The 259496-nt window shown below is 43.7% G+C and overlaps 2 long non-coding RNA genes and 1 other non-coding gene across 12 annotated transcripts; 2 read left to right on the top strand and 1 right to left on the bottom strand.

The window, feature by feature from the left end:
* The first annotated feature begins 43917 nt into the window (after positions 1-43917).
* Positions 43918-44012, top strand: trnai-uau (transfer RNA isoleucine (anticodon UAU)). The gene is made up of 2 exons: positions 43918-43955; positions 43977-44012. It is a non-coding gene; the product is annotated as a tRNA-Ile (tRNA).
* Positions 44013-72539: 28527 nt separating this feature from the next.
* On the bottom strand, positions 72540-189898 carry LOC137312940 (uncharacterized). Of its 10 annotated transcripts, XR_010960947.1 has the most exons (14): positions 179448-179807; positions 176014-176090; positions 172432-172668; positions 168858-168953; positions 155090-155591; positions 152366-152483; positions 148372-148467; positions 145330-145495; positions 130385-130554; positions 121175-121340; positions 105964-106129; positions 93604-93768; positions 75433-78704; positions 72540-73669 (listed from the first exon to the last, which is right to left on the bottom strand). It is a non-coding gene; the product is annotated as an uncharacterized lncRNA (long non-coding RNA). The 10 variants fall into 10 exon arrangements; XR_010960949.1 differs by lacking the exons at positions 152366-152483; positions 179448-179807 and adding an exon at positions 189837-189898; XR_010960942.1 differs by lacking the exon at positions 152366-152483.
* Positions 179828-234970, top strand: LOC137312942 (uncharacterized). The gene is made up of 3 exons (XR_010960961.1): positions 179828-180043; positions 189839-190341; positions 234094-234970. It is a non-coding gene; the product is annotated as an uncharacterized lncRNA (long non-coding RNA).
* Positions 234971-259496: the final 24526 nt, after the last annotated feature.

Here is a 259496-nt window from a genome sequence, read left to right as displayed (position 1 = left end):
CGATAATGAGCTATCCAGCTTAATCCCACTTTCCAGAACTTGGTCCATAGCCCTGTAGGTTACGGCACTTCAAGCGCTCATCCAAGTGCTTTTTAAATGAGTTGAGAGTTTCTGCCTCCACCACCCTTTCAGGCAGTGAGTTCCAGACTCCCACCACCCTCCAGGTGCAATCTTTTGTCCTCAACTCCCCTATAACCCTTCTACCAATTACTTTAAATCTATGTCCCCTGGCACTGACATCTCTGCTAAGAGAAATAGGTAATCTCTATCCAATCTATCTAGTCCCATCATTATATTATATACTTCAATTAAAACTCCCCTCAGCCTCCTTTGTTCCAAAGAAAACAACCCCAGCCTATCCAATCTTTTCTCACAGCTAAAATTCTCCAGCCCTGGCAATATCCTTGTAAATCTTCTCTGTATCCTCTCTTGTGCAATCACATCTTTCCTGTAATGTGTGACCAGAAATGTACGCGGTATTCAAGCTGCGGCCTAACCAATGATTTATACAGTTCGAGTAAAACCTCCCTACTCTTATATTCTATGCCTTGGCTAATGAAGGAATGTATTCCATATGCCTTCTTAACCACCTAATCTACCTATCCTGCTACCTTCCGGGATCTGTGGATATGCACTCCAAGGTCCCTCACTTCCTCTACATCTCTCAATATCCTCCCATTTATTATTTATTCCATTGCCTTTTTTGCCTTTCCCAAATGCATTATCTCAAATTTCTCTGCATGGAATTCCATTTGCCACTTTTTTTGCCCACCTGACGAGTCCATTAATATCTTCCTGCAGTCTACAGCTTTCCTCCTCACTGACAACGACACGGCCAAGTTTTCTATCACCTGCAAAATTCTTGTTCAAGCCCTCCAAATTCAAGTTCAAACCATTAATATATACCACAAGAAGCAACAAACCGAGTACTGAGCCTTCTAGTCGCAAAAACACCCGTCGACCATTGCACTTTACTTCCTGCAACTGAGCCAATTTTGGATCCAATCAATCACTCTCCCTTGGATCACATGTGCTTGTACTTTTTGACCAATCTGCCATGTGGGACCTTGTCAAAAGCCTTGCTGAATCCATGTACACGAGATCAAACGCTTTACCCTCATCGACCCTCCTTCTTACCTGCTCAAAAAATGCAATCAAGTTAATCAGACACGACCTTCCATTAACAAATCCATGCTGACTCTCCTTGATTAACCCGTGCCTTTCTAAATGTCGGTTCATTTTATCCCTCAGAATCGATTCCAATAATTTGCCCACCACCGAGGTGAGACTGACTGGATGTATTACTCTATCTATCTCTTTCTCCATTTTCAAACAAATGGTACAACGTTAGCAGTCCTCCAATCCTCTGGCACACACCTGTAGCCAGGGAGGATTGCAAAATGATGGTCAGAAACTCCGCTATTGCCTCCCTTGTTTCTCTTAACAGCCTGGCATACATTTCATCCGGGCCTAGTGATTTATCTACTTTCAGAAATGCAGAACTTCTTAATATTTCCTATGTCGCCAAGTTTATCCCATCCAATATTTCACACTCCTCCTCCTTAACTTCAATTCCTGCATCATTCCTCTCCTTTGTGAAGACAGAAGCCAAGTATTCATTCAGAAACATACCCACATTTTCCACCTCCACACATAGGTTACCTTTTTGATCTCTAATAGGCCGTATTTTTCCTAAGTTGCCCTCTTGCTCTTGAAGTATTTATAAAACATTTTTAGGTTTTCCTTAATTTTAGTTGCCGGTATTTTTCTTTTCTTTCCTAATTTCCTTTTTAATTTCAGCTATTTAATTTAATTTCACTTTCTATACCACTCAAGGCTTTCTGCAGTATTGAGCTCTTGGTGTCTGACATAAGCTTCCGTTTTTTGCTTTATCTTTCCCTGTATCCTTCTTGTCATCCAGGAGGCTCCAGATTTGGCAGTCTCATCCTTTATCTTTGTGGCAACACGTTTACTCTGAAACCCTTGAATCTCCCCTTTTAATGGCTCCGAATGCTCGAAACGGACTTACCTTAAAGTAGCTGTTTTGATTCCACTTTTGCTAAATCACTTCTCAGCTTAGTAAAATTGGCCTTAAACCAATTTTGAACTTTAAATCCTGTCCTATCTCTCCTCCAAACTACTTCATCTAACCCTATCAGCATCCCCTTCGATTCATTTCTCCCTCGTGTGCTTATATCGGGATTTAAAGGGGATGTGGGTGTCCTTGTAGATGGATCATAGAAAGTTAGCATGCAGGTATGACATTGAATTGGGAAGGCAAATGGTATGTTAGCCTTCATTGCAAGGGGGTTGGGTTAAAATAGTAAGGAGGACTTGCTGCAATTGTACAGGGCACTGGTGAGATCGCACCTGGAGTACTATGTACAGTTTTGGTCTCCTTACCTAAGGAAAGACATACTTGTCTGAGAGGAGGTGCAGCGAAGGTTCACAAGGTTGATTCCGGCTCCCTAGATTCATCTCTGTTTGTGGAAATACGCTTCGCAGAATAGCAGGTATTGCTTGCCAGCTATTCAAAAATTTCAGATCAAAATTAGAAAAAGCACAAACAGATTCAGTTACAGAGACGGACTGTCAAAAATAAGGAAAAACAAGGTCCAGAAGATTTAGAGAGAAGCAAATCAGAGGCATCGATATTTCCTGGATAAAGAAGAGTGTGTATATGTCACTTGAAGATGGAAGGTAATAAATTTAGTTCAGGAATCGAGGCTGGATGAGATGTGGAGGCAGAGGTGCAGCAGAAGTTAGAACCAAAAGCAGGCTTCCCTCTCGAGCAATGGCAAAATCTTGCAGGACCCCAGGCCACTGGTGGGCCTTGCACATCCTGAGCAGCTCATTTGCGAACTAGGGGTGCAGAAGCTGTGATCAGCTCATGCAATGTGTTCAGAGTACAGGCTGGGATCAGTGTGAAATTGCTTGTGTTGGGATAGTCCTGATGCATTCGGGTTCTTAACTGAGAAAGAAGACACGGAGAGAGAGAGAAAGTGAGTAAGTGAAAGACAGATAGGAAACAGTGACAGGTGAAAATAAGAGAGAGAGGGAGAGAGAGAGAGACTTAGAGAGAGATAGAGAGAGAGGAGAGGGTAGGAGAGTGAGAATGAGGCAGAGAGATAGAAAGAAGGGGCGAAGGTATAGCAGCAGAGATGGAAAGGAAGGGAATGAGGCAGAGAGAGAAAGAGGAATGAGAGACAGGAAAGCGACAGAAGTGGCGAGAAACAATGAGGCAGAGAGAAGAAAGAGGGACGATACAGATGGAGTGAGGGGGAATGAGATCGAGGCAAGAAGAGGGAACGTGAGATGGAGAAGAGAGGAAGGCAGGAAGTGTAAGAGAGACGAGGCAGAGTGAAATAAGCGAGAGGTAGAGAGAGAGGGATTGAGAGAAAAAAAAGAGAATCCCCGTAAAGGTGAATGAAAGAGGGAGAACGAGGCAGGGAGTGACAGAGCCAGAGATAAATAAACAGAGGCAGAGAAATCAGAGGCAGAGAAAGAAAAGCATGGAGAGAAATAAAATAAGTCCAAGAGGGAAAGAGTGAGATAAAACGAGACCGAGGGATTTGGCAGAGGCAGAGAGAGAGAGACAGAAGGTGGAACAGATTTTATCCCTGCTTCCGTGCACAGTTAAATATTTCTTATATATTTATTCTTCTATAATAAGAGCGCTGTTGGATTATAATCACAGATTTTGAACCCATAAAATTTTGCTCAATAAGTATTGATTTTGAGAGAGTTACTGATGTCAGAGCAGGTTCATCCAGCAGCATCGAGTTATACTGCCAGCGACACATGGGTCTCTGGTCAATCGCCCTCTGCATTGACACATCAAACTCTCCCAGGGCAGGTAATAGCAAGGGTTAGAAGGAAAGTAAAGCTCCATTTACACTGCCCCCATCAAAAACTCCCAGGGCAGGAACAGCATGGATTAGATACAGAATAAAGCTCCCTCTACACTGTCCCATCAAACATTCCCAGGGCAGAAACAGCACGGGTTGGATTCAGAGCAAAGCTCCCGCTTCAATGTCCGATCAAACAATCTGATGGGCCTGATGCAATGCGCGTCTCCTTCCAATCTTGAACCTTGAACGGTCAGAATGCTGACACTCTGGGACACCTGTCTTATCTCAGTAACTTTCTGAATGTGTGATTAGGCACTTTCAGAGATTCCCTGCTGTGGTCTCCTCTTCCCATTACCTACAATTCCAACATCTTCCCGCAGCCTGATAAGACCCCTGAACACCCCATCCTCGGACACAATGATCCTAAAGAGAAACAATACACGGATATGAAGCTGTGATCAATGCAGTGAGATTTATTTCTGAGTACAGCCCATTATTCAGACGGCAGTAATACAGAGTCAGGGGTTGTGGGATCTACACAATCAAATGGAGCCTGCTCCCCGTGAAGGAAGGTTTCATTCAGTGAGAACTTGGAGAGCTCGGGCTGGTGAGAATCCATCACTGGATCTTTCTCTCGTTCGGTCTACAACATTGTAACCCATCGCCGCAGAATTTCGGCAGAGTCTCCTCGTTTGTGTGACAGGATCCTATACGACACATTCCTACAAGACGGCTGCATCTGTCGTTGGCAACTAAAATCCAAAATGAAGAGTTAATTAATTGACCGTTCTGGACATAGAGGGAGGGAGAACAATGAGAAAACATGAAGCTTAGTCTGTCCGTGTTACTGGGACTGACTCTGGACCACACATGAACCTCAGCTCATTTGTACTTCATTAAACCTCACACTGACCCCTCCCCGACCGGTCGAGACTCACTCTTTGTTCTCAAGGGCAGCCCAATAGTTTTTCCACAGAATGGAGCCCACTGTTCGCGCTTTCTGAGACTAGAGGCAAAGAAAAGAATGATCTAACATTTATATGGAGCCTTTCCCGTTAACAGAAGGGCCCGAAGAGTTTCACAGACAAAGGATTATTTCTGAAGTACCGACACTGTTTTGTAACCAAATTGCTCACAGCAAAGTCCCACAAACAGCAAATGAGATTTGACAGTGTGGGGAGTTCCTGGTGATGTTAGTTGAGAGAGTGATGTTGGTCCAAGAAACCAGGAGAACTCCCAGCTCTTCAAATAATGCGACCAAGTGTTTCCTGCCCCATGAACAGGTAGACAAGGTCTCCGTTTAACGATTCATTCAAAAGATGACACCTCCAACAGTGCTGCACTCCCCCAGTGCTGGGCTGTATGTACTGGAGTGGGACATCAACCCTTAACTTGTTCACTCAACTCCCAACTGAGGTAAACTGACACCCGGCTCCTGAAAATTGATAGTTTCACCGCTTGACTCGTCCACGTATTTAGTGTCCTCATATCCTGATCTCTATGAAGGCTGCAGAATTATTAGAATTCAGAAACCTATTTTGAAACCCTTTTGATCCAATCCCCTCCCCTCATGTTATGAAAATCTGACTCATCTCTGGGGATCGGTTCCTCTGACGCCTCCAGTATCGATCCCAATTCACGATTCTTTGTCTGTGGGTCTGAGCAGCGAGTGTGGGGGAAAGGGACTGAAGAAGCTCCCGTCCGCACACTCACATTTTACAGCAGGTAACACTGATCGGGAGCAGGAACTGTGAGTTTCCCCCTCCACAGTACCTGGGTACTGAAGCCAATTTCAGACTTTCCCAAACAGGTCAATTCTCCGGCTGAGATCCGGTAACTCGGCACTGGCCAGTAATTTGTGCTGTAATTCTTGGTCTGTTTGGATCCTCACACAACACCCACCATTCCCACTCCCCGCTCAGGTACCGACTAAACAATCGGACGATTTTCCTGTGGAACTGGTTCAGGTTAAATTCTTCATTCATTGTTACAATATTACAATAATGTTCATTTAAGCAATCAAACCGTGAGCTTCAGTCAGAGAATAAAATAGTTTAAACAAAAATTGGTATTGAGAGATCAAATAAACTTACTTTTTTCAAAGAAAGAAGATCCGATACCTGTAACACTTCCACTGAACAGATGTCGAGCAGTGATGGACTGAGTCAGCACCAGGAATACAAATACCAAAATTAGAACTTTCGCCATCTTCCGCTGAGTTCCTCAGAGTCAGGATCAGACGGCTGGAGTTCACAAATTTTGTATCTGGTCTTAGAGAGTTTGCTGTATTTATAATCACATAAAAGGGGAGTGACTCTCTGAAAAGATCCTGGTAAAAGGACTTTCCCTTCTGTATGACGGTGGATCAGTTGGCAGCTTGCCTCAGTTGGCAGTTCTCTATCTTTCAGATCACAAGGTTGTGTTTTTGGCACCACTTCAGGGTTTGAAACATGAGCTCATCTGACAGGTTGTACCAGGTACAAAAGCAGGACATTTAATGGTTAACTCCACCCCCACTATTGCTTCCACAGGAGCTCTAAATCTGCCCCCTCTCTCCTGTTCCCTCCTCGTGCCCTTTAATATACCACTTAAATTGATCTCAAATCCACCGAGCCCACTTCAAGCAGTGATGGATTAATTCAACACCAGGACTCCAAAGAACGAGAGCAGCGATTTCATCAGTTTTGGCAAGGAGTTTGCTGCATTTTATCATCACACACACGGGGACTGACCGGTCTCTAAAAATATCCTGGGAAAAGTTGCTTCCATCCTGTATGACTGCTGATCAGTTGACAGGTGGACTAAGCTGTCAGTTATTTATCTTTCAGATCACAAGATTGTGAACTTGGACCCAACTGAAAGGCTTAACATGTGAGTTCCGCTGACAGGATGTGCCAGGTAGACGAACAGGGCATTTAACCCATCAACTCCAAAGACAGTATTCTCCCCACATGAAGCCTGCATCGAGCCCCTCGCTCCTGCTTGCTCCCTGTGCCCTTGAGTATTTTCCAGCCTGATCGCTCTTCCACCGTTAAACAGGCACAGAATGATTCGGGACTGACTGCACATCCCTTTCCAATGGATAGAAACATAAAATGATCCGGGACTGAGAACGCACCTTTTTAAAAGACATCGACACAAAATGATCCGGTATTGACTGCACAATCCTTTTAAATCGACATCGACACAGAATGATGGGGGATTGAGTGCACATCCCTTTTAAAAAAAACATACACACAGAATGATCCGGCACTGACTGCACACCACTTTTAAACAGACATAGACACAGAATGATCCGGCACTGACGGCAGACCCATTTTCAACAGATACAGAATGATCCGGAACGACAGGACACCAAGATTAAACAGACAGTGACACATTATGATCCAGGACTGATGTATGTTATTGACCTGAACTTAGGTAAACAGTATATAATTTAAAGTTTTCAGCAGACAAGAAACGCAGAAACGTGGTAAACAATGTGGCGAACAGTAATAGTCTTTAGGAGGACACATAGAGACTGGTGAAATGGGTGGAACCATGGCAGATGTAATTTAACACAGAGAAGTGCAGTGAGACATTTGCTGGAAGAATGAGGAGAGGCAATATAAATGAAATCGTACAATTTTAAAGGGCGAGCAGGAACAGAAAGATTTGGGGGTATATGTGTGCACATCTTTGAAGGTTGACAAGTTGAGAAGGCTGTAAAAAACATATGGGATCCTGGGCTTTATTAATGGAGGCATAGAGTATGAATGCAAGAAAGTTTTGCTGAACATTTATTTTACACCGGTTAGGCCTCAGCTGGAGTATTGCGTACAATTCTGGACACCACTCTTTAGGAAGGATGTCAAGGTCTTGGAGAGGGCACAGTCGAGGTTTTCCAGGATGATACCAGCGATGAGGGATTTCAGTTATGTGGAGAGATTGGAGAAGCTAGGATTGTTCTCATTGGAGCAGAGAAGGTTATGGGATACCTATAGAGGTATTCAAAATAATGAGGGGTTTTGATAGAGCAAGTAGGGAGAAAGTGTTCACTTTGGCAAGTGGATCGGTAACCAGAGGTAATAGATTTAAAATAATTGGCCAACGAACGAGAGGGGAAATGAAGCGATTCTTTCACACGGAGGGTTATGAAGATCGAGAACGCATTACCTGAAAGTTCCTATCAGGCTCGATAGGACCTTTCAAAAGGCAATTGGACATGTACTTCAACAGGACTAATTTGCAGGACAATGTGGAAAAAGCTGGGAAGTGGAATTAAATTGGACAGTTCTTTCAAAGAACCGGCACAGGCCCGACGGGACGAAGGGCCTCGTTCTGTTCTGTAAGAACGTATCATTCTATGATTCTCTAAACCTGCAAACTTCTTTCATCTCTATTTGACATCATCAGGAGGCGTTTACCATTCTTTGTGTTTCTGGACTTCTGAAGTGTGGTTGAACCGTGAGACAAAAGTTTCCTGTAATTAGTGCGGGAGGAAGCTATCAGTGTAAATATCAGATATACACGTGGATGGTTCACTGGGTAGAATCATAGAATCATAGAATCATAGAAGTTACAACATGGAAACAGGCCCTTCGGCCCAACATGTCCATGTCGCCCAGTTTATACCACTCAGCTAGTCCCAATTGCCTGCACTTGGCCCATATCCCTCGATACCCATCTTCCCCATGTAACTGTCCAAATGCTTTTTAAAAGACAAAATTGTACCCGCCTCTACTACTGCCTCTGGCAGCTCGTTCCAGACACTCACCACCCTTTGAGTGAAAAAATTGCCCCTCTGGATCCTTTTGTATCTCTCCCCTCTCACCTTAAATCTGTGCCCCCTCGTTATAGACTCCCCTACCTTTGGGAAAAGATTTTGACTATCGACCTTATCTATGCCCCTCATTATTTTATAGACTTCTATAAGATCACCCCTTAACCTCCTACTCTCCAGGGAATAAAGTCCCAGTCTGTCTAACCTCTCCCTGTAAGTCAAACCATCAAGTCCCGGTAGCATCCTAGTAAATCTTTTCTGCACTCTTTCTAGTTTAATAATATCCTTTCTATAATAGGGTGACCAGAACTGTACACAGTACTCCAAGTGTGGCCTCACCAATGCCCTGTACAACTTCAACAAGACATCCCAACTCCTGCATTCAATGTTCTGACCAATGAAACCAAGCATGCTGAATGCCTTCTTCACCACCCTATCCACCTGTGACTCCACTTTCAAGGAGCTATGAATCTGTACTCCGAGATCTCTTTGTTCTATAACTCTCCCCAACGCCCTACCATTAACGGAGTAGGTCCTGGCCCGATTCGATCTACCAAAATGCATCACCTCACATTTATCTAAATTAAACTCCGTGGGAACCAGATACACTGCTCATTCCGGTTATTTGTCCAGCAGAACAGAGCGACCATTCTCTTCAACTGTACTCACCAGAAGGAAAATGAAACAAACTGAACTGTTCTGTTATCTTCTGCTGGTTTATGCCCACTCATAGAGAACGTGACCTAGAGAGAGAGACTGAGAGATTGGATTGGCTTTTTCTCTTTGTAATCGATTATCCTTTGTATTTATTGTAAGAGGCGGTTCCATCCCTAACGTCCCGTGCCTGACATTCTCATTGATACTAAGATATGTTGTAAAATAGTTTCTACCAATTGCACGTTGCAGATAAAAGCTGAACATCGAAAACGGCTTTGAAACCAGTTTCGCTTCGCACCCTTGAGTAGGAGATGGGTTGCTGGTTGTAAGGAAGGAAGTTTGTAAAATCAGCCCTTCAGAGCAGTATCGGTGAAATGTGTTCTGGACACATTCTATGAGATGCCTGTTGTACAATGAAGGGGCGCTTACACACAGTAATTCCAGAATCCTTACCTTGTTGGCTCCCGAACTATTACAAATCGCGCCCTCGGATATTTTTTCCTTAAATTCACAATGAATAAATATCACTAAGGTCAAAAAAGGCCCCGCGATAAAGCGAACCCAGGATGTCCTATTTATTAAACAAGTGCTTTGACCAGCTAAACCACGGCGCCAAATCACCGAGATCGATCAGCTACCGCACAGCAGAGAAGGTTGGTTTGAGGAGTATCCTCATCGCTTCTCTTGCCTATTTCCGGCAGGTTTCCCGATTCCTCCAGTGTCTCTCGCTCTGTTTATCTGTGTCAATGTGTGAGTTGATTCTAATTTAAGACGCCTGCTTGTGTTTGTTTCTTATACGAAATAAATGAGGAGATCAGAGAATTCTCCTTCTGACACTGGGGAACTAATGAGACAAATTTATAGCAAGATATTGTTTATTATGATGCAGCAAAGAAAATCTGCCATCTTGAATGATTTCGGTTCAGTTTCCTCCAAAAACAAACTGTGACCCCCAACCTATTTCCAACACAGCGCCTTTAAGTTGATGCCAGACACGCTATTATTGAACCTCAGGCTGTAGTCAGCGCACTGATGACCTTCAAGTTTCTATGGGCTCTTCAGGCACTTCGTGTGACACAAGAGCTTTCCAATCCCGTCCAGCTCCTGGAGACGGAGACATCCGTCAGAGGCAGCATTCGCCGCTAGGGGCGATATCGCGCTCGAATTAATCGCCTGCCGTCAGCGGAAGGCAGCAAATCCAAAACAAAGCATTGCGGACAGCGTCTGGAAATCAGTTAACCGTTCAGTGTGCAGACTTTCGTGAGAGCTCCAAACAGGACCCGGGGAAGTTTTAAACTGTGTATGTGGATATGACTGCGCTTTTGCTTTATAAAATATCGGAGTATACATTTGAGTATGACGTTTATAAATGAAGTATGGGTATGAATGAGTGTGAGGTTTATATTGAAGAGTGGGTGTGTGTGAATCGGTTAGGTTCACCCCAACGCAAACCTTAACTCTAATGTTTATAGCAACGTAGGAGCAGAAGTAGGTGATTCAGCCCCTCGAGCCTGTTCCATCATTTTATTGGATCATGGCTGGCCTGTATCTTAACTCAATCTACAACCTTGGTTCCCTAACCCGTCGTACGCTTGCCAAACAAAAATCTCTCAATCTCAGTCGTGAAATTTTCAATTGGCCCAGCCTCAACAGCTTTTTGGGGCAGAGTGTTTCAGATTTCTAGTCCTCTATGTGTGAAGAACTATTTCTTGAAATGAACCCTGAACTGCCTGGCTCTAATTTAAAGGTTATGCCCCCTTGTTCTTGACTCTCCACCAGAGGAAATATTGTCTCTCTATCTACACGATCAACTCCTTTAATCATCTTAAACACCACAATATTTAAGGGAATGCAAACATCGTATGTGTTTTCTGTCCTCAAAATTTAACCCTATTAGCCCCAGTAATATTTTGGTGAAACTGCTCTGCACCCCTTCGAAGGTCAGTATGTCCTTCCTGATTTGCGGTGTCCAGAACTGAACACAGTACTCGAGATGTGGTCTATCCAGAGTTTTATATAACTTTAACATCACGTACACCCCTTTATATTTTAACCCCCTTGAGAAAGAGGCCAACATTCCATTAGTCTTTTTTATTATCTTTTGTCCCTGTCCACCAGGTTTTAATGATTTCTGTACTCGGACCCCCAATTCCCTCTGCTCATCCACAGTTCCTAGCTTCTCGTCATTTAGATAATATTCCGATCTATCAATCTTAGTTCCGAAGTGGATGACCTCATACTTCTCCATGTTGAACTCCATCCAAAACAGTTTTTTCCACGTAATTATCTACCAATATCCTTTTGCACATTTCAGCTCCTATCTACACTATTTACTGTACCACCTGACTTGGCATCGTCAGCAAACTTGGATGTCTAGCTCTCCATTCCTTCATCTAAGTTATTTATAAATATAGTGAAATGCTGCGGCCCCCCTCTCAAATCTGTGGGTACCACCTCTAGTCACATCCTGCCAATTGAAGCACACTCATTATCCTTACTCTATGTCATCTACATCTTAACCAATTCGCTATCCCTGTCAATAGTTTCCTTCCAATTACATGCACTCTCATTTTTGTTAACAGTCTCTTTTGAGGAACTCTAACGAATGCCTTCTGGAATGCCATATAAATAACATCAACAGACACTCCCTTATTTACCACGTTGGTTACATACTCAAACGATTCAACTAGATTCGTTAAACATGACATACCCTTTAAAAAGTCATGCTTGCTCTCTCTGATCAGTTCATGTTCGTCCAAATGTCCAATCACTCTGTCTCTACTAACAGATTCAATTAACTTCCCCATAACAGGTGGTAGACAAATAGAGTATAATTTCCTAGTTTATCTCTCTCACCATTCCTAAATAATGGAGTGACATTGGCAATTTTCCAATCCAAGACGAAACTTCCTGAATCAAGAGAGATGTCGAAGATCATGATTAAAGCATCTACAATGCCCTCGTCTGTTTCTTTTAATACCCTGGGTTGGAAACCACATGGAGATTTGTGTGTCTTTCGTCTCGTTATTTTTTCCATTGCATTCTTTTACTCCTATTCACAACAGAAGGCGGCTGAAACGAGCACGATATGGGCGCTGAAAAAGAATTCTACTTCCCAAGGCTGGATCACACCCTGCAAGAGCTGGTGGAGATTTGAAAGTCTTTATATATCACAAAGCTAGTATTTATGAAACGGTGCCTCAAATATCTCCATAGCCAGGAAGGGCGAACTGACCATCAACGACCTCGAGGCAATAAGGTAGCACATTCAGATCTGGAGGCTGCACGTTAAAATCACGTCGGGGTCACCGTTACCTTTATACCAAATGTGTGTCTGGATAAATCGAACCGCCTCACAATAAACACAGTCGCATTTAAAAATTTAGCGGACGAGTTTGGGGAACGATGTATGTGATTCTCACATTAATGCACTCGTACAAAGTTGGGGAGAAGTCGATGTGAATGATTTACTGGGAAATCTTCAAAACATTTCGAAAATTCTCCCGCTCACGAAAAAAGAAACACAAACTGACGAATTCATTCATTCATAAACAACAGGTGGAGAATCACAGACTGCAGCTCAACGAGATTGTGAGAGCGTCATTTCGCTGCGTGGTGTAGTTGGTTAAAGTGCCAATAGAAACATATTGACAGAAGTGGGCCAATTAGACCTTCGAGCCTCTTCCGCCATTCAAAGTCGGGGAACACTTCAACAGTCAAGGACATTCAGCCACCGACCTTCGGGTAAGCATACTCCAAGGCGGCCTTCGAGACACACGACAACTCAAATTCGTCGAGCAGAAATTGATAGCCGAGTTCCGCACCCATGAGGACGGCCTCAACCGGGATCTTGGGTTCATGTCACGCGACACGGATCCCCACCAGCGAACAAATGTTATCTGTTTTTAATGTGACGGGACATTTGCTGTCTTTCTCTTCCTTCCGGATGTCTCTATGTTTCTGCCTTTCTCTCTGTTTTTTTTTGGTTGTTTGTATATTCGGTGGCCTTGTAGGTAACACCTCTCTGTCTGCACACTGTGATTGCCTTGGCAACGGGCAGTTGGAAAGACTGTCTGTAATCACCAGGTATTGTTCTGTGATTTATAAATGCGAAGGGTTCGAGGATTTCATTTCCACAACATTCAGCTGAGGAAGGTGGAAGCCTCCGAAAGCTTGTGAATTTCAAATAAAATTGTTGGACTATAACTTGTTGTTGTAAAATTGTTTACAATTGTCAACCCCAGTCCATCACAGGCATCTCCACATCATGGCCATTCAATGAGATCGTGGCTGATCTGTGACCTAAATCCAAATAGCCCCCTTAGCCCAATATCCCTTAATACCTTTGGTTCACAAAAATCTATAAATCTCAGATTTAAAATGAACAACAGAGTTCGCATCAACTGCAGTTTGTGGAAGAGAGTTCCAAACTTCTATCACCCTTTGCGAGTAGAAATGCTTCTGAACTTCACTCCTGAAAGTCCTTTCTCTATTTTTAGGCTATGTCCCCTATTCCCAGACTCAACAACCATCAGAAATCGGTTCTCTCTATATACCCTATCAGTTCCCCATGATGTCTTGAAATCTACGATCAAATCACCACTTAATCTTTTAAATTCCAGGGAATACAACTCTAGTTTGTGTAATCTCTCCTCGAAATTTAACCCTTGTAGTCCAGCTATCATTTTTTAAATCTACACTGCACTTCCTCCAACGTCAATATATCCATCCTAAGGTGCAGTGTCCAGGACTGAAGACAGAACTCCAGGTGTGGTCTAACCAAGCCTTTGTATAGCTGCAGTATAACTTCTACCCCCTTGTATTCTGGTCCTCTAGATATAAAGGCCAACATTTCATTCGCCTATTCGATTATTTTCTGTACCTGACCATGACATTTTAATGATCGATGTACATGGATCCCGAAGTATATTTGGACCTCCACTGTTTCGAGCTTTTTATCATTTATAAAATATTCTGATCTATCCTGTTTAGTTCCAAAGTGGATGACCTGACGTTTGCCTACATTGAAACCCATTTGCAACAGTTTTGCCCATTCATTTAATCTACTAATATCTTTAGTACTTTATACTTCCATTTACGTTGCTTACAATATTTGTGTCATCAGCAAACTTGGATATGTGGCTCTCTATCCCGTCATCTAATTCGTTAATAAATACAGTGAGCAGTTGAGGTCCCAACAAAGGTCCCCGCGGGAAACCACTCCTCACATCCTGCCAATTTTATAAACTATCCGTTATCCCTACTCGCTGTCTCCTGCCGCTCAGCCAATTCCCTAACAAGGTCAATAATTTGCCCTCAATTCCATGGGTTTAACTTTAGCGAACAGTCTCTTATGAGGGACTTTATCGAATGCCTTCTCGAAGCCTATATAAACACCATCCATCGACATTCCCCTGTCCAACACTTTAGTCACAATTTCAAAAATTCAATCAGGTTCGTCAGGCATGACCTATCCTTTACAAATCTCTGCTGTCTTTCTCGGATCAGCTGGAAATTTTAAAGATGTTTAGTAGTTCCATCCTAAATTAGCGACTCTCGTCATTTCCTGACAACTGATGTTAGGCTCACTGATCTATCATTCCCAGGTTTCCCTCGCTCACCTTTCTAAAACAGCGGAGTGCAATGTGCAATTTTCCAATCTAAAGGAACGGTTCCTGAATCGAGAGAACTTTGCAAGATTAAATTTAAGGCATCTGCAATATTCTCAACTACTTCCTTTAAGTCCCGGGGATGGCAACCTCCTGGTCCTCTGGGACTTGTCACTCATTCGTGCCATTATTTTATTCATAAATGTTAATGTGCTTACACTCTTCCTATGCTTAACACCATGGATTACCACAACTGATTCTGTGCGCTCATTTATTTTCTGATCCCGGAAACGAGAAGAAGATATGGGCAGAGATCTATCACTGGAGCTTCCAGAAGAACAAACGCTTTTTTCCTCTTAGTCACTATTCTCTGCTTCTGAAATACGGACTGTTTGCCCCATAAATGATTCAGAGTATAACCGTTTTTCTAAATATTGTATTTAATTATTCAACTTGCAGCACTCGGACAAATGTTTCTCGCCCTTTGTCCTGGATTCATGTCACTTTTCATTTGGAACCTAATGTGTTCTTGATTTGTCTATATCTCCTAGACAGGTCCCAATACTCTCAATACAGTGAACGTTAAAGATGCATTATTCCTCTGATCAGCAGGTGTTGCTATGGTAGGGGAGAAAACACTTCTACTGTTAAACCAGCAATTTCCCTTTTCCAATTTCTCCTTTTCATCTGGTAACGATTCGTGGTCTATTGTCTGGGATATTAATAACCGCTTCATAAAATCTCAAAGCGCTCCCCATTTAGCAATTCCTGCGACCAAAGACTTTTTTTTGTTAGTCAAAATTTCTACTGGAACCTCAACATTTTCTACGTTGGAGTTGGGCCCATGTTTCGTTTCTGTTGTCAATTTGTGGGAAGAGTCTTTCCAAGTCTCAAATTCCTCTTTAAAGTCGCCATATCTGTACATTAAAGCTTTACTTTCAGCTTCAATTAGCAGTGTCTTAGCTGCCATTTGAAGTCAAATCAGTTTGATTGCTTTTCTAAAAGTCACAGAATGCCTGAAAATTGTATTCTCCATCTCCTGATCCTTAATTACAAAATAAGATATCTCAGGATATCAAAATTAAGATTTCTAGTTAAGAATCAAAAACATTATGATGTGAAAAATTAGGATGACCGCATTCTCCACCAAAACTAGGGAGGAGCAAAAAGCTGCAATGTGATTTTACACTTTAATTTGGGGCAATGGTTTTTTATCTCCACGTGGTTTATTTTTATTTTTAATTTAATGGGCTTTTTCCCCGAAAGAGCTTCAGGCACAAACAAAGGCTTTCAAAGAAAACAATAATTTATTATTAATACATTGGGAAAATTGACATTCGAATGTTAACAACATCTTGGGTTTATGCCTGATTGAGAATCGCTTCAACAAAAATAAAACGATACATTCTGAATTCCCAAAATGCATAACCGTTTGGAAATCAAATGTCGATCTTCGATTAATCCCAGGACGAAAGTTCTATACTGATGGTTGGCTCAAGCTTGCCGGGAAGATTCTGGGTATTTTGAGGGATACCGTTGTGGAGTCGCATGTCTTTCTCTTGTCGCCAGGTCATCTGCTTCACAGACAATCTGTAAACCTGCATCGAGGCACCAAGCTGTGTGATTGCGAGCAGTCATGAATAGTACAGCTGTGGTGGTGCGGGCAGGAAGCGAAAGGTGAAGTCGGGGCAGTCTTGGTGGATCTGTGCCTCTCCGCACTCACCTTCTGGTCAGCTTTTAAAGACCTGTTTAACACAGAGTCAAACCGCTGGGGCGGTGATTTGTCAACAATAGGTTCGTACTAATAGAGCCACGATTGATTGGCACTTCACTTGTTTTCTCTGAGGGTCCACAATGTAACCAAGTTAAGTCGGCAGGTGTTCAAACTACCTCCAACGCTCCTGGGATTGTTCTTCTTGCTGTTATCCTTTGCTGTGTGTATTTTACAATGGGCCATTAACAATCCTTTTAAAAGCCCGTCCACCTTTGAAGAGACCATTTCCTCCAGACATGCTGAAGCCGATTTAGTATCAGGATTTCGTTTAACAGATGATTTTTTTTTACTGCACAGCGCATCTGCGAAACTCCCGCAATAAATAATGGGCCGGGTAAGTTACACAAGGCTGAGTGACGTTATTGTGCAGCCTCCAGGCATCATCTTTAGAACTGTCAAAATTAAATCGAAATGAGTTTAACCCAGAAAAAAGGAAACATTAATTGTCTCACTGACTTCATCTGCTGCTGTTCTGCGAGTCAGCACTCACCCTCCAGGCTGATTACACAGTTTGTTTGTATATTTAATACTTTCTATGTTTTATTCTCACTCCTGACTCGAACCTCCTGTATTTCATATATTGGTCTGTCTTTCATTGTGTCTGTTTTCTGTGTATATCGTTCATCTCCATTTATTTTCTGTGTGTTTTCCTATCTTGTTATTTCTACTTAAATTTTTAATTCTCTGCCGCTGTTTTTGTCTCTATCTTTTCCTATCTATACTCTTGGCTTTTTTTTTTACTATTTGCCTCTCTCTGTGTCTGTACGACGCTGCCTGTCTTCTCTCTCTGCCTCCTATGTCTTTTTTTAACGAACGCCTCCCTGTCCCTCTCGCTCGTTGTCTCTCTCTCTCTCTGACTTCATCTGTCATTTTCTCTTTCACCTCTGTCTCCGCTTCCTCCTGTCCCTTTTTGTTTGCCCCTGTTTATCTCACTCTTTATTTCGCTCTGTGTATCTACTTTGACTGTTTCTTTCTCTCCATTTGTTTCTTCCCGCTCCCATTTTCACATGTCTTTGTTTCAATCTGTTTGTTTCTCACTCTTTCCTTTGCATTTGTTTCTGTATTTTCTTCCCTTTCTTTCTATCTCGGCTTTAATCTTTGTATTTCTTCTCCTCTCTGCTGTTTTCTGTTCTTCTTGCTTTCCATTCCTCTTTTTCTCTTCCTCTTACCGTCTTATTATGTCTGAAACTCTCGTGCTCTGTCTATCCCTCAGTCTTTAATTGATTTGGTTTGACTTCGTCTGTCTATTAACCACCCTGCTGCTATCACTTTATAATTCTTCATCAGTGTCTCTCTCTCTCGTTCCATCCATGTTTGCATTCTCTCTCTCTCTCTCTCTCTACAGATATATATTTACCTGCTTTCTTTCTCCCTTTATTTTTCTCTTCTGTCTGAATAACTCTCTATTTATTTCTCTCCATCTCTGCCCAACCGTGTCTCTGCCCCTCTTTATTTCTATATATCTCCCTCACACACACTCCCACCCCTTTATGTGAACCTGTCTTCATTTTTGTCGGTGTTTTTTTATCATTACGTTTCTTTTGTCCTTGTATTCTCTATCCGTGTCCTACTTCCGATTTTTATTTTTGTCCCTGTCCATATCACTTCTTTCCTTTTGTCCATTTCTTGCCTTCTCCCTGTCTCTTTCCTACTTTATTTTCCCTTTCTGTCTTTTGTTTGACTATCTCTGTTTATTTCTCCGATTATATCTCTATCCGTCTTCATGTCTTTCTAATCGCCTCTCATGTATTTTTTGATTCATCTTTTCTTTTCTCCTCCTCAATCACTGTCTTATTATTTTCCCTTTCCTACCGTTTCCTTTCTATCTTTCTCTCCCCGATCTCTTTCTGTCTTTAACTCTATATCTGTTTCTGAGTTTGAGTCTGCCATTCTCTCAATCTCCATTTCTGTTTGCCTTCATTAGTATGTTTATCTTCCTGTGCAACTGTGCCTCATCCTTTCCACACCTCCCTCTCTATCTATATTCTATCTCTCTCTCACACACAAACACACAAACACGAACACACATATACGCACACACACCAGACACAAACTCGCTCTCCGGAAGCAGCATTGAAAATCTTACAGGGATAGTTCCAAACAATGTAATTACAGTATAGTAGCAGATTTCAGCAAGACATCGACAGACTGGTGTAATGGGCAGGCACATGGCAGAGAAATTTAACGCAGGGAATTGTGAAGTGATGCAGTTTGGATGAAAGGGTGAGGAGGTGCAACATAAACTAAATGGTAAAATTTTAAATGGAATGCAGGAACAGAAAGGACTGCGGGTTTAAGTGCACAAATCTTTGAACGTGGCAGGACAGATTGATGAGTGTCACAAAAATCATACCGGTTCATTGGCTTGACAAATGGAGTCATAATGCATAAAAGCAAGGAATTTAAGCTAAATCATTGTAAATCAGTGATTACGTGTCAGCTGGAGTATTGCGTCTAATTGTGGGCACTACACTTCAGGAAGGATGTCAAAGCCCTGGAGATGGTGCAGAGGATATTTACTAAAATGGAATAAGGGAGGAGGGACTGCCTTGATGTGGTCTCTCTTTGTCTTGATCTCTATCTCCAACTATCTTTCTTTGTCTCTCCCTCTCGCCCTCTGCCTGTGTCTCTCTCGCATATTTCTTTCTCTCTCTCTCCCTCTGTCTGCTCATCTATCTCTACCTCTCTCTCCCTTGGTCTTTGTGTCCGTCTCTCTCTATACCTGTCTTTTCTTCTGCCTGTCTGTCTGTCTGTCTCTCTCTCTCCATTTATGTGGACTGCACCCATTCTGATCAGGCCTAAGGGAGCTATTTTGATTGCCAGTTTTGCCCATGTTGCGTGGCAGCCATTTAGTTGAAGTCCAGCTGAGATCTTTAGTCCGGCCATTTTGACCAAACATTCAAGTGTTGTCTGTAAAGCAAGCTCCGCCTCAATAAATCAGATTATCAATGAAATATAATATCAGAATCCGATTTAAGATCATGTCATGGCTCTGTGCTGCTGATATAAAATGCACTTTTCGTCCCCTGAGAAGTGTTGGGGGTGGATTATAAAATCGGAATTGGTTCCAATGCTTGAAACCCATCAGCTCCTTCTATGATCTCACTAATTTCACAATTAGATGGAATGGGTATTTCACCGCGTTCTTCAGCTCCTCTCTGAATTTAGTTTGGGTCAGGACATAAATACACGTGTTTGTGCAGGAACAGAAAAGCTGCAGCATCTTTGCTGTGTGTTCTGCGATATAAACAGGGTCAGTGGCAGAGTTATAAGACTGAATGTTTATAATTCGCGCAAAAATGTAAAATATAACCTGTTACCCATAACAATATAAAACTGCCCGATACGCTGAAGAGTATAATGATGGATTTCTTTCGGTTCTCCATCTCTGCATCCTTGTGATTCTCTCCATTGCTGTGGCCCCGGAGTCCACTGCGGGCTCGACTGGCCACTAAAATACGTCTGACCGTCAGAACATTGAGCAGCAAAATCAGACAGAACGGGACACAAGGGGTTAAAATGAGGTGAAACAAGTCAAATGCGGACCATGCGGGGGATGTACAGAAGCTCCGTGTTATCACACAAAACCAGGGAACATTATCAATTATATAGTCAGGTTTAAGTGTAAAGTGCCAGGGGAGACTTTCCAAACAGCCCAGCACACTCACTGTTCCCAGAACCACAGCCGCTGTTTTCTCGGTGCAATATTTTGTTTTCAGCTCCTCGCAACAAATGGCCACAAATCGATCAAAGGTGAAAGCGACTGTGAGCCAGACTGAAACCACAGCGGTTGCATAACTCAAGAAGATAATAAAACTACACACGGGAGTAATGTCCAGGAATGACCGTGGGAGATAAATCTGACCAATCCATCTCAATATCGGATCAGTGATAACGACCAGGAGATCGGCCACTGCCATTCCCACCAGGTAGCGACTGATACATTTGGAGAGATCGCACTTTCCTCGGGACAGGATCACAATCGCTACCAATGTAACTACAAGTGACAGAAAGGGAAGCAGATAAATTACTGATCAGATCTGGAGCCAAAGCAACAGTTTGAGAGGATCTGGGGTGAAATTTCCAGCTTTGTTGCTGCATCTAACGGTGGAAAGTGATTCATTGACCTGGGCAGCGCTTTCGGGCAGAGAATTGTTTTTGAACACAATGATCAATAATGAATTGGGAGATCGATAAAGAAAGTGAGTAAAATGAGCATCTGATCCATTGGAATGGCTGAGTGAGGGCGCAGTTCCGGTTTGGAAAGGAGACGGGGCGTGACCGAGCTGGAATCCAGCGGATTAAAGCCGTATTTGGGCTCCTAACGGACGAGGAAAGAGAGCGAAGGGTCGGGAAGGCGAGGGGACAGGGGGGGGTGGGGGATGCTGTTGATTTGTTGCCCAGGGTTAAGAGATTCGACAGGGGCTGGCAAGAAACGGGAAAATCAGGTGGAGACGGAGCCAGTGAGTGACATTTGGAGGGAGATTAGGAAATGGACATGAGGAGCTGAAGGGGAGTCCGGAGCAGATAGTTTGAGAAAGCGGATCAACTGAAGCAATCAATGAGGAGACACATGATTCAATGCAGTGGGAGGAGAGGCTGGGATTCACAGGGAAAGAGACTGGAGCAGAGTGTTAGAGGAAATCTAATCTATATGTCCCACTAACACAATCCATCTCATAAATTCAACAGTTCTTTTCTGTGGTCATTGGTGTCAGGGGATAAAATGTGATCATCAAATTTACTTTGTACATTCAATTAAAGTTAAACTGAAAATTTTAATTAAACCAGCCTCGTTCTTTATTGAATTCAGCCGAGCTTTTAAGATAGGATATTCAAATAATTTATTACGATCGATAAATTACTGATTCTACTGTTTAAGTAAGGTTTAATTTTGTTTAGATTTAAGTTGGGAAACAAGGAGAATTCACAAAACAGATTGAGGACCTGACAGGGATATAAAAAAGGAGCGAATCCCTCAATAAAAACTCACTCAATCTGACCACATCATAATAATACCATCAAGTCACATTTTCTATGATTAATTGTATTGGAAGTTTCAGCAGTTCATTCTGATGAATTATTCATACCAAAGCCTATCGCTTTCTCTCTCAGTCACCTTCTCGAACATTCGATCTCATCTCTTTCTCAAGTGAATTTTCATTCCCGATTAAATCCTATCATCGTACACCAGCATTCTTTTCACCATCCACGTGTTCCACCGATCCTATTCTCAGTGTCAGTTTGTTGAATGCTAAAGCCGCCAAGGCACAGTTCACTGTGTCTGCAGATCATTCACCTCTCCACCTGTTCACCTGCACTGCCAAGTCTTCGCACCTCGACATTGGGGAGACTAAACACAGATTGGGTAACCGCTTTGCCTGACCGTCACCTTCTGGTCGCTTGCCATTTTAATTCTCTATCCCACTGCCACTCTGACCCCTGTGTCCTTGGACCCTTACACTGTTCCAACGAAACTCAGCGGAAGCTCGATTTACAGCAGCTCATCTTTCCATTAGTTACTTTACAACCTTCCGGACTCAACAGTGATTTCAATTACTTCAGATCATAAACACTGCTCTCATTTTCTCCGACTGTAGGTGCTGGTAATGGTTCTGCTTTTGCCATTTACAGTTCCTATAGACAAATCTTTTATTTATTTATTTATTTTTCCCATTGCCACCCGACTTATCTTGCATCATTTTGTCATTTAATCACTCCCACCTTCCACCCTATCACAGATCTTCCCCTTTGTTCTCCCCCCCAACCCACCCAATCCCCACCTGCCTTCCTCCCCACTTTGTCGGGCTCTGTCCTTGCTTAAAAACTTACATTTTTAACTTCCGTTCTGAGGAAAGATCATCAACCCGAAGGGTTAATTCTGTCTCTTTCTCGACAGATGCTGCCTGATCTTCTGATACTTTCAGGAACGTCTGCTTATTTCACCTAAACAGTTAACTTCATCTGCAAATCATAGAATAAGCAAAATCGAATACCTCTTCCAGACAGGTCTCAAAATAATTGAGATTCCTTCTCCTGCAATTATGAAGAAAAGCGATAGATGGCGCGATTGTTCAATTAACAAAACGGCAACAGAAAACGAATAATCCACAGATGAATGGCCTCCTGATTCTAACAATGCAAACTGACACAACATAACTACAAACATTGCATTTTACAATGACTGTCAGTAAATTCATCCACAGTGCAGCAGAGAAGGAGAGGTGAAAGAATCAGAAGCAAACTCAGTTCAGTTGCCAGACATCTAAAGTGGCGTCAGATACACACATGATGAAATAATATTACATAACAGTGATTCTAAATAAATTGAAATGCTAGTTAAACCGAAGCATGTTTTAGGGGCAGGAGGACTTTGCGCTGCCTCCTTGTAACACTGAGACCCTGGGCTGTCTCATTATCAATCACCGAAAACAGATTGATGAAAAAATATTCCAGGACAGGGTAGTTACCCGTCATGAATCGGTTAACAGCTCCTGGTGGTCTGATGTCAGCTCTGAACAAAGACACCTGGTTCTAGTACATTCAGTACAGAGAATAATCCAGTAACAATGCTAGGTTTCGATACACAATAGATGTAACTTCTACAAGACCGAACGGTTAGAAGCTAAGGGCATCCCATTATCCAACAATACATTCAGTACATAGACTAATCCAGTGATAATCCAAGGACATAAAAATGGTCTTTAAAGATATCAGGTAATTGTTATATGATCGAACATATCGGTGTTAAGGACATACCATCATTCGACAATATATGAATTACTGAGAACAATCCAATAACAATGCCGAGGCTGGATATAAAAATATCATCACGGATATAATGTAACTTGACAATTGAGAACGTTTAGAATTTAAGGACATTCCATGACTCAACATAGAGTAAGTACAGAGAATAATCCCGTAAGCAAGGCCAGGGTTGGACATAAAAACTTAATTATAGCTATAATGCATTTGCTACAGGATAGAAAGAGCAGAGACTTAATACATTCCATCATTCAGCCAGTGGAGCAGAACAGGCCACTGTGTAAAACATGCAGGGAGAAAAAATAATTTGCCAAGTATAGCAGCAGAGTTAACACCAACAACAGCTTACCTGGAACACCAACGGCTGCAAGAACAGGATAGTAAATGTCCTGTACCTGATATATTACTGGATAATGCATTCCTGCGAGAAGCACTGACTTATGTTGGCCTGGAAACCTTCGCTCCGGTTGGCACTCTGAGCTGGTCCGTTCCAAAAAGCCCTGATTTATACAGGGGATAAGTCTCCAGTGACATGGTTATACTCCTGATCATTTCCATTAGTTACAGTCAATTGATCAAACACATTAGATCAGCAGCACCTTCTCAAGGGCAATTAGGGATGGGCAATAAATGCCGGCCTCGCCAGCGACGCCCAAATCCGATGAACGAATAAAAAAAAGAATAATGTGGTGGAGAGAACACAAACATCTCAAAGTCCAGGATATTATCTTAATCAGACCTCTCTCAGGAATAAAGTTAAAAACTGTACTCATACAGGACTGATCCAAGAATAATGAGCGGCTTAATTTACAGTTTTTCTATAGTTGAAATTTTATTGATCATGTTCACTCCTGGCGATTCATGTATAAATGTTACCGATTTCTCTGCAGTGTGAACTGAATCCAGGGACACAAGAATACCGGTTTCACCCTGTTCCTGCAGTTTCCCAGTTAAAATGTGAACTTTGAATGACAGACACAAGGTCAGTAAAGGGTAGGTTGAGGACCACAGCCTAGAAATGACTGTGGGTGATATTAGGGCACAGACACTGAACGTACCCCATTGGCATCCCTCTCTCCGCTATTTTAGTGCAGATTTACCTGTTTATGCTTCATTGGTTAACAACTGCAAGAAAATTGGCCCCGTGTAATACCGAGCTGAGCTCATGACCAGATTTGTCCTCCATCACAAATGCCCCGTGATGCCCTCACCAGCCTCCATTCCTTCTTCTACCCATTGCCATAGAAACCCCCATCCATGCCACTGTCCCCTCCAGACTCCATTCCTCCAATGCCCTCCTGTAGACACCATAACTCTAGCTTCCGACGCGCACCAGGACCTGCTTGTTCTCACATTATCTTCCTTGGCTCCGAGATCGCCATCGCCTTAAATTTAAAATTCTCATTGTTGGTTTAAATCCCTCCATGGCCCACCACTCCCGATCCCCCTCCACTCCTCCACACATGATATCAAAGAAGCATATAGCCCACAGCAGAGAAGAAGGCCATTCGATCCCTCATGCCGGCTCTTTGTAAGAGCTGTCTGCACTTAGCGCAGAGCCTTGTAAATTTCCCCATACACCAACAACAAACCTACCCCTGACCCCCTTATTGAATGTACACTGTCCTCCTTTGTTGCGACTACCCTCGCTTGGTTCCACTCACCTATCTGATCACAGCCAGGAGATGTTCCTCTTCACAACCTATCACGGATTATCTCTGATGTTTCAACAGGTTGAATCCATGGCTCCCTTCTTTTCCTCATCTACAGGCTGCCATTTGGTGACATAGTCCGCAGTCACAAACTGGTTTTCAGATGTACGCTTATAAAACCTCGGCTTCTCTGGACGCTTCCAATGTCTTTGTGTTTTTCAGACAGACATCGTGTTTTAGATGAGCCACGATTTCCTCCAGTTACAATTGGAAAATCATGCTTTTGGTCCCACAACCTCCACATCGTTCTCATTGATTCCAACCTCATGCCTGGCCTTAGTCTGAGGCTGATCTTGACTGTTCATAACTGCAGCGTCCTATTCGACCACAAGCGAAACTTCTGACTCCATATCCTCTCCATCCCAAAGACAGCCTACTTCGACATCCGTAATAACATCCCACACGTCGAGCTCATGTGCTACTAAAACCCTCAGCCATGCCTTTGTAACGTCTTTGGTCTTTGATCTCCTCTCCGGCCTCTCCACAAACTTAAGCTAATCCAAAACTCTGCTGTCCGTGTCCTATCCCGCACAATGTCCGTCACCAATCACCCAAGTCCTTATTGGATGCAATGGTTTCCTGTCTCCTGAGCCTGCAGTTTAATTTTTCTTTCGTCTATGGGAGCAGAAGAAATAGGAGCAGGAAGAGGCCATTCATCCTCTCGAGCCTGCTTCCGAATTCAATAATATCATGGCTTATCTTCGACCTTAAATACATAAGAGCCTCACGCCTCCCAATCTCTATAATCTCCTCCAGCTCTACAGCCCCTCCAACTGCTCTTCAAACTTTGGCCGCTTGTGCATCTGCAGTTCATTTGCCCTAATTTTGGCAGACGCGGCTTAAGCCATATCCACGCTCCAAAATACCCGCCCTAAGCCCCGCTACCTTTCAGACCTTGCAAGAAACCAATTTCATGCTCCAAGCTTTTGACACGCCTCCTAATATCTCCTCCTTTGGCTGGGGGTCTATTTTTGTCTGATATATACTCCTGTGAAGCACCTAGTGATCTTTATCAATGTTAAAGGCGCTACAAGTTATTCTTGTAACAATTAACCGACTTCCACTCTCTCCGTCCCACCATTGGTGGCCATGCCTTCAGTCAGCTAAGTCTCCCACTCTTCCTTTTACATCCTCCTTAAACCTACTCTTTGACCAAGCTTTTCATTACTCCTCTCGGTATCTTCTTATTTCTGTTGTGACCGTGTTTTCTCATTTGTTGTTCACTATATGAGCAAATGTAGTTTCTGGGCGAAAATTCTTGTACCAGACAGAGATTTATACAACAGATGGGCTTGTTGAGATAAATTAACATTGAAAACTATTCGTCGACACAGCTTTGTTAGAACAACATAAATTAGTTTAAGTGCAGACATTGCATTGAAATAGATTTGTACAACTCTAAGGAAGCTTTTACTGATCTCTTGAACTGATGACTAGCATGACGCTTTATTAGGAACATAGGAACATAGGAACAGGAGTCGGCCATTCAGCCCCTCGTGCCTGCTCCGCCATTTGATAAGATCATGGCTGATCTGTGATCTAGCTCCATATTCCTGCCTTTGGCCCATATCCCTAAATACATTTGGTTGCCAAAAACCTATCTATCTCACATTTGAATTTCGCAATTGAGCTAGTATCAATTGCCGTTTGCGGAAGAGAGTTCCAAACTTCTACCACACTTTGTGTGTTGAAATTTTTTCTAATCTCGCTCCTGAAAGGTCTGGCTCTATTTTTTAGACTGTGCCCCCTACTCCGAGAATCCCCAACCAGCGGAAATAATTTGTCTATATCCATCCTATCCGTTCCCCTTAATATCTTATAAACATCGATCAGATCACCCCATAACCTTCGAAACTCTGGAGAATACAACCCCAATTTGTGTAATCTCTCCTCGTAACTTAACCCTTGAGGTCCGGGTATCATTCTCGTAAAACGACGCTGCATTCCCTCCAAGGCCAATATGTCCTTCCGAAGGTGCGGTGCCCAGAACTGCTCATCGTACGCCAGGTGCTGTGCAACAAGGGTTTTGTATACCTGCAGCATAACTTGTGCCTCATTGTACTCTAGTCCTCTAGATATAAAGGCCAGCATTCCATTCGCCTTCTTGATTATTTTCTGCACCCTTCAATGATCTATATACCTGAACCACTAAGTCCCTTTGGATATCCACATTTTTCAACTTTTTACCATTTAGAAAGTACCCTGTTCTATCCTTTTTTGACCAAAGTGGATGACATCACATTTGTCTACATTGAATTCCATTTACCACAGTTTTGCCCATTCACCTAATCTATCAATATCCCTTTGTCGTTTTATGTTTTCATCCACACTGCTTACAATGCCACCAATCTTTGTGTCATTGCAAACTCAGATACGAGACTTTCTATTCCTCATCTAAGTCGTCAATAAATATTGTGAATAATTGAGGCCCCAAGACAGATCCCTGCTGGACTCCACTAGTCACATCCTGCTAATGTGAGTACCTTCCCATTATCCCTACTCTCTGTCGCCTTTCGCTCAGTCAATTTCCTAACCAAGTCCGTACTTTTCCTTCGATTCCATGGGCTTCTAACTTAGCTAACAATCTCTTTCGTGGAACTTATCAAATGCCTTCTGGAAGTCCATATAAATAACATCCATTGACATTCCCATGTCCATTACTTTAGTCACCTCTTCAAAAAATTCAATCAGGTCAATCAGTGCGACAGGACGGTGTGCGGATAACACAGTGAACTGCTGAGAGTTTGGTAAGTGTGGGAGTTTTCGGGTTAATCTCGTTCAAATCTAGTGCATAATGCTTCCAACTGTTTAAGTTCAATTGCTATCAACTGTTTAAGTTCAATTTTGAAGTTAAATGTTTCTACTTTCTTTCAGGCTTCAGCAGAGAGAGCTGCTGTTGGAAGTTAATTGGTTAGCTAGATTAAACTGGTACCTGAAGGTGGGGCAGGCCTGACATCTGAGTCACAAACTGTAGAAATACAGGGGCCTGTCATTGCGACAGGACGGTGTGCGGACAACATAGTGAACTGCTGAGAGTTTGGTATGTGTTGGAGTTTAACGGTTAATCTCTTTAAAATCTAGTGCATATTGCTTTCAACTTTTTAAGTTCAATTTTAAAGTTCACATTTTTAAGTTTTTGCCAGGCTTCAGCAGAGAGAGCTGCTGTCGGAAGGTAATTGGTTAGCTGGATTAAACTGGTACCTGAAGGTGGGGCAGGCCTGACTCATCTGAGTCACAAACTGTCGAAATACAGGGGCCTGTCAGTGCGACAGAACGGCATGCGGACAACACAGTGAACTGCTGAGAGTTTGGTAAGTGTGGGAGTTCGGTGAAGTGTGGGAAGGAGGTGCTGCTTTGCCTTGCTTTTCCTAACTTTTTCCACAGAGCGGCAGTGGACCTGAGCGTTGAAGACTGAGATTGGGGAATAAAAGCAGCAGCAGACCTGCAATAAGAGAAAACTACCGTGCGACTTCACAGGTGAGGCAGGAGAGTCCGAGAGGTGAGCACAGTATAACAGGAGAGACCTACAGCGGGAGGAGAGTCTGAGAGTCTAAGGCAATCATGGCAGGACAGCTCACACACGTGATATGCTCCTCCTGTGGGAAGTCATGGACAGTACCAGTGTCCCTGGCGACGATGTGTGCAGGAAGTGTGTCCAGCTGCAGCTACTGGCTAACCGTATTTCGGAGCTCGAGCTGCGGGTGGATTCACTGTGCAGCATCCGCGATGCTGAGACAATCGAGGATAGCACGTTCAGTGAGGTGGTCACACCGCAGGTAACGATTACGCAGGCAGAAAGGAAATGGGTGACCGCCAGGCAGAGGACAAGGACCAGGCAGGTAGAGCAGGAGCCCTCTCGGGCCATCTCCCTCTCAAATAGATATTCTGCTTTGGATACTGTTGGGGGAGATGGCTTATCAGGGGAAAGCAGCAAGAGCCAGGTTCGGGCACCAAGGGTGGCTCCGCTGCACAGGAGGGGAGGAAGAAGAGTGGCAGGGCTATCGTGATAGGGGATTCAATTGTAAGGGGAACAGATAGGCGATTCTGCGGCCGCAAACTTGACTCCAGAATGGTATGTTGCCTCCCTGGTGCTAGGGTCAAGGATGTCACGGAGCGGATGCAGGGCATTCTGGAGGGGGAGGGTGAACAGCCAGAAGTCGTGCTCCATATTGGTACCAACGACATCGGTAAAAAAGGGATGAGGTCCTGCAAGGTGAATTGAATGAGTTAGGAGATAAATTAAAAAGCAGGACTTCAAAGGTACTGATCTCAGGATTACTACCAGTGCCACGTGCTAGTGAGTATAGGAACAGAATAATAGACAGGATGAATGCGTGACTGCAGGGATGGTGTAGGAAGGAGGGATTTAGATTCCTGGGGCTTTGGGACCGGTTCTGGGGAAGGTGGGACCTGTACAAACTGGACGGGTTGCACCCGAGCAGGACCAGGACAAATGTCCCCGCGTGGGTGTTTGCTCGTGCTGTTGGGAAAGGTTTAAATTAGAATGGCAGGGGGATGGGACCCTGAGCTGGGAGTCAGAAGGGTATAAAGTTGAGAGCAGCAAGAGAGGGGAAGACCCAAGGGAAATTTACAATACAAATAGTAGAAAAAGTTGTTCAAGAACAAGTGAAAGGCAAAAGCGTAGAGCAGCGGAAGGAAAGTGTACTTTCGGCACGACAGATAAAATAAAAAATAGAAGGCGTAAGGCGATTAACCCAGCATCAAAGCTGAAGGTCAGGCTTGGGTGTGTGGCCCAACTAAGATTTCTATAGACAAATGCACGGAGTATAAGGAATAAATTAAATGAACTGCAGGTTCAAATTCAAATTGGAGGAGATGACATGATAGATATTACTGAGACTTGGCTGCAGGATGGCCAGGATTGGGAACTAATTATACCAGGTTATATAAGGTCTACAGGAGAGATAGGGTAAATGGAAGAGGGGGAGGAGTAGCCTTAATGATTAGAGATGAAATCACTTCAATGATAAAGGGGGATATAACGAGAGGTAAGTAGCCAACAGAGACCTTATGCGTTGAATTGAGAAATAGGAAATGATCTAAGACTATCGTGGGAGTTGTATATAGGAGCCCTGGCAGCAGCTCTGAAGTGCTAGATTGTATAAATGCAGAGATTCGACAAGCTTGTAAGAAAGGCATTGTGGTCTTAATGGGGGACTTCAACCTTCACATAGATTGGGAAAAGCAGACTAGCAACTGTCAGAAAGGTAGTGAATTTCTTGAGTGTGTCCGGGATAGTTTTCTACAGCAGTATGTCCTGGAGGCAACAAGGGGGCAAGCCATACTAGATTTGGTAATGAGTAATGAACCAGATTTAGTTAACGGCTTAACAGTGCGTGAACATCTATCCAATAGTGATCATAACGTGATCGAGTTCAATGCAGTGTTTGAAACGGAAAAAAGCGAATCAGCTGCTAAGATTCTAGACTCGGGCAAGGCCGACTTCAATGGGATGAGACAGAGACCGTCCACAGTAAACTGAGCAAATCTGTTAATGGGTAAAACGACTGATGATCAGTGGGAAATGTTTAAAGAAACATTTAACGTGATACAGAATCGGTTTATACCCCTGAGGGGCAAGAACTCTACATGGCAAAAAAAAACAACCATGGACAACTAAAGAGGTAAGGGACAGTAAAAGACATAAGGGAAGGGCATACAAAAAGACAAAAAATGGCACAGATCCTGGCGAATGAGAAAGATACAAAGATCAAGAAAGGGAACAATTCAAGGGAAAAATACAAGGCGATGGCGAAAGAGCAGGGGAATGGGACTAATTGGATAGGTCTTTCACAGAGCTGGCACTGGAACGAAACAGCTCTAACCTCTGCAACAATGTGCAACATCGGCCTGGAAATTTTCTAATATATTCAACAATCGGTAACATAGGGCTGAAACATCTCTGATGTAAGCAGAAATGTGTAACATAGGCCTGAAAAATTTCCAATGTAAACAACAATGTCTAACATAGGCCGGAATTATCACTAATAGATACAACAATGGGTTACATAGGTCTGAAACATCTCTAATGTATACAACAATGTTATAACACAGGCCTGAAACTTCTCTAATGTAAACAAAAATGGGTAACGTAGGCCTGAAAAATCACTTATTTTAACAACAATGTGTAACATAGGCCTGAAACATCTCTAATTACACAGCAATGTGTAACATAGGCCTGAATCATCTCTAATGTATACAACAATGTGCAACATAGGCCTGAATCATCTCTAATTTATACAACAATGTGCAACAGAGGCCTGAAACATCTCTAATGTACACAACAATGTGTAACAGAGGCATGAATCATCTCTAATGTATACAACAATGTGTAACACAGGCCTGAATCATCCATAATATATCCGAAAATGTGTAACATACGCCTGAAACATCTCTAATGTATAAAACAATGTGTAATATCCGCCTAAATCATCTCTATTGGAAACAATAATGTGTAAATTGGGCCTGAAACATCTCTAATGTATACAACATTGTGTAACATAGGCCTGAAGCAGCTCTAATGTAAACAACAATGTGTAACATGGGCCTGAATCATCTCTAATGTATACAAAAATGTGTAACTTTGGCCTGAATCAGCTCTAATTTAAACAACAATGTGTAACATAGGCCTGAATCATCTCTAATGTACACAACGACGTGTAAAATGGGCCTGAATCCTCTCTATTATATACAACAATGTGTAACATAGGCCTGAATCATCTCTAATGTATACAACAATGTGTAACACAGGCCTGAAACATCTCTAATGTATGAAACAATGTGTAACATCGAACTGAAACATTTCTAATAAATCCAAAAATGTGTAACATCGACCGGGAACATCTCTAATCTTTACATCAATGTATAAAAAAGGCCTAAAGCATCTCTAATCTCAATAACAATGTGTTGCGTAAGCCAGAAAAGTCTTTATTCCGTGCAACAACGCCAATCTCAACAATAATGTACAACATTGGCTGGAAACTTCTCTAGTATCTGCACAATATATAAAATAGCCCTTAAACATCTCTTACCTGCAACAATTTGTAACATAAGCCTGAAATATCTGTAATTGTTGCGAAAATGTGCAGCATAGATAGCTTTTTGCAACCAAAGGTATTAAGGGATATGGGCCAAAGGCAGGTATATGGAGTTAGATCACAGATCAGTCATGATCTTATCAAATGGCGGAGCATGCACGAGGGGCTGAATGGCCTACACCTGTTCCTATGTTCCTATGAAACATCAATAATCTTTACAACAATGTTCAACATAGGCGTGAAACATCTGTAAGGACTACATAAATGTTTAACAGGGGACGGAAACATCTGCAGTTGCTCCAACAATGTCTAACATAGGACTGAAACATCTATAATCTCTAAAAAAAACGTGTAACATAGGCCTAAAACATTGCTCATCTCTGCAACAATTTATAACCTTGGGATGAAACATCACCAATCTGGACAACAAACTGTAACATTTGCCTGAAGTATCGGCAATCTTTGCAATAATGTATAACATGGACCTGAAACACCGGTAATCTAGACAACAATGTGTACGAATTGGCCTGTGATATCTGCAATCACCATAACAACGTGCAACATTGTCCTGAAACACCATTAATACTGCAACAATGTATAAAATAGACCCGAAACACCTCTAATCTCGTCAACAGTTCACAACATAGGGCTGGAACATCTCTAATCTCTGCAACAATGTGTAACATCAATCTGAAACATCGCTAATCTCTACAACAATGTACAACTTCGGCTCGAAACATCTTTGATCTCCACAACGATCTGTAACATCGGCCTGAATCATCTGTAATCTTTGCAGCAATATGTAACACAGGTATTAAACCTCTCTAATCTTTGAATCAATGTGCAAGGTAGGTCTGAAACATTTGTAATCTTTGCATCAATATGTAACATAGGTTTGAAACATCTGTAAGCTTTGAATCAATGTGTAACGCAGGTCTGAAACCTCTATAATATTTGAATCAATGTGTAATGCAGGTCTGAAACATCTATAATCTTTGAATCAATGTGTAACATGGGCCTGAAATATTGCTATCAATTGCAAAAATTTGCACCACTGTCGGAAGAACGAGGAGAGGCAATATTATCGAAAGGTTACAATTGTAAATGGGGTGCAGCAATAGAGAGAACTGGGGGATTATGCGCACAGGTCGTTGAAGGTGGCAGGTCAGGCTGAGAAGGCGGTTAAAAAACGAAATGGATCCTCAGTATTATAAATATGGGCATGGAGTACAAATGCAAGGAGGTTATGACCAACCTTTATGAAACACTGGTTCAGCCTCTACTGCTGTATTGTGTCCCGTTCTCGGCACTGCACATTAGGAAGGATGTGAAGGTCTTGGAGAGGATGTGGAAACTATTTCTGGAATTATTCCAGGGATGAGGGACTTCAGTTGTGTGGATTGACTGAAGAAACTGGGATTGTTCTCCTTCGAGCACAGAAGATTGAGAGGAGATTTGATAGAGGTGTACAAAATCATGAGGGGGCGAGGCAGAGTGGATATAGAGAAACTCTTCCCAATGGCGAAAGGGTCGTGAACCAATGGACACAGATTTTCGGTGATTGGCAAAAGAACTAAAGGCGAAATGAGGACATTTTTTTAGCGAGCGGTTATGATCTGAAATGCAATGCCTGAAAGGTTGGTGGAGGCAGATTCAATCTTGGCTTTGCAAAGGGTATTGGACAAGTGCTTGAAAGGAAACATCTGCATGGCTACGCGGAAAGGGCGGGTAGTGGGGTTAACTGGATTGTGCTTCCAGAGAGCCGACACATGCTCAATGGCCTCCTTCTGAGCTGTAACCATTCTGTGAATATACGATTCTACGTGGGCCTGAAACATCTGTCATCGTTGCAACCATGTATAAAACAAGCTTGAAAAGAATGCAATCTTTACAACAACATGTAACACAGGCCTGGAACATCGCTTATCTCTACAAAAATGTTTAACATACGTCTGAAACATCTGTAATCTCTACAACAACCTGGAGCATAGGCCTGAAACATCTGTGATCTTTTTAACAGTGTACAACTTGTCTATGTTGTAGGGCTTTGTTGTTGAGAATCGAGATGTTTCAGACCTGTGTTACACATTATTTTAATGATTAAAGTGGTTTCAGGACATTGTTACAAGTTGTACAGATTGCAAATGTTTAAGGCCTATGTCACACATTGTTGTAGAGATTAGAGATGCACCAGCCCCACGTTACACATTATTGCAGAGATTAAAGAAGCTCCAGGGCTAGGTTAAACATTGTGGTAGAGATTAGAGAAGCTCCAGCCCTATGTTACACATTGTTTTAGAGATTAGGAATGCTTCAGGCCTATGTTAAACATTGTTTTAGCGATTTGAGAAGCTCCAGGCCTATGTTACACATTGTTGTGGAGATCAGAGATGCTCCAGGTCTATGTTGTACAATCTTTTAGAGATTAGAAATGTTTCAAGCCTATGTTACACGTTGTTGTAGAGATTAGAGATGCTCCGGGTCTATGATATGTATTATTATAGAGATTGGAACTGTTTCAAGCCTAGGTTGAAACAGTTTTTAATATAACGGGTCATTGACTGTCTTCCTTCTCTCTCTCTCTCTTTTTTTTTTGGGGGGTGGGGTTTGTATATTCGGTGGCCTTTTAGGTGACACCTCTCTGTATGCACACTGTGATTGCCTTGGCAACGGGCAGTAATCACCAGGCATTGTTCTGTGATTTTCAAATGCGAAGGATTCGAAAATTTCATTTCCACAACACTCACCTGAGGAAGGAGGAAGCCTCCGAAAGCTTCTGGAATTTAAAATAAATTTGTTGGACTGTAAATTGGTTTTGTAAAATTGTTTACAATTGTCAACTCCAGTCCATCACCGGCATCTCCACATCATGGCTATCATCGACACCACAAACTGCCGGCTCACAGTGGAAAGGATATCCAAGAAGATCGCGCGTTTAGACACAGACATCAAGTTTTTACAGAGCTGCAAGAAAGCAGACAAGATCCCGAAAGGGCGACAGATCACGAACCCAATCAATTCCACATACAACTTGGATTACGCTGAGAGACTCTGCCGTCGTACCTCTCGCACACTCCGCAACCATCTCGTACACCAACTCCACAGCAGACGCGGCAACCTCGAAACTAAGATGGAGTCCATACTCTCAAACTGTACTCAGGACACAGCAGACCAGCGACGATATACCGCCAAACAGACGAGGCAACGGAACTACGCTACCTGCATGAAAACCAAGAGCAGGAAGCTTGAGAAACTCGGCATCACCACCAGCATCGACCAAGCTTCCCCTGGTACCACGGTTGCAACCACAGGGAAGTCTATCGTCAATTTGTCCGAACACACCCTTCAACCAGACGAAATTGAAGTTCTCAGCCGAGAGCTCAATTTCTGCCCCACTACCAAAATGGACCCCACTAGTCTCGCGGCAGACACAGAGGAATTCATCAGGAGAATGAGGCTCCGGGAATTCTAACACAAACCCCAAGATTTCAGCAGCGAACCCAATGAGACAATCAACGATCCGGAACAGCAGACAGAGGGCTCCGCGGTACAGCAACCGAAGAGGAAAGAGTCACACTGGACTCCTCCAGAGGGTCGCTGCCCTCAGCTTGACATGTATGCTCAAGCTGTCAGGAAATGCGTCTATGCCAGATTCATCAGCCGCAGTCGGAAGACAGTCCAGAATGTCACCCGAGCACAACGCAACGCCATCAAAGCTCTCAAGACCAACCGCAACATCGTCATCAAACCAGCGGACAAAGGAGGAGCCATCGTCATACAGAACAGAACGGAATATTGCAAAGAAGCATACCGACAACTGGACAACCAGGAACACTGCAGACGGTTACCCACAGATCCGACCAAAGAACACACCCATCAGCTCAACAAACTGATCAAGACCTTCGATCCAGACCTTCAAAACATCCTACGCGCTCTCATCCCACGTACTCCCCGCGTGGGAGACTTCCACTGCCTCCCAACGATGCACAAAGCCAACACACCCGGACGTCCTATCGTATCAGGCAACGGAACCCTGTGTGAGAACCTTTCTGGATACATCGAGGGCATCCTGAAACCCATCGTGCAGGGAACCCCCAGCTTCTGTCGCGAAACTACAGACTTTCTACAAAAACTCAGTACCCACGGACCTGCTGAACCAGGAACACTTCTCACCACGATGGACGTCTCGGCACTATACACCAGTATCCCCCACGATGACGGCATCGCTGCGACAGCATCAATACTCAACACCAACAACAGCCAATCTCCAGACGCCATCCTACAACTCATCCGCTTTATCCTGGATCACACTGTCTTCACCTTCAATAACCAGTTCTTTACCCAAACACACGGAACAGCCATGGGGACCAGATTCGCACCCCAATACGCCAACATTTTCATGCACAAGTTCGAGCAGGACTTCTTCACTGCACATGACCTCCAACCAACACTGTACATCAGATACATCGACGACATTTTCTTTCTATGGACCCACGGTGAGGAATCACTAAAGAGACTACACGATAACATCAACAAGTTCCATCCCACCATCAAGCTCACCATGGACTACTCCTCAGAATCAGTTTCTTTCTTGGACACACGAATCTCCATCAAAGACGGGCACCGCAGCACCTCACTCTACCGAAAGCCCACGGACAACCTCACGGTGCTCCACTTTTCCAGCTTCCACCCTAACCACGTCAAAGAGGCCATCCCCTATGGACAGGCCCTGCGAACACACAGGATCTGCTCAGAAGAGGAGGAACGCGATGGACACCTACAGACGCTGAAAGACGCCCCAGTAAGAACAGGATATGATGCTCGACTCATCGATCGACGGTTCCGACGGGCCACAGCGAAAAATCGCGTAGACCTCCTCGGACGCAACACGGGACGCAACCAACAGAGTACCCTTTGTCGTCCAGTACTTCCCCGGAGCGGAGAAACTACGCCATGTTCTCCGCAGCCTTCAACATGTCATCAATGATGACGAACACCTCGCTATGGCCATCCCCACACCTCCACTACTCGCCTTTAAACAGCCACCCAACCTCAAACAAACCATCGTTCGCAGCAAATTACCCAGCTTTCAGGAGAACAGCGTCCATGACACCACACAACCCTGCCACGGTAACCTCTGCAAGACATGCCAGATCATCGACATAGATACCACCATCACACGAGAGGACACCACCCACCAGGTGCATGCTTCTTACTCCTGTGACTCGGCCAACATTGTCTACCTCATACGTTGCAGGAAAGGATGCCCCAGAGCAGGTACATTGGCGAGACCATGCAGACGCTGCGACAACGGATGAACGGACACCGCGCAACAATCATAGAATCATAGAATCATAGAAGTTACAACATGGAAACAGGCCCTTCGGCCCAACATGTCCATGTCGCCCAGTTTATACCACGAAGCTAGTCCCAATTGCCTGCACTTGGCCCATATCCCTCGATACCCATCTTCCCCATGTAACTGTCCAAACTGGAGGGTTCTCTCCCTGTCGGGGAAAACTTCAGCAGTCATGCACATTCAGCCACCGACCTTCGGGTAAGCATACTCCAAGGCGGCTTTCAAGATCCACGACAACGCAAAATCGTCGAGCAGAAATTGAGAGCCAAGTTCCGCACCCATGAGGACGGCCTCAACCGGGATCTTGGGTTCATGTCACACTACACGTAACCCCACCAGCGAACAAATGTTATCTGTTTTTAATATAACGGGTCATTGACTGTCTTCCTTCTCTCTCTCTCTTTTTTTTGAGGGGGTTTGTATATTCAGTGGCCTTTCAGATGACACCTTTCTGTCTGCTCACTGTGATTGCCATGGCAACGGGCAGTACTCACCAGGCATTGTTCTATGTTTTTCAAATGCGAAGGATTCGAACATATCATTTCCACCATCCACCCGACGAAGGAGGAAGCCTCCGAAAGCTTGTGGAATTTAATTTAAAATAAATTTGTTGGAATATAACTTGGTGTTGTAAAAATGTTTACAATTGTCAACCCCAGTCCATCACCGGCATCTCCATATCAAACTTTCCATAGACACGGAGGGATTGGAGGCTGCTATTACATAAATATCACAGTCAAATAAACACACTCACACTTTGTATATACACACTTGAGGTTGTTAAATAGTGGGGGGGCACTAGTTAAGGTTCTTTAAATGAGGCGGCACTAGTTGGGGTTGTATCATAGAGTGGGGCAAGAGTTACCGTTGTGTTTTAGTGAGGTGGGAAATTTAACAAAGACTGCGCCAGATTCCTGGTGTCATAAGCACGGAACATTTTTAACCCAGTCCTAAAATACCGTTTGTAAAATGAGCACGGAAGACAATTCAACACAGGGAAAACACAAAAACGTATTAAAGTTTTGACTGTCTCGGTAACCATGTTAGGATTTCCTTCAGTCTGAAACAGAAAGTCATCGGTTGATTGATGGTGATTGGAACAATTATTCATCTTTTTTTTTACAGATTTTAACGTGTTTTGCGTAATTAACATGGTAAAATGTTTCGTAAAGATTAATTCCCTGATTGGGAATCGAATGCATTTCCCGCACTACAAGCATTTATAGACCCCAATTCTCTTCTTTGAGTTGTTCCTATAACAGTTCATAGAGCTGAGTTTCCGTAGCGGTTATAACATTTCGCCTCATATAAAGAAAGCTCCCGTTTCAATGTCGGGTGGAATCATTTTGAAGACATTCTTCATTAAAAATGAATAATTACAAACAATACAATATATCATGTTGAGGGTAAAATAAAAATAATGCAATATCTCTCATCCCCGGTGTATTCTTTCCTTCTCTGTAGTTCTACACATGGTCAAACAGCACACAGATAACGGCAGTGTCTCTCCGTCACTCACGTTTCCTGCTCTGACGATGCAGAAAGCCCCTCTCAAAGCTGCACATTCCGAATGGTTTCAGTTGATTTGTGAGAGATCATTGAAGGATCCTGCAGCGCTGCCACCATTAATAACAATAGGTCGTAAACGCATTGCAGCCGCGGCAACAAAGCCATCAGTTTTTCACTGCACCCCAGCTCCCGGAGTAAGTGAGGCCGCGACAAGCATCAAAATTGAGGCCGCCTGTCTGGCCCCGCTTTTTCCATTCACCTGCTGCCGGTGGAAAGCAGTGAATGCAGCCTCAGACATCGCATTACTGCTCCTCCCTGGGGAAAAAAGAGACCATGACCCGATCAAAGCTCCCCATACACCGAGCACATGGGTAGGAAATAGTGGGGAGATTGTATCCCAGTCACTCAGACCTCCTGAAACATTTAACGAAGTCCAGAATGAGTAAAAATGTCTTTGGCTTTTAATCTGGAAATGAGAGAATGTACCACTGCACCCACGAGTCGGAAGTCTCGGGCACTGCGTTCAGCTCGCGTGGAGACGTGGGTTTGAATCTCAGTCCTGACATTCAGTCTTTTACAAAGACGGAACAATTTTTGGTGCCTTCCGCTGGAGGTGTTTTTTCGGCCTAGTTGATTTGCTCCTTCCAGAAAACCACCTGACCTGCATCCGAATCCTAACCACCAGGGAACCAGCTGCAATTTTCCTGCAAGCAAGCCGACCAACGCTGCTTTTCCGACTTGTCCCCTTGAAATTCAGGTCACTTTGGCCCCAGACAAGCTGCTCGTACAAAATGAAATTTACTGGAAGAACACGAAAGACTTGTTCAGAGAATGAAAGCACCAAGTGCGGGTAGGCATGAACATGAAATGGACAGTGAGGGAAAATACTATCACAAGCTGCTGGTGCAACTGTTTCCATTTCCAAAACACACCTAACTGATCAACGCATCTCCTCGGAAAGGTGCAAGGCAACGCCGGCCTCTCAGGCCTCATTTGAAGCAAGTGACGCTCACATTTTCTGCCAGTTTCACCTGCCATCTCCGTCTGCTTCTGTCTGTTATTTTCCTCCAGCATCCTCTGCTCCACCAAATGTCGGGGGAATTAGATGTTGGAAGCAAATGAAACGACTGAAAAAAACACATTACCAGGAAAGCAAGGAGAGGGTAAGAAAGATGTTGGTCACTGAGAGACGATGGATTTTGCAGATGCCAGGATAACTGACATAAATATCTCATCTCCCTGTCTCTTTCAGATATTGAATATCTTAATGCTCAAGAGGTGTTCTCACTGCCCCAGGCCAATTATCCCGAGTCGCATTGTCCCTCCGATCCTGCACACGGTGCTCAGCTTTGAAACTGGCCATCACCCCTGTGCTCGCTCACCGACTTTGGCTCCCGTTCCGCCAATGCCTCGATTTTAAAAATCTCATCCATGTGTTCAGATTCCTCCTTTGCCTCGCCTCTCCCTATCGCTGTAACCTCCCCCAGCCTCACAACCCTCCGAGATCACTGCGATCCTCAAATTATGGTCTCTTGTGCACTCCTGATTTTAATCGATCCACCATTGGCGGTCTTGGCTTCAGCTACCTGGGCCCAAATCTCTGGAATACCCGACTTAAACCCCTCCTCCTCTCTCTCCTCCTTTATAATGCTCATTACAACCGCCCTTTTTTCACTAAGTTTTCGTTCACCTGTCCGAATATCTCCTTTTGTGGATCTGTGTGAAATTTTATCTAATTGCGCTCCTGTGTAGCGTCTTGGTATATTTTAGTATGTTAAATGCGCTATATAAATGTAAGTTGTTGTTAATTATAATGTGTCCCACGATTTAAAGAAGTAAGGATATGACAGTAAGCTTAGTAACTCCGAAGCGGCTATTGCTGTACCTGATTCACCGTTTCCATCACCAGCCCAGGTGCACCCTCTCGAGAGGATATATATCGTGAGACTGAGGGAATATCACAGGGTGAAGGACCGAGCGCCAGTGAGCAGGAGGAGCTGGAAATAATTATGATAATTACTATTACACAAACTTTGAACAGCCGATACCTTAAACAATGACCCAATATAAAACTAATCGCCAGTCCCCGAGTCGATATACTCGGGTCTGGATTTGTACACGGTTCTGACGCGCTCCAGTCAACAGTAAAGAGTTGGAGCCGGATCCAGAAGAGAGAAGAGCACCCAGAGTGTGGGAGCAGCAGCAGCCAGAGCGGTTTCTGAACCAGCCATTGATGCAGGAGTGAATCGAGTCCCATTCCGAGCTGTGTCTGCCAGCCGCCTGCCGGGCCGCTTCACACTGAAGGGGACCGATTCAGGCCTAACTCCCACACACAGATTTCAGTCAGGAAGGTAGTCTCCATTGTAGGCTCTTGTGATCAGGCTGGTGAAGTGTTTAGTGTTACGATCGCTCCTGTAGACCGGTGCTCACTAACGGAGTTATTTCTGTGCATTCGGTTGAAGGTCCCTTTTCCTGCCAAGTGAGATTTGCCCCTTCCATAAAATCAACCCGTCCTCCATCCACGCGAGGTTTTGACGTCCATCGGTTCATCGTAAAACCGAGCTTTAAACAAACAACATAAATTACAAAAACTCACGGCGGGCCATTCAATATAAGCGGAGAGAAGAGATAATCGTAATTTAGGCTTGTAAATAGCAAAGGAAGTGGCAGAACTGGGGAAAAGTGACCTTGCTAACTGACCCTCCTACCTTCAAAATCTACTCAATAACTACTTCTTCGCCCATTTCATCAGTAACTCCCCTTCCTTTCGTCAGTCTGAGGCTGTGATACACTCGGGGAACAAACAGGTCCCCTCGGCCATTTGACCCTTTGCTCCCCGCACAAGCACAGTCGATCCAATAAACCCGGATGTACCAATGCGCTCCTCCCTCCAGCAGGATGTGATCAATAAATAAAAAAGGTTGAAAGTCTGTGTGAAAGTCTATTATCAAATGTATGTTAGAATGTGCACTATTAATGAATGTATGGAAATCTTCAGCACATTTCTAAACATCTCCCGCTCTCGCGCAAAGAATCACAAGCTGACGGATTTATTCAGATGCAGCCCGGAGATGGAGATTGAAATGCGAGAATCTCCAATGACAGATGAGCATTTGGTTCAAATACCAGACGAGCGCCCTCTGTGTCACTATTTTAGTCCATAATCACCAGTTGGTTTCTCACATCGTTTCAGCGTTGAGGATGGCAGAATTGATTTTTAATGAGAGCATGTTTGAGAACCAAAAGACAGAATGCAAAGGGTTTGTCGACACAACATACGGGCAGAACAAAAAATGTCTCAGAATGGTGTGTAGACTGAATCTGAATGTGAATTGATCCGAATTCAGGAAATCTCATGGGTGCACAATGCAAAAAGTTTCTGTAATGGCCGGGAATCGAATGCAACTAACTTGCAAAAGAAGCGCGATTTCTCCTGCTTAACCACCAATGCCATGAACGGCAACAAATTACATATGTCGCTTTGGACACCTGTCTGAAAGAATTTACAGTTTGCCAGATCGCCTGTGATAACCGTACGCATTCTAATGTACACTCGTACAGCAATGGCTGAATGGTTTAGCCGTGGGACTTGTTATCTAATCGGGTTTTCCTCGGGATTATCGCATTTTTCTTGCATCGCACCTGCTTGAGTTCAAACTAAATGATCAATTTTCCAACTCGAGGAGAGATACTCGGCGACATGGACAATTTGGATTGAGCGCACGATGGTCTCTTGCAAGATTTCAAAATACATGAAGGAATTGTTCCCAGCTCCATCTTAAATTCTGCTAATTCACACAAGTTGACATTCATACTCTTTGTTCCTGTACTTTAATCTCTCTATCTCTCCCTGTCTCAGTCTCTTGACTCTTTGTATTTTCCCCTGATGGACGTCTCAGGCTGCGTTGAACGGCCAAGTTTGATCGAACCTGCAAAACCAACAGAGAAGGGTAAAGAAAGAAAGACTGAGACGGTTGGAAAAGCAAACGTTCAACCCAGTTGATGAATTCGGAGCGAATGTCTCCAAACGTATCGCTCTTCGCGCTCACAGTGAAAAAATAGCATTTTTATTATACTTATGGTACAGTGTATAACCCGCGGATGGCGAGACAGATGACAATGTAGCTTTGGAGCAATAAATTCTGCAAAGTTTTACTTGATAATGCAAGTGGTAAATTCAAAACGAATGTGGTAAAGAGAGCCGGATAGTGGTGACTTGAAATAGTTAGTGCTCAACTTGAACATTGCTGTACATCGGAATAGAAAACGCGATTGGATGGTCAGAAGTGGTCTGCAAGGCTGGGTGGTCGGCTGTGGGTGGTTGCGAATTGTGCACTGGCTGCACGGCCCTATTCGTGGCGGTTGGTTTGTCGAGGGGAATAATTCTCACGGTTTTCTGATTATATATGCGACACGTCCCAGGTTCAAATCCCAATCCAGCAGTGTTCATTCTCCACTTTCGCTGAAAATTCACTCATTTGTTTCTCACATCGTTTCAGCGATGCAGAAGGCAGGATTGACTTAATTCTCGACCTGTTTCAGCTCTGGAGGACCGAATGCCGAGGTTTCGTCAACGCAACACAAATGGAGAAAAGAACATATCTCAAGACGTTGTGCAGATTGAAGCTGTATATGAATTTATCCCAATTCACGCGGTGTCATGAAAGCAGAATGAAAATGCTCCTGCATTTGGCGGTAATCGAACCCCCGCTTCCTGTGTGGCAGGCAAGAATTTGACCACGAAAATATCAATGGCCGAACGGCAGTTGGCTGCATGTGTCCACTTGGAAATAAACTGGAAGAACAGACAGTCTCACCGGCCGCAAATGCGGTTGTTGGCTGGGCGCTTTAAACACGTGCGGCTCCAGTGGCGCAATGGGTTAGCGCGCGGTACTTATATAACAGTATTAGGCTTGAGAAATGCCGAGGTTGTGAGTTCGAGCCTCACCTGGAGCAGTTTAACCTTTTGCTTCTGAACATTTCCACCCGAGTTCAAGGTGCAGCGAGAATGTTCCATGAAACATCTCCTTCTTCGTGTTTTCATGTGGGCATTTGGTGTCCTCTGGCCAGCATTATTGCAATAGCAGGTGTGAGTTTATTTGTTAATAGGCGGGAGAGGGGGCGATTGGCAACAGCATGAAATGGGAAAGCAGGCGGTCCGAGATCTTTAAATCTAATGAACTGAACACACAATTCTTCTTTTCGTGAAACAGACATTCTTCTATTTGAAGTGTCGTGTAGGAAAATTCGGAAGGTAAATGTGTTTCCCGGAGTCACTGAGTAACGGGTGGAATTATTCCGCTTTCAGTTGTTGATCCGCTGACAGGTCGAGAGACCTTTTCCAGCTCACGTGTGGGACAAGTCTGGCTTTTGAGCCACTGGGTAATGTGATTGTTTTTAATTGCTGCTAACGAATGACAGGACATTTGGCACAAACAAGAAGAATTGTAAACTCACGAATTTCCTCTCCATGTTTCTTACATCAGATTCTCCTCAAAACGGTACTGAGAATTTTATAAATCGGATCCTCACCCGAGGTCGACGGCCACAAGTGATAATTCAGAGACCGACCATGAATTTAGCTGTATGTATTCCAAGTTGATTATGTGCTTGCAGCTTCATTTATTATAAGGTTTAACATATTTCTTTGTGCACTAAATATCATAATTTGCACTAAATTTGATTTTGATTTTATATCATGTTCTTCAGTGCCAAGAAACAGATATATAATTGAAATTATCAGATCAATAACAATTTTTTAAAAACTGAGTACATAAATTAGTTAAATTGAAAATATTCAGATCTTAGTAGACAGAACTTTTAACTTTATCTAAAAGTATAATAGAAATGAATTCTAAAATATTAAGTTCCAGTAGCTATATTATATATCTCTTGGGTTAGAAATTCTTCATCCTTTTTTCAGAAGTGTATCTTTTGAATCAGATACATTAAATCTATAAACCAATGCAAACATATCTCAAAGCTGACCAAACTGTAAAAACATTACAAATTTGAAGTCAAGAATGAATTTAAAGAGGGATGTTAATATCGGATGAAGCTTTTTAACTGTAAAGTGCTTGCCCTCCCCAAAGTGTCCCATGGTGCTAATTGTGAGCAGCCTTTTTCTGTTGGAGAATAATCAATGGTTGAAGAGCTCCTTTGAAGAGCACTGCAGGTTGAATTTCATTGAAGTATATGAATTCTGCCAGCAGCAGGCAATGGCCATCCTCAAGATTCACATTCTGTAGCTGGCATCGAGTCCCACTAAACCGATTGGAAACTCTTGCAGTCACTGACAAGTTTTATCTTGTTCTCTGCTGAAAGGAAAATTTGGCAGGAAACTGCTTTAGGTGGCTTCTGATCCGTTTACAAAACAGACCAACTATACAGTACATGGTCGTAGCCGGTGGACATGATCTATGTGGATTTCTTGGCACTGAAGAACATGATATAAAATCATGAAGGTCAATGAAGGTAGCGCGTTTGATGTACTCTATATGGATTTTAGCAAGGCTTTTGACAATGTCCCACATGGCAGACTGGTAAGAAAAGTAAGAGTCCATTGCATTCAAGGGAAAGTGGCAAGTTTTCTTTGGAGCAGAGGATGCTGAGGGGAGATTTAATTGAGGTGTATAAAATTATGAGGGGCCGAGATAGAGTGTATAGGAAGGACCTATGTCCCTTAGCAGAGAAGTCAATAACCAGGGGGCATAGATTTATGTAATTGGTAGGAGAATTAGAGGGGAGTTGAGGAGAATTCTTTTCACCCAGAGGGTGGTGGGGATTTGGAACTCACTGCCTGAAAGGGTGGTAGAGGCAGAAACTTTCATCACATTTAAAAAGCACTTGGATATGCACTTGAAGTGCCGTAACCTACAAGGTTACGGACCAAGAGTTGGAAAGTGGGAATAGGATGGATAGCTCTTTTTCGGCCGGCACAGACACGATGGGCCGAATAGCCTACTTCTGTGCCGTAAATTTCTGATTCTATTTCTATGAATCTGAATGATGGAAACAGCTATAACCACGCGCCTGGATAGCTCAGTCGGTAGACCATCAGACCTTTAGGTGAAGAAGTGATTTGAGTGTCCAGCGTTCAAAGTCCCTTTTCATGCGAGCAATTTTAGAACAGCTGTCAAGTTCTGCCAGTCCACTGGAGCAACAACTACTGAAGAGACGATGCCTGCGATGTGTTGTCAATATGTTGACCTTTGGTGAGCATTCTCAGAAAAGGACTTTGATCTTCTCTGATCACCATTTTTACCAGAAACATTTATACAGTCGATGATCTGTTAGAAAGACCACTGATTGCCCGTTCACACCACCCGTCCCTTGTTTGGACAGAGATCGCTTAGTGTCTAAACTGCTTCAAACTGAGTCTTTTCCATAGTTACTTGGAAATGTTTGGATTAGTGCTGTTATCTGCAGCTTGTCAATTGGATGGTTAACACTGAGTTTGGTTGGGCTGATCTGATTTCTTTGTTCGAATAAATTAGATAGTTTTTAACCTCCACCCACTCCTTGCAGACACTTCCAGCATCATCTCCGTGGGCGGTAGAATGTAAAGACATTCAGCGCTACAAATCAATCCGTGCTTCCTCTTACCGAAACTCGGGAACAATGTTCACCATTTCAGCCTCTCAGATGCCGATGTCGCCAATTTCATCCTGTGCAGCCAGAACCCCTGGTGATTTTACAGTCACCGAAGTTCGCTGCACTTTCCCCAAAGTTCACTCTAAGAGAGAACAACGAAAAATAAAGGAAAAGTGCGCGTTTCTTCATTGGTGGCGAAGCAAAATCGCTGCTTTCATTCGTTCCACCGTTGATCTTCCTGCGGGCTCTGAACCTTCTGCACTCCGCTATTTTTATCACATGACCAGGAAGTGAAACAAGTTGAATGTGAAAGTTGGAGCAACAATTTGGATCAAGCGGATAGGCGGGTCGGGATATTGCAAAACAAACACCCAAGCAACGAGGAGCGGGTCAGCTTTTCCATCAGAAGATAAGAAATAGAAGCAGGAGTCGGCCTTACGGCCCCTCGAGCCTACTCCGCTGTTCAATAAGATCTTGGCTGATTTTCGACCTCGAATCTATTTCCCGCCCGATCCCCATATTCCTATACGACACTTCAAACAGAAGAATGCCTGTTTCACGAAAAGAAGAATTGTGTGTTCGGTTGTTTGGACTGAAAGATCTCGTGGCGCCTCCTTTCCCATTTCATGCTGTCGCCAATCGCCCACTCTCCCGCCGATAAACAACTAAACTCACAGCTGCTGTTGCAATACGGCCGGCCAGAGCACCTTAAGTTCCCACATAAGAACACTAAGAAGGAGATGGTTCATGGAACAGACCAGCTGCACCTTGAACTCCGGTGGAAATATTCAGATGCAAAAGGTTTAACTGTGAGATGGAAGGATCGAGCTCAGAACCTCGATATTGCTTGAGCCTGATATTGTTATATAAATACCGCGCGCTAACCGATTGCGCCACGAGAGCCACCAGATAGCAGCGCGTCATCAAACAGCTGCTTGGGCTTTTGTGTAAAATTGGTCGAGACACACGACAACGCAAAATCGTCGAGCAGAATCATCGTTCATCCATTGTCGCAGCTTCCTGCCACACAGGAAGTTGGAGTTCGATTACGGCACAATGCAGAAGCATTCTCATTCTGCATTCATGACATTGCGTGAATTGGGATAAATTCATATTCAGCTTCAATCTGCAAAACATCTTGAGACATTTTCTTTTCTCCAGGTGTGTTGCATCCACAAAACCTCGGCTTCTGCACGGAAAGTTTGGTTGACGTTTGGAACGCTCTTCTGCAGTCGGCAGTTGATGCGAGCTCACTTGTGAATGTTAAATCTGAGATTGACAGATTTCTGTGAACAAAGGTTATTTCTGGATATTTATGATGTGGAGATGCCGGTGATGGGCTGGGGTTGACAATTGTAAACAATTTCACAACACCAAGTTATCGTCCAGCAATTTTATTTTAATTTCACAAGCTTTCGGAGGCTTCCTCCATCCTCAGGTGAATTTTCTGGAAATGACATCCTCGAAATGAAATCGCATTTATAAATCATAGAACAATGCTTGGTGATTACAGACTGTCTTTTCAACTGCCCGTTGCCAAGTCAATCAGTGTGCAGACAGACAGGTGTTACCTACAAGGTCTCCGAATATACAAAAAAACATAGAGATAGAGAGGTAGAAACATAGAAAAGACAGCAACTGACCCTTTATATTAAAAACAGATAACATTTGTTCGCTGGTGGGGTAACGTGTAGGGTGACATGAACCCAAGATCCCGGTTGAGGCCGTCCTCATGGGTGCGGAGCTTGGCTATCAATTACTGCTCGACGAATTTGCGTTGTCGTGTGTCTCGAAGGCCGCCTTGGGGTATGCTTACCCGAAGGTCGGTGGCTGAATGTCCTTGACTGCTGAAGTGATCCCCGACTGGGAGGGAACCCTCCTATTTTGCGATTGTTGCGCGGTGTCCGTTCATCCATTGTCGCAGCTTCTGCATGGTCTCGCCAATGTACCATGCTCTGGGGCATCCTTTCCTGCAACGTATGAGGTAGACAACGTTGGCCGAGTCACAGGAGTATGAACCATGCACCTGGTGAGTGGTGTCCTCTCGTGTGATGGTGGTATCTGTGTCGATGATCTGGCATGTCTTGCAGCAGTTACCGTGGCAGGGTTGTGTGGTGTCGTGTACGCTGTTCTCCTGAAAGCGAGGCAATTTGCTGAGAACGATGGTCTGTTTAAGGTTGGGTGGCTGTTTAAAGGCGGTAGTGGAGGTGTGGGGATGGCCATAGCGAGGTGTTCGTCGTCATTGATGACATGTTGAAGGCTGCGGAGAACATGGCGTAGTTTTTCCGCTCCGGGGAAGTACTGGACGAAAAAGGGTACTCTGTTGGTTGCGTCCCGTGTTAGTCTCCTGAGGAGATCGATGAGTCGAGCGTCATATCCCGTTCTTACAAGGGCGTCTTTCAGCATCTGCAGGTGTCCATCGCGTTCCTCCTCGTCTGAGCAGACCCTGTGCATTCGGAGGGCCTGTCCATAGGGGATGGCATCGTTGACGTGGTTAGGGTGGAAGCTGGAAAAGTGGAGCATCGTGAGGTTGTCCGTGGGCTTGTGGTAGAGTGAGGTGCTGAGGTGCCCGTCTTTGATGGAGATTCGTGTGTCCAAGAAAGAAACTGTTTCTGAGGAGTAATCCATGGTGAGCTTGATCGTGTGATGGAACTTGTTGAAGTTATCGTGTCGTCTCTTTAGTGATTCCTCGCCGTGGGTCCATAGGAAGAAAATGTCGTCGATGTATCTGGTGTATAGTGTTGGTTGGAGGTCCTGTGCAGTGAAGAAGTCCTGCTCGAACTTGTGCATGAAAATGTTGGCGTATTGGGGTGCGAATTTGGTCCCCATGGCTGTTCCGTGTGTTTGGGTAAAGAACTGGTTATTGAAGGTGAAGACATTGTGATCCAGGATGAAGCGGAGGAGTTGTAGGATGGCGTCTGGAGATTGGCTGTTGTTGGTGTTGAGTATTGATGCTGTCGCAGCGATGCCGTCATCGTGGGGGAGACTGGTGTCGAGTGCCGAGACGTCCATCGTGGTGAGAAGTGTTCCTGGTTCAACAGGTCCGTGGGTACTGAGTTTTTGTAGGAAGTCTGTAGTGTCGCGACAGAAGCTGGGGGTTCCCTGCACGATGGGTTTCAGGATGCCCTCGATGTATCCAGAGAGTTTCTCACACAGTGTTCCGTTGCCTGATACGATAGGACGTCCGGGTGTGTTGGCTTTGCGTATCTTTGGAAGGCAGTAGAAGTCTCCCACGCGGGGACTACGTGGGATGAGAGTGCGTAGGATGCTTTGAAGGTCTTGATCAGTTTGTTGAGCTGGTGGGTGTGTTCTTTGGTCGGATCTGTGGGTAACCGTCTGTAGTGTTCCTGGTTGTCCAGTTGTCGGTATGCTTCTTTGCAATAGTCCGTTCTATTCTGTATGACGATGGCTCCTACTTTGTCCGCTGGTTTGATGACGATGTTGCGGTTGGTCTTGAGAGCGTTGATGGCGTTGCGTTGTGCTCGGGTGACATTCTGGACTGTCTTGTGAGTGTGGCTGATGAATCTGGCATTGACGCATTTCCTGACAGCTTGAGCATGCATGTCCAGCTGAGGGCAGCGACCCTCCGGAGGAGTCCAGTGTGACTCTTTCCTCTTCGGTTGCTGTACCGCGGAGCCCTCTGTCTGCTGTTCCGGATCATTGATTGTCTCATTGGGTTCGCTGCTGAAATCTTGGGGTTTGTGGATGAATTCCCGGAGACTCATTCTCCTGATGAATTCCTCTGTTTCCGCCGCGAGACAAATGGTGCCCATTTTGGTCGTGGGGCAGAAATTGAGCCCTCGGCTGAGAACTTCGATTTCGCCTGGTTGAAGGGTGTGGTCGGACAAATTGACGATAGACTTCACTGTGGTTGCAACCGTGGTACCGGGGGAGGCTTGATTGATGCTGGGGGTGATGCCGAGTTTATCAAGCTTCCTGCTCTTGGTTTTCATGTTGGCAGCGTAGTTCCGTTGCCTCGTCTGTTTGGTGGTGTCTCGTAGCTGGTCTGCTGTGTCCTGAGTACAGGTTGAGAGCATGGACTCTATCTTGGTTTCGAGATTGCGGCGTCTGCTGTAGAGTTGGTGTCCGAGATGGTTGCGGAGTGTGCGAGAGCTACGACGGCAGAGTCTCTCAGCGTAATCGGAGTTGTATGTCGACTTGAGTGGGTTCGTGATCTGTCGTCCTTTCGGGATCTTGTCTGCTTTCTTGCAGCTCTGTAAAAACTTGATGTCTGTGTCTATATGCGCGATCTTCTTGGATATCCTCTCCACTGTGAGCCGGCAGTTTGTGGTGTCGATGGTAGCCATGATGTGCAGATGCCGGTGATGGACTGGAGTTGACAATTGTAAACAATTTTACAACAAAAATTTACAGTACAACAAATTTATTTTAAATTCCACAAGCTTTCGGAAGCTTCCTCTTTCCTCAGGTGAGTGGTGTGGAAATGAAATTTTCGAATCCTTCGCATTTGAAAATCACAGAACAATGCCTGGTGATTACTGCCCGTTGCCAAGGCAATCACAGTGTGCATACAGAGAGGTGTCACCTAAAAGGCCACCGAATATACAAACCTCCCCCCCCCAAAAAAAAAAGAGAGAGAGAGAGAAAGAAGACAGTCAATGACCCGTTATATTAAAAACTGTTTCAACCGAGGCTTGAAACAGTTCCAATCTCTATAATAATACATATTATAGACCCGGAGCATCTCTAATCTCTACAACAACGTGCAACAAAGGCTTGAAACATTTCTAATCTCTAAAAGATTGTACAACATAGACCTGGAGCATCTCTAATCTCCACAACAATGTGTAACATAGGCCTGGAGCTTCTCAAATCACTAAAACAATGTTTAACATAGGCCTGAAGCATTCCTAATCTCTAAAACAATGTGTAACATAGACCTGGAGCATCTCTAATCTCTACAACAATGTGTAACAAAGGCCTGGAGCTTCTGAAATCGCTAAAAAAATGTTTAACATCGGCCTGAAGCATCCCTAATCTCTAAAACAATGTGTAACAGAGGCCTGGAGCTTCTCTAATCTCTCCCACAATGTTTAACCTAGCCCTGGAGCTTCTTTAATCTCTACAATAATGTGTAACGTGGGGCTGGTGCATCTCTAATCTCTACAACAATGTGTCGCATGGACCTGGAGCATCTCTAATCTCTACAACAATGTGTGACATAGGCCTTAAACATTTGCAATCTGTACAACTTGTAACAATGTCTTGAAACCACTTTAATCATTAAAATAATGTGTAACACAGGCCTGAAACATCTCTATTCTCAACAACAAAGCCCTACAACATAGACAAGTTATAATATCACGTTATACACTGTTAAAAAGATCACAGATGTTTCAGGCCTATGCTCCAGGTTGTTGTCGAGATTACAGATGTTTCAGACGTATGTTAAATATTTTTGTAGAGATAAGCGATGTTCCAGGCCTGTGTTACATGTTGTTGTAAAGATTGCATTCTTTTCAAGCTTGTTTTATACATGGTTGCAAAGATGACAGATGTTTCAGGCCCACGTAGAATCGTATATTCACAGAATGCTTACAGCTCAGAAGGAGGCCATTGAGCATGTGTCGGCTCTCTGGAAGCACAATCCAGTTAACCCCACTACCCGCCCTTTCCGCGTAGCCCTGCAGATGTTTCCCTTCAAGCACTTGTCCAATACCCTTTGCAAAGCCAAGATTGAATCTGCCTCCACCAACCTTTCAGGCATTGCATTTCAGATCATAACCGCTCGCTAAAAAAATGTCCTCATTTCGCCTTTAGTTCTTTTGCCAATCACCGAAAATCTGTGTCCATTGGTTCTCGACCTTTTCGCCATTGGGAAGAGTTTCTCCATATCCACTCTGCCTTGCCCCCTCATGATTTTTTACACCTCTATCAAATCTCCTCTCAATCTTCTGTGCTCTATGGAGAACAATCCCAGTTTCTTCAGTCAATCCACATAACTGAAGTCCCTCATCCCTGGAACAATTCCAGTAAATAGTTTCCACATCCTCTCTCAGACTTTCACATCCTTCCTAATGTGCAGTGCCGAGAACGGGACACAATACACCAGTAGTGGCTGAACCAGTGTTTCATAAAGTTTGGTCATAACCTCCTTGCTTTTGTACTCCATGCCCATAATTATAATACTGAGGATCCCTTTCGTTTTTTAACCGCCTTCTCAGCCTGACCTGCCAATTTCAACGACCTGTGCACATAATCCCCCAGGTCTCTCTATTGCTGCACCCCATTTACAATTGTAACCTTTCGATAATATTGCCTCTCCTCGTTCTTCCGACAGTGGTGCAAATTTTTGCAATTGATAGCAATATTTCAGGCCTATGTTACACATTGATTCAAAGATTATTGAGGTTTCAGACCTGCGTTACACATTGATTCAAAGATTACAGATGTTTCAAACCTATGTTACATATTGATCCAAAGATTACAGATGTTTCAGACCAACCTTACACATTGATTCAAAGATTAGAGAGGTTTATTACCTGTGTTACATATTGTTGCAAAGATTACAGATGATTCAGGCCTATGTTACAGATCGTTGTGGAAATCAAAGATGTTTCGAACCGAAGTTATACATTGTTGTGGAGATTAGCGATGTTTCGGATTGATGTTACACATTGTTGCAGAGATCAGAGACTTTCTAGGTCCGTATGTCACATTTTTGTAGAGATTAGAGATGTTCCAGCCCTATGTTATGAACTGTTGACGAGATTATAGGTGTTTCGGGTCTATTTTATACATTGTTGCAGTATTTATTGGTGTTTCAGGACAATGTTGCACGTTGTTATGGTGATTGCAGATATCACAGGCCTATTCGTACACATTGTTGTCGAGATGACAGGTGTTTCAGGTCCATGTTATACATTATTGCAAAGATTGCCGATACTTCAGGCAAATATTACAGTTTATTGTACAGATTGGTGATGTTTCATCCCTAGGTTATAAATTGTTGCAGAGATGAGCAATGTTTTAGGCCGATGTTACACGTTGTTTCAGAGATTTGAGATGTTTCAGTCCTATGTTAGACATCGTTGGAGCAACTGCAGATGTTTCCGTCCCTTGTTAAACATTTATGTAGTCCTTACAGATATATCACGCCTATGTTGAACATTGTTGTAAAGATTATTGATGTTTCCTAGGAACATAGGAACATAGGAACAGGCGTAGGCCATTCAGCCTCTCGTGCATGCTCCGCCATTTGATAAGATCATGACTGATCTGTGATCTAACTCCATATACCTGCCTTTAGCCCATATCCCTTAATATCTTTGGTTGCAAAAAGCTATCTATGCTGCACATTTTCGCAACAATTACAGATTTTTCAGGCTTATGTTACAAATTGTTGCAGGTAAGAGATGTTTAAGGGCTATTTTATATATTGTGCAGATATTATAGAAGTTTCCAGCCAATGTTGTACATTATTGTTGAGATTGGCGTTGTTGCACGGAATAAAGACTTTTCTGGCTTACACAACACATTGTTATTGAGAATAGAGATGCTTTAGGCCTTTTTTATACATTGATGTAAAGATTAGAGATATTCCCGTTCGATGTTACACATTTTTGGATTTATTAGAAATGTTTCAGGCCTGTGTTACACATTGTTTTATACATTAGAGATGATTCAGGCCTGTGTTACACATTGTTGTATACATGAGAGATGATTCAGGCCTATGTTACACATTGTTGTATATAATAGAGAGGATTCAGGCCCATGTTACACATTGTTGTGTACACTAGAGATGATTCAGGCCTAAGTTACTCATTTTTGTATACATTAGAAATGATTCAGGCCGATGTTACACATTTTTGTTTACATTAGAGCTGATTCAGACCTATGTTACACATTGTTGTATACATTAGAGATGTTTCAGGACCAATTTACACATTATTGTTTCCAATAGGGATGTTTTAGGCGGATATTACACATTGTTTTATACATTAGAGAGGATTCAGGCCCATGTTACACATTGTTGTGTACACTAGAGATGTTTCAGGCCTATGTTACACATTGTTGTATACATTAGAGATGATTCAGGCCCATGTTGCACATTGTTGTATACATTAGAGATGATTCAGGCCTATGTTGAACATTGTTGTATACATTAGAGATGATTCAGGCCTGTGTTACACATTGTTTTATACATTAGAGATGATTCAGGCCTCTGTTACACATTGTGGTGCACATTAGAGATGTTTCAGGCCTCAGTTACACATTGTTGTATACATTAGAGATGATTCTGGCCTATGTTACACATTGTTGTATACATTAGAGATGATTCAGGCCTATGTTGCACATTGTTGTATACATTAGAGATGATTCAGGCCTATGTTACACATTGTTGTTGAAATAAGTGATGTTTCAGGCCTACGTTACCCATTTTTGTTCACATTAGAGATGTTTCAGACCTATGTAACCCATTGTTGTATATATTAATGATAATTCAGGCCTATGTTACACATTGTTGTTTACATTAGAAATGTTTCAGGCCTATGTTACACATTGCTGCTTACATTAGAGATGTCTCAGCCCTATGTTACCGATTGTTGAATACATTAGAAAATTTCCAGGCCGATGTTGCACATTGTTGCAGAGGTTAGAGCTGTTTCGTTCCAGTGCCAGCTCTGTGAAAGACCTATCCAATTAGTCCCATTCCCCTGCTCTTTCGCCACAGCCTTGTATGTTTCCCTTGAAGTGTTCCCTTTCTTGATCTTTGTATCTTTCTCATTCGCCAGGATCTGTGCCATTTTTTGTCTTTTTGTATGTCCTTTCCTTATGTCTTATACTGTCCCTTACCTCTTTCGTTTTCCATGGCTGTTTTTTTTTTTTGCCAAGTAGAGTTCTTGCCCCTCAGGGGTATAAACCGATTCTGTATCACGTTAATTGTTTCTTTAAACATTTCCCACTGATCATCAGTCGTTTTACCCATTAACAGATTTGCTCAGTTTACTGTGGACAGTCTCTGTCTCATCCCATTGAAGTCGGCCTTGCCCGAGTCTAGAATCTTAGCAGCTGATTCGCTTTATTCCGTTTCCAACACTACATTGAACTCGATCATGTTATGATCACTATTGGATGGATGTTCACGCACTGTTAAGCCGTTAACTAAATCTGGTTCATTACTCATTACCACATCTAGTATGGCTTGCCCCCTTGTTGCCTCTAGGACATACTGCTGTAGAAAACTATCCCGGACACACTCAAGAAATTCACTACCTTTCTGACAGTTGCTAGTCTGCTTTTCCCAATCTATGTGAAGGTTGAAGTCCCCCATTAAGAACACAATGCCTTCCTTACAAGCTTGTCGAATCTCTGAATTTATACAATCTATCACTTCAGAGCTGCTGCCAGGGCTCCTATATGCAACACCCACTATAGTCTTAGATCCTTTTCTATTTCTCAATTCAACCCATAAGGTCTCTGCTTACCTCTCGTTATATCCCCCTTTATCATTGAAGTGATTTCATCTCTAATCATTAATGCCACTCCTCCCCCTCTTCCATTTACCCTATCTCTCCTGTAGACCTTATAACCTGGTATAATTAATTCCCAATCCTGGCCATCCTGCAGCCAAGTCTTAGTAATATCTATCATTTCATACCCTCCAATTTGAATTTGAACCTGTCGTTCATTTAATTTATTCCTTGTACTCCGTGCATTTGTATATCGAAATCTTAGTTGGGCCACACACCCCAGCCTGACCTTCAGCTTTGATGCTGGGTTAATCGCCTTATGCCTTCTAGTTTTTATTTTATCTATCGTGCCTAAAGTACACTTTCTTTCCGCTGCTCTACGCTTTTCCCTTTCACTTGTTCTTGAACAACTGTTTGCACTATTTGAATTGTAAATTACCCCTGGGTCTTCCCCTCTCTTGCTGCTCTCAACTTTATACCCTTCTGACTCCCCGCTCAGGTTCCCATCCCCCTGCCACTCTAATTTAAACATTTCCCAACAGCACTAGCAAACACCCACGCGGGGACATTGTTCCCGGTCCTGCTCGGGTGTAACCCGTCCAGTTTGTACAGGTCCCACCTTGCCCAGAACCGGTCCCAATGCCCCTGGAATCTAAATCCCTCCTTCCAACACCATCCCTGCAGCCACGCATTCATCCTGTCTCTTCTCCTGTTCCTATACTCACTAGCACGTGGCACCGGTAGTAATCCTGAGATCAGTACCTTTGAAGTCCTGCTTTTTAATTTATCTCCTAACTCATTAAATTCACCTTGCAGGACCTCATCCCTTTTTTACCTATGTCGTTGGTACCAATATGGAGCACGACGACTGGCTGTTCACCCTCCCCCTCCAAAATGCCCTGCATCCGCTCCGTGACATCCTTGACCCTAGCACCAGGGAGGCAACATACCATTCGGGAGTCACGTTTGCGGCAGCAGAATCGTCTATCTGTTCCCCTTACAATTGAATCCCCTATCACTATAGCCCTGCCACTCTTCTTCCTCCCCTCCTGTGCAGCGAAGTGACCCGTGGTGCCCCGAACTTGGCTCTTGCTGCTTTCCCCTGATAAGCCATCTCCCCCAACAGTATCCAAAGCAAAATATCTATTTGAGAGGGAGATGGCCCCAGAGGACTCCTGCTCTACCTGCCTCGTCCTTTTACTCTGCCTGGCGGTCACCCATTTCCTTTCTGCCTGCGTAATCTTTACCTGCGTTGTGACCACCTCACTGAACGTGCTATCCACGATAGTCTCAGCATCGCGGATGCTGCACAGTGAATCCACCCGCAGCTCGAGCTCCGAAATACGGTTAGCCAGTAGCTGCAGCTGGACACACTTCCTGCACACATAGTCGCCAGGGACACTGGTCGTGTCCATGACTTCCCACATAGTGCAGGAGGAGCATATCACATGTGTGAGCTGTCCTGCCATGATTGCCTTAGACTCTCAGACTCTCGTCCCGCTCTAGGTCTCTCCTGTTATACTGTGCTCACCTTTCGGACTCTCCTGCCTCATCTGTGACGTCGCACAGAAGTTTTCTCTTATTGCAGGTCTGCTGCTGCTTTTGTTCCCCAATCTCAGTCTTCAACGCTCAGGTCCACTGCCCCTCTGTGGAAAAAGTTAGGAAAAGCAAGGCAAAGCAGCACCTCCTTCCCCCACTTCACCGAACTCCCACACTTACCAAACTCTCAGCAGTTCACTGTGTTGTCCGCATACCGTTCTGTTGCACTGACAGGCCCCTGTATTTCTACAGTTTGTGACTCAGATGAGTCAGGCCTGCCCCACCTTCAGGTACTAGTTTAATCCAGCTAACCAATTAACTTCCGACAACAGCTCTCTCTGCTGAAGCCTGGCAAAAACTTAAAAATGTAAAATTTAAAATTGAACTTAAACAGTTGAAAGCAATATACACATACCAAACTCTCAGCAGTTCACTATGTTGTCCGCACACCGTCCTGTTGCACTGATAGGCCCCAGTATTTCTACAGTTTGTGACTCAGATGAGTCAGGCCTGCCCCACCTTCAGGTACCAGTTTAATCTGGCTCACCAATTAACTTCCTACAGCAGCTCTCTCTCCTGAAGCCTGAAACAAAGGAGAAAAAAATAACTTCAAAATTGAACTTAAACAGTTGATAGCAATTGAACTTGAACAGTTGAAAGCATTATGCACTAGATTTTAACGAGATTAACCCGAAAACTCCCACACTTACCAAACTCTCAGCAGTTCACTGTGTTGTCCGCACACCGTCCTGTCGCACTGATTGAATTTTTTGAAGAGGTGACTCAAGTAATGGACATGGGAATGTCACTGGATGTTATTTATATGGACTTCCAATAGGCATTTGATAAGTTCCACGAAAGAGATTGTTAGCTAAGTTAGAAGCCCATGGAATCGAAGGAAAAGTACGGACTTGGTTCGGAAATTGGCTGAGCGAAAGGCGACAGAGAGTAGGGATAATGGGAAGGTACTCACATTAGCAGGATGTGACTAGTGGAGTCCAGCAGGGATCTGTCTTGGGGCCTCAATTATTCACAATATTTATTAACGACTTAGATGAAGGCATAGAAAGTCTCGTATCTAAGTTTGTAATGACACAAAGATTGGTGGCATTGTAAGCAGTGTAGATGAAAACATAAAATTACAAAGGGATATTGATAGATTAGGTGAATGGGCAAAACTGTGGCAAATGGAATTCAATGTAGACAAATGTGAGGTCATCCACTTTGGACAAAAAAAGGATAGAACAGGGTACTTTCTAAATGGTAAAAAGTTGAAAAATGTGGATATCCAAAGGGACTTATTGGTTCAACTATATAGATCATTGAAGTGTCATGAACGGGTGCAGAAAATAATCAAGAAGGCGAATGGAATGCTGGCCTTTATATCTAGAGGACTAGAGTACAAGGAGGCACAAGTTATGCTGCAGGTGTACAAAACCCTTGTTAGACCGCACCTGGCGTACTATGAGCAGTTCTGGGCACCGCACCTTCGGAAGGACATATTGGCCTTGGAGGTAATGCATCGTAGGTTTACTAGAATGATACCCGGACTTCAAGGGTTAAGTTACGATGAGAGATTACACAAATTGGCCTTGTATTCTCCAGAGTTTCGAAGGTTAAGGGGTGATCTGATCGAAGTTTATAAGATATTAAGGGGAACGGATAGGATGGATAGAGACAAATTATTTCCGCTTGTTGGGGATTCTAGGAGTAGGGGGCACAGTCTAAAAAATAGAGCCAGACCATTCAGGAGCGAGATTAGAAAAAATTTCTACACACAAAGTGTGGTCGAAGTTTGGAACTCTCTTCCGCAAACGGTAATTGATACTAGCTCAATTGCTGAATTTAAATGTAAGATCGATAGGTTTTTGGCAACCAAAGGTATGAAGGGATATGGGCCAAAGGCAGGAATATGGAGCTAGATCACAGATCAGCCATGATCTTATCAAATGGCGGAGCAGGCATGAGGGGCTGAATGGCCTCCTCCTGTTCCTATGTTCCTTTGTTCCTAATAAAGCGTCATGCTCGTCATCAGTTAAAGAGATCAGTAAAAGCTTCCTTCGAGTTGTACAAATCTATTTCAATGCAATGTCTGCACATAAACCAATTTATGTTGTTCTAACAAAGCTGTGTCGACGAATAGTTTTCAATGTTAATTTATCTCAACAAGCCCATCTGTTGTATAAATCTCTGTCTGGTACAAGAATTTTAGCCCAGAAACTACATTTGCTCATATAGTGAACAACAAATGAGAAAACACGGTCACAACAGAAATAAGAAGATACCGAGAGGAGTAATGAAAAGCTTGGTCAAAGAGTAGGTTTAAGGAGGATGTAAAAGGAAGAGTGGGAGACTAAGCTGACTGAAGGCATGGCCACCAATGGTGGGACGGAGAGAGTGGAGGTCGCTTAAATGTAACAAGAATAACTTGTAGCGCCTTTAACATTGATAAAGATCACTGGGTGCTTCACAGGAGTACATATCAGACAAAAATAGACCCCCAGCCAAAGGAGGAGATATTAGGAGGCGTGTCAAAAGCTTGGAGCATGAGATTGGTTTCTTGCAAGGTCTGAAAGGGGGAGGCGGAGATGAAAGGTAGCGGGGCTTAGGGCGGGTATTTTGGAGCGTGGATATGGCTTAAGCCGCGTCTGCCAAAATTAGGGCAAATGAACTGCAGATGCACAAGCGGCCAGAGTTTGAAGAGCAGTGGGAGGGGCTGTGGAGCTGGTGGAGATTATAGAGATTGGGAGGCATGAGGCTCTTATGTATTTAAGGTCGAAGATAAGCCATGATATTATTGAATACGGAAGCAGGCTCGAGACGATGAATGGCCTCTTCCTGCTCCTATTTCTTCTGTTCCCATAGACGAAAGAAAAATTAAACTGCAGGCTCAGGAGACAGGAAACCATTGCATCCAATAAGGACTTGGATGATTGGTGACGGACATTGTGCGGGATAGGACACGGACAGCAGAGTTTTGGATGAGCTTAAGTTTGTGGAGAGGCCGGAGAGGAGATCAAAGACCAAAGACGTTACAAAGGCATGGCTGAGGGTTTTAGTAGCACATGAGCTCGACGGGTGGGATGTTATTACGGATGTAGAAGTAGGCTGTCTTTGGGATGGAGAGGATATGGAGTCAGAAGTTTCGCTTGTGGTCGAATAGGACGCTGCAGTTATGAACAGTCAAGATCAGCCTCAGACTAAGGCCAGGCACGGGGTTGGAATCAATGACAACGATGTGGAGGTTGTGGGACCAAAGAGCATGATTCTCCAATTGTAACTGGAGGAAATCGTGGCTCATCTAAAACACGATGTCGGTCTGAAAAACACAAAGACATTGGAAGCGTCCAGAGAAGCCGAGGTTTTATAAGCGTACATCTGAAAACCAGTTTGTGACTGCGGACTATGTCACCAAATGGCAGCCTGTAGATGAGGAAAAGAAGGGAGCCATGGATTCAACATTTTGAAACATCAGAGATAATCCGTGATAGGTTGTGAAGAGGAGCTTCTCCTGGCTGTGATCAGATAGATGAGTGGAACCAAGCGAGGGTAGTCCCAACAAAGGAGGACAGTGTCCATTCAATAAGGGGGTCAGGGGTAGGTTTGTTGTTGGTGTATGGGGAAATTTACAAGGCTCTGCGCTAAGTGTAGACAGCTCTTTCAAAGAGCCGGCATGAGGGATCGAATGGCCTTCTTCTCTGCTGTGGGCTATATGCTTCTTTGATATCATGTGCAGAGGAGGGGAGGGGGATAGGGAGTGGTGGGCCATGGAGGGATTTAACCCAACAATGAGAATTTTAAAATTAAGGCGATGGGGATCTCGGAGCCAAGGAAGATAATGTGAGTACAAGCAGGTCCTGGTGCGCGTCGGAAGTTAGAGTTATGGTGTCTGCAGGAGGGCATTGGAGGAATGGTGTCTGGAGGGGAGAGTGGCATGGATGGGGGTTTCTATGGCAATGGGTAGAAGAAGGAATGGAGGCTGGTGAGGGCATCACGGGGCCTTTGTGATGGAGGTCAAATCTGGTCATGAGCTCAGCTCGGTATTAAACGGGGCCAATTTTCTTGCAGTTGTTAACCAATGAAGCATAAACACGTAAATCTGCACTAAAATAGCGGAGAGAGGGATGCCAATGGGGTACGTTCAGTGTCTGTCGCCTAATATCACCCACAATCATTTCTAGGCTGTGGTCCTCAACCTACCCTTTAATGACCTTGTGTCTGACATTCAAAGTTCATATTTTAACTGGGAAACTGCAGGAATAGGGTGAAACCGGTATTCTTGTGTCCCTGGATTCAGTTTACACTGCAGAGAAATCGGTAACATTTATAAATGAATCGCCAGGAGTGAACATGATCAATAACATTTCAACGATAGAAAAACTGTAAATGAAGCCGCTCATTATTCTTGGATCAGTCCTGTATGAGTCCAGTTTTTAACTTTATTCCTGAGAGAGGTCTGATTGAGATAATATCCTGGACTTTGAGATGTTTGTGTTCTATCCACCACATTATTCTTTTTTTTTATTCGTTCATCGGATTTGGGCATCGCTGGCGAGGCCGGCATTTATTGCCCATCACTAATTGCCCTTGAGAAGGTGTTGCTGATCTAATGTGTTTGATCAATTGACTGTATGTAATGGAAATGATCAGGAGTATAACCATGTCACTTATCCCCTGTATAAATCAGGGCTTTTTGGAACGGACCAGCTCAGAGTGCCTACCGGAGCGAAGGTTTCCAGGCCAACATAAGTCAGTGCTTCTCGCAGAAATGCATTATCCAGTAATATATCAGGTACAGGACATTTACTATCCTGTTCTTGCAGCCGTTGGTGTTCCAGGTAAGCCGTTGTTGGTGTTAACTCTGCTGCTATACTTGGCAAATTATTTTTTCTCCCTGCATGTTTCACACAGTGGCCTGTTCTGCTCCATTGGCTGAATGATGGAATGTCTCAAGTCTCTGCTCTTTCTATCCTGTAGCAAATGCATTATAGCTGTAATTAAGTTTTTATGTCCAACCGTGGCCTTGCTTACGGGATTATTCTCTGCACTTACTCTATGTTGAGTAATGGAATGTCCTTAAATTCTAAACGTTCTCAATTGTCAAGTTACATGATATCCGTGATTATATTTTTATATCCAGCCCCGGCATTGTTATTGGATTGTTCTCAGTACTTCATATATTGTCGAATGATGGTATGTCCTTAACACCGATATGTTCGATCATATAACAATTACCTGATATCTTTAAAGACCATTTTTATGTCCTTGGATTATCACTGGATTAGTCTATGTCCTGAATGTATTGTTGGATAAAGGGATGCCGTTAGCTTCTAACCGTTCGGTCTTGTAGAAGTTACATCTATTGTGTATCGAAACCTAGCATTGTGACTGGATTATTCTCTGCACTGAATGTACTAGAACCAGGTGTCTTTGTTCAGAGCTGATATCAGACCACCAGGAGCTGTTAACCGTTTCATGACGGGTAACTACCCTGTCCTGGAATATTTTTTCATCAAACTGTTTTCGGTGATTGATAATGAGACAGCCCAGGGTCTCAGTGTTACAAGGAGGCAGCGCAAAGTCCTCCTGCCCCTAAAACATGCTTCGGTTTCACTAGCATTTCAATGTATTTAGAATCACTGTTATGTAATATTATTTCATCATGTGTGTATCTGACGCCACTTTAGATGCCTGGCAACTGAACTGAGTTTGCTTCTGATTCTTTCACCTCTCCTTCTCTGCTGCACTGTGGATGAATTTACTGACAGTCATTGTAAAATGCAATGTTTGTAGTTATGTTGTGTCAGTTTGCATTGTAAGAATCAGGAGGCCATTTATCTGTGGATTATTAGTTCCATGCAACCGTTTTGTTAATTGAACAATCGCGCCATCTATCGCTTTTCTTCATAATTGCAGGAGATGGAATCTCAATTATTTTGAGACCTGTCTGGAAGAGGTGTTCGATTTTGCTTATTCTATGATTTGCAGATGAAGTAAACTGTTCGGTGAAATAAGCAGACGTTCCTGAAAGTATCAGCAGATCAGACAGTATCTGTCGAGAAAGAGACAGAGTTAACCCTTCGGGTTGATGATCGTTCCTCGGAAAGGGAAGTTTAAAATGTAACAGTTTTTAAGCAAGTACAGAGCCCGACAAAGTGGGGATGAAGGCGGGTGGGGGTTGGTTAGGTTGTGGTGGGGGGGGGGAGAACAAAGGGGAAGATCTGTGATAGGGTGGAAGGTGGGAGTGATTAAATGACAAAATGATGCAAGATAAGTAGGGTGGCAATGGGACAAATAAATAAATAAATAAAAGATTGGTCTATGGGAACTGTAAATGGCAAAATCAGAACCATTACCAGCACCTACAGTCCGAAAAAATGAGAGCAGTGTTTATGGTCTGAAGTAATTGAAATCACTGTTGAGTCCGGAAGTTTGTAAAGTAACTGATGGAAAGATGAGCTGATTTTAATGGAGCTTCCGCTGAGTTTCGTTGGAACAGTGTAAGGGTCCGAGGGCACAGTGGACAGAGTGGCAGTGGGATAGAGAATTAAAATGGCAAGCGACCAGAAGGTTACAGTCAGGCAAAGCGGTTACCCAATCTGTGTTTAGTCTCCCCAATGTCGAGGTGCGAAGACTTGGCAGTGTATGTGAACAGGTGGAGAGGTGAATGATCTGTAGATACAGTGAACTGTGCCTTGGCAGCTTTAGCATTTAACAAACTGACACTGAGAATAGGATCGGTGGAACACGTGGATGGTGAAATGAATGCTGGTGTACGATGATAGGATTTAATCGGGAACGAAAATGCACTTGAGAAAGAGATGAGATCGAATGTTAGAGAAGGTGACTGAGAGAGAAAGCGATAGGCTGTGTTGTGAATAATTCATCAGAATGAACTGCTGAAACTTCCAGAACAATTAATCATAGAAAAGCTCGGCTGAATTCAATAAAGAACGTGGCTGGTTTAATTAAAATTTTGAGTTTAACTTCAATTGAATGTACAAAGTAAATTTGATGATCACATTTTATCCCCTGACACCAATGACCACAGAAAAGAACTGTTGAATTTATGAGTTGGATTGTGTTTGTGGGACATATAGATTAGATTTCCTCTAACACTCTGCTCCAGTCTCTTTCCCTATGAATCCCAGCCTCTCCTCCCAATGCATTGAATCATCTGTCTCCTCATTGATTGCTTCAGTTGATCCGCTTTCTCAAACTATCTGTTCAGGACTCCCCTTCAGCTCCTCATGTCCATTTCCTTATCTCCCTCCCAATGTCACTCACTGGCTCCGTCTCCACCTGATTTTCCCGTTTCGTGCCAGCCCCTGTCGACTCTCTTAACCCTGGGCAACAAATCAACAGCATCTCCCCCTGTCCCCTCGCCTTCCCGACACTTCGCTCCCTTTCCCCGTCCGTTCGGAGCCCAAATCCGGCTTTCATCCGCTGGATTCCAGATCGGTGACGCCACGTCTCCTTTCCAAACCGGAACTGTGCCCTCACTCAGCCATTCCAATGGATCAGATGCTCATTTTACTCACTTTCTTTATCGATCTCCCAATTCATTATTGATCATTGTGTTTAAAAACAATTCTCTGCCCGAAAGCGCTGACCAGGTCAATGAATCACTTTCCACCGTTAGATGCAGCAACAAAGCTGGAAATTTCACCCCAGATCCTCTCAAACTGCTGGTTTGGCTCCAGATCTGATCAGTAATTTGTCTGCTTCCTTTTCTACCTTTTGCAGTTACCTCGGTAGCGATTGTGATCCTGTCCCGAGGAAAGTGCGGTCTCTCCAAATGTATCAGTCGCTGCCTGGTGGGAATGGCAGTGGCCGATCTCCTGGTCGTTATCACTGATCCGATATTGAGATGGATTGGTCAGATTTATCTCCCACGGTCATTCCTGGACATAACTCCCGTGTGTAGTTTCATTATCTTCTTGAGTTATGCAACCGCTGTGGTTTCAGTCTGGCTCACAGTCGCTTTCACCTTTGATCGATTTGTGGCCATTTGTTGCGAGAAGCTGAAAACAAAATATTGCACCGAGAAAACAGCGGCTGTGGTTCTGGGAACAGTGAGTGCGTTGGGCTGTTGAGAGAGTCTCCCCTGGTACTTTACACTTAAACCTGACTATATAATTGATAATGTTCCCTGGTTTTGTGTGATAACACGGAGCTTCTGTACATCCCCCGCATGGTCCGCATTTGACTTGTTTCACCTCATTTTAACCCCTTGTGTCCCGTTCTGTCTGATTTTGCTGCTCAATGTTCTGACGGTCAGACGTATCTTGGTGGCCAGTCGAGCCCGCAGTGGACTCCGGGGCCACAGCAATGGAGAGAATCACAAGGATCCAGAGATGGAGAACCGAAAGAAATCCATCATTATACTCTTCAGCGTATCGGGCAGTTTTATATTGTTATGGGTAACACAGGTTATATTTTAAATTTTTGCGCGAATTATAAACATTCAGTCTTATAACTCTGCCACTGACCCTGTTTATATCGCAGAACACACAGCAAAGATGCTGCAGCTTTTCTGTTCCTGCACAAACACGTGCATTTATGTCCTGACCCAGACTAAATTCAGAGAGGAGCTGAAGAACGCGGTGAAATATCCATTCCATCTAATTGTCAAATTAGTGAGATCATAGAAGGAGCTGATGGGTTTCAAGCATTGGAACCAATTCCGATTTTATAATCCACCCCCAACACTTCTCAGGGGACGAAAAGTGCATTTTATATCAGCAGCACAGAGCCATGACATGATCTTAAATCGGACTCTGATATTATATTTTATTGACAATCTGATTTATTGAGGCGGGGCTTGCTTTACAGACAACACTTGAATGGTTGGTCAAAATGGCCGGACCAAAGATCTCAGCTGGACTTCAACTAAATGGCTGCCCCGCAAAATGGGCAAACCTGGCAATCAAAATAGCTCCCTTTGGCCTGATCAGAATGGGTGCAGTCCACATAAATGGAGAGAGAGAGAGACAGACAGACAGACAGGCAGAAGATAAGACAGGTATAGAGAGAGACGGACGCACAGACCAAGGGAGAGAGAGGTCGAGATTGATGGTCAGACAGAGGGAGAGAGAGAGAAAGAGACAGCGAGAGAGACACAGGCAGAGGGCGAGATGGAGAGAGACAGACAGATAGTTGGAGATAGAGATCAAGACAAAGAGAGACCACATCAATGAAGTCCCTCCTCCCTTATTCCATTTTAGTAAATATCCTCTGCACCATCTCCAGGGCTTTGACATCCTTCCTGGAGTGTCGGGCCCAGAATTAGACGCAATACTCCAGCTGACACGTCATCACTGATTTACAACGGTTTAGCTTAAATTCCTTGCTTTTATGCATTATGACTCCATTTGTCAAGCCAATGAACCGGTATGCTTTTTGTGACACTTATCAATCTGTCCTGCCACGTTCAAAGATTTGTGCACTTAAACCCGCAGTCCTTTCTGTTCCTGCATACCATTTAAAATTGTACCATTTAGTTTATGTTGCACCTCCTCACCCTTTCATCCAATCTGCATCACTTCACAATTCCCTGCGTTAAATTTCTCTGCCATGTGCCTGCCCATTACACCAGTCTGTCTATGTCTTGCTGAAATCTGCTACTATACTGTAATTACATTGTTTGGAACTATCCCTGTAAGATATTCAATGCTGCTTCCGGAGAGCGAGTGTGTGTCTGGTGTGTGTGCGTATGTGTGTGTTTGTGTTTGTGTGTTAGTGTGTGAGAGAGAGATAGAATATAGATAGAGAGGGAGGTGTGGAAAGGATGAGGCACAGTTGCACAGGAAGATAAACATACTAACGAAGGCAGACAGAAATGGAGATTGAGAGAATGGCAGACTCAAACTCAGAAACAGATATAGAGTTCAGGACAGAAAGAGATCAGGGGAGAGAAAGATAGAAAGGAAACGGTAGGAAAGGGGAAATATGAGGAGGAGAAAATAAAAGATAAAGAAAAAAACACATGAGAGGCGATTGGAAAGACATGAAGACGGATAGAGATATAGTCGGAGAAATAAACAGAGATAGTCAAACAAAAGACAGAAAGGGAAAAGAAAGTAGGAAAGAGACAGGGAGAAGGCAAGAAATGGGCCAAAGGAAAGAAGTGATAAGGACAGGGACAAAAATAAAAATCGGAACTAGGACACGGATAGAGAATACAAGGACAAAAAAAAGTAATGATAAAAAAACAACGACAAAAATGAAGACAGGTTCACATAAAGGGGTGGGAGTGTGTGTGAGGGAGATATATAGAAATAAAGAGGGGCAGAGACACGGTTGGGCAGAGATGGAGATAAATAAATAGAGAGTTATTCAGACAGAAGGGAAAAATAAAGGGAGAAAGAAAGCAGGTAAATATATATATGTAGAAAGAGAGAGAGAGAATGCAAACATGGATGGAACGAGAGAGAGAGACACTGATAAAGAATTATAAAGTGATAGCAGCAGGGTGGTTAATAGACAGAAGAAGTCAAACCAAATCAATTAAAGACTGAGGGATAGACAGAGTACGAGAGTTTCAGACATAATAAGACGGTAAGAGGAAGAGAAAAAGAAGAATTGAAAACAAGAAGAATAGAAAACAGGAGAGAGGAGGAGAAATACAAAGATTAAAGCCGAGATAGAAAGAAATGGAAGAAAATACAGAAACAAATGCAAAGGAAAGAGTGAGAAACAAACAGATTGAAACAAAGTCATGCGAAAATGGGAGCGGGAAGAAACAAATAGAGAGAAAGAAACAGTCAAAGTAGATACACAGAGAGAAATAAAGAGTGAGATAGACAGGGGCAAACAAAAAGGGACAGGAGGAAGCGGAGACAGAGGTGAAAGAGTAAATGACAGATGAAGTCAGAGAGAGAGAGACAACGAGCGAGAGGGACAGGGAGGCGGTCGTAAAAAAAAGACATAGGAGGCAGAGAGAGAAGACAGACAGCGTCGTACAGACACAGAGAGAGGCAAATAGCAAAAAAAAAAGCCAAGAGCATAGATAGGAAAAGATAGAGACAAAAACAGCGGCAGAGAATTAGAAATTAAAGTAGAAATAACAAGATAGGAAAACACACAGAAAATAAATGGAGATGAACGATATGCACAGAAAACAGACACAATGAAAGACAGACCAGTATATGAAATACAGGAGGTTCGAGTCAGGAGTGAGAATAAAACATAGAAAGCATTAAATATACAAACAAACTGTGTAATCAGCCTGGAGTGTGAGTGCTGACTCGCAGGACAGCAGCAGATGAAGCCAGTGAGACAATTAATGTTTCCTTTTTTCTGGGTTAAACTCTTTTCGATTTAATTTTGACAGTTCTAAAGATGATGCCTGGAGGCTGCACAATAACGTCACTCAGCCTTGTGTAACTTACCCGGCCCATTATTTATCGCGGGAGTTTCCCAGATGCGCTGTGCAGTAAAAAAAAAATCATCTGTTAAACGAAATCCTGATACTAAATCGGCTTCAGCATGTCTGGAGGAAAGGGTCTCTTAAAAGGTGGACGGGCTTTTAAAATGATTGTTAATGGCCCATTGTAAAATACACACAGCAAAGGATAACAACAAGAAGAACAATCCCAGGAGGGTTGGAGGTAGTTTGAACACCTGCCGACTGAACTTGGTTACATTGTGGACCCTCAGAGAAAACAAGTGAAGTGCCAATCAATCATGGCTCTATTAGTACGAACCTATTGTTGACAAATCACCGCCCCAGTGGTTTGAATCTGTGTTAAAAAGGTCTTTAAAAGCTGACCAGAAAGTGAGTGCGGAGAGGCACAGATCCACCAAGACTGCCCCGACTTCACCTTTCGCTTCCTGCCCGCACCACCACAGTTGTACTATTCATGACTGTTCGCTACCACACAGCTTGGTGCCTCGATGCAGGTTCACAGATTGTCTGTGAAGCAGATGACCTGGCGACAAGAGAAAGACATGCGACTCTACAACGGTATCCCTCAAAATACCCAGAATCTGCCCGGCAAGCTTGAGCCAACCATCAGGATATAACTTTCGTCCTGGGATTAATCTAAGATCGACATTTGATTTCCAAACGGTTATGCATTTTGGGAATTCAGAATGTATTGTTTTATTTTTGTTGAAGCGATTCTCAATCAGGCATAAACCCAAGATGTTGTTAACATTCGAATGTCAATTTTCCCAATGTATTAATAATAAATTATTGTTTTCTTTGAAAGCCTTTGTTTGTGCCTGAAGCTCTTTCGGGGAAAAAGCCCATTAAATTCAAAATAAAAATAAACCACGTGGAGATAAAAAATCATTGCCCCAAATTAAAGTGTAAAATCACATTGCAGCTTTTTGCTCCTCCCTAGTTTTGGTGGAGAATGCGGTCATCCTAATTTTTCACATCATAATGTTTTTGATTCTTAACTAGAAATCTTAATTTTGATATCCTGAGATATCTTATTTTGTAATTAAGGATCAGGAGATGTAGAATACAATTTTCAGGCATTCTGTGATTTTTAGGAAAGCAATCGAACTGATTTGACTTCAAGTGGCAGCTAAGACACTGCTAATTGAAGCTGAAATTAAAGCTTTAATGTACAGATATGGCGACTTTAAAGAGGAATTTGAGACTTGGAAAGACTCTTCCCACAAATTGACAACAGAAGCGAAACATGGGCCCAACTCCAACGTAGAAAATGTTGAGGTTCCAGTAGAAATTTTGACTAACAAAAAAAAGGCTCTGGTCGAATGAATTGCTAAATCGGTAGCGCTTTGAGATTTAATGAAGCGGTTATTAATATACCAGACAATAGACCACGAATCGTTACCAGATGAAAAGGAGAAATTGGAAAAGGGAAATTGCTGGTTTAACAGTAGAAGTGTTTTCTCCCCTACCATAGCAACACCTGCTGATCAGAGTAATAATGAATCTTTAACGTTCATTGTATTAAGAGTATTGGGACCTGTCTAGGAGATATAGACAAATCAAGAACATATTAGGTTCCAAATGAAAAGTTATATGAATCCAGGACAAAGGGCGAGAAACATTTGTCCGAGTGCTGCAAGTTGAATAATTAAATACAATAGTTCGAAATACGGTTATACTCTGAATCATTTATGGGGCAAACAGTCCGTATTTCAGAAGCAGAGAATAGTGACTCAGAGGAAAAAAGCGTTTGTTCTTCTGGAAGCTCCAGTGATAGATCTCTGCCCATATCTTCTTCTCGTTTCCGGGATCAGAAAATAAATGAGCGCACAGAATCAGTTGTGGTAATCCATGGGGTTAAGCATAGGAAGAGTGTAAGCACATTAACAGTACTGAATAACATAATGGCACTAATGAGTGACAAGTCCCAGAGGACCAGGAGGTTGCCATCCCCGGGACTTAAAGGAAGTAATTGAGAATATTGCAGATGCCTTAAATATAATCTTGCAAAGTTCTCTCGATTCAGGAACCGTTTCTTCAGATTGGAAAATTGCACATTGCACTCCGCTGTTTCAGAAAGGTGAGCGAGGGAAACCTGGGAATGATAGACCAGTTGGCCGAACATCTGTTGTCAGGAAATGACTAGATCCTCTAATTAAGGATGGAGCTACTAAATATCTTTAAAATTTCCAGCTGATCCGAGAGAGACAGCAGAGATTTGTAAAGGATAGGTCATGCCTGACGAACCTGATTGAATTTTTGAAAATGTGACTAAAGTGTTGAACAGGGGAATGTCGATGGATGGTGTTTATATAGTCTTCGAGAAGGCATTCGATAAAGTCCCTCATAAGAGATTGTTGGCTAAAGTTAAAGCCCATGGAATTGAGGGCAAATTATTGACCTTGTTCGGGAATTGGCTGAGCGGCAGGAGACAGCGAGTAGGGATAAAGGATAGTTTATCAAACTGGCAGGATGTGAGGAGTGGTTTCCCGCGGGGACCTTTGTTGGGACCTCAACTGCTCACTGTATTTATTAACGAATTAGATGACGGGATAGAGAGCCACATATCCAAGTTTGCTGATGACACAAAGCATTGTAAGCAACGTAAATGGAAGTATCAAGTAATAAATATATTAGTAGATTAAATGAATGTGCAAAACTGTTGCAAATTGGTTTCAATGTAGGCAAACGTCAGGTCATCCACTTTGCAACAAAACAGGATAGATCAGAATATTTTATAAATGATAAAAAGCTCGAAACAGTGGAGGTCCAAATATACTTCGGGATCCATGTACATCGATCATTAAAATGTCATGGTCAGGTACAGAAAATAATCGAATAGGCGAATGAAATGCTGGCCTTTATATCAAGAGGACCAGAATACAAGGGGGTAGAAGTTATACTGCAGCTATACAAAGGCTTGGTTAGACCACACCTGGAGTTCTGTCTTCAGTCCTGGACACTGCACCTTAGGATGGATATATTGACGTTGGAGGAAGTGCAGTGTAGATTTAAAAAATGATAGCTGGACTACAAGGGTTAAATTTCGAGGAGAGATTACACAAACTGGAGTTGTATTCCCTGGAATTTAAAAGATTAAGTGGTGATTTGATCGTAGATTTCAAGACATCATGGGGAACTGATAGGTTAGATAGAGAGAACCTATTTCTGATGGTTGTTGAGTCTGGGAAGAGGGGACACAGCCTAAAAATAGAGAAAGAACTTTCAGGAGTGAAGTTCAGAAGCATTTCTACTCGCAAAGGGTGATCGAAGTTTGGAACTCTCTTCCACAAACTGCAGTTGATGCGAGCTCTGTTGTTCATGTTAAATCTGAGATTGGTAGATTTTTGTGAACCAAAGGTATTCAGGGATATTGGGCTGAGGGGGCTATTTGGATTTAGGTCACAGATCAGCCACGATCTCATTGAATGGCCATGATGTGGAGATGCCTGTGATGGATTGGGGTTGACAATTGTAAACAATTTTACAACAACAAGTTATAGTCCAACAATTTTATTTGAAATTCACAAGCTTTCGGAGGCTTCCTCCTTCCTCAGGTGAATGTTGTGGAAATGAAATCCTCGAACCCTTCGCATTTATAAATCACAGAACAATACCTGGTGATTACAGACAGTCTTTCCAACTGCCCGTTGCAAAGGCAATCACAGTGTGCAGACAGAGAGGTGTTACCTACAAGGCCACCGAATATACAAACAATCAAAAAAAAAACAGAGAGAGAGATGCAGAAACATAGAGACTTCCGGAAGGAAGGGAAAGACAGCAAATGTCCCGTTACATTAAAAACAGATAACATTTGTTCCCTGGTGGGGGTACGTGTAGCGTGACATGAACCCAAGATCACGGTTGAGGCCGTCCTCATGGGTGCGGAACTTGGCGATCAATTTCTGCTCGAAGATTTTGCGTTGTCGTGTGTCTCGAAGGCCGCCTTTGAGCTTACCCGAAGGTCGGTGGCTGAATGTCCTTGACTGCTGAAGTGTTCCCCGACTTTGAATGGCGGAAGAGGCTCGAAGGTCTAATTGGCCCACTTCTGTCCCGATGTTTCTATTGGCACTTTAACCAACTACACCACGCAGCGAAATGACGCTCTCACAATCTCGTTGAGCTGCAGTCTGTGATTCTCCACCTGTTGTTTCTGAATGAATGAATTCGTCAGTTTGTATTTCTTTGTTTGTGAGCGGGAGAATTTTCGAAATGTTTTGAAGATTTCCCAGTAAATCATTCACACAGAGTTCTCCCGAACTTTGTACGAGTGCATTGATGTGAGGATCACATACATCGTTCCCCAAACTCGTCCGCTAAAGTTTTAAACGCGACTGTGTTTATTGTGAGGCGGTTCGATTTATCCAGACACACATCTGGTATAAAGGTAACTGTGACCCCGACGTGATTTTAACTTGCAGCCTCCAGATCTGAATGTGCTACCTTATTGCCTCGAGGTCGTTGATGGTCAGTTCGCCCTTCTTGGCTATGGAGATATTTGAGGCACCGTTTCATAAATACTAGCTTTGTGATATATAAAGACTTTCAAATCTCCACCAGCTCCTGCAGGGTGTGATCCAGCCTTGGGAAGTAGAATTCCTTCTCAGCGCCCATATCGTGCTCGTTTCAGCCGCCTTCTGTAGTGAATAGGAGTAAAAGAATGCAATGGAGAAAATAACGAGACTAAAGACACAAAAATCTCCATCTGGTTTCCAACCCAGGGTATTAAAAGAAACAGACGAGGGCATTGCAGATGCTTTAATCATGAACTTCTACATCTCTCTTGATTCAGGAAGTTTCGTCTTGGATTGGAAAATTGCCAATGTCACTCCATTATTTAGGAATGGTGAGAGAGATAAACTAGGAAATTATATTCTATTTGTCTTCCACCTGATTTGGGGAAGTTAATTTAATCTGTTAATAGAGACAGTGACTGAACATTTGGACGAACATGAACTGATCAGAGACAGCAAGCATGACTTTTTAAAGGGTATTTCATGTTTAACGAATCGAGTTGAATCGTTTGAGTATGTAACCAACGTGGTAAATAAGGGAGTGTCTGTTGATGTTATTTATATGGCATTCCAGAAGGCATTCGTAAGAGTTCCTCAAAAGAGACTGTTAACAAAAATGAGAGTGCATGTAATTGGAAGGAAACTATTGACAGGGATAGCGAATTGGTTAAGATGTAGATGATATAGAGTAAGGATAATGAGTGTGCTTCAATTGGCAGGATTTGACTAGAGGTGGCACCCACAGATTTGAGAGGGGGCCGCAGCTTTTCACTATATTTATAAATAACTTAGATGAAGGAATGGAGAGCTGGACATCCAAGTTTGCTGACGATGCCAAGTCAGGAGGTACAGTAAATAGTGTAGATAGGAGCAGAAATGTGCAAAAGGATATTGGTAGATAATTACGTGGAAAAAAACTGTTTTGGATGGAGTTCAACGTGGAGAAGTATGAGGTCATCCACTTCGGAACTAAGATTGATAGATCGGAATATTTTCTAAATGGCGAGAAGCTAGGAACTGTGGATGAGCAGAGGGAATTGGGGGTCCGAGTACAGAAATCATTAAAACCTGGTAGACAGGTACAAAAGATAATAAAAAAGACTAATGGAATGTTGGCCTCTTTCTCAAGGGGTTAAAAGATAAAGGGGTGTAAGTGATGTTAAAGTTATATAAAACTCTGGATAGACCAGATCTCGAGTATTGTGTTCAGTTCTGGACACCGCAAATCAGGAAGGACATATTGACCTTCGAAGGGGTGCAGAGCAGTTTCACCAAAATATTACTGGGGCCAATAGGGTTAAATTTTGAGGACAGAATCCACATACGATGCTTGCATTCCCTTAAATATTGTGGTGTTTAAGATGATTAAAGGAGTTGATCGTGTAGATAGAGAGAAAATATTTCCTCTGGTGGGAGAGTCAAGAACAAGGGGGCATAACCTTTAAATTCGAGCCAGGCAGTTCAGGGTTCATGTCAAGAAATAGTTCTTCACACAGAGAGGACTAGAAATCTGAAATACTCTGCCCCAAAAAGCTGTTGAGGCTGGGCCAATTGAAAATTTCACGACTGAGATTGAGAGATTTTTGTTTGGCAAGCCTACGACGGGTTCGGGAACCAAGGTTGTAGATTGAGTTAAGACACAGGCCAGCCATGATCCAATAAAATGATGGAAAAGGCTCGAGGGGCTGAATCACCTACTTCTGCTCCTACGTTGCTATAAACCTTAAAGTTAGGGTTTGCGTTAGGGTGACCCTAACCCATTCACACACACCCATTCTTCAATATAAATCTCACACTCATTCATACCCATACTTCATTTTTAAACGTCATACTCAAATGTATACTCCGATATTTTATAAAGCAAAAGCGCAGTCATATCCACATACCCAGTTTAAAACTTCCGCTGGTCCTGTTTGGAGCTCTCACGAAAGTCTGCACACTGAACGGTTGACTGTTTTCCAGACGCTGTCCGCATTGCTTTGTTTTGGATTTGCTGCCTTCTGCTGACGGCAGGCGATTAATTCGAGCGCGATATCGCCCCGAGCGGCGAAAGCTGCTTCTGACGGATGTCTCCGTCTCCAGGAGCTGGACGGGATTGGAAAGCTCTTGTGTCACACGAAGTGCCTGAAGAGCCCATATAAACTTGAAGGTCATCAGTGCGCTGACTACAGCCTGAGGTTCAATAATAGCGTGTCTGGCATCAACTTAAAGGCGCTGTGTTGGAAATAGGTTGGGGGTCACAGTTTGTTTTTGGAGGAAACTGAACAGAAATCATTCAAGATGGCAGATTTTCTTTGCTGCATCATAATAACCAATATCTTGCTATACATTTGTCTCATTAGTTCCCCAGTGTCAGAAGGAGAATTCTCTGATCTCCTCATTTATTTCGTATAAGAAACAAACACAAGCAGGCGTCTTAAATTAGAATCAACTCACACATTGACACAGATAAACAGAGCGAGAGACACTGGCAGTATCGGGAAACCTGCGGGAAATAGGCAAGAGAAGCGATGAGGATACTCCTCAAACCAACCTTCTCTGCTGTGCGGTAGCTGATCGATCTCGGTGATTTGGCGCCGTGGTTTAGCTGGTCAAAGCACTTGTTTAATAAATAGGACATCCTGGGTTCGCTTTATCGCGGGGCCTTTCTATTACCTCAGTGATATTTATTCATTGTGAGTTTAAGGAAAAAATATCCGAGGGCGCGATTTGTAATAGTTCGGGAGCCAACAAGGTAGGGATTCTGGAATTACTGTGTGTAAGCGCCCCTTCATTGTTCAACAGGCATCTCATAGAATGTGTCCAGAACACATTTCACCGATACTGCTCTGAAGGGCTGATTTTACAAACTTCCTTCCTTACAACCAGCAACCCATCTCCTACTCAAGGGTGCGAAGCGAAACTGGTTTCAAAGTCGTTTTCGATGTTCAGCTTTTATCCGCAACGTGCAATTGGTAGAAACTCTTTCACAACACATCTCAGTATCAATGAGAATGTCAGGCACAGGACGTTAGGGATGGAACCGCCTCTTACAATAAATACAAAGTATAATCGATTACAAAGTGAAAAAGCCAATCCAATCTCTCAGTCTCTCTCTATGAGTGGACATAAACCAGCAGAAGATGACAGAACAGTTTAGTTTGTTTCATTTTCCTTCTGGTGAGTACAGTTGAAGAGAATGATCGCTGTGTTCTGCTGGACAAATAACAGGAATGAGCAGTGTATCTGGTTCCGACGGTACCCAGTGAACCATCCACGTGCATATCTGATATTTACACTGATAGCTTCCTCCCGCACTAATTACAGGAAACTTTTGTCTCACGGTTCAACCACACTTCAGAAGTCCAGAAACACAAAGAATGGTAAACGCCTCCTGATGATGTCAAATAGAGATGAAAGAAGTTTGCAGGTTTAGAGAATCATAGAATGATACTTTCTTACAGAACAGAACGAGGCCCTTCGTCCCGTCGGGCCCGTGCCGGTTCTTTGAAAGAACTGTCCAATTCAATCCCACTTCCCAGCTTTTTCCACATTGTCCTGCAAATTTGTCCTGTTCAAGTACATGTCCAATTGCCTTTTGAAAGGTCCTATCGAGCCTGATAGGCACTTTCAGGTAATGCGTTCCAGATCTTCATAACCCTCCGTGTGAAAAAATCTCTTCATTTCCCCTCTCGTTCGTTGGCCAATTATTTTAAATGTATTACCTCTGGTTACCGACCCACTTGCCAAAGTGAACACTTTCTCCCTACTTGCTCTATCAAAACCCCTCATTATTTTGAATACCTCCATAGGTATCCCATAACCTTCTCTGCTCTAATGAGAACAATCCTAGCTTCTCCAATCTCTCCACATAACTGAAGTCCAACTTCGCTGGTATCATCCTGGAAAACCTCGACTGTGCCCTCTCCAAGACCTTGACATCCTTCCTAATGAGTGGTGTCCAGAATTGTACGCAATACTCCAGCTGAGGCCTAACCGGTGTATAATAAATGTTTCGCAAAACTTTATTGCATTCATACTCTATGCCTCCATTCATAAAGCCCAGGATCCCATATGTTTTTTACAGCCTTCTCAACTTGTCTTGCCACCTTCAAAGATGTGTGCACATGTACCCCCAGATCTTTCTGTTCCTGCTCGCCCTTTAAAATTGTACGATTTCATTTATATTGCCTCTCCTCATTCTTCCAGCAAATGTATCACTGCACTTCTCTGCGTTAAATTACATCTGCCATGGGTCTACCCATTTTACTAGTCTCTCTGTGTCCTCCTGAAGACTGTTACTATTCGCCACATTGTTTACCACGTTTCTGAGTTTCGTGTCTGCTGAAAACTTTAAATTATATACTGTTTACCTAAGTTCAGGTCATTTATATGCACCAGTCCTAGATCATACTGTGTCACTGTCTGTTTAATCGTGGTGTCCTGTCGTTCCGGATCATTCTGTATCTGTTGAGAATGGGTCTGCCGTCAGTGCCGGATCATTCTGTGTCTATGTCTGTTTAAAATGGGTCTGCCGTCAGTGCCGGATCATTCTGTGTCTATGTCTGTTTAAATGGGATGTGCACTCAATCCCGCATCATTCTGTGTCGATGTCTATTTAAAAGGAGTGTGCAGTCAATACCGGATCATTTTGTGTCGATGTCTTTTACAAAGGTGCGTTCTCAGTCCCAGATCATTTTATGTTTGTATCCATTTGAAAGGGATGTGCAGTCAGTCCCGAATCATTCTGTGCCTGTTTAACGGTCGAAGAGCGATCAGGCTGGAAAATACTCTAGGGCACAGGGAGCAAGCAGGAGCGAGGGGTTAGATACAGGCTTCATGTGGGGAGAATACTTTAGTTGGAGTTGATGGGTTAAATGCTCTGCTCGTCTACCTGGCACATCCTGTCAGCGGAACTCACATGTTAAGCCTTTAAGTTGGGTCCAATTTCACAATCTTGTGATCTGAAAGATAAAGAACTGACAGCTTAGTCCACCTGTCAACTGATCAGCAGTCATACAGGACGGAAGCAACTTTTCCCAGGATATTTTCAGAGACCGGTCAGTCCCCGTGTGTGTGATGATAAAATGCAGCAAACTCTTTGCCAAAACTGATGAAATCGCTGCTCTCGGTCCTTGGAGTCCTGGTGTTGAATTAGTCCATCACTGCTTGAAGTGGGCTGGGTGGAAGAGAGATCAATTTAAGTGGTATATTAAAGGGCACGAGGAGGGAACAGGAGAGAGGGGGCAGATTTAGAGCTCCTGTGGAAGCAATAGTGGGGGTGGAGTTAACCATTAAATGTCCTGCTTTTGCACCTGGCACAATCTGTCAGATGAGCTCATGTTTCAAACATGAAGTTGGGCCAAAAACACAACCTTGTGATCTGAAAGTTAGAGAACTGCCAACTGAGGCAAGCTGCCAACTGATCCACCGTCACACGGAAGGGAAAGTCCTGTTCCCAGGATATTTTCAGAAAGTCACTCCCCTTTTATGTGATTATAAATACAGCAAACTCTCTAAGTCCAGATACAAAAATTGTGATCTCCAGCCGTCTGATCCTGACTCTGAGGTACTCAGCGGAAGATGGCGAAAGTTCTAATTTTGGTATTTGTATTCCTGGTGCTGACTCAGTCCATCACTGCTCGAAAGCTGATCGGTTTCGGTGTTGGAGGTGGCGGAATATCATTCTTTGCAAGAAGTAAGTTTCTTTGATCTCTCAACACCAATTTTTGTTTAAACTATTTTATTCTCAGACTGAAGCTCACGGTTTGATTGCTTAAATGAACATTATTGTAATATTGTAAGAATGAATGAAGAATATTAACCTGAACCAGTTCCACAGGAAAATCGTCCGATTGTTTAGTCGGTACCTGAGCGGGGAGTGGGAATGGTGGGTGTTGTGTGAGGATCCAAACAGACCAAGAATTAAAGCACAAATTACTGGCCAGTGCCGAGTTACCGGATCTCAGCCGGAGAATTGACCTGTTTGGGAAAGTCTGAAATTGGCTTCAGTACCCAGGTACTGTGGATGGGGAAACTCACAGTTCCTGCTCCCGATCAGTGTTACCTGCTGTAAAATGTGAGTGTGCGGACTGGAGCTCCTTCAGTCCCTTTCCCCCACACTCGCTGATCAGACCCACAGACAAAGAATAGTGAATTGGGAGTGATACTGGAGGCGTCTGAGGAACCGATCCCCAGAGATGAGTCAGATTTTCATAACATGAGCGGAGGGGATTGGATCAAAAGGGTTTCAAAATAGGTTTCTGAATTCTAATAATTCTGCAGCCTTCATAGAGATCAGGATATGAGGACACTAAATAAGTGGAGGAGTCAAGCGGTGAAACTATCAATTTTCAGGAGCCGGGTGTCAGTTTACCTCAGTTGGGAGTTGAGTGAACAAGTTAAGGGTTGATGTCCCGCTCCGGTCCATACAGCCCAGCACTGGGGGAGTGCAGCACTGTTGGAGGTGTCATCTTTTGAATGAATCGTTAAACGGAGACCGTGTCTACCTGTTCATGGGGCTGGAAACACTTGGTCGCATTATTTGAAGAGCTGGGAGTTCTCCTGGTTTCTTGGACCAACATCACTCTCTCAACTAACATCACCAGAAACTCCCCACACTGTCAAATCTCATTTGCTGTTTGTGGGACTTTGCTGTGAGCAATTTGGTTACAAAACAGTGTCGGTACTTCAGAAATAATCCTTTGTCTGTGAAACTCTTCGGGCCCTTCTGTTAACGGGAAAGGCTCCATATAAATGTGAGATCATTCTTTTCTTTGTCTCTAGTCTCAGAAAGCGCGAACGGTGGGCTCCATTCTGTGGAAAAACTATTGGGCTGCCCTTGAGAACAAAGAGTGAGTCTCTACCGGTCGGGGAGGGGTCAGGGTGAGGTTTAATGAAGTACAAATGAGCTGAGGTTCATGTGTGGTCCAGAGTCAGTCCCAGTAACACGGACAGACTCAGCTTCATGTTTTCTCATTGTTCTCCCTCCCTCTATGTCCAGAACGGTCAATTAATTAACTCTTCATTTTGGATTTTAGATGGCAACGATATATGCCGCCCTCTTGTAGGAATGTGTCGTATAGGATCCTGTCACACAAACGAGGAGGCTCTGCCGGAATTCTGCGGCGATGGGTTACAATGTTGTAGACCGAAAGAGTGAAAGATCCAGTGATGGATTCTCACCAGCCCGAGCTCTCCAAGTTCTCACTGAATGAAACCTTCCTTCACGGGGAGCAGGCTCTGTTTGATTGTGTAAATCCCACAACCCCTGACCCTGTATTACTGCTGTCTGAATAATGGGCTGTACTCAGAAATAAATCTCACTGCATTGATCACAGCTTCATATCCGTGTCTTGTTTCTCTTTTGGATCATTGTGTCCGAGGTGTTCAGGGGTCTTATGAGGCTGCGGGAAGATGTGGGAATTGTAGGTAATGGGAAGAGGAGACCACAGCAGGGAATCTCTGAAAGTGCCGAATCACACATTCAGAAAGTTACTGAGATAAGATAGGTGTCCCAGAGTGTCAGCTCTCTGACCGTTCAAGGTTCAAGATTGGAAGGAGACGCGCATTGCATCAGGCCCATCAGATTGTTTGATCGGACATTGAAGCGGGAGCTTTACTGTGAATCTAACCCGTGCTGTACCTGCCCTGGGAATGTTTGATGGGACAGTGTAGAGGGAGCTTTATTCTGTATCTAATCCGTGCTGTTCCTGCCCTGGGAGTATTTGATTGCGGCAGTGTAAATGGAGCTTTACTCTCCTTCTAACCCTTGCTGTACCTGCCCTGGGAGAGTTTGATGTGTCAACGCAGAGGGCGATTGACCAGAGACCCATGTGTAGCTGGCAGTATAACTCGATGCTGCTGGATGAACCTGCTCTGACATCAGTAACTGTCTCAAAATCAATACTTATTGAGCAAAATTTTATGGGTTCAAAATCTGTGATTATAATCCAACAGCGCTCTCATCATAGAAGAATAAAAATATAAGAAATATTTAACTGTGCACAGAAGCAGGGACAAAATCTGTTCCACCTTCTGTCTCTCTCTCCCTGCCTTACCAAATCCCTCGGTCTCGTTTTATCTCACTCTTTCCCTCTTTGACTTATTTTATTTCTCTCTATGCATTTCTTTCTCTGCCTCTGATTTCTCTGCCTCTGTTTATATATCTCTCGCCCTGTCACTCCCTGCCTCGTTCTCCCTCTTTCATTCACCTTTACGGGGATTCTTTTTTCTTTCTCTCAATTCCTCTCTCTCTACCTCTCGCTTATTTCACTCTGCCTCGTCTCTCTTACACTTCCTGCCTTCCTCTCTTCTCTATCTCACGTTCCCTCTTCTTGCCTCGCACTAATTCCCCCTCACTCCATCTGTATCGTCCCTCTTTCTTCTCTCTGCCTCGTTGTTTCTCGCCACTTCTGTCGATTTCCTGTCTCTCTCTCCTCTTTCTATCTCTGCCTCATTCTCTTCCTTTCCATCTCTGCTGCTGTATCTTCCCTCCCTCCTTTCTATCTCTCTGCCTCATTCTCTCTCTCCTACCCTCTCTTCTCTCTCTCGCTCTCTCTAAGTCTCTCTCTCTCTTATTTCCACCTGACACTGTTTCCTAGCTGCCTTTCACTTACTCACTTTCTCTCTCTGTCCTTGTCTTCTTTCTAAGTTAAGAAGTTGCCTGAGAGGAGGTGAAACGAAGGTTCACAAGGTTAATTCCGGCTCCCTAGATTCATCTTTGTTTGTGGAAATACGCTTGGCAGAATAGCAGGTATTGCTTGCCAGCTATTCAAACATTTCAGATCAAATTAGAAAATGAACAAACAGATTCAGTTACAGAGACCTACTGTCAAAAATTATGAAAAACAAGGTCCAGAAGATTTACAGAGAGAAGCAAATCAGAGGCATGTATAATTCCTGGATAAAGAAGAGGGTGTATATGTCACTTGAAGATGGAAGGTAATAAAATTAGTTCAGGAATCGAGGTTGGATGAGAGGTGGGGGCAGAGGTGCGGCACAACTTAGAACCAAAAGCAGGTTTCCCTCTCGAGCAATGGCAAAGTCTTCCAGGACCACAGGCCACTGGTGGGCCTTGCACATCCTGAGCAGCTCATTTGCGAACTAGGGGTGCAACAGGAATATCCAAACACAAACAATTTCACACTGATGCAACAGGACTATCCAAACACAAACAATTTCACACTGACCCCAGCCTGTACTCTGAACACATTGAATGAGCTGATCACAGCTTCTGCACCCCTAGTTCGCAAATGAGAGAGAGAAGGTGAGCACAAGAAGAGAAACAGAGACAGAGGGGAAGACAGAGAAAGACATTGGGGAGAGGGAGAGAAACTGACAGAGGGCCAGACAGAGAGAGAAACAGAGAGAGAGAGAGAGAGAGACATGGGAGACAAACAGAGAGAGGGTGAGACGGCGACAAAACGAATGATAAAAACATGACAGAGAGAGAGAGTAGAATGAGAGAGAGAGTCCGAGAGAGAATAAGGATCAGAGCATCACAGGGAGGGGAAATCACCACATTACCGGAAAGGTGTGATTGCACAAGAGGGGAGGCAGGTGAAATTGACGAGGATATCGCCAGGGCTGGATAATTTTAGCTGTGGGACAGAATTGGTTTTCTTCGGAACAAAGGAGGCTGAGACGAGATTTAATTGAGGTGCATGAAATTATGACGGGAGTAGATAGAGTGGATTGAGGTGACTGGATGATTGACAGCTGCAGACTGCAGACTGCAGTCAGTCTCCCTGGGGAAGACAGGGGATTGATTGACAGCTGCAGACTGTCGACTGCAGGCAGTCTCCCTGGGCAAGAAAGGGGATTGATTGACAGCTGCAGACTGCAGACTGCAGGCAGTCTCCCTGGGGAAATGTGGGTTGATTGACAGCTGCAGACTGCTTGTGGTTGGTTGCATGCAGGAAGTTCCCTCCAACGGTTTGTTTGATTGGCAGCTGCAGAGGATTTGTTTCCCGGGAACGCCATCAATGCAAAGTAAAATGAAAGCACAACAGCCACCGTTCTGCCATGGTCGATTAGCTCCGTTGTTTAAAGCGTGCTATTGATATTACAAAGATGGCGGGTTCAATACCTGTTAAGGTAGTGAACCTTCTTTTTATTAAGAGCGCAGTTTCTGCTCTTTGTTTTTGAGCGAATTATAAATGCAAAGTTTGGAAGGAAATTCACTCAGAACAGAGCATCGGAGAAGCATTTTCACGTTGGTGCTGTCAGTCCCGGATCATTCTGTCCCTGTTTAAAAGGGTGTGCTGTCAGTCCCGGATCATTCTGTCCCTGTTTAAAAGGGGTGTCCTGTCAGCCCGGGATCATTCCGTGCCTGTTTAAAAGGGGTGTGCTGTCAGTCCCAGATCATTCGGTATCTGTTTAAAAGGGATGTGCTGTAAGTCACGGATCATTCTGAGTCTGTTTAAAAGGGGTGCGCTGTCAGTCCCGGATCAATCTGCCCCAGTTTAAAAGGGGTGTTCTGTCAGTCCCGGGTCATTCTTCGCCTGTTTAAAAAGAGTGTCCTGTCAGTCCTGGGTCGAAGACTCAATTTACTGTTCAGAGCCTAAACCCGTAGACGGCTCGTTCACACTGGAGATCACAACCCACTGAGGGGAACTGGGGCATGAAAAGCTTTCAATTAATGAAACAAATACTTCAAACAGGAAGTATTGACCCTACACAGAAATACGGAGATCAGAGGAGAGAACAAGCTGGATGTCTTTTCTCTGGAAATGAGAAGACTGAGGAGTGACGTCATAGAAGTCTTTAAGTTTAATGAAGGGTTTGATAGGGTAGACGGAGAGAAGATGATTCCACCCGCGGAAGGGAGCAGAACTAGGGGTTATAAATCTAAGATAGTCACTAATAAATCCAATATTAATTCAGGAGACACTCCTTTCCCCAGGGAGTGGAGAGAGTGAGCAACTGGCTACCACAAACGAGTTGAGGCGACGAGCAAAGATGCTTTTAAGGGGAAGCTAGATAAATACACGAGGGAAAAGGGAATCGAAGGATATGTTGATTGGGTTCGATGAACAAGGGTGAAAGGAGGATCATGTGCAGCATAAACAACGGCATGGACTCTTTGGGACGAGTGGCTTGTTTCTGTGCTGTACAGTCTATGTAGTGGTAAGAGAAAGAGAGAGAGTAAAGGGAGAAACAGAGAGTAGAGGGAGAGAGAGAGAGCACGAGAGAGACAGACAGAGAAAGAGATTGAGTTTTAGGAACAGAATATCGAGAAAGAGAGGAGGGATAAGTAAATAGAGGCAGAAGGAGATGTTTTGGAAATGCCTGTGGGCTGTTGGCAGCTGAACAATAGCCACTTGTTGCTGCTTCAATGGATTTGTTCCAGGAAGAATGTCGACCATAACAGCAAATTGTATCTTAACATCAATCGGACTGAAAGACTGGAGCAGAGCATCGATGGAAGGGAGAATGAGCGAGAATGGGGGAAGGCATTGATCTCAGGGAAAGGCACAGGCTCCATCCCGGTCTCCGTCAGTAGATATCACCCGGTGTGGGATTGAGACCCACACACAGAGCATGGGAGAGTGCAGAGGGAGTTTTACCCTGTATCTCACCTGTGTTGTAACAGCCCTGGGAGTGTTTGATGGGACAGTGTGAAGGGAGCTTAACTCTGTATCTAACCTGTGTTGTACCTGCTCTTGGATTGTTTGATGGAACAGCGTAGAGGGTGCTTTACTCTATATATAACCCCTACTTCACCTGCGCTAGGAGTGTTTGATGGGAGAGTGTAGAGGGAGCTTTACTCTGTTTCTAACCCTGTTACTGCCCTGGGAGTGTTTGACGGGACAGTGTCGAGGGAGCTTTACTCTATATCTAACCCCTACTTCACCTGCGCTGGGAGTGTTTGATGTGACAGTGATCCATTTATATCTGACCCATTTTATACCTGTCCTGGGAACAGTTTAAACGAAGGTGGTTGATATTTGCCATGCCTCATATTCCAAAGCATTAAGTTCGTGACAGTGTTTATGTTGGTGAGCGCTGTTATTACAAAAATCTTTCTGTTCACAACGGAAGGTTCTGTCTCTCACTGGTGTTCAGTTACTCGAGCAGTTCCTTCACATGTCAGTGCTCAGTGTGGCAATTGTATCATTGGGGGCATCAATCCCAGTGCCCACCATCGTGCAGACACAGAGAGAGTAGATCGTAGTCCAGACAATGAGAGATGAAAACACAGTCCAGACACTGAGAGAAAAGATCAGACCGGGCATTGAGAGAGGAGATCACAGTCCATACACTGAGAGAGGAGAATAGAGTCCAGACGCTGAGAGAGGAGATTACAGTCCAGACACTGGGAGTGGTGATCACAGTCCAGAATCTGAGAGAGATGATCACAGTCCAAATACGAAAACGATATCACAGTCTAGTCACTGAGAGAGGAGGTCACGGTCTAGACACTGAGAGAGAGGATCACAGTCCAGACACTGAGAGAGGAGATCACAGACCAGACACTGAGAGAGGAGATCACAGTCCAGACACTGAGAGAGGAGATCACAGCCCGCACACAGAGAGAGGTGATCACAGCCCAGAATCTGAGAGAGGTGATCACAGTCCAAACACTAAAAGGATATCACATTCCAGTCACTGAGCGAGGAGGTCACGGTCTAGACACTGAGAGAGAGGATCACAGTCCAGACAGTGAGAGAGGAGATCACAGCCCGGACACAGAGAGTGGTGATCACAGCCCAGAATCTGAGAGAGGTGATCACAGACCAAACACTAAAAGGATATCACATTCCAGTCACTGAGAGAGGAGGTCACGGTCTAGACACTGAGAGAGAGGATCACAGTCCAGACAGTGAGAGAGGAGATCACAGCCCGGACACAGAGAGTGGTGATCACAGCCCAGAATCTGAGAGAGGTGATCACAGTCCAAACACTAAAAGGATATCACATTCCAGTCACTGAGAGAGGAGGTCACGGTCTAGACACTGAGAGAGAGCATCACAGTCCATACACTGAAAAAGGAGATCACAGTCCAGAAACTGATAGAGGAGATCACAGACCAGGCATTGAATGAGGAGATCGCAGTCCATACACTGAGAGATGAGATCACAGTCCAGACACTGATAGAGGAAATCACAGACCAGGCATTGAATGAGGAGATCACAGTCCAGACACTGAGAGAGGACATCACAGACCAGACAGTGAGAGTGGTGATAACAGTCCAGAATCTGAGCGAGATGATCACAGTTCTAACACTAAAAGGATATCACAGTCCAGTCACTGAGAGAGGAGGTTACGGTCTAGACACTGAGAGAGAGGATCACAGTCCAGACACTGAGAGAGGAGGTTACGGTCTAGACACTGAGAAAGGAGAGCACAGTCCAGACACTGAGAGAGGTGATCACAGTCCAGACACTGAGAGTATCAGGAGCAATTTTTTTTAATAAAACAGGCACTCAAGGGTTATAATCTCTGGATTATTACCTGAGCCACGTGCAAATAGTCGTTGGGATTAGCAGATTAGAGAGGTGAACACATTGATGAAGGAGTGGTGTGGGAAGGAGAGGTTCCATTTCGTGGGACACTTGCACCTGTACTGGGACAGGAAGGAATTGTACCGTTGGGACCGGCTCCACCTGATCTCGGTGGGAACAGGGTCACAGCGCCATGGATAAATAAGGCCATAAACTAGTAAATGGGGGTAGGGCTCATTGGAAAAGTAATATAAATAAAAAATCCAGAATATAAAGGAAGAGAGTAGAGTGATAGTCAGAAATTATGCTTTAGGTACTACAGGTAAATGAAAAACTGAAAGATGTAAAGTAATTAAATCTGGAGATAGAAATAAGGAAAGTGTGAGAAATACAACATTACAATATGGGTAGGGTGTGTGGCCCAAATAAGCGTTCTTTATACAAACGCATGGAGTATAAGTAACAAATTGAATGAAATTCGGGCACAATTTCAACCGACAGGGCACGACATGTTGGCCATTACTGAGGCATGGCTGCTCAACAGTCAGGAATGGGAACTGAATATATCAGGTTATAAGGTCATAGGAATGATAGAAAAAATGGGTAAAGGGGGAGGACTATCCTAAGTGATTAAGGATGTAATTACTTCATGATAAGAGAGGACATAACGAGAGGGAGGCAGGCAGTGGAAACTTTATGGGTAGAATTAGGAAATAGAAAAGGATTTAAGACCAAAGTGGGGGTTGTGTATCGACCCCCTTGTAGTAGCTGTGAAGCGGCACAATGTATAAATGCGGAGAATAGACACGCATGTAGCAAATGCAGTGTGGTTTTAATGGGGATAGATTTTAACCTTCATATGGAATGGGATGAACAGACGAGCTCATATCAGAAAGGTAACGAATTTCTTGAGTAGGTTCAGGAAAGCTTTCTGCAACAATATGTCCTGGGACCAACAAGGGTGCAGGCTTTACTCGAATTAATAATGAGTAATGAGGCAGATTTAATTAACAGCCTAACGGTGCATGAACATTTATCTAAATTGGAAAACTGCACATGTCACTCCACTATTTAAGAAAGGTGCCAGTAGCAAACCAGGGAATTATAGACCAGTTCGCCAAACATCCGTTTTCGAGAAATTACTCGAGTCTCTCATTAAGGATAGTGACTGAACACCTTGAACATTTTCAGCTGATCAGTAAGAGCCAGCATGGATTTTGTTTTGAAGAGGTGACTAAAGTAGTGGACAGCGGAATGTCTATAGATGTTGTTCATATGGACTTCCAAAAGGCATTCGATAAAGTCCCTCAGAAGAGACTGTTAGCTAAAGTTGAAGCTGATGGAATTGAGGGGAAATGATTGACCTGGTTAGGAAATTGGCAGAGCGGCAGGAGACATTGGGCCAGAAATCGCTGCGAGCGGCGAGGCAACACTCACTGCAGCTCTTGCGAATTAAATTAACAAAAATACTGACTGTAGGCTCTGTGGCGATGAATTCCTTGATTTCGAACTTCACAAAAATTTTGCATCATCAACCCAGCCTCTGAGCAGCGTGATTTGCTGCGCAGCTGGAAATATGTGTGAGGAGAAGACACGCCCACAAAATTCGTGAGGACGAGAAGTCCCGCCCACAGAATCAGGCTGCATTGCTCAAACAATCAAGCAGAATTCATTCCTTTCAAGTTGGCATTCTGTATGGCATTGTAAATTTAAAAAATCAAAAACCAATGAAATAATTGAATTAAGTTAAAGAGACAGAAGGGAAAAGTTTAAAAAATAATATTGTAATTTTAATTCTTCTTCAATAACCAAAAACTAATAAAATAAGTAGTGATATGAGAGCCCTCGTTTTTAAAAGATAATCTTTACTTGTTTGGCAGTCATTAAAACTTACCGAGCTGTTAAAACTCTGTTTGTCTTTATTTACTAGAATGCTACCTGGACATCAAGGGTTAAATTTTGAAGAGAGATTACACAAACTAGGGATGCATTCTCTGGAATTTAGAAGATTAAGGGGTGATTTGTTTTAATTTTTCAAGATATTAAGGGGAACTGATAGGGTAGATAGAGAGAAACTATATCCGCTGGTTGGGGAATCGAGGACCAGGAGACATCGCCTAAAAATTAGAGCCAGAACTTCGAGGAGTGAAGTTATGAAACATTTCTACCCGCAAAGGCATTCGACAAGGTGCCACATAAAAGATTATTACTTAAGATAAAAAATCACGGGATTGGGGGTAATATTCTGGCATGGGTGGAGGATTGGTTATCGAACAGGAAGCAGAGAGTTGGGATAAATGGTTCATTTTCGGACTGGCAACCAGTAACCAGTGGTGTTCCACAGGGGTCGGTGCTGGGTCCCCAACTGTTTACAATCTATATTAACGATTTGGAGGAGGGGACCGAGTGCAACATATCAAAATTTGCAGATGATACAAAGATGGGAGGGAAAGTAGAGAGTGAGGAGGACATAAAAAACCTGCAAGGGGATATAGACAGGCTGGTTGAGTGGGCGGAGATTTGGCAGATGCAATATAATATTGGAAAATGTGAGGTTATGCACTTTGGCAGGAAAAATCAGAGAGCAAGTTATTTTCTTAATGGCGAGAGACTGGAAAGTACTGCAGTACAAAGGGATCTGGGGGTCCTAGTGCAAGAAAATCAAAAAGTTGGTATGCAGGTGCAGCAGGTGATCAAGAAAGCCAACGGAATGTTGGCTTTTATTGCTAGGGGGATAGAATATAAAAACAAGGAGGTATTGCTGCAGTTATATAAGGTATTGGTGAGACCGCACCTGGAATACTGCATACAGTTTTGGTCTCCATACTTAAGAAAAGACATACTTGCTCTCGAGGCAGTACAAAGAAGGTTCACTCGGTTAATCCCGGGGATGAGGGGGCGGACATATGAGGAGAGGTTGAGTAGATTGGGACTCTACTCATTGGAGTTCAGAAGAATGAGAGGCGATCTTATTGAAACATATAAGATTGTGAAGGGTCTTGATCGGGTGGATGCAGTAAGGATGTTCCCAAAGATGGGTGAAACTAGAACTAGGGGGCATAATCTTAGAATAAGGGGCTGCTCTTTCAAAACTGAGATGAGGAGCAACTTCTTCACTCAGAGGGTGGTAGGTCTGTGGAATTTGCTGCCCCAGGAAGCTGTGGAAGCTACATCATTAGATAAATTTAAAACAGAAATAGACAGTTTCCTAGAAGTAAAGGGAATTAGGGGTTATGGGGAGCGGGCAGGAAATTGGACATGAAGCTGAGTTCGGATCGGTCAATGCCCTGTGGGTGGCGGAGAGGGCCCAGGGGCTATGTGGCCGGGTCCTGCTCCGACTTCTTGTGCTCTTTAGATTTGTGGTTGGGATCAGATCAGCCATGATCTTATTGAATTGCGGAGCAGGCTCGAGGGGCCGATTGGCCTACTCCTGCTCCAATTTCTTATGTTCTTATGTTCTTAAAGGGTGGTAGATGTTTGAACTCTCTTCTGCAAACGGAAGTTGATGTTAGCTCAGTTGTTAATTTTATAGATAGATTTTTGTTAACCATGTGTTCAGGGACTATGGGATTAAGGCGGGTAAATGAAGTTCGGTCAGAGATCCGCCATGATCCCATTGAATGGCGTAACAGTCTAAAAGGGCGAAATGGCCAACTCAATACCACCTAAACACCTCGCATATCCCTCAAACCAGAGCTACACAACTTCTCCCCATAACACTCAACCCTACCTACTCACATTCTCATAAGACCCCTCAATCCCAACCAACACACATTCCCACCATATCCCTCAAACCCAAACTAACCAGCTTCTCCTCATATACCTCACTCACACCTACCTATCTTCTCCCAATATTACTCAATCCACACCTACCATCTTCAGACCAGATTCATCCGACACTCCTATCCACATCCCCAAAGACCACAATCCTCACCCACCCAACCTCTCGCCATATCCCTCAATCGCACCTACCCACCTACACACCTTCTCTCCACATGCCTCAACCCCACCTACCCACCTTCTCACAATATCCCACAATCCCCACCACCCACCATCCCATCATTTCACTAAATCCCTACTTAAGCACCTTCTACACATATCCATCAACCCCACCTACTCACATTCTCATCTCATCCGTCAATCCACACCGACCCACCTTCCCCACTTATCCCTCAATCCCCAACTACCGACCTTCACAACAATTCCTTCAATCCCCACCAACCCTTATTAGCTCCTTATACCTCAATCCCACTAATCAACTTCTCACCATATCCCTCAATCCACAACCACCCAACTTCTCACCATATCCCTCAATCGGGACGACACACCTACCCATATCCCTCAATTCACAGCTACACACCTTCTCCCAATAACACTCAACCCCACCTACCCACATTCTCAAAACATCTCTCAATCACCACCGAAACTTCTGTGCACCATAACGCTCAATCCCCACCTAACCGCCTTCTCAATAATGTCCCTCACTCATGCTTACCCATCTTCTCCAAATATTCCTCAATCTGCACATATCCATCGACTCACCAAATGACTAAACTCACCTACGCACCTTTTCAACAAATCTCTAAACCCCACCTTCCAAGCTTCGACCCATATCCCTCCTAACCACCTTCACGCCATATAATTCAATCCCCAACTACTCACGTTGTCCCAATCCCTCAAAACCATCTACCCAACTTCTCATCATGTCAGTCAATCCCAACTAACCACATCACAATATACCTCAATCAACACCTCCGCACCTTCGCCTCATATCTCTCAATCCCACCTCCGCAACTTCTCAGCATTGCCCACAATCCCCAGGTAACTACCTGCCCTCAGTATCCCACAAACTCATCGACGCACCATCTCCACAGATCACTCAAACACACCAAACCGCCTTCTCACTATATCCATTATTACCACTTACCCACCCTCTCACCATATCCGTCAACACCACCTACCCACATTATCCTCATAGCCCTCAATCCCGACCTGTACAACTTCTCCCCGTATCACACAACCCCAACTACCAACATTAAAAAATAACCTCTATCCACAACTACCTACCACATCCCTCAATCACCTGTACACATCTTTCCGCCATATCCCTCAATCCCCACTTAATCATGGGTGACTTTCATCTGCATATATACTGGCCAAACCAAATTAGCAATAATACTGTGGAGCATTATTTCCTGGAGTGTGCACGAGATGGTTTTTGAAACCAATATGTTGAGAAGCCAATTCGGGAACAGGCTATTCTAGATTGGGTATGGTGCATTGAGAAGGGGTTAATTAATTAAATTGTTGTGCGGGGTCCTTTAGAGGAGAGTGACCGTAACATGATACAATTCTTCATTAAGATCGAAAGTGAAGGAGTGCAATCCGAAACTAGGGTACTAAATCGAAGGTATGAGGAGTGGGTTGGCTATGATAGATTTGAGACCTTCATTAAAAGGCATGACGGTGAATAGGCAATGTCTAACATTTGAGGAACGAATGCATGAATTGCAACAGTTATATGTTCCATTCTGGCACAAAAAGACAAAAGGACAAGAGGCCCAACCATGGCTAACAGAAGAAGTTAAGGCTAGGATGCGATGCAAAGTGGAATCATAACATTTTGCCAGAAAATGCAGCAAGCCAGAGGATTGGGAACAGTTCAGAACGGAGCAAAAAAGGGTCAAGAGATTGATTAAGAGGGAAAATAGAGAATGAGAGTGAACTTGCAAGGAACATAAAAGCGGACTGTTAAATCTTTGACAAACGGGAATATTGTATTGAGATAGACGGTCAGCCATGATCATATTGAATGGTGGAGCAGGCTCGAAGGGCCGAATGGCCGACTCCTGCTCATCTTTTCCATGTTTCTATGACTCGGTGGACTAGATTTCCACCTTCAGCAGGTGGTGTCAGATCGACCGTCCATTACACACCCTGTCACTTTTTCACTTCCATTTACTTCTATACCATTAAAAGTAATTGACAGAATATTATGGGCTGATTGCATGCAATTTCCTAAAGTGCTCTGCCGGGGAGTGACGCTCCACCGCAAGTTCCACTGCCCGGATTGTGAGTCCGCTGAAGGTCGAATTAACCCCCGGTGATGAATGGTGGAGAACAAAACCAGGCACGGCCTCGGTTTCGCGCTCTCCACTATTTGTTTGATTAGTTTCCGTGTTCGGTCTTAGACATTTTAACCATTTTAATATTTTTGTTCTTGAAATGTCTCTTATTTACTCCGCAGAAATTTTTGTCATTTCTCAATTCCTCAATATCCTGCAATAGATTCCAGGTCAGTCAACGCATGAAATTTCCTCTAACTCCTGTTTGTCGCCTCCGTTCTGTCCTTTTCCCAGTTCCACTAAAACTGTTTCACTTTGTTTTCAGTCCACACTAGAGTTATACCTGAATCGTCACCCTGTCCTTTGTCCAGATACTGACCGATCCGCTGGGTATTTTCACCTCTTCCTTTCATTGTTTCAGATTCACAATAATTGCAGTTTGACCCATTTTTTTCCAGTTTGGTCTGTTTCTCTTCTGTTACCTTCTCTGATTCTAAGATCTGATTTCTTGTTGGTTTTGTGATGTTTAAATAATCCAAACTCATCCTGTTCCCCTCCCACTTACCCGATGTTCTTGTCCACTGAAATGCCTCTCGTATGTTGTCAACGAACTGATCCGTCCACCCCTTCTTCAACTGCCGGTTCTAGTCTGTCCCGGTAGAATTTCGTCAACTGGATCAGTTGGTAACCGTCAGACTTTGTCCAGAACTCAGTGATCGCAGTGTTCGGTCTGTGAACAACAATGGAGAAAAATACACATTATCGACATTCCATCCGGGTGGCTATATTTGCTCTTACACCAAACGGCTGACGCCTCCTGTGAGCCACGTTATCAAATTCCTTCTGAAAACCCATATATGCCGCATGTGTTACAATACATTGACCTATATAGTCACGTCTCAACAAGGCTGTCTCAAATTTGTCAAATACAATGTCAAATGTCTACAGTTAATCCGTTCTCACCTTCGACGAATTTGAAATGCTCACCAATTACGTGTCTGTTTAAAAGGGATGTGCTTTCTGTCCCTGATCATTCTGTGTCTGTTTAAAAGGGCTGTGCTGTCAGTCCCGGATCATTCTGTGCCTGTTTGAAATGGGTGTGCTGTCAGTCCCGGATCATTCTGTGCCTGATTAAAATGGGTGTGCTGTCAGTCCCAGATCAGAGAATCAAGTTGCTGTGCAGAGCCTGAACCCATAGACGGCTCGATCACACTGGAGATCACAGCCAACTGAGATAAACTGGGGCATAAAAAGCTTTCAATTAATGAAAAAAGTACTTCAAACAGGAAGTATTGACCCAATACAGAAATACGGAGATCAGAGGAGCCCGTAGCGAAGGCAAAGCAGTTATGAAGGGAGATTTTACTTTTCACATCGACTGGGACACGTTGGCAATACATTTCTAGAATGCATCTTGGACAGTTCTCTGAAACAATATCATGGAACTGAGAGGTTACACATGTCAGGAAGGAGAGAACAAGCTGGGGCTCTTTTCTCTCAAAAAGAGAAGACTGAGGAGTGACGTGACAGAGGTTTTTAAGATTAATGGTGTGTTTGTTAGGGTCGATCTGGAGAAGATGTTTCCACTTGAAGGGGAGACCAGAACCAAGGGTCATTATTATAAGATAGTCACTGATTAATCGAATTGAATCGAAAAATGAATTCAGTGAAAACGTCTTTACCCAGAGACTGGTGAGAATGTGAAACTCGCTACCACAAAGGGTAGTTGAGAAGAATCGCACAGATGCATTTAAGGGGAATATGGATAAACACATGAGAGAGAAAGAACATATGAACATAAAAAATGGGAGCAGGAGTAGGCCATCCGGTCCCTCGATCCTGGTCCACCATTCAATCAGATCATGCTTGATCTTCTACCTCAACTCCACTTTCCCGCCCGACCCACAAATCGCTTGATTCACCGAGAGCCCAAAATTCTATCAATTCCAGCCTTGAATATACTCAACGACTGAGCATCCCCAGACCTCTGGGTGGAGAATTCCAAAGATTCACATCCCTCTGAGTGAATAAATTCCTCCTCATCTCAGTCTTACATGGCCCACCCCTTATCTGAAGACAATTTCTTCTTTTTCTAGACTCGACAGCCAGGGGAACAATCTCTCCGGATCTATCCTGTCAAGCCCCCTCAGAATCTTATATTCTATTTTATATGTTTCAAAGAGATGTCAGAGGAATAGATGGACATGTTGATGGTGTTAGATGAAGATGGATAGGCGTGGGGTGTTTTATAGAATAAACACCGGCATGGACCTTGTGGGGTGAATGGTCTGTTTCTGAGCTGTGCAGTCCACATAATTCTGGAACCTTAGCCTATATTCGGCCCGTCATGCCCGCGCTAGCTTTTTGAAAGAACTGCCCAATTTAGTCCTACACCCCAGCGATTTCCCCATCACCCTGCAAATTATTCCTCTTCAATGACATGTCCAATTGCCTTTTGAAAGTGCCTATGGAATGTGGTTTCACCGTTCTTTTAGGTATTGCACTCCATCTCATAACAAACCTCGGTGAAAAAATGTTTCTTCATTTCCCATTGAGATGTATTGCCAATTATTTTTTATCTCACAGAGGAGCGGTGGGGAGAGAGAGAGAGAGAGAGAGAGAGAGTAGAGGGCGTGAGAAAGACAGAGTAGAAGGAGATAGAGAGGGTACAGACAGAGAGTAGGAGAAAGAGGAGAGTAAGGTGAGGAAGAGAGATAGAGAGAGGTTGGAAGGAGACAGAAAGAGTACAGAGAGATCACGAGAGACAGATATAGAGAGAGAGAGTAGGGTGAGAAAGAGAGAAACAGAGAGAATAGAAGAAGACAGAGAGGGTAGAAGGGTAGATAAGAAGAGAGGATGAGACAGAGACAAGCGGAAGATAAGGAGAACACAAAATGAGAAAGAGAGTCAAAGGGGACGACAGTGAAAGACCACGGAGAGAGTGACAGAGAACGACAGAGGGACAGAGAGAGGGAGAGAAACAGACAGAAAGAGAAACAGGGAGAGACGGACGGAGAGAGGGAGAGACAGGGACAGAGCGAGTGATAGAGATTGGTCAGAGAGAGAGGGAGTCGAGTGTGAGAGCGAGAGAGAGAGAGAGACAACAAGGATCACAGCATCACAGGGCGTTGGAATCACTGAGAATGGGGGAAGGCAGTGATCTCTGGAGAAGGCCCAGGCTTCATCCCAGTCTCTGATGGCAGATCTCACCCGGTGTGCGACTGACACCCACACAGAGAGAATGGGAGAGAGAAGAGGGAGCTTTACTCTGTATCTAAACTCTGTTGTTCCTGCCCTGAGAGTGTTTGATGGGATAGTGTAGAGGGAGCTTAACTTTCCATCTCACGCGTGCGGTACCTGTCTTGGGAGGGTTTAACGGGACACTCTGGAGGGGCTTTCACTCCATATCTAATCCGTGCTGTACCTGTCCTGCGAGTTTTTGATGGTACAGTGTCTTGGGGCCTTTACTCTGTATCTAACCGGTGCTGCACCTGCACTGGGAGTTCTTGACGGGACACTCTGGAAGGGTTTTCACTCCGTATCTAATCCGTGCTGTACCTATCCTGGGTGTGTTTAATGGGACAGTGTCGAGGGGGGGGCGTTTCTCTGTATCTAACCTGTGCTGTACCTGCCCTGGGGGTGTATGATGGGAGAGTGTAGAGGGGATTATACTCTGTATCTAACTCGTGCTGTACCTGCCCTGGGAGCGTTTGATGGGACAGTGTGGTGGGGGATTTACTCTGTATCTAACCTGTGCTGTGCCTGCCAGGGTAGTGGTTGATTGGACAGTGTCGAGGGGGCTGCACTCGTTATCTAACCCGTGCTCTTTCTAACGTGTGAACAGTTCAGACTGAAGTGGTTGATATTCCTCATGCCTCACATTCCGAAGCATTAAACACTGTGACAGTGTTTTATTTTGCTCCGCCCTGTTATTATAAAACTCTCTCTGTTCACCTCAGAAGGTTCTGCCTCTCGCATGGATCCGTGTTCCACCGGGAGATGCCCCACGGGTCAGTGCTGAGTGTGGTTATTGTACCATGGGGTCTATCACTGCCAGTCAACATCATGTGCTCGCGAAAAAGGCCCAACCCACCGACTGCATCCCTCTCCCTGGCGAACGTCTGGTGCAGAAACAGACCATTCACAACCCTCGACGTCTGATTTGAACCTGAGCTGAAACTCGGACCACATATTCTTTCCATCACCAAGTCCGCCTACTTCCATCTATGTATCTCGACCGTCTCCGCTCCCGCCTCTTCTCACCTATTGCTGACACCCTTGTCCGTGCCTTTGTTAACTCGAGACTGGACTATTCCTATGCTCTTCTGGCCAAACTCCCATCTTCCACCCTTCATTAACTTCAGCTCATCCAAAAATCAGCTGCCCGTAACCTAATTCGCAAAAATTCCTGTTCAATCATCACCCCCTGTGTTCGCATTGGCTCCCGGTCCGGCAAAGCCTCGATTTTAAAATTCTCATCGTTGTGTTCAAATCCTTCCACGGCCATCTCTGTAACCTCCCCCAAGACTACAACCCCATCCTCCCCCACTGAGGTATCTACGTTCCTCCCATTCTGGCCTCTCGCGCATGCCCGAATTCCTGCAGTGCACCATTGGTGGCCGTGCCTTCAGCTGAATGGTCCCTAAACTCTGGAATTTCCTGCCTCTGATTCACTCTCCTCCTTTATGACGCTACTTAAAATGCACCTTCTCACGATATCCCTCAATCCACAACTGCCCACCTTCTCCCCATATCACTAAGCCCCACCTACCCGCCCCCCCCCCCCCATATCCCTTAATCCCCAACTGCAAGCCTTCTCTCCCAATCGCTGATCCCGACCTACCACCGTCTCAACATATCCTTCAATCCCTACCGACCCAGCTTCCCACCTTCCAACCATATCCCTCAATCCCCAACTAGCAAACCTTCTCCCCACATCCCTAATTCCAACCTACCCACTTTCGACACATATTCCTTAATCTCACCAATCCATCTTCTCCCCGTATTGCTCACTCTCACCTACCAACCTTCTCCTCTTATCCATCATTCCCAACTACCCACCTTCTCAAGAGTTCAGAATATACTCCTTTCATTAAGGTGAGTTTGGAGATTGAGAATCACTCCTAGGAGTATTCCAGTTTCTGAAGGGGTATAAAGAGCTATTTTGTTCCTGATACTCAAACTTCCCTTCAAACTCTGAATCAACTCCCACACTAACCTGGTTGACTTAACTGCCCTCTGAAATATGGCCTTGGTATCAGACAGGCGCACCGAGCCCAGACGGACCTGCAAAGTCCTTCTCACTAACGACTGTGAACTTGTGCCAAAGTTGGGAGATCTGTCCCACAGACTCGTCAAGCAATAACCTGACATCGTCATTATGAGCCGGGGCTCAGGAGGTAGCGTCTGTCCTCAGAGTCAGAAGGTCGTTCTCTCGGACCCCACACACACCAGAGACTTGAGCATCTTAATCCAGGCCGACAATTTCCTGTGCCAGTACTGTGGGAGCGCTGCACGCTCAGAGGGTCAGTACTGAGTTAATGCTGCATTGTCAGAGGAGCAGTACTGAGGAAGCGCCGCACGGTCGGAGGGTCAGTATTGAGGGAGTGTTGCACTTTCGGAGGGTCAGTACTGAGAGAGCGCTGCACTGTCGGAGGCTCAGTACTGAGGGAGTGCTGCACTGTCGGATGGTCAGTACTGAGGGAGTGCTGCACTGTCGGAAGGTCACTACTGAGAGAGCGCTGCAGTTTTGGAAGGTCAGTACTGAGGGAGGGCTGAACTGTGTGAAGTGTCGTCATTTGGATGAGATGTTAAACCGAGTGTGCTCATCTCGGTCTGAAATGGCCGACCCCTTATCTGGGGAATGGTGAATGACTATTCCCCATTGTTCCAGATTCGCCAGTCAGTGCATCTATCCTGTCAAGTCCATCAATCCTGTCAAGTCCCCTCAGAATACTATATGTTTCTATGAGATGAGAAAGGAATAGGATATGTTGATGGGGTTAGATGAAGAAGGGTGGTGGGAGGCTCGTGTGGAACATAAACCCCGGCATGTATCTATTGTGCCGAATGGCCTGTTTCTCAGCTGTACAGTTCAAGTATTTCTGGAATCTTAGCATACATTGGGCCCATCATGACTGTGCTGGTTCTTTGAAAGAACTCCCCAATTTAGTCCTGCACCCCAGATTTTGCCCCATAACCCTGCAAATTAGTCCTCTTCAATGATATGCCCACTTGCCTTTTGAAAGTGCCTGTGGAATGTGGTTCCACCGCTCTTTCAGGAAATGCATTCCAAATCATAACACACGTCAGTGAAAAAATGTGTTCAAATTTCCCCGAGGTCTTTTGACAATTATTTTATTATCACAGAGAGGAGAAATATAGAGTGAGACAACATTGGGCTGAAGAAAGAGAGAGAGTGTAGACAGAGACAGAACGAGTATAGTGAGAGAGAGAGCAGGAGAGAGAGAGAGACATAGAGAGAATTCGGTGAGAAAGAGAGAGAGAGAGTAGAGAGGCAGAGGCAGAGGACAGGATGAGACAGGGTAAGAGAGAGAGAAGGTGAGCACAAAAGAGAAACAGAGACAGAGGGGAAGACAGAGAAAGATAAGGGTGATAAGGAGAGGGAACGACACAGGGCCAGACAGAGAAAATAAAAGTCAGGGAGACATGAAATTCACAGGGGAGACAAACAGAGAGAGTGACATTTAGCTCAGGTGGTTCGAGCGTGATATTAATGCCACAAAGGGCGCAGGTTTCATCCCTGCAAGGACCACGAACGTTCTTTTTATTGAGGGCGCAGTTTCCTCTCTTTATTTTAGACTGTGAGCGAATTATAAATGCAAAGTTTGGAAGGAAATTCACTCAGAACAGACCATCGGAGAAGCATTTTCATGTTGGTGCTGTCAGTCCCGGATCATTCTGTGTCTGTTTAAAAGCGGTGTGCTGTCAGTCCCGGATCATTCTGTGTCTGTTTAAAAGGGGTGTGCTGTAAGTCCTGGATCATTCCGTGCCTGTTTAAAAGGGGTGTGCTGTCAATCCAGGATCATCCTGTGCCTGTTTTAAAGGGGTGTGCTGTCAGTCCCGGATCATTCTGCGTCTGTTTATAAGTGGTGTGCTGCCAGTCCAGGATTATCCTGTGTCTGTTTTAAAGGGGTGTGCTGTCAGTCCAGGATCATCCTGTGTCTGTTTTAAAGGGGTGTGCTGTCAGTCCTGGATCACAGACTCAAGTTGCTGTTCTGAGCCTGAAACCGTAGACGGCTCGATCACACTGGGGATCACAACCCACTGAGGGGAACTGGGGCATGAAAAGCTTTCAATTAATGAAACAAATACTTCAAACAGGAAGAATTGAGACCCCATAGAAATACGGAGATCAGAGGAGCCTGTCGCTAAGGCAAAGCAGTTATGAACGGAGATTTCAATTTTCCCATTGTCTGCGTTATAGTGCATTTCGGACAGTTTACTGAAACAATATCACAGAACGGGGAGGATATAACTATCACGAAACGGAGAACAAGCTTGAAAAGAAAAGACTGAGGAGTGACCTGATAGAAGTCTTTAAGTTGAATGACAGGTTTCATAGGGTAGACGGAGAGAAGATGATTTCACCCGCGAGTGAGAGCAGACCTCGGGGTTATAAATCGAAGCTGGTCACTGATAAATCCAATATTAATTCAGGAGAAACTCCTTTATCCAGGGAGTGGTTAGTGTGAGCAACTCGCTACCACAAGTGAGTTGAGGCGACGAGCAAAGATGCTGTTAAGATTAAGCTAGACAAACACACGAAGGAAAAGGGAATAGAAGGATATGTTGATTGGGTTCGATGAACAAGCGTGAAAGGAGGATCATCTGCAGCATAAGCAAAGGCATGGACTCTTCGGGACGAATGGCTTGTTTCTGTGCTGTACAGTGTATGCAGGGGGTAAGAGAAAGAGAGAGAGTAAAGGGAGAAAGAGAGAGTAGAGGGAGAGAGAGAGAACACGAGAGAGACAGGCAGAGACAGACAGAGAAAGAGATAGAGTTAGAGGAACAGTATATCGAGAAAGAGAGGAGCGATAAGTAAATAGAGACAGAAGAAGATGTTTTGGAAATGCCTGTGAGCTGTTGGCAGCTGAACAATAGCCACTTGTTGCTGCTTCAATGGATTTGAGACGGAAAGTGGAGAAAGAGAGACAGATTAGAGGGAGAGAGACCGGGAGACAGAAAAAGAGAGAGGGAGAATGACGACTTTGAGAGTGGCAGAGAGACAGGCAGATTGTAAGGGTAAGCATAATCGAGACAGATAAATTGTACGCGTGAGGGAGAGGAAAGGTTCAGACAGGGGGAGAAACAGACAGACAGAGAGAGAGAAACAGGGGAGGCAGAGAAACAAGATCGACATAGAGTGAGAGACGGGGATGGATCAGAGAGTGTAGATTGAGGGAGACAGAGAGAGAGAGAGCGATGAGAGACAGAGATAGAAGTGTAGGTGCAGATATACTCGGACAGAAAGGGAGAGATAAAGGGAGTGGTGGGTAAGTGACCGGAAAAGAGAGAGAACCAGAGGGAAAGAGTCAGAGGGAGAGAGAAAGGGACAGAGTTAGAGAGTATAGGGAGAGAGACAGAGGGAGGGACAGATAGAGAGAGGATGAGACGGGGATGGTCAGAGGGCGAGAGATCGGGAGAAAGAGAGACAGAGAGATGGGGCTAGGTCAGAGTTTGTAGTCGCACAGAGTGCAGTCGCACAGAGTAAAGTGGCAGAGGCAAAGAGGAAGAGTAAAGGGGAAGCTTGAAATTGAAGGTGAGATATAGAGAAAGGGAGAGAGTTCGTGATTGAGAGAGGTGGAGAGTAGACGTGGAGAGGGAGAGAGTTGGAGAGTAGGGGGAGAGAGTGAGGGGAAAGAGTGAAGAACGAATGATGGAGACACAGTGGAGACGCAGAGAGACACCGAGAGGGATTATGAGGATGTGGGGGGTGGGGGATTGACAGAGAGAGAGGCGGACAGACTGTGAGAGTCTGAATAATACAGAGAGAGAAAGATGGTGGTGGTGAGGGAGAAAGAAAGAGACAGACAGATAAAGAAAGAGAGAGAAACAGGGGAGACAGAGAAGCGGAAGACAAAGAGTAATAGATGGGGATGAGACAAGGAGCGTAGAGAGAGGCAGAGAGAGAGAGAGAGAGGAAGTGGGAGAGACATGGAGTCGAGCGTGAGAGCGTGCAGAGAGTGAGGAGAGTGTGACAGACAGAGAAAGAGAGGCCGAGAGAGAGAGGGGGAGAGAGAGAGGGTCTGGAGAGCGAGTAGATGGAGAGCACGAGTAGAGAGCGAGAAGAGTGAGACACAGAGATGGAGAGAGGGGTAGAGGGAGGGGGACAGGGAAAGTGGGAGGGACTCCCAACTACCGATCTGCTCCTCATATCACTCAACACAACCACCCAAACCTTCTCACAATATCCCTCAACTAAACTTACCACCTTCTCACCATATCCATCAACCCCACCGACCGAATTACTCCCCATATCACTCAACCCCACCTACACACATTCACACAATATCCATCAATCCCCACTTAAACACATTCTCCACATATACCTCACAAACGGCTAACCAACTTCTCCTCCATATCTCTCACTACCTCCTACCCACCTTCTGCCAAGATCACTCAACCCCACCTAACCACCATCTCACAATATCTCTCAATCATAACCTACCCGCCTTATTAACATTTCCCACAATCACACTTACCCAACTCCTCACCATATCGGTCGACCGCACCGACACACCATCTCCCCATTTCACTCAACTACACCTACCCATCTTCATACAAAATCCCTCAACTCCAAACTACCCATCATCCCCCGTGTCCCTCAATCCCCACCTACCTATCTTACCCCCAAATACCTCAATCCCCACCTACCAACATTATGACCTTATTCCTCAATCCCACGGACACAACATCCCACCTTATCTCTCAATACCACGTAAACACCTCCCATATCCCTCAAACCAGAACTACACACCTTCTCCCCATAACACTCAACCCCAACTACCCACATTCTCATAAGACCCCTCAATCGCGACCAACACACATTCCCACCATATCCTTCAATCCCAAACTAACCACCTTCTCCTCATATCCCTCACTCACACCTACCTATCTTCTCCCCATATTCCTCAATCCACACCTGCCATCTTCAGACCAGATTCCTCCGACACTCCTATCCACATCCCCAAAGACCACAATCCTCACCCACCCAACCTCTCGCCATATCCCACAATCGCACCTACCCACCTACACACCTTCTCTCCACATGCCTCAACCCCACCTACCCACCTTCTCACAATATCCCACAACCCCCACTTACCCACCATCCCTTCATTTCACTAAATCCCCACTGAAGCACCTTCTACACATATCCCTCAACCCCACCTACTCACATTCTCATCTCATCCGTCAATGCCCACATACCCACCTTCCCCACTGATCCCTCAATCCCCACCTACCGTCCTTCACAACAATTCCTTCAATCCCCACCAACCCATATTAGCTCCTGATACCTCAATTCCACCTAATCAACTTCTCACCATATCCCTCAATCCACAACCACCCAACTTCTCACCATATCACTCAATCGGGCCGACACACCTACCCATATCCCTCAATTCACATCTACACACCTTCTCCCCATAACACTCAAACCCACCTACCCGCATTCTCAAAACATCTCTCAATCACCACCTACACTTCTTCGCACCATATCCCTCAATCCCCACCTAACCGCTTTCTCTTCATGTCCCTCACTCATACTTACCCATCTTCTCCAAATATTCCTCAATCTGCACATATCCATCGACTCACCAAATGCCTAAACTCACCGACGCAGTTTTTCAACAAATCTCTCAACCCCACCTTCCAACCTTCGACCATATCCCTCATAACCACCTTCACGCCATATCATTCAATCCCCAACTACTCACGTTGTCCCAATCCCTCAAACCCATCTACCCAACTTCTCACCATGTCAGTCAATCCCAACGAACCACATCCCCATATACCTCAATCAACACATACGCACCTTGGCCTCCTATCCCTCAATCCCACCTCCGCAAACTTCTCAGCAATGCCCTCAATCCCCACCAAACTACCTTCCCTCCGTATCCCACAAATTCACCGACGCACCATCTCCACAGATCACTCAAACACACCCAACCACCTTCTCACTCTATCCAGTATTACCACTTACCCACCCTCTCACCATATCCGTCAACACCACCTACCCACATTATCTTCATATCCCTCAATCCCGACCTATACACCTTTTCCCCGTATCACTCAACCCCAAATTCCCACATTAAAAAAAATCCTCTATCCACAACGACCTCCCACATCCCTCAATCACCTGAAGACATCTTTCCGCCATATCCCTCAATCCCCACTTAATCATGGGTGACTTTCATCTGCATATATACTGGCCAAACCAAATTAGCAATAATACTGTGGAGCATTATTTCCTGGAGTGTGCAGGAGATGGTTTTTCAAACCAATATGTTGAGCAGCCAATTCGGGAACAGGCGATCCTAGATTGGGTATGGTGCATCGAAAAGCGGTTAATTCATTAAATTGTTGTGCGGGGTCCTTTAGAGGAGAGTGACCGGAACATGATATAATTCTTCATTAAGATAGAAAGTGAAGGAGTGCAATCCGAAACTAGGGTACTAAATCGAAGGTATGAGGAGTGAGTTGGCTGTGATAGATTTGAGACCTTCATTAAAAGGCATGACGGTGAATAGGCAATGTCTAACATTTGAGGAACGAATGCATGAATCGCAACAGTTATACGTTCCATTCTGGCACAAAAAGACAAAAGGACAAAAGGCCCAACCATGGCTAACAGAAGAAGTTAAGGCTAGGATGCGATGCAAAGTGGAATCATAACATTTTGCCAGAAAATGCAGCAAGCCAGAGGATTGGGAACAGTTTCGAAGGAAGCAAAAAAAGGGTCAAGAGATTGATTAAGAGGGAAAATAGAGAATGAGAGTGAACTTGCAAGGAACATAAAAGCGGACTGTTAAATCTTCGACAAACGGGAATATTGTATTGAGATAGACGATCAGCCATGATCATATTGAATGGTGGAGCAGGCTCGAAGGGCCGAATGGCTTACTCCTGCCCATCTTTTCTATGTTTCTATGACTCGGAGGCCTAGATTTCCACCTTCAGCAGGTGGTGTCAGATCGACCGTCCATTACACAGCCTGTCACATTTTCACTTCCATTTACTTCGATACCATTAAAAGTAATTGACAGAATATTATGGGCTGATTGCATGCAATTTCCGAAAGTTCTCTCCCGGGGAGTGACGCTCCACCGCAAGTTCCACTGCCCGGATTGTGAGTCCGCTGAAGGCAGAATTAACCCCCGGTGATGAATGGGGGAGAACAAACCAGGTACGGCCTCGGTTTCGCGCTCCCCACTGTTTGTTTGATTCGTTTCCATGTTCGGACTGAGGCATTTTAACCATTTTAACATTTTTGTTCTTGAAATGTCTCTCATTTACTCCGCAGAAATTTTTGTCATCTCTCAATTCCTCAATATCCTGAAATAGATTCCAGGTCAGTGAAAGCATGAAATTCCCTCTAACTCCTGTTTGTCGCCTCCGTTCTGTCCTTTTCCCAGTTCCACTAAAACTGTTTCACTTTGTTTTCAGTCCACACTAGAGTTATACCTGAACCGTCACCCTGTCCTTTGTCCAGATACTGACCGATCCGCTGGGTATTTCACCTCTTCCTTTCATTGTTTCAGATTCACAATAACTGCAGTTTGACCCATTTCTTTCCAGTTTGGTCTGTTTCTCTTCTGTTCCCTTCTCTGATTCTAAGATCTGATATCTTGTTCGTTTTGTGATGTTTCAATAATCCAAACTCATCCTGTCCCCTCCCACTTACCCGATGTTCTTGTCCACTGGAATGCCTCTCGTCTGTTGTCAACGAACTGTCTCCGTCCACCCCTTCTTCAGCTGCCTGTTCTGGTCTGTCCCGGTAGAATTTCTTAAACTGGATCAGTTGGTAACCGGCAGACTTTGTCCAGAACTCAGTGATCGCAGTGTTCGGTCTGTGAACAACAATGGAGAAAAATACACATTATCGACCTTCCATCCGGGCGGCTACATTTGTCCTTAAACCAAACGACTGACGCCTCCTGTGAGCCACGTTATCAAATACCTTCTGAAAACCCATATATGCCGCATATGTTACAATCCATTGACCTGTATAGTCACGTCTCAACAAGGCTGTCTCAAATTTGTCAAATACAATGTCAAATATCTAGTTAATCCGTTCTCACCTTCTCCGAATTTGAAATGCTCACTAATTACGTGTCTGTTTCAAACGGATGTGCTTTCATTCCCTGATCATTCTGTGTCTGTTTGAAATGGGTTTGCTGTCAGTCCCTAGTTCTTTCTGTGTCTGTTTAAAAGGGCTGTGCTGTCAGTCTCGGATCACTCTGTGCCTGTTTGAAATGGATGTGCTGTCAGTCCCGGATCATTCTGTGCCTGATTAAAATTGGGTGTGCTGTCAGTCCCAGATCAGAGAATCAAGTTGCTATGCAGAGCCTGAACCCAGAGACGTCTCGATCACACTGGAGATCACAACCAACTGAGATGAACTGGGGCATAAAAAACTTTCAATGAATTAAAAAAAATAGTTCAAACAGGAAGTATTGACCCTACACAGAAATACGGAGATCGGTGGAGCCTGTAGCTGAGGCAAAGCAGTTATGAAGGGAGATTTTTTTTTTCATACTGACTGGGACACGGAGGCAATACATTTCTGGAATGCATCTTGGACAGTTTTCTGAAGCAATGTCATGGAACTGAGAGGTTACACATGTCAGGAAAGAGAGAACAAGCTGAGGCTCTTTTCTCTCGAAAAGAGAAGAATGAGGAGTGACGTGATAGAGGTTTGCAAGATTAATGATGTGTTTGTTCGGGTAGATCTGGAGAAGATGTTTCCACTTGAAGGGGAGACCAGAACCAAGGGTCATTATTATAAGATAGTCACTGATAAATCGAATTGAATCGAATAATGAATTCAGTGAAAACGTCTTTACCCAGAGACTGGTGAGAATGTGAATCTCGCTACCACAAAGGGTAGTTGAGAAGAATCGCACAGATGCATTTAAGGGGAATCTGGATAAACACATGAGGGAGAAAGAACATAAGAACATAAAAAATGGGAGCAGGAGAAGGCCATCCGGCCCTTCGATCCGGCTCCACCATTCAATCAGATCTTGGCTGATCTTCTACCTCAATTCGACTTTCCCGCCCGACCCACAAATCCCTTGATTCCCCTAAGCCAAAAATCTATCAATTCCAGCCTTGAATATACTCAACGACTGAGCATCCCCAGACCTCTGGATGGAGAATTCCAAAGATTCACATCCCTCTGAGTGAATATATTCCTCCTCATCTCAGTCTTACATGGCCCACCCCTTATCTGAAGACTATTTCCTCTTGTTCTAGACTCGACAGCCAGGGGAAACAATCTCTCCGGATCTATCCTGTCAAGCCCCCTCAGAATCTTATATTCTGTTTTATATGTTTCAAAGAGATGGCAGAGGAATAGAAGGACATGTTGATGGTGTTGGAGGAAGATGGATAGGCGAGGGGTGTTTTATAGCATAAGCACCGGCATGGACCTTGTGGGGTGAATGGCCTGTTTCTGAGCTGTGCAGTCCACGGAATTCTGGAACGTTAGCCTACATTCGGCCCGTCATGCCTGTGCTAGCTGTTTGAAAGAACTGCCCAATTTAGTCCTACATCCCAGCGATTTCCCCATCACCCTGCAAATTATTCCTCTTCAATGACATGTCCAATTGCCTTTTGCAAGTGCATATGGAATGTGGTTTCACCGATTTTTTAGGTATTGCACTCAATCCCATAACAAACCTCGGTGAAAAAATGTTTCTTCATTTCCCATCGAGATATATTGCCAATTATTTTTTATCTCACAGAGGAGCGGTAGGGAGAGAGAGAGAGAGAGAGTAGAGGGCGTGAGAAAGACAGAGTAGAATGAGAAAGAGAGGTTACAGACAGAGAGAGTCGGAGAAAGAGGAGAGTAAGGTGTGGAAGGGAGATAGAGAGAGAGTGGAAGGAGACAGAGAGAGTACAGAGAGAGCACGAGAGACAGAGATAGAGAGAGAGGAGAGAAAGAGAGAAACAGAGATAATAGAAAAAGACAGAGAGGGTAGCGGCGAAGAGAGGAAGAGAGGATGAGACAGAGACAAGAGGAAGATAAGGAGAACACAAAAAGAGAAAAATAGTCAAAGGGGAAGACAGTGAATGACCACGGAGAGAGTGAGAGAACGACAGAGGGACATGGAGAGGGAGAGAAACAGACAGAAAGAGAAACAGGGTAGAGACGGACGAAGAGAGGGAGAGACAGGGACCGAGCGAGTGATAGAGACTGGTCAGAGAGAGAGAGAGTCGAGTGTGTGTGTGAGAGAGAGAGAGAGAGAGAGAACAAGGATCACAGCATCACAGGGCGTTGGAATCACTGAGAATGGGGGAAGGCAGTGATCTCTGGAGAAGGCCCAGGCTTCATCCCAGTCTCTGTTGGTAGATCTCACCCGGTGTGCGACTGACACCCACACACAGAGAATGGTAGAGAGAAGAGAGAGCTTAACTCTCCATCTCACGCGTGCGGTACCTGCCTTGGGAGTGTTTAAAGGGACACTCTGGAGGGGCTTTCACTCCCTATCTAATCCGTGCTGTACCTGTCCTGCGAGTTTTTGATGGGACAGTGTCTTGGGGCCTTTACTCTGGATCTAACCGGTGCTGCACCTCCACTGGGAGTAGTTTACGGGACACTCTGGAAGGGTTTTCACTCGCTATCTAATCCGTGCTGTACCTGTGCTGTGTGTGTTTAATGGGACAGTGTAGAGGGGGGATTTCTCTGTATCTAACCTGTGCTGTACCTGCCCTGGGAGTGTTTGATGGGACAGTGTAGAGGGGGTTATACTCTGTATCTAACTCGTGTTGTACCTGCCCTGGGAGTGTTTGATGGGACAGTGCAGTGGGGGATTTACTCTGTATCTAAACTGTGCTGTGCCTGCCATGGGAGTGTTTGATGGGACAGTGTGGTGGGGGATTTACTATGTATCTAACCTGTGCTGTGCCTGCCAGGGGAGTGTTTGATGGGAGAATGTCGAGGGGGCTGCACTCTGTATCTAACCCGTGCTCTTTCTAACTTGTGAACAGTTCAGACTGAAGTGGTTGATATTCCTCATGCCTCACATTCCGAAGCATTAAACACAGTGACAGTGTTTTATTTTGCTCCGCCCTGTTATGATAAAACTCTCTCTGTTCACCTCAGAAGGTTCTGCCTCTCGCATGGATCCGTGTTCCACCGGCAGATGCCCCACGGGTCAGTGCTGAGTGTGGTTTGTGTACCATGGGGTGTATCACTGCCAGTCCACATCATGTGCTCGCGTAACAGGCCCAACCCACCGACTTTATCCCTCTCCCTGGCGAACGTCTGGTGCAGAAACAGACGATGCACAACCCTCGACTTCCGATTTGAACCTGAGCTGAAATTCCGACCACATATTCTATCCATCACCAAGTCCGCCTACTTCCATCTCTGTATCTCGACGGTCTCGCTCACGTCTCTTCTCACCTATTGCTGAAACCCTTGTCCGTGCCTTTGTTACCTCGAGACTGGACTATTCCAATGCTCTTCTGGCCAAACTCCCATCTTCCACCCTTCATTAAAATCAGCTCATCCAAAATTCAGCTGCCCGTATCCAAATTCGCACAAAGTCCTGTTCAATCATCACCCCCTGTGTTCGCATTGGCTCCCGGTCCGGCAACGCCTCGATTTTAAAATTCTCATCGTTGTGTTCAAATCCTTCCACGGCCAACGATCCCCCTATCTCTGTAATCTCCCTCAAGACGACAACCCCATCCTCCACCACTGAGGTTTCTGCACTCCTCCCATTCTGGCCTCTCGCGCATTCCCGAATTCCTGCACTGCACCATTGGTGGCTGTGACTTCAGCTGCCTGGTCCATAAGCTCTGGAATTTCCTGCCTCTGATTCACTCTCCTCCTTTGTGACGCTACTTAAAAAGCAGCTTCTCACGATATCCCTCAATCCACAACTTCCAACCTTCTCCCCATATCACTAAACCCCACCTACTCGCATTCTCCCCATTACCTTAATCCCCAACTGCGAACCTTCTCTCCCAATCGCTGAACCCGACCTACCCACCGTCTCAACATATCCCTCAATCCCTACCTACCCAGCTTCCCACCTTCCAACCATATCCCTCAATCCAAAACTGGCAACCTGCTCCCCAGATTTCCTAATTCCAACCGACCCACTTTCTGCCCATATTCCTTAATCTCACCTATCCATCTTCTCCCCATATTGCTCACTCTCACCTACCAACCTTCTCCCCTTATCCCTCATTCCCACCTACCCACCTTCTCAAGAGTTCAGAACATACTCCTTTCATTAAGGTGAGTTTGGAGACTGAGAATCACTCCGAGGAGTATTCCAGTTTCTGAAGGGGTATAAAGAGCTAATTTGTTCATGATACTCAAACTTTCATTCAAACTTTGAATCAACTCCCACACTCACCTGGTTGACATAAATGCGCTCTGAAATATGGCCTCTGGATCAGACAGGCGCACCCAGCCCAGACGGGCCTGAAAGTCCTTCTCACTAACGTCTGTGAACTGGTGCCAAAGTTGGGAGATCTGCCCCACAGACTCGTCAAGCAATAACCTGACATAATCATTATGAGCCGAGGCTCAGTCGGTAGCATCTCTCCTCAGAGTCAGAAGGTCCTGCGCTCGGACCCCACACACACCAGAGACTTGTGCATCTTAATCCAGGCCGACAATTTCCTGTGCCAGTACTGTGGGAGCGCTGCACGCTCAGAGGGTCAGGACTGAGGGAATGATGCATTGTCAGAGGAGCAGTACTGAGGAAGCGCCGCACGGTCGGAGGGTCAGTATTGAGGGAGTGTTGCACTTTCGGAGGGTCAGGACTGAGAGAGCGCTGCACTGTCGGAAGGTCACGACTGAGAGAGCGCTGCAGTTTTGGAAGGTCAGTACTGAGGGAGGTCTGAACTCTTTGAAGTTTCGTCATTTGGATGAGATGTTAAACCGAGTGCGCTCCTCTCAGTCTTAAATTGCCGACCCCTTATCTGGGGAATGGGGAATGACTATTCCCCATTGGTCCAGATTCGCCAGTCAGTGGAGTCACCATCTATCCTGTCAAGTCCCTCAGAATACTATATGTTTCTATGAGATGAGAAAGGAATATGATATATTGATGGGGTTAGATGAAGAAGGGTGGTGGGAGGCTCGTGTGGAACATAAACCCCGGCATGTATCTATTGTGCCGAATGGCCCGTTTCTCAGCTGTGCAGTCTAAGTATTTCTGGAATCTTAGCATACATTGGGCCCGTCATTCCCGTGCTGGTTCTTTGAAAGAACTCCCCAATTTAGTCCTACACCCCAGATTTTGCCCCATAACCCTGCAAATTAGTCCTCTTCAATGATATGCCCACTTTCCTTTTGAAAGTGCCTGTGGAATGTGGTTCCACCGCTCTTTCAGGAAATGCATTCCAAATCATAACAAACCTCAGTGAAAAAAATGTGTCCAAATTTCCCCGAGATCTTTTGCCAATTATGTTATTATCACAGAGGAGAAATAGAGAGAGAGAATATTGGGCTGGAGAAAGAGAGAATGCAGAGAGTGACAGAACGAGTATAGTGAGAGAGAAAGCAGGAGAGAGAGAGAGAGAGAGAGATAGAGAAAATAAGGTGAGAAAGAGAGAGAGAGAGTAGAGAGGCAGAGGCAGAGGACAGGATGAGACAGGGTAAGAGAGAGAGAAGGTGAGCACAAGAAGAGAAACTGAGACAGAGGGGAAGACAGAGAACGATAAGGGGGATAAGGAGAGAGACCGACACTGGGCCAGAGAGATAAAAAAAAGTCAGAGAGAGTGAAAAAAAACAGGGGAGACAAACAGAGAGAGTGAAAATTAGCTCAGTTGGTTAGATATTAATACCACAAAGGGCGCAGGTTTGATCCATGTAAGGGCCACGAACGTTTTTATATTGAGGCGCAGTATCTTCTCTTTATTTTAGACTGTGAGCGAATTATAAATGCAAAGTTCGGAAGGAAATTCACTCAGAACAGAGCATCGGAGAAGCATTTTCATGTTGGTGCTGTCAGTCCTGGATCATTCCGTGCCTGTTTAAAATGAGTATGCTCTCAATCCAGGATCATCCTGTGTCTGTTTATAAGGGGTGTGCTGTCAGTCCCGGATCATTCTGCGTCTGTTTAAAAGGGATGTGCTGTCAGTCCAGGATCATTCTGCGTCTGTTTTAAAGGGTTGTGCTGTCAGTCCTGGATCATTCTGCGTCTGTTTATAAGGGGTGTGCTGTCAGTCCCGGATCAGTCTGTGTCTGTTTATAAGGGGTGTGCTGTCAGTCCTGGATCATTCTGCGTCTGTTTATAAGGGGTGTGCTGTCAGTCCCGGATCAGTCTGTGTCTGTTTATAAGGGGTGTGCTGTCAGTCCCGGATCATTCTGCGTCTGTTTATAAGGGGAGTGCTGTCAGTCCAGGATCAGTCTGTGTCTGTTTTAAAGGGGTGTTCTGTCTGTCCTGGATCATAGACTCAAGTTACTGTTCAGAGAATGAAATCGTAGACGGCTCGATCATACTGGAGATCACAACCCACTGAGGGGAACTGGGGCATGAAAAGCTTTCAATTAATGAAACAAATACTTCAAACAGGAAGAATTGAGCCCCCACAGCAATACGGAGGTCAGAGGAGCCTGTAGCTCAGGCAAAGCAGTCATAATCGGAGATTTGAATTTTCCCATTGTCTGCGTTATAGTGCATCTCGGACAGTTTACTGAAACAATATCATAGAACGGGGAGCATATAACTATCACGAAAGAGAGAACAAGCTTGAAAAGAAAAGACTGAGGAGTGACCTGATAGAAGACTTTAAGTGTAATGACAGGTTTGATAGGGCAGACGGAGAGAAGATGAATTCACCAGCGAGTGAGAGCGGACCTCGGGGTTATAAAACGAAGCTAGTCACTGATAAATCCAATATTAATTCAGGAGAAACTCCTTTACCCAGAGAGTGGTGAGAGTGAGAAACTGGCTACCACAAGTGAGCTGAGGCGACGAGCAAAGATGCTGTTAAGATTAAGCTTGATAAACACACGAGGGAAAAGGGAATACAAGGATATGTTGATTGGGTTCGATGAAGAAGGATGAAAGGTGGATCATCTGCAGCATAAGCAAAGGCTTGGACTCTTTGGGACGGATGGCTTGTTTCTGTGCTGTACAGTGTATGTAGGGGGTAAGAGAAAGAGAGAGAGTAAAGGGAGAAAGAGAGAGTAGAGGGAGAGAGAGAGAACACGAGAGAGACAGGCAGAGACAGACAGAGAAAGAGATAGAGTTTGAGGAACAGAATATCGAGAAAGAGAGGAGGGATAAGTAAATAGAGACAGAAGAAGATGTTTTGGAAATGCCTGTGAGCTCTTGGCAGCTGAACAATAGCCACTTGTTGCTGCTTCAATGGATTTGCTCCAAGAAGAATTTCGACAAAAACAGCAATTTGTATCTTAACATCAATCGGACTGAGAGACTGGAACAGACATCAAAGGAATGGAGAATGAGCGAGAATGGGTGAAGACATTGATCTCTAGGAAAGGCCCAGCCTCCATCCCGGTCTCCTTTCGTTGATAACACCCGGTGTGGGATTGAGACCCACACACAGAGCATGGGAGAGTGCAGTGGGACTTTAACTCTGTATCTAACCTGTGTTGCAACTGCCCCGGGAGTGTTTGATGGCACAGTGTAAAGGGAGCTTTACTCTGTATCTCACCGTTGTTGGACCTGCCCTGGGACGGTTTGATGGAAAAGTGCAGAGGGAGATTGAATCTGTTACTAACCACAACTTCACCTGCCCTTGGGGTGCTTGATGTGACATTGCAGATGGAGCTTTACTCTATATCTGACCCATTTTATACCTGTCCTGGGAACACTTTAAACTAAGGTGGTTGGCATTTCCCATGCCTCATTTTCCAAAGCATTAATTCCGTGACAGTGTCTCTGTTGGTGAGCCCTGTTATTACAAAAATCCTTCTGATCACACCGGAATGTTCTGTCTCTCATTGGTGTTCGGTTACTCGAGCAATTCCTTCACAGGTCAGTGCTGAGTGTGGCAATTGGATCATGGTGGGGGGACGGGGGCATCATTCCCATGGCCCACTATTGTGCAGACACAGAGAAAGTAGATCGTAGTCCAGACACTGAGAATGCAGATCAGAACAGATATTGAAAGAGGCGATCAGAGTCTAGACACTGAGAGAGGTGATCACAGTCCAAATACTGCGAGGGTATTACAGTCCAGACACTGAGAGAGATCAAAGTCCCGACACTGAGAGAGTGGATCACAGTCCAGCCATGAGAGAGGAGATCACAGTACAGACACTGAGAATATCAGGAGCAATTTCTTTTTAAAAATGCACTCAAGGGTTATAATCTCTGGATTATTACCTGAGCCAGGTGCAAATAGTCGGAGGGATAAGCAGATTTGGGAGGAGAACACATGGATGAAGGAGTGGTTCCATTTCGTGGGACACATTCACCTGTACGAGGACAGGATGGAACTGTACCGTTGGGAGCGGCACCACCTGACCCGGGCGGGGACCAGGATCCCAGCGCCAAGGATAACTCGGGCTTTAAACGAGTAAATGGGGGTTAGGGCTCAGTTGGAAAGTAATAGAAATAACAATTCTAGAACAAAAGGGAAGAGACTATCGTCAGAAATTATGCTTTAGGCACTGCAGGTAAAGGAAAAATTGAAAGATGTAAAGTAATTAAATCGGGAGGGAGAAACAAGGAAAGTGTGAAAAATAAAATATTACAATATGGGTAGGGTGTGTGGCCCAAATAAGCGTTCATTATAGAAACGCTTGGAGTATAAGCAACAAATTGAATGAAATGCGGGCACAAATTCAACCGACAGGGTACGAAATGGTAGCCATTGCTGAGGCATGGCTGCACAACAGTCAGGAATGGGAACTGAATATACCAGGTTGTAATGTCTAGAGGAAGGATAGGAGAACTGGTAGAGGGGGAGGAGTATCCTGAGTGATTAAGGATGAATTTACTTCATTGATAAGAGAGGATGTAACGAGAGGTAAGCAGGCAGTGGAGCTTTATTGGATGAATTAGGAAATAGAAAAGGAATTAAGACCAAAGTGGGAGTTGTGTATGGACCCTCCTGTAGCAGCTGTGAAGCGGCAGAATGTATAAATGCGGAGATTAGACAAGCAGTGTGTTTGTAAAGGGGACAGATTTTAACTTTCTTATTGATTGGGATAAACAGACGAGCTCATGTCAGAAAGGTAACGAATTTCTGGAGTAAGTTCAGGAAAGATTTCTGCAACAATATATCCGAGGACCAACAAGGGGGCAGGCCATACTGGAATTATCAATGAGTAATGTGGCAGATTAGTTAATAGCCTAAAGGTGCATGAACATTTATCTGAATTGGAAAACTGCACATGTCACTCCACTATTTAAGAAAGGTGACAGAAGGAAACCAGGGAATTATGGACCAGTTCGCCAAACATCTGTTTCGAGAAATTACTCGAGTCTCCAATTAAGGATAGTGACTGAACACCTTGAACATTTTCAGCTGATCGAAAGAGCCAGCATGGATTTTGTTTTGAAGAGGTGACGAAAGTAGTGGACAGGGGAATGCCGATGGAGTTTGTTTCAATGGACTTCCAAAAGTCATTCGTTAAAATGCCTCAGAAGAGACTGTTCGCTAAAGTTGAAGCTGGTCGAATTGAGGGGAAATGATTGACCTGGATAGGAAATTGGCAGAGCGGCAGGAGACATTGGGACAGAAATCGCTACGAGCGGCGAGGCAACGCTCACTGCAGCTCTTGCGAATTAAATTAACAAAACTACTGACTGTCGGCTCTGTGGCGATCAATTGCTGGAATTCGAACTTCACAAAAATTGTGCACGATCAACCCAGCCTCTGAGCAGCGTGATTTGCTGCGCAGCTGGAAAGGTGTGTGAGGAGAAGACACGCCCACAAAATCGGTAAGGACGAGTCGTCCCGCCAACAGAATCAGGCTGCATTGCTGAAACAATCAAGCAGACTTCATTCCTTTCAAGTTAGCATTCTGTGTGGCATTGTAAAATTTAAAAAAAAAATCAAAAAACAAAGAAATAATCGCATTAAATTAAAGAGACAGAAGGGAAAAGTTTTAAAAAATAATATTGTAGTTTTAATTGTTCTTCAATCACCAAAAACTAATAAAATAAAGAGTAACATGAGAGTCCTCGTTTTTAAAAGTTAATCTTCACTTGTTTCGCAGTCATTAAAACTTACCGAGCTGTTAAAACTCAGTTTGGACATTGTATTTACCAGAATGATACCTGGAATTCAAGGGTTAGACAATGAAGTGAGATTACACAAACTAGGGTTGCATTCTCTGGAATTTAGAAGATTAAGGGGAGATTTGTTCGAAGTTTTCAAGACATTAAGGGGAACTGATAGGGTAGATCGAGATAAACTATGTCCGCTGGTTGGGGAGTCCAGCACTAGTGGTCTCTGCCTGAAAATTAGAGCCAGAACTTTCAGGAGTGAAGTTATGAAACACGTCGACACGCAAAGGGTGGGAGATGTTTGGAACTCTCTTCTGCAAACGGAAGTCGATGTTCGCTCAATTGTTAATTTTAAATCTGAGGTTGTTAGATTTTTGTTAACTCTGTTAATATTGTGTTTAAGGCGGGCGAATGACGTTCATTCAGACATCCGCTATGATGCCAATGAATGGCGTAACAGGCTCGAGGGATCAAATGACCGACTCCTGTTCCCACGTACCTGGTAAATGTCATCACCCACCACAATCTTCAACAGTCGGCGCTGCTGACCAGCAGTGACAGAGCAAAGAGATACAGAGAAAGGGGCAAGAGAAAGAGAGACATAAGCAAAACGGTTGATAAATGGGGAGAGGGAGGGAGAGAGAAAAATGAAGACATCGACATATAGTTCGGGAGAGTGAACGAGAGATACAGACAGGTGACAAAGAGAGATAGAAACAGAGAGGAGAGAGCAAGAGATAGAGAGAAATAGGAGAGCCCGAAAGAGAGACAGACAGAGAGGTAGCGACGAGGATAGAGGGAGAGACGAGGACAGAGGGAGAGATAGCTGAGGGAAAGAGAGAGAGAGACGCAGAGGGAGACGGAGAGAGAGAGAGTGGGAGAGAGAGACGAATGGCGGGGGGAGAGCGATGGAGAGGGAGACAGAGAGATAGTGATAGAAAGGCAGAGAATCAGCAGAGAAAGAGAGAGACATAGAGAGAGAGACAGAATTATAGAGACAGAGAGATGGTGGGGGAGAAAGAATGAAAGATACAAACAGAGGGAGAAACGGTCAGAGAGAGAGGGCGGAGAGAGGAAGAAAGAGAGGGAGAGACGGAGATGGATCAATGAGTGTAGATGGAGGGAGACAGAGAGAAAGAGAGAGAGAGTAGAGACAGAGAGAGGACGGTGCTTGTAGAGAGACGGGGAATGAAATAAAGTGGAGGCTGATTGACTGGGAAAGAGAGAACCTGAGGGAAAGAGTCAGAGGGATGGGGATGGGATAGAGGGTGCAGTGGCAGAGAGTGTAGTGGCACAGACTGTAGTGCACAGTGTGTAGTGGCACAGAGTGTCGTGGCAGAGACAAAGAGAACGAGTAAAAGGGAAGCTTGAAATTGAAGGTGAGATATATAGAAAGGGAGAGAGTTAGTGACTGAGAGAGGTGGAGACGAGAGGTGGAGAGGGAGAGAGATGGAGAGTAGAGGCAGAGAGTGGGGAGAGAGTGAATAACGAAAGAGGATGACACAGTGCAGAGGCAGAGAGACACCGAGAGAGACAATGAGGAGGTGGCGGAGTGACAGAGAGACAGGCAGACAGACTGTGAGAATCTGAATAATACAGACAGAGAGATAGTGGGGGCGAGGGAGAAAGAAAGAGACAGGCAGATGGAGAAACAGACAGCAAGAGAATGAAAAAGTGGAGACAGAGAAACGGAAGAGAAATAGTGAGAGATGGGGATGAGTCAGAGACAGAAAGAGTGAGTGAGAGAGACAGAGAGAGAGAGAGAGGAATGGGGAGAGACATGGTGTAGAGGGTGAGAGCGAGTACAGAGCGAGGAGAGTGCGACATACAGAGAGAGAGGCCGAGAGAGAGAGAGGGAGAGAGGAAGGGGTGAGATAGCGAGCAGAGGGAGAGTGCGAGCAGAGAGCGAGGAGGGTGAGACACAGAGAGAGAGTGAGGGGTCTAGGGAGAGGGACAGGGAAAGAGAGAGAGACTCCCACCGACCGATCTTCTCCCCATTTCACACAACACAACCACCCAAACCTTCACACAATATCCCTCAACAAAACGTATCACCTTCTCACCATATCCTTCAACCCCACCTACCGAATGTCTGCCCACATCACTCAACCCGACCAACACACATTCACACAATATCCATCAATACCCACCAACTCACATTCTCCACATTTCCCTCAAACTCCACCTAATCACCTTCTCCACATATACCTGACACACGGCTACCCAACTTCTCTCCATATCCCGCATTCTTTCCTACATCCTTCTCCCACATCACTGTAAACCACCTGACCAGTTTCTCACAATATCTCTCAATCATAAACTACCCCCTTTATTCATATTTCCCACAATCACACTTAACCATCTCCTCACCATATCCGTCCACCACACCGACCACTTTCTCCCCATATTCCTCAATCCCCACCTACACACCTTCTCCACATATCACTCAACCACACCTAACCACCGTCATACAAAATCCCACAATTCCCAACGACCAATCTTCCCCCCATATCCCTCATTGCCCACCGACCTATCTTACTCCCATATCCCGAAATCCCAACCTACCCGCATTCTCTCCTTATTCCTCAATCCCACCTACACACCTTCTCACCCTATCCCTCAAACCCCAGATACCCAAATTCTCACCATATCCCACAGTACAACCTAACCAACTCCCAATAACACTCAAATCACAGCTACACAACGCTCCCCGTAACACTCAACCCCAACTGTCCACATTCTCACAACATCACTCAATCCCCACCAACACACCATCCCAACATATCCCTCAATCCCATCTACACAACTTCTCACCATGTCATTCAATCCCAACTAACCACATTCCGAGATCCCTCAATCAACATCCATGCACCTTAACCCCATATCCCTCAATCCCACCAATCCAACTTCTCAGCATAGTCCTCAATCCCCACCTAACCACCTTCCTTCCGTATCCCACAAACGCACCATCTCAGCAGATCATTCAAACACACCCAACCACCTTCTCACTATATACATTAATTACCACTCAACCACCCTCTCACCATATCCGTCAACCGCACCTACAAACATTCTACCCATATCCCTCAATCCCCACCGACACACCTTCTCCCCATATCACTGAATCCCACCGACCCGCATTCACAAAAATCCCTCAATCCACAACGACCTCTCTGATCCATGAACCCCCGATTGACGTATTTCCGCCATATCCTTCAATTCCCACTTCATCATGGGTGACTTTAATTTACATATATACTGGCCAAACCAAATTAGCAATATTACTTTGGAGCATTAAATTATGGAGTGTGTACGAGATGATATTTTAGACCAGTATGTTGACGAGCTAATTTGGGAACAGGCTATCCAAGATTGGGTATTGTGCATTTAGAAGCGATTAATTAATAACCTTGCAGTGCATGATGCTTCCGGGAAGAGTGACCGGAACATGATAAAATTATTCATTAAGATAGAAAGTGAAGTCGTGCAATCCGAAACAAGGGTACTAAATCTAAACAAAGGAAACTAGGAAGTTATGAGGAGTGAGTTGGCTATGATAGATTGGGAACCTTCATTAAAAGGTATGACGGTGAATAGGCATGAATTGCAACAGTTCTACATTCCAATCTGGCACAAAAAGACAAAAGGAAACGAGGTCCAAACACGGCAAACAAAAGAAATTATGGATAGGATGAGACCCAAAGAGGAGTCATAAAAAATTGCCAGAAAATGTAGCAAGCCTGAGGATTGGGAGCTGTTTAGAATTGAGCAAAAACGAGCCAAGAGATTGATTAAGAGGGAAAAATAGAGTATGAGTGTGAACTTGCAAGGAACATAAAAGCGGGTTTTAAGAAATTCACAAGAGTGAACATGATATTGAGATGGAGGATCAGCCATGATCATATTGAATGGTGGAGCAGGCTCGAAGGGCCGAATGGCCTACTCCTGCTCCTATTATCTATGATTCGGTGACTCGGTTGCCTCGATTTCCACCTTCAGCAGGTGGTGTCAGATCGACCGTCCATTACACACCCTGCCACATTTTCACTTCGATTCCATTGAAAATAATTGACAGAATATTATGGGCTGATTGCCTGCAATTTCCTAAAGTGCTCTCCCGGGGAGTGACGCTCCACCGCAAGTTCCACTGCCGGATTGTGAGTCCGCTGAAGGTCGAATTAACCCCCGGTGTTTAATGGGGGAGAACAAAACCCTGCACGGCCTCGGTTTCGCGCTCTCCACAGTTTGTTTGATTAGTTTCCCTGTTCGGGTCTTACACATTTTGACCATTTTAAAATTTTTGTTCTTGAAATGTCTCTCATTTACTCCGCAGATATTTTTGTCATCTCTCAATTTCTTAATATCCTGAAGTAGATTCCAGGTCAGTCAACTCATGAAATTCCATCTAACTCCCGTTTGTCGCCTCCGTTCTGTCCTTTTCCCAGTTCCACTAAAACTGTTTCATTTTGTTTTCAGTCCACACTCGAGTTATACCTGAACCGTTACCCTGTCCTTTGTCCAGATACTGACCGATCCGCTGGGTATTTTCACCTCTTCCTTTCATTGTTTCAGATTCACAATAATTGCAGTTTGAACCATTTCTTTCCAGTTTGGTCTGCTTCTCTTCTGTTACCTTCTATGATCCTAAGATCTGATACCCTGTTAGTTTTGTGATGTTTAAATAATCCAAACTCATTCTGTTCCCCTCCCACTTACCTGATGTTCTTGTCCACTGAAATGCCTCTCGTATGTTGACAACAAGCTGACTCCGTCCACCCCTTCTTCAACTTCCTGTTCCAATCTGTCCCGGTAGAATTTCGTGAACTGGAGCAGTTGGTAACCGTCAGACTTGATCAAGAACTCAGTGATCGCAGTGTTCGGTCTGTGAACAACAATGGAGAAAACTAAACACATGCTCGACCTTCCATCCAGGCGGCTGCAATTCCTCTGACACCAAACGGCTGAAGCCTCCTGTGAGCCACGTTATCAAATAACTTCTGAAAACCCATATATGCCGCATGTGTGAAAATCAATTGACCGATATAGTCACGTCTCAACAAAAGCTGAGTCAAATTTGTCAAATACAATGTCAAATGTCTACAGTTAATCCGTTCTAACCTTCCCCGAATCTGAAATGCTAACGAATTACGTATCTTTTTAAAAGGGGTGTGCTGTCAGTCCCGGATCATTCAGTGTCTGTGTCAAAGGGGTGTACTGTCAGTCGCTGATCATTCTGTGTCTGTTTGAAAGGCGTGTACTGTCAGTCCCGGATCATTCTGTATCGTTTTTAAAGGGTTGTGCTGTCAGTCCCGGATCAGAGAATCAAGTTGCTGTTCAGAGCTGAACCCAGAGACTGCTCGATCACACTGGAGATCACAACCAACTGAAACGAACTGGAGCATTAAAAGCTTTCAATCAATGAAAAATTTCTTCAAACAGGAAGTATTGACCCGACACAGAAATAAGGAGATCAGAGGAGCATGCAACTAAGGCAAAGCAGTTATGATGGGAGATTTCAATTTTCACATGGACTGAGACACAAAGGTAATACATTTCTAGAATGCATCCAGGACAGTTTTCTGAAACAATATCATAGAACTGAGAGGTTACACATGTCAGGAAAGAGAGAAAAAGCTGGGGCTCTTTTCTCTCGAAAAGAGAAGACTGAGGAGTTACGTGATAGAGGTTTTAAGATCAATGATCTGTTTGATAGGTTAGACCTGGAGAAGATGTTTCCACTTGAAGGGGAGACCAGAACCAAGGGCCATTATTATAAGTTAGTCACCAATAAATCGAATTGAATCGAATAATGAATTCAGTAAAAACTTCTTAACCCAGTGACTGGTGAGAATGTAAAACTCGCTTCCACGAAGTGCAGTTGAGAAGGATCGCAAAGATGCGTTTAAGGGGAATCTGGATAAACAGATGAGAGAGAAAGAACATAAGAACATATAAAGTGGGAGCAGGTGTACGCCATCCAGCCCCTCGATCCTGCTCCACCATTCAATCAGATCATGCTTGATCTTCTACCTCAACTCCAATTTCCCGCCCGATCCACAAATCCCTTGAATCCCCTAGAGCCCAAAATTCTATCAATTCCAGCCTTGAATATATTCAATGACTCAGAATCCTCTGTCCTCTGGGTCGAGAATTCCAATGATTCACATCCCTCTGAGTGAATAAATTCCTCCTCATCTCAGTCTTACATGGCCGACCCCTTATCTGAAGACTATTTCCCCTTGTTCTCGACTCGACAGCCAAGGGAAACAATCTCTCCGGATCTATCCTGTCAAGCCCCCTCAGAATCTTATGTTCTATTTTCGATTTTTCAATGAGATGGCAGAGGAATAGATGGACATATTGATGGGGTTAGATGGAGAAGGATAGGCCTGGGGTCGTTGAGAGCTTCAGCACCGGCATGGACCTATTGGGCTGTATGGCCTGTTTCTGAGCCGTGCAGTCCACTTAATTCTGGAATCTTAGCCTACATTCGGCCCGTCATGCCTGTGCTAGATTTTTCAAAGAACTGCCCAATTTAGTCCTACACCCCAGCGATTTCCCCATCACCCTGCAAATTATTCCTCTTCAATGACATGTTCAATTGCCTTTTGAAAGTGCCTATGGAATGTGGTTCCACCGCTCTTTTAGGTATTGCATTCCATATCATATCAAATCACGCTGAAAAAATGTTTCTTCATTTCCCATCGAGATATATTGCCAATTAATTTTATCTCACAGACGCGCGGGAGAGAGAGAGAGAGAGAGAGTAGATTGCGTGAGAAAGACAGAGTAGAAGGAGACAGAGAGGGTACAGACAGAGAGAGTGGGAGATACAGGAGAGTAAGGTGTGTAAGAGAGATCGAGAGAGAGAGAGTAGAAGGAGACAGAGACATTACAGACAGAGAGTGTACCAGAGACAGAGATAGAGAGAGGAGAGTGGGGTGAGAAAGAGAGAAAAAGAGAGAATAGAAGAAGACAGAGAGGGTAGAGTGATAGAGGGGAAGAGAGGATGAGACAGAGACAAGAGGAAGATCAGGAGAACACAAGAAGATAAAAGAGACAATGGGGAAGGCAGAGAACGACCACAGGAGAGTGAGAGAGACCGACAGAGGGACAGAGAGAGGGTGAGAAACAGACAGAGAGTGAAACAGGGGAGAGACGGACGGAGAGTGTGAGAGACAGGGACAGAGAGAGTGACAGAGACTGGTCAGGGAGAGAGAGAGTAGAGAGAGAGAGATCGAGAGAGAGAGAGAAACAATCAGGATCACAGCATCACAGGGCGTTGGAATCACCGAAAATGGGGGAAGACAATGATCTGTGGGGAAGGCCCCGGCTTCATCCCAGTCTCTGTTGGTAGATCTCACCCAGTGTGCGGCTCACACCCACACACAGAGAATGGGAGAGTGTAGAAGGAGCTTTACTCTGCATCCAAACTCTGTTATTCATGCCCTGAGAGTGTTTGAAGGGATAGTGTAGATGGAGCGTAACTCTCTGTCTAACTTGTGCTCTACCTGCCCTGGGAGTATTTGACGGGACACTCTGGAGGGGTTTTCACTCCTTATCTAATCCGTTCTGTACATGTCTTGTGAGTTTTTGATGGGACAGTGTCGAGGGGGAGTTAATCTGTATCGAAGCGGTGCTGCACCTATCCTGGAAGTAGTTGACGGGACACTCTGGAGGGGTTTTCACTCTGTATCGAACCCGTGCTGTACCTGCCCTGGGAGTGTTTGATGGGACAGTGTAGAGGGAGTTTTACTCTGTATCTAACTCGTGCTGGACCTGCCCTGGGAGTGTTTGATGGGACATTGTAGTGGGGGTTTTACTCTGTATCTAACCTGTGCTGTACCTGCCAGGGGAGTGTTTGATGGGACAGTGTAGAGGGGCTGTACTCTGTATCTAACCCGTGCTGTTTCCAACGTTTGAACAGTTTAGACTGAGGTGGTTGATATTCCTCATGCCTCACATTCCTAAGCATTAAACACCGTGACAGTGTTTTATTTTGCTCCGCCCTGTTATTGTAAAACTCTCTCTGATCACCTCAGAATGTTCTGCCTCCCGCATGGATCCGTGTTCCACCGGCAGATGCCCCACAGGTCAGTGCTGTGTCTGGTTATTGTACCATGGGGTTTATCACTGTCAGTCCACGTCATGTCCTCCCGAAACAGGCCGAACCCACCGACTCCATCCCTCTCCCTGATGCTGAAACAGACCATTCACAATCCTTGACGTCCGATTTGACCCTGAGCTGAGATTCCGACCACATATTCTCTCCATCACCAAGTCCGCTGACTTGCATCTCTGTAATTCGCCCGTCTCCGCTCCTGCCTCTTCTCATCTATTGCTGAAACCCTTATCCGTGCCTTAGTTACTTCGAGACTGGACTATTCCAATGCTCTTCTGCCAACCTCCATCATCCACCCTTCATTAACTTCAGCTCGTCGAAAACTCAGCTGCCCGTATCCTAATTCGCACAAAGTTTGGTTCAATCATCACCCCCTGTGTTCGCATTGGCTCACGGTCCGGCAACGCCTCGATTTGAAAATTCTCATCGTTGTGTTCAAAACCTTCCACTGCCATCGCTCCCCCTATCTCTGGAACCTCCAACAAGACTACAACCCCATCGTCCCCCACTGAGGTCTCGGCGCTCCTCCCATTCTGGTCCACCGCGCATCCCCGATTTCCTGCACTGCACCATTGGCAGCCGTGTCTTCAGCTGCCTGGTCCCTCAGCTCTGGAATTTCCTTCCTCTGATTCACTCTCCTCCTTTATGACGCTACTTAAAATTCACCTTCTCACGATATCCCTCAATCCACAACTGCCCACCTTCTCCTCATATCACTAAACACCACCTACATGCCTTCTCCTCATATCCCTTAATCGCCAACTGCAAACCTTCTCTCCCAATCGCGAAACCCGACCTACCCACCGTCTCAAAATATCCCTCAATCCCTACCTACCCACCTTCCTACCTTCCAACCATATCCTTCAATCCCCAACGAACAACCTTATCCCCATATCACTAATTCCAACCTACCCAATTTCTACCCATTTTCTTTAATCTCACCGATCCATCGTCTGACCATATTCCTCCCTCTCACCTATCAACCTTCTCCCCTTATGCCCCAGTCCCACCGACCCACCTTCTCAAGAGTTCAGAACGTACTCCCCTAATTAAGTTGAGTTTGGAGACTCAGAATCATTCCCAGGAGTATTCAAGTTTCTGAATGGGTAAAAAGAGCTATTTTGTTCCTGATACTCAAACTTTCCATCCAACTCTGAATCAGCTCCCACACGAACCTGGTTTCCGTAACTGCCCTCTGAACTATGGCCTCGGTATCAGACAGGCGCACCGAGCCCAGACGGGCCTGCAAAGTCCTTCTCACTAACGACTGGGAACTGGTGCCAAAGTTGGGAGATCTGTCCAACAGACTCGTCAAGCAATAAGCTGACATCGTCATTATGAGCCGAGACTCAGTAGGCAGCATCTGGCCTCATAGTAAGAAGGCCCTGCGCTCGGGCCCCACAAACACCAGATACTTGAGCATCTTAATCCAGGTCGACAATTTCCTCTGCCAGTACTGTGGGAGCGACGCATGCTCAGAGGGTCAGTACTGAGGGAATGCTGCACTGTCAGAGGAGCAATCCAGAGGAAGCGCGGCACGGTCGGAGAATCAGTAATGAGGGAGTGTTGCACTTTCGGAGGGTCAGTAAAGTGGGAGTGCGGCACTGTCGGATGGTCAGGACTGAGGGAGTGCTGCACTGTCGGAAGGTCAGTACTGAGAGAGCGCTGCAGTGTTGGAAGGTCAGTACTGAGGGAGTGCTGCACTGTCGGTAGGTCAGTACTGAGGGAGTGTTGCACTGTCGGAAGGTCAGTACTGAGAGAGCGCTGCAGTGTTGGAAGGTCAGTACTGAGGGAGGGCTGTACTCTTTGAAGTGTCGTCATTTGGATGAGATGTTAAACCGAGTGCGCTCATCTCAGTCTGAAATGGACGACCCCTTATCTGGGGAATGGGGAATGACTATTCCCCAATGTTCTAGATTCGCCAGTCAGTGGTGTCACCATCTATCCTGTCAAGTCCCTCAGAATACCATATGTTTCAATGAGATGAGAAAGGAATATGATATGTTGATGGGGTTAGATGAAGAAGGGTGGTGGGTGGCTCGTGTGGAACCTAAACCCCGGCATGTATCTATTGTGCCGAATGGCCTGTTTCTCAGCTGTACAGTCTAAGTTTTTCTGGAAACTTAGCATATATTGGGCCCGTCATGCCTGTGCTGGTTCTTTGAAAGAACTCCCCAATTTAGTCCTACACCCCAGATTTTGCCCCATAACCCTGCAAACTAGTCCTCTTCAATGATATGCCCACTTGCCTTCAAAAAGAGCCTGTGGAATGTGGTTCCACCGCTCTTTCAGGAAATGCATTCCAAATCATAATAAACCTCAGTGAAAAAATGTTTTCAAATTTACCCGAGATCTTTGGCCAATTATTTTGTTATCACAGAGAGGAGAGCTGAAGAAAGAATATAGAGCTGAAGAAAGAGGGAGAGTTTATAGAGAGACAGAACGAGTATAGTGAGAGAGAGAGCAGGAGAGAGAGAGAAACATCCGGAGATTAAGGTGAGAAGGAGAGACAGAGTGAGAGGGGATGAGACAGGGTAAGAGAGAGAGAAGGTGAGCACAAGAAGAGAAACAGAGACAGAGGGGAAGACAGAGAAAGATAAGGGGGATAAGGAGAGAGACCGACACAGGGCCAGAGAGAGAAAAAATAAATCAGAGAGAAAAAAAAAACAGGGAAGACAAACAGAGAGAGTGACGATGAGCTCAGGTGGTGAGAGCGTGATATTAATGCCACAATGGGCTCAGGTTTGATCCCTGTAAGGACCATGAACGTTCTTTTTATTAAGAGCGCAGTTTCCACTCTTAATTTTAGACTGCGAGCGAATTATAAATGCAAAGTTTGGAAGGAAATTCACTCAGTACAGAGCATCGGAGAAGCATTTTCATGTTGGTGCTGTCAGTCCCGGATCATCCTGTGTCTGTTTTAAAGGGGTGCGCTGTCACTCCCGGATCATTCTGCGTCTGTTTTAAAGGGATGTGCTGTCAGTCCCGCATCATTATGTGACTGTTTATGAGGGGTGTGCTGTCAGTCCAGGATCATCCTGTGTCTGTTTTAAAGGGGTGTGCTGTCAGTCCTGGATCACAGACTCAAGTTACTGTTCAGAGCCTGAAACCGTCGACGGCTCGATCACACTGGAGATCACAACCCACTGAGGGGAACTGGAGCATGAAAAGCTTTCAATTAATGAAACAAATACTTCAAACAGGAAGAATTGAGCCCCCACAGAAATACGGAGATCAGAGGAGCCTGTAGCTAAGGCAAAGCAGTTACGAACGGAAATTTCAATTTTCCCATTGTCTGCGTTATCGTGCATTTCGGACAGTTTACTGAAACAATATCATAAAACGGGGAGGATATAACTATCACGAAACGGAGAACAAGCTTGAATAGAAAATACTGAGGAGTGACTTAATAGAAAACTTTAAGTTTAATGATAGGTCCGATAGTGTAGACGGAGAGAAAATGATGTCATCCGCGAGTGAGAGCAGACCAAGGGGTTACAAATCGAAGCTGGTCACTGATAAATGCAATATTAATTCAGGAGAAACTCCTTTACGCAGGGAGTGGTGAGAGTGAGCAACTCGCTACCACAAGTGAGTTGAGGCGACGAGCAAAGATGCTGCTCAGATTAAACTAGATAAACACACGAGGGAAAAAGGGAATAGAAGGATATGTTGATTGGGTTCGATGAAGAAGTGTGAAAGGAGGATCATCTGCAGCATAAGCAACGGCATGGACTCTTTGGGACGAATGGCTTGTTTCTGTGCCGTACAGTGTATGTCGGGGGTAAGAGAAAGAGGGAGAGTAAAGGGAGAAAAAGAGAGTAGAGGGAGAGAGAGAGAGAACACGAGAGAGACAGACAGAGACAGACAGAGAAAGAGATGGAGTTTGAGGAACAGAATATCGAGAAAGATAGGAGGGATAAGTAAATAGATACAGAAGGAAATGTTTTGGAAATGCCTGTGAGCTATTGGCAGCTAAACAATAGCCACTTGTTGCTGCTTCAATAGATTTGTTCCAGGAAGAATTTCGACAAAAACAGCAATTTGTATCTTAACATCAATCGGACTGAGAGTGGAGCAGACAGAGAAGGAACGGAGAATGACCGAGAATGGGGGAACGCATTGATCTCTGGGAAAGTCCCAGGCTCCATCCCGTTCTCCGTTCGAAGATATCACCCGGTGTGGGATTGAGACCCACACACAGAGTACGGGAGAGTGCAGAGGGACTTTTACTCTGTATCTAACCTGTGTTGTAACTGCCCCTGGAGTGTTTGATGGGACAGTGTAAAGGGAGCTTTACTCTGTATCTGACCGTTGTTGGACCTGCCCTGGGACGGTTTGATGGAAGAGAGCATTAAATTATAGAGTGTGTACGAGATGATATTTTAGACCAGTATGTTGAGGAGCTAATTTGGGAACAGGCTATCCAAGATTGGGTGTTGTGCATTGAGAAGCGGTTAATTAATAACCTTGTTGTGCTGGGTGCTTTCGGGAAGAGTGACCGCAACATGATAAAATTATTCATTCAGATACAAAGTGAAGTCGTGCAATCCGAAACTAGGGTACTAAATCTCAACAAAGGAAACTTAAAAGTTATGAGGAGTGAGTTGGCTATGATAGATTGGGAACCTTCATTAAAATGTATGACGGTGGATAGGCAATGGCTGACATTTAAAGAACGAATGCATGAATTGCAACAGTTATACATTCCAATCTGGCACAAAAAGACAAAAGGAAACGAGGTCCAAACACGGCAAACAAAAGAAATTATGGATAGGATGAGACCCAAAGAGGAGTCATATAAATTTGCCAGAAAATGTAGCAAGCCTGAGGATTGGGAGCTGTTTAGAATTGAGCAAAAACGAGCCAAGAGATTGATTAAGAGGGAAAAATAGAGTATGAGTGTGAACTTGCAAGGAACATGAAAGCGGGTTGTCAGAACTTCACAAGACGGAATATGATATTGAGATAGAGGATCATCCATGATCATATTGAATGGTGGAGCAGGCTCGAAGAGCCGAATGGCCTACTCCTGCTCCGATTATCGATGATTCGATGACTCGGTTGCCGAGATTTCCACCTTCAGCAGGTGGTGTCAGATCGACCGTCCATTATACACCCTGTCACATTTTCACTTCAATTCCATTGAAAATAATTGACAGAATATTATGGGCTGATTGCCTGCAATTTCCTAAAGTGCTCTCCCGGGGAGTGACGCTCCACCGCAAGTTCCACTGCCCGGATTGTGAGTCCGCTGAAGGTCGAATTAACCCCCGGTGATTAATGGGGGAGAACAAAACCCTGCACGGCCTCGGTTTCGCGCTCTCCACAGTTTGTTTGATTAGCTTCCCTGTTCGGGTCTTACACATTTTGACCGTTTTAAAATTTTTGTTCTTGAAATGTCTCTCATTTACTCCGCAGATATTTTTGTCATCTCTCAATTTCTTAATATCCTGAAGTAGATTCCAGGTCAGTCAACTCATGAAATTCCCACTAACTCCTGTTTGTCGACTCCGTTCTGTCCTTTTCCCAGTTCCACTAAAACTGTTTCACTTTTTTTTCAGTCCACACTAGAGTTATACCTGAACCGTTACCCTGTCCTTTGTCCAGATACTGACCGATCCGTTGGGTATTTTCACCTCTTCCTTTCATTGTTTCAGATTCACAATAAATGCAGTTTGAACCATTTCTTTCCAGTTTGGTCTGCTTCTCTTCTGTTACCTTCTATGATCCTAAGATCTGATATCCTGTTAGTTTTGTGATGTTTAAATAATCCAAACTCATCCTGTTCCCCTCCCACTTACCCGATGTTCTTGTCCACTGAAATGCCTCTCGTATGTTGACAACAAGCTGACTCCGTCCACCCCTTCTTCAACTTCCTGTTCCAGTCTGTCCCGGTAGAATTTCGTTTACTGACTGGATCAGTTGGTAACCGTCAGACTTTGTCAAGAACTCAGTGATCGCGGTGTTCGGTCTGTGAACAACAATGGAGAAAACTAAACACATTATCGACCTTCCATCCAGGCGGCTACAATTCCTCTGACACCAAACGGCTGAAGCCTCCTGTGAGCCACGTTATCAAATAACTTCTGAAAACCCATATATGCCGCATGTGTTAAAATTCATTGACCGATATCGTCACGTCTCAACAAAAGCTGTGTCAAATTTGTCAAATATAAAGTCAAATGTCCACAGTTAATCCGTTCTAAACTTCCCCGAATCTGAAATGCTCACTAATTACGTGTCTGTTCAAAAGGGGTGTGCTGTCAGTCCCTGATCATTCTGTGTCTGTTTGAAAGGCGTGTACTGTCAGTCCCGGATCATTCTGTGTCGTTTTTAAAGGGTTGTGCTATCAGTCCCGGATCATTCTGTGCCGGTTTGAAATGGGTGTGCTGTCAGTCCCGGATCAGAGAATCAAGTTGCTGTTCAGAGCTGAACCCAGAGACGGCTCGATCACACTGGAGATCACAACCAACTGAAACGAACTGGGGCATGAAAAAATTCTTCAAACAGGAAGTATTGACCCGACACAGAAATACGGAGAACAGAGGAGCCTGTAGCTAAGGCAAAGCAGTTATGATGGGAGATTTTAATTTTCACATAGACTGAAACACAAAGGCAATACATTTCTAGAATGCATCCAGGACAGTTTTCTGAAGCAATATCATAGAACTGAGAGGTTACACATGTCAGGAAAGAGAGAAAAAGCTGGGGCTCTTTTCTCTGGAAAAGAGAAGACTGAGGAGTTACGTGATAGAGTTTTTTAAGATTAATGATGTGTTTGATAGTTTAGACCTGGAGAAGATGTTTCCACTTGAAGGGGAGACCAGAACCACGGGTCATTATTATAAGTTAATCACTAATAAATCGAATTGAATCGAATAATGAATTCAGTAAAAACTTCTTAACCCAGTGACTGGTGAGAATGTAAAACTCGCTTCCACGAAGTGCAGTTGAGAAGGATCGCAAAGATGCGTTTAAGGGGAATCTGGATAAACAGATGAGAGAGAAAGAACATAAGAACATATAAAGTGGGAGCAGGTGTACGCCATCCAGCCCCTCGATCCTGCTCCACCATTCAATCAGATCATGCTTGATCTTCTACCTCAACTCCAATTTCCCGCCCGATCCACAAATCCCTTGAATCCCCTAGAGCCCAAAATTATATCAATTCCAGCCTTGAATATACTCAATGACTCAGTATCCACAGTCCTCTGGGTAGAGAATTCCAATGATTCACATCCCTCTGAGTGAATAAATTCCTCCTCATCTCAGTCTTTCATGGCCGACCCCTTATCTGAAGACAATTTCCCCTTGTTCTCGACTCGACAGCCAAGGGAAACAATCTCTCCGGATCTATCCTGTCAAGCCCCCTCAGAATCTTATGTTCTATTTTATGTTTCAATGAGATGGCAGAGGAACAGATGGACATGTTGATGGGGTTAGATGGAGAAGGATAGGCCTGGGGTCGTTGAGAGCTTCAGCACCGGCATGGACCTATTGGGCTGTATGGCCTGTTTCTGAGCTGAGCAGTCCACGAAATTCTGTAATCTTAGCCTACATTCGGCCCGCCATGCCTGTGCTAGCTTTTTGAAAGAACTGCCCAATTTAGTCTTACACCCCAGCGATTTCCTCATCACCCTGCAAATTATTCCTCTTCAATGACATGTTCAATTGCCGTTTGAAAGTGCATATGGAATGTGGTTCCACCGCTCTTTTAGGTATTGCATTCCACATAATAACAAATCTCGATGAAAAAAATGTTTCTTCTTTTCCCATCGAGATATATTGCCAATTAATTTTATCTCACAGGGGAGCGGTAGAGAGAGAGAGAGAGAGAGAGAGAGAAAGTGGAGTGCGCGAGAAAGACAGAGTAGAAGGTGACAAGAGGGTACAGACAAAGAGAGTAGGAGAAAGAGGAGAGTAATGTGAGGAAGAGAGATAGAGAGAAAGTAGAAGGAGACAGAGAGAGTACATAAAGAGAGAGAACGAGAGACAGAGATAGGGAGAGAGGAGAGTAGGGTGAGAAAGAGAGAATGAGAGAGTAGAAGAAGACAGAGAGGGTAAATGGATAGAGGGTAGAGAGGATGAGACAGAGACAAGAGGAAGATAAGGAGAACACAAGAAGAGAAAAAGAGACAAAAAAGGGGAAGACAGATAAAGACCACGAGGAGAGTGAGAGAGAACGACAGAGGGACAGAGAAAGGAAGAGAAACAGACAGAGAGAGTAACAGGGGAGTGACGGGCCGAGAGAGGGAGAGACAGGGACAGAGCGAGTGATAGAGACTGGTCAGAGAGAGAGAGAGTAGAGTGAGAGAGAGAGAGAGAGAGAGAGAGAGAGAGAGAGAGAGAAACAATCAGGATCAAAGCATCAGAGGGCGTTGGAATCACCGAGAAGGGGGGAAGTCATTGATCTTTGGGGAAGGACCAGGCTTCATCCCAGTCTCTGTTGGTAGATCTCACACGGTGTGCGGCTGACGCCCACACACAGAGCATGGGAGAATGTAGAGGGAGCTTTACTCTGTATCTGAACAGTGTTGTTCCTGCCCTGAGAGTGTTTGAATGGATAGTGTACAGGGAGCTTGACTCTCTATCTAACTCGTGCTCTACCTGCCCTGGAAATATTCAATGGGACACTGTAGAGGGATCTGTAACTCTCTATCTAACCCATGCTGTACATGCATGGGAGTGTTTGATGGGACAGTGTGGAGCTAGATTTACTCTGTATCTCACCGTGCTGCACCTGCCCTGTGTGTATTTGACGGGACACTCTGGAGGGATTTTCACTCCGTATCTAATCCGTGCTGTACCTGTCCTGGGAGTGTTTGATGGGACTGTGTAGAGGGGGCTTTACTCTCTATCTAACCCGTTCTCTTTCGAACTTGTGAACAGTTCTGACTGAGGTGGTTGATACTCCTCATACCTCACATTCCTAAGCATTAAACACTGTGACAATGTTTTATTTTGCTCCACCCTGTTATTTTAAAACTCTTTCTGTTCACCTCCGATGGTTCTGCCTCTCGCATGGATCCGTGTTCCACCGGCAGTTGCCGCACGGGTCAGCGCTGAGTTAGGGTTAGGGTTAGGGTTAGGGTTATTGTACCATGGGGTGTATCACTGCCAGTCCACATCGTGTGCTCCCGTAACAAGCCCAACCCACCGACTCCATCCCTCTCCCTGGACACCGTCTGATGCTGAAACAGACCATTCACAACCCTTGACGTCCAATTTGACCCTGAGCTGAGATTCCGACCACATATTCTCTCCATCACCAAGTCCGCCTACTTCCATCTCTGTTACTCGCCCGTCTCTGCTTCTGCCTCATCTCATCTGTTGCTGAAACTCTTGTCCGTGCCTTTGTTGCCGCGAAACTGGATTATTCCAATGCTCTTCTGGCCAACCTCCCATCTTCCACCCTTCATTAAGTTCAGCTCATCCAAAACTCAGCTGCCCGTATCCGAATTCGCACAAAGTCCTTTTCAATCATCACCTAAATTGGCTCCCTGTCCGGCAACGCCTCGATTTTAAAATTCTCATCGTTGTGTTCAAATCCTTCCACGGCCATCGATCTCCCTATCTCTGTAACCTCCCCCAAGAATTCAACCCCATCCTCCCCCACTGAGGTCTCTGCGCTCCTCATTCTGGCCTCTTGCGCATCCCCGATTTCTTGCACTCCACCATTGGCGGCCGTGCCTTCAACTGCCTGGTCACCAGCCTCTGGAATTCCCTCCGTAAACTATCGAGTTCACTCTCCTCCTTTATGAAGCTCCTTGAAATGCACCTTCTCACAATAACCCTCAATCCACACCTGCCCACCTTCTCCCCACATCACCAAAGCCTACCTACTCGCCTTCTCCACATATCCCTTAATCCCCAACTGAAAACCTTCTCTCCCTAACGCTCAACGCGACCTACCCACCTTCCCACCATATCCCTCAATCCCCACCTACCCGTCTTCCCACCATATCCCTCAATCCCCACCTACCCGTCTTCCCACCATATCCCTCAATCCCCACCTACCCACCTTCCCACCATATCCCTCAATCCCCACCTACCCGTCTTCCCACCATATCCCTCAATCCCCACCTACCCACCTTCCCACCATATCCCTCAATCCCCACCTACCCGTCTTCCCACCATATCCCTCAATCCCCACCTACCCACCTTCCCACCATATCCCTCAATCCCCACCTACCCACCTTCCCACCATATCCCTCAATCCCCACCTACCCACCTTCCCACCATATCCCTCAATCCCCACCTACCCGTCTTCCCACCATATCCCTCAATCCCCACCTACCCACCTTCCCACCATATCCCTCAATCCCCACCTACCCACCTTCCCACCATATCCCTCAATCCCCACCTACCCACCTTCCCACCATATCCCTCAATCCCCACCTACCCGTCTTCCCACCATATCCCTCAATCCCCACCTACCCGCCTTCTCCCCATATCCCTAAATCCAACCTACCCACTTTCTACCCATATTCCTTCATCTCACCAATCCATCTTCTCTCCATATTGCTGATTCTCACCAATCAACCTTCTCCCCTTATCCGTAATTCCCAACTACCCACCTTCTCAAGAGTTCAGAACATACTCCTCTCATTAAGGTGAGTTTGGACTCAGAATCACTCCCAGGAGTATTCCAGTTTCTGAAGGGGTATAAAGAGCTATTTTGTTCCTGATACTCAATCTTTCCCTCCAACTCTGAATCAACTCTCACACTAACCTGGTTGACTTAACTGCCCTCTGAAATATGGCCTCGGTATCAGACAGGCGCACCCAGCCCAGACGGGCCTGCAAAGTGCTTCTCACTAACGTCTGTGAACTGGTGCCAAAGTTGGGAGATCTGTCCCACGGACTCGTCAAGCAATAACCTGACATAGTCATTATGAGCCGGGCTCTCAGTGGGTAGCATCTGGCCTCAGAGTCAGAAGGTCGTGCGCTCGAACCCCCCACACACCAGAGACTTGAGCATCTTAATCCTGGCCTACAATTTCCTGTGCCAGTACTGTGGGAGCGCTGCACGCTCAGAGGATCAGTACTGAGGGAATGCTGCACTGTCAGAGGAGCAGTACTGAGGAAGCGCCGCATGGTCGGAGGGTCAGTATTGAGAGAGTGTTGCACTTTCGGAGGGTCAGTAAAGATGGAGTGCTGCACTGTCGGAGGTTCAGTACTGAGGGGGTGCTGCACTGTCGGAAGGTCAGTCCTGAGGGAGTGCTGCACTGTCGGAAGGTCAGTACTGAGGGAGTGCTGCACTGTCGGAAGGTCAGTACTGAGGGAGTGCTGCACTGTCGGAAGGTCAGTACTGAGGGAGTGCTGCACTGTCGGAAGGTCAGTACTGAGGGAGGGCTGTACCCTTTGAAGTGTCGTCATTTGGATGAGATGTTCAACCGAGTGCGCTCATCTCAGTCTTTAATGGCCGACCCCTTATCTGGGGAATGGGGAATGACTATTCCCCATTGGTCTAGATTCGCCAGTCAGTGGTGTCACCATCTATCCTGTCAAGTCCCCTCAGAATACGATATGTTTCTATGAGATGAGAAAGGAATCGGATATGTTGATGAGGTTAGATGAAGAAGGGTGGTCTTTTGCTCGTGTGGAACATAAACCACGGCATGTATCTATTGTGCCGAATGGCCTGTTCCTCAGCTGTGCAATTCTAATTATTTCTGGAATCTTAGCATACATTGGGCCCGTCATGCCTGTGCTGGCTCTTTGAAAGAACACACTGGAGATCACAACCCACTGAGGGGAACTGGGACATGAAAAGCTTTCAATTAATGAAACAAATACTTCAAACAGGAAGTATTGAGCCCACACAGAAATAGGGAGATCAGAGGAGCCTGCAGCTAAGGCAAAGCAGTTATGAACGGAGATTTTAATTTTCCCATTGACTGCGTTATAATGGCAATACATTTCCCGAGTGCATCACGGACAGTTTACTGAAACAATATCATAGAACGGGGAGGATATAACTATCACGAAAGAGAGAACAAGCTGGATGTCTTTTCTCTGTAAAAGAGAAGACTGAGGAGTGACCTGATAGAAGTCTTTAAGTTTAATGACGGGTTTGATACGGTAGACGGAGAGAAGATGATTCCACCCGCGGGTGAGAGCAGAACTAGGGGTTAAAAATCGAAGCTAGTCAATGAAAAAATCCAATATTAACTCAGGAGAAACTCCTTTACCCAGGGAGTGGTGAGAGTGAGCAACTCGCTACCACAAGTGAGTTGAGGCGACGAGCAAAGATGCTGTTAAGATTAAGCTCGATAAGCACACGAGGGATGAGGGAATAGACGGATATGTTGATTGGGTCATGATGAACCAGGGTGAAAGGAGGACCATGTGGAGCAGAAGACAACAGCATGGACTCTTTGGGACGAATGTCTGAACGGTGTATGTTGGGGGTAAGATAAAGAGAGACGGAGAGAGGAAAGGGAGAAAGAGAGAGTAGAGGGAGAAAGAGAGCACGATAGAGACAGAGAGAGAAATACAGAGAATGACATAGAGTTTGAGGAACTGAAAATCGAGAAACAGAGGAGGGATAAGTAAATAGAGACCGGACGAGATGTTTTGGAAATGCCTGTGAGCTGTTGGCAGCAAAACAATAGCCACTTGTTGCTGCTTCAATGGATTTTTTCCAGGAAGAATGTTGACAAAAACAGCAATTTGTATTTTAACACCAATCGGACTGAGAGACTGGAGCAGAGCATCGAAGAAAGGGAGAATGAACGAGAATGGGGGAAGGCAGTGATCTCAGGAAAAGGCCCAGGCTCGATCCCGGTGTCCGTTAGTTGATATCACCCGGAGTGGGATTGAGACCCACACACAGAGCATGGGAGAGTGCAGAGGGACTTTTACTCTGTATCTCACCTGTGTTGTAACTGGCCTCGGAGTGTTTGACGGGACAGTGTAGATGCAGCTTTACTCTGTTTCTAACCCCTATTTCACCTGCCCTGGGAGTGTTTGTTGTGACATTTTAGAGGGAGCTTTACTCTATATCTGACCCATTTTATTCCTGTCCTTGGAACAGTTTAAACGAGGGTGGATGGTATTTCCCATGCCTCATGTTGCAATGCATTAAGTCCGTGACTGTATTTCTGTTGGTGAGCCCTGTTATTACAAAAATCTTACTGTTCACACCGGAAGGTTCTGTTTCTCACTGGTGTTCGGTTCCTCGAGCAATTCCTTCACAGGTCAGTGTTGAGTGTGGCAATTGTATCATGGTCCGGGGGGGGGGGGGGGTGGTGGGGGCGGAGGCATCATTCCCAGGGCCCACCATCGTGCAGACACAGAGAGAGTAGATCGTTGTCCATTCAATGAGAGATCAAAACACAGTCCAGACACTGAGAGAGGAGATCAGTCCAGACATTGAGAGAGGAGATCACAGTCCAGACACTGAGAGAGGAGATCACAGTCCAGACACTGAGAGTGGTGATCACAGTCCAGACACTGAGAGAGGAGATCAGTGTCCAGACAGTGAGAGGGGATCACCGTCCAGACACTGAGAGTGGTGATCACAGTCCAGACACTGAGAGTGGTGCTCACAGTGCAGAATGTGAGAGAGGAGATCACAGTCCAGAATCTGAGAGATGTGTTCACAATCCAAGCACTGAGAGAGGAGATCACAGTCCAGACACTGAGAGAGGCGATTTCAGTCCGGACAGTGAGAGAGGAGATCAGAGTCCCAACACTGAGAGAGGTGATCACAGTCCAATTGCTGAGAGGGTATTACAGTCCAGACACTGAGAGAGATCAAAGTCCAGACACTGAGAGAGGAGATCACATTCCATCCATGAGAGAGGTGATGACAGTCCATAAAGTGAGCGTTTCAAGGGCAAAATTTTAAAAAGAACAGACACACAAGGGTTATAATCTCTGGATTATTACCTGAGCCACGTGCAAATAGTCGTAGGGATAAGCAGATTAGGGAGGAGAACACATGGATGAAGGAGTGGTGTGGGAAGGAGAGGTTCCATTTCGTGGGACACTGGCACCTGTACTCGGACACGATGGAATTGTACCGTTGGGACCGGCTCCACGTGACCCGGGCTGGCACCAGGGTTCCAGCGTTAAATTTGTAATTGGGTCTAGAGCTCAGTTGGAAAAGTAATATAAATAACAATTCTGGAACAAAAAGGAAGAGCGTAGAGTGATAGTCAGAAATTATGCTTTCAGCACTACATGTAAAGGAAAAACTGAAAGATGAAAAGTAATTAAATCTGGAGAGAGAAATAAGGAATTTGTGTGAAATACAATACTGATTGATGAAAAGTAATTAAATCTGGAGAGAGAAATAAGGAATGTGTATGAAATACAATACTGATTGATGAAAAGTAATTAAATCTGGAGAGAGAAATAAGGAATGTGTGAGAAATACAATATTACAATATGGGCAGGGTGTGTGGCCCAAATAAGCGTTCTTTATACAAACGCATGAAGTATAAGCAACAAATTGAATGAAATGCGGGCACAAATTCAACCTACAGGGTACGAAATGGTAGCCATTAGTGAGGCATGGCTGTACAACAGTCAGGAATGGGAACTGAATATACCAGGTTATAAGGTCTATAGGAAGGATAGGAGAACTGGTAGAGGTGGAGGAGCATAGTGAGTGATTAAGGATGAAATTTCTTCATTGATAAGAGATGATATCACGAGAGGTAGGCAGTCAGTGGGAACTTTATGCGTAGAATTAGGAAATAGAAAATGATTTCAGCCCAAAGTTGGAGTTGTGTATAGAACCCCTGTAGCAGCTGTGAAGCGGCAGAATGTATAAATGGGGAGATTAGACAAGCATGTAGCAAAGGCAGAGTGGTTTATATGGGGATCGATTTTAACTTTCATATAGATTGGGATAAACAGACGAGCTCATGTCAGACAGGTAACGAATTTCTTGAGTATGTTCAGGAAAACTTTCTGCAACAATATGACCGAGGAGAAACAAGGAGGCAGGCCACAGTAGAATTAATAATGAGCAATAGGCCAGATTTAATGAACAGCCTAACGGTGTACGAAAATTGATCTGAATTGGAAAACTATACATGTCACTCCACTATTTAAGAAAGGTGATGGAAGGAAACCAGGGAATTATAGACCAGTTCGCCAAACATCTGTTTTCGAGAAATTACTCGAGTCTCTAATTAAGGATAGTGACTGAACACATTGAACATTTTCAGCTGATCGAAAGAGCCAGCATGGATTTTGTTTTGAAGAGGTGACTAAAGTAGTGGACAGGGGAATGTCTATGGAGTTTGTTTCTATGGACTTCCAAAAGGCATTCGATAAAGTCCCTGAGAAGGGACTGTTAGCTAAAGTTGAAGCTGATGGAATTGAGGGAAAATGATTGACCTGGTTAGGAAATTGGCAGAGCGGCAGGAGACATTGGGCCTGAAGTCGCTGCGAGCGGCGAGGCAACGCTCACTGCAGCTGCTGCGAATTAAATTAACAAAAATACTGACTCTAGGCTCTGTGGCGATGAATTGCTTGAATTTGAACTTTACAAAAATTGTGCTCTATCAACCCAGCCTCTGAGCAGCGTGATTTGCCGCGTAGCTGGAAAGGTGTGTGAGGAGAAGACACGAACACAAATTCGGTAAGGACGAGACGTCCCGCCCACAGAATTAGGCTGCATTGCTGAAACAATCAAGCAGACTTCATTCCTTTAAAGTTTGCATTCTGTATGGTATTGTAATTTTTTTCTAAAATCAAAAACCAAAGAAATAATTGAATTAAATTAATGAGACAGAAGGAAAACGTTTAAAAATTAATATTGTAATTTTCATTCTTCTTCAATAACCAAAAAACTAATACAATAAGGAGTGATATGAGAGTCCTCGTTTATATAAGTTCATCTTTACTTGATTGGCAGTAATTAAAACTTACCGAGCTGTTAAAACTCATTTTGGACTTTGTATTTACTGGAATGATACCTGGACATCAAGGGTTAAATAATGATGATAGATTACACAAACTAGGGTTGCATTCTCTGGAATTTGGAAGATTAAGGGTTGATTTGTTCGAATTTTTCAAGCTGTTAAGGGGAACTAATAGGGAAGACAGAGAGAAACTATGTCCGCTGGTTGGGGAGTCCATGACTATGGGTCTCAGCCCAAAAATTAGAGCCAGAACTTTCAGGAGTGAAGTTATGAAACACTTCTACACGCAAAGGGTGGGAGATATTTGGAACTCTCTTCTGCAAACGGAAGTTGGTGTTAGCTCAATTGTTAATTATAATTCTGAGGTTGATAGATTTTTCTTAACTCTGTTAATATTGGGGTTAAGGCGGGTAAATTAAGTTCGGTCAGAGATCCGCCATGATGCCATTGAATGGCGCAACAGGCTCCAGGGATCAAAATGCCGACTCCTGTTCCGACGTTCCTGGTCAATGTCATCACCAACCACAATCTTCAGCAGGCGGCACTGCTGACCAGCAGTGTCAGAGCAAAGAGAGACAGAGAAAGCGGCAAGAGAAAGGGTGACATAAGCAAAAAGGTTGAGGGAGGGAGAGAGAAAAATGAAGACATAGAGATATAGTTCGTGAGAGAGAACGAGAGAGACAGACATGTGACAAAGAGAGATAGAAACAGAGAGGAGAGAGCAATAAATAGAGATAAATAGGAGAGGCCGAAAGAGAGACAGACAGAGAGGGAGAGACGAGGATAGAGGGAGAGACGAGTACAGAGGGAGAGATAGCTGAGGGAAAGAGAGTGAGACTCAGAGGGAGATGGAGAGAGAGAAAGAGAGAGACGAATTGTGGGAGAGAGAGAGAGCGATGGAGAGGGAGACAGAGAGATAGTGATAGAAAGGCAGATAATCAGCAGAGAGAGAGACACATGGAGAGAGAGAGAGAGAATTATAGAGACAGAGAGATGGTGGGGGCGAAAGAATGAAAGACACAAACAGAGGGAGAAACAGACAAACAGAGAGGGCGGAGGGAGGAAGAAAGAGAGGGAGAGACGGGGATGGATCAGAGAGTGTAGATGGAGGGAGACAGAGAGAGAGCGAGTAGAGACAGAGGGAGAGTAGGGTAGATGTAGAGAGACGGAGAAAGAAAGAGAGTGGAGGTTGAGTGACTGGAAAAGAGAGAGCATCAGACGGAAAGATTCAGAGTGGGAGAGTCAGAGGGAGAGAAAGGGACAGAGTTGGAGAGTTTAGGGAAAAAGACAGAGAGAGAGACAGATAGATGTGGATGGGTCAGAGAGTGTAGTGGCAGAGAGTGTAGTGGCACAGAATGTAGTGGCACAGAGTGTAGTGGCACAGAGTGTCGTGGCAGTAGCAAAGAGAACGAGTACAAGGGAAGCTTGAAATTGAAGGTGAGATATATAGAAAGGGAGAGAGTTACTGACTGAGAGAGGTGGAGATTAGAGGTGGAGAGGGAGAGATATGGAGAGTAGAGCGAGAGAATGAGAGGAGAGAGTGAAGAACGAAAGAGGGAGACACAGTGCAGAGGCAGAGAGACACCGAGAGGGAGAATGAGGAGGGGGTGGGGAGTGCGACAGAGAGACAAGCAGACAGACTGTGAGAATCTGAATAATACAGACAGAGAGATAGTGGGGGTGAGGGACAAAGAAAGAGACAGACAGATGGAGAAAAAGACAGAAAGAGAGAGAAACAGTGGAGACAGAAAAACGGAAGAGAAATATTGAGAGATGGGGAAGTGAGAGAAAGAGAGAGAGAGGGAGGAGAAGGGGGAGAGATATGGAGTAAAGGGTGAGAGCGAGTAGAGAGCGAGGAGAGTGCGACAGACACAGAGAGAGAGAGGCCGAGAGAGAGAGAGAGGGAGAGAGGAAGGGGTGAGATAGAGAGCAGAGGGAGAGCACGAGCAGAGAGCGAGGAGGGTGACAGAGAGAGAGAGAGTGAGGGGTATAGGGAGGGGGACAGGGAAAGAGAGAGAGACTCCCACCTACCAATTATCTACCCTTTTCATTCAACACAACCACCCAAACCTTCTCACAATATCCCTCAACAAAACTTACCACCTTCTCACCATATCCATCAACCCCACCTATCGAAATTCTCCCCATATCACTCAACCCCACCGACACACATTCACACAATATCCATCAATCCCCACTTGAACACATTCTCCACATTTCACTCAAACTCCACCTAATCACCTTCTCCACATATACCTGACACACGGCTACCCATCTTCTCCCCATATCTCTCACTCCCTCCTACCATCCATTTCCCAAGATCACTCTAACCCACCGAACCACCTTCTCACAATATCTCTCAATCATAACCTACCCCCTTTATTAATATTTCTCAAAATCACACTTAACCAACCCCTCACCATATCCGTCCACCCCACCTATCCATCTTCTCCCCATTTCACTCAACTACACCTACGCACCTTCAGTCAAAATCCCTCAATTCCCAACTACCAATCATCCCCCATATCCCTCAATACCCACCGACCTTTCTTACCCCCAAATACCTCAATCCCCACCTACCCACATTATCACCTTATTCCTCAATCCCACCTAAACAACTTCCCACCATATCTCTCAATACCACCTAAACACCTCCCCATGTTCATCAAACCAGAGCTACACAACTTATCCCCATAACACTCAACCCCACCTGCCCACATTCTCACAACATCCCTCAATCACCACCTACACTTCTTCGCACCATATACCTCAATCCCCACCTAACCGCCTTCTCTTCATATTCCTCACTCATACTTACCCATCTTCTCCAAATATTCCTCAATCCACACATATCCATCGACTCACCATATGCCTAAACTCACCTACCCACCTTTTCAAAAAATCTCTCAACCCCACATTCCAACCTTCGACCCATGTCCCACATACCCACCTTCACGCCATATCATTCAATCCCCAACTACTCACCCAACTTCTCCCAATATCCCTCAATTCCACCTACGCAACTTCTCAGCATAGCCCTCAAAGCCCACCTAACTACCTTCTCTCCGTATCCCACAAACTCACCGACGCAGCATTTCCACAGATCACTCAAACACACCCAACCACCTTCTCACTATATCCATTATTACCACTTACCCACCCCCTCACCATATCCGTCAACCCCACCTACCCACATTATCGTCATATCCCTCAATCCCACCTATACACCTTCTCCCCTTATCACTCAACCCCAACTACACACATCAAAAAAAAAATCCTCAATCCACAACGACCTCCCATATCCCTCAATCACCTGAAGACATCTTTCCGCCATATCCCTGAATCCCAACTTAATCATGGCTGACTTTCACCGACATATATACTGGCCAAACCAAATTAGCAATAATACTGCGGGGCATTAATTCCTGGAGTGTGTACGAGATGGTTTTTCAAACCAATATGTTGAGCAGCCAATTCGGGAACAGGCCATTCTAAATTGGGTATGGTGCATTGAGAAGCGGTTAATTGAGAACATTGTTGTGCGGGGTCCTTTGAAGGAGAGTAACTGTAACATGATAGAATTCTTCATTAAGATAGAAAGTGAAGGAATGCAATCCGAAACTAGGGTACTAAATCGAAGGTATGAGGAGTGAGTTGGCTATGATAGATTTGGGACCTTCATTAAAAGGCATGACGGTGGATAGGCAATGGCTAACATTTTAGGAACGAATGCATGAATCGCAACAGTTATACATTCCATTCTGGCACAAAAACACAGAAGGACAAGAGCCGCAACCATGGCTAACAAAAGAAGTTAAGGCTAGGATGCGATGCAAAGTGGAGTCGTATCAATTTGCCAGAAAATGCAGCAAGCATGAGGATTGGGAGCAGTTTTGAACGGAGCAAAAAAGGGCCAAGAGATTGATCAAGAGGGAAAAATAGAGAATGAGAGTGCACTTGCAAGGAACATAAAAGCGGACTGTAAAAACTTCTACAAACGGGAATATGGTATTGAGATAGACGATCAGCCATGATCATATTGAAAGGCAGAGCAGGCTCGAAGGGCCGAATGGCCGACTCCTGCTCCTCTTTTCTATGATTCGATGACTCGGTTGCCAAGATTTCCACCTTCAGCAGGTGGTGTCAGATCGACCGTCCATTGCACACCGTCCTCCATTTTCACTTCCATTTACTTCGATACTATTAAAAGTAATTGACAGAATATTATGGGCTGATTGCCTGCAATTTCCGAAAGTGCTCTCCCGGGGAGTGACGCTCCACCGCAAGTTCCACTGCCCGGATTGTGAGTCCGCTGAAGGCAGAATTAACCCCCGGTGATGAATGGGGCAGAACAAAACCCCGCACGGCCTCGGTTTCGCGCTCTCCACAATTTGTTTGATCAGTTTCCCTGTTCGGGTTTTATACATTCAATCATTTTAACATTTTTGTTCTTGAAATGTCTCTCATTTACTCCGCAGATATTTTTTGTCATCTCTCAATTCCTTGATATCCTGAAATAGATTCCAGGTCAGTGAAAGAATGACATGCCCACTAACTCCTGTTTGTCGCCTCTGTTCTGTCCTTTTCCCAGTTCCACGAAAACTGTTTCACTTTGTTTTGAGTCCACACTAGAGTTATACCTGAACCGTTAAACTGTCCTTTGTCCAGATACTGACCGATCCGTTGGGTATTTTCACCTCTTTCTTTCATTGTTTCAGATTCACAATAATTGCAGTTTGAACCATTTCTTTCCAGTTTGGTCTGTTTCTCTTCTGTTACCTTCTATGATTCTAAGATATGATCGTCTGTTAGTTTTGTGATGTTTAAATAATCCAAACTCATCCCATGTCCCTCCCACTGACCTGATGTTCTTGTCCACTGAAATGCCTCTCGGATGTTGACAACGAACTGACTCCGTCCACCCCTTCTTCAGCTGCCTGTTCCAGTCTGTCCCGGTAGAATTTCGTCAACTGGATCAGTTGGTAACCTTCAGACTTTGTCAAGAACTCAGTGATCGCAGTGTTCGGTCTGTGAACAACAATGGAGAAAATTATCACATTATCGACCTTCCATCCGGGCGGCGTCATTTCCTCTGATACCAAACGGCTGACGCCTCCTGTGAGCCACGTTATCAAATACCTTCTGAAAACCCATATATGCCGCATGTGTTACAATCCATTGACCGATATATTTTCGTCTCAACACGGCAGTCTCAAATTTGTCAAATACAATGTCAAATGCTACAGTTAGCCGTTGCAGCCTTCACTGAATCTTAAATGCTAAATAATTCGACGTGAGATTTCAGATTCGAGGGGTTTGTCCACAAATGACGTTGACTAATTAGTCTCGAGTTATCTTTTTATAAATTCTTTCTTGGGACGTGGACGTCGCTGGCGAGCCGGCATTTATTGCCCATCCCTAATTGCCGTTGAGAAGGTGGTGGTGAGACGCCTTCTTTAACCGCTGCAGTCCGTGTGGTGAAGGTTCTCCCACAGTGCTGTTAGGAAGGGAGTTCCCGGATTTTGACCCAGCGACGATGAAGGAAAGGCGATATATTTCCAAGTCGGGATGGTGTATGACTTGGAGGGGAACGTGCAGGTGGTGTTGTTCCCATGTACCTGCGGCTTTTGTCCGTCGAGGTGGTAGAGGTCGCGGGTTTGGGAGGTGCTGTCGAAGAAGCCTTGGCGAGTTGCTGCAGTTCATCCTGTGAATGGAGCCACTGCAGCCACTGTGCGCCGGTTGTGAAGGGAGTGAATGTTTCGGGTGGTGGATGGGGTGCCAATCAAGCGGGCTGCTTTGTGCTGGATGGTGTCGAGCTTCTTGAGTGTTGTTGGAGCTGCAGTCATCCAGGCAAGTGTGGAGTATTCCATCACACTCCTGACTTGTGCCTTGTAGATGGTGGAAAGGCTTTGGGGAGTCAGCAGGTGCGTCACTCGCCGCAGAATACCCAGCCTCTGACCTGCTCTTGCAGCCACAGTATTTATATGGCTGGTCCAGTTAAGTTTCTGGTCAATAGTGACCCCCAGGATGTTGATGGTGGGGGATTCGGCGATGGTAATGCCGTTGAATGTCAACGGGAGGTGGTTAGACGGTCTCTTGTTGGAGATGGTCATTGCCTGGCACTTGTCTGGCGCGAATGTTACTTGCCACTTGGCAGCCCAAGCCTGGATGTTGTCCAGGTCTTGCTGCATGCGGGCTCGGACTGCTTCATTATTTGAAGGGTTGCGAATGGAACTGAACACTGTGCAATCATCAGCGAACATCCACATTTCTGACCTTATGATGGAGGGAAGTTTATTGATGAAGCCGCTGAAGATGCTTGGCCCAGGACACTGCTCCGAGGAACTCCTGCAGCAATGTCCTGGGGCTGAGATGATCGGCCACCAACAACCACTGCTATCTGATTGACACATTCTCCTTATTTTAACACAGACATTACTTGGTCTCTTTCAGTCCACCTGGATATTTTCATCAACAATTGTTTTATCAAAAATTGTGAGTTTTGAAAAATTGTGGTCATAGTCCCTCCTATCTGCTCTCTGAATTCCTTTAAAAGCCTCGGTTGCATTATCTCTGAGCTCAGTGGCATATCCAGCTCGGCAATTAAATTCACAACCAAATCCTTCCCTAAAATTGTCTCGAAATATGGCTCGCTGAAGATGCTGTATCGACGCCTTTGTATTGAATAATTTTACTGTAGACAGTTTGATACTGTGATACTTTGATGCTTTGAAACTAACATTTGCACATCTGCCATCATTTTTAGAAACTGACTGAAATATTTTGTATCTCCCCAAAAGTTCATCCACTCCAGCCCTGTCTTTGCGACACTCGAACACATCTCTCATGATTCTGACTTTCCAAATGTGTTTGGAATGATTTGTAGATTCACAGACATAACACACAATCTGAACTCCAATTCATTGGACTGTTGACCAGTTCTCGTTTTTTTTTCTTTTTTTAGTATCAAGTTACTTCTTCTGTCACTATATCAAAAACCTCCTTCCTTTTTTCCTGCGAATAACTTTTCACTATTTCATCAATCTTCTGTTCCTGCTCCAACAGTTTTATTATTTCCACTCTCTAGTCTCAGATCCGGATATTTCACACGCTCCAGTCCTATCAGGTGAAACCCTCCCACTGCTCCCTATACCCATTCTGTCAATCCGTTTTGGCTGGTTGGTGCAGATCGTAACCGTCCCTACCTTTCGTCCTGAACTCACCCTAGTGTCCCAAGAGCATGAACCCTTCCCTCCTGCTCCAGCCCTGCAGCCGCACATTGACCTGCCTCATATTGTCCTCAGTAAGCGGCCCAGTGCAAAACAATTCGGAGATCACCAACTTGAGGCCTTGTTTTTCGGTCTCGTGCTCAAATTCTAATATTCTCTGTAGAAACGTATTTCTAACCGTGTTATTGGCTCCGACTATGAATATTTACCGCTCTCCTTTCCTTCCCAGAGATTGTCACACCTGTTGCAGGAAGTACTTCCTTGTGGCACCATGGAGGCAACTTACAATTTGAACCTGCTCAGGGCTGCAGAAGAGTCTGTCTATTCCCCTGACCATAGAATCTCCCACCACTCTCGCTCTCCTATTCCTGTGCCTTACCTGCCTCTCACCACTCCCCCAATGATCCCTGGTTTCACATTGTTACTCAGGAAGACCAATCTGATTCACTGTTTCTATCCACCTTCCAGTCCATAACATCAGGTGTCTATTGCCAGTTCCACTACTGAGATCCCTCCACCTGTGACTGCACTGCCCCACGAGATGGTCACTCACTTTCTTCTATCTACACACCATATGCTCGGTTTCTTCTTCCTGTGTGAGCAACAGGATCTTGTTCGTGATCTTGACCCTTTATCAGGACACATTTGATATTTTAAAGATTGTTCTGAACCTACCGGTGTCTATTCCCTTTCTTGTTGATGATGTTGGATCTTCTCCCCTGTTTGGACCTTCAGCCATGGTGGTAAGAAGCGTTCCAAGATTCTGACGCTCTGTAATAAATATATTAATAGGAAGGTTAGACTGAAATATTATAATGAGAATGATAAAACGGCGTCTTGTTGAATATGATATCAAGTCCCTTCTCCCCCATCAGGACAACAGCTGTTAGACCTCGGATCGAGCATTTCCCGACTTTTACGATCAACTCTCCACATGAGGTGCGGCACAGACAGCTGCCCAGTGAAACCCAATGAGTCCCTCTGATCTTCACAACCCAGTGAGAGTCGGCCGAGATTCTGCACTCGCAGCACCAATTGGTAAGATTTGGTCACAGTGCAGGCCAGCACCAGACTTATTCCTGAGGTAGTGAATATTCTGGAGGGCAATATGGAACGGCTGATGAATTAAATGTTCCTTCACTCGTTGTTACCCAGTCTGGCGCTGTTGTATTATTTTATTCACAGATTTGTTTTTAATATTTTTGATTTGTTAAGTTTTGATATTAAATTCTGATGTTTATGAGACTGATATCTATCTACATACACAATATTTAGCTTGGTGTGATTTCTCTGCTCTCTTTGGTAGTGACATTGTTCGTGTGTTCATGGAGATGTGTTTTGGTTGGTGCTTCTATTTGAATATATTTACCTTATCCCTCATAGTATCAGCTCCTGACTAATGACCACTGTTCAATAATATTAACACTCATGTTTAATATTATGAATTGCATAACTTTAAACAGGTGCTGCACATTTATTTTTGGATTATTTTTAGGTGTCTCACAATCTCAGAAAACATCACAACTATATAAGTTGAAGATTTGACGGCTGTTTTACAATCATAATTCCCCATTGTGTGTGTGTCTCGCTCTGTGTGTGCACGCACAGGCAAGAGCAAATAATCAAACTATCAGTCACCGTCCTTTCCTTTCCACACTGTGGAAATGTAAAAGAGATTAGTCTCGGTCCGTAATTTCTTCAATCAATAGTTGAAGTCATTTGCTGACAATTGTGTAATAAACGGACATGAGCAATAAAAAAATATATTTACACCTACACTAATTGCATTCGTGCAATCAAACACAAGATTAACTTATGTCGTTACTTTTTATATGAAGATTAGTGATAGGTCCTCCTGCCTATTTTTAATTTCAGTTGTTACGTTTTATATAAAGATTAGTGATTGATACTCGTACTTGGCGGTAAATTCAGCAGTTATTTTTTATGAAAATATTCGTGATGAGTCCTCCTGCCTGTTTTTAATCTCAATAGTTACTTTTTTATGTGATGGACCCTCCTACCTGCTGGTAATTTCAGTGGTTACTTTTTAAATAAAGATAAGTGATGGATCCTCCTCCCTGTTGGTCATTTCAGTAGTTTATTATTTTACTAATATTAGAGATGGACCCGCCTACCAGTGGGTGATTCCAGGAGTTACTTTGTTTAAACAGATTACTGATGGACCTTCCTCCCTGTTATAATTTCAATCATTGCTTTTTATTTAAAGATTAGTGATGGACCCTCCTGCCTTTTGGTAATTTCTGTAGTTTCTTTTTTAACAATGATTCGTGATGGACCCGACCAACTGTTGCAGATTTCAGTAGTTACTTCGGTTATCTAAAGATTCGTGATGGACCCTACCGCCTGTTGGTAATTTCAGTAGTTGATTTTTATAAAAGGATTAGTGATGGACCCTCCTACCTGCTGGTAATTTCAGTCGTTCCTTTTTTTAATCTAAAGATTATTGATGGACCCTGCTGCCTGTTGATAATTTCAGTATTTACTTTTAATATATAGATTAATGATAGACCCACATACCTGTTGGTAATTTCATTTGTTACTTTTTATATAAAGTTTAGTGACGGACACTTCTACTTGTTGCTGATTTCAGTTGTTAATTTTTATATAAAGATTATTGATGTACACTGCTACCTGGTGGTAGTTTCAGTTGTTATTTTTGAGGTAAAGATTAGTGATGGGACGTCCTGCTTGTTGGTAATTTCAGTGGTGTATTTTTTATAACGATTACTGATGGACCCTCCTACCCGGTGGTAATTTCAGTTCTTACTTTTGATATAAAGATCAGTGATGGGCCCTCCTACCTGTTGTAATTTCAGCAGTTACTCTCGATATAAAGATTAGAGGTGTGCACTGCTACCTGGTGGTAGTTTCAGTCGTTTTTTTAGGTAATGATGAGTGATGGGTCCGCCTGCTTGTTGTTAATTTCAGTGGTTACTTTTTTATGCAAAGGTTAGTGATGCACCCTCCTACCTGTTGGTAATTTCAGCATTTACTTTTTTAATAAATATTAGTGATGTGACATCCTGCCTGTTGGTAATTTCAGAAGTTCATTTTTTAAATCTGAACATTAATAATGCACACCACTGCCTGTTTTTAATTTCAGCATTTACTTTTTACATAACGATTTGTGATGGACAATACTCCCTGGTGGTAAATTCAGTGCTTACTTTTTATCTAAAGATTACTGATGGACACTCCTCCCTGTTGTTAATTTGACTTGTCACTTTTTATATAAAGATGAGCGATGGATCCTCCAGCCTGTTTGTAATTTCAGTGGTTACTTTTTATATAAGGATAAGTGATGGATCCTCCTCCCTGTTGGTCATTTCAGTAGTTTATTCTTTTACAAATATTAGAGATGGACCCGCCTACCAGTGGGTAATTCCAGGAGTTACTTTCTTTAAACAGATCACCGATGGAACTTACAACCTGTTATAATTTCAGTCGTTGCTTTTTATTTAAAGATTAGTGATGGACCCTCCTGCCTTTTGGTAATTTCTATAGTTTCTTTTTTAATAATGATTCGTGATGGACCCGACCAACTGTTGCAGATTTCAGTAGTTACTTCGGTTATCTAACGATTCATGATGGACCCTCCTGCCTTTTGCTAATTTCCGTAGTTACTTTTTATATAAAGATCAGTGATGGACCCTCCTACCTGCTGGTAATTTCAGTTGTTACTTCTTTTATAAAGATTCGTGATGGGAACTCGTGCTTTTTTGTAATTTCAGTAGTTAGTTTTAAAAAAGGTTTGTGATGTGACCACCTGCCTGTTGGTAATTTCAGTAGTTACTATTTTATGTAAAGATTCGTGATGCACCCTCCTCCGTGGTGTAATTTCAGTTGTTACTTTCATTATAAAGATTATTGATTTTCCCTCCTGCCTGGTGGTAATTTCAGTAGTTACTTTTTATATAAAAGTATTAGTGATGGACAATCCTACCTGGTGGAAATTTCAGTCCTTACTCTTTTATCTAAAGATAAGTGATGGACCCTCCAGCCTCTTGGCAATTTCAGTAGTTACTTTTTAAATAAAGATTAGTGATGGACGCTCCAACCTGTTGGTAATTTTAGTCGTTACTTTTTAAATCAAGATTAGTGATGGACACTCATCCCTGTTGGTAATTTCAGTAGTTTCTTTTTGATGAAGATTAATGATGGACCCTACTGCCTGTTTGTAATTTAATTAGCTAATTTTATATAAAGATTAGTGAGGAAACTCATCCCTGTTGATAATTTCAGTGTTTTTTTTAAAGATTAGTGATGGACACTAGTAGCTGTTGTTAATTTCAGTAGTTACTTTTTATATAAAGATTAATGATGGCCCTTCCTACCTGTTAGAATTTCAGTAGTTGCTTTTTATATATAGATTAGTGATGGACCCTCTTGCATTTTAGTAATTTCTGTAGTTTCATTTATCATAATGATTCGTGATGGACCCTCCTACCTGATGGAAAATTGACTTGTTACTGCCTTTTTGTAATTTCAGTGGTTAGTTTTTTTCTTAAAAAAGTTTAGTGATGGGACCTCCTGCCTGTTGGTAATTTCAGTAGTTATTTTGTCTGTAAAGATTAGTGATGGAAACTCCTTCCTGTTGGTAATTTCAGTGGTTACTTTTTATACAAAGATTAGTGATCGGCACTCCTACCTGTTGGTAATTTCAGTAGTTACTGTTGTTATCTGATGATTAGTGATGGACCCTTCTGCCTGTTGGTGATGTCACTAGTTACTTTTGTTATCTAAAGATTCGTGATGGACCCTCCTACCTGTTGGAAAATTGACTTGTTACTTTTAATATAAAGATTTGTGCTGGACCCTCCTTCCTGTTGATAATTACAGTAGTTGTTTTTTATATAAAGATTCGTGATGTACTCTCCTACCTGCTGGTAATTTCAATAGTTACTTTTGTATGTAAAGTTTAGTGATGGTCCCTCCTACCCGTTGGTAATTTGAGTTGTTACTTTTTTATAAAGATTAGTGATGGGATCTCATGCCTATTCGTAATTTCTGTTGTTACTTTTAGTATAAATATTAGTTATTCATCCTCCTGCCTTTTTGTAATTTCAGTAGTCAGTTTTTAAAAATTGGTTGGTGATGGAATCTCCAATCTCTTGGTAATTTCAGTAATTACTTTTTATATAAAGATGAGTGATGGACCCTCCGACATGTTGGTAATTTCAGTAGTATCTTTTTCTGTAAAGTTTAATGATGGACACTCCTACCTGGTGGTAATTTCAGTCGTTATTTTTTATGTAAATTTAGTGATGGACCCTCCTACCTGTTGGTAATTTCTTTCGATAATTTTTATAAAAAGGTTACCTGTTGGTAATTTGACTTGTTACTTTTTATATAAAGATTAGTGATGGACCCTCCTACCTGGTGGTAATTTGTGTCGTTAATCTTTTCTAATATTAGTGATGGACCCTCCTGCCCGTTGATAATTTCAGTAGTGACTTCTTCTTTAACGATTAGTGATTGACCCTCCTCCCTGTCGATCAATTCAGGAGTTACTTTTTACATAAAGATTAGTGATGGACCCTCCTACCTGGTGGTAATTTCAGTAGTTACTTTTTCATATAAAATTTAGTAATGGACCCTCCTACCTGGTGGTAATTTCAGGAGTTACGTTTTGTATAAAAAATAGTGATGGACCCTCCGACCTGGTGGTAATTTCAGTCGTTATTTTTATATGAAGATTAGTGATGGACCCTCCTACCTGTTGGTAATTTCAGTTGTTACTTTTTTTTACACAGATTTGTGATGGGACCTCCAACCTGGTGGTCATTTCAGTAGTTACTTTTAATATAAAGATAAGTGATGGACACTCCTCCCTGTTGGTAATTTCAGTAGTCACTTTTCATGTAAAGGTTAGTGATTAACCCTCCTACCTGTTGATTATTTCAGTAGTTACCTTTTATATAAATATTCGTGATGGACCCTCCTACCTGTTGCTAATTTGAGTTGTTATTTTTTGAAAAAAAGATCTATGATGCGCCCTCCTAACTGTCGGTAATTTGAGTTGTTATTTTTTATATAACGTGTATTGATGGACTCTCCTCCCTGTTGATAATTTCAGTATTTACTTTTTCTATAAAGGTGAGTGATTGACCCTCCGACAGGTTGGTAATTTCAGTCGTTAATTTTTGTATAAAGATTAGTGCTGGGGCCCTGCAAGTTTATTGACGTTTTTCCACCTCTCGCACAGAACCATTTATTCATACTGATGTCCTCTCTCCTCAATATGTTGTAATCAGGAACATTTCTCTGTGTTCTGTGGAAACCCAGGCCCTGTTTTAAAGATACCTGATCACATTTCTCATAATTCTGACTTTCCAAACGTCAATTCAATGGAATGTTGACCCGTTCTCGTTTTACTTTTTAAGATCAAGTCACTCTTCAAAACCTCCTTCCATTTTCCTGCTAATAACTTTTCACTGTTTCATAAATCATCAGTTTCTGCTCCAACAGTTTTATTAATTCCACTCAGTGCTGTGGCCCTCCTACCTGTTGATATTAAAAGTAACTACTCAAATTACCAAGATTAACGGTCAGGAACGACCGATCTGTGTGAAAGATGGTTTCGCCTGAACCGGTTTCCCTTTAAAACATTCTGGAAGTTTGTTTCTCTCCAAAGGGAGCGGCCTCTCTTTATTTAGTTGAGCCAGTTCAACACCGTCACGAACATACTTCAGCAAAAACAGAAGTCCCTGCTCCATTCTCCCACCTAATTCGCATTAAACTAATCAATTATAATTGATCAGGAACAAGTTTTGGCTCCGATTTTGCTCCTGTCCTGTGATTGGATGGCGTTCAGTCCAGCCTCGTGTAACCATAGGCTGATTTTCCAGGTGCCCGGCAGAGAGCGATGATCGGCCATTGCGAATCTGTTAACCCTTTACTGAGCTGAACTTTGTGTTCGATCAGTCTTTGATCAGTGTACCGGGAACCAAACGGTTCAGTAATTAAAAAGAGCCAGTGTCATAGTTTAAAAAATGCAAATAGAGTGAGAAAGGCCAGTTTCCCACCCCTGTTTACTGAATATCAAATTCTAACATGAGGAGGAGGCACATCTGGACTAAGATGGTGCAAATCTCCAGAGTTCGTGTTCCTGCTTTCTGTCCCGTAATCGCTTTAAAATGTGCCTGTGGGGAGATTGGTGGGGTCCATGAAGGGATAAGCACTGAAATTCCCAGTGTAAAATACCCGGCCTTCAATCAGTGTCTGAGCGAACAATTAGTGAATTGTTCCATCCGCGAGGAATGGAGAGCTCCCTCCGCCGGAGAACATATCTGACAGCGGGAAATCGGCATTAGAAAAGAGGAAGGGGCAGAAAAAGTTAATTTAAATCAAATTGACACGACATGAACCTTACCTTGATCCCGCAAGTATTTTCCGCCTCGCAATGTCCGTGTAGATTTGAAAAATTATATCCTTGTTATTTCAATGTAATCAATCGACTGCAAGTTCTTTGCATTATTTTAGCAGTTCACAACTTGAGAATTTGATCTGATCCTTGTTATGTGAGATTCAGAGCTCCGCCCCCTGTGAAAGCTGCTGCCAGGCATCAGGATGGATTTCAACACAAACATTCCTCATGTGTTTCAGAACAGGGAGCGGCCTTTCTGGTGGAATCAAATCGAACCGGGTTGACAATTCGCTGCCACGTCAATTGTGAACAAAGATGGAGATAAATTTTACTTTTTCTCTTCTTGTGAAAGAGAAGTTCAGAAAAACAGATATTTGGTGAGAAATAAATAGTTACATTTGCATCAGGGACATTGTTCACTGAAGTCCCATCGATTTGCTGATGTTGGCGTTTTCAATCCTGTGGCCAAGAGCCAGTGTTTCGTCAGTGAGCAGAGGAGAGGCGATTTCTGCAAGTGAGGATATTAACCATTAAACCGCCGAATTAAACTATTGCGAAGCATCAATCAGATCAATCACTGGGGGAATGGACAGTATGGGTAAATGCTGGGTTTATATATCATTAAATACATCGTTACATGAACAGCGTGGTTAAATGGTGGGTTTATATATCATTAAATACACTGCCAAATGGACAGTGTGGGTAAATGCTGAGTTTATATATCATTAAATACACTGTTAAATGGACAGTGAGGTAAATGATGGGTTTATATTTCATTAAATACACTGTTAAATCGACAGTGTTGGTAAATGGTGGGTTTATATATCATTAAATACACTGTTAAATGGGCAGTGTGGGTAAATGGTGGGTTTATATATCATTAAATCCTCTGTTAAATGGGCAGTGTGGTAAGTGGTGGATTTATATATTGCTAAATACGCTGCTAAATGGACATTTTCTTAAATGGTGGGTTTATATATCATTTAATACAATGTTAAATGGAGAGTGTGGGTAAATGTTGGGTTTATATATCATTAAATACAATGTTAAATGGACAGTGTGTGTAAATGTTTGTCTTATGTATCATTAAATACACTGTTAAATGGACAGTGTGGGTAAATGGTGGGTTTATATATCATTAAATACAATGTTAAATGAAGTGTGGATAAATGGTGGGTTTATATATCATTAAAGACAATGTTAAATGGACAGTGTGGGTAAATGATGGTTTTATATATCATTAAATAAACAGTTAAATGGACATTGTGGGTATATGGTGGGTTTATATATCATTAAATCCACTGTTTAATACACATTGTGGGTAAATGGTGTGTTTATATCATATTAAATACACTCTTAAATGGACAGTGTGGGTAAATGGTGGGATTATTTATCATTAAATGCAGTGTTAAATGGGCAGTTTAGGTCAATCCTGTGAATTTTCACATTAAATACACTATTAAATGGACAGTGTGGGTAAATGTTAGGTTGATAAAGCATTAAATACACTGTTAAATCGACGGTTTTGGTAAATGGTGGGTTTGCGTGGAGTCAGGGTGTGTTAATTGAAATTTCTAAAATGATAAAATGATTCAATAGAGAATTACATAGAATTACATAGAACATATGGCATTGTAAAAGGCCATTCGGCCCAACATGTCCATACGACACACGAGACTCCACCCCCTACTTCTTCTATCCCTACCACCATATCCTTATATTCCTTTATCCGTCGCTTGTTTATCTAAGTTTCGTAAATGCATCTATTCTCGTCGCTTCAACCATTCTCTGGGTGAAAAATTTCTGCTGAATTCCCTATTGGATTTACCCCCAGAACCCTCTGCTCCTCTCCCCGATTTAGACACTTATTATCCAAGCAGTTTGTGGCCCCCTTATTTTTCCTACTAAAATGTAATACCTCACACTCATTAGGTACAGATAATGCATTTCGTCTGATGGAGGAGTCCAGAACAAGGGGACACAATATTAAAATTAGCACTCGGCCGTTCAGGAGTGAAATCTGGACGCAATTTTTTTCACACAAAGTTTACTGGAAATGTGGAATTCCCTCCTCCAAAAGGTTGTGGATTCTGGGTCAACTGAAATTTTCACGGTTGTTAGAGGCAGATTTTTTTTGTTCACGGTGTGAAACGAAATCGATCAAGGGCAGGTAAATAGAATTCAGGTTGCAGAGCGGTCATGATCTAATTAAATGGGAGAACAGATTCGAGGGGCTGAATGGTCTACTCCTGTTCCTATGTTCTTATATTTAAACATGTGCTGGATTCCGGAATTTGGCGAATGTGAAATTTAATTAGAGTTTCTGTGCAATGACTTCAGCAACTGGAGGGTTTACACGATCCCTTTACATGGTTGTATCGTAGTATCATAATAGGTACATCACAGGAGTCCTTTCGGCCCATGATGCCTGTGCTGGCTCTTTGAAAGAGCTTTCAAATTAGTCCCTTTTCCATTCTCTTTCCCCAAAGCCCTGTAATTTTTTCCTTCAAGTTTTTATCCAATTCCCCTTTGAAATTTAGTGTTGAATCTCTCTTTTTGCCCCTCTTATTTCCACCTTTTTTTTTGATCTCCTCTGTTCCTTCTGTATTCAGCCTGGTTCACTCCTGTATTATAAACCTTACATTCGTCATAAGCCTCAGTTTTCTGTTTCATTTTAATATCTCTCTCTTTAGTCATCCAGGGAGCTCCAGCTTTGGATTCCCTTCCTTTCCCCCTCGTTAGGATGTGTCTGCACTGTGCCCGAACCAAGTAGGCTCTGACTGGCTGTTTTTATTTAAGGCAGAGCTCCATCGGTTCTGAACTTCGCAGAATTCCAGGTGAGTAAAGATCAGAGAATCGGTGCAAGAGAATCGAAGGTAAACGTTGTTAAATATAGTTTTGTAAACACTCCCATTGTTCCACCCTGTGTCCAGTCAGAATTAAACAGTGAAACCCCGAAACCAACCTGCGATTTTATTACGTGGCCGGTTAAAAGTTCAGTACAAGAGATTCTGTATCTGTAGATTTTAAATACTAAGTTCCTGAAATTGATGCTTTTTGTAGCTGCCGCGATGCTGAACTGATGTGTCGAGGATTCTGGATCGCAATTCACCTCCCCTCACCCCCCAAACCCACGTTATCATAAGAATCTTGTGCAGTCGATAAACAGAGAGACAGGTCAGGACATCGCACTCTCTGTCGCCGTTTCGGAGTCTCCGCCTCTGCCGTGCGAGTCCCAGCAGTTCTCCCGCACCCACCTGGCAGGACAAGGCAATACTTGCACAGAATGTTGTTTTTTAATATGTGTGTTTGACAGTGCAGTCCTTCTAACACATCTGCTTTTACCGCAGCAATGCACAAACACAGCCTGCCGGCTCCGGGCATTTTATTGGTGCATTTTGAAGTACCCCTTCTACCGTGTTCTGGATTGTGCCGAGATTGCCTGAATTTACCCGCTACTCGGGGAGAAGATTATGTACTGGGTTGTTCCTGTCCGTCATTACTTTCCTTTAATTCCTGTCGTCACTTGTTCAATGCATTATTTACCAACATTATCAGGAAAGATTTAACAGGCTGTGACTCTGTTCTCTTTTAAGTTGAAGACGGAGAGGTGACCTGATTGAGGTCTTTAATATTCGGAAGGAGTTCCATAGGTCCGACCGAGAGAGGATGCTACCAATTGAGGGCGGTCCAAAACTAGAGGCCATGAATATAAGATAGTTACTAATGACACCACGATATAATTCAGGAGAGACATCTTATACAATAGCGAGAATGTGCAATTCGCTACCACGTGGAATGGTTGAGGCGAAAATTGCAAATGCATTTAAGGGGAAGGTAGATAAATACACGAGGGGGCTAGAAATAGAAAGATAAGTTGATAGGGTGCGATGCAATAGTGTGGGACAACGCTAGTGTTGAGCATAAATACAGTCAAAGACCTGTTGGGACAAATGGGCTGTTCCTGAGCTGTAAAATGCTATGTAATTCAATTAATATTTTAATTACACCAGCTCTTTCATCAACACAGATGCAGTCAGTAATAACAACCCTATATTGAGCAGGGATACTGTCAGAATTATCAGCCCTATAATGAGCAGGGATACTGTCAGTAAAAACAGGCCGATAATGAGCAGGGATACTCTCAGTAATAACAGCGCTATATTGAGCACAGATACAGTCAGTAATATCAGAGCTATATTGAGCACAGGTACAGTCAGTAATATCAGCTCTATGATCAATACAGGTAATCTCAGAAGTATAAGCTGTATACTGTCAGTTGTATCATCTCTGTAATCAACACAGATACTGTCAGTAAAATCAGCTCTATAATCAATACAGATCCTGTCAGTATATCAGCTGTATAATCAATATAGATACTCTCAGTAATATCAGCTCTATAATCAGTAGAGACACTGTCAGTAATATCATCTCTATAATCAGTACAGATACTGTCATCAATATCATCTCTATAATCAGTACAAATACTGTCATTAATATCAGCCCTGTAATCAGTACATACACTGTCAGCAATATCATCCTTACTGTCATTAAGAGCAGTTCTAAAATGAGTACAGATACTGTCAGTAATATCATCGTTGTAATCAATACCGATACTCTCATTAATATCAGCTCTATAATCAGTGGAGATACTGTCATTAATATCAGATCTGTAATCAACACATGTCCGTAATATCGGCTCTATAATTAATACCGATACTGTCAATAATATCAGCACTTTTTAGTTTCACAATTGCTATGCTGAGATATGAACTCACGATCCGAGCGCTGTTCTATTACCAATAGGCTTGCACTTTGAAACAGTCTCGAATCGCCAACATGCCACATTCATTCGCCACATTATATCAGGGACTCTGAGTTCGCTCTGATGCTCAGACTCGGGATATCAACACCTCCCCCCACATCCCGGTTCTCGTGCCATTCGGGTGGTTTCTTTCCCACATAAACCGGGTAAGAAGAATCCAATCCCTTTGAACCCCAGATCCCCACTCCTCATAAAGAGTAGAGTGGATTAAACCTCCTCCCGCACTGAGGGGCCAATCAGAGATTTATGAATCCATTCTCATCCCACACTTAGAGGCCAATCAGAGACCCGCACTTTCCAGCAGCCACCGGGAACCCTGGGTGTTGTCACTCCCCCAAACGCAGAAGCAGAGGAGACAGAGGGGCATTCTGGGAGAAGTCAGCTCAGTCACCTCCACTGAGCAGTGGGCAGCAGAAGAAGCCCTTCAGTGACGACCAGGAGGAAAAGCATCCAGCAAATGAGACAGAGGGGCATTCTGGGAGAAATGGGCTCAGTCACCTCCAATGAACAGTGGGCAGCAGAAGAACTGGTATCGAGGAGCAGTTGAACCCGAAACACAACACTTGTGTTTCCCTCCCTCCTCCTCCAACCAAAAAAAAGAGGCACTGTGAGGAGGGCAAGCAAGTTGACTAGGAGGAGGATCGAAGTCACAGCCAACAGGTAAATGATTGGCTGGAGACTGGTAAGCTCTTTTTCTTTCCTTTTTTTTGACATTGTCGTTGTTGTTAAGCTAAATTAAGGGTTAAGTCATGGCAGGAGATCCCAGAGCCGTGTCATGTTCCTCTTGTGGGATGTGGGAATTCACGGATCCTTCCTGTGTCCCTGGTTCCTTCACCTGCGGGAAGTGTGTCCAGCTGCAGCTACTGTTTGACCGTTTGACGGCTCTGGAGCAGCGGATGGACTCACTTTGGGGCATCCACGATGCTGAGGAAGTCGTGGATAGCACTTTCAGTGAGTTGGTCACACCACAAATAAAAATTACTGAGGGAGATAGTGAATGGGTGAACAACAGACAGAGGAAGAGTAGGAAGGCAGTGCAGGGATCCCCTGCGGTCATCTACCCTCCAAAACAGGTATACCGTTTTGGATACTGTTGGGGGAGATGGCTCACCAGGGGAAGGTGACAGCGGCCAGGTTCATGGCACCGTGGCTGGCTCTGCTGCACAGGGGGGCAGGAAAAAGAGTGGCAGAGCTATAGTGATAGGGGTCTCGATTGTAAGGGGAATAGACAGGCGTTTCTGTGGACGCAACCGAGACTCCAGGATGGTGCCAGAGTCAGGGATGTCTCCGAGCGGCTGCAGGACATTCTGGAGGGGGAGGGTGAACAGCCAGTTGTCGTGGTGCATATAGGTACCAACGATATAGGTAAAAAACGGGACGAGGTCCTACAAGCTGAATTTCGGGAGTTAGGAGTTAAAGAAAAAAGTAGGACCTCAAAGGTAGTAATCTCAGGATTGCTACCAGTGCCACGGGCTAGTCAGAGTAGGAATGACAGGATAGCTACGATGAATACTTGGCTTGAGAGATGGTGCAAGAGGGAGGAATTCAAATTCCTGGGCCATTGGAACCGGTTCTGGGGGAGGTGGGAGCAGCACAAATTGGACGGTCTGCATCTGGGCAGGACTGGAACCAATGTCCGAGGGGGACTGTTTGCTAGTGCTGTTGGGGAGGGTTTAAACTAATGTGGCAGGGGGATGGGAACCGATGCAGGAAGTCAGTGGGAAGTAAAGTGGTGACAGAAACAAAAGGCAGTAAGGGAGAGTGTACGAAACATGACCGGACAGATGGTCTGAGAAAGCAGGGCAAAGACCAAGTGAAGTCCAAATTAAACTGCATTTATTTCAATGCAAGAAGTCTGATGGGCAAGGCAGATGAACTCAGGGCATGGATGGGTACATGGGACTGGGATGTTATAGCTATTACTGAAACATGGCTAAGGGAGGGGCAGGACTGGCAGCTCAATGTTCCAGGGTACAGATGCTATAGGAAAGATAGAGCGGGAGGTAAGAGAGGAGGGGGAGTTGCGTTCTTGATTAGGGAGAACATCACGGCAGTAGTAAGAGGGGATATATCGGAGGGTTCGCCCACTGAGTCGATATGGGTAGAACTTAAAAATAAGAAGGGAGAGATCACTTTGATAGGATTGTACTACAGACTCCCAAATAGTCAACGGGAAATTGAGGAGCAAATAAGTAAGGAGAATACAGACAGCTGCAAGAAAAATAGGGTGGTAATAGTAGGGGACTTTAACTTTCCCAACATTGACTGGGACAGCCATAGCATTAGGGGCTTGGATGGAGAGAAATTTGTTGAGTGTATAAAGGAGGAATTTCTCATTCATTATGTGGATAGCCCGACTAGATAGGGGGCAAAACTTGACCTCCTCTTGGGAAATAAGGAAGGGCAGGTGACAGAAGTGTTAGTGAGGGATCACTTTGGGACCAGTGATCATAATGCCATTAGTTTTAAGCTGGCTATGGAGAAGGATAGGTCTGGCCCAAAAGTTAAAATTATAAATTGGGGAAAGGCCAATTTTGTTTGGTATTTGACAGGAACTTTCAGAAGTTGATTGGGAGAGTCTGTTGGCAGGCAAAGGGACGTCTGGTAAGTGGGAGGCTTTCAAAAGTGTGTTAACCAGGGTTCAGGGTAAGCATATTCCTTATAAAGTGAAGGGCAAGGCTGGTAGAAGTAGGGAACCTTGGATGACTCGGGAGATTGAGGCCCTAGTCAAAAAGAAGAAGGAGGCATATGACATGCATAGACAGCTGGGATCAAGTGGATCCCTTGAAGAGTATAGAGATTGCCGGAGTAGAGTTAATAGAGAAATTAGGAGGGCAAAAAGGGGACATGAGATTGCTTTGGCAGATAAGGCAAAGGAGAATCCAAAAAGCTTCTACAAATGCATAAAGGGCAAAAGAGTAACTGGGGAGAGAGTCGGGCCTATTAAAGATCAACAAGGTCATCTATTGGCGGAACCACAAGAGATGGGTGAGATCCTGAATGAATATTTCAGATCGGTATTTACGGTTGAGAAAGGCATGGATGTTAGAGTACTTGGGGAAATAAATAGTGATGTCTTGAGGAGTGTAAATATTACAGAGAGGGAGGTGCTGGAAGTCTTAACGCGCATCAAGGTAGATAAATCTCCGGGTCCTGATGAAATGTATCCTAGGACGTTATGGGAGGTTAGGGAGGAAATTGCGGGTCCCCGAGCAGAGATATTTGATTCATCGACAACCACAGGTGAGGTGCCTGAAAATTGGAGGGTAGCAAATGTTGTGCCTTTGTTTAAGAAGGGCGGCAGGGAAAAGCCTGGGAACTACAGACCGGTGAGCCTGACATCTGTAGTGGGTAAGTTGTTAGAGGGTATTCTGAGGGACAGGTTCTACAGGCATTTGGAGAGGCAGGGACTGATTAGAAACAGTCAGCGTGGTTTTGTGAGAGGAAAATCATGTCTCACGAATTTGATTGAGTTTTTTGAAGGGGTAACCAAGAAGATAGATGAGGGCTGTGCAGTAGACGTGGTCTACATGGACTTTAGCAAAGCCTTTGACAAGGTACCGCATGGTAAGTTGTTTCGTAAGTTTAAATCTCACGGGATCCAAGGTGAGGTAGCCAATTGGATACAAAATTGGCTTGACGACAGAATACAGAGGGTGGTTGTCGAGGGTTGTTTTTCAGACTGGAGGCCTGTGACCAGCGGTGTGCCTCAGGGATCGGTGCTGGGTCCGCTGTTATTTGTTGTTTATATTAATGATTTGGATGAGAATTTAGGAGGCATGGTTAGTAAGTTTGCAGATGACACCAAGATTGGTGGCATTGTGGACAGTGAAGAAGGTTATCTAGGATTGCAACGGGATCTTGATAAATTGGGCCAGTGGGCCGATGAATGGCAGATGGAGTTTAATTTCGATAAATGTAAGGTGATGCATTTTGGTAGATCGAATCAGACCAGGACCTACTCCGTTAATGGTAGGGCGTTGGGGAGAGTTATAGAAAAAAGAGATCTAGGAGTACAGGTTCATAGCTCCTTGAAAGTGGAGTCACAGGTGGATAGGGTGGTGAAGAAGGCATTCAGCATGCTTGGTTTCATTGGTCAGAACATTGAATACAGGAGTTGGGATGTCTTGTTGAAGTTGTAAAAGACATTAGTAAGGCCACACTTGGAATACTGTGTACAGTTCTGGTCACCCTATTATAGAAAGGATATTATTAAACTAGAAAGTGTGCAGAAAAGATTTACTAGGATGCTACCGGGACTTGATGGTTTGACTTATAGGGATAGGTTAGATAGACTGGGACTTTTTTCCCTGGATAGTAGCAGGTTAAGGTGTGATCTTATAGAAGTCTATAAAATAATGGGGGGCACAGATAAGGTAGATAGTCAAAATCTTTTCCCATAGGTAGGGGAGTCGAAAACGAGGGGACATAGATTTAAGGTGAGAGGGGAGAGATAAAAAAAGGTCCAGAGGGGCAATTTTTTCACTCAAAGGGTGGTGAGTGTCTGGAACGAGCTGCCAGAGGCAGTAGTGGAGGCGGGTACAATTTTTTTTCTTTTAAAAAGCATTTGGAAAGTTACATGGGTAAGATGGGTATAGAGTGATATGGGCCAAGTGCAGGCAATTGGGACTAGCTTAGTGGTATAAACTGGGCGACATGGACATGTTGGGCCCAAGGGCCTGTTTCCATGTTGTAAACTTCTATAACACTGAGTCCGATTGTCAGGGTCTCACTGCAGCCCAGACTGAGACCCACCCTGGGACCTTCCTTTCTGTACATTTGTCCACTGTCCCACTGCAGCCCAGACTGAGCCCCACCATGAGGCCTTCCTGTCTGTACATTTACTCAGTGTCCCACTGCAGTCCAGACTTAGCCCCACCCTGGGCCCTTCTGTACATTGAGTGTCCCATTGCAGCCCAGACTGAAAACCGCCATGGGCACTTTATTTCTGTTCATTGACCCAGTGTCCCACTGAAGACCAGGCTGAGTCCTACCCTGGTCCCTTCCTGTATCTACATTGACCCAGTGTCTCATTGCAGCCCAGACTGAATCCTGCCCTGATCCCATCCTGTCTGTAGATTGACAAAATCCCCATTAGGGAATATTTAGCCCCGGATATCCTGCAGAATCAGCGCTGTGGGACCGGGTGACTGAGTCTCGGGATCCTGTCGCTGCGCCTCTGACTTCACAATGGGAGACAACTCTCGCTCAGCTCGGGCTTAAAACCTGGAGCGCGGCCCGTGAATGGGGAGGGACAGGGAATCGGGCAAAATGATCAAGGACTGAGAGCATATCGCTTTTAAACAGAGACAGAATGATCCGGGACTGATCGCTCACCCCTTTTAAACAGGGACAGAATGATTCGGGACTGATCGCTCACCCCTTTTAAACAGGGACAGAATGATCCGGGACTGATCGCTCACTCCTTTTAAACAGGGACAGAATGATCCGGGACTGATCGCTCACCCCTTTTAAACAGAGACAGAATGATCCGGGACTGATCGCTCACCCCTTTTAAACAGGGACAGTGTGATCCGGGACTGATCGCTCACCCCTTTTAAACAGGGACAGTGTGATCCGGGACTGATCGCTCACCCCTTTTAAACAGGGACAGAATGATCCGGGACTGATCGCTCACCCCTTTTAAACAGAGACAGAATGATCCGGGACTGATCGCTCACCCCTTTTAAACAGGGACAGAATGATCCGGGACTGATCGCTCACCCCTTTTAAACTGGGACAGAATGATCCGGGACTGATCGCTCACCCCTTTTAAACAGGGACAGAATGATCCGAGAGTGACAGCACATCCCTTTTAAACAGGGACAGCATGATCCGGGAGTGACAGCACGCCCCTTTTAAACAGGGACAGAATGATCCGGGACTGACAGCACATCCCTTTTAAACAGGGACAGAATGAACCGGGAGTGACAGCACGCCCCTCTTAAAGAGACACAGAATGAATCGGGACTGATCGCTCACCCCTTTTAAACAGAGACAGAATGATCCGGGACTGATCGCTCACCCCTTTTAAACAGGGACAGAATGATCCGGGATTGATCGCTCACCCCTTTTAAACAGAGACAGAATGAATCGGGACTGATCGCTCACCCCTTTTAAACAGAGACAGAATGATCCGGGACTGATCGCTCACCCCTTTTAAACAGGGACAGAATGATCCGGGACTGATCGCTCACCCCTTTTAAACAGGGACAGAATGATCCGGGACTGATCGCTCACCCCTTTTAAACAGGGACAGAATGATCCGGGACTGACAGCACACCCCTTTTAAACAGGGACAGCATGATCCGGGAGTGACAGCACGCCCCTCTTAAAGAGACACAGAATGAACCGGGACTAACAGCACATCCCTTTTAAACAGACAAAGAATGATCCGGGACTGACAGCACACCCCTTTTAAACAGGGACAGCATGATCCGGGAGTGACAGCACGCCCCTCTTAAAGAGACACAGAATGAACCGGGACTAACAGCACATCCCTTTTAAACAGACAAAGAATGATCCGGGACTGACAGCACATCCCTTTTAAACAGGGACAGCATGATCCGGGAGTGACAGCACGCCCCTCTTAAAGAGACACAGAATGAACCGGGACTAACAGCACATCCCTTTTAAACAGACAAAGAATGATCCGGGACTGACAGCACACCACTTTTGAACAGACACAGAATGACCCGGGATTGGTTAAAGGAAAGAAACAGAAAGTCGGGATAAACGGGCCATTGTCAGGTTGGCAGGGTGTTACTGGTGGGGTGTCGCAGGGGTCAGTGCTTGGGCCTCAGCGATTTACAATCTATATTGATGAATTAGTTGAAGGGACAGTGTAAAATGTCCAAGTTCGCTGACGATACAAAGCTCGGTTGGAAAGTAATTTGTGAGGAGGACACAAAGAGTCTGTGAAAGGATATAGACAGATTAAGTGAGTGGACAAGACGGTGATAGTTGTGGCATAATGTGTGGAAATGTGAGGATATTCACTTTGGAAGGAAGGATAGAAAAACAGAATATTTTTTAAATGGTGGAAGACTATTAAATGTTGGTGTTCACAGAGAATTGGGTGTCCTTGTATAAGAAACTCAAAAATGTAGTATGCAGCTAGAGCAGGTAATTCGGAGAGCAAATGGCATGTTGGCCTTTATTGCAAGGGGGTTCGAGTACAAGAGGAGGGAAGAATTACTACAGCTGTACACGGCTTTAGTGAGACCTCACCTGAAGTATTGCGTCCAGTTTTGGTCTCCTTATCTAAGGACGGGTATGCTTGCCTGGAGGCGGTGCAACGAGGGTTCACTAGATTAATTCCTGGGATGAGAGGGTTGTCCTCTGAGAAGAGATTGAGCAGATTGGGCCTGTACTCTCAGGAGTTTAGAAGAATGATAGTGATCTAATTGAAACATATAAGATTATGATGGGGCTTGACAGGTTAGATGCTGAGAGATTGATTCCCCTAAATGGAGATTCTAAAACTAGGTTGCATTGTCTCAGGATCAGGGGTCGGCCATTCAAGACTGAGATGAGAATGAATTTCTTCACGCAGAGTGTTTTGAATTTTTGGACCTCTCTACCCCAGAGGGCTGTGGATGATGAGTCTTTGAATATATTCAAGGCTGAGATCGATAGATTTTTTGAATTGTGATCAAATTCCCTCCTATCTCCTCTCTGACTTCATTTAACAGTCTCGGGTGCGTTATTTCTCAGTGACTTATCCACCTCGGCTATTAAATTCAGATCCCAATCCTTTTCTACAGTTATCTCGAAATATGGTCCCACATGCTCCACTGTTACAACAACATTTTCACATCTGCCATCACTTTTAGAAACTAAAGGAAATGTGTTGTTTCTCCCCAAAACCTCATCCATCACAGCCCAATCTTATAGATACTAGATCACATCTCTCATCAATCTAACTTTCCAAATGTGTTTGGAATGATTTGTAGATTCACAGACATAACACACAATCTGAACTCCAATTCATTGGACTGTTGATCTGTTCTCGTTTTTCTTTGCTTTTAATATTAAGTTACGTCTTCTGTCACGACTTCAAAACCTCCTTCCTTTTTCCTGCTCATAAATTTTCACTATTTCACAAATCTTCTGTTCCTGCTCCAACAGTTTTATTATTTCCACTCTCCAGTCTCAGATCCGGATATTTCACACGATCCAGTCCTATCAGGTGAAACCCTCCCACTGCTCTATATACCCAGTCTGTTAAACCGTTGTTGTTTGTCGGTTCAGTTCGTAACCGTCCCTCCACTTCGTCCTGAACTAACCCTGTGCTCCCAAAAACATGAACCCTTCCCTCCAGTTCCATCCCTGCAGCCGGACATTGACCTGCCTCATATTGTCCTCCTTAAGCAGCCCAGCGCAAAACAATCCAGAGATCACCACGTTAAGGCCTAGTTTTTCAGTCTAGAGCTCAAATGTTAATATTCCCTCTCTCAACGGAGCTCTTTCCTTGTTATTGGTTCCGGCCATGACTATTTTCCGCTCTGCTTTCCTTCCCAGAGAGTGTCCCACCTGTTCCAGGAAGTTCTTCGCTCTGACACCAGGAAGGTAACTTACTAATTGGGACTGCATAGTGCTGCCGAAGAATTTGTTTATTCGCCTGACTATCGCTCTCCTATTCATGTGCCCAACTTGCCTCTCACACATGCCCCTACTCCCTGGTTTCACACTATTATTCAGAAGGACCATCCTGGGTCGCTGTCGCTATCCACCTTACAGTCGAAACACCAGATATCTATTGAACAGTTCCAGCACTGAGATCCCTCCATCTATGACTGCACTGGCCCACTGGATTTTCACTCACTTCCCTCTATCAACACAGTATCTGCTCGGTTTCCTCTTCCTGAGTGAGCTGTAGGTTCTTGCTCGTGATCAGTACCCTTTATCAGGATATAATTGATATTGTAAAGGTTGATCTGAACCTACCGGTGACTATTCTCATTCTTGTTGATGAAGTTGGATCTTCTCCCCTGTTTGGACCTTCAGCCATGGTGGTGACAGGCGTTCCAAGATTCTGCTGCTCTGTAATAAATATATTAATAGCAGGGTTAGACGGAAATATTAAGATGAGAAGGATAAAACATCGCCTTGTCGCGATATCAAGTCCCTACTCCCCCATCAGCACAACAATTGTTAGCTCTGGGATCGAGCATTTCCCGACTGTTACCAACAATTCTCCACATCAGGTGCGGCACAGACAGCTGGCCAGGGAAAACCAATGAGTCCCGCAGACCTCCACAACCAGTTCTAGACGGCCGAGATTCTGCACTGGGAGCACCCATTGGTAAGATTTAGTCTCCGTGCAGGACAGCACCAGATTATCCCTGAGCTGGTGAATATTCTGAAGAGCAATATGGAGCGAGGTGATGAGTTCAATGATTCTTCACTCGGTGTTACCCAGTCTGGCGCTATTGTATTATTTTATTCACAGATTTGTTGCAATTTTTTGATTTGTTGAGTTTTGATATTAAATTCTGGCATTTTATGAACCTGATATCTACCTACATACACAATACGGAGCTGGGTGTGATTTCTCTGCTCTCTCTGGGTAGTGACATTGTCCGTGTGTTCATGGAGATGTGTTTTGGTTGGTGCTTCTATTTGAATATATTTACCATATCTCTCACGGTATCAGCACCTGACTAACGTTTGCCGATGACACAAAGATTGGTGGCATTGTCAGCAGTGTAGATGAAAACATGAAATTACAAAGCGATATTGATAGAATAGGTGAATGGGTAAAACTGTGGCAAATGGAATTCAATGTAGACAAATGTGAGATCATTCACTTTGGTTCAAGAATGGATAGAAGAGGGTACATTCTAAATGGTAAAATGTTAAAAACAGTGGATGTCCAAAGGGACCTCGGGGTTCAGGGACATCGATCATTGCAGTGTCATGAACAGGTGCAGAAAATAATCAATAAGGCTAATGGAATGCTGGCCTTTATATGTCGAGGACTGGAGTACAAGGGGGCAGAGGTCATGCTGCAGCGTTTCAAAACTCTGGTCAGACCGCACCTGGAGTACTGTGAACAATTCTGGGCACCGCACCTTCGGAAGGACATGTTGGCTTTGGAGGGAGTGCAGCGTAGGTTTACTGGAATGATACCCATACTTCAAGGGTTAAGTTACGAGGAGAGATTACACAAATTGGGGTTGTATTCTCTAGAGTTTCTAAGATTAAGGGGTGATCAGTTCGAAGTTTATCAGATATTAAGGGGAACGGATGGGGTGGATGGAGAGAAACTATTTCTGCTGGTTGGGGAATCTTGGAGGTGGGGGCACAGTCTAAAAAATAGAGCCAGACCTTTCAGGAGCGAGATTAGAAAACGTTTCTACACACAAAGGGTGGTAGAAGATTGGAACTCTCTTCTGCAAACGGCAATTGACACTAACTCAATTGCTAAATTTAAATGTGAGATATATAGCTTTTTGGCAATCAAAAGTATTCAGGGATATGGGCCAAAGGCGGTTTTATGGAGTAAGATCACAGATCAGCCATGGTATTATCAAATGGCGGAGCAGGCACGAGGGGCTGAATGGCCTACTCCTGTTCCTGTTTTTCCTATGTTTCCGAATTTTACACCGTTCAATAAAATTAACACTAATGTATAATGTTATCAATCGTGTAATCTTAAACTGGTGCTGCACAGTTATCTTTGGATTATCTTTAGGGGTCTTACAATCTCAAAAACCACCACAAATATATAAGTTGTCGATTTGAGGGCTGTTTTACAATCATAATTCTCTATTGTGTGTTTGTCTCTCTGTGTGTGCGCAAAGGCAAGAGCAACAAATTAAACTATCAGTCCCGGTGCTTGCCTTTCCACACTGTCGGAATGTAAAAGCGATTCATCTCGGTCAGTAAATTTCTATAAACTATAGTTGAAGTTTTCTCGAGCATAAATGTGCAGCCAAGATTGAGACCTTGTAAGATGCAGTTATCTGTTGTTTCAGTCACGCTCACACTAGTGTAATAAACGGACAACAGCAACAAAAACTTACATTTACACCTACACTAATTACATTAGTTTAATCAAATACAAGATTCATTTGAGCAGTTACTTCCTTTTTTATATGAAGCCTAGAGATCGGGCCCTAAAACCTGTTGGTAATTTGAATGGTTACTTTTTATGTAAAGATTAGTGATGGACCCTCCGACCTGTTGGGAATTTCAGTCGCTACTTTTTCTAAAGATTAGTGATGGGCCCACCGACCTGTTGGTAATTTGAGTTGTTAGTTTTATTTAAAGATTAGTGTTGGACACTCCCACCTGTTGGTAATTTCAGTGGTTAATTTCGTTATAAAGACTTGAGATGGACCCTCCTTCCTGATTGTAATTGGAATTGTTACCTTTTCGATAAAAATTAGTGGTGAGGCCCTGCTACCTATTTGTAATTTATGTCGTTACTTTTTACACAAAAAATACTGATGGACCCTCCTACCAGTTGGTAATTTAGATTGTTACTTTTTATATGAAGAATAGTGATGGATCCTCGTGCCTGTTGCTAATTACAGTAGTGACTTTTTATATAAAGATTAGTGATGGACACTCCTGCCTTTTGGTAAGTTTTTTTATGTGGACTAGTGATGAGGCCTCCAAACTGTATATATTGGAAGTAACTACTCAAATTATCAAAATTAACGATCAGGATCCTCCTTTCTCTGTGAAAGATGGTTTCAGCCCTGAGGCTGTTTCTCTTTAAAACAGTCCTGCAGTTTACTTCTGCCTGAAGGGATAGGCCTCTTTTTCTTCAGTTGAGCAAATCTAACAGCCAACATCCTCAATAACTTATTTTTCGAAAAAAGGTGAAGTCCTTGCTCCATTCTCCCACCTAATTCGCATTAAACGAATTAATTATAATTAATCAGGAGCAAGTTTTGTCTCCGATTTTGTTCCTATCCTGTGATTGGATGGCGTTGAGTCCGGCCTCGGGTCAGCTGAGGCTGATTTCCCAGGTGTCCGGCAGAGAGCGATAATCGGCCATTGCGAATGTGTTAACCCTTTACTGAGCTGAACTGTGTTTTCCACCAGTCTTTGATCAGTTCAATGCAAGTGTGCCGGGAAACATAACGGTTCAGTGAGTAAGAAGAGCAAGTTTCACAGTTACAAATAAATGCACATGGAGTGAGAAAGGCCAGTTTCCCACTCCTGTTCACTGAATATCAAATTCTAACATGGGGAGGTAACACCGCAAGGCGAGGATGGTGTAAATCTCCAGAGTTCGTGTTCCTGCTATCTGTCCTGTAACCGCTTTAAAATGTGTCTGAGCGGAGATTGGTGGGGTCCAAGAAGGTATAAGCCCTCAAATTCTAGGTGCAATGTAGCCACCCTTCAGTCAGTGTTTGAACGAACAATTAGTGAATTGTTCAATCCGCGAGGAATGGAGAGCTCCCGACGCCGGGGAACATATCTGACCGCGGGAAATCGACTTTACAAAAGAGGAAGGGGCAGAAGAACTTAATTAAAATGCAAATTGACATTACATTAACATTACCTTGATCCCGTCTCTCAATGTCCGTGCAGATTTTACAAATTATTCCCTTGTTGTTTCATTACAACCAATCGAGTACAAGTTCCTTGCTTTATTTTAGCAGTTCACAACTTGGGAATTTGATCTGATCCTTGGTATGTGAGATTAAGAGCTCCACACTCTGTGAAAGCTGCTGCCAGACATCAGGATGGATTTCAACACAAACATTCCTCATCTGTTTCAGAACAGGGAGCGGCCTTTCTGGTGGAATCAAATCGAAGCGGGTTAACAATTCGCTGCCAGTAAAGCAGATACATGGTTAGAAATAAATTGTTACATTTGCATCAGGGACATTGTTTGCTGAAAATCCCATCGATTTTCGGATGTTTGCGCTTTCAACCCTGGGGCCAAGAGCCAGTGTTTCGTCAGTGAGCTGAGGACAGGCTGTTTCTGTAAATGAGGACATTAACCGTTTAACCTCCGAATTAAACTCTTGTTGAGCATCAATCACCTCAATCACTGGGGGAACGAGTACTGACATTCCACAGTTACATTTATCAGAGTAAATATTCAGCAGATACACCAGTTACATTGTTAATTCCGGAAAGGACCATTCCTGGACTGTGATTGGTATAAGGATTGGATTTCTCCCATTTTCAGAGGGTTCACAGACAGAATACAAAAACAACTCCACAGGTTGGAAGTGTCCAAAGAGAGAAAGTATTTGAGCACAGATTGTGGTGATAATTCCGAGGGACGGATTGTTGTGATCAATCCCAGGAACATATTGTGGTGATAATTCCGAGGGATGGATTATTGTGAACAATTGTCGAAACGGATTGCTGTGATAAATCCTAGGGACAGATTGTGGTTATAACCCCGAGGGTCTGATTGTTGTGATCAATCCCAGGGACAGATTGTGGTTATAACCCCGAGGGTCTGATTGTTGTGATCAATCCCAGGGACAGATTGTGGTTATAACCCCGAGGGACGGATTGTAGTGATCAATCCCAGGGACAGATTGTGGTGATTATCCCGAGGGACGGATTGTTGTGATCAATCCCAGGGACAGATTGTGGTGATAATTCCGAGGGACGGATTGTAGTGATCAATCCTCGGGACAGATTGTGGTGATAATTCCGAGGGACGGATTGTTGTGATCAATCCAAGGGACAGATTGTGGTGATAATTAAATACTCTGTTAAGTGGACAGTTTGGGTAAATGGTGGGTTTATATATCATTAAGTACACTGTTAAATGGACAGTGTGGGTAAATGTTCAGTTAATAGATCATCAAATACATTTTTCAATGGACAGTATGGATAAATGGTGGTTTTATATATCATTAAATACACTGTTAAATGGACAGTGTGGGTAAATGGTGGGTTTATATATCATTAAATACACTGTTCAATGGACAGTGTGTGTAAATTGTGGGTTTATATATCATTAAGTACACTGTTAAATAGACAGTGTGGGTAAATGGTGGGTTTATATATCATTAAGTACACTGTTAAATGGACAGTGTGGGTAAATCTTCAGTTAATAGATCATCAAATACAATTTTCAATGGACAGTATGGATAAATGGTGGTTTTATATATCATTAAATACACTGTTAAATGGACAGTGTGGGTAAATGGTGGGTTTATATATCATTAAATACACTGTTAAATAGACAGTGTGGGTAAATGGTGGGTTTCGATACAATTAAATACAATGTTAAATGGACTCACAGTCCCTGTACTGATTATCGAGCTGATACTGCTGACAGTATAAGTTTTGCTTATAGAGCTTATGCTTCTGAGATTACCTGTATTGATCATAGAGCTGATATTCCTGACAGTATCTGTATTAATTGTAGAGCTGATATTATGAACAGTATCTAATCTGAATATGGAGCTGGTATTACTGGCCTTATCTCTGCTGATTTTACATGTGATATTACTGAACGTACCTGTACTGATTATAGAGCCGATATTACTGACAGTACTTGTATTTATTATCGAGATGATATTACTGATTATATCTGCACTGATTATAGAACTGATATTAATGACAGTACTTTTATTGATTGTCGAGCTGATATTACTGAAATTATCTGTCCTGATTTGATAGAGCTTAATCGTGAGAGTATTTTGACGCTTATAGGGTTGTTCTACTGAAAATGTTTGTTTTGATTATGGAACTGATATTACTGACTGTATCTGTGCTAATATGAGGCTGTTATTACTGACTGTATCTCTGCTCAATATAGCGCTGATATTACTGACAGTATCTGCGCTAATATGTCGCGGTTACTAACTGTATCTCGGCTCAATATCGCACTGATATTACTGAATGTATCTGTGCTCAAAATAGCCCTGCTTTACTGACTTTATCCCTGTTCAATATAGGGCTGATTATTCTGACAGTATCCCTGCTCAATATTGAGCTGTTACTACTGACTGTATCTGTGTTGATGAAAGAGCTGGTGTAATAAAAACATTAATTGAATGACTTAGAATTGTCCAGCTCAAGAACAGCCCATTTTCCCCACATGTCTTTGCCTGGATTTATGCTCCACACGAGCGTCCTCCCGCACGATTTCATCGCACCCTATCAACTTATCTTTCTATTTCTAGCACCCTCGTGTATTTATCTACCTTCCCCTTAAATGCATCTTAACTTTTCGCCTCAACCATTCCATGTGGTAGAGAATTGCACATTCTCACCACTCTCTGAGTAAGATGTCTCTCCTGAATTACATCTTGGTTTCATTAGTAACTTTCTTATATTCATGGCCTCTATTTTTGGACTGCCCTTAAGGGGAAACATGCTCTCCAGTTCGAGCCTATGGAACCCCTTCCGAATATGAAAGACCTCTATCAGTTCACCTCTCCGTCTTCAACTGAATATAGAAAATAGACAGAGTCTGTTAAATCTTTCCTGATATTGTTGGTAAATAATGCATTGAACAAGTGACGCCAGGAATTAAAAGAAAGTAATGCCAGTAAGGAACACCCAGGCCACAATCTTCTCCCATGGGAGCGGGTAAATTCAGGCAATCTCGGCACAATCCAGAGCACGGTAGAAGGGGGACTTAAAGCTGCACCAATAAAATACCCGGAGCCGGCAGGCTGTGTTTGTGCATTGCTGTGGTTAAAGCAGATCAGTTAGAAGGACTGCACTGTCAAACTCACATATTAAAAAAACAACCTTTGGTGCAAGTGTTGTCTTGTCCTGCCAGGTGGGTGCGGGAGAACTGCTGGGACTCGCCCGGCAGAGGCGGAGACTCCAAAACGGCGCCAGAGAGTGCGATGTTCTGACCTGTCTCACTGTTCATCGACTGAACAACAAGATTCTTATGATAACGTGCGTTTGGTTGGGGGGTGAATTCCAATCCAGAATCCTGGACACATCAGGTCAGTATCTCGGCAGATACAAAAAGCATCAATTTCAGGGCCATAGTATTTAAAATCTACAGATACAGAATCTCTTGCACTGAACTTTTAACCGTCCCCGAAATAAAATCGCAGGTTGGTTTCAGGGTTTCACTGTTTAATTCTGACTGGACACAGGGTGGAACAATGGGTGTGTTTACTAAAGTATATTTAACAAAGTTTACCTTCGATTCCCTTGCACCGATTATCTGATCTTTACTCCCCTGGAATTCTGCGAATTGCAGAACCGATGGAGCTCAACCTGAAATACAAACAGCCAGTCAGAGCCCATTTGGTTCGGGTACGGTGTGCATATATCCCTACGAGGGGGAAAGGAAAGGCATCCAAAACTATATCACCCTGAATGACTAAAGAGATGGAGATATTTAGAAAAATGAAAATGGAGGCTAATGACGAATGTAAGGTTTATAATACAGTAGAGAACCAGGCTGAATACAGAAAGAACAGGAGATCTAAAAAAAAAAGGTGGAAATAAGAGGGGGAAAAAAAGAGAACCAATTGTAAATTTCAAAAGGGAATTTGAAGGGAATTAAAAAACTTGAAGGAAAAATTTACAGGGCTTTGGGGAAAGAGCATGGAAGAGGGAATAATTGGAAAGGTCTTTAAAAGAGCCAGCACATGCGTCATGGGCTGAATGGACTCCTGTGCTGTACCTGCTATGATACTGCGTTGCAACCATTTAAAGGGAACAGACAATCCTTCCGTTGCTGAAGTCATTGTACAGAAACTCGAATTAAACTTCACATTCGCCAAATGCCGGAATCCAGCACATGTTTAAATATAAGTACAGGGCATTGGTGAGGCCACACTTGGAGTACTGTGTACAGTTCTGGTCACCCTATTATAGAAAGGATATTATTAAACTAGAAAGAGTGCAGAAAAGATTTACTAGGATGCTACCGGGACTTGATGGTTTGACTTACAGGGAGAGGATAGACAGACTGGGACTTTTTTCCCTGGAGAGTAGGAGGTTAAGGGGTGATCTTATAGAAGTCTATAAAATAATGAGGGGCATAGATAAGGTCGATAGTCAAAATCTTTTCCCAAAGGTAGGGGAGTCTATAACGAGGGGGCACAGATTTAAGGTGAGAGGGGAGAGATACAAAAGGATCCAGAGGGGCATTTTTTTCACTCAAAGGGTGGTGAGTGTCTGGAACGAGCTGCCAGAGGCAGTAGTCGAGGCGGGTACAATTTTGTCTTTTAAAAAGCATTTGGACAGTTACATGGGGAAGATGGGTATCGAGGGATATGGGCCAAGTGCAGGCAATTTGGACTAGCTTAGTGGTATAAACTGGGCGACATGGACATGTTGGGCCGAAGGGCCTGTTTCCATGTTGTAACTTCTATGATTCTATGATTCTATAAGAACGTAGAACCAGGAGGAGGCCATTCAGCCCCTCGAATCTGTTCTCCCATTTAATTAACTCATGGCCGCTCTGTACCTGAACTCTATTTACCTGCCCTTGACCCATTTCGCTCATACCCTGAACTAAAAAAAAACTGCCGCTGTGAACCGTGAAAATTTCAGTTGACCCAGAATCCACAACCTTTTGGAGGAGGGAATTCCACATTTCCAGTAAACTTTGTGTGAAAACGTGCGTCCAGATTTCACTCCTGAACGGCCTCGAGCTAATTTTAAGATTGTGTCCCCTTGTTCTGGATTCCTCCAACAGAGGAAATGCCTCCTCTGTACCTAACGAATGTGAGGTATTAGATTTTAGTAAGAAAAATAAGGGGGTCACATACTGCTTGGATAATAAGTGTCTAAGTAGGGTAGATGAGCAGAGGGTTCTGGGGGTAAATCCAATGGGGCATTGAGCAGACATTTCTTTACCCAGAGAGTGGTTGGAATGTGGAACTCAGTAACACAAGGCAGAATTGAGGTGACTCGCATCGACGCATTTAAGGGAAGCTAAATAAACACACGACGGATAAAGGAATAGAAGGATATTAGCGCAGATACTGTCAGTAATATCAGCGCTATATTGAGCAGAGATACAGTCAGTAATAACAGCTTCATATTAGCACAGATACAGTCAGTAATATCAGCTCCATAATCAAAACAGACATTTTCAGTATAACAACTCTATAAGCGTCAAAATAATCTCACTATTAAGCTCTATAAAATCAGCACAGATACTTTCAGTAATATCAGCTCGAAAATCAATAAAAGTACTGTCATTAATATCCGTTCTATAATCAGTGCAGATATGATCAGTAATATCAGCTCTATAATAAATACAAGTACTGTCAGTAATATCGGCTCTATAATCAGTGCAGATATGATCAGTAATATCAGCTCTATAATAAATACAAGTACTGTCAGTAATATCGGCTCTATAATCAGTATAGGTACGTTCAGTAATATCACATGTAAAATCAGCACAGATAAAGCCAATAATACCAGCTCTTTATTCAGAGCAGACACTGTTCATAATATCAGCTCTACAATTAATACAGATACTGTCAGTAATATCAGCTCGATGATCAATACAGGTAATCTCAGAAGCATAAGCTCTATAAGCAAAACTTATACTGTCAGCAGTATCAGCTCGATAATCAGTACAGGGACTGTCAGTCCATTTAACATTGTATTTAATTATATTGAAACCCACCATTTGCCCACACTGTCCATTTAACAGTGTATTTAATGATATATAAACACACCATTTACCCACACTGTCCATTTAACAGTGTATTTAATGATATATAAACCCACCATTTACACATACTGTCCATTTAACAGTTCATTTAATAATATATAAACCCACCATTTATCCGCACTGTCCATTTAACAGTGTATTAAATGATATGTAAACCAACCATTTACACACACTGTCCATTTAACAGTGTATTTAATAATATATAAACCCACCATTTACCCACACTGTCCATTTAACTACTTGTTTAATGATAATTAATCGACCATTTTCCCACAATGTCCAATTAACTGAGTTTTTAGCAATATATAAATCCACCATTTACCCACACTATCCATTTAACTACTTGTTTAATGATAATTAATCGACCATTTTCCCACAATGTCCAATTAACTGAGTTTTTAGCAATATATAAATCCACCATTTACCCACACTATCCATTTAACAACTTGTTTAATGATAATTAATCGACCATTTTCCCACAATGTCCAATTAACTGAGTTTTTAGCAATATATAAACCCACCATTTACCCACACTGTCCATTTAACAGTGTATTTAATGATATATAAACCCACCATTTACCCACACTGTCCATTTAATAGTGCATTTAATGATATATAAACCCACCATTTAACGACACTGTCCATTTAACAGTGTATTTAATGATATATAACCCCACCATTTACCCACACTCTCCATTTAGCAGTGTATTTAATGATATATAAACCCACCATTTACCCACACTGTCCATTCAACAGTGTATTTAATGATATATAACCCCACCATTTACTAACTATCAATTTAACAGTGTATTTTATTGTATATATACCCAGCAATTACCCACACTGTCCATTTAACAGTGCATTTAATGATATATAAACCCACCATTTACCCACACTGTTCATTTAACAGTACATTTAATGATATATAATCCCACCATTTACCCACACTGTCCATTGCCCCAGTGCTTGAGCTGATTGATGCTCAGCCATAGTTTCATTCGGCGGTTGAATGATTAATGTCCTCACTTGCAGAAACAGCCTCTCCTCTGCTCACTGACGAAACACTGGCTCCTGGTCGCAGGGTTGAAAGCGCAAACATCAGAAAATCGATGGGACTTTCGTAAACAACGTCCCTGATGCAAATGTGACAATTTATTTCTGAACAAGTATCTATTTGACTGAAATTTCCAGAAATAAGATTAGAAAAAGAACATTTAGAACCAACTTTGTTCACAATTGACTTAGCAGCGAATTGTGAACGCGGCTCGATAACATTCCACCAGAAAGACCGCTCCCTGTTCTGAAACAAATGAGGAATGTTTGTGTTGAAATCCATCCTCATGTCTGGCAGCAGCTTTCACAGTGGGCGGAACTCTGAATCTCACAACAAGGATCAGATCAAATTCCCAAGTTGTGAACTGCTAAAATGAAGCAAAGAACTTGCACTCGATTGATTACAATGAAATAACCAGGATATAATTTGCAAAATCTGCACGGACATTGAGAGACGGAAAATACTTGCGGGATCAAGGTAAGGTTAACGTAGTGTCAATTTGTTTTTTGATTAACTTTTCCTGCTCCTTCCTCTTTTCTAAAGCCGATTTCCCGCGGTCGGATATGTTCCCCAGCGTAGGGAGCTCTCTATTCATCGGGGATTGAACAATTCACTAATTGTTCGCTCAGACACTGACTGAAGGCCGGCGATTTTACACCGGGAATTTCAGGGCTTATCCCTTCACTGGACCCCACCAATCTCCCCACAGACACGTTTTAAAGCGGTTACGGGACAGAAAGCAGGAACATGAACTCTGGAGATTTGCACTATCCTCGTCCAGCGGTGCCTCCTCCCAATGTTAGAATTTGATAGTTATTAAACAGGGTTGGGAAACTGTCCTTTCTCACTCTATATGCATTTATTTTTAACTGTAACACTGGCTCGTTTTACTCAATCAACCGTTTTGTGCCCGGTACACTTTTATTGAACTGATCAAAGACTGATCGAACACTCAGTTCAGCTCAGTAAAGGGTTAACTCTTTCGCAATGGCCGATTATCGCTCTCTGCCGGGCACCTGGAAAATCAGCCTATGGTTACACGAGGCCGGACTGAGCGCGATCCAATCAGAGGACAGGAGCAAAATCGGAGACAAAGCTTATTCCTGATTAATTATATTTAATTAGTTTAATTCGAATTAGATGGGAGAATGGAGCAGGGACTTCGGTTTTTGCTAAATTATGTTATTGAGGGTGTTATTTGTTAAATTGGCTCAACTGAAGAAAGAGAGGCCGCTTCCTTCGGAGAGAAACACATTTCAGGAATGTTTCAAAAGGGAAACCGGTTCAGGGCTGAAACTATCTTTCAAAGAGAACGGAGGTTCCTGATCGTTAATTTTGGTAAGTTGAGTAGTTACTTCTAATATCAACTGGTCGGACGGTCCATTACTTATCTTTATATCAAAAGTCACTGCTGAAATTACCGACAGGCTCGAGGGTCCATCACTAATCTTTATATAAAAAGTCAACACTGAAATTACCAACAGGCAGGAGGGCCAATCACTATTCCTTATATGAAAAGTCACTACTGAAATTACCAACAGTGAGGAGGGTCTATCACTAAACTTTACATGAAGAAAACCCACTGAAAATACCAAAAGCCAGGCGAGTCCATCACTAATCTTTTTTTAAAAAAGAAACTACTGTATTTACCAACAGGTAGGAGTGTCCATCACTCAACTTTATATGAAAAGTCTCTACACAAATTAACATCAGTTGGAGGGTCCATCACTAATCTTCATACAAAAAGTAACCACATAAAAATTACCACCAGGTAGGAAGAGCCATCACTAATCTTGACATAAAAAGTAACTACTGAAATCACCAACAGGTATGAGGGTCCATCACTAATCTTGATATAAAAAGCAACCACGGAAATTACCAACAGGAAGAAGAATGCACAATAAACTTTTTTTTTTAAATAACAAATCAAATTACAAACAGGTCGGATGGTCCATCAGTATTTTTTGTATAAAAATTAACGACATAAACTACAAACAGGTAGCAGGGCCCCACCACTAATTTTAACTAAAAAGTAACAACTCCAATTGCAATCAGGAAGGAGGGTGCATCTCAAGTCTTTATAAATAAATTAACCACTGAAATTACCAACAGGTGGAAGTGTTCAACACTAATTTTTACAAAAAAGTAACAACTCAATTTACCAACAGATAGGAGGGTCCATCACTAATCTTTAGAAAAAGTAACTACTGAAATCACCAACAGGTAGGAGGGTCCATCACTAATCTTTAACTAAAAAAGTAACTATTCAAATTACCAACAGGTTTTAGGGCCCGATCTGTAGGCTTTATATAAAAAAGGAAGTACCTGCTCAAATGAATCTTGTGTTTGATTACACTAATGTAATTAGTGTAGGTGTAAATGTAAGTTTTTGTTGCTGTTGTCCGTTTATTGCACTGGTTGTGAGCGTCACTGAAACAACAGATAACTGCGTCTTACAAGGTCTCAAACTTGGTTGTACATTTATGCTGGAGAATAACTTCAACTATAGTTTGCAGAAATTTACTGACCAAGATCAATCGCTTTTACATTCCCACAGTGTGGAAAGGCAAGCACCAGGACTGATAGTTTGAGCAGTCGCTATTGCCTTTGCGCACAACACAGCGTGGCACACACACAATGGAGAATTATAATTGTAAAACACCGTCAAATCTTCAACTTATATATTTGTCGTGTGTTCTGAGATTGTAAGACCCCTAAAGATAATCCAAAGATAAATGTGCAGCACCAGTTTAAAGTTACACGATTGATAACATTATACATTAGCGTTAATATTATTGAACGGTGTAAAATTCCTCACCTCATAAAATGCTCATTAGGAAACATAGGAAACATAGGAACAGGAGTAGGCCATTCAGCCCCTCCTGCCTGTTCCGCCATTTGATAAGATCATGGCTTATCTGTGATCTATCTCCATCGACCCGCTTTTGCCAATATCCCTTAATACCTTTGGTTGCCAATAAGCTATCTGTCACAGATTTAAATTTAGCAATTGAGCTAGTATCAACTGCCATTTTCGGAAGAGAGTTCCAAAATTCGACCACCCTTTGTGTGTAGAAATGTTTTCTAATCTCGCTCCTGAAAGGTCTGGCTCTAATTTTTACACTGTGGACCCGACTCCTGGAATCCCCAACCAGCGGAAATATTTTCTATCTATCCACCCTATCCGTTCCTCTTAATATCTTATAAACTTCGATCAGATCACTCCTTAACATTCGAAACTCCAGAGAATACAACCGCAATTTATGTAATCTCTCCTCGTAACTTAATACTTGAAGTCCGGGTATCATTCCAGTAAACCTACGCTGCACTCACTCCAAATCCAATATGTCCTTCCGAAGGTGCGGTGCCCAGAACTGCTCACAGTACTCCAGGTGCGGTCTAACCAGGGTTTGGTACAGCTGCAGAATAACTTCTGCCCCCTTGTACTCTAGTCCACTTGATATAAAGGCCAGCATTCCATTCGCCTTAATGATTAATTTCCGCACCTGTTAATGACACTTTAATGATCTATGTACCTGAACCCCTCCGTCCCTTTGGATATCAATTGTTTTTAACTTTTTAACATTTAGAACGTACCCTGTTCCATTCTTTTTTGACCAAAGTGGATGACCTCACACTTGTCCACATTCAATTCCATTTGCCATAGTTTTGCCCATTCACCTAATCTATCAATACCGCTTAGAAATTTTATTTTCATCTACACTGCTTACAATGCCACCAATCTTTGTGTCATCGGCAAACTTAGATATGAGACTTTCTATGCCTTCATCTAAGTCGTTAATAAATATTGTGAATAATTCAGGCCCCAAGACAGATCCCTGCGGGACTCCACGAGTCACATCCTGCCAAAGTGAGTACTTACCCATGCTCCCTACTCTCTGTCGCCTTTCGCTCAGCCAATTTCCTGATCAAGTCCGTACTTTTCCCTCAATTCCATGGGCTTCTATCTTAGCTAACAGTCTCTTATGTGGGCCCTTATCAAATGCCTTCTGGAAGTCCATATAAATAACCTCCATTGACATTCCCCTGTCCAATACTTTAGTCACATCTTCAAAAAATTCAATCTGATTTATCAGGCACGACCGACCTTTCACAAATCCATGCTGGCTCTCTCTGATCAACTGAAAATTCAGAGGTGTTCAGTCACCCTATTCTTAATTATAGACTCCAGCATTTTCCCCACAACAGATGTTAGGCTAACTGGTTTATAATACTCCGCTTTCCCTCTCTCTCTCCTTTCTTAAAAAGCGGAGTGACATGTGCAATTTTACAATCTGGATGGACAGTTCCTGAATCTAGAGAACTTTGAAAGATTATAGTTAGGGCATCTGCAATGTGCTCACTTACTTCCTTTGAAACCTTGGGATGGAAACCATCCGGTCCTCGGGATTTCTCACTCTTTGGTGCTATTATTTTCTTCATTACTGTTGCTTTGCTTATGTTAATTTTATTGAGTCCCTGTCCCCGATTCAATATTAGTTCTCATGGGATTTCCGGCATGCTATCTTCTTTTTCTACTGTAAATACTGACGCAAAGTAATTATTCAACATGTCCGCCATTTCCCCATTGTCAATGACAATACCCCCACTTTCAGTTTTTAAGGGGCCAAAACTGCTCCTGACCATCCCCCTTTTCCTAATGTAATTATAAATGTACTTCGTATTGTTTTTGATATCCCTTGCATGTTTCTTTTTATACTCTTTTTTGTAGCTCTAACGATCTGTTTTGTGACCATTTGTTGATATTTGTATCTTTCCCATTCGCCAGGATCTGTGCCATTCTTTGCCTTTTTTAATTCCCTTTCCTTATGTCTTATACTGTCCCTTAGGTCTTTAGTTGTCCATGGCTGTTTTTTTTTATGGCAAGTAGAGTTCCTGCCCCTCAGGGGTATAAACCGGTTCTGTATCTCGTTAAATGTTTGTTTTAACATTTCCCATTGATCATCAGTAGTTCTAACCATTAACACATTTGCCCAGTTCATGTGGACAGTCTCTTTTGTTCAGCCTGGGCTGCAGTGGAACACTGAGTAAATGTACAGAAAGGAAGGGCCCAGGGCCGTGGTCAGTCTGGGCTGCAGTGTGACACTGGGTAAATGCATAGACAGGAAACGCTCAGTGTGGTGCTCAGTCTGGGTTGCGGTGAGACGCTGATAATCGGACTCAGTATTCGTGGGTTTCGGGAGTGACAACACCCAGGGAATCCGGTGACTGCTGGAAAGTGCACCTATATGGGTCTCCGATTGTCCTCTCAGTGTGGGATGAGAATGTATTCTTAAATCTCTGATTGGCCCCTCAGTGAGGGAGGAGGTTCAACCCACTCTGCTCTTTATGAGGAGTGGGGATCTGGGGTTCAAAGGGATTGGATTCTTCAGACCCGGTTTATGTGGGAAATAAACCACCCGAATGGCACGAAAACCGGGGTGCGGGGGGTGGTGTTGTTTTCCCGAGTCAGAGCATCAGAGCGACCACAGAGTCCCTGATATAATTTGGCGAGTGAATGTGGCAAGGTATTGGCGATTCGAGACTGTTTCAAAGTGCAAGCCTCGTGGTTATAAAACAGCGCTCGGATCGTGAGTTCAATTCTCAGCCTGTGAAACTAAAAAGTGCTATAATTACTGACAGTATCTGTACTGATTGTGGAACTGACAGTGCTTGTATTGATTGTAGAACTGACATTATCTGTGCTGATTTTACAGAGCTTAACAGAGAGGATATTTGTGATGCTGAAAGAGTTGTTATACTGACGGTGTCCTTTTGATTATAGCGCTGATGTTACTGACAGCATCTCTGCTAATCTGACGCGGTTATTACTGACTGTATATCTGCTCAATATAGGGCTGATAGTACTGATAGTATCTATGTTCAATATAGCCCTGTTACTACTGACGTATCCCAGCTCAATATGGGGCTGATATTTCTGACATTATCTGTATTGATGAAAGAGCTGGTGTAATAAAAATATTCATTGAATTACTTGGAATTTGACAGCACATGAACAGCCCACTTGGCCAAAAAGGTCTTTGCCTGGATTTATGCTCGACACGATCGTTCCCCACACTACTTCTTCGCATCCTATCAACTTATCTTTCTATTGCTGCGGTTCAAGCAGATCAGTTAGAAGGACTGCACTGTCAAACTCACGTATTAAAAAAAAATAAGTGTTTCCTTGTCCTGCCAGGTGAGTGCAGGAGAACTGCTGGGACTCGCCCGGCAGAGGCGGAGACTCCGAAACGGCGCCAGAGATTGCGATGTTCTGACCTGTCTCACTGTTCATCGACTGAACAACAAGATTCTTATGATAGCGTGGGTTTGGGTGGGGGGTGAATTGCAATCCAGAATCCTGGACACGTCAGGTTAGCATCTCGGCAGATACAAAAAGCATCAATTTCAGGACCTTGGTATTTAAAATCTACAGATACAGAATCTCTTGTACTGAACTTTTAACCGTCCCCGAAATAAAATCGCCGGTTGGTTTCACGGTTTAACTGTTTAATTCTGACTGGACACAGGGTGGAACAATGTGTGTGTTTACTAAAGTATATTTAACAAAGTTTCCCTTCGATTGCCTTGCACCGAATATCTGATCTTTGCTCCCCTAGAATTCTGCGAAGTGCAGAATCGATGGAGCTCAGCATGAAATATAAAAAGCCAGTCAAAGCGCATTTGGTTCGGGTTTTGTGTAGAACATCCCTACGAGAGGGGAAAGGAAGGGCACCCAAAGCTCGAGCTCACTGGATGACTAAAGAGATAGAGATTAAAATGAAACAGAAAACGGAGGCTTATGACGAATGTATGGTTCATAACACAGTAGAGAATCAGGCTGAATACAGGAAGAACAGAGGAAATCGAAAAAAAGGGAATAAGAGGGGCAAAAAGAGAGATTCAATAGTAAATTTCAAAGGGGAATTGGATAAAAACTTGAAGGGAGAAATTTGGAGGGCTATGGGGAAAGAGCAGGGGAAAGGGACTAAATGGACAGCCCTTTCTAAGAGCCAGCACAGGCGTAATGGGCCGAATGGCCACCTCCTGTGCTGTACCTATATTGGTACTATGTTGCATCCATATAAAGGGAACGTACAAACCATCTAGTGCTGAAGTCATTTTACAGAAACTCTGGTTAACCTTCACATTCACCAAATGCCGGAATTGATAATCCAGCACATGTTTAAATATAGGAACATAGGAAGAGTAGTAGGCCATTCAGCCCCTCGAATCTGTTCTCGATTTTAATTAGATCATAGTTGCTCTGTACCTGAATTCTATTTACCTGTCCTTGATTCATTTCGCTTGATAGCCTTACCACAAAAAATCTGCCGCTATCAGTCTTCAAAGTTTCAGTTGACCCAGAATCCACAACCTTTTGGAGGAGCGAATTCCACATTTCCAGTGAACTTTGTGCGAAAAGGTGCGTCCAGATTTCACTCCTGAAGGGCCGAGCGCGAATTTTAATGTTGTGCCCCCTTGTTCTGGATTCCTCCATCAAAGATAATGTCTACTCTGTATTTAATGAGTGTGAGGTATTACATTTTGGTTGTAAAAATAGCGGGGCCACAAACTGCTTGGATAATAATTGTCCAAAAAGGGTAGAGGAGCGGGGGGTTCGGGGGGTACAGATATAGAAAGCACTAAATGTAGCGAAGCAGGTTAATAAGGCCATAAAAAAGCAAATCAAGCAATGCGGTTCTTTCCAGAAGGCTAGAAATGTAAAGCAGAGAAGTGAAGTTAAATTTGTATAGAACCTTGGTTAGGCCACACTTTGATTACTATTTATAGTCCTGGTCTCCACATTATAAAAAGGATATAGAGGCACTGGAGAAGGTACAAAAAGATTTACTAGGATGATACCAGAAGGGAGAAGTTATACCTATCAATGAAGATTGAGCAACATGGGGCTCTATTCCCTGGCAAAAGGAAGACGGACGGGTGGCCTGATAGATGTCTTTAAGATTATGTAAGGGTTTGATAGGGTGGACGGAGAGAAGATGTTTCCACTTGCGGGAGAAACCAGAACGAGGGACCATAAATATCAGATAGTCACTGATAAATCCAATAGGGAATTCAGCAGGAACTTCTTTACCCAGAGATTGGTTGGAAAGTGGAACTCACTACCACAAGGAGTAGTAGAGGCGAGTAGCATTTAATTGAAGCAAATTAAACACATGAAGAAGAAAGGAATTGAGGGAATTTGCTAATAGGGGTAGATTAAGGGAGGAGGTGAGTGTGGAGAATGGACCATTTGGGCCGAATGGTCTGTTTCTGTGCTGTACGTTCTATGAAATTCTCCATCGAATCTTATTATCATTTTAGAAATGTCATTTAAAGCACCCTGACGACATGCAAACCCACCATTTACACACGGTCCATTTAACAGTAAAATTATTGATATATAAACAAATCATTTGCTCACACTATCCATTCAACTTTGTATTTAATGATATATAAACCCACCATTTACAAACAATGTCCATTTACCACCGTATTTAATGATACATATAACCACCATTAACCCACACTGTCCATTTAACAGTGTATTTAATGACATATAAACCCACCATTTACTCACATTGTCCATTTAACAGTGTATTTAATGACATATAAAAACACCATTTACTCCTACTATACATTTAACAGTGTATTTAATGACATATAAACCCACCATTTACTCCGACTGAACATTGAACAGTGGATTTAATGATATATAAACCCACCGTTTACCCACACTGTCCATTTAACAGTGTATTTAATGATATATAAACCCATCATTTACACACACTGTCCATTTAACAGTGCATTTAATGACATATCAAGCCACCATTTACCCACACTGTCCATTTAACAGTATATTTAATTATATGAATCGTTCGTTTGAATATTTTTACAAAATGAATAAAACTCCGTTTAACTCAGCGATAGATTGAAAGAAGTAAGAAAGAGAAGTTCTGTCGAGGGAGAATTCACAGGAATACTAATATTGGGGAATGTTTCGTTCCGCCACTTTAGGTTGTGTCTCCGGCCCGAATGAATCCTCAATCCTGGTCAAAAAACAAGGGGGAAATTGGAGAGAAAAGGGGAAATATCGCAATCTGTCCCTGGGATTGATCACAACAATCCGTCCCTCGGAATTATCACGACAATCTTTCCCTGGGATTGATCACAACAATCCGTCCCTCGGAATTATCACCACAATCTATCCCTGGGATTGATCACAACAATCCGTCCCGCGGGATTATCACTAGAATCTGTCCCTGGGATTGATCACAACAATCTGTCCCTCGGAATTATCACCACAATCTATCCTTGGGATTGATCACAACAATCTGTCCCTCGGAATTATCACCACAATCTATCCCTGGCATTGACCACAACAATCCGTCCCTCGGAATTATCACCACAATCTATCCCTGGGATTGATCACAACAATCAGTCCCTCGGGATTATCATCACAATCTGTCGCTGGGATTGATCACAACAATCCGTCCATCGGGATTATCACCACAATCTATCCCTGGGATTGATCACAACAATCCGTCCCGCGGAATTATCACCACAATCTGTCCCTGGGATTGATCACAACAATCAGTCCCTCGGGATTATCACCACAATCTATCCCTCGGATTGATCACAACAATCCGTCCCTCGGGATGATCATCACAATCTGTCCCTGGCATTGATCACAACAATCTATCCCTCGGGATTATCATCACAATCTGTCCCTGGCATTGATCACAACAATCAGTCCCTCGGAATTATCACCACAATCTGTCCCTGGGATTGATCACAACAATCAGTCCCTCGGGATTATCACCACAATCTGTCCCTGGGATTGATCACAACAATCAGTCCCTCGGAATTATCACCACAATCTATCCCTGGGATTGATCACAGCAATCCGTCCCTCGGGATTATCACCACAATCTATCCCTGGGATTGATCACAACAATCCGTCCCTCGGAATTATCACCACAATCTTTCGTCAAACACTTTCTCTCTTCGGACACTTCCAACCCGGGGAGGGGCTATTTATAACTGTCTGTGAACCCCCTCAAAATGAGGGCAATCCAATCTTTATACCAAGCACAGACCAGGAATGGTCCTTTCCCGATTTAACAATGCAACTGGTGTATCTGCTGAATATTTACTTTGATAAATGTAACTGTGGAAAGTCAGTACTCATTCGCACAGTGATTGAGGCGATTGATGCTCAGCGATTGTTTCATTTGGCGGTTAAATGGTTAATGTCCTCACTTACAGAAACAGCCCGTCCTCAGCTCTCTGACGAAACACTGGCTCTTGGGCACCGGGTTGAAAGCGCAAACATCAGAAAACCGATGGGACTTTCAGCAAACAATGTCCCTGATGCAAATGTAACAATTTATTTCGAACCAAGTATCTGTTTTACTGAACCTCCCTGGAACAAGATGATAAAAAGTAAAATTTATGAATGACTTTGTTCACAATTGACGTGGCAGCGAATTGTCAACCCGGTTCGATTCGATTCCACCAGAAAGGCCGCTCCCTGTTCTGAAAGAAATGAGGAATGTTTGTGTTGAAATCCATCCTGATGTCTGGCAGCAGCTTTCACAGAGGGCGGAGCTCTGAATCTCACATAAGTAGGATCGGATTAAATTCACAAGTTGTGAACCGCTAAAATAAAGCAAGGAACTTGTTCTCGCTTTATTGTAATGAAATAACAAGGATATAATTTGTAAAATCCACACGGACATTGAGAGACGGAAATTCCTTGCGGGATCAAGGTAAGATTAATGTCGTTGAAATTTGTTTTTAAATTAACATTTTCATCCCCTTCCTCTTTTCTAAAGCCGATTTCCTGAGGTCAGATGTGTTCCCCGGCGTATGGAGCTCTCTATTACTCGCGGATGGAACAATTCACTAATTGTTCGCTCAGACACTGACTGAAGGCCGGTTACTTTCCACCGGGTATTTCAGGGCTTATCCCTTCATGGACCCCACCAATCTCCCCACAGATACATTTTAAAGCGGTTACAGGACAGAAAGCAGGAACACGAACTCTGGAGATTTCCACCATCCTCGTCCAGCGGTGTCTCCTCCCCATGTTAGAATTTGACATTCAGTAAACACGGGTGGGAAACTGTCCTTTCTCACTCGACATGCTTTTATTTTTAACTGTAACACTGGCTCTTTTCACTCACTGAACCGTTTTGTTCCCGGTACACTTGTATTTAACTGATCAAGGACTGATCGAACACACAGTTCAGCTCAGTAAAGGGTTAACACATTCGCAATGGCCGATTCTCCCGATCTGCCGGGCACCTGAGAAATCAGCCTCTGGAAACCTGAGGCCGGACTGAAAGCGATCCAATCAAAGGATTGGAGCAAAATCGGAGACAAAACTTGTTCCTGATTAATTATAATTAATTAGTTTAATGCGAATTAAGTGGGAGAATGGAGCAGCGACTTCTGTTTTTGCTGAAGTATGTTTGAGCGGGTGTTGTTTGTTAAACTGGCTCAACTGAAGAAATGCCGCGACCTTTCGAGAAAAACAAACTTCAGGAATGTTTTAAGGGGAAACCGGTTCAGGGCGGAAACCATCTTTCGCACGATAGGTGGTTCCTGACCGTTAATCATGGTAATTTGAGTAGTTACTTTTTATATCAACAGGTCGGAGGGTCCCAGCACTGAGTGGAATTAATAAAACTGTTGCAGCAGGAACAGAAGATTTATGAAATAGTGAAAAGTTATTAGCAGGAAAAAGGAAGGAGGTTTTGAAGAAGTAACTTTATATTAAAAATGGAAAACGAGAACGGGTCAACATTCCAATGAATTGGAGTTCAGATTGTGTGTTATATCTGTGAATCTACAAATCATTCTAAACACGTTTGGAAAGTCAGAATCATGAGAGATGTGATCTAGTATCTATAAGACTGGGATGTGATGGATGAAGTTTTGGGGAGAAACTAAATATTTCCTTTAGTTTCTGAAAGTGACGGCAGATGTTAAAATGTTGTTTTACCAGAGGAGGATGTGGGACCATATTTCGAGAAACTGTTGAGAAGGATTTGGATCTGAATTTAGTCAACATTTGGAAAGTCAGAATCATAAGAGATATGATCTACTATCTAGAAAACAGGGCTTGGGTTTTCACAGAACAGAGTGAAATGATCCTGGTTGTAAAGTTTTGAGGAGAGAGGACGCCAGTATAAATAAATGGTTCTATGACAGAGGTGGAGAAACATCAACAAACTGGCAGGGCCCCAGCACTAATCTTTATATAAAAAGTAACTACTGAAATTACCAACAGGTATGAGGGTCAATCACTATTTTTTATATAAAAAGTAAATGCTGAAAATACCACCAGGAAGGAGGGCCCATCATTAATCTTTATATTAGAAGTTACTATTGAAATTACAAACAGTTAGGAGGGTCCATCACTAATCTTTACATAAAAAAGTAACAACTCAAATTACAAACAGGCAGGAGACCCCATCGCTAATGTTTACATCAAAGAGTAACTACTGAAATTACCAAAAGGCAGGAGGGTCCATCAATGATCTTTATACAAAAAGTAACAATCCAAATTACCTGCAGGTTTGAGGGTCCAAGCACTAATCTTTACATAAAAAGTTGGAGCTCAAATTACCAACAGGGAGGAGGGTCCATCACTAATCTTTATATAAAAAAAGAAACTACTGAAATTACAAACAGTTAGGGGCTCCATTAATAATCTTTAAGAAAAACGTAACTAATGAAACAACCAACAGGGAGGATCCATCACGAATCTTCATTTAAAAATAAACTACTAAAACTACACGAAGTAGGTAGGTCCATCACTAATAATTATCAACAGGCAGGGTCCCCATCACTAATTTTATATAAAAATAACTACAGAAATTACCAACAGGGATGAGGGTCCGTCAATAATCTTTATATAAAAAGTAACAACTCAAAATACCAACAGAGAGGAGGGGCCATCACTAATTTTTATATAAAAAGTAAATACTGAAATTACCACCAGGTAGAACTGTCCATCACTTTATGATAATACAAAAAGTAACTACTGAAATTATCAGTAATTATGAGGGTCCCATCACTAATCTTTACCGATCAAAATAACGACTGAAATCACCACCAGGTAGGATTGTCGGTCACTAATATTGATATAAAAAGTAACTACTGAAATAATCAACAGGTAGGAGTGACCATCACTAATCTTTACATGAAAATTAACTACAGAAATAGGCAACAGGGAGAAGGGTCCATCACTAATATTTATGTTAAAAGTAACCACTGAAATTACCAACAGGGAGGAGGATCCATCACTAATTTTATATAAAAAAAGTAACGACTGAAATTATCTACAGGTAGGAGGGTCCATCATTAAACTTTATATGAAATGAAACCACTGAAATTACCAACAGGCAGGAGGGCCTATCACTAATTTCAAATGAATGTAACTACTGAAATCAGCACCAGGTTGGATGGTCCATCACTAATCTTTATACAAAAAGTAAATATTGAAATTACCAGCAGGTATGAGGGTCCCATCACTAATCTGTACATAAAAAAGTAACCACTGAAATTACCCACAGGCAGTCGGCCCTATCACTGATCTTTACCTAAAAAAATAACGACTGAAATTACCACCAGTTAAGAGTGTCCACTAATCTTTATATAAAAAGTAACTACTGAAATTACCAACAGGCAGGAGGGTCCATCACTGATCCTTACATGAAAAACTAACTGCTGAAATTAACAACAGGTAGGAGGGCCCATCACTAATCTTTATGTAAAAAGTAACCACTGAAATTACCAACGGTCAGGACACCCCATCACTAATATTTTATCAAAAAGTTACAACTCAAATTACCAGCAGGTAGGAGGGTACATCACTAATCATTATATGAAAAGTATCTCCTGAAATTACCAAATGGGTGGAGGATCCGTCGTTAATCTTGATATAATGAGTAATAATTCAAATTACCACCAGGTCAGAGTGCCCATCACTAATCTGTATAAAAAAAGAAAGCACTGAACTTACCAACAGGTGGGAGGGTCCATTACCAATCTTTGTATAACAAGTAATTACTGCAATTATCAACAGGGAGTAGTGTCAATCACTAATCTCTTTCGAAAAAGTAACAACCCAAATTACCAATCTTTGCACAAAATGTAATTCCTGAAATTACCAACAGGGAGGAGGGTCAATCACTAATCTCTTCAGAAAAACTAACAGCCCAAATTACCAACAGGTTGGAGGGTCCATCACTAATCTTTACATAAAAATTAACTACTGAAATCACCACCAGGAAGTAATGTCCATCACTCATCTTTATAAAAGAAAAAAATAAACTCCTGAAATTATCAACAGGCAAGAGGTCCGATCACTTATCCTTACCTAAAAAATAACTGAAACTACCATCAGATGGCAGTGTCCATCATAAATCCTGACATGAAAGGTAACGACTGAAATTACCATCAGGTGGGAGTGTCCATCATTAATCTTTATATCAAAAGTAATTACTGAAATTAACAACAGGGAGTCCGGTCCATCACTAATTTGTAAATAAAAAAACAGCTACTGAAATTACCAACAGGCAGGAGGGTCCATCACTAATCTTTAGATAACAAAAGAATCTACTGAAATCACCACCAGGTGGTAATGTCCATCATTATTTTTTATAAGGAAATAAATTACTGAAATTACAACAGGTAGGAGGGTCTATCACTAATCTTTATATAAAAAGTAACTACTGAAATTACCAACAGGCATGAGGGTCAATCACAAATATTTATATAAAAGGCTACGACTGAATTTCCAACAGGTAGCAAGGTCCATCACTAATCTTCTTAAATAAAGTAATTATTGGAATTACCAACAGGTGGGTGGGTCCATCAATTATTTTTAAATAAAACGAAACCACTGAAATTACCAGCAGGCAGGAGTGTCCATCACTAATCTTTATATAAAAAGCAACCACTGAAATTACCACCAGGTAGGACGATCCATCGCGAATCTTTATATAAAATGTAAATACTGAAAATAACACCAGGCAGGACTATCCATCACCAATCTTTATATAAAAAGTAACTACGAAATTACCACTAGGCAGGAGGGTCGATCACTAATATTAATATAAAAATTAACCACTGAAATCACCACCAGGAAGTAATGTCCATCAATCATCTTTATAAAAGAAAAAAATAAACTCCTGAAATTATCAACAGGCAAGACGTCCGATCCCTTATCCTGACCTAAAAATTAACTGAAGCTACCACAAGCTGGCAGTGTCCATCATCAATCCTCACATGAAAGGTAACGACTGAAATTACCACGAGGAAGGAGTGTTCATCATTAATCTTTACATCAAAAGTAATTACTGAAATTAACACCAGGGAGTCCGGTCCATCACTAATTTGTTCATACAAAAACAGCTATTGAAATTACCAACAGGCAGGAGGGTCCATCATTATTTTTTATAAGGAAAGAAATTACTGAAATTACCAACACGTAGGAGGGTCTATCACTAATCTTTATATAAAAAGTAACTACTGAAATTACCAACAGGCCTGAGGGTCAATCACAAATCTTCATATAAAAAGCTGCTACTGAATTTACAACAGGTAGCAAGGTCCATCACTAAACTTTTTAAATAAAGTAATTATTGGAATTACCAACAGGTGGGTGGGTCCATTACTTATTTTTAAATAAAACGAAACCACTGAAATTACCACCAGGCCGGAGTGTCCATCACTAATCTTTATATAAAAAGCAACGACTGAATTTACAACAGGTAGCAATATCCATCATTAATCTTTTTTAAATAAAGTAACTACTGGAATTACCAACAGCGAGGCGGGTCCATCACTAATCTTTGTAGAAGAAAAAACTACTGAAATTACAACAGAGATGATGGTCCATCACTTATTATTATATAAAAATCAACCACTGAAATTACCACTAGGTAGGAGTGTCCATCACTAATCTTTATATAAAAATTAACTGCGAAATTACCACTAGGCAGGAGGGTCGATCACTAATCTTTATAACAAAAGTAACAACTGAAATTACCAACAGGCAGGAGGTCCAATGACTAACCTTCACCTAAAAAAACGACTGAAATTACCAACAGGTAGGAGTGTCCATCACTAATCTTAAAATAAAAAGTAACTACTGAAATTACCAACGGGCAGGAGGGTCCATCACTAATCTTAATATAAAAATCAACTACTGAATTTATATCGGTAGGAAGGTCCATCACTAATCTTTTCAAATAATGTAACTACTGAAATTACCATTAGCCAGGAGGTCCCATCAGTAGTCTTTACATGAAAAGTAACTACACAAATTATCAACATGGAAGATAGTCCATCTCTATTCTATATGTAAAAAGTAACTACTGAAATTACCACCAGGCAGGAGTGTCCATCACTAATCGTTATATAAAAAGTAACTACTGAATTAATAACTGGATATAAAACTTACCAGGGACACCGAGAGCAGCTGGGCAGGCACAGTAAATGACGAGAACGGTGATAAAGTGACTCATGGTTTAGAGAACTAATAGCTAGATATAGAGAATTACCAGGGACACCAGGAGCAGCGAGGTGGGCAAAGCAAATGCTCGAAAAGTAATAACGTGACTCATGGTTTATAGAACTAATAGCTGGATATAGAGAATTTCCAGGGACATCCAGAGCAGCTAGGTGGGCACAGTAAATGTCTAGAACAGTAATAAAATGACTCATGGATTATAGAACTAATAACTAGATATATAGACTTACCAGGGACACCAAGAGCAGCTCGGTGGGCACAGTAAATGACTAAAATACTAATAAAGTGACTCATGGTTTAGAGAACTAATAGCTAGATATAGAGAATTACCAGGGACACCAAGAGCAGCTAGGTGGGCACAGTAAATGCCAGAAAAGTAATAAAGTGACTCATGATTTATAGAACTAAAAGCTGGATATAGAGAATTATCAGGGACACCAATAGCAGGGAGGAGGGAATGGTAAATGATAAGAACAGTAATTTTGAAACACGCGTTATACAATTAATAGCTGGATATAGAGACGGATCAGAAGCACCAACAGCAGTGATGAGGGGATGGTACATTACCAGAACAGTAATACAGTGAAACATGGTGTATGGAACCATTCTAGTAAGTCTCTTCTGCATCCTCTCAAAGGCCTTTGCATCTTTACTAAAGTGCTGTGCCCAGAAGTGGACACAATACTCCAGTTGTGGCCGAACCAGTGTTTTATAAAGGTACATCATGACTTCCATACTTTGTACTCTATGTCTCTATTTATAAATCCCAGGATCCCGTATGCTTTTGAAACCGCAAGCTCAACCTTCCCTGCCACCTTCAACGATCTGTGCACATATACTCCCATATCTCTCTGTTCCTGAACGCCTTTTAGAATTGTGCCCTTTCGTTCATACTGCCTCTCTTCGTTCTTTCTACCAAAATGTATGACTTCGCACTTTTCTGCGTTAAATTTCTTCAGTCACGTGTCCGCCCGTTCCACCACGCTGCCTATATCCTCTTGAAGTATATTACTATCCTCCACGCTGTTCACTACACCTCCTAGTTTTGTTTCATCTGCAAATTTTGAAATTGTGCCCTGGACACCCTAGTCCACGTCATTAATATATATCAAAAAAGCTGTGATCCCAGTAGCGACCACTGGGGCACACCACTGCACAGCCCTCCAGTCCGAAAAAAAATCGTTCACCATTATTCTTAATGTTACTTAATGTTACTTAATGTTACTTAATGAATCCCTGCTGTCGCTTTTATCCCATGTGGCTTCAACATTGATGACAAGCCGATTATGCAGCACTTTATCAAACGCCTTTTGGAAGTCCATATACACAACATCAACCGCATTGCCCTTATCGAACCTCTCGGTTACCTCATCAAATAACTCAATCAAGTCATTAAACACGATCGGCCTTTCACAATTCCGTGCTGGCTTTCCTTAATTAATCCCCAATTGATCAAGTGACGGTTAACATCGTCCCGGATTAACGTTTCTAAAAGTTTCTCCACCACCGAGGTTAAACTGACTGGCCTTTAATTGCTGAGATTATCCTTACTCCATTTTCTGAACAACGGTGTAACATTTCCAATTCTCCAGTCCTCTGACACCACTCCCGTATGCAGGAATGATTGGAAGATTATGGCCAGTATCTGCAAAATTTCCCTCCTGAATTCGCTCAGCATCCCATCCAGACCGAGTGATTTATCTACTTTAAGCACAGCTCGCCTTTCTCGTACCTAATATTTATCAATTTTTAACCCATCCAGTATCTCAACTACATCTTCCGTTACTGTGACTTTGGCAGCATCTTCTTCCTTGTTAAAGACTGGAGCGAAGTACCCACTTAGAACCTCAGCCATGCCCTCTGACTCCATGTGCATGATCACCTTTATGGTCCCGAATCGATCAGATCTCTCCCTTTACTACCCGTTTGCTGTTTATATGCCGATCGAAGACTTTTGGATTCCTTTTTATTTGTTCGCTGCCAGTCTATTCTCATCGTCTCTCTTTGCCCCTCTCATTTCCTTTTTCACTTCCACTCTGATCTTCTTACATTCAGCTTGATTCTCACTTGTATTATCAACCTGACATCTGTCATACGCCCCCTTTTTCTCCTGCTTCATTTACCTCACTATTTCTTCGTCATCCAGGGAGTTCTGGCCTTAGTTGCCCTAACTTTCGCCCTCGTGGGACTGTATCTAGACTGTAGCTGATTCATCCCCACTTTAAAGGCTGCCCATTATTCAATTACAGTTTTGGCTGCCAATCTTTGATTCCAATTTAACGAGGCAGAACAGTTCTCATCCCATGGAAATTCGCAATCCACCAATTGAGCATTTTTTCTCCAGAGTAGTCCTCTGAGTTATCCATTTTTAAACAGGGCCGCACTCTGAACAAGGGCCGCACTCTGAATATGGGCCGCACTATCAACACACAACCCCCACTCTCAAGAGGGACGTACCATGAACATGGAGCCCTCTCTCAACACGGATCCCACTCTCAACACACAGACCCCACTCTCAACAGGGCCGCACCCTCAAAACGGACCCCACTCTCAACACGGACCCCACTCTCAACACGGACCCCACACTCAACACGGACCCCACTTTCAACACGAACCCCACTCTGAGCACGGAGCCCACTCTGAACACGGGGCCCACTCTGAGCACGGACCACACTCTGAGCACGGACCCCACTCTCAACACAGAACCCACTCTGAGCACGGACCCCACTCTCTACACAGAACCCACTCTGAGCACGGCCCCCACTCTCAAAACGGACCCCCCTCCCCCAGCACAAAGCCCACACTGAGCACGGACTTCACTCTGAAGAATGACCCCACGGTAAACATAGTCCCCACTCCGAACACAGACCCACTCTGAACACAGACCCCTCTCCGAACTTAGACCCCAATCTGAAGATTTCTGTGTTAGCCTTGATGGAGCTTTATTGTACATCTGGACGATGTTGTTCCTCTCTCCTCACTTCTCCTTCACCCCCCTGGTTCCTCCCACCTTTGGAACATTACGAATGTCATTTACATTCCCCCCTCCTCTTCATTCCAGAATTCTTCTCTCCTCCTCTTTACGTCTTTCTATAAATCTTCTTTAAATCTGCTTTTAATTTCCCCATTTCACCTGCCTGTCCCAGTAACTGAAACATTTTGGTCATTTTCCAACTGAATTCCTTACTTTGCATACCAAGCAACAAATCCACCACATCGACGGAACATTCATCCTGAGACTAAAGGTTTCAGAAATAATTGATGTGTGGAGCTCAGACCCGTATATATTTCGTTCCAGTAATGAGAGATATCCTTAATCGTCCCTGAACTGATAAAGTTGCTCTAAGGTGCCTTTCGAGTGCCTTCAAAAACCTGCTTAAAACCTGTTCAAAACCTGTTTCTTCAAATTTATTTTCTCCGCCTATCTCCTTACCACGCACTGCCTCTGCATCACATTTTGCGAGATGTTGAATTCTTTGTAAAGTAATCTCCGATATCTATTTACAAACAAAGCCTGACACTGAACACAGACCGAAACTGAACATTGTCCCCACTCTGAAAACTCTCCCCACGCTGGGAACACAGAGCCCACAGGAAGCGGGGTGGGAGGCGGTGGTATCAATGTAGCTGTGAGAGCCGGTGTTCTTAATAAGTCCCTGAATTGGGAGCGTTGCTCTGAGGTGCCGATCATGTGCACGCAAAAAGAAGCCTATTTCTTCAAATGGCTTTTCCTCCATTTTCTGTTGAACCCGCACTGTCTCTCTCTCTCTCTGCCACATTCTGCGTGAAATCGAATTCTTTGTAAAGTAATCTGATGTATCTATTTACAAACAAAGCCTGACACTGAAGACCGACCACCACTGCATTAGGGCAATAATCTGAACACAGACCCCTCTCTGAACACAGACTCCATTCTGAAGATGTTTTTGTTCGTGTGCAGGAAATTTTATTGTACATCTGGACGATGCTGTTCCTCTCCCCTCATTTCTCCTTCATCCCCCGTGGCTTCACCCCGCTTTGTATCATTACTTGTGTCATTTAGATTTCCCCCTCCTCTTCTTCATCGAACCTTCCTCTCCTCCATTTTATTTCTTTCTCTAAGTATGCTGTAAATCTGCTTGTTATTTCCACCATTTTATTTGATTTTCTTGTAAATATGACACTTTGGTCAGTTTTTAACTTAATTCCTTAATCTGGATTCCGAGCAACAAAGCCACCTCATCGACAGAATATATCGAGATTGCTCAGGGGGAAGGAGGAATTCTGTTTAGTTGAAGGCGCAATTCTCACAAAATTGCATCCAGAACCATCTATGAGACACCGCCCTGTGTTACATGGACATTCAATCCTGGGGCCTAAATACCTGAGATAAAAGTATTGAGCGGAGTTCAGGCCTAAAAATATTTAGTGCCAGTAATGTAAAGATGTCCTTAAAATGTCCTGAATTGTAAAGTGGCTCGAAGGTGTTTACAAGTGCCTTCAAAATCTGTTTTAAAACCAATTTCTTCAAAGAGCTTTGCCTCCATCTATCTCTTTAAGACGCACTTTCTCTCACATTCTGCAAGCTGATGAATACTTTATAAAATAGTCTGAGCTATCTATTTATAAACAAAGCCTGACAATGAACACAGATCCGACACGGAACACAGACTCCTCTCAGAAGAAATAATTCACTCTCTGCACAGACAACACTCTGAACACAGGCCACACTTTGAACAATGTATATTCAGTGTACTGGGACGTATTGTTCTCCGTGGCTAATCTGCCTGAACACCAACGACACCTTTTGATTGGTGAGATGGTGTCCCAGCCTAAAATAAGATATGCGATTTGAGAACCTTTCACTCATTCACCTGACGAAGGGAATAATCTCCGAAAGCTTGTGATTTTAAAATAAATTTGTTGGACTATAACCTGGTGTTGTAAGATTCCTTACGTTTGTCCACCCCAGTCCATCACCGACATCTCCACATCATGAAGATTTCTGTGTTCGTATAGAAAGAGCTTTATTGTACAGCTGGACGACGCTGTTCCTCTCTCCTCACTTCTCCTTCACCCTCGTGACTCCACCCATCTTTGGAACATTACATATGTCATTTACATTGCCCCTTCCTCTTCATCCCCGAATTCTCCTCTCCTCCACTTTAGTTCTTTCTGTAAATCTTCTTTAAATCTGCTTTTTATTTTGCCCATTTTACCAGCCTGACTCAATAACTGAAAAAATTTGGCCATTTTCCAAATGAAATGCTTACTTTGCATTCAAAGGAACAAAGCCACCTCATCGACAGAATAATATTTTCATACGGGACAGAGATTGCTCAGGGGGAAGGAGGAATTCTGTTTAGTTAAATGCTTAATTCTCACAAAATTGTATCCAGAACACACTATAATACACCGCCCTGTGTCACATGAGGGGAACACTGTGAACATTCACCCCTGGGAACTAAATACCCGGGTTAAAATTACTGTGCGGAGTTCAGGCCTTGAAATATATAGTGCCAGTAATGAAAATATGCCCTTAATCTATCCTGAATTTGTAAAGAGCCTGTAAGGTGTCTGCAAGTGCCTTCAAAAGCTGCTTTAAAACCAATTTGTTCAGAGAGCTTTGCCTCCATCTGTCTATTTAAGCTGCACTCTCTCACACAGTATGCAAGCAGTTGAATCCTTTATAAATTATTCTGAGTTATCGATTGATAAACAAAGCCTGACACTGAACACAGATCCCACACGGAACACAGACACCTCTCAGAACACAGACAACACTCCGAACACAGACCCCACTCTGAAAACAGACTCCACTCTGAAAAAAGACACCACTCTGAACACAGGCCCAACTCTGAACTAAAACCCCACTCTGAACACAGACCACACTCCACATGCAGGCATCACACTGAACGCAAACGCTACTCTGAACACAGACCTCACTCTGAAAAAAGATACCACTCTGAACACAGACCTCACTCTGAACACAGACAATACTCTGAACAAAAACCCCACTCTGAACACATACCTCAATCTGAACCCATACACCCCACTCTGAACACAGTGCTCACTCGGAGCAGAGGCCTCACTTTGAATACAGACCTCACTCTGAACACATACACCCGACTCTGAACACAAACACCCCATTCTGAAAACAGGCACCAAAATCTGAACAAAGATAATCTGAACAAAGACTTCACTCTGAAAAAGACAGCACTCTGAACCCGACACCACTCTGAACACATATACCACACTCTGAACACATAGACCCCACTCTGAACACATGCATCCCAATCTGAACAAAGACACCACTCTGAAAACAGGTCCCACTCTGAATACAGGCCCTCTCTGAACACAGGCCCCACACGGAACACAGGCCCCACTCCGGACACAGACCCCACTCTGAAGATTTCTGTGTCAGTGTAGACAGAGCTTTATTGTACATCTGGACGATGCTGTTCCTCTCTGCTCATTTCTCCTTCACCACCGTGGCTCCACCCACCTTTGGAACATTACAGATCTCATTTACATTCTCCTCTCCTTTTCATCCCCGAATTCTCCTCTCCTCCACTTTAGTTCATTCTGTAAATCTTCATTAAATCTGCTTTTCATTTTCCCCGTTTCACCAGCCTGACACAGCAACTGAAATATTTTGGTCATTTTCCAAATGAATTGCTTACTTTGCATTCAAAGGAACAAAGCCACGTCATCAACTGAATACGTTTTCATGGGAGACAGAGATTGCTCAGGGGCAAAGGAGGTATCTGTTTTGTTGAAGTTCGAATTCAAACAATATTCTATCCAAAACAAACTGTGAGACAGGACTTTGTGTCACGTGAGGAGAAACGCTCCGATCATTGTTCTGTTATGCACAGACCCGAAAATATTTCGTGCCAATAACAAAATAAATCCTCAATAGTCCCTGAACTGATAAAGTTGTTCTAAGGTGCCATTCAAGTGCCATCAAAAACCTATTTATATCCTGTTTCTTCAAACTTATTTTCTCCACCTATCTCCTTACCCCGCACTGTTTGACCCTCACATTCTGCACGCTGCTGAATTCTTTGTAAAGCAATCTCCGATATCTATTTACAAACAAAGCCTGGCACTGAATACAGACCGAAACTGCATAAGGGCCATATTCTGAACACAGGCCCCAGTCTGAAGATGTTTTTTGTTAGTGTACAGGAAACTTTATTGCACATCTGGACGATGCTGTTCCTCTCCCCTCACTTCTCCTTCACCCCGCCCCACCACCTTGGCTCGAGCCATCTTTGTAACATTAGTTGTGTCATTTACATTTCCCCTTCCTCTTCGTCAGCGAATCTTCCTCTCCTCCACTTTACTTCTTTCTCTCAGTATGCTGTAAATCTGCTTTTATTTTCCCCATTTAGTTGCTTTCCTCTGTAAACATAACACTTTGGTCAGTTTTCAACTTGATTCCATAGTTTGGATTCGTAGCAAAAAAGCCAACTCATGGACAGAATATATTTTCATCAGGGACAGAGATTGCTCACGGGGAAGGAGGAATTCTGCTAAGTTTCAGGCGTAATTCTCAAAACATTGTATCGACGACAAATTATGAGACTCGGTCCTGTGTCACAGGAGGGGAACACAATTAACATTCACCCCTGGGAACTAAATACCTGAGATCAAATTACAGTGCGGAGTTCAGGACTTAAAATATTTAGTGCCATGAATGTAAATATGCCCTTAATATGTCGTTAATTGTAAAGAGGGTCTAAGGTGTCTGCAAGTGCCTTCAAAAGCTGTTTTAAAACCAATTTCTTCAAAGAGCTTTGCCTCCATCCATCTCTTTAAGCCGCTCTTTTTCTCACATTCTGCTATCAGTTGAATCGTTTATAAATTAGTCTGAGGTATCTATTTATAAACAAAGCCTGACACTGAACACAGATCCGACACGGAACACAGACTCCTCTCAGAACAAAGGCACCACTCTCAACACAGACAGAAGTCGGAACACAGACCACACTCTGAGCAAAGACACCAATCTGAACACAGGCCCCACTCTGAATACACACTCCCCACTCTGAACACAGACCCCACTCTGAACATGGACTCTAATCAACATATCGTCATCAGACTGAACGCAAATCCCAGTCTGAACACAGAAACCCACTCTGAACACAGACCCCACTCTGAAGATTCCTGTGTTCGTGCAGACAGAGCTTTATTTTACATCTGGACGATACTTTCATCTCTCCCCACTTCTCCTTCAGCCCCGTGGCTCCAGCCACGCTTGGAACATTACTTATGTCATTAACATTCCCCAGACCTCTTCATTCCGAATTCTCCTCTCCTCCACTTTAATTCTTTCTGCAAAACTTCTTTAAATCTGCTTTTTATATTCCCCGTTTTACCTGCCTGACTCAGTAACTGTAACATTTTGGTCATTTTGGAACTGAATTAATTACTTTGCATACCAAGGAACAAAGCCACGTCATCGACAGAAGATATTTTCATGCGTGACAGGGATTGCTAAGTGGTACGGAGCTATCTGTCTTGTTGAAATTCGAATTCAATCAAAATTCTGTCCGAAACTGTGAGGCAGGACCTTGTGTTACATGAGGGGAAACACTCTGAAGAATCACCCCTGAGACCGACAGATCTCAGGTAGAATTGTTCTGTTTTGCTCAGACCCGAACAAGTCTCGTGCCAGGAATGAAAGACATCCTCAATAGTCCCTGAACTGATAAAGTTGTTCTAAGGTTCCATTCAAGTGCCGTCCAAAACCTATTTAAAACCTGTTTCTTCAATGTTATTTTCTCCACCTATCTCCTTAACACGCACTATCCCTGCCACACACTGTGCGCGCTGTTGAATTCTTTTTAATGCAATCTCCGATATCTATTTAAAATCTAAATCTAACACTGAATACAGATCGAAACTAAACATTGTCCCCACTCTGATAACTGTCCCCGCAAGAGGAACACAAAGCCCACAGGAAGCGGGGTGGGAGACGGTGTAATCAATGTAGCTGTGAGAGCCGGTATTCTTTTTCAGTCCCTGAATTGGCAGCTTTGCTCTGTGTTGCCGATCACGTGCACGCAATAGAAAACCGATTTCTTCAAAAGGCTTTTCCTCCATTTTCTCTTTAACCCGCAATCTCTCCCACATTGTGCGCGCAGTCGAATTCTTTGTAAAATAATCTGAGGCATCTATTCATAAACAAATTCTGACACTGTATACCGACCACCACTGCATAAGGGCCATGCTCTGAATAGAGACCCTTCTCTCAACACAGACTCCATTCTGAAGATGTCTTTGTTCGTGTACAGGACACTTTATTGTAAATCTGGACGGTGCTGTTCCTCTCCCCTCACTTCTCCTTCACCCCGCAACACCCCCTTGGCTCGACCCATCTTTGTATCATTACTTATGTCATTTACATTTCCCCCTCCTCTTCGTCATTGAATCTTCCTCTCCTCCAGTTTACTTCTTTCTCCAAGTATGCGGTAAACCTGCTTTTTATTTTTTTTCCATTTTAGTTGCTTTTCTCTGTAAATATAACACTTTGGTCAGTTTTCAACTAAATTCCTTACTTTGGATTCCAAGCAACAAAGCCACCTCATCGACTGAATACATTTCCATACGGGACAAAGCTTGCTCAGGAGGAGGGAGTAATTCTGTTTCGTTAAAGGCGTAATTCTCACAAAATTGTATCGAGAACAAACTGTGACACACCGCCCTGTGTCACAGAAGGGGAAAACTATGAACATTCACCCCTGAGAACTAAATACCCGATATAAAATTACTGTGCGGAGTTCAGGCCTTGAACAATTTAGTGCCATTAATGTAAAGATGCCCTTAATGTATCCTGAATTGGTAAATAGGTTGTAAGGTGTCTGAAAGTGCCTTCAAAAGCTGCTTTAAAACCAATTTGTTCAGAGAGCTTTGCCTCCATCTATCTCTTTAAACTGCACTCTCTCATACATTATGCATGCAGTTGAATCCTTTATGAATTATTCTGAGTTATTGACTGATAAACAAAGCCTGACACTGAACACAGATCCCACACGGAAAACAGGCTCCTCTCAGAACACAGACTCCACTCTGAACACAGACCAAAGTCGGAACACAGACCCCACTCGGAACACAGACCCAATTCTGAACACAGACCGACTCTGAACACAGACCCAGCTCTGAAGATTTCGGTGTTCGTATCGAAAGAGCTTTATTGCACATCTGGAAGACGCTGTTCCTCTCTCCTCATTTCCCCGTCACCCCCGTGGCTCCACCCATCTTTGGAACTTTCCATATGTCAGTTACATTCGCCCTTCCTCCTCATCCCCGAATTCTCCTCTCCTCCACTTTAGCTCTTTCTGCGATTCTTCTTTAAATCTGCTTTTTATTTTCCACATTTCACCAGCCTCACTCAGCAACCAGAATATTTTGGTTATTTTCCAAATGAATTGCTTACTTTGCATACAAAGCAACAAAGCCACCTCATGGACAGAATATATTTTCATAAGGGACATAGATTGCTCAGGGGATGGCGGAATTCTGTTAAGTTCAAGGCTTAATTCTCACAAAATTGTTTCCAGAACAAACTATAAAACACCGCCCAGTTTCACATGGGGGAACAGTGTGAACATTCACCTGTGGGAACTAAATAGCCGAGATAAAATTAATGTGCGGAGTTCAGGCCTTGAAATATTTAGAGCCAGTAATGAAAAGATGCCCTTACTATATCCTGAATTGTAAAGAGGCTGGAAGGTGTCTGCAAGTGCCTTCAAAAGCTGCTTTAAAACCAATTTGCTCAGAGAGCTTTGCCTCCATCTATCTCTTTAAGCTGCACTCACTCATACAGTATGCACGCAGTTGAATCCACTCTGAACACAGACCCAATTCTGAACACAGACCCACTCTGAACACAGACCCAGCTCTGAAGATTTCTGTGTCCGTATAGAAAGAGCTTTATTGTACATCTCGACGACGCTGTTCTTCTCTCCTCATTTCTCCTTCACCCCGTGGCTCCACCCACCTTTGGAACATTACATATGTCAGTTACATTCCCCCTTCCTCTTCATCCCCGAATTCTCCTCTCCTCCACTTTAGTTCCTTCTGTAAATCTTCTTTAAATCTGTTTTTTATTTTCCCCATTTTACCTGCCTGACTCAGCAACCGAAAAAAGTTGGTCATTTTCCAAATGAATTGCTTACTTTGCATACAAAACAACAAAGCCACCTCATCGACAGAATATATTTTGATACGGCACAGAGATTGCTCAGGGGGAAGGAGGAATTCTGTTTAGTTAAATGCTTAATTCTCACAAAATTGTATCCAGAACAAACTATAATAAACCGCACTGTGTCAAATGAAAGGAACACCGTGAACATTCACCCCTGGGAACTAAATAAGCGAGATAAAATTACTGTGCGGTGTTCAGGCCTTGAAATATTTAGTGGCAGCAATGAAAAGATGCCCTTAATATATCCTGAATTGTAAAGAGGCTGTAAGGTGTCTGCAAGTGCTTTAAAACCAATTTGTTCCGAGAGCTTTGCCTCCATCTATCTCTTTAAGCTGCACTCTCTAACACGGTATGCACGCAGTTGAATCCTTTATAAATTATTCTGAGTTATTGACTGATAAATAAAACCTGAGAGTGAAGACAGATCCCACTCGGAAAACAGGCTCCTCTCAGAACACAGACTCCACTCTGAACACAGACCAAAGTCGGTACACAGGCCCAACTCTGAACACAGACCTCACTCTGAACACAGACACCACTCTGAACACAGCCCCCACTCTGAACACAGACACCACACTGAACACAGACCCCACTCTGAACGCAACCCCAACTCTGAACACTGCCCCATTCTGAACACATTCACCCCACTCTGCACACAGACGACACTCTGAACACAGACCCCACTCTGAACACAGACCCCACTCTGAACACAGGCCCCACTTTGAACACAGACCCCACTTTGAAAACAGGCACCACTCTGAACACAGACACCACGCTGAACACAGGCCCCAATGTTTACATGGACCCCACACTGAACACATACACCCCACTGTGAACACAGAAACCACTGTAAACACTGATATCACCCTGAACACAGAAACCACTCTGAAGAAAGACAGCACTCTGAACACAAAACCCACTCAGAACACAGTCCCCGCTCTGAACACAGACCCCACTCTGAACACAGGCCCCACTTTGAACACAGACCCCACTCTGAAAACAGACACCGCTCTGAACACATAAACCCCACTCTGAACACTGTCGCCACTCAGAACACAGACCTCAATCTGAGCACGGACCCCACTCTTAGCACGGGCCCCACTATGAGCACGGACCCCACTCTGGACACGAACCACACACTGAGTACGGAGCACACTCTGAACACATATCCCACTGTGAACACAGTCCCCCCTCTCAACACAGAACTCACTCTGAACAGGGACCCCAACCTAAACACAGAACCCACGGCGAACACAGTCCCCACTCTGAACACAGAGCCACTCGGAAGCTGAACCCACTCTGAATGCAGTCCCCACACTGAACACAAACCCCATTCTGAACACAGACCCGCCACTGATCGCGGATCCCACTCTCAACACAGACCCCACTCTGAACACAGACTCCACTCTGAACACAGAATCCACTCTGAACACAGATCCAATTCTGAACACAGACCCGCTTTGAACACAGACCCCACTCTGAACACAGACCCCATTCTGAACACAGATCCACTCCGAACACATACCCCACTCTGAAGATTTCGGTGTTCGTTTCGAAAGAGCTTTATTTTACATCTGCACGACGCTGTTCCTCTCTCCTCATTTCTCCTTCACACCCGTGGCTCCACCCATCTTTGGAACATTACATATGTCAGTTACATTCCCCCTTCCTCTTCATCCCCGAATTGTCCTCTCCACCACTTTAGTTCTTTCTGTAAATCTTCTTTAAATCTGCTTTTTATTTTCCCCATTTTACCAGCCTCACTCAGCAACCAAAAAATATTTGTTCATTTTCCAAATGAATTGCTTACTTTGCATACAAAGCAACAAAGCCACCTCATGGACAGAATATATTTTCATAAGGGACAGAGATTGCTCAGGGTTGGAGGAATTCTGTTTAGTTAAAGGCTTAATTCTCACAAAATTATATCCAGAACAAACTATAATACTCCGCCCTGTTTCACATGGGGGAACACTGTGAACATTCACCTGTGCCAACGAAATACTGGAGATAAAATTACTGTGCGGCGTTCAGGCCTTGAAATATTTAGAGCCAGTAATGAAAAGATGCCCTTACTATATCCTGAATTGTAAAGAGGCTGGAAGGTGTCTGCAAGTGCCTTCAAAAGATGCTTCAAAACCAATTTGTTCCGAGAGCTTTGCCTCCATCTATCTCTCCAAGCTGCACTCTCTCACACATTATGCACGCAATTGAATCATTTATAAATTATTCTGAGTTATCGATTGATAAACAAAGCCTGACACTGAACACAGATCCCAACGGAACACAAACTCCTCTCAGAACACAGACTACACTCTGAACGCAGACCCCACTCTGAACACAGAACCCACTCTGAACAAAGACAGCACTCTGAACACAGGCCCAACTCTGAACACAGACCCCACTCTGAACACAGACCCCACTCCACTTGCAGGCATCACACTGAACGCAAACATCACTCTGAACATAGACACCACTCTGGACACAGACCCCACTCTGAAGATTTCTGTGTTAGTGTAGACAGAGCTTTATTGTACATCTGGACGATGCTGTTCCTCTCTCCTCATTTCTCCTTCACCCCCGTGGCTCCACCCACCTTTGGAACATTACAGATCTCATTTACATTCTCCTCTCCTTTTCATCCCCGAATTCTCCTCTCCTCCACTTTAGTTCTTTCTGTAAATCTTCTTTAAATCTGCTTTTCATTTTCCCCATGTTACCAGCCTGACCAAGTAACTGAAATACTTTTGTCTTTTTCCAAATGAATTCCTTGCTTTGCATACAATGGAACAAAGCCACGTCATCAACAGAATACGTTTTCATAAGGGACACAGATTGCTCAGGGGCAACGGGGGTATCTGTTTTTTTGAAGTTCCAATTCAAACAATATTCTGTCCATAACAAACTGTGAGACAGGACTTTGTGTCACATGAGGAGTCTGTGTTCCGTGTCGGATCTGTGTTCAGTGTCACGCTTTGTTTATAAATAGATACCTCACACTAATTTATAAAGGACTCAACTGCTTGCATAAGGTGAGAAAAAGTGCGGCTTAAAGAGATAGATGGAGGCAAAGCTCTTTGAAGAAATGGGTTTTAAAACAGCTTTTGAAGGCGTTGCAGACACCTTAGACATTCTTTGCAATTAAGGACGTATTAAGCGCATCTTTACATTAAGGGCACTAAATATTTTAAGGCCTGAACTCCGCACTGTAATTTTATCTCAGGTATTTAGTTCCCAGGGGTGAATATTAATAGTTTTCCCCTCCTGTGTCACAGGGCGGTGTCTCATAATTTGTTCTCGATAAAATTTTATGAGAATTACGCCTCAAACTAAACAGATTTCCTCCTTCCCCCTCATCAATCTCAGTCCCATATGAGAATATATTCTGTCTATGAGGTGGCTTTGTTGCTAGGAATCCAAAGTTTGGAATTAAGTTGAAAACTGACCAAAGTGTTATGTTTACAGAGGAAAGCAAATAAATGAGGAAAATAAAAGCAGATTTACAGCATACTTAGAGAAAGAAGTAAAGTGGAGGAGAGGAAGATTCGATTCCGATGAGGAGGGCAAATGTCAATGACATAACTAATGTTACAAAGATGGGTCGAGCCAAGGGAGTTGGGCGGGGTGAAGGAGAAGTGAGGGGAGAGGAACAGCATCGCCCAGATGTGCAATAAAGTTTCCTGTACACTAACAAAAAACATCTTCAGACTTGGGCCTGTGTTCAGAATATGTCCCTTATGCAGTTTCGGTCTGTATTCATTGCCAGGCTTTGTTTGTAAACAGATATCGGAGATTGCTTTACAATGAATTCAGCAGCGTGCAGAATGTGAGGGACAAACATTGCGGGGTAAGGAGATAGGGGGAGAAAATAAGATTGAAGAAACAGGAGTTAAATAGGTTTTTGATGGCACTTGAATGGCACCTTAGTGCAAATTTATCAGTTCAGGGGCTATTGAGGATTTATTTGTATTACTGGCACGAAATTTGATCGTGTCTGAGCAAAACATAACAATTCAACCTGAGATCTGGAGATCCCAGGGTTGAATGTTTGGAGGAACACATACACCCCTTTCTGAACATAGGGCACCCGTCTGAACAAAGACACCACTTGAGCAATTGAGTCCTTTATAAATTAGTCTGAAGTATCTATTTATAAACAAAGCGTGACACTGAACACAGATCCGACACGGAACACAGACCACTCTGAACAAAGACAACAATCTGAACACAGGCCCCACTCTGAATACATACTGCCACTCTGAACACAGGCCCCACTCTGAACATAGATTCTACTCCACACCGAGTCATCAGACTGAACGCAAATCCCAGTGTGAACACAAAAACCCACTCTGAACACAGACCCCACTCTGAAGATTCATGTGTTCGTTTGACAGAGCTTTATTTTACATCTGGACGATACTTTCATCTCTCCCCACTTCTCCTTCAACCCCCGTGGCTCCACCCACGATTCGAAAATTACTTTTGTCATTTACATTCACCCGACCTCTTCATTCCGAATTCTCCTCTCCTCCACTTTAATTCATTCTGCAAAACTACTTTAAATCTGCTTTTGATTTTCCCCATTGTACCTGCCTGACTCAGCAACTGAAACATTTTGTTCATTTTCTAACTGAATTACTTACTTTGCATGCCAAGGAACAAAGCCACGTCATCGAAAGAATATATTTTCATGCGTGACAGGGATTGCTCAGGGGGAACGGAGCTATCTGTTTTGTTGAATTTCGTATTCAATCAATATTCTGTCCGAAACTGTGAGGCAGGACTTGTGTCACATGAGGAGAAACACTCTGAACATTCACCCCTGAGACTTAAAGATCTCAGGAAAAATTGCTATTTGGAGTTCAGAGCGTAACACATTTCGTGCCAGTAATAAATATGTCCTTTTTAGTCCCGGGAATGGTAAAGTTGCTCTAAAGTGCCAATTAAGTGCCTTCGAAAAACTGTTTCAAACCTCCAAGGTATTCCCTCCATCTCTCTCTTTAACCCGCACTCTCTCTCTCTCTCTCTTTCTCTCTCTCACCTTCTGCACGCAGTTGAATTCTTTATAAAGCAATCAGAGATATCAATTCACAAACAAAGCCTGACACGGAACACAGACCCCACTCTGAACCCAGACCCCACTCTGAACACAGGCCCCACTATGATCACAGACACCACGCCAATCACTGTCCCCACTCTGAACACTGTCCCCACTCTGCACCCACACCCAACCCTGAACACAGGCCCCACGATGACCACAGACACCACTGCGATCACTGTCCCCACTCTGAACCCAGACCCCACTCTGAACACTGTTCCCATTCTGAACACTGTCCACAGTCTGAACACAGACCCAGTATAAGCACGGGCCCCACTGTGGACACGTCCCCACTCTGTGCACGAACTCAACTCTCAGCACGGAACCCACCCTGAGCACGGACACCACTCTGAGCACGGAACACAGTCTGAGCAGGAACCCCACTCTGAGCACGACCCCCACTCTGAGCACGGACACGACTCTGAGCACGACCCCCAAACTTAGTACGAACCCCACTCTGAGCACGGACCCCACTCTGAGCACGGACCCCACTCTGAGCACGAACCCCACTCTGAGCACGGACACCACTCTGAGCACGACCCCCAAACTTAGTACGAACCCCACTCTGAGCACGGACCCCACTCTGAGCACGAACCCCACTCTGAGCACGGACCACACTCTGAGCACGGACCCCACTCTGAGCACGGACACCACTCTGAGCACGGACCCCACTCTGAGCACGGACCCCACTCTGAGCAGGGACACCACTCTGAGCACGGACCCCACTCTGAGCACGGACCCCACTCTGAGCACGGACCGCACTCTGAGCACGGAACCCACTCTGAGCAAGACCCCCACTCTGAGCACGGACACCACTCTGAGCACGACCCCCACACTTAGTACGAACCCCAATCTGTGCACGGATCCCACTCTGAGCACGGACCCTACTCTGAGCACGGACCCCACTCTGAGCACGGACCCCACTCTGAGCACGGACACCACTCTGAGCACGACCCCCACACTGAGCACGGACCCCACTCTGAGCACGGACCCCACTCTGAGCACGGACCCCACTCTGAGCACGGACACCACTCTGAGCACGGACCCCACTCTGAGCACGGACCCCACTCTGAGCACGGACACCACTCTGAGCACGACCCCCACACTGAGCACGGACCCCACTCTGAGCACGGACCCCACTCTGAGCACGGACCCCACTCTGAGCACGGACACCACTCTGAGCACGGACCCGACTCTGAGCACGGACCCCACTCTGAGCACGGACACCACTCTGTGCACGGATCCAACTCTGAGCACGGACCCCACTCTCAGCACGACACCACGATGTGCACGAGCCCAACACTGAGCACGGACCCCATTCTGAGCAGGAACCCCACTCTGAGCACGGACCCCACTCTGAGCACAGGCCCTACTCTGAGCACGGAGCGCACCCTGCACACAGATCCCACTGTGAACACAGTTCCCCCCTCTCAAACCTTTGAGCACGGAACCCAAACTGAACACAGACCCCACTGCGAACACAGTCCCCACTGTGAACAAAGATACACTCTGACACAGACCCCACAGTGAACACAGTCCCCACTGTGAACACAGACCCCACAGTGAACACAGATACACTCAGACACAGACCCCACAGTGAACACAGTGCCCACAGTGAACACAGATACACTCTGACACAGACCCCACAGTGAACACAGACCCCACAGTGAACACAGACCCCACAGTGAACACAGACCCCACAGTGAACACAGACCCCACAGTGAACACAGACCCCACTCTCAACACAGATCCACTCAGACAAAGAACCCACTCTGAGCAGAGTGCACATTCTAAACACTGACACAACTCTGAACACGGACCCTTCTCTGAACACTGATCCCACTCTGAACACAGACCCCACTCTGAAAACAGACCCCACTCTGGACAAAGACATCGCTCTGAACACAGACCCCACTCTGGATACAGACCCCACTCTGAACACTGATCCCACTCTGAACACAGACACCACTCTGAAAACAGACCCCACTCTGGACACAGACCCCACTCTGAACACAGACCCCACTCTGGTCACAGACCCCACTCTGGACACTGATCCCACTCTGAACACAGACCCCACTCTGAACACTGATCCCACTCTGAACACAGACCCGACTCTGAAGATTTCTTTGTCAGTGCAGAGGAAGCTTTATTGTATATCTGGACGATGCTGTTCCTCTCTCCTCACTTCTCCTTCACCCCCGTGGCTCCACCCACCTTTGGAACATTACAGATCTCATTTACATTCTCCTCTCCTTTTCATCCCCGAATTCTCCTCTCCTCCACTTTAGTTCTTTCTGTAAATCTTCTTTAAATCTGCTTTTTATTTTCCCCATTTTACCAGCCTGACTCAGGAACCGAAACATTTTGGTCATTTTCCAAATGAATTACTTACTATGCATATAAAGCAAAAAAGCCACCTCATTAACATAATTTTCGTAGGGGACACAGATTGCTCAGGGGAAACGAATGTATTGGTTTTGTTGAAGTTCGAATTCAAACAATAGTCTGTCCAAAACAAACTGTGAGACAGGACTTTGTGTCATATGAGGAGAAGCACTCCGAACACTCACCCCTGAGACCTACAGATCTCAGGTAGAATTGTTATGTTCTGCTCAGACCCGAACATGTCTCGTGCCAGTAATGAAAGACATCCCCAATAGTCCCTGAACTGAAAACTTTGTGCTAAGGTACCATTCAAGTGCCGTCCAAAAACGATTGAAAACCTGTTTCTTCAAAGTTATCTTCTCCACTCTGGACACAGACCCCACTCTGAACACAGACCCCACTCTGAACACAGGCCCCACTTTGAATACAGACCTCACTCTGAACACAAACACCCCACTCTGAACACAGGCACCACTCGAAACAAAGACACCACTCTGAAGACAGACCCCAGTCTGAACATGGACCCACATTCTGAAGACAGACCCCAGTCTGAACATGGACCCACACTCTGAAGACAGACCCCAGTCTGAACATGGACCCACACTCTGAAGACAGACCCCAGTCAGAACATGGACCCACACTCTGAAGACAGACCCCAGTCTGAACATTGACCGCACTCTCAACACAGACACCACTCTGAACACATACACCCCACTGTGAACACAGACCCCACTGTGAACACAAACAACACTCTGAACACAGACCCCACTCTGAACACAGTCCCCACTCATGAACAGACACCACTCTGAACACAGACCCCACTCTGAACACGCACCCCACTATGAAGAAAGACACCACTCTAAACAAAGAACCCACACTGAAAAAAGACCCCACTCTGAACATAAACCCCACTCTGGACACAGACCCCACTCTGGACACAGACCCCACTCTTAAGACTCCTGTTTTAATGTTGACGATGTTGTTCCTCTTTTTCACTTCTCCTTCACCCCCGTGGCTCCACCCACCTTTGGAACATTATGTATTTCAATTAAATTCCCCCTTCTCTTCATTCCGAATTCTCCCCTCCTCCACTTTCGTTGTTTCTGCAAACTTCTTTAAATCTGCTTTTTATTTTCCCCATTTTACCAGCCTGACTCAGTAACTGAAACAGTTTGGTTCTTTTCCAACTGAATTGCTTACATTGCATACCAAGGAACAAAGCCACCTCGTCAACAGAATAAGTTTTCGTGAGGGACACAGATTTCTCAGGGGCAACGGAGGTATCTGTTTTGTTGAATTTCGAATTCAACCAATATTCTGTCCGAAAGAAACTGTGAGGCAGGACCTTGTGTCACATGAGGAGAAACACATTGAACATTCACCCCTGAGACTTAAAGATCTCAGGTTAAATTGCTATTTGAAGTTCAGAGCCTAACATGTTTCGTGCCAGTAATGAAAGATGTCCTTATTAATCTCGGAAATGGTAATGTTGCTCTCAGGTGCCACTCAAGTGCCTTCAAAAAACGGTTCAAACCATTTTCTTCCAAGGTATTCCCTCCATCAATCTCTTTCACCCGCACTCTCTCTCTCTCTCACCTTCTGCACCAAGTTGAATTCTTTGAAAAGCAATCTGAGATATCTATTTACAAAAAAAGCCTGACACTGAACACAGACCCCACTCTGAACACAATCCCCGCTATAATCACAGACACCACTCTGAATACTGCCCCTACTCTGACCCTGCCCCCACTCTGAACACTGACCCCACTCTGAACGCGGACCCCACTGTGGACTCGGACCCCACTCTGGACACGGACCCCACTCTGAGCACGAACGCCACACTGTGCTCGAACCCCACACTGAACACGGAACCCACACTGTGCACGAACCCCAACTGAACACGGACCCCACTAAGAACATGGACACCACTCTGAGCACAGAAGCCACTCTGAGCATGGAGCCTAATCTGAACACAGATGCCACTGTGAACACAGTCCCCGTTCTCAAAACAAAACCCAATCTGAGCACGGACTCCACGCCGAACGCCGACTCCACGGTGAACACAGTCCCCACTCTGAACACAGACATACACTGGCACTGACCCCACTGTGAACACAGTCCACACTTTGAACACAGACCCACTCTGACATAGAACCCAGACTGAGACAGAACCTACTCTGACACAGAACCCACTCTGAACACAGACCCACTCTGACATAAAACCCAGTCTGATACAGAACCAATCTGACACACTCTGAACAAAGGCCCCACTCTGAAGATTCCTGTGTTAGTGTGGACAGAGCTTTATGGTACATCTGGACGATGCTGTTCCTCTCTCCGCATTCCTCCTTCACCCCCGTGGCTTCACCCACCTTTCAACCAATATTCTTTCCGAAACATATTGTGAGGCAGGACCTTGTGTCACATGAGGAGAAACATTCTGAACACTCACCCCTGGGACCTACAGATCTCATTTGGAATTGTTATGTTTTGCTCACACCCGAACATATTTCGTGCCAGTAACAAAATAAATCCTCAATAGTCCCTGAACTGATCAAGTGCTTCTAAGGTGCCATTCAAGTGCCGTCAAAAACCTATTTAAAACCTTTTTCTTCAATTTTATTTTCTCCACCTATCGCCTTACCGCGCACTGTCTCTCCCTCACATTCTGCGCGCTGTTGAATTCCTTGTAAAGCAATCTCCGATATCTGGTTGCAAACAAAGCCTGACACTGAATTCAGATCTAAACTGAACATTGTCCCCACTCTGATAACTGTCCCCACTCTGGGAACACACAGCCCACAGGAAGCGGGGTGGGCGGCGGTGTTATCAATGTAGCTGGGAGAGCCGGTGTTCTTTGCAAATCCGTGAATTCGCAGCGTTGCTGTGTGGTGCCGATCATGTGGACGCAAAAGAAAACCTATTTCTTCAAATGGCTTTTCCTCCATTTCCTCTTTAACCTGCACTCTCTCACACAATCTGCGTGCATTCGAATTCTTTGTAAAGTAATCTGAGGTCTCTATTTATAAACAAAGCCTGACACTGAATACCAACCACCACTGCATAAGGACCACACTCTGAACACAGACCCCTCACTGAACACAGACCCCAATCTGAATACAGGCTCCACTCTGAGCACAGACTCCACTCTCGACACGGACCCGACTCTGAGCACAGACTCCATTCTGAAGATGTCTTTGTTAGTGTACAGGAAACTTTATTGTACATCTGGACGATGCTGTTCCTCTCCCCTCACTTCTCCTTCACGCTCCATGGCTTCACACACTATTGTAATATTACATATTTCATTTACATTTCCCCGTCACCTTCGTCATCGAATCTTCCTCTCCTCCACTTTATTTCTTTCTCTAAGTATGTTGCAAACCTGCTTGATATTTTATCTATTTCAGTTGCTTTTCTCTGTAAATATAATACTTTGGTCAGTTTTTAACTCAATTCCTTACTTTGGATTCCGAGCAACAAAGCCACCTCATCGAAAGAATATATTTTCATACGGGACAGAGATTGCTCAGGGGGAAGGAGGAATTCTGTTTTGTTGAATGCGCAATTCTCAAAGTTGTATCAAGAACAAACTATGAGACACCGCCCTGTGTCACGTGAGGGGAACACTATGAACATTCACACCTGGGACCGAAATACCTCAAATAAAAATACAGTGCAGAGTTCATGCCTTAACATATTTAGTGCCATTAATGTAAAGATACCCTTAATAATTCATTCATTGGTCAAGAGTCTGTAAGTCCTGAATTGGTTAGGAGACCACACTCTGAACACAGACCACACTCTGAAGATTTCGATGTGAGTGTTGACGGAGCTTTATTGTACATCTGTTCGGTGCTGTTCCTCTCTCCTCACTTCTCCTTCACGCCCGTGGCTCCACACACCTTTGTCACATTACTTATGTCATTTCTGTTCCCCCTACCTCTTCATTCCCCAAACTTCCTCTTCTTTACTTCAGTTCTTTCTGCAAATCATCTTCAAATCAACTTTTTTATTTTTCCCATTTTACCTGCCTGACTCAGTGACTGAAACATTTTGGTCATTCGCCCCACTCTGGACACAGACACCACTCTGGACACAGACCCCACTATGGACACAGACCCCACTCTGGACACAGACCTCACTGTGAAGATTCCTGTGTTAATGTTGACGGAGCTTTATTGTACATCTGGAAAATGCTGATCTTCTCTCCTCATTTCTCCTTCAACCCCCGTGCTTCACCCACCTTTGTTACAATACTGATGTCATTTACATTCCCCCCTCCTCCTCAGTCCGACTTCTCCTCTCCTCCACTTTTGTTCTTTCTGCAAATCTTCTTAAAAACTGCGTTTTATTTTTTCCCATTTTACCTGCCTGACTCAGTAACTGAAACATATTGGTCATTCTCCAACTGCATTCATTACTTTGCATACCGAGGAACAAAGCCACCGCATCGACAGAATATATTTTCATTTGGGAAAGAGATTGCTCAGGGGGAACGGAGCTATCGGTTTTGTTGAATTTCGAAATCAACCAATATTCTGTCCGAAACAAACTGTGAGGCAGGACCTTGTGTCACATGAGGAGAAGAACTCTGAACATTCACCCCTGAGAATTAAAGATCTCAGGTAAATTGCTATTTGGAGTTCAGAGCCTAACGTATTTCGTGCTAGTAATGAAAGATGTCCTTATTAGTCCCGGAAATGGTAAAGTTGCTCTGAGGTGCCAATCAAGTGCCTTCAAAAAACTGTTTAAAACCTTTTTTCTTCCAAGGTATTTCCTCCATCTTTCTCTTTAACCCGCACTCTCTCTCACTGTCCGCACGCAGTTGAATTCTTTCCAAAGCAATCTGATAGATCTATTCTCAAACAAAGCCTGACACTGAACAAAGACCGACAATGAACACAGACCCAACTCTGAAAACATTCCCCACTCTGAACACAGAGCCAATTATGAACACAGACCCCACCATGAACACAGGCCCCACTTTGAACACATCCACCCCACTCTGAACACTGTCACCACACAGAACACAGACCCCACAATGAAAACGAACCCCACTCTGAGCACGAACCCCACTCTGAGCACGAACCCCACTCTGAGCACGAACCCCACTCTGAGCACGAACTCCACTCTGAGCACGAACCCCACTCTGAGCACGAACCCCACTCTGAGCAAGAACCCCACTCTGAGCACGAACCCCACACTGAGCACGAACCCCACTCTGAGCACGAACCCCACTCTGAGCACGAACCCAACTCTGAGCCCGGACCTCACTCTGAACACAGATCCAACTGTGAACACAGTCCCTCCTCTCAACACAGAATCCACTATGAGCACGGACCCCAATCGAAACACAGACCCCAAGGCGAACACATTCCCCACTCTGAACACAGCGCCACTCTGAAGCAGAACCAACTCTGAATACAGTCCCCACACTGACCACGAAGCCCATTCTGAACACAGACCCAACACTGAACGCAGATCCCACTCTGAACACAGACCACACTCAGAACACAGACTTCACACACAACACAGACCCCACTCTGAACACGGACCCACACTGAACACAGACCCTGCTCTGAAGATGTCTGTGTTCGTATAGAAAGAGCTTTATTGTACATCTCGACGACGCTGTTACTCTCTCCTCATTTCTTCTTCACCCCCGTGGCTCCTCCCACCTTTGGAACATTACATATGTCATTTAAATTCTCCTCTCCTCTTCATCCCCGAATTCTCCTTTCCTCCACTTAAGTTCCTTTTGTAAATCTTCTTTAAATCTGCTTTTTATTTTCCCCATTTTACCAGCCTGACTCAGTAACCGAAAAATTTTGGTCATTTTCCAAATGAATTGCATACTTTGCATGCAAAGAAACAAAGCAACAAAGCCACCTCATCGACAGAATATATTTTCATACGGGACAGAGATTGTTCAGGGGGAAGGTGGAACTCTGTTTAGTTAAATGCTGAATTCTCACAAAATTGTATCCAGTACAAACTATAATAAACCGCACTGTGTGAAATGAGGGGAACACCGTGAACATTCACCTCTGGGAACTAAATAGCCGAGATAAAATTACTGTGCGGAGTTCAGGCCTTGAAATATTTAGTGGCAGTAATGAAAAGATGCCCTTTATATATCCTGAATTGTAAAGAGGCTGTAAGGTTTTCTGCAAGTGCCTTCAAAAGCTGGTTTAAAACCAATTTGTTCAGAGAGCTTTGCCTCCATCTATCTCTTTAAACTGCACTCTCTCACACAGTCTGCCCGCAGTTGAATCCTTTATAAATTATTCTGTGTTATCGATTGATAAACAAACCTGACACTGAACACAGATCACACACGGAACACAGACATCTATCAGAATACAGACTACACTCTGAACACAGACCCCACTCTAAAAACAGAACCCACTCTGAAAAAAGACAGCACTCTGAACACAGGCTCAACTCTGAACACAAACCCCACTCTGAACACAGACCCCACTCCACATGCAGGCATCACACTGAACGCAAACACCACTCTGAACACAGACCTCACTCTGAAAAAAGACACCACTCTGAACACAAACCCCACTCTGAAACCATACACCCCACTCTGAACACAGGCACCACAAACTGAACGAAGAAAAACTGAACAAAGACTTCACTCTGAACAAAGACAGCACTCTGAACACAGACACCAATCTGAACACAGATACCCCACTCTGAACACATATACCCCAATCTGAACACAGACACCAATCTGAACACAGATACCGCACTCTGAACACATATACCCCACTCTGAACACATGCACCCCAATCTGAACAAAGACACCACTCTGAACACAGGCCCCGCTCTGAACACAGGCCCTCTCTGAACACAGGCCCCTCTCTGAACACGGACCCCACTCTGGACACAGACCCCACTCTGAAGATTTCTGTGTTAGTGTGGACAGAGCTTTATAGTACATCTGGAAGATGCTGTTCCTCTCTCCTCACTTCTCCTTCACCCCAGTGGCTTCAGCCACCTTTGGAACATTACAGATCTCATTTACATTCTCCTCTCCTTTTCATCCCCGAATTATCCTCTCCTCCACTTTAGTTCTTTCTGTAAATCTTCTCTAAATCTGCTTTTCATTTTCCCCGTTTCACCAGCCTGACACAGCAACTGAAATATTTTGGTCATTTTCCAAATGAATTGCTTACTTTGCATACAATGGAACAAAGCCACCTCATCAACATAATATGTTTTCATAAGGGACACAGATTGCTCAGGGGCAACGGAGGTATCTGTTTTTTTGAAGTTCGAATTCAACCAATATTCTGTCCGAAACAAACTGTGAGACAGGGCTTTGTGTCACACGAGGACAAACGCTCCTAACATTCAACCCTGGGATCTACAGATCTCAGGTAGAATTGTTATGTTTTTCTCAAACCCGAACATATTTCGTGCCAGTAATAAAAATAAATCCTCAATAGTCCCTGAACAAATAAGGTTGCACTAAGATGCCATTCAAGTGCCATCAAAAACCTATTTAAATCCTGTTTCTTCAAAATTATTTTCTCCACCTATCTCCTTACCCCGCACTGTTTGTCCATCACATTCTGCACGCTGCTGAATTCTTTTTAAAGCAATCTCCGATATCTATTTACAAACAAAGCCTGGCACGAAATACAGACCGAAACTGCATAAGGGCCATATTCTGAACACAGGCCCCAGTCTGAAGATGTTTCTTGTTAGTGTACAGGAAACTTTATTGCACATCTGGACGATGCTGTTCCTCTCCCCTCACTTCTCCTTCACCCCGCCACACCGCCTTGGCTCGACCCATCTTTGTAACATTAGTTATGTCATTTACATTTCCCCTTCCTCTTCCTCATCGAATCTTCCTCTCCTCCACTTTACTTCTTTCTCTAATTATGCTGTAAATCTTCTTTTATTTTCCCCATTTTAGTTGCTTTCCTCTGTAAACATAACACTTTGGTCAGTTTTCATCTTAATTCCATACTTCGGACTCTCAGCAACAAAGCCACCGCATGGACAGAATATATTTTCATACGGGACAGAGATTGCTCAGGGGGAAGGAGGAATTCTGTTCAGTTAAAGGCTTAATTCTCATGAAATTGTATTGACAACAAATTATGAGACTCGGGCCTGTGTCACAGGAGGGGAACAATATTAACATTCACCACTGGGAACTAAAGAAAGAGATCAAATTACAATGCGGAGTTCAGGACTTAACATATTTAGTGCCAGGAATGTAAATATGCCCTTAATATGTCCTTAATTGTAAAGAGGGTCTAAGGTGTCTGCAAGTGCCTTCAAAAGCAGTCGAATCCTTTTTAAATTAGTCTGAGGTATCTATTTATAAACAAAGCCTGACACTGAACACAGATCCGACACGGAACACAGACTCCTCTCAGAACAAAGCTACCAATCTGAACACAGGCCCCACTCTGTATACATACTGCCCACTCTGAACACAGGCCCCACTCTGAACATAGAGTCCAATCAACACATCGTCATCAGACTGAACGCAAATCCCAGTCTGAACACAGAAACCCACTCTGAGCACAGACCCCACTCTGAAGATTCCTGTGTTCGTGTAGACAGAGCTTTATTTTACATCTGGACGATACTTTCATCTCTCCCCACTTCTCCTTCAACCCCCGTGGCTCCACCGAGGTTTGGAACATTACTTATGTCATTTACATTCCCCAGACCACTTCATTCCGAATTCTCCACTCCTTCACTATAATTCTTTCTGCAAAACTTCTTTAAATCTGCATTTTATTTCCCCCATTTTACCTGCCTGACTCAGTAACTGTAACATTTTGGTCATTTTCTAACTGAATTCTTTAGTTTGCATCCCAAGGAACAAAGCCGCGCATCGACAGAATATATTTTCATGCGGGACAGAGATTGCTCAGGGGGAACGGAGCTATCTGTCTTGTTCAATTTCGAATTCAATCAATATTCTGTCCGAAACTGTGAGGCAGGACCTTGTGTCCATAAGGAGAAAAACTCTGAACTTTCACCCCTGGGACCAACAGATCTCAGTTAGAATTGTTATGTTTTGCTCAGACCCGAACATGTCTCGTGCCAGTAATGAAATACATCCACAATAGTCCTTGAACTGAGAAAGTTGTTCTAAGGTTCCATTCAAGTGCCGTCAAAAACCTATTTAAAACCTGTTTCTTCAATGTTATTTTCTCCACCTATCTCCTTAACACGCACTATCCCTGCCACACACTCTGCGCGCTGCTGAATTCTTTGCAAAGCAATCTCCGATATCTATTTAAAAACAAATTCTGGCCCTGAATACAGATCGAAACTAAACATTGTCCCCACTCTGATAACTGTCCCCGCTCTGGGAACACAAAGCCCACAGAAAGCGTGGTGGGAGGCGGTGTAATCAATGTAGCTGTGAGAGCCGGTATTCTTTATAAGTCCGTGAATTGGCAGCGTTGCTCTGTGGTGCCGATCACCTGCACGCAAAAGAAAACCTATTTCTTCAAAAGGCTTTTCCTCCATTTTCTCTTTAACCTGCAATCTCTCCCACATTCTGCGTGCAGTCGAATTCTTTGAAAAGTAATCTGAGGTATCTATTTATAAACAAAGTCTGACACTGAATTACAACCACCACTGCATAAGGGCCATGCTCTGAATTGAGGCCCTTCTCTGAACACAGACTCCATTCTGAAGATGTCTTTGTTAGTGTACAGGATACTTTATTGTAAATCTGGACGGTGCTGTTCCTCTCCCCTCACTTCTCCTTCACCCCGCACCACCCCCATGGCTCGACCCATCTTTGTATCATTACTTATGTCATTTACATTTCCCCCTCCTCTTCGTCATTGAATCTTCATCTCCTCCACTTTACTTCTATCTCGAAGGATGCGGTAAACCTGCTTTTTGTTATCTCCATTTTAGTTGCTTTTCTCTATAAATATAACACTGGTCAGTTTTCATCATAATTCCTTACTTTGGATTCTTCGCAACAAAGCCACCATATCGACAGAATATATTTTCATACGGGACAAAGCTTGCTCAGGGGGAAAGGAACAGCATCGTCCAGATGTACAATAAAGCTCTGTCCACACTAACACAGAAATCCTCAGAATGGGGTCTGTGTCCAGAGTAGGGCCTGTGTTCATTGTGGTGTCTTTGTTCAGATTGGGGTACATGTTTTCAGAGTGGGGTAGATGTGTTTTCAGAGTGGTGTCTGTGATCAGAGTGCTGTCTTTGTTCAGAGTGGTGTCTTTGTTCAGACGGGTGCCTGTGTTCAGAATTGGGTGTATGTGTTCAGAGTGTGGTGTCGGTGTTAAGAGTGAGGTCTGTATTCAAAGTGGGGCCTGTGTTCAGAGTGGTGTCTTTTTTCAGAGTGTCAGGCGTAATTCTCACAAAATTTTATCGAGAACAAACAATGAGACACCGCCCTGTGTCACAGGAGGGGAACACTATGAACATTCGACCCTGGGAACTAAATACACGAGATAAAATTACTGTGCGGAGTTCAGGCCTTGAACTAATTAGTGCCATTAATGTAAAGATGCCCTTAATATATCCTGAATTGTAAAGAGGCTGCAAGGTGTCTGCAAGTGCCTTCAAAAGCTGCTTTAAAACAAATTTGTTCAGAGAGCTTTGCCTCCATCTATCTTTTTAAGCTGCACTCTCTCACAGTATGCACGCAGTTGAATCCTTTATAAATTATGTTGAGTTATTGATTGATAAACAAAACCTGACAGTGAACACAGATCCCACACGGAACAGAGACTCGTCGCAGAACACAGACTCCACTCTGAACAGAGACCAATGTCGGAACACAGACCCCACTCTGAACAAAGACACCACTCTGAACACAGGCCCAACAGTGAACACAGGCCATCTCTGAACACAGAGCACACTCAGAACACAGGCACCACTCTGAACACAGACCTCACTCTGAACACAGACACCGCTCTGAACACAGACCCCACTCTAAACGCAATCCCCATTCTGAACACTAACCCCACTCTGAACACATTCATCCCACTCTGCACACAGACTCTATGAACACAGGCCCCACTCTGAACACAGACCCCACTCTGAACACAGGCCCCACTTTGAATACTGACCTCACTCTGAACACATACACCCCACTCTGAACACAGGCACGACTCTGAAGACAGACCCCTCTCTGAACATGGACCCCACTCTGAACACAGTCCCCACTCTGAACAAAGACCCCAATCTGAATAAAAACCCAACTGTGTACACAGACCCCACTCTGAAGACCTGTTTTAATGTTGATGGAATTTTATTGTACATCTGGACGATGCTGTTCCTCTCCTCTCACTTCTCCTTCACCCCCGTGGCTCTACCCACCTTTGCCACATTGTATATATCAATTAAATTCCCCCTCCCCTTCATTTCGAATTCTCCTCTCCTCCACTTTCGTTGTTTCTGCAAATCTTCTTTAAATCTGCTTGTTATTTCCCCCATTTCACCAGCCTGACTCAGTAACTGAAACAGTTTGGTCCTTTTCCAATTGAATTGATTACATTGCATACCAAGGAACAAAGTCACCTGGTCAACAGAATACGTTTTCGTAAGGGACACAGATTGCTCATGGGAACGGAGGGATCTGTTTTTTTGAATTTCGAATTGAACCAATATTCTGTCCGAAACAAACTGTGAGGCAGGACCTTGTGTCACATGAGGAGAAACACTCTGAACATTCACCCCTGAGACTTAAAGATCTCAGGTAAAAATTGCTTTTTGTAGTTCAGAGCCTAACATGTTTCGTGCCAGTACTGAAATATGTCCTTATTCGCCCCGGAAATGTTAACGTTGCTCTCAGGTGCCACTCAAGTGTCTTCAAAAAACGGTTCAAACCATTTTCTTTCAAGTTATTCCCTCCATCTATCTCTTTAACCCGCACTCTCTCTCTCTCTCTCTCTCAGCTTCTGCACGCATTTGAATTCTTTGTAAAGCAATCTGAGTAATCTATTTACAAACAAAGCCTGACACTGAACACAGTCCCCACTCTGAACACAGACCCACTCTGACATAGCATCCACTCTGACACAGAACACACTCTGAAAACAGACCCACTCTGAGACAGAACCCACTCTGAACAAAGACCCCACTCTGACACAGTTCACACTCTGAGACATAACCTACTCTGAGACAGACCCACTCTGACACAGAACACACTCTGAAAACAGACCCACTCCAACACAACACACTCTGACACAGAACCCACTCTGACACAGAACCCACTCTGAGACATAACACACTCTGAGACATAACCCACTCTGACATCGAACCCACTCTGAAAACAGACCCACTCTGACACAGAACCCACTCTGCCACAGAACCCACTCTGACACAGAGCCCACTCTGAGACATAACACACTCTGAGACATAACCCACTCCGACACAGAACACACTCTGAGACAGAACCCACTCTGACATCGAACCCACTCTGAAAACAGACCCACTCTGACACAGAACCCACTCTGACACAGAACCCACTCTGAGACATAACACACTCTGAGACATAACCCACTCCGACACAGAACACACTCTGAGACAGAACCCACTCTGACATCGAACCCACTCTGAAAACAGACCCACTCTGACACAGAACCCACTCTGACACAGAACCCACTCTGACATCGAACCCACTCTGACACAAAACCCACTCTGACACAAAAGCCACTCTGAAAACAGACACACTCTGACACAGAACACACTCTGACACAGAACACATTCTGAAAACAAACTCACTCTGACACAGAACACACTCTGAAACAGAATCCACTCTGACACAGAACACACTCTGGCACAGAATCCACTCTGACACAGAACACACTCTGACACAGAACACACTCTGACACAGAACACACTCTGACACAGAACACATTATGAAAACAAACTCACTCTGACACAGAACCCAATCTGAGACAGAAGCCACTCTGAACAAAGACCCCACTCTGAAGATTTCCGTGTTAGTGTAGACAGAGCTTTATTGGACGTGTGGACGATGCTGTTCCTCTCTCCTCACTTCTCCTTCACCCCCGTCGCTCCACCCACTTTGGAAAATTAAATATTTCATTTACATTCACCTCTCCTTTTCATCTCCGAATTCTCCTCTCCTCCACTGTAGTTCTTTCTGTAAATCTTCTTTAAATCTGCTTTTTTTCCCCCCATTTTACCAGCCTGACCCAGAAACTGAAATCGTTTCGTCTTTTTCCAAATGAATTGCTTACAAAGGAATTGCATACAAAGGAATTGCATACAATGGAACAAAGTCACCTCATCAACAGAATACGTTTTCATAAAGGACACAGATTGCTCAGGGGCAACGGAGGTATCTGTTTTGTTGAAGTTCGAATTCAACCACTATTCTGTCCAAAACAAACTGTGAGACAGGACTTTTTGTCGCATGAGGAGAAACACTCCGAACACTCACCCCTGGGACCAACAGATCTCAGGTAGAATTGTTATGTTTTGCTCAGACCCGAACATATTTCGTGCCAGTAATGAAATACATCCTCAATAGTCCCTGAACTGATAAAGTTGTTATAAGGTGCCATTCAAGTGCCGTCAAAAACCTATTTTAAATCTATTTCTTCAATGTTATTTTCTCCAACTATCTCCTTACCCCGCACTGTCTGTCCCTTATATTCTGCGCTCTGTTGAATTCTTTGTAAAGCAATCTCCGATATCTATGTACAAACTAAACCTGACACTGAATACAGTTCGAAACTGAACATTGTCCCCACTCTGAACACTGTCCCCACCCTGAGTACACAGAGCTCACAGGAAGCGAGGTGGGAGGCGGTGTTATCAATGTAGCTGTGAGAGACGGTATTTTTTAGAAGTCCCTGAATTAGCAGCGTTGCTGTGTGGTGCCGATCATGTGGACGCAAAAGAAAACCTATTTCTTCAAAAGGCTTTTCCTCCATTTTCTCTTTAACCCGCACTCTCTCACACAATCTGCGTGCAGTCGAATCCTTTGTAAAGTAATCTGAGGTATCTATTTATAAACAAAGTCTGACACTGAATACCGACCACTAATGCATAAGGACCACACTCTGAATAGAGGCCCCTCTCTGAACACAGACCACAATTTGAATACAGGCTCTAGTCTGAGCACAGACCCCACTCTCTGCATGTACCCGACTCTGAGCACAGACTCCATTCCGAAGATGTCTGTGTTCGTGTACAGGAAACTTTATTGTCCATCTGGACGATGCTGTTCCTCTCCCCTCACTTCTCCTTCACCCTCCATGGCTTCACACACGATTGTAATATTACATATTTCATTTACATTTCTCCCTCATCTCCGTCATCGAATCTTCCTCTCCTCCACTTCATTTCTTTCTCTAAGTATGCTGTAAATCTGATTGTTATTTTCCCAATTTTACTTGCTTTTCTCTGTAAATATAACACTTTGGTCAGTTTTCAACTTAAGTCCTTACTTTGGATTCCTACCACAAAGCCACCTCATCGACAGAATATATTTTTTATCAGGGACAGAGATTGCTGAGGGGGAAGGAGGAATTCTGTTTTGTTGAAGGCGTAATTCTCACAAAATTGTGTCCAGAAGAAACTGAGACACTACCCTCTGTCACATGAGGGGAACACTATGAACATTCAACCCTGGGACCTAAATACCTGAGATAAAAGTACTGTGCGGAGTTCAGGCTTTAAAATATTTCGTGCCATTAACCCGCACTCTCTCTGTCTCATATGCTGCACGCAGTTGAATTCTTTGTAAAGCAATCTGAGATATCTATTTACAAACAAAGCCTGACACTGAACACATTCCCCACTCTGAACACATTCCCCAATCTAAACACTGTCCCGACTCTGAACACTGTCCCCACGCTCAACACAGACCCCACCCTGAACACAGACCCCACCCTGAACACAGACCCCATTCTGAACACAGACACCACTCTGAACACAGAGCAAACTATGAACACTGACCCCACTCTGAACACAGAGCCAAATATGAACACAAACCCCACTATGAACACAGAGCAAACGATGAACACAAACCTCACTATGAACACAGACCCCACTCTCAACACAGACCCCACTCTGAACAGTGTCCCTATTCTGGAAACAGAACCCACAGGAAGCGGGGTGGGAGGAATTGTAATCAAGTTCGCTGTTTGAACCGTTGTCCTTTATAATTCCCTGAATTGGCGGAGTTGCTCTGAGCTGCCGATCATGTGCCCTCAAAGGAATGTTTAGAAACTATTTCTTCAAAGGGCATTTCCTCAAACTTCTCTTTATTCCGCACTCTCTCACACTTTTTGCGTGCAGTCTTTGTAAAGTATCCTGAGGTATCGATTTATAAACAAAACCTAACATTGAATACCGACTCCCACTGCATAAGGACCATACTCTGAACACAAACCCCTCTCTGAACACAAACCCCAATCTGAATACAGGATCCACTCTGAACACAGACACCATTCTGAAGATGTCTTTGTTAGTGTACAGGAGGCTTTATTGTACATCTGGACGATGCTGTTCCTCTCCCCTCACTTCGCCTTCACTCTCCATGGCTCCACTTACCTTTGTTACATTACATTTGTCATTTACATTTCCCCCTTTCTCTTCGCCATCGAATCTTCCACTCCTCCACTTTATTTCTTTCTCTAACTATGCTGTAAATCTGCTTTTTACTTTCCCCATTTTAGTTACTTTTATCTGTAAGTATATCACTTTGGTCAGTTTTCAACTTAATTCCTTAATTCGGATTTCTAGCAACAAAGCCACCTCATCGACAGAATATATCTTCATACGGAACAGAGATTGTTCAGGGCGAAGGAAGAATTCTGTTTTGTTGAAGGCGCAATTCTCACAAAATTGTGTCCAGAACAAACTGTGAGACAGGGACCTGTTTCACATTAGGCAAACCGCTGAGAACTAAATATCTCTGATAATATTGCTGTGCAGAAATCAGACCCTAAAATATTCAGAGCCATGAATGAAAATATATCCTTAATAAGCCCTAAATTGGTAAAGTGATTCAAAGGTGACGATCAAATGCCTTCAAAAGCTGCTCTAAAACCAATTTCTTCAGAGAGCTTTGCCTCCATCTATCTTTTTAAGCCGCACTCTCACCCATTCTGCAAGCAGTTGAATCCTTTATAAATTCGTCTGAGGTATCGCTTTATAAACAAAGCCTGACACTGAACACAGATCCGACACGGAACACAGACCCCATTCTGATCAAAGACCCCACTCTGAACACTGTCCAAACTCGGAACACTCCATTGAAAGGCAAACAAGGCAAGGCAGTACAAAATAAATGGGGGGATACTGAGAGGAGAAGAGGACCCAACGGACCTTGGTGTGCTTGTCCACAGATCCCTGAAGGTAGCAGGACATGTAGATCAGATGGTTCAAAAGGCATACGGGATACTTTCCTTTATCACTCTGAGCACAGATCCTCTCTGAACACAGACACCACTCTGAACACAGACAAACATTTAACGCAAACCTCATTCTGAACACAGACTCCACTCTGAACAGAGACCCCACTCTGAAAACAGACCCCAATCTGAACAAAGACCCCATTCTGAACAAACACCACTCTGAACATTGACCCCATTCTGAACACAGACCACACTCTGAACACAGACCCCACTCTGAAGATGTCTGTGTTAGTGTTCACGGAGCTTTGTTGTACATCTGTTCCAAAGAAAAAAAAATAGCATTTTCAATCTTTACTAATCGCTAAAATTCTGCAGCTCTGGCAACATCCTCGCAATTCTCTTCTGTCCCCTCTCCAGTGCAATCACATCTTTACTGTAATGTGGTGACCAGAACTGTAGCAAGTACTCAAGCTGTGACCTAACCAAAGTTTTATGCGGTTCTCGCATAACCTCCCTGCTCTTGTATTCTATGCCTCCGCTGATAAAGGAAAGTATCCCGTGTGCCTTTTGAACCATCTGATCTACCTGTCCTGCTACCTTCAGGGATCTGTGGACATGCACGCCAATGTCCGTTGGTTCCTCTACTCCTCTCAGTATCCCCCCATTTATTGTGTACTCCCTTGTCTTGTTTGCCTTTCACAAATGCATTCCCTCATTCTTCTCTGCATTGAATTGCATTCGCCACTTTTCTGCCCAACTGACCAGTCCATTGATATCGTTCTGAATTCCACAGCGTTCCACCTCACGATCAACCACACGACCAATTTTTGTATCATCTGCAAACTTCATGGTCAAGCTCCCCACATTCAAGGCCAAATCAATAATATGTACCACAAAAAGCAAGAGACCTACTATCGAGCCCTGTTGGACCCGAAAGGAAACAGCCTTCCAGTCGCAAAAACAACCGTCAACCACGGTAGGAACAACTCGGGTTAGATACAGAGTAAATCTCCTCCTACACCGCCCCTTCAACACTCGCAGGTCAGGTACAACAGAGGTTAGAGACAGAGTAAAGCTCCATCAACACTCCCATGAACTGTGTGTGGGTGTCAGTCCCACACCCGATGAGATCTACCAACAGAGGCCGGGATGTAGCCTGCGCCTTCCGCAGAGATCACAGATGTGATGCTGTGATCCTGATTCTCTCTCTCTCTCTCTCTGTCATTCTACTCTCTCTCTCTGACCAGTCTCCATCACTCGTTCTGTCACCGTCTCTCGCTCTCTCTGTCTATCTCTCCCCTGTTTCTCTATCTGTGCCTGTATCTCTCTCTCTTTTCTCTCTGTCGGTCTCTCTCACTCTCCCCCTTGTCTTTCTCTTTCTTCCCCTCTGTCTCTTTTTCTATTTCTGTGCTCTCCTTCTCTTCCTCTACTCTATGTCTCATCCTCTTTTCTCTCTCTCTGTCTCTCTCTCTCTCTCTACTATCTCTCTTTCTCACCCTACTCTATGTCTGTCTGTCTCTCTCTCTCCTAATCGCTCTACCTCGGCTCCGTCTGTCTGTCTCTACTCTCCCTATTTCTCTTGCCCTCTATTCTCTCTCTCTGTACCTCACCTCTCTGTGATAATAAATTAATTGGCAAAAGATCTAGATGCAAAATGAGGACACATTTTGCACTGAGGTTTATTAAGATCTCGAATGCAACATCTGAAAGAGCGGTGGAACCACATTCCATCGGCACTTTCAAAAGGCAATTTGCAGGGTGGTGGGGAAATAGCTGGGGTGTGGGACTAAATTGGGCCGTACTTTCAAGGAGCCAGCACAGGTATGAAGGGCCGAATGTATGTTAACATTCCAGGATTTGGCAGACTATACAGCTTTGAAACAGGCCAATCGGCCCAACAGTTCCATGCCAGTGTTTATGCTCCAAACGAGCCCCCTCCCCTCCTTCTTCATCTAACCCTATCAACATGTCCTTCTATTCATTTCTCATCTCACTGAAACATATAAAATAGAATATAAGATCCTGAGGGGGCAAGACAGGATAGATGCTGAGAGATTGTTTCCCCTGGCTGGCGAGTGTAGATCAAGGGGGAATATTCTTCGGATAAGAGGTCAGCCATTTACGACTGAGATGAGGAGGAATTTCTTCACTCAAAGGTTTGCGAATCTTTGGAATTCTCTACCCTAGAGGGCTGTGGATGCTCAGTCGTTGAGTATATTCAAGGCTGGGACTGATCGATTTTTGGACTTTAGGTGAATCAAGGGATTTGGGGATCGGGCGGGAAAGTGGAGTTGAGGCAGAAGTTCAGCCAAGATCTGATTGAATGGCGGAGCCGGCTCAAGGGGCCATACGACCTAATCCTGCTCCCATTTCTTATGTTCTTATGATATTACTCTCTCATGTGTTTACCTTGCTTCCCCTTAAATCCATCTTTGCTATTCCTCTCCACGACTCTTTGTGGTAGCGAGTTTGACATTCTCAGCACCATCTGGGTAAATAAACTTCTCCTGCATTTATTATTCGAATCAATTCGATTTATTAATGACTATCTTATAATAATGACCCCTGGTTCTGGTCTCCCCTTCAGGTGGAAACATCTCTACGTCTACCCTATCAAACACGTCATTAATCTTAAAGACCTCTATCACGTCACTCCTCAGTCTTCTCTTTTCTAGAGAAAAGAGCCCCAGCTTGTTCTCCCTTTCCTGACATGTGTCATCTCTCAGTTCTATGATATTGTTTCATAAAACTGTCCTAGATGTAATCTAGAAATGTATTGCCCTTATGTCCCAGTCTATGTGAAAATTAAAATCACCCTTCATAACTGCTTTGCCTTAGCTACAGGCTCTTCTGACCTCCGTATTTCTGTGCAGGATCAATACTTCCTGTTTAAAGTATTTGTTTCAGTAATTGAATGTTTTCATGCCCCAGTTCACCTCAGTTGATTGTGATTTCCAGTGTGATAGAGCCGTCCACGGGTTCGGGCTCTGAACAGCAATTTGATTCTCTCATCCGCGACTGACAGCACACCCATTTTACACAGGCACAGAATGATCCGGGAGTGACAACACACCCCTTTTAAAAAGGGACAAAATAATCCGGGAGTGATAACACACCCCTTTTAAACAGAGACAGAATGATCCGGGACTGACAGCCCCAACCTTTTAAACAGACATGGAATGATCCGGGACTAACAGCACCAACGTGAAAATGATTTTTCAGTGCTGTAAGCAACTGAGCTAACCGGCCACTTCCGAGAAGAGCTGCTGGCACTTTCAGATCACTTTGCAACGTTGGCGTCCACGGGAACCGAATCTCTGCAGCTGCCTCTCAAAGAAACTGCTGGAGGGTCGAAATTTAAGAAGATGTGCAACATAGGCCTGAAATATCTGTAATCTCTGCAACAACGTATAGCACAGGCCTGAAAAATCTGTAATCTCTCTAACATTGTGTAACATAGGCCTGAAACATCTATGAACTCTGTAAAATTGTATAACATAGGCCTGAAACATCTCTAAACTCTGTAACATTGTACAACATAGGCCTGAAACATCTCTGAACACTGAAACATTGTATAATTCAATTTCTTATGTTCTTATAATTAGGTGCTACAGGGAGCGGGCAGGATATTGGACATGAATTTAGATTTGAGGTTAGGATCAGATCAGCCATGATCTTATTAAATGGCGGAGAAGGCTCGAAGGGCCGATTGGCCAACTCCTGCTCCCAATTCATATGTTCTTATGTTCTTATAACATAGGCCTGAAACATCTCTGATCTTGATGCAGCAATAAATCTGATCTCTCTCTCCTGCTCGCTGCTCAATTCTTTAATATCTCACCTAGTCTGATCTCTCTTCCACCCGCCCCTCTCAAGCAGTCAGCAGCATGATTCTAAGTACCGAGAGCAGCACTTTTATCATACAGAAACATATACAGTCACATGCACACGAATACGAACACATACAGGCACATACATACACATAAAGGCACATACACACACATAAAGTCACAGACGCACATACACATACATACAGGCGCATACACACATATACACGCATATACATACATATAAAGACACAGACACACATACGGCACAAACACAAACATAAACATACAGACATAAACGCACATACAAATACACTCATACAAATAAACACACAAACAAATAAAGGCACATACACACACATACGGGAACATACAGACAAATATGGGCGTCACACATAATGCCACATACAAACATACACATACACACACATAAAGGCACATACACACAAATACTCATACATACACAAACAGGCAAATGCACACAAATAAAGGCACATGCTCACACATACACACATAGAGGCACATGCACATATATCAAGGCACATACACAGACATACACATACACAAATATAAAGGTATAGAATCATACAAAGTTAAAGCACAGAAGGAGATCATTTGGCCCATTGTGCCGGTGCCGGCCGATAATGAGCTATCCAGCTTAATCCCACTTTCCAGCACTTGGTCCATAGCCCTGGAGGTTACGGCACTTCAAGCGCTCATCCAAGTCCTTTTTAAATGAGTTGAGAGTTTCTGCCTCCACCACCCTTTCAGGCAGTGAGTTCCAGACCCCCACCACCCTCCAGATGAAATCTTTTGTCCTCAACTCCCCTATAACCCTTCTACCAATTACTTTAAATCTATGTCCCCTGGCACTGACATATCTGCTAAGAGAAATAGGTAATCTCTCTCCAATCTATCTAGTCCCATCAGTATATTATATACCTCAATTAAAACTCCCCTCAGCCTCCTTTGTTCCAAAGAAAACAACCCCAGCCTATCCAATCTTTTCTCACAGCTAAAATTCTCCAGCCCTGGCAATATCCTTGTAAATCTTCTCTGTATCCTCTCTTGTGCAATCACATCTTTCCTGTAATGTGTGACCAGAAATATACGTGGTATTCAAGCTGCGGCCTAACCAATGATTTATACAGTTCGAGTAAAACCTCCCTACTCTTATATTCTATGCCTTGGCTAATGAAGGAATGTATTCCATATGCCTTCTTAACCACCTAATCTACCTGTCCTGCTACATTCCGGGATCTGTGGATATGCACTCCAAGGTCCCTCACTTCCTCTACATCTCTCAGTATCCTCCCATTTATTATTTATTCCATTGCCTTTTTTGCCTTTCCCAAATGCATTATCTCAAACTTCTCTGGATGGAATTCCATTTGCCACTTTTTTTGCCCACCTGACGAGTCCATTAATATCTTCCTGCAGTCTACAGCTTTCCTCCTCACTGACAAGACACGGCCAAGTTTTCTATCATCTGCAAAATTCTTGTTCAAGCCCTCCACATTCAAGTTCAAACCATTAATATATACCACAAGAAGCAACAAACCGAGCACTGAGCCTTCCAGTCGCAAAAACACCTGTCGACCATTACACTTTACTTCCTGCAACTGAGTCAATTTTGGATCCAATCAATCACTCTCCCTTGGATCACATGTGCTTGTACTTTTTGACCAATCTGCCATGTGGGACCTTGTCAAAAGCCTTGCTGAATCCATGTACACGAGATCAAACGCTTTACCCTCATCGACCCTCCTTCTTACCTGCTCAAAAAATGCAATCAAGTTAATCAGACACGACCTTCCCTGAACAAATCCATGCTGACTCTCCTTGATTAACCCGTGCCTTTCTAAATGACGGTTCATTTTATCCCTCAGAATCGACTCAAATAATTTGCCCACCACCGAGGTGAGACTGACTGGATGTATTACTCTATCTATCTCTTTCTAGATTTTCAAACAAATGGTACAGCGTTAGCAGTCCTCCAATCCTCTGGCACACACCTGTAGCCAGGGAGGATTGCAAAATGATGGTCAGAAACTCCGCTATTGCCTCCCTTATTTCTCTTAACAGCCTGGCATACATTTCATCCGGGCCTCGTGATTTATCTACTTTCAGAAATGCAAAACTCCTTAATGTTTCCTATGTCGCCAAGTTTATCCCATCCAATATTTCACAATCCTCCTACTTAACTTCAATTCCTGAATCATTCCTCTCCTTTGTGAAAACAGAAGCCAAGTATTCATTAAGAACCATACCCACATTTTCCACCTCCACACATAGGTTACCTTTTTGATCTCTAATAGGCCGTATTGTTCCTTAGTTGCCCTCTTGCTCTTGAAGTATTTATAAAACATTTTTAGGTTTTCCTTAATTTTAGTTGCCGGTATTTTTCTTTTCTTTCCTAATTTCCTTTTTAATTTCAACTATTTAATTTAATTTCACTTTCTATACCCCTCTCGGCTTTCTGCAGTATTGAGCTCTTGGTGTCTGACATAAGCTTCCGTTTTTTGCTTTATCTTTCCCTGTATCCTTCTTGTCATCCAGGAGGCTCCAGATTTGGCAGTCTCATCCTTTATCTTTGTGGCAACACGTTTACTCTGAAACCCTTGAATCTCCCCTTTTAATGGCTCCGAATGCTTGAAACGAACTTACCTTCAAGTAGCTGTTTTGATTCCACTTTTGCTGAATCACTTCTCAGCTTAGTAAAATTGGCCTTAACCCAATTTTGAACTTTAAATCCTGTCCTATCTCACCTCCAAACTACTTCATCTAACCCTATCAGCATCCCCTTCGATTCATTTCTCCCTCGTGTGCTGATATAGGGATTTAAAAGGGATGTGGGTGTCCTTGTAGATGGATCATAGAAAGTTAGCATGCAGGTATGACATTGAATTGGGAAGGCAAATGGTATGTTAGCCTTCATTGCAAGGGGATTGGGTTAAAATAGTAAGGAGGACTTGCTGCAATTGTACAGGGCACTGGTGAGATCACACCTGGAGTACTATGTACAGTTTTGGTCTCCTTACCTAAGGAAAGACATACTTGTCTTAGAGGAGGTGCAGCGAAGGTTCACAAGGTTGATTCCGGCTCCCTAGATTCATCTCTGTTTGTGGAAATACGCTTCGCAGAATAGCAGGTATTGCTTGCCAGCTTTTCAAAAATTTCAGATCAAAATTAGAAAATGCACAAACAGATTCAGTTACAGAGACGGACTGTCAAAAATAAGGAAAAACAAGGTCCAGATGATTTAGAGAGAAGCAAATCAGAGGCATCGATATTTCCTGGATAAAGAAGAGTGTGTATATGTCACTTGAAGATGGAAGGTAATAAAATTAGTTCAGGAATCGAGGCTGGATGAGATGTGGAGGCAGAGGTGCAGCAGAAGTTAGAACCAAAAGCAGGCTTCCCTCTCGAGCAATGGCAAAATCTTGCAGGACCCCAGGCCACTGGTGGGCCTTGCACATCCTGAGCAGCTCATTTGCGAACTAGGGGTGCAGATGCTGTGATCAGCTCATGCAATGTGTTCAGAGTACAGGCTGGGATCAGTGTGAAATTGCTTGTGTTGGGATAGTCCTGATGCATTCGGGTTCTTAACTGAGAAAGAAGAAACGGAGAGAGAGAGAAAGTGAGTAAGTGAAAGACAGATAGGAAACAGTGACAGGTGAAAATAAGAGAGAGAGGGAGAGAGAGAGACTTAGAGAGAGAGAGAGAGAGGAGAGGGTAGGAGAGTGAGAATGAGGCAGAGAGATAGAAAGGAGGGGCGAAGGTATAGCAGCAGAGATGGAAAGGAAGGGAATGAGGCAGAGAGAGAAAGAGGAATGAGAGACAGGAAAGCGACAGAAGTGGCGAGAAACAATGAGGCAGATAGAAGAAAGAGGGACGATACAGATGGAGTGAGGGGGAATGAGATCGAGGCAAGAAGAGGGAACGTGAGATGGAGAAGAGAGGAAGGCAGGAAGTGTAAGAGAGACGAGGCAGAGTGAAATAAGCGAGAGGTAGAGAGAGAGGGATTGAGAGAGAAAAAAGAGAATCCCCGTAAAGGTGAATGAAAGAGGGAGAACGAGGCAGGGAGTGACAGAGCCAGAGATAAATAAACAGAGGCAGAGAAATCAGAGGCAGAGAAAGAAAAGCATGGAGAGAAATAAAATAAGTCCAAGAGGGAAAGAGTGAGATAAAACGAGACCGAGGGATTTGGCAGAGGCAGAGAGAGAGAGACAGAAGGTGGAACAGATTTTATCCCTGCTTCCGTGCACAGTTAAATATTTCTTATATATTTATTCTTCTATGATAAGAGCGCTGTTGGATTATAATCACAGATTTTGAACCCATAAAATTTTGCTCAATAAGTATTGATTTTGAGAGAGTTACTGATGTCAGAGCAGGTTCATCCAGCAGCATCGAGTTACACTGCCAGCTGTACATGGGTCTCTGGTCAATCGCCCTCTGCATTGACAAATCAAACTCTCCCAGGGCAGGTACAGCAAGGGTTAGAAGGAAAGTAAAGCTCCATTTACACTGCCCCCATCAAAAACTCCCAGGGCAGGAACAGCATGGATTAGATACAGAATAAAGCTCCCTCTACACTGTCCCATCAAACATTCCCAGGGCAGGAACAGCACGGGTTGGATTCAGAGTAAAGCTCCCGCTTCAATGTCCGATCAAACAATATGATGGGCCTGATGCAATGCGCGTCTCCTTCCAATCTTGAACCTTGAACGGTCAGAATGCTGACACTCTGGGACACCTGCCTTATCTCAGTAACTTTCTGAATGTGTGATTAGGCACTTTCAGAGATTCCCTGCTGTGGTCTCCTCTTCTCATTACCTACAATTCCAACATCTTCCCGCAGCCTCATAAGACCCCCTGAACACCCCATCCTCGGACACAATGATCCTAAAGAGAAACAAGACACGGATATGAAGCTGTGATCAATGCAGTGAGATTTATTTCTGAGTACAGCCCATTATTCAGACAGCAGTCATACAGGGTCAGGGGTTGTGGGATCTACACAATCAAATAGAGCCTGCTCCCCGTGAACGAAGGTTTCATTCAGTGAGAACTTGGAGAGCTCGGGCTGGTGAGAATCCATCACTGGATCTTTCACACGTTCGGTCCACAACATTGTAATCCATTGCCGCAGAATTTCGGCAGAGTCTCCTCGTTTGTGTGACAGGATCCTGTACGACACATTCCGACAAGAGGGCTGCATCTGTCGTTGGCAACTAAAATCCAAAATTAAGAGTTAATTAATTGACCGTTCTGGACATAGAGGGAGGGAGAACAATGAGAAAACATGAAGCTGAGTCTGTCCGTGTTACTGGGACTGACTCTGGACCACACATGAACCTCAGCTCATTTGTACTTCATTAAACCTCACCCTGACCCCTCCCCGACCGGTAGAGACTCACTCTTTGTTCTCAAGGGCAGCCCAATAGTTTTTCCACAGAATGGAGCCCACCGTTCGCGCTTTCTGAGACGAGAGTCAAAGAAAAGAATGATCTAACATTTATATGGAGCCTTTCCCGTTAACAGAAGGGCCCGAAGAGTTTCACAGACAAAGGATTATTTCTGAAGTACCGATACTGTTTTGTAACCAAATTGCTCACAGCAAAGTCCCACAAACAACAAATGAGATTTGACAGTGTGGGGAGTTTCTGGTGATGTTAGTTGAGAGAGTGATGTTGGTCCAAGAAACCAGGTGAACTCCCAACTCTTCAAATAATGCGACCAAGTGTTTCCTGCCCCATGAACAGGTAGACAAGGTCTCCGTTTAACGATTCATTCAAAAGATGACACCTCCAACAGTGCTGCACTCCCCCAGTGCTGGGCTGTATGTACTGGAGTGGGACATCAACCCTTAACTTGTTCACTCAACTCCCAACTGAGGTAAACTGACACCCGGCTCCTGAAAATTGATAGTTTCACCGCTTGACTCGTCCACTTATTTAGTGTCCTCATATCCTGATCTCCATGAAGGCTGCAGAATTATTAGAATTCAGAAACCTATTTTGAAACCCTTTTGATCCAATCCCCTCTCCTCATGTTATGAAAATCTGACTCATCTCTGGGGATCGGTTCCTCAGACGCCTCCAGTATCGATCCCAATTCACTATTCTTTGTCTGTGGGTCTGAGCAGCGAGTGTGGGGGAAAGGGACTGAAGGAGCTGCCGTCCGCACACTCACATTTTATAGCAGGTAACACTGATCGGGAGCAGGAACTGTGAGTTTCCCCCTCCACAGTACCTGGATACTGAAGCCAATTACAGACTTTCCCAAACAGGTCATTTCTCCGGCTGAGATCCGGTAACTCGGCACTGGCCAGTAATTTGTGCTTTAATTCTTGGTCTGTTTGGATCCTCACACAACACCCACCATTCCCACTCCCCGCTCAGGTACCGACTAAACAATCGGACGATTTTCCTGTGGAACTGGTTCAGGTTAAATTCTTCATTCATTCTTACAATATTACAATAATGTTCATTTAAGCAATCAAACCGTGAGCTTCAGTCAGAGAATAAAATAGTTTAAACAAAAATTGGTGTTGAGAGATCAAAGAAACTTACTATTTTTAATGAAAGTAGGTCCGATAGCTATAACACTTCCACTGAACAGATGTCGAGCAGTGATGGACTGAGTCAGCACCAGGAATACAAATACCAAAATTAGAACTTTCGCCATCTTCCGCTGAGTTCCTCAGAGTCAGGATCAGACGGCTGGAGATCACAAATTTTGTATCTGGACTTCGAGAGTTTGCTGTACTTATAATCACATAAAAGGGGAGTGACTTTCTGAAAATATCCTGGGAAAAGGACTTTCCCTTCTGTGTGACGGTGGATCAGTTGGCAGCTTGCCTCAGTTGGCAGTTCTCTATCTTTCAGATCACAAGGTTGTGTTTTTGGCCCCACTTCAGGGTTTGAAACATGAGCTTATCTGACAGGTTGTGACAGGTACAGAAGCAGGACATTTAATGGTTAACTCCACCCCCACTATTGTTTCCACAGGAGCTCTAAATCTGCCCCCTCTCTCCTGTTCCCTCCTCGTGCCCTTTAATATACCACTTAAATTGATCTCTCTTCCACCGAGCCCACTTCAAGCAGTGATGAACTAATTCAACACCAGGACTCCAAGGGCCGAGAGCAGCGATTTCATCAGTTTTGGCAAAGAGTTTGCTGCATTTTATCATCACACACACGGGGACTGACCGGTCTCTGAAAATACCCTGGGAAAAGTTGCTTCCGTCCTGTATGACTGCTGATCAGTTGACAGGTGGACTAAGCTGTCAGTTCTTTATCTTTCAGATCACAAGATTGTGAAATTGGACCCAACTGAAATGTGAGTTCCGCTGACAGGATGTGCCAGTAGACGAACAGGGCATTTAACCCATCAACTCCAACTACAGTATTCTCCCCACATGAAGCCTGTATCTAACGCCTCGCTCCTGCTTGCTCCCTGTGCCCTAGAGTATTTTCCAGCCTGATCGCTCTTCCACCGTTCAACAGGCACAGAATGATTCGGGACTGACTGCACATCCCTTTCAAATGGATACAAACATAAAATGATCTGGGACTGAGAACGCACCTGTTTAAAAGACATCGACACAAAATGATCCAGTATTGACTGCAAACTCCTTTCAAAGAGACATCGACACAGAATGATGCGGGATTGAGTGCACATGCCATTTAAACAGATATAGACACAGAATGATCCGGCACTGACGGCAGACCCATTTTAAACAGACATAGACACAGAATGATCCGGCACTGACGGCAGACCCATTTTCAACAGATACAGAATGATCCGGAACGACAGGACACCACGATTAAACAGACAGTGACACAGTATGATCTAGGACTGGTGTATATTATTGACCTGAACTTAGGTAAACAGTATATGATTTAAAGTTTTCAGCAGACACGAAACTCAGAAACGTGGTAAACAATGTGGCGAATAGTAACAGTCTTCAGGAGGACACAGAGAGACTAGTAAAATGCGTAGACGCATGGCAGATGTAATTTAACGCAGAGAAGTGCAGTGATACATTTGCTGGAAGTATGAGGAGAGGCAATATAAATGAAATCGTACAATTTTAAAGGGCGAGCAGGAACAGAAAGATCTGGGGGTATATGTGTGCACATCTTTGAAGGTGGCAAGACAAGTTGAGAAGGCTGTAAAAAACATATGGGATCCTGGGCTTTATTAATGGAGGCATAGAGTATGAATGCAATAAAGTTTTGCGAAACATTTATTATACACTGGTTAGGCCTCAGCTGGAGTATTGCGTACAATTCTGGACACCACTCTTTAGGAAGGATGTCAAGGTCTTTGAGGGGGCACAGTCGAGGTTTTCCAGGATGATACCAGCGAATAGGGACTTCAGTTATGTGGAGAGTTTGGAGAAGCTAGGATTGTTCTCATTAGAGCAGAGAAGGTTCTGGGATACCTATCGAGGTATTCAAAATAATGAGGGGTTTTGATAGAGCAAGTAGGGAGAAAGTGTTCACTTTGGCAAGTGGGTCGGTAACCAGAGGTAATAGATTTAAAATAATTGGCCAACGAACTAGAGGGGAAATGAAGAGATTTTTTCACACAGAGGGTTATGAAGATCTGGAACGCATTACCTGAAAGTGCCTATCAGGCTCGATAGGACCTTTCAAAAGGCAATTGGACATGTACTTGAACAGGACTAATTTGCAGGACAATGTGGAAAAAGCTGGGAAGTGGGATTGAATTGGACAGTTCATTCAAAGAACCGGCACGGCACCGACTGGATGAAGGGCATCGTTCTGTTCTGTAAGAACGTATCATTTTATGATTCTCTAAACCTGCAAACTTCTTTCATCTCGATTTGACATCATCAGGAGGCGTTTACCATTCTTTGTGTTTCTGGACTTCTGAAGTGTGGTTGAACCGTGGGACAAAAGTTTCCTGTAATTAGTGCGGGAGGAAGCTATCAGTATAAATATCAGATATACACGTGGATGGTTCACTGGGTACCGTCGGAACCAGATACACTGCTCATTCCGGTTATTTGTCCAGCAGAACACAGCGATCATTCTCTTCAACTGTACTCACCAGAAGGAAAATGAAACAAACTAAACTGTTCTGTCATCTTCTGCTGGTTTATGTCCACTCATAGAGAACGTGACCTAGAGAGAGAGACTGAGAGATTGGATTGGCTTTTTCACTTTGTAAGCGATTATCCTTTGTGTTTATTGTAAGAGGCGGTTCCATCCCTAACGTCCTGTGACTGACATTCTCATTGATACTAAGATGTGTTGTAAAAGAGTTTCTACCAATTGCACGTTGCGGATAAAAGCTGAACATCGAAAACGACTTTGAAACCAGTTTCGCTTCGCACCCTTGAGTAGGAGATGGGTTGCTGGTTGTAAGGAAAGAAGTTTGTAAAATCAGCCCTTCAGAGCAGTATCGGTGAAATGTGTTCTGGACACATTCTATGAGATGCCTGTTGTACAATGAAGGGGCGCTTGCACACAGTAATTCCAGAATCCTGACCTTGTTGGGTCCCGAACTGTTACAAATCGCGCCCTCGGATATTTTTTCCTTAAATTCACAATGAGTAAATATCACTGCGGTAAAAAAAGGCCCCGCGATAAAGCGAACCCAGGATGTCCTATTTATTAAACAAGTGCTTTGACCAGATAAACCACGGCGCCAAATCACTGAGATCGATCAGCTACCGCAGAGCAGAGAAGGTTGGTTTGAGGCGTATCCTCATCGCTTCTCTTGCCTATTTCCCGCAGGTTTACCGATACTGCCAGTGTCTCTCGCTATGTTTATCTGTGTCAATTTGTGAGTTGATTCTGATTTAAGACCTCTGTTTGTGTTTGTTTCTTATACGAAATAAATGAGGAGATCAGAGTATTCTCCTTCTGACACTGGGGAAATAATGAGACAAATTTATAGCAAGATATTGTTTATTATGATGCAGCAAAGAAAATCTGCCATCTTGAATGATTTCGGTTCAGTTTCCTCCAAAAACAAAGTGTGAGCCCCAACCTATTTCGAACACAGCGCCTTTAAGTTGATGCCAGACACGCTATTATTGAACCTCAGGCTGCAGGCAGCGCACTGATGACCTTCAAGATTCTATGGGCTCTTCAGGCACTTCGTGTGACACAAGAGCTTTCCAATCCCGACCAGCTCCTGGAGACGGAGACATCCGTCAGAACCAGCTTTCGCCGCTAGGGGCGATATCGCGCTCGAATTAATCGCCTGCCGTCAGCAGAAGGCAGCAAATCCAAAACAAAGCAATGCGGACAGCGTCTGGAAAACAGTTAACCGTTCAGTGTGCAGACTTTCGTGAGAGCTCCAAACAGGACCCGCGGAAGTTTTAAACTGTGTATATGGATATGACTGCGCTTTTGCTTTATAAAATATCGGAGTATACATTTGAGTATGACGTTTAAAAATGAAGTATAGGTATGAATGAGTGTGAGGTTTATATTGAAGAATGGGTATGTGTGAATGGGTTAGGGTCACCCTAACGCTAACCCTAACTCTAATGTTTATAGCAACGTAGGAGCAGAAGTAGGTGATTCAGCCCCTCGAGCCTGTTCCATCATTTTATTGGATCATGGCTGGCCTGTGTCTTAACTCAATCTACAACCTTGGTTGCCTCACCCGTCGTACGCTTGCCAAACAAAAATCTCTCAATCTCAGTCGTGAAATTTTCAATTGGCCCAGCCTCAACAGCTTTTTGGGGCAGAGTGTTTCAGATTTCTAGTTCTCTCTGTGTGAAGAACTATTTCTTGACATTAACCCTGAACTGCCTGGCTCTAATTTAAAGGTTATGCCCACTTGTTCTTGACTCTCCCACCAGAGGAAATATTTTCTCTCCATCTACACGATCAACTCCTTTAATCATCTTAAACACCACAATATTTAAGGGAATGCAAGCATCGTATGTGGATTCTGTCCTCAAAATTTAACCCTATTAGCCCCAGTAATATTTTGGTGAAACTGCTCTGCACCCCTTCGAAGGTCAATATGTCCTTCCTGATTTGCGGTGTCCAGAACTGAACACAGTACTCGAGATGTGGTCTATCCAGAGTTTTATATAACTTTAACATCACTTACACCCCTTTATATTTAACCCCCTTGAGAAAGAGGCCAACATTCCATTCGTCTTTTTTATTATCTTTTGTACCTGTCCACCAGGTTTTAATGATTTCTGTACTCGGACCCCCAATTCCCTCTGCTCATCCACAGTTCCTAGCTTCTCGTCATTTAGATAATATTCCGATCTATCAATCTTAGTTCCGAAGTGGATGACTTCATACTTCTCCATGTTGAACTCCATCCAAAACAGCTTTTTCCACGTAATTATCTACCAATATCCTTTTGCACATTTCTGCTCCTATCTACACTATTTACTGTACCACCTGACTTGGCATCGTCAGCAAACTTGGATGTCTGGCTCTCCATTCCTTCATCTAAGTTATTTATAAATATAGTGAAATGCTGCGGCCCCCCTCTCAAATCTGTGGGTACCACCTCTAGTCACATCCTGCCAATTGAAGCACACTCATTATCCTTACTCTATATCATCTACATCTTAACCAATTCGCTATCCCTGTCAATAGTTTCCTTCCAATTACATGCACTCTCATTTTTGTTAACAGTCTCTTTTGAGGAACTCGAACGAATGCCTTCTGGAATGCCATATAAATAACATCAACAGACACTCCCTTATTTACCACGTTGGTTACATACTCAAACGATTCAACTAGATTCGTTAAACATGACATACCCTTTAAAAAGTCATGATTGCTCTCTCTGATCAGTTCATGTTCGTCCAAATGTTCAATCACTCTGTCTCTACTAACAGATTCAATTAACTTCCCCATAACAGGTGGTAGACAAATAGAGTATAATTTCCTAGTTTATTTCTCTCACCATTCCTAAATAATGGAGTGACATTGGCAATTTTCCAATCCAAGACGAAACTTCCTGAATAAAGAGAGATGTAGAAGATCATGATTAAAGCATCTACAATGCCCTCGTCTGTTTCTTTTAATACCCTGGGTTGGAAACCACATGGAGATTTGTGTGTCTTTCGTCTCGTTATTTTTTCCATTGCATTCTTTTACTCCTATTCACAACAGAAGGCGGCTGAAACGAGCACGATATGGGCGCTGAGAAAGAATTCTACTTCCCAAGGCTGGATCACACCCTGAAGGAGCTGGTGGAGATTTGAAAGTCTTTATATATCACAAAGCTAGTATTTATGAAACGGTGCCTCAAATATCTCCATAGCCAGGAACGGCGAACTGACCATCAACGACCTCGAGGCAATAAGGTAGCACATTCAGATCTGGAGGCTGCACGTTAAAATCACGTCGGGGTCACCGTTACCTTTATACCAAATGTGTGTCTGGATAAATCGAACCGCCTCACAATAAACACAGTCGCCTTTAAAACTTTAGCGGACGAGTTTGGGGAACGATGTATGTGATTCTCACATTAATGCACTCGAACAAAGTTGGGGAGAAGTCTGTGTGAATGATTTACTGGGAAATCTTCAAAACATTTCGAAAATTCTCCCGCTCACGAAAAAAGAAACACAAACTGACAAATTCATTCATTCATAAACAACAGGTGGAGAATCACAGACTGCAGCTCAACGAGATTGTGAGAGCGTCATTTCGCTGCGTGGTGTAGTTGGTTAAAGTGCCAATAGAAACATATTGACAGAAGTGGGCCAATTGGACCTTCGAGCCTCTTCCGCCATTCAAAGTCGGGGAACACTTCAGCAGTCAAGGACATTCAGCAACCGACCTTCGGGTAAGCATACTCCAAGGCGGCCTTCGAGACACACGACAACTCAAAATCGTCGAGCAGAAATTGATAGCCGAGTTCCGCACCCATGAGGACGGCCTCAACCGGGATCTTGGGTTCATGTCACGCGACACGGATCCCCACCAGCGAACAAATGTTATCTGTTTTTAATGTGACGGGACATTTGCTGTCTTTCTCTTCCTTCCGGATGTCTCTATGTTTCTGCCTTTCTCTCTCTGTTTTTTTTTTGGTTGTTTGTATATTCGGTGGCCTTGTAGGTAACACCTCTCTGTCTGCACACTGTGATTGCCTTGGCAACGGGCAGTTGGAAAGACTGTCTGTAATCACCAGGTATTGTTCTGTGATATATAAATGCGAAGGGTTCGAGGATTTCATTTCCACAACATTCACCTGAGGAAGGTGGAAGCCTCCGAAAGCTTGTGAATTTCAAATAAAATTGTTGGACTATAACTTGGTGTTGTAAAATTGTTTACAATTGTCAACCACAGTCCATCACAGGCATCTCCACATCATGGCCATTCAATGAGATCGTGGCTGATCTGTGACCTAAATCCAAATAGCCCCCTGAGCCCAATATCCCTTAATACCTTTGGTTCACAAAAATCTACCAATCTCAGATTTAAAATGAACAGAGCTCGCATCAACTGCAGTTTGTGGAAGAGAGTTCCAAACTTCTATCACCCTTTGCGAGTAGAAATGCTTCTGAACTTCACTCCTGAAAGTTCTTTCTCTATTTTTTAGGCTGTGTCCCCTATTCCCAGACTCAACAACCATCAGAAATAGGTTCTCTCTATCTAACCTATCAGTTCCCCATGATGTCTTGAAATCTACGATCAAATCACCACTTAATCTTTTAAATTCCAGGGAATACAACTCTAGTTTGTGTAATCTCTCCTCGAAATTTAACTCTTGTAGTCCAGCTATAATTTTTTAAATCTACACTGCACTTCCTCCAACGTCAATATATCCATCCGAAGGTGCAGTGTCCAGGACTGAAGACAGAACTCCAGGTGTGGTCTAACCAAGCCTTTGTATAGCTGAAGTATAACTTCTACCCCCTTGTATTCTGGTCCTCGAGATATAAAGGCCAACATTTCATTCGCCTATTCGATTATTTTCTGTACCTGACCATGACATTTTAATGATCGATGTACATGGATCCCGAAGTATATTTGGACCTCCACTGTTTCGAGCTTTTTATCATTTATAAAATATTCTGATCTATCCTGTTTTGTTCCAAAGTGGATGACCTGACGTTTGCTTACATTGAAACCCATTTGCAACAGTTTTGCCCATTCATTTAATCTACTAATATCTTTATTACTTTATACTTCCATTTACGTTGCTTACAATGCTTTGTGTCATCAGCAAACTTGGATATGTGGCTCTCTATCCCGTCATCTAATTCGTTAATAAATACAGTGAGCAGTTGAGGTCCCAACAAAGGTCCCCGCGGGAAACCACTCCTCACATCCTGCCAATTTTATAAACTATCCTTTATCCCTACTCGCTGTCTCCTGCCGCTCAGCCAATTCCCTAACAAGGTCAATAATTTGCCCTCAATTCCATGGGCTTTAACTTTAGCCAACAGTCTCTTATGAGGGACTTTATCGAATGCCTTCTCGAAGACTATATAAACACCATCCATGGACATTCCCCTGTACAACACTTTAGTCACAATTTCAAAAATTAAATCAGGTTCGTCAGGCATGACCTATCCTTTACAAATCTCTGCTGTCTCTCTCGGATCAGCTGGAAATTTTAAAGATATTTAGTAGCTCCATCCATAATTAGAGTATCTAGTCATTTCCTGACAACAGATGTTAGGCTAACTGGTCTATCATTCCCAGGTTTCCCTCGCTCACCTTTCTTAAACAGCGGAGTGCAATGTGCAATTTTCCAATCTGAAGGAACGGTTCCTGAATCGAGAGAACTTTGCAAGATTATATTTAAGGCATCTGCAATATTCTTAACTACTTCCATTAAGTCCCGGGGATGGCAACCTCCTGGTCCTCTGGGACTTGTCACTCATTGGTGCCATTATTTTTTTCATTACTGTTAATGCGCTTATACTCTTCCTATGCTTAACCCCATGGATTACCACAACTGATTCTGTGCGCTCATTTATTTTCTGATCCCGGAAACGAGAAGATATGGGCAGAGATCTATCACTGGAGCTTCCAGAAGAACAAACGCTTTTTTCCTCTGAGTCACTATTCTCTGCTTCGGAAATACGGACTGTTTGCCCCACAAATGATTCAGAGTATAACCGTATTTCTAACTATTGTATTTAATTATTCAACTTGCAGCACTCGGACAAATGTTTCTCGCCCTTTGTCCTGGATTCATGTAACTTTTCATTTGGAACCTAATGTGTTCTTGATTTGTCTATATCTCCTAGACAGGTCCCAATACTCTTAATACAGTGAACGTTAAAGATTCATTATTACTCTGATCAGCAGGTGTTGCTATGGTAGGGGAGAAAACACTTCCACTGTTAAACCAGCAATTTCCCTTTTCCAATTTCCCCTTTTCATCTGGTAACGATTCGTGGTCTATTGTCTGGGATATTAATAACCGCTTCATAAAATCTCAAAGCGCGACCCATTTAGCAATTCATTCGACCAGAGCCTTTTTTTTGTTAGTCAAAATTTCTACTGGAACCTCAACATTTTCTACGTTGGAGTTGGGCCCATGTTTCGCTTCTGTTGTCAATTTGTAGGAAGAGTCTTTCCAAGTCTCAAATTCCTCTTTAAAGTCGCCATATCTGTACATTAAAGCTTTACTTTCAGCTTCAATTAGCAGTGTCTTAGCTGCCACTTGAAGTCAAATCAGTTCGATTGCTTTTCTAAAAATCACAGAATGCCTGCAATTTGTATTCTCCATCTCCTGATCCTTAATTACAAAATAAGATATCTCAGGATATCAAAATTAAGATTTCTAGTTAAGAATCAAAAACATTATGATGTGAAAAATTAGGATGACCGCATTCTCCACCAAAACTAGGGAGGAGCAAAAAGCTGCAATGTGATTTTACACTTTAATTTGGGGCAATGGTTTTTTATCTCAACGTGGTTTATTTTTATTTTGAATTTCATGGGCTTTTTACCCTAAAGAGCTTCAGGCACAAACAAAGGCTTTCAAAGAAAACAATAATTTATTATTAATACATTGGTAGAATTCACATTCGAATGTTAACAACATCTTGGGTTTATGCCTGATTGAGAATCGCTTCAACAAAAATAAAACGATACATTCGGAATTCCCAAAATGCATAACCGTTTGGAAATCAAATGTCGATCTTAGATTAATCCCAGGACGAAAGTTATATACTGATGGTTGGCTCAAGCTTGCCGGGAAGATTCTGGGTATTTTGAGGGATACCGTTGGAGAGTCGCATGTCTTTCTCTTGTCGCCAGGTCATCTGCTTCACAGACAATCTGTGAACCTGCCTCGAGGCACCAAGCTGTGTGGTAGCGAACAGTCATGAATAGTACAGCTGTGGTGGTGCGGGCAGGAAGCGAAAGGTGAAGTCGGGGCAGTCTTGGTGTATCTGTGCCTCTCCGCACTCACTTTCTGGTCAGCTTTTAAAGACCTTTTTAACACAGAGTCAAACCACTGGGGCGGTGATTTGTCAACAATAGGTTCGTACTAATAGAGCCACGATTGATTGGCACTTCACTTGTTTTCTCTGAGGGTCCACAATGTAACCAAGTTAAGTCGGCAGGTGTTCAAACTACCTCCAACGCTCCTGGGATTGTGCTTCTTGCTGTTATCCTTTGCTGTGTGTATTTTACAATGGGCCATTAACAATCCTTTTAAAAGCCCGTCCACCTTTTAAGAGACCCTTTCCTCCAGACATGCTGACGCCGATTTAGTATCAGGATTTCGTTTAACAGATGATTTTTTTTTACTGCACAGCGCATCTGGGAAACTCCCGCAATAAATAATGGGCCGGGTAAGTTACACAAGGCTGAGTGACGTTATTGTGCAGCCTCCAGGCATCATCTTTAGAACTGTCAAAATTAAATCGAAAAGAGTTGAACCCAGAAAAAAGGAAACATTAATTGTCTCACTGGCTTCATCTGCTGCTGTTCTGCGAGTCAGCACGAACACTCCAGGCTGATTACACAGTTTGTTTGTATATTTAATGCTTTCTATATTTTATTCTCACTCCTGACTCGAACCTCCTGTATTTCATATATTGGTCTGTCTTTCATTGTGTCTGTTTTCTGTGTATATCGTTCATCTCCATTTATTTTCTGTGTGTTTTCCTATCTTGTTATTTCTACTTTAATTTCTAATTCTCTGCCGCTGTTTTTGTCTCTATCTTTTCCTATCTATACTCTTGGCTTTTTTATTTGCTATTTGCCTCTCTCTGTGTCTGTACGACGCTGCCTGTCTTCTCTCTCTGCCTCCTATGACTTTTTTTTACGACCGCCTCCATGTCCCTCTCGCTCGTTGTCTCTCTCTCTCTGACTTCATCTGTCATTTACTCTTTCACCTCTGTCTCCGCTTCCTCCTGTCCCTTTTTGTTTGCCCCTGTCTATCTCACTCTTTATTTCTCTCTGTGTATCTACTTTGACTGTTTCTTTCTCTCTATTTGTTTCTTCCCGCTCCCATTTTCACATGTCTTTGTTTCAACCTGTTTGTTTCTCACTCTTTCCTTTGCATTTGTTTCTGTATTTTCATCCATTTCTTTCTATCTCGGCTATAATTTTTGTATTTCTCCTCCTCTCTCCTGTTTTCTATTCTTCTTGCTTTCCATTCCTCTTTTTCTCTTCCTCTTACCGTCTTATTATGTCTGAAACTCTCGTGCTCTGTCTATCCCTCAGTCTTTAATTGATTTGGTTTGACTTCTTCTGTCTATTAACCACCCTGCTGCTTTCACTTTATAATTCTTTATAAGTGTCTCTCTCTCTCGTTCCATCCATGTTTGCATTCTCTCTCTCTCTCTCTCTCTCTCTCTTTCTATATATATATATATTTACCTGCTTTCTTTCTCCTTTTATTTTTCCCTTCTGTCTGTATAACTCTCTATTTATTTATCTCCATCTCTGCCCAACCGTGTCTCTGCCCCTCTTTATTTCTATATATCTCCCTCACACACACTCCGCACCCCTTTATGTGAACCTGTCTTCATTTTTGTCGGTGTTTTTTTATCATTACGTTTTTTTCGTCCTTGTATTCTCTATCCGTGTCCAAGTTCCGATTTTTATTTTTGTCCCTGTCCTTATCACTTCTTTCCTTTGGCCCATTTCTTGCCTTCTCCCTGCCTCTTTCCTACTTTCTTTTCCCTTTCTGTCTTTTGTTTGACTATCTCTGTTTATTTCTCCGACTATATTTCTATCCGTCTTCATGTCTTTCTGATCGCCTCTCGTGTGTTTTTCTTTATCTTTTCATTTCTCCTCCTCAATCACTGTCTTATTATTTTCCTTTTCCTACCATTCCCTTTCTATCTTTCTCTCCCCTGATCTCTTTCTGTCCTTAACTCTATATCTGTTTCTGAGTTTGAGTCTGCCATTCTCTCAATCTCCATTACTGTCTGCCTTCATTAGTATGTTTATCTTCCTGTGCAACTGTGCCTCATCCTTTCCACACCTCCCTCTCTTTCTATATTCTATCTCTCTCTCACACACAAACACACAAACACAAACACACACATGTGCACACACACCAGACACACACTCGCTCTCCGGAAGCAGCATTGAATATCTTACAGGGATAGTTCCAAACAATGTAGTTACAGTATAGTAGCAGATTTCAGCAAGACATAGACAGACTGGTGTAATGGGCAGGCACATGGCAGAGAAATTTAACGCAGGGAATTGTGAAGTGATGCAGTTTGGATGAAAGGGTGAGGAGGTGCAACATAAACGAAATGGTACAATTTTAAATTGTATGCAGGAACAGAAAGGACTGCGGGTTTAAGTGCACAAATCTTTGAACGTGGCAGGACAGATTGATAAGTGTCACAAAAAGCATACCGGTTCATTGGCTTGACAATTGGAGTCATAATGCATAAAAGCAAGGAATTTAAGCTAAACCGTTGTAAATCAGTGATGACGTGTCAGCTGGAGTATTACGTCTAATTCTGGGCACGACACTTCAGGAAGGATATCAAAGCCCTGGAGATGGTGCAGAGGATATTTACTAAAATGGAATAAGGGAGGAGGGATTTCATTGATGTGGTCTCTCTTTGTCTTGATCTCTATCTCCAACTATCTTTCTGTCTCTCTCCCTCTCGCCCTCTGCCTGTGTCTCTCTCGCTGTCTCTTTCTCTCTCTCTCCCTCTGTCCGACCATCTATCTCTACCTCTCTCTCCCTTGGTGTGCATCTCCGTCTCTCTCTATACCTGTCTTTTCTTCTGCCTGTCTGTCTGTCTCTCTCTCTCTCTCCATTTATGTGGACTGCACCCTTTCTGATCAGGCCTAAGGGAGCTATTTTGATTGCCAGGTTTGCCCATTTTGCGGGGCAGCCATTTAGTTGAAGTCCAGCTGAGATCTTTAGTCCGGCCATTTTGACCAACCATTCAAGTGTTGTCTGTAAAGCAAGCCCCGCCTCAATAAATCAGATTATCAATGAAATATAATATCAGAATCCGATTTAAGATCATGTCATGGCTCTGTGCTGCTGACATAAAATGCACTTTTCGTCCCCTGAGAACTGTTGGGGGTGGATTATAAAATCGGAATTGGTTCCAATGCTTGAAACCCATCAGCTCCTTCTATGATCTCACTAATTTGACAATTAGATGGAATAGGTATTTCACCGCGTTCTTCAGCTCCTCTCTGAATTTAGTTTGGGTCAGGACATAAATGCACGTGTTTGTGCAGGAACTGAAAAGCTGCAGCATCTTTGCTGTGTGTTCTGCGATATAAACAGGGTCAGTGGCAGAGTTATAAGACTGAATGTTTATAATTCGCGCAAAAATGTAAAATATAACCTGTGTTACCCATAACAATATAAAACTGCCCGATACGCTGAAGAGTATAATGATGGATTTCTTTCGGTTCTCCATCTCTGCATCCTTGTGATTCTCTCCATTGCTGTGGCCCCGGAGTCCACTGCGGGCTCGACTGGCCACTAAAATACGTCTGACCGTCAGAACATTGAGCAGCAAAATCAGACAGAACGGGACACAAGGGGTTGAAATGAGGTGAAACAAGTCAAATGCGGACCATGCGGGGGATGTACAGAAGCTCCGTGTTATCACACAAAACCAGGGAACATTATCAATTATATAGTCAGGTTTAAGTGTAAAGTGCCAGGGGAGACTTTCCAAACAGCCCAGCACACTCACTGTTCCCAGAACCACAGCCGCTGTTTTCTCGGTGCAATATTTTGTTTTCAGCTCCTCGCAACAAATGGCCACACATCGATCAAAGGTGAAAGCGACTGTGAGCCAGACTGAAACGACAGCGGTTGCATAACTCAAGAAGATAATAAAACTACACACGGGAGTAATGTCCAGGAATGACCGTGGGAGATAAATCTGACCAATCCATCTCAATATCGGATCAGTGATAACGACCAGGAGATCGGCCACTGCCATTCCCACCAGGTAGCGACTGATACATTTGGAGAGACCGCACTTTCCTCGGGACAGGATCACAATCGCTACCAAGGTAACTGCAAGTGACAGAAAGGGAAGCAGAGAAATTACTGATCAGATCTGGAGCCAAAGCAACAATGAATCACTTTCCATCTAACGGTGGAAAGTGATTCATTGACCTGGGCAGCGCTTTCGGGCTGAGAATTATTTATAAACACAATGATCAATAATGAATTGGGAGATCGATAAAGAAAGTGAGTAAAATGAGCATCTGATCCATTGGAATGGCTGAGTGAGGGCGCAGTTCCGGTTTGGAAAGGAGACGTGGCGTGACCGAGCTGGAATCCAGCGGATTAAAGCCGTATTTGGGCTCCTAACGGACGGGGAAAGAGAGCGAAGGGTCGGGAAGGCGAGGGGACAGGGGGAGATGCTGTTGATTTGTTGCCCAGGGTTAAGAGAGTCGACAGGGGCAGGCACTAAACGGGAAAATCAGGTGGAGACGGAGCCAGTGAGTGACATTGGGAGGGAGATAAGGAAATGGACATGAGGAGCTGAAGGGGAGTCCGGAGCAGATAGTTTGAGAAAGCGGATCAATTGAAGCAATCAATGAGGAGACAGATGATTCAATGCAGTGGGAGGAGAGGCTGGGATTCACAGGGAAAGAGATTGGAGCAGAGTGTTAGAGGAAATCTAATCTATATGTCCCACTAACACAATCCAACTCATAAATTCAACAGTTCTTTTCTGTCGTCATTGGTGTCAGGGGATAAAATTTGATCATCAATTAAAGTTAAACTGAAAATTTTAATTAAACCAGCCTCGTTCTTTATTGAATTCAGCCGAGCTTTAAAGATAGGATATTCAAATAATTTATTACGATCGATAAATTACTGATTCTACTGTTTAAGTAAGGTTTAATTTTGTTTAGATTTAAGTTGGGAAACAAGGAGAATTCACAAAACAGATTGAGGACCTGACAGGGATATAAAAAAGGAGCGAATCCCTCAATAAAAACTCCCTCAATCTGTCCACATCATAATAATACCTTCAAGTCACATTTTCTATGATTAATTGTACTGGAAGTTTCAGCAGTTCATTCTGATGAATTATTCATTCCACAGCCTATCGCTTTCTCTCTCAGTCACCTTCTCTAACATTCGATCTCATCTCTTTCTCAAGTGCATTTTCATTCCCGATTAAATCCTATCATCGAACACCAGCATTCTTTTCACCATCCACGTGTTACAACGATCCTATTCTCAGTGTCAGTTTGTTAAATGCTAAAGCCGCCAAGGCACAGTTCACTGTGTCTACAGATCATTCATATCTCCACCTGTTCACCTGCACTGCTTAGTTTTCGCACCTCGACATTGGGGAGACTAAACACAGATGAGGTAACCGCTTTGCCTGACCGTCACCTTCTGGTCGCTTGCCATTTTAATTCTCTATCCCACTGCCTCTCTGACCCCTTTGTCCTCGGACCCTTACACTGTTCCAACGAAACTCAGCGGAAGCTCGATTAACAGCAGCTCATCTTTCCATTAGTTACTTTACAACCTTCCGGACTCAACAGTGATTTCAATTACTTCAGATCATAAACACTGTTCTCATTTTTTCGGACTGTAGGTGCTGGTAATGTTTCTGTTTTTGCCATATACAGTTCCTACAGACCAATCTTGTATTTATTTATTTATTTGTCCCATTGCCACCCTACTTATCTTGCATCATTTTGTCATTTAATCACTCCCACCTTCCACCCCATCACAGATCTTCCCCTTTGTTCTCCCGCCCCCCCCCACACCCCATAACCCACCCAACCCCCACCTGCCTTCCTCCCCACTTTGTCGGACTCTGTACTTGCTTAAAAACTGTTACATTTTAAACTTCCCGTTCTGAGGAAAGATCATCAACCCGAAAGGTTAACTCTGTCTCTTTCTCGACAGATGCTGCCTGATCTGCTGATACTTTCAGGAACGTCTGCTTATTTCACCTAACAGTTTACTTCATCTGCAAATCATAGAATAAGCAAAATCGAACACCTCTTCCAGACAGGTCTCAAAATAATTGAGATTCCTTCTTCTGCAATTATGAAGAAAAGCGATAGATGGCGCGATTGTTCAATTAACAAAACGGCAACATTATACGAATAATCCACAGATAAATGGCCTCCTGATTCTAACAATGCAAACTGACACAACATAACTACAAACATTGCATTTTACAATGACTGTCAGTAAATTCATCCACAGTGCAGCAGAGAAGGAGAGGTGAAAGAATCAGCAGCAAACTCAGTTCAGTTGCCAGACATCTAAAGTGGCGTCAGATACACACATGATGAAATAATATTACATAACAGTGATAATAAAGACATTGAAGTGCGAGTTAAACCGAAGCATGTTTTAGGGGCAGGAGGACTTTGCGCTGCCTCCTTGTAACACTGAGAGCCTGGGCTGTCACATTATCAATCACCGAAAACAGATTGATGAAAAAATATTCCAGGACAGGGTAATTCCCCGTCATGAAACGGTTAACAGCTCCTGGTGGTCTGATATCAGCTCTTAACAAAGACACCTGGTTCTAGTACATTCAGTACAGAGAATAATCCAGTAACAATGCTAGGTTTCGATACACAATATATGTAATTTCTGCAAGACCGAACGGTTAGAAGCTAAGGGCATCCCATTATCCAACAATACATTCAGTACATAGACTAATCCAGTGATAATCCAAGGACATAAAAAGGTCATTAAAGATATCAGGTAATTGTTATATGATCGAACATATCGGTGTTAAGGACATACCATCATTCGACAATATATTAAGCACTGAGAACAATCCAATAACAATGCCAGGGCTAGATATAAAAATATCATCACGGATATAATGGAACTTGACAATTTGGAACGTTTAGAATTTAAGGACATTCCATTACTCAACATAGAGTAAGTACACAGAATAATCCCGTAAGCAAGGCCAGGGTTGGACATAAAAATTTAATGATAGCTATAATGCATTTCCTACAGGATAGAAAGAGCAGAGACTTAACACATTCCATCATTCAGCCAGTGGAGCAGAACAGGCCACTGTGTAAAACATGCAGGGAGAAAAAATAATTTGCCAAGTATAGCAGCAGAGTTAACACCAACAACGGCTTACCTGGAACACCAACGGCTGCAAGAACAGGATAGTAAATGTCCTGTACCTGATATATTACTGGATAATGCATTTCTGCGAGAAGCACTGACTTATGTTGGCCTGGAAACCTTCGCTACGGTAGGCACTCTGAGCTGGTCCGTTCCAAAAAGCCCTGATTTATACAGGGGATAAGTCTCCAGTGACATGGTTATACTCCTGATCATTTCCATTACATACAGTCAATTGATCAAACACATTAGATCAGCAACACCTTCTCAAGGGCAATTAGGGATGGGCAATAAATGCCGGCCTCGCCAGCGATGCCCAAATCCGATGAACGAATAAAAAAAAAGAATAATGTGGTGGATAGAACACAAACATCTCAAAGTCCAGGATATTATCTCAATCAGACCTCTCTCAGGAATAAAGTTAAAAACTGGACTCATACAGGACTGATCCAAGAATAATGAGCGGCTTCATTTACAGTTTTTCTATAGTTGAAATTTTATTGATCATGTTCACTCCTGGCGATTCATTTATAAATGTTACCGATTTCTCTGCAGTGTAAACTGAATCCAGGGACACAAGAATACCGGTTTCACCCTGTTCCTGCAGTTTCCCAGTTAAAATATGAACTTTGAATGTCAGACACAAGGTCATTAAAGGGTAGGTTGAGGACTACAGCCTAGAAATGACTGTGGGTGATATTAGGGGACAGACACTGAATGTACCCCATTGGCATCCCTCTCTCCGCTATTTTAGTGCAGATTTACCTGTTTATGCTTCATTGGTTAACAACTGCAAGAAAATTGGCCCCGTGTAATACCGAGCTGAGCTCATGACCAGATTTGACCTCCATCACAAAGGCCCCGTGATGCCCTCACCAGCCTCCATTCCTTCTTCTACCCATTGCCATAGAAACCCCCATCCATGCCACTGTCCCCTCCAGACTCCATTCCTCCAATGCCCTCCTGTAGACACCA

The sequence above is a fragment of the Heptranchias perlo genome, unplaced genomic scaffold (genome assembly GCF_035084215.1).
Source record: "Heptranchias perlo isolate sHepPer1 unplaced genomic scaffold, sHepPer1.hap1 HAP1_SCAFFOLD_44, whole genome shotgun sequence".
In the NCBI taxonomy this organism is placed as follows: Eukaryota; Metazoa; Chordata; class Chondrichthyes; order Hexanchiformes; family Hexanchidae; genus Heptranchias; species Heptranchias perlo.
This window is presented reverse-complemented; position numbering and strand designations above follow the sequence as displayed.